The sequence below is a fragment of the Cetorhinus maximus genome, chromosome 19, assembly GCF_964194155.1.
Source record: "Cetorhinus maximus chromosome 19, sCetMax3.hap1.1, whole genome shotgun sequence".
NCBI lineage: Eukaryota > Metazoa > Chordata > Chondrichthyes > Lamniformes > Cetorhinidae > Cetorhinus > Cetorhinus maximus.
In genome coordinates, this window is record NC_135897.1 from 85,243,399 (window position 1) to 85,531,756 (window position 288,358).

At 45.6% G+C, this 288,358-nt stretch overlaps 5 protein-coding genes and 1 pseudogene across 11 annotated transcripts; all 6 read right to left on the reverse strand.

Moving 5' to 3' along the window:
- Positions 1-6,614: 6,614 nt before the first annotated feature.
- On the reverse strand, positions 6,615-26,750 carry LOC144694234 (succinate receptor 1-like). Its single transcript, XM_078564577.1, has 4 exons — positions 26,576-26,750; positions 17,242-17,383; positions 12,445-12,497; positions 6,615-8,210 (listed from the first exon to the last, which is right to left on the reverse strand). Exons 3-4 carry the CDS (start codon positions 12,475-12,477, stop codon positions 7,257-7,259), a joined length of 987 nt encoding a protein of 328 aa, XP_078420703.1. The 5' UTR covers positions 12,478-12,497; positions 17,242-17,383; positions 26,576-26,750; the 3' UTR covers positions 6,615-7,256.
- An 18,042-nt stretch (positions 26,751-44,792) lies between these two features.
- Positions 44,793-44,880, reverse strand: LOC144694318 (U2 spliceosomal RNA; annotated as a pseudogene).
- Positions 44,881-45,098: 218 nt separating this feature from the next.
- On the reverse strand, positions 45,099-201,161 carry LOC144694000 (succinate receptor 1-like). Of its 4 annotated transcripts, XM_078564290.1 has the most exons (6): positions 201,092-201,161; positions 97,982-98,018; positions 94,382-94,418; positions 92,847-93,019; positions 59,403-59,578; positions 45,099-46,819 (listed from the first exon to the last, which is right to left on the reverse strand). In XM_078564290.1, exons 5-6 carry the CDS (start codon positions 59,403-59,405, stop codon positions 45,797-45,799), a joined length of 1,026 nt encoding a protein of 341 aa, XP_078420416.1. In that variant the 5' UTR covers positions 59,406-59,578; positions 92,847-93,019; positions 94,382-94,418; positions 97,982-98,018; positions 201,092-201,161; the 3' UTR covers positions 45,099-45,796. The 4 variants fall into 4 exon arrangements, with proteins under 4 accessions (XP_078420416.1, XP_078420415.1, XP_078420417.1 ...); XM_078564289.1 differs by lacking the exon at positions 201,092-201,161 and having other exon boundaries at positions 94,387-94,418; positions 97,982-98,092; XM_078564291.1 differs by lacking the exons at positions 92,847-93,019; positions 94,382-94,418.
- On the reverse strand, positions 117,334-117,708 carry LOC144694275 (histone H2B 7-like). Its single transcript, XM_078564613.1, has one exon. It carries the CDS (start codon positions 117,706-117,708, stop codon positions 117,334-117,336), a length of 375 nt encoding a protein of 124 aa, XP_078420739.1.
- Positions 120,906-138,871, reverse strand: LOC144694001 (succinate receptor 1-like). 4 transcript variants are annotated; one of them, XM_078564292.1, is made up of 3 exons: positions 138,764-138,871; positions 132,561-132,772; positions 120,906-121,893 (listed from the first exon to the last, which is right to left on the reverse strand). In XM_078564292.1, the coding sequence occupies exons 2-3, from the start codon at positions 132,561-132,563 to the stop codon at positions 120,949-120,951; spliced, it is 948 nt and encodes a 315-aa protein (XP_078420418.1). In that variant the 5' UTR covers positions 132,564-132,772; positions 138,764-138,871; the 3' UTR covers positions 120,906-120,948. The 4 variants fall into 4 exon arrangements, with proteins under 4 accessions (XP_078420418.1, XP_078420419.1, XP_078420420.1 ...); XM_078564293.1 differs by having other exon boundaries at positions 132,561-132,735; positions 138,764-138,855; XM_078564294.1 differs by lacking the exon at positions 132,561-132,772 and having other exon boundaries at positions 138,764-138,849.
- LOC144694235 (succinate receptor 1-like) lies at positions 185,829-193,967 on the reverse strand. The gene is made up of 2 exons (XM_078564579.1): positions 193,797-193,967; positions 185,829-187,725 (listed from the first exon to the last, which is right to left on the reverse strand). The coding sequence occupies exons 1-2, from the start codon at positions 193,797-193,799 to the stop codon at positions 186,712-186,714; spliced, it is 1,017 nt and encodes a 338-aa protein (XP_078420705.1). The 5' UTR covers positions 193,800-193,967; the 3' UTR covers positions 185,829-186,711.
- Positions 201,162-288,358: the final 87,197 nt, after the last annotated feature.

The window sequence follows — 288,358 nt, forward strand, 5'->3', positions numbered from 1 at the left end:
GAAAATCTGTTATGTTCTCCAATTGCCCCTAGTCATGGGTCAATAAAATTTAATATACTTGGAGGAAGTATATGTTTATGAAACCTTTGTAAATTGTAAAAGTTCCTTGTCACATCTAAACTTCCCTTTGAAATAAACAGCTGAAAAACCAAGACCCTACTTACCTTATAATGCAAATTTTAAATCCAACATACTTACTTGTAAATTCAACCTCACCATAACCTCTCATTACAAATGCATAAACCTAACACCTCTAACCTTTTATATCTCAGTTCTCACAAGCAAGGTGTCCTTATTAACCGCCCCCAGTTTAATTAATCATGGGCACACACACACACAAACCTTCTATACAGAATAACACCATATTCCCAAAAATATATTAAAAAAACATCCATCATCACACCAGGATCTGTGCTATTTTTTGGTTTTGATTCTCTTATCAACAGCTGGAGGCCCAGCCTGACATATCTCTCCCTCAGGATTAGGAATGTTCAGCCAGTATTGGTGCTATCATGTTATTCTTGTTGAAGGGCATTGAAGTCCCCTACCCAGAGTACATTCTGTGCCCTTGCTACCCTTAGTGCTTCCTCCAAGTGATGTTCAACATGGAGGAGTACGGTAGGTGGTAATCAGCAAGAGGTTTCCTTGCTCATGTTTGACCTAATGCCATGAGACTTCATGTGGTTTGGAGTTAATGTTGAGGACTCACCAGGTCACTCCCTTCTGATTGTATGTCATTGTGTTGCCACGTCTGGTGGGACTGTCAGTGGGACAGGACACTCAAGGATGTTGTGGGAAGCGTCTTGGACATTAGAGATATGGTATGAATTGGTGAGAATGACTATATCAGGCTGTTGCTTGACGAGACATGGGGGACAGCTTTCCCAATTTTGGCACAAGTCACCAGATGGTTAGTGAAGAGGACTTTGCATGGTTGACTAGGCTGAGTGTGGCGTTGTTGTGTTGGGCGCCTGGGTTGATGCCGGGCAGTCTATCTGGTTTTATTCTTCTTCAGCTTCTCTGTAGAAATTTGATACAGTTGATTTGATACAGATGGCTAGGCCATTTCAGACGGCAGTTAAGAGTCACATTGTCATGGGTCTAGATTCGCAGATTTCCTTCCTTAAAAGCCGTTAGTGAACCATTTGGCTTCTACAATAACCCCATAATTTCATGCCCACTATTTCTGATGCCAGCTTTTTACTTTAGATTCAATTGAATTTAAATTTCCCAGCTGCTTTAGTGGGGTTTGAACTCACATGGCTGAATTATTAACACGTGCCTCTGGATTAGTCACCCAGTACATAATCACAATGGTACTATTCCTAGCATCTTGGCTAATTATGCTGCAGAAAAATAGACTGACAGGATTCAGGGAAGAATAGTGGGAAGTAACTCATGTGGAACATAAAGACCTACAATTGGGTTGATCTGTCTCTGTGCTGGAAATTCTTTGTAATTCTTTCAGCTAACATCCTCACAAATTGTTGTCCAGCAGAGGTCACTTGTTAGCAACCCAAAGCCTGAATTCTGACTGATTTATGCTGAGTGTGAGTGACATGTTGCTTCGAGTGAGGAATACCCAAGCGAATGTGGTGCTAAGTTCACGCCACTCTGTCCCAGCTTCTGAAGAGTGTCTTCCAACTCTGTAACTTTTACCATTTCCTCATCAACTTCTCTGACTAAGGTTTCTGAGATAGCGACAATTAGTCTCACATTATTGGAACATTATTGCACAGTAGGTTCACCTCCTGTAAGAGTTCTGCTAAGAATGAAGCTGTTGAGTCTGCCTTGTTTCATATCAGTTAGGAACAAGGAAAAGGAGGAGGCCATTCAGCCCCTCAGGCCTGCTTCACTATCCCATTAGATCATGGATGATTTGTACCTTGACTCCATTTTACCTCGCCAACCTCCTGACTTTGTTCCATATCCCTTGATATTCCAACGCAACAAGGATTTGTTAATCTCTGTTTTGAAAGCTCCAACTGTCCCTCAGCATCCACATCCTTGTAAATTCTCACCCTGGTTTTCCAATCTTTCCATCCACGCTTTCCGTCTCTCTGACCCTGCCCCTTCTTCTAATCCCAACCCTTGCCACGTATTCACCATACCCTCTGATCTTCCCCTCTTTGATGCTGAACGTTCTGTACTCAGCAAAGGATTCGGTTTCTTCCCTTCACGCCCTCACCTCAATGAATGTCGAGCTTGGCATGATGCTGCAATTTCCTTCCGCCGCATTCGTCTTTGTGCTCACTTCTTTGGGCAGATGTCTTCCCCGTGTTCAACGGATTTTTTCACCCGCCTTCATTATTCTCCCTTCACCTGAACCCCTCCCTCTAGATTCTTACCTGCTCTTAATCTTTTCTTTGAGAACTGTCGGCGTGACATTGGCCATCTCAATTTCTCTGCTCCTCTCACCCACTCCAACTTTTCTCTTTCTGAACTTGCTGCACTCTGTTCTCTTAGGTCCAACCCTGACTTTGTTATCAAGCCTGCTGACAAGGGTACTGCTGTTGTCTGGCGTACTGACCTCTACCTCGAGGAGGCTGAGTGCTAACTCTCAGACACTTCTTCCTACCTCCCCCTGGACCATGACCCCACCACAGAACATCAAACCATTGTTTCCAGGGCTGTCACTGACCTCATCTCCTCTGGAGATCTTCCCTCCATAGCTTCAAACCTCATAGTCTCCCAATCCTGGACAGCCACTTCTACCTCCTTCCCAAAATCCACAAACAGGACTGTCCCAGAAGACCCATCGTGTCAGCCTGTTCCTACCTCATGGAACTCATTTCTTCCTATCTTGATTCCATTCTCTCTCCCCTTGTCCATTCTCTTCCAACCTATATCTGCAATTCCTCTGATGCTCTACGTCATATTTCCAGTATTTCCAGAATTTCCAGTTCCCTGGCCCTAACCGCCTCCTCTTCACCCTGGACACCCAATCCCTCTACACCTCCATCCCCCACCAGGATGGTCTGAGGGCTCTCCGCTTCTTCCTCGAACAGAGGCCTGAACAGTCCCCATCCATAACCACTCTCCTCCGCCTGGCTGATCTTGTTCTCTCACTGAACAATTTCTCCTTTAACTTGTCTCACATCCTCCAAATAAAAGGTGTGGCTATGGGTACCCGCATGGGTCCAGAATTATGCTTGTCTCTTTATGGGGCATGTGGAACATTCCTTGTTCCAGTCCTACTCAGGCCCCATCCCACAACTCTTTCTTTGGTACATTGATTACTGGTTCGGTGCCACTTCATGCTGTAGTCTGGACCTGGAAAAATGTATCAATTTTGCTTCCAAGTTCCACCCCTCTATCACCTTCACATGGTCCACCTCCGATGCTCCCCTTCCCTTCCTTAACCCCACTGTCTCCATTCCTGGTGACAGACTGTCCACCAATATTCATTACAAACCCACCGACTCCCACAGCTACCTCGACTACAGCTCCTCACGCCCTGCATCCAGTTCCTCCGCCTTCGTCGCATCTGTTCAGATGATGCCACCTTCCAAAACAACGCTTCTGACATGTCTGCCTTCTCCTTTAACCAACGTTTCCCACCCATCTCCCACACCTCTACCCTCACGCCTTCCCCTCCCTCCTAGAACCATGATGGGGTCCCCCTTGTCCTCACTTTTCACCCCACCAGCCTCCGCATTCAAAGGATCATCCTCCGCCATTTCCGCCAACTCCAGCATGATGCCACCATCAAGCTCACCTTCCCCTCACACCCCCATCAGCATTCCGTACGAACCGTTTCCCCTGGGACACCCTGGTCCATTCTCCATCACCCGCAACACCTCACCCCCTTCCCACGGCAACTTCCCATGCAGTCGCAAAAGGTGCAACACCTGCCCCTTTATTTCCTCCCTCCTCACTGTCCAAGGGCCCAAACACTTCTTTCAGGTGAAGCAGCTCTTCACTTGCACCTCCTTCAATTTAGTCTACTGCATTCGCTGTGTCCAATGTGGTCTCCTCTACATTGGGGAGACCAAACGCTGATGCTTTGAGGAACACCTTCGGTCTGTCCACAGGCATGACTCAGACCTCCCTGTCGCTTGCCATTTCAACACACCATCCTGTTCTCATGCCCACACGTCAGTCCTTGGCCTGCTGTAATGTTCCGGTGAAGCCCAACGCAAACTCATCTCCCAGTTAGGCACTTTACAGCCTTCCGGAATTAACATTGAGTTCAACAATTTCAGACCATGAACATTCTCCTCTATCCTCACCCACTTTTCAATCGCCTTTTTAAAAATTCAATTTTAATTTTATCCACCTATTTTCACATTTATTTTTATTCATTTATTCGTTGTTTTATCACCTTTTTCTATTACCTTTTTAAATCCCTTTTTCTGTCCCTTTTCCCCCAACCACTGCTCCCTCCCCCCACCCCACCTCCAAAAGAGCCACCTGTTACTTGTCCCATGTTTTTTTTCACAGAGTGCTGACCCTTGTTCTATTATTAACACATTCTGCTTTCTTACTTTTATGCCACTAACAGCACTTTTTTTGGCCCTTACCACTACCATTAACACTCCCTTTGTCCTTTTGTCCATAACATCTTTGTCAATCTCTCCTTAGCCCTCAACTAATACTGGTCTTCTATCCAGCTTCATCGACTCCACCCCACCTTAAACATTATAATTTTCAACACATTTCTACTTCTCCTTAGCTCTGAAGAAGGGTCATACAGGCTTGAAATGTTAATTCTGTTTCTCTCTCCACAGATGCTGTCAGACCTGCTGAGTTTTTCCAGGATTTTCTGTTTTTAACTTAACGGCACCATGTTCTGGTCACTCTGGTACAAACACTCAGGTCTTTAGCATGCCCGAGTTATTCACGCTGCTTTTAGGCTTCAGTCCCTTTCAGCTCGCTTGCATATTGCTTCGCCAAGAACTCCAGAAGTTCTGTGTATCCTTCTTACTGCCAATCAGAAAACTGGAGGGTTTTGCTTCTTCTCCTGAGCACCAGGAGTTCTGTGTGTTCATTCCATTGTGAGCCGAAATCCGAGCCTCACTGCACACTTAGCTTCTACTTGCCTTTTTTGGGTTGCATAGCTCTTATCTCCATAGGAATCATCAGCTTCACTTCTCAGAAGTGGTATCATAGCTAGGAATTTCAATTATGAATTCCCTTCCCAAAGCTAGCTTAGTTTAGTTTTGCTTTCGGCTCAGAGGATGTCTCATAAATACAAGCTTTTTGCCAAATGCGGAGTTCGTCACAATAATGAGAAAAAAGCATAATATTTTTTAAAAGCAGAAAGCTTTTAAATCTTGATGTTCAGAGACAGTTGGATGTACTTGTACAAGGAACACAGAAAGTTAGCGTGCAGGTAGAGCAAGAAATTAGGAAGGCAAATGGCATGTTGACCTCTATTGCAAGGGGATTGGAGTGCAAGAACAAGGGAGTCTTGCTACAATTGTACAGGACTTTGGTGAGACCATGCCTGAAATATTGTGTGTTATTATGGTTTCCATATCTAAGAAAGGATATAGAGCATTAGAGACAGTACTGTGAATGTTCACTAGATTGGTTCCTGGAGTAGAGACTGTCCTATGATGAAAAGCTGAGTAAATTGGGATGTATATACTCTGGGGTTTTTAAAAGAAAGATATGTGATCTCACTGAAACAGGGAAGATTTTGAAAGGGTTTGACAGAGTAGACACTGAGAGGTTGCTTCAGCTGACTAGGGAATCGAGAACATGGGGGCACAGTCTCAGGATCCCTAGAAGGAAAAAAACAGTGCTCAATACTCTTTTAAAAACATATTCATTCAGGGGATGTGGGCTTCGCTGGCTGGGCCAACATTTATTGCCGGTCCCTAGTTAGCATTAAGAAGGTGGTAGTGAGCTGAATTCTTGAACCGCTGGAGGGGAAATTCCAGTGGTGGTGTTCCCATCTATCTGCTGCCCTTGTTTTCACTGGTGTTCCATCTTAAGGTATACAAGATCAGTTCAGACCGTATTCTTATTTCCCAGTTTTTACTGTTTTTTTCATTCTGGGTTAAGAGTCAATCATTTAGGAATGTGGTGAGGAGAAATTTCTTCACTCAAAGGGTTGTGAAACTTTGGAATTCTCTACCCCAGAGGGTTTTGGATGCTCCATTGTTAAGTATATTCAAGGCTGGGATGGATAGATTTTTGATCTCTCAGGAAATCAAGGGATAAAGGGAGCGAGTGTGAAAGTGGGTTTGACTCAGAAGATCAATTAGGATAGTATTCAATAGCAGAGCAGGCTAGAGGGGCTGTGTGGTCTACTCCTGCTAATTTCTTATGTTCTTATACTCTTATGTGGTCTTTGATTTCTTCTTCGTTTCCCTTGATGTCAGGTATATAACATATATAACATATTAACCTATGGACAAAGCCTATACCTTCCCACATGGCCCAGGTAGCCAAAAAAGAGGCAGATTTATAGACAAAACAAAACAAAGAACAACATATACCTCTAGCCAGAAATTCAGGGAAGAAATCATATTTTCCATTAATATAGGTAGTAAAAGGAAGAATTAATTGATACAATGATCCATAACTAATGTTATGAGTTTGACATTGGAAACATGCTCTGTGTAAGTCTTTTGAAGTGTGGTGCTTTGAACTAACAAAGGCAGTTAGATTTTCCCTGCAAAAAAGTTACATTTATCTTTAGCTATGCTTTATTGAACTACAGAAAAAATTATTCACATTGTATGTCAAAATAAAACAATTCTGATTTCATGATAAATAACTCTCGGGTTCCATCATATCAGCCACAAATATGTTTTTCTCAGTTGTGTTACCAGCACTGGATGGATCTGGAAAACACTGGCATCTTTCGCATTCTTTCTTATCTGCTGACCCAGCGGCGATTCCTTGACAAGCCATGAATAGGTCAACCTCCAGGATTTCCCCTGACGGTGGAGGAGGATCAGCTTCAGGGAAATTCCCAGTTTCAGCTTCCCCCGTTCTTTCCTTACAACTCAACCTACTGACGCTAGCTAGAAACGAAACTTCAAAATAGAGTTCTCTTCTTTCTGGCACTGCTAGTTTCCATGACGACCGGTCAACACATTTTAGGCCTGGAGTGACGAGTTTGAAGACCTGTTGCCGTGAACCAGGAGATCAAGTCAAACATCCTCAACCATTGGCAAGTCCCTGTGTCAGCATAATTAAAACTTTGAACCATCCTAGCCTTTTGGGCCACCGTTCTCCAAACTAAAAGCAGGAAGTCCTACCTCTGCCCAAAGTGATGGGCCTCTGTTATTAGTGCAGCCTCATTTTGCACATCGCAGTGGATTTTTTAAGCGAGACTTTATGCTGCTCGTAATTGTTTCTCTGAATTTATCTCCGGAAAGGAAGTAGAACACGGAGTTTGTGATGATGCTGAGGAAGGCAACAGGCCTTGAGATGGTGTAAACTGCCTTAATGCCCTCAACGGTGCAATGGGAAAAGCTGATATTTTCCAACCTGGACACCATGCGGACATTTCGCAGGATATGATAAGGAGTGAAAAATATGGAGAAAATAACAATTGCCAATATAACCAGCGTGAGAGGTTTTTCAAGAGTAACGCTTCGGGTTTGGTCTTGACTTAATTTCTTCAACATGCGGGCGGTTTTCACACAGAAGACTCCCATGACGCACATTGGGAGCAGAAAACCGAAAATGGTGAGGCACACGTTATATGTCAAATTGTGGATGGCATTTCCAGCACTCGCATAATCGACACACTTGATGATGGTATCGTTATCATGAGCCGTGGCGCCTATGAATGTTAACATAGGGAGTACTTCCAGAGTAACAAAAATCCACAAACCGATACAGATGATAATGGCAACCCTTTTCTTTTGAAACATGTAGACCCTCATTGGGTTGCTCACCAGCAAGTATCGGTCAATGCTAATGCAGGCCAGAAACAGCATACTTAAGTACATGTTGGTGTAAAGAATGTATCTGTTCAGCTTGCAGAGAAGACTGCCAAATATCCATATTTTACCATTGGCATAATAGACCACAAACATTGGAAGTGTACAGATAAAGGCCAGATCCGAAATGGCAAGATTGAAGAGGTAAATATTACTGCACTTCCATTCCTTTAGGCAGAATATGTAGCCACTTATCACAATGACATTCCCTATCAATCCCAAGATGAACTCAATGGCATAGAATGTTGTGAGGTAGTAGGTGTCCAAGAAGTCATTAATCTTTGAGCATGTATCATTCATTTCCTATAATTTCAAACAAAAACAAGCGAATAGAAATATTGTGAGGTAAGGAAAAAAGTCACAGTCTAGAAGCATTAATAAAAACAATTGCAGCTTATCAGCGTTTTTCTAATCACTCGCCTGATGTGGCAATCACTGGCAAACCTGCATTGATTGTCCGTACTCAATTGCCCTTGAGAAGTTGGTGGTGAGCTGTCTTCTTGAATACAACTAAGTGGCTGGCTAGGCAATTTCAGAGGACAGTTAAGAGACAGCCAAATTGCTGGAGTTACATGCAGGTCAGACTGGTTAAGGATGGCAGATTTCCTTACCTTTAGGACGTTAGATAACCATAGGTATTTTTACAACATTTTGGTAGTTACCTGGTCACCACTACTGAGACTAGCTTTTTTTCTCCCCAGATTTATTTAATTAATTGAATTTACATGCCTCAGCTGAAGAATGAGATTTGAAGCCTTGTCTCTCGGTCATTAGGTCAGGTTTGGGATTACTAGCCCAGTAATATAATCATTATGCTACAATACCATTATTTTACAGATAGCAAGTGGGTGTACAGAGAAACAATTATAAGCAAGTCGCATTTAAAGAATTTAAAACAAACTTCAAAGATTTTCTCCCTTAAATCATTTGCTATTTTGATGGTGAGTCTTGATGTTGTTATTTTAAGTGAATTTCCTCTTTTGTCTATCCAAGGTGACCCTGTTTAACAGAGCAAGTGATGCTCCTTGTACTATTAACACTTTTAAATGTGATGAATATCTAGTTCATGGTTCATGTTAATATTTTTGAGGTAATTTTTACTTTTGGGAAAATTAAAGTTTAACTGCAGGAAATGGGACAAGTACAACTAAAGCAGCTTGCAGTCTATTAATCTTAAAAGTTTAAGGCCATTTTGACTTAGGGGGTTAACAGCTAGAAAGGTAAGAGGCATAAAACCGCAGGTGGGCTTACTTAGCTGGAGAACGGGAGACATGATATCTACACTACTTGCAAAGTAGTGCAATCTAGAGAAATCTTTTGTTTTTGGAGTTAGAGCTAAATTAATTTAAAAATACTCAGTGAACCCTGAAAGGCTGCATTTCATAGAGATGGCTGGAGCTTAAGAAAGTTCTCTGGTTTCAATTTATCTGTGTGTTTGCTGGGAGTAGGGGATGGCTGCAGTTTGGACCTCATGTGGTTTGCAGCTTGCAGACAAGCCCTGGGTTGGCTCCTGGCAGTTAGGGTTCATGTAAATCCCGGGGAGCTAAGATGGTGGTGGAAGGTCACTGGTTCCACGCCAGGCAGTTGGGCTCAGAGAAGTCCTGAGAACCATTTATGGTTCCGCACAGCCCGGAGACTGGAATTCGGAGAAACCCAGATGCAGTGCCAGCTTAGTGAAGCTAGAGGTTTGTAAAAGAATGATAAGTGTGCTGGTAATTAGAGGTGAGAGTACAGCTTTGTGAATTCTCTGGAACGTAGTCCCAGGAGAAGAGATTGGTGTGCAGTCATTGAAGCAGGGTGAGTCAGGGTAGCCTTTGAAGGAATTCAGAGACTAAAACTTGGAAAGTGAAGAGCTGAATTCCCTCATGAGGGAGATAGAGTTTTAATGAGATATTTTGACTCACAGTGATCACTGACATCTGGGTGGGTTGCTGAGAAACCTGTGGAATCTGTCTTTGTTGCATTTAACATTTAATGTGCGATCTGGTGTGTTTGACCACAGTTTGCCTGTTAATTTATATTTATCTTATTTTAATTCTGAATGTTAGAGTATATGATAGATATGGTTGGTTGCTTTACTTTTCTGACTTTGTATAGTAAAGTTTATTTTGTTTGTTTAAAACTATGGACTCTTATTGCTTTATTCTCCTTGTGGGTAACTGGGATTTCAAACTTTGTCTATTCTAAACAAAAAGTTACTGGCACTTAACCAGACCATAACACCAGTCAGCTTGGAACTCCCTTGCTACCAGCACTGTGGGTGTACCTACACCACATGAACTGCAGCGGTTCAAGAAGGCAGCTCACCACCGCCTTCTCAGGGGCAATTGGGGATGGGCAATAAATGCTGACCTAGCCAGTGATGACCATATCCTGTGAAAGAATAAATAAAAATAAACTCTCCCTTTGAATTAATACCCATAATACTACATTGGTTGTGATCGATTATCTTAGGGCAAGAGCAAGGATTGAACCTGGGTCTTATCTCCCCTCATTAGTGAACTTCAGTTACTGTTTTAACTGGCAAATGTATCAGCTGAAGTGACTGACATTGCAGAGAAGGAACTGTCTTCTGCTTTGTACTTCCCATCAGTACATTATCAAGGGTTTAGTACCTGGGTAATCCAAGTGAAAACAAATGTGTCATCCTGGACATGGTGTTCTGATTGTCATGAAGCTATTAATGTATATAATATTATTGGAAAATATTTTACTTTTAAAATAGAGGTTTAGCCTGTGGGTGTGTCTTAATTGGATTAAAGCCAGCTAGTCTGGGTGCTTTGACATGTACTAGTTTTGAGAACAGAGAGGTAGAGTGCATTTGCATTTTTTGAATAGAGCATTCAAGAAGGGGAGTGAAATCTGACACCTAGCTAGCTGAGACCAAGCAATGTTTATATTACTAATAAAATTTGCATTATGAAAAGGGTTTTACTGTTAGAACAGGCTGGTGATGCAATGAGAATTTGCATTCAATGAGATATGCTAGGTATATCAGAGGGCAGTTTTCTTGTGTGCGGACAGTGTAAAATTGAAGTGGCTGTAAGCCTATAACTGTCTCCACAGGATCCAAAGTGAAAGGAACCTCATTTTGAATTCGAAAGGTGAAAATGCTTTGTCTGGTGTCTTGTTAAGTCTATGGGTTGCTGTTGCCTCAATGGAGATTAGTTTTGGAATTTGTTATAGTATATATTATATATGTTAGTAGTAATTTGTAGCCATGTGTATATATTTAACTTGTGTAAGTTCATAAAATGTTTCATTTAATTTAATATAAAACCTCTGGAGAACCGGTGGTCTGATTCCTGAATTTAGAGTTGCATCTCAGACATACCACTGAAAAAAATAGGTTATGACAGTTGTTTAAAGTTTCCCTCTGGGATTTTTAAATAACTCAGCTCTAATGAAAGGCTGTCTCATAACAGATGTCTGGTTCTGGTTATTTACATTATTTGGCTTATTTGCTTTTAATTTCTTTGAGGGACTTCCAAAAAAAAGATCGAAGGAACATCCTATATAGCCACGTGGTTGCTTGGAACAAAAGCCAAAGGGAGTGGAAACGGGTAAAGTAAAACAAAAACAAAAGCTGAGCCTAAACTAATGAAGTGCGAATGGCTGGATAGTAGCTGTCCGAATGCTAAGTAAAGAAATAGAGAAAGAAGCAAGAAAGAACTGAGTCATCTGTAAAAAATAAACTCAAAACAAAATGGAAGCAGAGGTTATGAGCTAGAGTTGTTGAATTCAGTGTTGAGTCCAGAAGGCTGTAGAATGTTGAGTCAAAAGATGAGGTACTATTCCTCGAGTTTGAGCTATAACATGGGCCTGAACCTTCCGTTCAGCGTGTGGGGGCGGGCCATGCACACTGACACGTAAAATGACGCGCGGTGACATCGGGCGTGTGTCATCCTGATCTTCAGCCGAACTGTCAAAGGCCAATTAAGGCCATTTATTAAATGATGCTGTCACATGAGGGGGCGTGTCTGAATTTTTAAAAACTCTTTTTTTCAACTTTTCAAAATCAAAGTTATCTCGCTGAGGCAACTCCGTGCCTCAGGGAGATGTCTTCGCTCTTTCACGCGCATGCCCCGACTCTCCCTCCTCCCCACGCCCACACAGGTAGCGCTGTGCGCTTCCGGGTGCACGTCACGCAGGGCGGGCCTTAATTGGCCCGCCCACGTAAGATGGCAGCTTGCAGCCGATCGCGGGCGGCGATTGGCTGCACGCCTGCCCACACCCACTCCTGCCCAGCCCGTCTGATGTGGGGGGGGGGAAATTCTCCCCATGAAGTTAAAAAGTCCCTGGGAAGAAAGGGCGGAATTTTACACCGGTGGGATTTTACGTTCCTGCCGAAGTCAATGGACTTTTGAATGACTCACCTCATGCCATGATGAGGCCTAAAAATTGCACCCAAAGCAACAAAGAACAAGCAGGTAAGTCAGTACTTAGTTCAGAAGAGACAGAAATAGGAAGTTCTAAGGGAAATAAACAGTTACATCTATTTTATTTGAAGGACAAGCCAGCTCAATTGAATACTCACAGACACAAATAAATTGGGATTACTTTCATTCATTTGAGTATTTTATTCACAACCTGAGGGAAAAAAAGAATAATGGTTATTATCTGTGACATATACATAGCTTGTCTAGGTTAAAAATGACTGAATGAAGTTCTACATGTCAATGAATGTAGTCAGCTTGTTACTATCACCCAAACTTCCATCCCAAACCCGTGAACTCTACCACTTAGAAAGACAAGGGAAGCAGATGCCTGGGAACACCGCCACCTCTAAGTTCACCTTCAAGCCACAGAACATCCTGACCCAGAATTATAATAGCAGTTCCTACCTTGCTGCTGGGTCAAAATCCCAGTACTCCCTACCTTACAGCACCGTGGGAGAACTTTCACCACACAGACTGCAGTGACTTGAGAAATTAGCTCAAGGGCATCTAGGTATGGGCAATAAATACTGGCCTTGCTAATGATACCCATGTTACATGAAGGAATATTTGAAAAATCGTATACATTTGGAATCGAGACAACGCTTAAAAAAAGAAATGCTTCCATTTATATAGCACCTATCATTACCTCAGAACCTCCCAAAGTGCTTTACAGCCAACAAAGTACTTTTGAATGTGTAGCCACTGTTAACACTGCAGGATACTCAGCAGCAAATTTGTGTACAAAGTTCCGCCAAAAAAAAAACCCAATGTGATAAGAACTGCCAGATATCTGTTTCTGTGATGTTTATTGAGGGATCAGCATTGGCCAGGGCACAGAGCATAACTCTCCTGCTCTTCTGAAAATAGTGCAGTGGGATCTTGTACATTCACCTGAGAGGAGTCAGTGCCTCCTCCTAACATCCCTTCCCACTACCGACAGCGCAGCACTCCTTCGGAACTGGACTTGGGGCGTTAGCTTTTGATTTTTATGTTCAGGTCCTGGAGTGGATCTCTGCGACCTTGGCCGGGATTTCCCGGCCCCCTCGTGGGTGGGACCCGCTGCAGGCAAGGCGATGCCCCAGCCAGAAGTCTATTAACTTGCGGCGGGGACTGGAAGATCGCAGCGGCGGGCGGGGGCGGAAAATCCCACCCCTTGACTCAGAGGTGAGAGCGTTACCTGCTGAGCTAAGGCTGACACGTGTTGGATACAGTACCAGATCCACTACACATTCACTGGGAGTCACTCCCACTCTGCCAGTGGCCTCATTGCCTGGCATCGCTGCTAAAGCTGCTCCCATACTTATGGCTATGTTACAATGGAACCACCCATTCATACAACAAACCGCAGGTTTGTGTGGAAGTTCAGGGCTCATTTTTCTCCTTTTTGGTCAGAATCTCTCTCCATTACCTTTACAAAAGCTCTGATCGAGGCATTTATTTCCTTTCTTTACATTATTTGCCTTTCTGCCCTTTTTAAGAATGGAACATGATGAAAAGTAACAGGAGAAGCGCCTTTTAATAGGAATTGCTTCAGTTCTTGCTACCATTTTCCTCCCTCAATTACTTCATCGACTTGTTTGTTATGCCTTGTTTATGCAGAAAGAAATGCTCCCTCTCAATGCAGTTGAATAGCTGATCAAGGGATTAACTCCATGACACAACCTTAGCTTTCATATAACAAAAGGATTAAATTGATTTCCAGAATAGCGGGTAAGAGGCACCGCTGACTCGAATATCATTGTTATTTTGGAACAAATTGTTTTAAAGGGACTGGACTTTACATGTCAATGAAAAGCAGATTTGAATTGAGTGTCCCAAAGACATCTATGGGTCAGAGAGATGGGCAATTTCTGCTTGTACAGAGGCAGTTGGATATATTGAAGGTCACAAAATACATCTCCCTGCTCTGGTAGGGTAGTTTGTAGGAGAGAATAGCCGCTTTTAATCGATGTGCTGATGGGGACTTTCCTTTCACATAATCGGCTTACGTTTACATTTAGCCTTTCTAGGCATAAAACCAGTCAATATTTATTCCTCAATTAACATCAGTAAAAAAAGATTGCCTGGTCATTATCACATGGCTTTTTTGTGACCCCTTGCTTGGCACTACAGTGACTACATTGTTGGCTGTATATTGTTCTGGGACATCCTGAGTACATGAAAGGCTCTAAAACAAATAGGAAGGCAAAGGGGAATGATGTAATCAAATTAGCACGTAACATAAAACAAAATAGCAAAATATTTTACAGGCGCATTAATAAATACATGAAGGCTGTGATGGGAATAGGACTATTAACAGACGGATAGGATGTCACAGATAACAATGAAGAGATGGCAGAAATATTAAGCAATTATTTTGCTTTGGTATTTACATGGAGATAGAACAGGTAGACGTGGCATTGAATGATGAGATGAGCAATGATATAAGTGCATTTAAAAGTAAAATAAACAGGATGTATTGTATAAACAAACTGAAACCCTGGGGTCTGGATGACTGCATCCATCTATCTTAAAAGAATCTAGGGTGGAGATAGCAGAGTCATTACTACATATATTTGATAATGCATTAGTAAAAGGTGCAGTGCCAGAGGATTGGTGGATAACTGATGTAATCTCTATATTTAAGAAGGGGGACAGAACATGTCCAGGGAATTATAGGTCAGTCAGCTTAACTTAAGTGGTAGGAAAATAATGAAATCCTTACAAAAGGAGAATGTAGAGGAACATCTAGAAATGAGAAATATAACAACGAATAGCCAGCATGGATTTCAAAAGGGAAAATCTTGCTGACCCACCTTATTGAAATTTTTGAGGAAGTGACAGAGCAGACAAAGGTAATACAGCAAATTTTATTTATCTGGACATTCAAAAGAATTCGATAACGTGCTCCATGACAGATGAATAAGGTCAGAGAATGTCAAACAGGAGATAAATAAGTGACAGAATGGATTGCTGGCTGGCTTTAAGCCAGAGGACAGAGACTGGGTGTTAAGAGTTGTAAGTGGTGCTTCACAAAGGTCAGTGCTGTGACCACTGTTGTTCAAAATTTATATAAGTGATTTGGCCTCGGGGATTAAAAACATCATTTCTAAATTTGTGGATGACAACAGTTTGAGGGGAATAGTCATACCGAGGAGAGGTGCAACAAATTACAGCAAGACATTAGCTGAATGGGCAAATAATTATCAAATGAGGTTTAACACAGATGTAAGGTTGTCCATTTTGGTAGGAAAACTAGAAAGGTCCTATTACTTGGAAGTCTAGGTGGGGTACAGGAGCAAAGGGATCTCAAAATACAAACACACCAACTACTAAAAATAGTGTCAGAGGTTAGCAAGGTCATAAAATGAAAAAGCAAATGAAGCACTAAGCTTTATATCTAGAGGGATAGAATTGAAAAGCAAAGAAATTATGCCAAACCCATCTCGAACCTTGGTTAGACCACTCTTAAAGTATTGCATGCACTTCTGGTTGCCATATTATAAAAAGGATATAGGGACACTGGAGAGGCTGCAGAGAAGATTTATAAGGATGGAACCAGAAATGTGTGGGTATACATATCAGAAAAGGATTAGCAGGATGAGTTTCTTTTCTCTTGAAAAAAAGAAGGCTGAAGGGGTTAGCCTAATAGTCTTTTAAATTATGAAAGGTTTTGATAGAGGATGTTTCTTCTTGTGGGGAACAGCATAACTAGAGGCCATCAATATAAGATAGTCACCAAGAAATCCAATAGGGAATTCAGAAGAAACTTCTTCACCCATAAAGAGTGGTGGAACTCACTGCCACAAAGAGGGTTGAAGAAAATAGTATAGGTGTATTAAAGAGGAAGCTAGACAAGTACATGAGGGAAAATGGAATAAAGGGTTATAATGGTAGATTTAGATGAGGCAAGATGGGAAGAGGCTCGGGTGGAGCATAAATGTTGGCATGGACTGGTTGGGCTGAATGGTTTGTTTCTGTGCCCTAGCATCCATCCTGTCAAGCTCTGTAAGAATGTTTTACACTTTAATTCATTCTTCTAAAGTCCAGGGAATATAGGCCCATTTTACTCAGTCTCTTATTAAATGACAGTCCTCTTATGCCAGGAAACAATCTGGTGAATCACTCTCCTCCTTTGGTGTATGTAGCTTTTCTATATCGAGGAACTCAGTGACAGATTTGACATATGCATGGTCCTTATAGGCAATCCAGGCAACCTTTCTTAGTGTCAAAATAAAATGAGGCTCAAGATTGCCCTTTCAACTTTGATGTTGACAAGATTGAGGGCTGTTTTTTAACTTGAGGCTCCAGAGTGTGAAACTGGGTGTTACTGGTTGGTCACTTGTTACCTACATCACCCAGTTTCCACTACTTTTGGCTTGGTTAAATTGGGCAGTTTCCATAGTGGCCCGTCAAACTGGATTGGCTATTTTAAAAAATATTTAGGAAGGCAAGTTGATAACCTACGTGCCAGGGAACCTATGGGCCGGACCCACCGCAGGTGAAGCGACTGCCCAGCCAGAGGCCCATTGACTTGCAGCGGAGGGTGGGTGCAGGAAATCCCGTCGCATGTGGAGGGGTTATTTCCTGTCACAATATCAGAGCGGGGTTTGCTACCTTCAAGGCAGTATGCCTTCATTTGTTCACCAGCAATTTTCCAGGACAGGGGAAATTTAATCAGCCACCCAGCCTATAGACATTTAAACTTCATGGTCTCTCCGTCCACATGCCCAGCACAGTGCTGGTACCACCAATAGGAGGTGCTGCCAGCACCCACCTTCACACTTGTCAATATGGAGCACTCATCTTCACTTACATAGGAAAAGGAAGAGGCAATTCAGCCCATTGAGCATGATTCAGCTAGATCACGGTTAAGCACTAAACCATCTTTGCCTGATATTCTTTGACAGTCTTACCTTATCAAAGTCTTAACGATCTCATGCAGGCTTGGAATGAAAGTTGACCCAGCGCCACAGAGCACCAGGTATCCTCTATCTTTTGTATTCTCCCACAGGAAATTCTCAAAGTAAGCACTCTGGCTGATTTTCCTCTCCTACCCTGCAACAAAACAAAGGGGAGGTACTTAGAAGGTTGGCAGCACTCTGGTTAGAAAAGTCACCTTGCCTGGATTGCTGAGGGAAATGAGGGTGGAAGTTGTCGAGACTCGCCTCACAATCTTCCCGTCATCCTTAGATATGGGGGCGGTGCCAAAGGACTGGAAGATTTTGCAAATGTTACATCTCAGTTCAAAATAAAGCGAGAGGCATAAACTGGTAATATAAACATGCGATCATGCATATGAACATACGAATTAGGAGCAGGAATAGGCCCCTCGGCCCCTCGAGCCTACTTTGCCATTCGATAATATCATGGCTGATGTGTTTGTAACCTCAACCCCACATTCCTGCCTACTCCCAATAACCTTTCAACCTCTTGTTAATCAAGAATCTATCTAGCTCTGCTTTAAAAATATTCAAAGACTCTTCCTACACTGCCTGTTGAGGAAGAGAGTTCCAAAGACTCACAACCCTCTAAGTAAAAACATTTCTCCTCATCTCTGTCTTAAATGAGCGACCCCTTAATTTTAAACAGTGACCCTGTAGTAGTTATAGCTTTGATAAACTTAGGACTGGGCTTTAAGAATAATCCTGTGTTGTAAGATAAAATGATCTGTGTAAACCAATGAGTTAGCAGTGCAGGGAACCTCTAGAAGAGAGTTCTTCTTTAGTTATTGAGTTAGATGCATACATGTTGCTGCTACTGTCTTGTAAATGGAGTTCAATGTTTCCACTAGGAAAAGTTGCCTGGAAAATCAACTCTACAACAAATTGGCGACATGGGTAAATCAGATCTGGTACTGTTCCTTGCCCAGCAATTGTGAGTATATAACATAATTAAAAAAGAAAGGAAGATATACTCATCCGAGATGCCACAGTTTGGAAGAATCGATCCCTTTGAACCAGCCACAGACGACTGGTCTCAATATATAGAAAGTCTTGCGTTCTACTTTCAAGCTAACAAAATCATGGGGAGGAAAAGAGGAGAGCAATTCTCCTGATTATTTGTGGCAGCAAGACCTCCAGTTTAATTCGAAGCTTGACAGCCCCCAGTGCCCCTGATTTGAAGAATGTCAGTGAATTAGTAGACCTCGTTAGGGGATATTTCCAACCCAAGCCCTCAGTCACAATGCAGAGGTTCAGGCTCAATTCATGGAATAGAGCCCTGGGAGAGGCCATTGCTGCCTACATGGTGAAAATAAAACAATTCACGGAATATTGTGAATTCGGTGAAACCCTGAATGACATGCTCAGCAATCATTTGGTACGTGGCGTGAAAGAGGATGCTATTCAGCGAAGGTTGCTGGCTGAAGTGGGTCTTGATTTTAAGAAAGCGTTAGAAATAGCACTTGCGATGGAAAGCGTTGTAAAAGATTCACATGCGATTCAAGGTGTGCAAAATGGTGCTGTTCTCCTAGTTGGGGCGGAAACAGTCAGCCGAAAGTGGTGCGAAAAGCCGGCACTCTGCCACGTGGCAGGAAACAGACCACGCTAACCAAAAATTTAGAAGAAGCAGCTTAGCAGCAAAATCGAAAACTAATTTTATATCCACGTGGCAACAATCATAGTACTAACGATTGGCAATTTAAAAACGTAGAGTGTTATTTTTGTCACAAAAGTGGACACACATTAAAACACTGCAAAGTGAGATTTAAACAGGCTTCCAGGCAACAAATGAAGCCCAATGAAATATATAGTGTGGAAGAGTCAGAAACAACCTGACATTTATTCATTATTCAACATGAAGGTTGGGAAGACAGCCAATTATTGTCATAGTGCAAGTGAATGGTAAACCATTAAAAATGGAAGTAGATATGGGTGCTTCTACCACTGTAATAGGAGAACACACTTTCAGATATTTAAATAAAGGTGCTCAACAATTAAATTTGGAACAAACCTCTGCCAAGTTGAAAATGTACACAGGCAAAGAAACCCAAGTAAAAGGTATCTAAGTAACTGTTCATTAGAGAAACCAAACAGCACATCTACCAGTGATGGTGGTAGAAGGTGAAGGACCAATCCTTCTAGGTCGTGATTGGTTGGGGGGAATTAAATTAAACTGGCCCGAAGTTTTCCAGTTGCGAGCAGGGGGCGCTGCCAGAGCTGTTAAAAAAAATGACGTTGTCTTCAAGGCTGAACTGAGAAAAATCCAAGGCCTACAGGCCAAGATTTATGTGGACCCAGGAGCAACTCATCGCTTCTTGAAAGCAAGACCACTGCCATACGTTCTGAGGGAGAAGGTTGACCTGAGTTGAACTGGCAAGAGAAGCTGGGTGTCATAAAAGCAGTTCAGTTCTAGAGTGGGCAGCACCCATAGTCCTTTGTCCTTAAAACAGGCCAGACCCTCCGCATCTGTGGGGGCTATAAACTAACTGTCAAAAAAGCAGCCAATCTGGACAGGTACCCTATTCCCAAGGTTGAAGACCTGTATACCAAACTAGCAGGAGGGACAACGTATAGAAAGCTTGACATGAATCACGCATGTCACACTACAAGGACTACCTCAAGTTGTGGTCTATCTGAATGATAATGCTGATAACTAGATTTAGAGAAAAGGAACAGTTGGCTGACCCAGAGGAAGTCCTGAAACGAGTTTTAGAAGCAGGAGTGTGCCTAAAGAAGGAAAAATTGACTTTTCAGGCAAATGAAGTCATTTATTTGGGCCACCGGGTGGATGCCCAAGGATTACACCCTGTTGAAGAGAAGGTTAAAGCAATCAGAGAGGCACCTGCACCTAAGAACATCTCTGAACTTAAATCATTTTTAGGGATGGTAAATTATTATGGCCGATTTCTACCAAATTTATCAATGGTTCCAGCCCCTCTACATTCACTGCTAAAGAAAAACCAAAGTTGGTTTTGGAAGTCGCCCCCAAGAAGAAACTTTCATGAAAGTAAAACAGCTCTTACACTCTTCAAATGTGTTAGTGTGTTATGACCCGAAAAAGGAATTGGTGCTAACCTGTGATGCATCCCCCTATGGAGTAGGAGTGATACTATCTCACAACATGGATGACGGTACAGAGAGGCCAATAGGCTATGAATCCCGGACACTTACCACAGCTGAAAGAGGATATTCTCAGATCAAAAAGGAAGGTCTGTCGATTATTTTTGTTGTAAAAAAATTCCACCAATGCTTGCATGGACAACATTTCACGATAGTATCAGACCACAAACCACTTTTGGGTCTGTTCGAGGAAAAGGCTATACCTCCCGTAGCTTCTGCACAAATTCAAAGATGGGCCCTAATTTTGGCGGAATATGAATACACCTTTGCGCATCGACTGGGGATTCATACAGACAATGCCCTAAGTCACCTTCCTTTGCAAGAGAACAATGACCATGCACCAATTCCCCAAGAGTTTGCCTTAGTGATGAATTTCCTGGATTCCTCACCAGTCTGTGCCAGGCAGATAAGATCCAGTCCTGCCGCAAATGAGAGACCAAGTGTTACATGGTTGGTCCCAGTAACCAGTCTCAGATGAATTGAAACCATTTTTTAACCGAAGACATGAGATGAACAGATGAGATGGTATTCTGTTATGGAGTGCACGAGTAGTAATTCCTTCACAAGGAAGGGAACCACTCTTGGTAGAGCTACACAGTGCCCATCCGACAATCTCACGAATGAAAACGATAGCACAAAGTTATCTTTGGTGGTTGGGGATGGATGGCGATATTGAAAATGTGGTAAAACACTGTGTACAATATCAACAACTACAGAAGTTGCTGGTGGCAGCCCCATAACATCCATTGGAGTGGCCTGGTAGACCCTGGGTGAGATTGCACATAGATTACATTGGTCCTTTCTTTGGAACCATGTTTCTATTGATTATCGATGCTCATTCCAAGTGGTTAGACATTTATGAGGTAAAGTCACCAACGTCAGGTGCTACTATAGAAGAACTATGCTACAGCTTCGCTATCCATGGATTGCCAGAGGTAATTGTCTCAGATAATGGTACTGCGTTTACGAGTGCTGAATTTCAACGGTTTGGCAGCCTAAATGGTATCAACCCTGTGAAGACTGCACCATACCATCCGTCATCTAACGGACTGGGGGAAAGAGCAGTACAAATTTTTAAGGCGGGAATGAAAAAGTTAACAGGTGAATCGTTGGAAACTAAACTTGCTCATTTCCTATTTCACTACAGGACAACCCCCCACACACTACGACAGGTGCAACACCTGCAGAATTACTGATGAGACATCGTTTTCGAACTAGACTAAGCCTGATACTTCCCAATTTGGAGGGGAAGGCGGAGAAAAATTAAGGGAACCGAAAAGCTCATGATTAGCATAGTCGTGAGTGACAATTTACTGTTGGAGAAGTAGTATATGTAAGGAATTTTGGTGGAGGACCGGTGTGGTTACACGGTAAAATAAGCAGTGTGACCAGACCATTGTCATACCATGTGGAAGTGGAGGGCTGGATCACCTGTAAGCATGTGGATCATTGAAGAAGAAGGGAGATACTCCAACAAAATGATATTCCACCTGTAACCATTGCTGAGCCTGTGGTTCCTGCTAAAGTTGCTCAACCAAGGATAGACATCCCAACATCTCTGTCGGAGTGAAAGACCCTGAACTGCCTAGGACTAATGAGGTACCTGATGTTAATACGGTTCCGGAGAATGTGTTTCCTGCAAAAGAATCGCAAGTCGTGGAGCTGCGACGTTCCACATGGATCAGGAAACCACCTGAAAGACTGAACTTATAATTTCATGACCTGTGTAAATATTGTAATGTCGTGAGATAAATATCCTTGTAAATACAAAATGTACAGAAAAGTTAAAGGGGGAGGAATGTAGTAATTATAGCTTTGATAAATGTAGGACTGTAGCTTTAAGAATAATCCTGTGTTGTAAGATCACATGATCTGTGTAAACCAATGAGTTAGCAGCATGGGGAACCTCCAGGAGAGAGTTCTTCTTTAGTTATAGAGTTAGATGCACACATGTAGATGCTGCTGCTGTCTTGTAAATAAAGTTTAATGTTTCCGCCAAGAAAAATTGCCTGGAAAATCAACTCTATAGCGGGCCCCCAGTTTTAGATTCTCCCACAAGAGGAAACATCCTCTCCACATCCACTCCGTCAAGACCCCTCAGGATCTTAAAGGTTTCGATCAAGTCGCGTCTTCTAAACTCCAGTGGATGAAAGCCTAACCTGTCCAATCTTTCCTCATAAGACAACCCGCCCATTCTTGATAATAGTCTAGTAACCTTCTCCAAACTGCTTCCAATGCATTTACTCCTTTCCTTAAATATGGTGACCAATACTATACACAGTACGCCAGATGTGGTCTCACCAGTGCCCTATAGAATTGAAGCATAACCTCCCTACTTTTGTAATCTATTCTCCTCACAATAAACAATAATTGAGGGCCTATCAGTGTCAGTGGTGGGAGACATTAACCTTGGACAAAATTATTTGGCATTTGGAAAGATATTGGTGAACAAATTAAAATCAGCATGAATTTGTTAAAGTTAATTTTGTTTGACTGACTTGATTAAGTTCTTTAATAAAGCAACAGAAGTGGATGAGAGCAGTGGAGTTGAGGTTCTCTTTCGGGACAAAGCAAAATTGGAGCCTGGGGATTAAAGGGCAGAGTGGCTACATGGTTATAAAGTTGGCTAAGGGACAGAAAGCAGAGAGTAGGGATGAATGGTTATTTTTCAGATTAGATTTCAAATGTGGAGTTGTGTCCCTCAAGGGCGATGCCAGGACACCGCTCTTTCTGATGTATTTTAATAACCTGGACTTGGCTGGAGGGCATCATTTCAAAGCTATAAAACTCCAAAATGCAGTAAGCTACCAGAAGGATGGTAACAAACTTCGGCTGGATATAAATAGACCAGTGAAATGAGCAGACACATGCCAGATGAAATCTAAGACAGAGAAGTGTGAAGTGATTCATTTTTTGTAGGAAGAGTGAGGAGAGGCAATCCAAACTAAATGCAACATTTTTACCGGGGTACAAGAACAGAGAGACCAAGGGACTCTGCCTCCACAGGTCTTTGAGGAGAAAGTTAAATGGACGTATTCAAAATCTTGAACGGAGGTCTGGGTTTTCAATGCCAGAAGATTCCATAACCAAAGGACTAAAGTGTGTTGCAAAGAAACCAGAGGTGACATGGGGAATAAGAAAATGTCACACAACAAGTTGCTGGGCTAAGGGGGAAAGAAGAGTGGGGAGTTAGATCATAAGATGCAGGAGAGGAAGTAGGCCATTTGGCCCATCGAGTCTGCTCTGCCATTCAATGAGATCATAGCTGATCTAATAGTCCTCAGCTCCACTTTCCTGCCTTTTCCCCATAACTCTTGATTCCCTTACTGATTAAAAATCTGTCTATCTCAGCCTTGAATATACTTAAAGACTCAGCCTCTACAGCCCTCTGTGGTAAAGAATTCCACAGGTTCACTACCCTCTGAGTTAAGAACTTCCTCCTCATCTCTGTCCAAAATGGGTGACCCCTTACTCTAGGCTAGTCCTAGACTCTGCCACACGGGGAAACAGCCTCTCAGCATCTACCTTGTCAAGCCCCCAAAGAATTTTATGGGCTGAATGTTCCCCCTGTCGGGGGCGGATGTTGATGGGCGGGCACGCTTCTGATCGGTGCCCCCGATCGGAGGCGCGCTGCCATTTTACGTGGGCGGGCCAATTAAAGCCCACCCAGCATGACTTCCGCACAGAAGCGCTATGCGCTCCCTGTGCGGGCGGGGGAGGGGAGGGGGGGAAATCCCAAAATCGAGAGTGCGCTCTTTTGCGCATGTGCATGAAAGGGCGCACTCATCTCCCTGAGGCTAAGTGCTGCCTCAGGGAAATTGGCTCTAACTGTGAAAAAGACAAAAATAGAAAAAATTTCCCTTTCATGTCCGCTCATGTGACAATGTCACATGAGTTGGGACATGTCCATAATTTTCACAAAACCTTGATTTAAATTTTTTTAAAGCCTACATGAAACCTCATCCCGCCCGTGGATGAGGCTTTATGTTTTTTCTAGTTCCCGCCGGGGCTCCTGGTCCACCCGCCAACCTTAAAGTTGGACGGTCAGGTCCTTTAATTACTTAATTGACACTGTCAATGGCCTCAATTGGCCATTGACAGGTTGGCGGGCCCGCAGCTGGTTTTGCTGCGCTCCCGCCTTCCCGAAAATGTAAACGGGGCGCCGTGGTGTCGGGAGTTCTGCCCGACGTCACCGCGTGTCGGTGAGCGGGTCCCACCCCTGCTCGCTGACTCATAAAATTCTGCCCCGTAAGTTTCAATAAGGTCGCCTCTCATTCTTCTAAATTCCAACGACAAATTGGAATTGGGGGACAAATTGGATAGCTCTCTCAAAGCGCTGGCACAAATATGATGGGCCAAACGGCCTTCTCCTATGCTGTGAGATTCTATGATGATTCTGCGATTCTCTATGATCCTGACATTCATCCTGCTCAGACAAAATAGAAGAGTAAACCCATCTTTTCATCTCTGCGTTGCGGCATTGTACAAGCTTATTGCAGACCAGGTGAGATCAATAATAAAATAAACTCAAGTAACAGGCAGGATAATAGCAGTTCATAAACTTTGTAAGTGTATCGCATCAGATTCACAGAGTTTCATCAATAATTTTTTGTTTAATTTGCAATTGTGCCAATGTCCTAAGGTTACAGATACTGAATCTATAGGATGTGTGTGGAGAATTACATTGCACTTCTATTTCGCTGGAATATAAATCATGCAACTATTAATGTTTCTTTCATTAACGTAGTTCAGCAAACAGGTTTGATCAGCCTGTCATGTGAAATCTATTCATGCATGGCCTGCTCAGGCGTATTCCCAAGCAAGTTTGGCATGATTGCGAATATAGTGAAGTTAGCTGCTTGGCAACAAAAAGTGTTAAGCGTGTGTAGGAATCACCTGCCAGCTTTTTTAATGCTTCTAATAGAATCTCATTTTCTGAAGTTGGTGTCAAATCATATCCCAACATGCTTGTCAGTTTATTTGCTGAGTTCCATAAGCAGCAAGCAGCTCATTTGGCGGAACAACACAACCTGGAAGTTCCCCTCCAAGCCACTCACCATCCTGACTTGGAAATATATCGCCGTTCCTTCACTGTCGCTGGGTCAAAATCCTGGAACTCCCTTCCTAATAGTACTGTGTCTGCATCCAAAAGAAAGCGGCTCACCACCACTTTCTCAAGGGCAATTAGGGATGGGTAATAAATGCTGGCTTAGCTAACGATGTCCACATCCCATGAACAAATTGAGAAACATTTCTTCTGCTTAGCAGCTGGGTACACAACAATTTGCATTCATATAGCATCTCTAATTTAATAGAACCTTATCAGGCAACATTTTGACAGCCACCCACATAAGGAAATGTTAGAAGAGGTGACCAAAAGTTTGGTCAAAGAGGCACCTTTAAAGGGGCTTCTTGAAGGAGAAGAGAGATGAAGAGGCAGAGAGGCTTAGGGAGAATATGGGTGTTCCTAGACACTGGACTCAGGACAGTTAGTCCCAGTGTATTAACTGACCAGCATTCTTAAAAATTCACTTTCTAACTGACTGAACAATATAGTATTGAATCTATAATATCTTCTAATTGTTTCACGTTTCTTTGAATGACATTATTGAACAAATCCCTGGGGTGTAATTCCTTTTGACTGAAATTTTGCCGCATCAAACAATTAGTTCATATAAAGTCCTGTCCCTGTATTTATGTATCAAAATAGTGCAGACAGCAAGTTATGTGAGCAGATGGTCCATGGATGCAGGATATAAGCCCATAAATTTTGAGCCATCATTTTCAGCCAGAATATTATAGTGCCGTAAGTGAGGCACATTTACCCCCCCTATCCTCATTTGTCAACCCACACTCTTGCTGAGAGATTCTATCCTGGATCACAACCTCACAATATTGGAGTTATGATGGATAATTTTATAAGATGCCAATCCCACTGCCATTCTCACCTCAGTAAGTGGAGTGACCAAAATGGCAAAACAACACTTAGACCCCCACCTTTCTGCTTGTAGTGACCCTCTAAAGCCTTGCGTATCATAAGTAACCATATACATCCTGGGTTACATGTTGAAAAATAAGCCACAGTGTCCTACATGCATTTAAAGCATATTGGTATGAAAATTATGGGTGCTTTCAGTTGATTTAATTATAATTTATCATTTTGTCAAAATGAAAGACACACACTTACCCTTAAGAAACGTATCCGTATTCGGAGGCTTTTGAGGTTATGATGCCACCTGTAGCGGTGCAGGTTTAAAATGAATTGCCATTTCCTCCTTAGTGTTGTCCTGAGTCAGAGCCAGGCCTATTACCATAATTATTCGATCCAAAATGGAACATACTACACTGTGATTTATAGCAGATCAAGATATTATCTTTGAAAGAGGTGTGCCATATATTTTTGACTTCACATTTCTTGTTTCCTGGATTGTTAACATAGTTCCCCAAACATTTCTTACATGATGAATGCAGGGTAGCAGCCTTTGTATTAAACAAAGAACAAGGAAACAATAGTCAAATGTTATGCAAACAATCAAAACGACGAAAACATTTTCACAGCTCCTGTCATTCTGCAGGGTGTCCCATGGGTAACTTCCCGACTCTTCTTTAAAATAGTACTGTGGAATTTTTTTTACATCCACCTGAAAGGATGGGCAAGGCCTTGGTTTACTATCTCAGTGTGAATCCCCGGCTAGATATCCAACTTGCTGCCTGGGCATGAAGCTGGCAATGTGGGGACCTGCCGCCTGGCATAGAGACAACCCAATTTTCACCAGCTTGGTTTGGATTGCTGGACAAGTGACTGGCGGAGACCCACCTATTCTTGCGGGAAAACACAGCCCGGAGTTTCAGGTGGCAGATCGCTGACATTGGGGCCGGCGAGCTGTGGTGCATTAAATGGGCAGCCTTGTGAGGCCTCCCAGAGCATGTGCTTTTTATTCTTTAATGGGATGTGGGCGTCGCTGTCTAGGCCAGCATTTATTGCCCATCCACAATTGCCCTTGAGAAGGTGGTGGTGAGCCGTCTTCTTGAACCACTGCAGGCCACGTGATGTAGGCACACCCACAGTGCTGTTAGGGAGGGTGTTCCAGGATTTTGGCTCAGTGACAGTGAAGGAACTGGGGAATATTTCCAAGTCAGGATGGTGAATGGCTTGGAGGGGAACTTGCAGGTGATGGTGTTCCCAAGCATTTCCTGCCCTTGTCCTTCAAGGTGCTAGAGGTCATGGGTTTGGAAGGTGCCGTCGATGAAGCCTTGGTGACTTGCTGCCGTGTATCTTGTACGTGGTACACATTACAATGTGCATCAGTGGTGCAGGGAGTGAATGTTAAAGGTTGTGGATGGGGTGCCAATCAAGTGGGCTGCTTTGCCATGGATGGTGTCAAGCTTCTTGAGTGTTGTTGGAGCTGCACTCATCCAGGCAAATGGAGAGCATTCCATCACACTCCCGACTTGTCAGGTGAGTTACTCGCCACAGAATTCCCAGCCTCCGACCTGCTCCTGTAGACACAGTATTTATATGGCTAGTCCAGTTCAGTTTCAGGTCAATGATGACCCCCAGGAAGTTGATAGTGGTGTCTTCAGCAATGGTAATGCCATTGAACGTCAAGGGGCGATGGTTAGATTCTCTCTTGTTGGAGATGATCATTGCCTGGCACTTGTGTGGCATGGCTGTTACTTGCCATTTATCAGCCCGAGCCTGAATGTTGCCCAAGTCTTGCTGCAATTTGATACAGACTGCTCTGTATCTGAGGTACTGCTCTGTATCTGAATGGTACTGAATATTGTGCAATCATCAGTGAAATTTGCTATGTAAATGCATGTCTTTCTATTTTAGTCTTTCCCTGGGACAGTCCAGGTGTGCAATGGTGAGGGCACGTCGCGCTGTTCCAAAGAAACTCTCACACTGGCTGCAGCAATTAAGATTGACTCCCTAAACTGAAATTTGCAAACACTTCCTGAATTCCAGAGATTGAAAGTCAGGAAGGAAAACTGGGTTCTTGCCAGTACCATTGGGACTGATGCAGGAACTGAATTCTCACTGGTATTTGATTTCATTTCCACCCCAAGCAGACATATAATTTTGCTTTCTTCATTTACTTGACTTAAATACAGAATTTGCATTGTTGCCAATGGATCTTTCTTTCTTTCTTTCTTTCCCTCCATCCTTCCTCCCTACCTCCCGCCCTCCCTCCCTTCCTCACTCCCTCCCTTCCTCCTTCATCCTTTCCTCCCTCCCTTCCACACTCCCTCCCTCCCACAATTCCCCCCACCCTCCTTTCCTCCCATCCTTCTGTTCCTCCCACCCTCCTTTCCTCCCATCCTTCCATCCTCCCTTCCTTCCTTCCTTCCTTCCTTCCTTCCTTCCTTCCTTCCTTCCTTCCTTCCTTCCTTCCTTCCTCCATTCCTCTCGTCCTTTCTCCCTACCTCCCTTCCTCCCTTCCTCCCTCCCTCCCTTCCTCCCTCCCTCCCTCGCTTCCCCCTCCCCTCCTTCCTTCCTCCATTCCTCCCTCCCTCCCTTCCATCCTTCCTTCCTTTCTCCCTTCCTTCCTCCCATCATCCCCTCCTGTCCTCCCTTCCCATCCACCCTCCCTTCCTTCCTTCATCCCTCCCTCCCTTCCTTCCTTTATCCCTCCCTCCCTCCCTTCCTCCCTCCCTTCCTACCTCCCATCCCCCCGTCCACCCGTCCTCCCTTCCTTCCTTCCTTCCTTCCTTCCTTCCTTCCTTCTTTCCTTCCTTCTTTCCTTCCTCCCTCCCCCTCTTCCCTTCCTTCCTTCCTTCCTTCCTTCCTCCCCTCCTCGCTCCCCATCCACCCTCCCTCCTTCCCTCCTTCCTCCCTTCCTCCCATCCTCCTTTCCCGTCCTCCCTTCCCATCCTCCCTGCCTTGCTCCCTCCCATCCTCTCTCCCCGTTCTCCCTTCCTCACTCTCCGTCCACCCTCCCTCCCTCCTTCCTTCATTCCTTTCTTCCTCCCTTCCACCCGCCCTCTCTCCTTCCTTCCTTCCTTCCTTCCTCCCTTTCAGTTCCTCTATTCTTTCTGCCAAAGTGCATAACCTCACATTTCCCCACGTTATATTCCATCTGCCAAGTTTTTGCCCACTCACTTAACCTGTCTGTATCCCTCTGTAGACTCCTCGTGTCATCCTCACCACTTGCCTTCCTGCCTATTTTTGTGCATTCTGCAAACTTGGCGATAGTACATTCACTTCCCTCATCTAAGTCATTAATATATATTGTAAATAATTGAGGCTCCAGCACAAAGCACAAAATACCGCAAATCAATTCTTCATGTGAAGAAAGAAAGACATGGATTTATATAGCACCTTTCACAACTACTGGACATCTCAAAGCACTTTACAGCCAATCAAGCACTTTTGAAATGGCATCACCGTTGTAATTTTGGAAATATGGCAGCTAATTTTAACACAGCAAGATCCCACAAAGAGCAATGTGAAAATAACAAGATAAGTTGTGTTTTTACGGGATTGGTTAAGGGGTAACTAATGGCCAGGATATTGGAGGTGATTCTCCTGCTCCTCTCCAAAGCAGTGCCATGGGATCTTTTATGCCCGCTGAAGAGAGCAGGCAGGGCCTCAGTTCAATGTCTGATCTCAAAGGCAGCGCAGCAAAGTATTTAGCTTTCACTTCTGTGCTCAAATTCTCTACTGCAACTTGAACCCACAACCTTCTGAATCAAAGCCACAAATGTGACTAACTGAGCCATGGCTGACACAGAGTGTGTGGTTAATAATTGAAGTGGCCTTCCACATAGAGCAACAAAGGACGACACAGGGCTTCATTTGCATTCTAATTGCAGCTTTGATGCAAATTAGTATGGCTTTGCATTGATACTGCAGTAGGATTGCCAATTTAACCAGAATCAAACATCAGAGATTGACAGTGCGGCAAAGTGGGCTGGGACTTCCAGGGGGAGATCACTTTGGGTCTTATCAGCTGACCTACATTATGTGGGCAACAACTGTTTGCACTGATAATAAGCTTGCATGGCAATTGCACCCTTAGATGATGTATTGGTAGGTCTGGGGAACCGTAGGGGAAGGTAGAATGAATGTGTGAGATGGGTTAAATGGCCTCCATCATTAGTTCTTATATTTTTGAATTCAGGCTGCTCTTGGGATGAAAATTGCCCTTACCTCTTGCTCTTGCAAGTGATAGATCATAGGAAACAAAAATGGAGGTCTCTATCCCTCACTGAAGGGCTATAAAGTCCTATTGAATCAAACTCATTCAAACAATACAGCAGTCCATCGCTGTTCATATGAATGGTGAGGGTCCCTATCTAATGCCCCGCTAATAAATAGGGTTTAGTTACATCCTGTAGTGCAGGTGACGTGTCATATTATTATGGTCTGGTCCCAGTATAAAAAGGCATATAACTATGGCTACAACAGGGGAGTGAGGACATTTAATAAGATATGAGAAGTGAAAAACAGATTGTTAAACAACATGTCCCAGAAGTAATATAAAGCCTAAATGAAAAGTCAGTAGCTTTCCTTATGGATAACTTCATAAAATGACATTTTGCAACAGGATAAGGACAGCTGGATTCTTCTAATAATCATTTGCAGATGCACATGTTGAAGAGTTGAGAGAGGCTGAAATCACTCTCAATGTGACATTAGTAAGAATCTGTATCAAAATCGTATGAAATGCTCCAATCTCTCACAGAGTGCCACCCAACTGTGAACCGTTGCCTCTGCTTCAGCCCATCTGCTGCTGAAGCCCTCATCCATTCCTTCGTCACTCCGAACACAGGTATTTCAATTCACCTCTAACCTGTTCTCCAACCTGTGTAAGCTTTAGCTCATAACATACTACCTTGCTCATCCATCATCCCACTTCTTACTGACCTATATGGGTTCTTGGTTCCCCCTCCACAGCACCTCAAGTTTAAAATGCTTATCCTCGTGTTTAAATCACATTACCAACTTGCCCCTTTCTTTCCCTAGAATCACTTCACTCCCACCCCACCCTTCACTCTGCCCATGCCTGACTCTGCCCTCTTGCCCATTCATGACCCTAGCTGCCTGTCATTGGAGGCTGTGCCTCCATCCTCTGGAACTCCCTCCCTAAATCCTTCTATCTCTCTGCCTCTCTCTCCATCCTTAAAGGTCCTCCTAAAACTCACCACTGTGGCCCACCCCTCTTAATATGTCCTTTCTTGTCTTCACCTATTTTTGTCTGATTACGTTTCTGTAAAGTGCTTAGAACCACTTTTCTATCTTAAGGATGCTATATAAATGCACTTGTCATTGTTAAGGATTTACAGATCTGGAAATAATAAAATAAACACTGCAATGGTGATAATTGCTTTCAAATATTTGGCTGGCACACTACCGTAAATGCCAAGAAAAATTGCACTTCAGAAGTACTTAATTGGCTCTAAAGATCTTTGCGATGTCCTGAGGTCATGAAAGTTACCACATAAATGCAAATTATTTCCTTCTTCTTCTTGTAGATCAGAATGAAAAGCTTCAATGTGCTATATTCATTGTCCTACAACTGATGTAAGCATGGGAAAAGTTGAAATTAGTAAGTAATTGCACGATGTATTAGATTACCCCACCCTCCGTTAACTTCTCAGAATGGGATTTATTTTTATTATCGGGTTCAATTTGCTGGGATTAAAGTTTTCCCTTTTGTAATGGGATCCATGGTGCTGGATCCTGATATGCAGGTCTGGTACAACCTGGGGATCCACAACATGAACCTAATGAACTTGCCAAAGTCTGCGCGCCTGGTCTTATTGGATCTGACAGGTCTAACCTGGGCCTCCAGAGAGCTCTTTAAGAATGGCTCACCTGGAGCTGGTGTCACTCTCGTGGGTGTCTTGTGGCTTTGTGAACTTAGTTTAGATACTATCCGTTCTTATTCCCCAACTGAGCAGCGAGTCAACCTGTGCCCAATCTATACAGACGTTGGTCTGTTAGTTCCTCTGCTAAATTCATGGCCTTGTATTTTTAGGTGCCCAGGTTGAAGCCTTCCCTGCTCAGAATTCTCAGTAACCCCGTTGGTCAGCTATCAAAGATAGGCAGTGACATTTTCTTTTTAAATTAAGCAAAAAATTCCCAAAGAGTGGCAGGATCATGAGTGCTGCCCTGACTTTGCAAGCTTCACAATTGCCTCCACTGTCCTGGTTGCCCACTTCCACCACCCCAAACCCCTCCCACACAGCATAAAGTGCCTCAACATAATACTCTGTTATGACGTGGTAGATGATATGTGCCAGGTGGACCAAATCCACAAGGGAAGCTTGGCTGCATTATCACAATGGTTTTGAAATTTGTATTTATTACAAGATGTGTGCACTAAATTCAGAAGTAATGTGTCCACTAAGACCTTTAGAGATTTTAAAAACTAAATTAAAATATTTATTAACAAAATAAAAGCTTTCAAGCACAATTACCTAACACTATAACAACTCCTAAAACTCCCAATTAACCTGACTCCCAGTTACACACCCCCCTTAAGGCAACAGTCCAAAATAGAGTTTAGATTTAAAAACAAAACCAGCAAATTAACTCAGTAACCATTTGACAGTGGAATTCCAAATGGCTTTCTCCAACTTTAGTTACTGGACACAACAGACTTATGCACAAATGGCTGGAGGCTCCTTCAAGGCTGTTTCATATACTCCTGTTAGATCTTTCATGGCCCCCAAACAGAGCCTTTCATTCTCCTTTATATATGTTTCTCTCTCTTTAATATGTAAATTCTATTGATCTATATGTCTTTGGAACTGTACCTTTCCCACAATATAAAAACTTTCATGTTGCCAATATTGTCAGTAACCTTTGGGAAAAATAAACACACTGCTTAGCCTTGCTCATCTGGCTAGTTATAAACATACTAATAACCCTTTGAAATCCAAACAACCCCTTCACTTATCTAAAAATGCAAATTCCCTTCACACCTTACATGCTAAGACAGCATCCATGTTTACTCATTAGCATTTCAAGTACGTTTCTATACCTGGCTTCTTTTGATAATGTCAAGATTGTAGTCTTCCTGACTCCAAGGTAATTAAATCACACAGGCAGAACCATCTACACTCACACCCATAAACCTACTCTCCAATAAACCAGAAAAATATTTTCATAATAACTCTCACAGAGGGACAGTTTACCATAGCCAATCCATCCAACCAGCACCCATTTGGATGGTGAGAGGAAACCAGAGCACCCAGCAAATACCCACACAGGCACCACAAGAACATACAAACTCCACACAGACAGACACCCAAGGTCAGGATTGAACCCAGGTCTCTCAAGCTGTGCAGCAGCCACACTAACCACCACGCCACCATGATGCCCCCAGAAAGTAGGCAGTGCCCTTAATATTGCTAAATTTTAATTTCTAAATGGGAAATTGGTTCAACAGATGTTGGTCCAGCAGCTCCCTTTTAAAAGATGCAAACTGATACTAATTCAGTCACCTTCTCTGGAGATCTCTTCCAGGTGCCCACTATCATTTGAAGATACAGTGTTTTCCTATTCTTTAACTGTGCTTGGGATGATGTAGAATGATATGGATTATGTTGAGTTCACTACAGGATAGGTGGCTCATGAACTCTGGAAAAAACGGGTTGGCTGCATCAAACAGCCTTTCCTGGTCCTTAAAATTCTTCTTAATGTAACAAAAAATAATTATGTTCAGACACAAATAATACTCCGCACCACCAAACAGCAAATGATCATTTATTTGAATTCAACTTCATAATAGTTTCTAGGATCATTCAAATAACTGAGTTAGAAAAGTAATGCATTGCACTGCATATCAAAATATTTCCAAATAGAAATCTTCAAATTGCAAGAATATTCCAATCTTAAATGTTATTTACATTGAGGCCGCCATACCAATGGACAGGGTGCAAAGAAGATTTACAATGGATGATACGAGAAATGCGGGGTATACTTATCCGGAGAGGATGAACAGGCCAAACTCCTTCACTCTTGAAAAGAAATGACTGGGGTGAAATGGTCAGCAAGAAATCAAATGGGGAGTTCAGAAGAAGTGGTGAAAGTATAGAATTTGCTACAACAGGGTATGGTTGAAACGAATAGTATAAATGCATTTAAGAGGAGGCTAGATAAGCCTACGAAGGAGAAGGGAATAAAGGTCAACGCTAATAGAGTTAGATAAGGAAAGGAGCTCAAGTGGAGCAAAAACACTGATAAAAACACAGGAGCCAACTGGCTTGTTGCTGTGCTGTATATCCTATGTAAACATAGATAGCTTTGAAGGGCAAGGGAAACTAACTCTGGAATCTGGAGACTAAAACCAATACAGGATGATATCTACCGTCACAAAGCTTTGTAGGACTCCATGATACAACCTGCTGCCATATCATTCCTATTAATATCACGGGGTGGATTTTGCAGAGGGAGGGATTACCTGCCCAAACCCCCACCACCCCTCCCCTCCCCCCGAGCTAAAGGTTCATTAGCACCTTGTCGCTGAGCAGAAATATGGCTGCCCTGTAGCGACAATAGGCTGGGGGGTGGCCTTAATAGGTGAGTGAGACTTCTGCCCCTCAGGGACAGGAAGTAGCACCCTAGAGAGCTGCTGGCCAATCAGATTGTCCCAGCAGTGCCAGAATGGAGTAGTGGCCACTGCTGGGACTAAACATAGTCCACAGGAGGGCGAAAAGATGGATACTGGACTTGGTAACCCCTGGGATCTGGGTGGGCAATTTTTGGAGATCACAGAAATGGGGGTGGGGGGAGCGATGGGTGGGGTGGGGGTGTTGCGAGGTTGTAGCTTTGGATAAGAGAGGCCGGTCGGGGGTGGGGGGGGAACAAAGGTGGGTTACCATCTTGGGGAGGGGGTGCCTCTAATTAGCAAAGCTGACCCCCCCCCCCCCCCCCCACCCACAAAGGGGGTGCTCTCCCTACCTTCCTACCAGCAGGCCGTGCAGTGGAAGCTGCCGAGCTGTTTGTTTTCCTTCCACCTCCCCCTGCAGATTGAAAAATTACGGCTGAGGCAGAATGAGGCCCTTAGACAGTTCATTGTTGCCCACCCCCACCTCCCCCATAATATGGGGGGGCAGCTCGGGGCTGGGCAGGAAGGCTGGCCACCCACTTTATTTTATGTGCCCCTCCACCTTCAAATATTCTGGCAGGTGTCCGTAAGACTCACCCCCTATGTCTAGCTGTTGCTAACCTTTTGCGCTATGTGTTAGTTTGACTATCAAACCAACATGATACATAATAAAAAAAAGGTGCTGTGCTTAATATAGTTTTTGAGATGAATACCAGTTACTAGTGAATGGCATGACAGTGCATTCTCCTTCAAAAATGCTTGTGTTTATTCTGTTCAAAATACTTGTTTTTTTTTATATGCTGTGTGAAAGGGGCACTGTGTTCATTGAAATTGTTTGCAAACCTGTTTTTTTTTATATTCCAGTAGTGCCCCTGTCTTTCATGAAGGTGTTAATTCCTTGCAGGGGGATGATTCCACATGAGTTAGGACTCACCTTGGCCAAATGCTGGCCAAGCCAGCGATGCCTACATCCCATGAATGAATTAAAAAAATAAAGACCATTGTTCACAATGATATGTATTGATGACTATTCACCTGCAGGGACCATCATGTTTTGAAGTGGAGAAAATTGCAGGTTTATGGGAAAAGAGCAGGGGAGTGAAACTCAGTGGATAGCTCTGTGAAAGAGCCAGCACAGTTACGATGGACAGAGCGGCTTCCTTCTGCACAGTAAGGCTCTGGTTTTACGGTCCATGGTTTCCTAACAATCGCTCATGCTGGGTGCGACTCATTACTGTTATCAATCATGCTCTCAAAAGCCTCCAGTGATGGACGACTGAGGCCCTGGAAGAAAGGTTAATATTAGCAAACAGTGAAAGTCCCTCTATGGGCTAATGCAATTCCACACTTGTCCACAGGGTGGTTAGGAGATTTTGTTTTGGTCTACGTTGGCTGCCAGGGCATCAAACTTACGCTGACACTGGACTGGTTAACCATCATTTCCACTGAAATCAATGGAAACTCCAATTACAGCTTACACTTAGTGCCTTCAACACAATAAAACACTGATCCGCTAAGAAAGATATTAGGACAGGGAGCCAAAAACTTAGTCAAAGATGTAAGGAGCATCCTAAAGGAGTAGAGTGAAGTAGAGAGACGGGGAGGTTTGGGGAGGGAATTCCAGACTTTCGGCTACTGAAGGCACAGCCACCACTGGTAGGGCAATAAAAATCAGGGATGAGCAAGAGTGCTGAATTGGAGGAATGCAGGGGTCTCGGAGGGCCGTAGAGCTGGAGATTACATACATACATAGATAGAGAGAGGGATAAGGCCAAGGGTTTGAATACAAGGGGTGTTTACATTTTTACATCAAGTTGCTGAAGTAGAATTGAACAGCTTCCATAATGGGTTATTGATCAGCATCTGCAGTTTAGGCATGAGTAGCAAAATTAGAAAATTCCACTTTGATTTCTGTCTACAAAAGGGACAGAATGTTACATCCTGTGGGCGGGCGCGTGCCTGACCTGAATGGCATAGAATTGCGCGAGATTACATCGGGCGAGCGCCCTGACATCATCGCGCACTCGTGCGCGGGCAAAAGTCGGAAGAGCGCCGGCCAACAATTAAGCGGGCAATTAAGCCCATTAGCGAGCCAATTGTCAGCGATTTTCCGTGGCTCGTCCAACCTGATGGGTGGACGACGAGCCAATCAGCCAGGTGAGCTTTACATTTTTGATGAAACCTCACCCAAGGGCAGAATGAAATCTCCGTTAGGCACGGACACTTTCTGCAGCGTTTTTGTGCTTTCTTTTATTATTTTGGAGGTCTGCAGCTCCCTGGGGAGGCGTCTGTCTGCCTTCGGGGAGCTGAGTGGAAGCACTCGCCAGCACCCGCGGTGACTTCAGCACCCGCCCTCTTCCCGTTCCCACCCGGCTGCACTGAGCCTTTCTCAGGGCCCGTTTTGCGCTGGCTGGTTGTTAATCGGCCAGCGTTTCCTGTCTGCTCCTGGGCCTGCTGATCGTGTGCACCCGACGCACGCAAAATTCGGGCCCAGGTATTGTTTTCAGACTATTCAAAAAACAACTTAAAAGCATCCAAGTACCCCGGAGAAATCTTGTCTCTTGTTGTATTAAATGCGGTTTGCGTCTATTGGATTACAGTAAAAAAAAATGTTTGTGCCCTCCTTATGGGAACCGTCATTATGTAGAAGTAAACTGTAGTCCGGATCTTCTGAGCAACACTCGGAAGTTCCCTCAACTTGACTATGCTGCACATTTCTAGCGGGCCGTTCTGAACCTGGCTTCCACCAAACGTGCAGCACAGCGTCTGTCAGAAAACTCCGTAGGAGCAGGGTAGAGTTGGGGGGAACTCTGGATATGTGCCCTTTTTATGGCACCAGCTGCTGAATGGTAAGTTTAATGTTTCAGTTTGAGCGTCAGTGAATGTTGATGAAAGGGTAATTGGGTAAGTGAGTGAATGGGTAGGTGGGTGAGGTAAGTAAGTGGTAGGTGGGTAGGAAGTAGGTGGGTGAGGCTGATAAGCGGGGAAGTGGGTAGAGGGGTGGGTGGGTAATTGGTAAATGGGGAAGTGGGTAGGAGGTGGGTAAGTGGGCAAATGGGTAGACGGGTGGGTGGGTGGGTGAGCTGGCTAGGTTGGTGGGTTGGCTAGGTGGGTGAGGTGAGGTAGGTGGGTAGTCGAGTTAAGGGGTAGTTGGGTCAGGTCGGAGGGCTGGCTGGGTGGCCAGGGGGTAGTTGGATCAGGTCGAGTGGTAGTCGGGTCAGGTTGGAAGGGTGGTCAGGTTGGTGGTCAGATCAGGTCTGGGGGGGCTAGTTGGGTTGGGTCAGTGGGGCAGTTGGGGGGAGGGTCAGGGGGGTAGTTGGGGATGGTCAAGGGGGAGTCGGGAGCATGACTGAGGGGGTGTGTTCTGATGTCGGATGCTAGACTAAGCTTAATCTGTTTAAACATTTCCTGGGTCACTATCCAGGTAAGTTCCACGGAATTGTCAACCAGAGACATTCGCAGAGGGTCCCTGGGAGTAGATGAATTGCCCATTGGAAGTTGGAACTTTCTGGGCAATTCCCACAGATGTCAGAAGTTCAGGACTTTCATAGGGCCCGACATGCATCTTCAGTCGTACGCTTGACCTACCATAATACAGAGACCAGACAATTTGGCCCGATGTGTTTTATGTTTGAAAACAATGGCCAAAGTGATCCTATCAGGATCACAACTTTTGCTCTGGAGGTAGTGAGCAGGGAGTAGTTTATTATTCATTCTACGCATATGCATGTTGTTGACAAAGTTGGTATTTATTGGCCATCCCTAATTACCCTTGAGAAGGTTATGGTAGGCCATTTTCTTGAACTGCTGTAGTCTGTGTGGTGAAGGCACTCTCATGATGCTGTTAGGTATAGGTAGCTCCAGGATTTTGATCCACCATGAAGTAAGGAAAGATATATGTGCAACCTCAAGATGCTGTGTGAATTGAAGGGGAGCTTGGAGGTTATGGTGATCCCCAGCCCCTTCTGCCTTTGCTTTTCTAAGTGGTGGAGTTTGTGAATCTGGGAGGTGCTGACGATGAGGTCTTGGTGAGTTTTTTGAAGTGCATCCTGTGGGTAGTACTATCCACAGGTTCACCGTCCTCTGAGTGAAGAAGTTTCTCCTCATCTCAGTCCTAAATGGTTTACCCCATATCCTGAGACGGTGACCCTGTGTTCTAGAAGCCCCCAGCCAGAGGAAACATCAGCTCGCGCAGCCCGTCTGTCCAGCCCTGTCAGAATTTTATATGTTTCAATGAGATTAATTACACAGTAACATTTTCTGTAATGCTTGTTTCAATGCTACATTGAATGGTCAGAAATGCCAGTTCATACAGACACACACATGCATTCTCTGTGACATTAGGCCTATTAGGCCAATAGGCTGGGAGACCCCTTGACTTGATGCAAGCGCACTCCAAGCAATGGTCGGTGCCAAAGAGAAAATGGTAAGAGTACAGTGGGCCAGTTGACAACTGATAAGAGGGAGATGGTGAATAGCTGAGTATAAGCATGTATTCCCCTGCTGTTGACGGCACTTGTAAAGGTAAAGGGGCCGAAATTCATCAGAGGATCATTTCCAATACAAATAGGAGGCCTTATAGGCCTGGTCCTAAATTGGGCATCTCATCTTGTTAATATTTCTGTGCCTGTCTTTTTTTTTATTTGTAAAAATATACTTTATTCATAAAATATCTTCAATCACATTCCAAACCATTTCAAAAACAACATTACAAGGGTACAATCCAGGTTAAACTTTTACAAGATGTATCACCAGGTGCATCAGTACAAGCAATATTACAATCATTTACAGCCTTTCATTTTGATCTGTACAGCCCGAGGGGCTCTAAACAGTTCCCAGTCTCTCGGTGCGCTGTGGTAGAAAGGTCTTAGACAGCGACCCTTCCCCATTGCGCCTTTGCGGCAGCTGCCCCAAGCTTTAGTGCGTCCCTCAGCACGTAGTCCTGGACTTTGGATTGTGCCAGTCCGCAACAATCGGTCGGGGACAACTCTTTGTGCTGGAAGACCAACAAGTTTCGGGCAGACCAAAGCGCGTCTTTCACCGAGTTGATGATCCTCCAGCTGCAGTTGATGTTTGTCTCGGTGTGTGTCCCTGGGAACAGCCCGTAGAGCACAGAGTCCTGTGTCACAGAACTGCTCGGGATGAACCTCGACAGCAACCACTGCATCTCTCTCCAGACTTTCTTTGCGAAGGCACAATCCACAAGGAGGTGAACAACGGTCTCTTCCCCACCACAGCCACCTCGAGGGCAACGTGCAGAGGGGGTGAGCCTCCTGGCGTGTAGGAAGGATCTGACGGGGAGGGCCTTTCTCACCACCAGCCAAGCTACGTCTTGGTGCTTGTTGGAAAGTTCTGGCGATGAGGCATTCTGCCAAATGACTTTGACAGTCTGCTCGGGGAACCATCCCACAGGGTCCACCCTCTCCTTTTCCCTCAGGGCCTCTAGGACGTTACGTGCTGACCACTGCCTGATGGACTTGTGGTCAAAGGTGTTTTTCTGCATAAATTTTTCCACCAGGGACAGGTGGTACGGCACGGTCCAACTACTTGGAGCGTTCCGCGGCAGCGTGGCCAGACCCATCCTTCGCAACACCGGGGACAGGTAGAACCTCAGCACGTAGTGACACTTGGTGTTTACGTACTGAGGGTTTACGCACCGCTTGATGCAGCCACACACAAAGGTGGCCATCAGTATGAGGGCGATGTTGGGCACGTTTTTTCCCCCTTTATCTAGAGGCTTGTACATCGCGTCCCTGCGGACACGATCCATTTTCGACCTCCAGATAAAGCGGAAGATGGCTCGAGTGATCGCCATCGCGCAGGAGTCTGGAATGGGCCAGACCTGCGCCACGTACAGCAACAGCGAGAGTACCTCACACCTGATGACCAGGTTCTTTCCCGCAATGGAGAGGGAGCGTCGCTCCCACATGCCCAGTTTCCTTTTCACCATAGCCACTCGCTCCTTCCAGTTTCTAACGCATGCCCCGGTCCCTCCGAACCATATCCCCAGCACCTTCAGGCCGTCAGCCCTGACAGTGAAGGGGACAAAGGATCGGTCAGCCCAGTTCCCAAAGAACATGGCCTCGCTCTTCCCACGATTTACCTTGGCTCCCGAGGCCAGTTCGAACTGGTCGCAGATGTGCATCAGTCTGCGCACCGACAGCGGATCCGAGCAGAAGACGGCGACGTCGTCCATGTACAGGGAGGCTTTTACCTGAGTGCCTCCACTGCCTGGGATCGTCACTCCTCTTATGCCCGGATCCTTCCTGATGGACTCGGCAAAGGGTTCTATGCAACACACGAAAAGGACAGGCGAGAGAGGACAGCCCTGCCTGACTCCAGATTTAATCGGAAAGCTATCTGTTTCCCACCCATTGATTGAGACTGCGCTACTGATGTTAGTGTAGAGCAGTTGGATCCAATTTCGAATTCCCTCCCCAAACCCCATTTTGGAGAGCACATCCCCCATGTAGGTGTGCGATATTCTGTCAAAGGCCTTCTCCTGATCCAAGCTGATGAGGCAGGTATCCACACCCCTGTCCTGTACATAGGCAATCGTATCCCTGAGCAGCGCCAGGCTGTCAGAGATCTTCCTGCCTGGCACAGAGCAGGTCTGGTCAGGGTGAATCACCAATTCCAGAGCGGATTTGACCCGGTTGGCGATGACCTTGGACAGAATCTTATAGTCCACATTCAACAGTGAAATGGGTCGCCAATTTCTAATTTCCTCCCTTTCCCCCTTGTGCTTGTAGATGAGGGTGATGATGCCTTTCCTCATGGATTCTGACATACTACCGGCCAGGAGCATACTCTCGTACACTCCTAGCAGGTCTGGGCCGATCAAGTCCCACAGAGCCGAATACAACTCCGCCGGCAAGCCGTCGCTTCCAGGGGTTTTACTCTTCTCGAAGGACTCGAGGGCCTTAGTCAGTTCATCAGGAGTTAGCGGTTTGTCCAGGCTCTCCCGCGTACTGTGGTCTAAGACCTCCGTGATAGAGGACAGGAAGGACTGGGAGGCCGTGCTGTCCGTGGGCTTCACGTCATACAATCCGGCATAAAAGGATTTGCTGATCCTCAGAATGTCGGACCGTGATGACTTTACTGAGCCGTCTTCTTCCTTCAGGCTGCTGATCACAGAGTGCTCTCTGTGTACCTTTTGGAAGAAGAAACGTGAGCACGTCTCATCCTGCTCCACGGAGCGGACTCTGGAACGGAAGATGATCTTGGAGGCCTCCGAGGCAAAGTGCGAGGCTTGCTGGCCCTTCACCTCTTGGAGCTCCTCCTTGACATCGACCCCCATCGACTGCAGCCGGAGCAGATTCTGCATCTTTTTCTGGAGTCGGGACATTTCCCTCTGTTCCTTTCTAGCTTTCTGGGTGCCTTTGAGGATGAAAAACCTCTTGATGTTTCCCTTGATCGCTTCCCACCAGTGTGTCAGGGACTCAAAGAGGGGTTTCACGGTTCTCCAACCTTTGTAATCCCTCTTGAGCTCCTCAATGTTCTCTGGGGTCAGCAGTTGCACATTTAGCTTCCATGCCCCCCTGCCCACCCTCAGGTCCTTCTCCAAGTGGCAGTCCGCCAGTAGGAGGCAGTGGTCAGAGAAGAACACCGGCTTGACGTCGGTGGATCTGACTGTGAATGCACGGGACACAAACAGGAAGTCTATCCTGGAACGAATGGACCTGTCTGGCCGCGACCAGGTGTATCTACGCTGCGCTCCGTCTGCAGGGTTGCTGAAGACGTCGTGCAGCTTGGCATCCTTAACTGTTTCCATCAGGGATCTGGACGTAGCGTCCAATCTGCTGCCGGCCCTGCCGGATCGTCCAGCCGCATCGATGATGCAGTTGAAGTCACCGCCCAGAATGACCGGCCTGGAGGTCGCCAGCAGCAGTGGGAGCTGCTGAAAAACCTCCAGCCGCTCAGCCCCTTGTGCCGGGCCATACACGTTAATTAACCGGAGTGGAGCGTTCTTGTGCATTACGTCTGCTACGAGGAGTCGCCCGCCCACCACCTCCTTGACCTCGGAGACGGTGAAGTTGCCTCCCCGCAGCAGAATACCCAGGCCGGAGGAACGAGAGTCGTTTCCGCCCGACCAGATCGATGGCCCGTGGGACCACCATCGTGACCATTGCCTGTAGGAGCTGAGGTGCGGTATCGCACACTCCTGCAGAAACAACAGGTCAGCTTTGACCTTGGCTAGGTAGTCCAAGGTCGCAACACATCGCGTAGTAGATTAAATGCTACGCACATTTATGGATACAATCTTTAAACCCATTTTAAAGCATTTATTCTCCTACCAAACCCACTGTCTCTGAGAGTCCCAGACCTTTAGTCTGCTCCTTCATACCCGTAGTGAGCTCAAATTCCTTCACTTTGGATGGGCTGAGGTAGATCTCCTTGGCCGTGTTCTGCTCCGGTGGCATCTGGAGGTTCACGTAGAGAGCGGGTTTTGAGATGACCTTTGCTGGAGAAGCTTCTCCAAAACTCACCCCCTCTGGGGTGTTGCTGTTCCCGGCTTCCTGGAGCTGGGGTGCGATGATTGCCTCACTGCTCCCAGATTCCAGGGGCTGTGGTGCACTGGCCTCCTCAGGTTGCAGGCAAAGTTGGGGTGCGCTGGTCTCCTTGTTGTCTCCAATTTTCTGGAGCTCGGGTGTCTCGTCCTCCAACGCCCTGGAGCTTTGCCGCCTGTTCTGTCGGTGCCGCCCTGGCACTTCATCATCCGAAGAGCTGCTGCCCTTGTCATCCGTGTCGGATGGGAGACGCCTCTTGCCGCTTCTCTGGGAAACGCCTTTGCTTCTTCTTCGCTCCCTCTTACTTTTCTTCTTCTTCACTGTCCGCCACTCCCCCTGCTGCTTTTCCACTGCTGCCTCCTCCTCCATTGATTCGCTGTCCTGAGGGCTGGGAGGTTCAGGGGGTAGTGCTGTTGATTGGCTCTCTGTTGCCTCGATCTCTTTCTCCACCTTGTCTCTCTCTGTGTCCTCCATTGTCCCGTTGAGCTCCCTGGGGGCCTTGGTGGTTGGAGTGACACGAAACATTTCTTCTGCTTCCCCCTGGTCGGCTTTGGCTGCCTGTGCGTAAGTACGGCAGCGTTTGGGGCAGGTCCTGTAGAGGTGACCTGCCTCGCCACACAGGTTGCAGCACTTGGCCTGTTTGCAGTCTTTTGTCTGGTGCCCTTCCTGTTTGCAGATCTTGCAGAGGGAGGCGCTGCAGTTGGCCGCCACATGACCAGCCTTGCCGCATGAGCGACAATGCTTGGGTTGCCCAGCGTAGACCAGGTAGCCACGGTTTCCCCCGATAGCGAAACTGGAAGGAGGGTGGAAAATGGCTCCCTTACCATCGGTCTTTAGCGTGACCTTAAACAGGCGTTTGCCTGTCCAGATCCCCAAGTCGTCTCGAATCTCGGTGCCGCTCCCCACCTTATCGAAGTACCTGGTGAGGAAGGTGACCACGTCGGCGACAGGGACGAAGGGGTTGTACACATGCACCATCACCACACTTTCCCGTTGCAATGGCAGAGAAAAGTGCGGCTCCGCCGTCAGGATCTTCATCTCCGGCAGGTCTCTCTTCTCCTCGAACACCCTCAGGAGCCGGACGCAGTCTGCCACCCGCTTGAACGTCACGTCAAAATAACCACCTTTGCGGGAGTCATGCAGGGTGAAGATCTCCGGAGCTTGGAAGCCGCACGCCTTCAACAGGATCCTCCTGGTGAAGAAGCCCCGATCCATAGGTGATCCTCCTTCGCTGTGGTTCACCGTGACTCGGACGGTGATAGGTAACCCACGGTATGGATTTGGATTGCGATTGGTTATAGCCCTTCCATCCCGACCTTGCCTTGGCAGGACCATGGTGTCGCCCCTGCAACACTTGATCTTAGCCAAAAGGCCGAGAAGCGATACTACACTTGATCTTAGCCAAAAGGCCGAGAAGCGATCTGCTTCAGTCACTTCTCACTAGCACCCTCTGTTCATCAAGCATTGATTCACCACATCCCAAGGATCCAGAGACTTGCCCTTCTCCACAATCATACTGTCTGATTGCTGGCAACATACATGAGGGAGGTGCTTTACATTGACAGAGCAAAACAAGCCAAACTGCTTAGGGGTCAGCACAAAGGAGGCTGTTGATTCAGAGTTGACTTCAGTTTCTGTGCCTGTCACTCCTGAACGGACAACTCAGTTGTTGAGGATGACAATTTTCAGGATGATTGCCTCATTGTGTAATTGCCTTTACGATGGCTACACATCTTAAATTATCCATTCCTGAATGTTGCTGTTGTTTTACCATGGCTCCCTTTCAATGACAACTTGCATTGGCATTTCAGAGTGTGTTTACTCTCCTCCCTTACTTCCCCCTGTTCTGTTCCTTTTTCTAAACCATTGTTCATCTTCCAGTTTTGAGGAAGTTTACAAGCTATTTGCATGCTCTGGACAGCTGTGTTCTGGCAAGGAGTATCCTGTTTTAGTTGTAGGTATAATCTATCCAGGAGAAGGAGGAGTGTCACAATACACCTGGTGAAAATCCAGACATTACATGAATACTTTAACTGCATAGACCATAGTGGAAGAGCAGCAAAATGGATGCTAATATCATAACTTTGTTATATTTTGACAAAGGGCGAGCTTTGCAATATTGTTATAAGGGAACTATTGTGTAAAGGAATAGCAACATAAGAATTACTAGATGGAAAAAGACCAAGATTCATCTATTTTTCCTTCTAATATCCTGGCACATGTTAAAAGGAGTTTTTTGACTAACCAAAGCAATCAATCGCTATCAATTATTAGACCCAGACCATGAGGTGAGAAAATTCACCAGTCACAGAGAGCTTTATGAGCCATAGGTTTCATTTACAGAATTATTGCTTCCGAGCATGTATTTAACCCAGTGGGTCTGGTGGAACTGTCTTCGTTCTGATTGTAGCCGACTGGTTTTCTGACGAAGATGCTTTTCAGTTTGTTGAAAAATAGCTCCCTGAACTTGTCCCCCAACATGAAGTAGAAAATGGGGTTTGTGATTGAGTTGAGGAAAGCTATGGGCCTAGTGATGGCGTAAACAGCCTTTACAACGAGTTTGCCACATTCCGACATGCCGTTGTTCTCCATCCTGGAAGCGATGCGAACATTGCGCATTATGTGATAAGGGGTGAAGAATACCAAGAAAATAATAATGGCCAAAATGACCAACTTAAGGGGCTTTTCCACCTGAATCTTGGTGCGTTGTTGCTGTATTTTTCTAAGGCCACGCGCAGTTTGGATGTAAAAGAAAAGCATGACGCTGAGCGGTGCGAGAAAACCAAAAACTGTGAGGTACATGCTGTAAATCAGATTGCTGGAGGCATCTCCTGAGCTGGCATAATCCAAACATCGGAGGACGGACTCTTGGTCTGTGCTGTTGTCAGTATTAACCTGAAGAAAAGTGAATATAGGCACTAACTCCAGTGTTACAAATATCCAAATACCAAGACAGACAATGACGGCGTTCCACTTTTTTTGAAAGAAGTGAAGTTGCAGCGGCCTCATCACCAGCAGGTACCGATCGAAACTGATGCAACAGAGAAACAGGATGCTTGTGTACATGTTAGTGTGAAGGATATATCTATTTAATATGCACATTACCTGACCAAAAGTCCACTCGTTGCCTTGGCCATAGTAAGCTACTAGCATGGGAAGGGTGCAAATAAAAGTCAAGTCTGTGATGGAAAGATTGAAAAGGTAGATGTTGCTGCATTTCCACTCCTTCAGACAGAATATATAGCCCCAGATCACGGAGACGTTGCCTATGAATCCTAAGATGAACTCTATTCCATACATGGTTGGAAGGTAATACTTCTCCAGCTGAGGACTGATGTTCAAACACGTGTTATTCATTTCCTAGAAATTAAAAAAAAAACAACAGACATAACACAATAGGGGCATGGAAAATCTGTTCATAACATATGATAAAAACATCTTATAGTTTTAGAGAAATAGTTGTGATATTGCAGACTGAATTATGTTGAACTATGTTTACCATTTCAATATTTCCATTGTACAATATGTACCAGGAGATAATTGGCTCATCATTACTCAGTTGACGGATTCACGTGTTGGAGGACAATCAAGATCAGTTACATTCAACAATTGGCTTGACTAAGTCAGAACCGCATGGAAAAATAGAAATGTACATAACAGAAGGAGGCCATTTGACCCAGGAAATCTGTACCAGCTCTCTGCAGCAATCTAAAAACTAATCTAAATAGCTAATATTACTCAGTTCTGTTGAAGGGTCATGAGGACTCGAAACGTCAACTCTTTTCTTCTCCGCCGATGCTGCCAGGCCTGCTGAGTTTTTCCAGGTAATTCTGTTTTTGTTTTGGATTTCCAGCATCCGCAGTTTTTTGTTTTTATTTTAAAAACTAATCTCCCCGCCCTGCTCACCCTGTATCTTTATCTTCTGCTTCAAACATTTACCAACTCTGCTTTGATCCTTGACTCCACAATTCCCTGTGACAAGACATTCTGTACTTGGCCAATCCTCTGAGAAAGGAAAGCTTACAAGATAAGGGTTCATGGTATTGGGGGCAATTTATTAATGTGGGTTGAGGATTGGTTGACAGACAGAAAACAAAGAGTAGAAATAAATGGATAATTTTTGGCTTAGCAGGCTGCAATTAGTGGGATGCTTGGGGCTCAGCTATTTACAATATCAATGACTGTGATAAGGAGATGAGTGTAATGTATCTAAATTTGCTGACGATGCAAAGCTAGGTGGAAAAGTAAAGGGATATAGACAGGCTGGAAGGAAGTCTTAACTTGCCTGGGGGTAGTGACAGTGTTGATGTGTGCAGGAGGTGTTAAATACAGGAAAACTGCTAGCGTGTCAGAAATCTGACTTGACCCATGTACTTTGGGATTTAACTGGTGCATCACATAAGAAACCCCTTCGGACAGACAAACAATTAGAAAGTAAATTGTATGTTAGCCTTTATGTCAAGGGGTTAGAGTAGTATAGGGCTTTGGAGAGACTACGCCTTTTGTTTTATTCATTCCTGGGATGTGGGCGTCACTGGCTGGGCCAGCATTTTTATGGTCCATCCCTAATTGCCCTTGAGAAGGTGGGGGTGAGTTGCCTCCTTGAAGTGCTGCAGACCATGTGGTGTAGGTACACCCACAGTGCTGTTAGGGAGGGAGTTCCAGGATTTTGACCCAACGACAGTGAAGGAACAGCGATATATTTCCAAGTCAGGATGGTGAATGGTTTGGAGGGAAACTTCCAAGTGGTGGTGTTCCCATCTATCTGCTGCCCTTGTCCTCTGGATGGTAGCGGTCATGGGTTTGGAAGGTGCTGCCGAAGGAGTCTTGGTGAATTCCTGCAGTGTATCTTGTATATGGTGCACATTGCTGCTACTATGCATTGGTAGTGGAGGGAGTGAATGTTTCTGGAAGGGGAGCCAATCAAGTGGGCTGCTTTGTCCTGGATGGTGCCAAACTTATTGAGTGTTGTGGGACCTGCACTCATCCGGGCAAGTGGGGAGTATTCCATCACACTCCCGACTTTGTGCCTTGTCAATGGTGGACAGGCTTTGGGGAGTCAGGAGGTGAGTTATTCACTACAGGATTCCTAGCCTCTGAGATAAAAGCAAAATACTGCGGATGCTGAAAATCTGGAACAAAAACAAAAAGTTCTGGAAAAACTCAGCAGGTCTGACAGCATCTGTGGAGAGAAAGACAGAGTTAACGTTTCGAGTCCGTATGACTCTTCTTCAGAACTGGAAGACTAGAAGAGTCATACAGAAGAGTAAGACTCTTCTGAAGAAGGGTCATACGGACTTGAAACGTTAACTCTGCCTTTCTCTCCACAGGTGCTGTCAGACCTGCTCAGCTTTTCCAGCACTATTTGTTTTTATTCCTAGCCTCTTACCCGCTCCTGTAGCCACAGTATTTATGTGGCTAGTCCAGTTCAGTTTCTGGTCAATAGTAATCCCCATGATGTTGATAGTGGGGGATTCAGCAATGGTAATGCCATTGAATGTCATGGGGCGATGGTTAGATTCCTCTTGTTGGAGATGGTAATTGTCTGGCACTTGTGTGGTGCGAATGTTACTTGCCACTTGTCAGCCCAAGCCTGGATATTGTCTAGGTCTTGCTGCATTTGGACATGGACATGGACTTGCTGCAGAATTCCCAGTTCTGGCCTTTTCTTGTAGCCACAATATTCGTATGGCTGGTTAAGTACAGTTTCTGGACAATGGCGTCCCCCAGGACGTTGATAGTGGAGGATTGATTGATAGTAAAATAAAAGTAAAATATTGCGGATTCTGAAGTTGAGTTATATTCGACTCGAAATTTTAACTCTTTTTGTCTCCCCACAGATGCTGCCATACCTGCTGATTAATTCCAGCATTTTCTATTTTAATTCGGTGGCGGTAATGCTTATAGCAAGGGGAGATGGTCAAATTCTCTCTAGTTGGAGGTGGTCATTTCCTGACACTTGTTACTTGCCACTTATCATCCCAAGCTTGAATATTGTCCAGGTCTTGCTGCATAAAGGCACAGACTGTTTCAGTATCTGAAAAGTTGTGATTGGTACTGAACATTGTGCAAACATCAGCAAATATCTCCATCTTATGCTGGAGGGAAGGTCATTGATGAAGCAGATGGTTGGACCTAGGACACAATCCTGAGGAGATGTAGTGGGACAGAGATGATTGACCTCCAGCAACCATAATCATCCTCCTTAGTGCTAAGTATGACTCCAACCAACAGTTTGTTGCTGTGTGAGTGCCACTTGATAGCACCCTCGATGACACCTATGATCAAGTTGCTGATGCTCAAGAAGAGGCTGATGGGAAAGCAATTGGCCGGATTGAATCTGTCCCGCTTTTGTGGACAGGATATAGCGGGGCGATTTTCCACATGGTCAGGTAGATATCAGTGTTACAGCTAATACTGGAACAATGACTACTCCTGGAGCACAAGTTTTCTGTACCACAGCGGAGAAGCTGTCAGGGGGCATAGCCTTTGCCGTATATGTCATATTTTTGTAATAATATAAAGGCACCAATCACTCATAAGCATTAGGTCAAAACATTGTGGGCAGAAATTTTCGCTTGGTGAGCAGCCGCGTGCCTGACCTGCTCGCGCGTTAAATGACGCGTGTTGATGTCGGCCGAGCGTGCCGATATCAACGCGCAGTCGTGGGATAGTTCAGTCAGCAGGCGTGTGCTGGAGCCGGCAGCACGCCCGCTGGAGTTGGCAGTGCGCCCACCGACAATTAAAGAGTCTGTTAAGGCCATTCATCAATTAAGCCAAATTTTTCGCTGCCCGTCCAACCTAACGGCTGGTGGGCAGGAGAAAAGGCCAAGTGGCCTTTGCCTGTTTTTTTTGGAAACCTCATCCATGGGTGGGATGAGGTTTCCAAAAGCAAATAACAATTTTTGAAATTGAATTAATAACATGCCCCTGCTCATGTGACAGGGTCACATGAGGGGACATGTTTTATCACATTTTTACTTTCTTTATTATTTTTTGTTATATCTCTTCATCTCCCTGAGGCACAGAGCTGCCTCAGGGAGATTATGCAGCGCTCACTCGCGAGCTTGCGTGAAGTTTGCTCTTGGCCCACTTGCCCCCCTCCCTCCCCCACACAGTCAGCGCTCAGCGCTGCCGCTCACGTTTCACGCTGTGCAGGCCTTAATTGGCCAGCCAGCGTGAAATCGCGGTGTGGTGTCGATCGCGGGCGGTGGTCGGCTTCCCGACTGCCCCTGCCTGCCCATACTGAGCCCGCCTGCCAAGGGCAAAATTCTGCCCTGTGGGTTCACTTATTTAAACAAGACACATGAGAACATATATACATGGATAGAAAGCTTGAAGACACTCATCTAGGCAAGTGGGGATTATTCCATCAGACTCCTGACTTGTGCCTTCTAGATGGTGGACAGGCTTTGGGGAATCAGGAGGTGAGTTATTCAGCCGCAGGATTCCTAGCCTTTGACCTGTTCTTGTAGCCACAGAATTTATATGGCTAGTCCAGTTCAGTTTCTGGTCAGTGGTAACCCCCAGGATGTTGATAATGGGGGGATTCAGCGATAATAATGACAAAAATGTCATGGGACGATGGTTAGATTCTCTCTTGTTGAAAGAGGTCATTGCCTGGTACTTGTGTGGCATGAATGTTATTTTCCATTTGTCAGCCCAAGCCTGGATATTGTCCAGGTCTTGCTGCAATCGGACATGGATTGCTTCAGTATCTGAAGAGTTACGAATGGTGCTGAACATTGTGCAATCACCAGTGAACATCCCCATTTCTGACCTTATGATGGAAGGAAGGTCATTGATGAAGCAGCTGAGGTGGCTGAGCCTAGGACACTACCCTGAGGAACTCCTGCAGTGATGTCCTGGAGCTGAGATGACTGATCGCCAACAACCACAACCATCTTCCTTTGTGCTACGTATGACTCCAAAGAATGGACTGTCTTCCCCCGATTCCCATTGACTCCAGTTTTGCTAGGGCTCCTTGATGCTACACTCAGTCAAATGTGTCCTTGATGTCAAGGGCAGTCACTCTCACCTCATCCTGGAGTTCAGCTGTTTTGTCCATGTTTGAACCAAGGCTGTAATGAGGTCAGGAGCTGAGTGTCCCTGGTGAATCCCAAACTGATTTATCCTGCTTTCAGTGTACTGGATATGCCTGGGCAATTTTCCACATTGCTGGGTAGATGCCCATGTTATGGCTGTACTCGAACAGCTTGGCTAGGGAAATGGCAAGTTGTGGAGCACAAGCCTTCAGTACTTTAGTACTATTGCTGGAATAATATCAGGGGCCATAGCCTTTGCAGTATTCTGTGCCTTCAGCCGTTTCTTAATATCATGTGGAGTGAATTGAATTGACTGAAGACTGGCATTTGTGATGCTGGGGACCTCTGAAGGAGGCTGAGATGTAGCACTGTGTACAGTTTTGCTCTCCATACCTAAGGAAGGATATGATAGCCTTAGAGGGGTAGCACCAAATGTTCACCAGATTGATTCTAGGAATGAGGGGTTGCCCAATATTGAAAGATTGGAAAGAATGGGCCCATTTTCACTGGACTTTAGAAGAGTAAGAGATGGCCTGATAGAAATGTGGTTGAATGCTTGGCAGGTTAGAGGGTGGCTGCTTCCCCTGACTGGAGAGTTTATAACTAGAGGTCATAGCCTCAGAGTAAAGGGTTGGTCATTTCAGACTGAAATGAGAAGAAATTTCTTCACCCAAAGGATTGTAAATTTTTTGACTTCTCTTGCTACCCAAGAGGGTTTTGGATGTTCAGTGTTAAATATTCGAGGGGGGGGGCTGCACAGATGTACCTGAATAATACCTGGACTAAAATTATTGAAGTATGACATCCCGTTTCATAGACTAGGCCTGTATTCCCTCGAGTATAGAAAAGTAAAGGGTGATCTCATTGTTTAAGATGGTAACAGGATCTGATAGGGTAGACTGAGCAAAACTATTTCCTCTGGTGGACAGGTCCAGAAGGTAGGGGGCATAATGTTAAAATTGAAGCTAGGTTTTTCAGGAATGCTGTCAGGAAGTGTTTCCTCATGCAAACGTTAGTAGAAATCTAGGCTGATCAGCCTAAAAAGCTGCTCAGATTTGAGGTTAACTGAAACTGATCGATTTTTATTATATTGAATTTTACAATTACAAGCTGGGTAGCTGGAGCTAAGATGAATCATGATCTCATTGAATGGCAGATCAGTCTTGAGGGGCTGAATGGCCTCCTCCTGTTGCTATGTTCCTTCCAAATGTCCCAAATAACCTTGACCTGAAGCTTCATTCTCCATGAAGTCACTTCAATGATTCCTTTTCCTATTTTCATCACTTCCCCCCCCCCGCCCCAACCCCAACCACCGTCCCCCTAACCCTCAGTTTTCTCCCTTTCTCTCAGGAAAACTGTGACCTCACTCCAGGTACGGTTCCTCCGCCACTGCCTTCTGCTTCAATGGGTTGTTGATCCGCGTGTCAGCCTAGGCTTGTGAGTGTGTGGGCAGAGCCTTCAACTGAGGTGGAAGTTGCAAGTCAGGCGTCAAACCTAAGTCAGATCCTGGATCTCCACCAGAATCCTTTGCTGCAGGGTCTCTATCACAATCGGAATTCCTGGGGCAATTTTACGGCGCTGCCACAACCGGGCCCGAAAACTCCGCCCCTGATTTCCCGGGATGCCGACACCAATCACCATAAGGAAAGCAGAACAATTTAGCTTTTATACAGAGCATTTCGCAACTTCAGGATGTCTCCAAGCTTCTCACCGCCAGTAATACACATTTTTGAAGGGCAGTGCTGTTTCAATGTAAATAAAACACGGCAACCAAGGTCCCAAAAGCCATAGGGCAGAATTTTCTGCCTGTTGGGTGGACGGGCCCGACCCAATCTCCGGTGGACGGGGAGCCGATCCCTCCCGGAGAAGCGGGCCCCGCCGCCATTTTACGTGGGCGGGCCAATTAAGGCCCGCCCAGCGTGATGTCCGGTGGGAAGCGCTATACGCTTCCTGTGTGGGCGGAGGGGGATTCCCCAAAATCGAGAGTGCGCTCTTTCACGCATGCACACGAAAGAGCGCCCATCTCTCTGAAGCTAAGTGCAGCCTCAGGGAGATCGCTGACACTTTTAAAAACGTTAAAAATAGAGGAAAAAAAAATCCTTAACATGTCCCCCTCATATGACAATGAGATGGAATATGTTCATAAATTACACTAAAACTTTATTAAACTTTTAAAATTCCTACATGAAACCTCATCCCCCCGTCGGGGGTTCCGCCCAACGTCATCCTGCGTCATTTTACGCGTCGGTAAGCGGGCCCCGCCCCCCTGCTCACCAACGGCAAAATTCAGCCCATAACGTGATAACTGACCGGACAACCTGGCCAGAATTTTCCAGCCTCCCCGTATCAGGTTCCCTCGCGAGCCATTGAAATCTCCATTCACACCGGCGGGACCGGAAGATCCCACCGGCATGAGGGGCTAGAAAATTCCGGCCTTTGTTTTAGTGATGCCAGTTCAGAACTTCCCTGCTCTTAAAATTGGAAATAGTGCCATGTGGTGTTTCACATTCATTCATGGGAGAGGGCAGAAGGGGCATCAAAAAGTAATCCCAATAGTTAAGGTAGAGAGACTTGATGTATCCAATGTAAAGTTACTAACACTGCATCTTGGTAGATGCCTCGTTGTTTATGTCCAAGCTGTAAATGATTTCACTGTCTTCCGTGAGTCGTCTCGTGACTGAAGAGTCTGATGCGGAGTCGGCATGGACATCCACAGAACTGGCAGCTCATGTTGTTGTTGTTGTTGGTGTTGGTGTTTGGGGGAACTTCTGCATCAGCGTCACCTCTGGTCTTCCTCTGGGCCTGTCGGATGTTGTGAATTTGCCCAAATTCCAGTGCTTGCCTTCACAAGGGCCGGTGGGTTGCAGTGTTTCCCCAAGAGAAGTGGTCTACAATTCAGGAGTTTGCAAGACTTTTTTTTTTAGGGTGTCCTTATTTCATTTGTACTGACTAACTTGATGTCCTGAGGGACAGTTCCCATAGAAGATCTACTTGGGGATTCTTTAGACAACCGTCTCTCCAGACTGTGTGTCTCCACCATAGACACAGAGGCAGGAATCAGAGAGATTCTGTATGTAGACAACTGTGATCTAGCTACCCACAATAAGGAAGATGTCCAGACTATTGCAAACAAAGAGGCATGGCCTGCTCACCGAAATTGAATTTCCTGGAGGGCGATCTCCATGCTGTTGAGCCCAGTATGAGGAAGGACCTCATTGTTTATTGTTTGGTCCTGTCATCAAATTCTCATGATGGACCCTGCGTGTCTTTGGTGGAAGCTTTCCACAGGTTTGATGTGCCGCCTATAACAGACCCAGGATTGAGCGTCAACAGCAGGGTGGGAAGGACAGTGGCCTGGCAGCATTTGATTTTAGTCTTCAGTTCAATGCTGTGCTGCTTCCAGACATAGCCATGGAGTTGGCCTTTGGCAGAACTTGTTTCCTGTCTCTGTGGATTGATATCTTCGTCAACGGTGGAATCCATGGAAAGTGCACTGTCAATGTAAGAGAATTCTTCTACAGCCTTCAGAGTAGTGCCATCAATGGTTATTTCCAGTGTTTCATGGCGTGTGCGTGGTGCTGGCTGAAACACAACCTCCAGCTTGGAGACACTGATTTGGAGACCAAAGCTTTTCGGCAGCAATTGAGAATTTGTTTGCAATAGCCTGGACATCTTCCTTAATAATAATAAAAACAAAAAACTAAAAGCTACTGCGGATGCTGGAAATCCAAAACAAAAACAGAATTACCTGGAAAAACTCAGCAGGTCTGGCAGCATCGGTGGAGAAGAAATCAGTTAACGTTTCGAGTCCTCATGACCCTTCGGCAGAACTGAGTATAGTTAGGAGAGAGGTGAAATATAAGCTGGTCTAAGGTAGGGGGGGCGGGGGGAGAGAGAAGTTGAGGGTGTGGTGGTTGTGGGGATAAGCAAGCAGTGATAGGAGCAGATAATTAAAAGATGTCACAGACAAAAGGATCAAAGAGGTGTTGAAGGTGGTGATATTATCTAAGAAAAGTGCTAATTAAGAATGGAAGGCAGTACACTCAAGGTACAGCTCTAGTGGGGGTGGGGTGGAAAGACTAACAAAATTTTAGTTTTAGATTTAAAAATGATGGAAATAGGTGGGAAAAGAAGAATCTATATAAATTATTGAAAAAAAAGGGAGGGGGGAGAAACGGGGTGGGGATGGGGGGAGGGGGAGTTTAAGATCTAAAGTTGTTGAATTCAATATTCAGCCCGGAAGGCTGTAAAGTGCCTAGTCGGAAGATGAGGTGCTGTTCCTCCAGTTTGTGTTGGGCTTCATTGGAACAATGCAGCAAGCCAAGGACAGACATGTGGGCAAGAGAACAGGATGGAGTGTTAAAATGGCAAGCGACAGGGAGGTTTGGGTCTTTCTTGCGGACAGACCACAGGTGTTCTGCAAAGCGGTCGCCCAGTTTGCGTTTGGTCTCTCCAATGTAGAGGAGACCGCATTGGGAGCAACGAATGCAGTAGACTAAGTTAGGGGACATGCAAGTGAAATGCTGCTTCACTTGAAAGGAGTGTTTGGGCCCTTGGACGGTGAGGAGAGAGGAAGTGAAGGGGCAGGTGTTGCATCTTCTGCGTGGGCATGGGGAAGTGCCATAGGTGGGGGTTGAGGAGTAGGGGGTGATGGAGGAGTGGACCAGGGTGTCCCGGAGGGAATGATCCCTATGGAATGCCGCCAGGGCGGGTAAAGGGAAGATGTGTTTGGTGGTGGCATCATGCTGGAGTTGGCGGAAATGGCGGAGGATGATCCTTTGAATGCGGAGGCTGGTGGGGTGATAAGTGAGGACAAGGGGGACCCTATCATGTTTCTGGGAAGGAGGAGAAGGCGTGAGGGCAGATGCGCGGGATATGGGCCGGACATGGTTGAGGGCCCTGTCAACCACCGTGGGTGGAAAACCTCGGTTAAGGAAGAAGGAGGACATGTCAGAGGAACTGTTTTTGAAGGTAGCGTCATCAGAACAGATGCGACAGAGGCGAAGGAACTGAGAGAATGGGATGGAGTCCTTACAGGAAGCGGGGTGTGAGGAGCTGTAGTCGAGGTAGCTGTGGGAGTCGGTAGGCTTGTAATGGATATTGGTGGACAGTCTATCATCAGAAATTGAGACAGAGAGGTCAAGGAAGGGAAGAGAAGTGTCAGAGATGGACCATGTGAAAATGATGGAGGGGTGGAGATTGGAAGCAAAATTAATAAATTTTTCTATGTCCCGACGAGAGCATGAAGCAACACCGAAGTAATCATCGATGTACCGGAGAAAGAGTTGTGGGAGGGGGCCGGAGTAGGACCGGAACAAGGGCCCCAGCTATGCCTGTCTCTTTATGGGGTATGTGGAACATTCCTTGTTCCGGTCCTACTCCGGCCCCCTTTTTTTCAATAATTTATATAGATTCTTCTTTTCCCACCTATTTCCATTATTTTTATATCTAAAACTAAAATTTTGTTAGTCTTTCCACCCCACCCCCACTAGAGCTGTACCTTGAGTATCCTGCCTTCCATTCTTAATTAACACTTTTCTTAGATAATATCACCACCTTCAACACCTCTTTGATCCTTTTGTCTGTGACATCTTTTGATTATCTGCTCCTATCACTGCTTGCTTATCCCTAAACCACCCCACCCTCAACTTCTCTCTCCCCCCACCCCCCCCACCTTAGACCAGCTTATATTTCACCTTTCTCCTAACTATACTCAGTTCTGCCGAAGGGTCATGAGGACTCGAAACGTTAACTGATTTCTTCTCCACCGATGCTGCCAGACCTGCTGAGTTTTTCCAGGTAATTCTGTTTTTGTTTTGGACATCTTCCTTGTTGTGGGTAGCTAGATCACAGTTGTCTACGTACAGAATCTTTCTGATTACTGCCTCTGTGTCTATGGTGGAGACACACAGTCTGGAGAGATGGCACCTAATGTTGATGTTTTCAGGCATTCTTCTGGTGGATTCTTTAAGCATTGCAGCAAAGAAGAGATTTAAAAAAATATTCTTTTACAGGATGTGTGCGTCGCTGGCTAGGCCAGCATTTATTGCCCATCCTTAATTGCCCTTGAAGGGGATTGAAGAGTTAGGAGCCTTGACGCATCATTGCTTTACTCCACTGTTTGCTGCAAAGGCATCAGACATCTCAGCACAAACACCAACACATCCAACTATGCCATCATGCAGCAGGCATGGGATTTTGATAAATTTGTTTGGACAAGCTTGGAGAGCAAATGCCATAGACCAGTTCAACTCACATGGTGAAAAACTTTAATTAAGTCTATGTACATACGAACATACAAACATACGAAATAGGAGCAGAAGTAGGCCATTCAGCCCCTCGAGCCTGCTCCACCATTCAATAAGATCATGGCTGATTTGTTTGTGTTTCAAATTCCACATCCCCATCTGCCCCTGAAAACCTTAGATTCTTGTTAGGCAAAGGAATCAATCTAACTCGGCCTTAAAAATATTCAGTGACTCCGCCTCCACTACCTTCTGATGCAGAGAATTCCAAAGTTGCACAACCCTCAGAGAGAAAAAAAATTCTCCTCATCTCTGTCCTATTAGGGTGACCTCTAATTTTAAAACTGTGCCCCCCTAATTCTGGACTCACCCACAAGAGGAAACATCCTTTCCATGTCCACCTTGTCAAGACCATTCAGGATCTTATACACTTCAATCAAGTCACCCCTCACTCTTCTAAACTCTAGTGGAAACAAACCCAACCTGTCCAACCTTTCCTCATAAGACAACCCACTCATTCCAGGTATCAATCTGGTAAACCCCCTCTGAATCATCTCCAACACATTTACATCCTTCCTTAAATAAGGAGACCACAACCGCACACAATATTCAAGCTGTGGTCTCACCAATGGCCTGTATAACTGAAGCATAACATCCTTACTTTTATGTTCAATTCCTCTTGTAATAAAGGATAGCATTCCATTAACCTTCTTAATTAATTGCTTCACCTGCATACTAACTTTTTGTGACTCATGCACTAGGGCACCGAGATCCCTCTGCAGCTCGGAATTCTGCAGCCATTCTTTGTTTAAGTAATACTCTTCTTTTTTATTCTTCCTGCCCAAAGTGAACAACTTCTCATTTTCCCACATTATACTCCATCTGCCAGATTTTTGCCCAATCACTCAGCCTACCTATTTCCGTCTGCAACCTCCTTATGTCCTCTTCACAACATACTTCCCTATCTATCTTTGTGCCATCTGCAAATTTAGCTATTTATGCCTTCACTCCCCTCATCTAAGTCATTGAAATAAATTGTAAAAAGATGAGGTCCCAGCACAGATGCCTGTGGGTCTCCACTCATCACATCCTGCCAATCAGAAAAAGACCCATTTATGCATACTCTCTGTTTTCTGCCAGCCAGCCAATCTTCTATCCATGCTAATATGTTAGTTCTATCCCATGAGCTTTTATCTTCCACAATAACCTTTGATGTGGCACCTTATTGAATGTCTTCTGGAACAGCATATATAGATGCCGATGTTGCTCTCTGCACTTTTATTCTAATTGTCTTACTATAAAAACAATATTGCCTGTCCCATGGTTAGCCCTGAAAGCTCACTGTGATTCCGGGAGGACCACAAGGACGTCTAGTAGAAGGTCTGAGAGGATCCTTGTCAGGATTTTTCCTGTGATTGGGAGAAGACTTATTACTCAACAGTTGCATCAATGATGTAGCAGAGGATTAAGTCCAGTGGTAATGGAAATAGATGGATGTGATTGAACAGGCTGAATGCCTTTCCCCATTCATATCTATCTTGTGATTTGAAACCTTTATTAAATTGGAAAGATGCATATTGAAAGAGTTAATTCTTCTATATGATACAGGTAGTAAAGTGCAGAAGCTGGAATATGTCAAATGTGTTATCTTACCATATTGGGATGTGGATTCCCCCACTAAGTCAGAAGCTGTGAGGTTGAAAATGTATAGTGAGTGGGTAGACCACACCGCGCCCACTGTGCCCGACTTTAGGTATGATGCTCTTGTCCTCGATATTCACAATCTCCTGGTTTCATAAACTGGAAGGATGTGACGTAGACTTTGCATTCTGAAAAGTAGAAGGGAACCAGATTCAGTTCGGTGAAATGACAGCTTTCTGCTGACAAAGAGATGGGGGAAAAACGTGCAAAGTGATTGAGAATTGAATCGTTTGCTGTTGGCAGTTACTGCTCAGTTTTTTTTCCTTTCTCCCATTTATTCCAGCGAACTAACACAGGAGCAGAGGCTATGGTTCCCTAAAAGTTTAGTGATTGACATCGTTGTCACTGGCATTGCTGCTAAGAAAGAAGAATTTGCATTTATATAACACCTTTCGCAAACTCAGGATGTCCAAAGCGCTTCACAGCTTTTGAAGTATTGCCACAGCTATAATGTAGGAAACACATTTGAACAATTTTGAGCAAGGTCCACAAACAACAATATGATAATGACCTGAAAACCTGTTTAAGTGACATTGTTTGAGAGATAAATATTGTCCAGGACACCAGGTGAGCTCCTTTGTGGTAATAGTGCTATGGGATCTTTTACATCCGCCTGAGAGGGCAGACTGAACACCAGCGTAACATCTCATTCAAACGTCAGCAACTCTGACAGTGCAGCACTCTCTCGGCTTTTTAAAAATTCATTCATGGGATGTGGGCTTCGCTGGCTGGGCCAGCATTTATTGCCCATCCCTAATTGCCCTTGAGAAGGTGGTGGTGGTGAGCTGCTTACTTGAACCGCTGCAGTCCATGTGGTGTAGGTACACCCACAGTGCTGTTAGGAAGGGAGTTCCAGGATTTTGACCCAGCGGCAGTGAAGGAATGGCGATATATTTCCAAGTCAGGATGCTGAGTGACTCGGAGGGGAACTTGCAGGTGATGGTGTTCCCATTTATCTGCTGCCCTTGTCCTTCTAGATGGTAGTGGTCGTGAGTTTGGAAGGTGCCATCTAAGGAGCCTTTGTGAATTCCTGCAGTGTGTCTTGTAGATGGTACACACTGCTCTCTGTGTGTTGGTGGTGGAGGGAGTGAACGTTTGTGGATGTGATGCCAATCAAGCGGGCTGCTTTGTCCTGGATGGTGTCAAGCTTCTTGAGTATTGTGGGAGCTGCACTCATCCAGGCAAGTGGGGAGTATTCCATCACACTCCTGACTTGTGTCTTGTAGATGGTGGGCAGGCCTTGGAGAGTCAGGAGATGAGTTACTTGTCACACAATTCCTAGCCTTTGACCTGTTCTTGTAGCCACAGTATTTATATGGCTAGTCCAGTTCAATTTCTGGTCAATGGTAATCCCTAGGATATAGATAGTGGGGGATTCAGTGATGGTAATGCCATTGAACATCAAGGGGCGATGGTTAGAATCTCTCTTGTTGGAGATGGTCATTGCCTGACACTTGTGTGGCATGAATGTTACTTGCCACTTGTCAGCCCAAGCCTGGATATTGTCCAGGTCTTGCTGCATTTGGACATAGACTGCTTCAGTATCTGAGAAGTCGTGAATGGTGCTGAATATCATACAATCGTCAGCGAACATCCCCACTTCTGACCTTATGGTGGAAGGAAGGTCATTGATGAAGCAGCTGAAGATGGTTGGGCCGAGGACACTACCCTGAGGAACTCCTGCAGTGATATCCTGGAGCTGAGATGATTGACCTCCAACAGCCACAACCATCTTTCTTTGTGCTAGGTTTGACTCCAACCAGCAGAGTTTTCCCCCTGATTCCCATTGACTCCAGTTTTGCTTGGGCTCCTTGATGCCACAATCTGTCAAATGCTTGATGTCAAGGGCAGGCACTCTCACCTCACCTTGTGAGTTCAGCTCTTTGTCCATGTTTGAACCAAGGCTGTAATGAGGTCAGGAGCCGAGTGGCCCTGGCAGAACCCAAACTGGGCTTCAGTGAGCAGGTTATTGCTCAGCAAGTGCCGCTTGATGACCCCTTCCATTACTTTAGTGATGATGGAGAGTGTACTGATGGGGCAGTAATTGGCCAGGTTGGATTTGTCCTGCTTTTTGTGTACAGGACATACCTGGGCAATTTTCCACATAGCCGGGTAGATGCCAGTGTTGTAGTTGTACTGGAACAACTTGGCTAGGGGTGCAGCAAGTTCTGGAGCACAAGCCTTTAGTACTATTGCCGGAATATTGTCAGGGCCCATAGCCATTGCAGTATCCAGTGCCTTCACTGGCGCAGTGAATTGAATTGGGTGCACTGGAGTGTCAGTCCATATTTTGTTTACAAGCCTCTAGAGCAGGGCTTTAACCCCCATCTTCTGACCCAGAGGCAAGAGTGCTACCAACCGAGCCATGGTTGATATCTGTGTGGTTTAACTGGTTAAACTTCAGTTCCATGGCCTCGTTTGGGGTGGATTGGGATCTCTAAGCCTCTTGACAGCCTTTCCCCAAATGCTGAGTTTAGGCAAGGTTGCACTTGTCCCTCTGGAAGAGGTTGTGCACTCAGTATCAGGTGGACTAAAAACACTTACCTGGATTTGTCAATAACTTGGTTGGCAGAATTTTATGACTGGTGATGGGGGTTTTGCATGTGTCAGACATTGATTGATCAAAACTAGATAACAGCAAGAACGGGTATTTATGTAGTATCTTTAAAGTAATACAATGTCCTGAGGCGCTCGGGAGGAATGTTAGAAAGCAAAATTTGATGCCAAGCCACATTACGCAATATTAGGGCAGATGGCCAAAATATTGCTTAAAGAAACAGTTCCCATGGAGTGTCTTAAAGGAGGAAAGAGAGGTAGAGAGTTAGAACGGTTTAGAGAGGGAGTTCCAGAGCTTAGGGCCTAGACAGCAGGACGCATGGCCAGCAGTGTTGGAGCAATTAACACCAGGGAACCTCAAAAAGCCAGAATTAGAGGAGCACAGGTATCTTGAAGGGGGAGATGGTGGTTGTAGAGGTAATGTCACTGGATGGATAATGCCAGGCTAATGCTCTGGAGACACAGGTTCAAATCCCACCTTTAATAAAAAGTGGCATTGAAAGCTAGTCTCGGTAATGAATTAATTGTCACGAAAATCCATCTGGTTCGCTGATGCCCTTTAGGGAAGAAATCTGCCATCCTTATCTGGTCTGGCTTACACATGACTCCAGGCCCACACCAATGGTAGTATGCCACTCAGTTCAAGGGCAGTTGGGGATGAGCCACAAATGCTGGCCTCGCCAATGACACCCACATCCCATGACATGAATGAATAAATTTTTCAGGGAAGGGTTGTGGGATTGAAGGAGTTACAGAGACGGAGTGGCCAGGTCACATTTCTTGACTGGGAGCCAATGTAGATGAGCAAGCCCATGGGTAATAGTGGAATGGAACTTTGTGTGAGTAAGGACAAGGGCAGCAGAGGCCTGGATGATGTCACTTTTGTGAACGCTAAAGTATGGAAGACAGCCAATAGTGAATTGGAATAGTCAAGTCTAGAGATAATGTAGGCATGAAAAAATATTTCAGCAATGGATGAGCTGAGGCAGGGCGAAGTCGGGTGTTAGATGCCTTTGGTGATGGCCTGGATGGCTGCTCAGAAGCTCATGTTGGGGTCAAATATGACACCAAGGCTGTGAATAGACTTGTTCAGCCTCTGACAGTAGCCAGGGCGGGAAGAGCCAGTATCGAGGGAGCTGAGTTTGGAACTAGGGAACAGAAGACAATAGACATCAATGAATTAAATTTGTTTTTGAGTTCAGAAAGGTTGAGGTGTTCAAAATGAGAAAGAAATTTGATAGGGAAGATGCAGAGTTACCAATTCCTCTCGTATTGAAATGCAGAAGAAGAAAGGGGCATGTGTACATTTGGAGCTCAGCCATTCAAGTGAAATAAGGAAGCTCTTTGGGGCGAGGAAAAGAGATGTTGTGAGTTCTAATCCACAGCAAGTTGTCAGGTGAATTGTGCTTCTCCGCCGCTAACCTTACAAAAATGGTAAAAATTATTGTCTCACCGTCAACCTCCCCATTGTGTGTCACATTCCTGGATTTACACTGTTAAACTCACTGCAGCTGTTTAGAGTTTGTATTTCATCTTACAGGGGTCTTATTAATGTTTTGATTTATTTTCCTGCAGTCCCGCTCAACCTTGGAGGCCCAGAAAGAAGCAATTGAAGTTGTGAAATCTCAACCCTCGATAGGCACGCTGGGTAGCAACCCTGCCTCTGAGCCAGCAGCCCTGGGTTTGAGTCCCACCCTGGGACTTGATGGTCAAGGAAGGTGTGTTCACAATGCAACCAAGCAGGTTGAGTATCAAATCCTTCCCACACACACCAGCGGTGGGCGGTAAGAGTGGGAGAGATTCCTGGTCAGCTATGTGTTGGAGCCTCCACCATCATGATCCGCAGCTCCAGACTCCAACATGCATGTAACAGTGTACGTTGCCACAGCAACTTGGACTTCCTGAGTGCACCACCAATCTCATTCCAATTAGGCAGTGACTAGAACATTCCTTCACACCTAACTGGTGTCAAATTTGTTGGGAAATTTTGTGCTGCGGATACTTATCCTTGAGAATCTCTCCTGAGGTTAGTCCAACTCATCTCAAGTAGGATCTTTTACAAGCATGGGGTTTCCCCATGTCTGCACTTAATCGATTCTGTACCCTTGAGCTGAAAGGAAGAACTGTGCATTGACCTAATCTACGCCAAGCTGTCACCTTTGTTGTGGTCTTGGTGGGCCTGATGCTCATGGTTAAAAAAAAGCCTGAATGAGCTGAACTCTGCCAGGATGTGAATGCTAGTTGGCATGCTGCTTGTTCAGTTGTTTTAACCATTGTACCCAGAGGTGGCATCACAACTTTCCAGTTGGTGGTGCTACCCTCTGTTCTCTTGTGCTGAAAAGAAGCAAAGGCCACTATTTTTAAAAAAAAATAAATGCATTTTTTTCATGGAAGTGAGATAAACACATGAAACAATGAGGAACAGAGGGTGCAGTGATCAGGTTAGATGAAGCAGTGTAGGAGGGGGTTTGTGTGGAACATAGACAACAGCTTATACTAGTTGAGCTGAAGGGGTAGTTTCTGCCAAATGAATTTAATGTAATTCTATGTGACTGGCTACCGACTCCAAGTTCATAAAGATTTCTATAACTTAGCTCTTTCACTTGATGTTTGTTTGTTTGTTTATTTATTCTTTTTAAATTTGTGCACCGGATGTGGGCATCGCTGGCTAGGCCAGAATTTGTTGCCAATCCCTAACTGCCCTTGAGAAGGTGGTGGTCAGCTGCCATGTTGAATCACTGAAGTTCCTGTGGTGTAAGTATGTCCATAGTGCTGTTAGGGAGGGAGTTCCAGGATTTTGACCCAGCGACAGTGAAGGGGCGGTGATATATTTCAGAGTCAGGATGGGGTGTGATTTAGTGGGGACCTTGCAGGTGGTGGTGTTACCATGTGTCTGCTGCCCTTGTCCTTCTAGGTGGCAGAGGTTGTGGGTTTGGAAGGTGCTGTTGAAAGAGCCTTAGTGAGTTGTTGCAGTGTAGATGGTACACACTGCTGCCACTGTGCGTTGGTGGTGGAGGGAGTGAATGTTTAAGGTGGTGGAATGGCTGCCAATGAAGTGAAAAGCTTTGTGCTGTTCTTCCAACTTCTTTTTCCTAAGAACTGACCTGAAGGCTTCCTGGTAATTGTTCATGCCTAGTCTAGGCACAGACCCAGACCAGAAACTCCCTAAAACACTGTAACCCCTCTGAAAACAGTAAGAGTGTGGGTGGTTTTTCTAACCTACTTTCGCTTTTATTACAAAGGGATTGGACTATAGTTGGAAAGAGGTCTTACTTCAATTGTACACGCAGGCTGTAGTGAGACCATAGGTGGGATTGCCCCAGATTTGCACTAAGTGTGGTAGCGGGCGGGTAAATGATGCTTTACCCATCAGCTGCAATGGCGGCATTTCATACCGTATCATCCCAAACCCTCCGCATTAGTTATGCATTCCAGGGATACACACTGTTACCATGGCGGGCAGGCTCTGATTCACCTGTCACGCCGTCACCTCGCCGCTTCATCATGCCAGGCATCACATTTAAAGTACAGCCGCGCTCAGTGCTTCCAGCCCAGGACTGCAGCAAAGAAGACATGGCCCCGAAAGGCAAGAAGGCTGCAGCTCTCGAGTGCCTTTTGGACGCCATTGAGGCCCGCTGTGATGTCATCTATCCCCACTCTGGCCGCAAGCGGGGCAGCTACGTTACCACTCTGGCTTGGTAGGCGCTGGCAGTGGTGATCAGTGCCAATGCTGCACAGAAGAGGTTGGCCATCCAATGCAGATAGAGGATGAATGATCTCATCCGTGCAGCCAGGGTAAGGCAACCATCTCATCACTCAAAACTCACACACTCAAACCCATCGCACATTCACTGGCATCTCACTCACTGCCAGCTCAAGTGGCATCACCACCCATTCTCACACATATACCCTCACATGTCCATCTGGCCTCCTCAGCTCTCACCATCTTGAGGCTACTTGCACAGATCAACATGTTCCCTCACACACACCCTGGGATACCCCCCCTTCCCCAGTACAGCTCCCTTGCCTGAGGCCACTTCTCCCCCTTCCCCAAGCAAGCCCTAGCCCTGAAGCCATTGAACAGCCACCCACATACGGTTTATCTGGGAGGTAGAGACCTGCCCGTAAGCCCCCCTAAAAGTGATGTGGTTCTGCCTGTGAAGCCTGGCGCTGATGACTGTGAGCGCTGCCTGAAGCAAAGTAGGCAAACAAACCTTGAAATCCTGAGCAAAGTGCAGACACCAAGTGCATGCCTTACATATGCTGTTGTGAAACACGTAGATGTGTTTTCCCGCCGATGTGGGCGACGATCCAGCGGTGGGGGATGGGTCCAGCGGGCTGGTCTAATAATGATATGCTGATGCATTACAATGAAGCTCCCAATGTCTGATGGAAGGAAATGCGGGCTGAGTGGACAATCGCAAACTGTTTTCAAGACGTCGTGAAACCGATTTTTGGCCTTCTCGCCATATTGTCCGCTCTCGCCACCAAACACGGCCGACGTCGGCGGGCACGGAAAACCCCGGCCCACGCCTAGAGTACTGTGCTCATTTTAGGCCTCCTTACCTAAAGAGAGTTATTCTTGCCTTAGAGGGAGTGCAACAAAGGTTCGCTAGATTGATTTATGGGCTGAGGGGATTATCCTATGAGGAGACAAAAAGTAGACCAGGACCCAAATCTTCCTGTATCCATTGTGGAAATCTGGACTGAAGCTGGGAGATTCACGTAGGACCCCACAGAAGTTCTGACCCACACACACGTGCTGAAATTGCCCGAGGAGTTTAAACTTCCGATGGGCTGATTTCCTACCTGGAACCTTCTGCAAAGGTCTATGACACTGAGCTCAGAGATGTGAGCCAGATACACGGGACTTACCCAGGAAACATTGTGCTGGTTAACACCGGGTCTAATTCAGTGATGCACCACCATTAACTGAACAGAGCAGCACTACTGACCCCCCCAATCACCCCCACCGACCCAAACTGATTACCCCCCGCAGCTGACTACCCCAACGACCTGACCCGATTACCCATCCCAAACCAATCCGACTGCCCACCTAACCAGACCCAACTGCCCCACCATCCGACTACATGCCCAACCCCACTGCAATCTCCGATCCAACTGTCCATCCGATCAACCTGACTACCGCTCCAGACCTGTCCTGACCTGACTAACCCCTACTCACCCGAACCAACCCCGACCCGACCCGACTACACCTTGACCCGACCCAGCTACTCCATCGACCTGCCCCAACTTGATCTGACCACGCCCCGGCCCAACCCGACCCGGCTACCCCCGACTCAATCCAACTGCCCTCTGACCCGACCCGACTACCCTCTGACCCGGCCCAATTACCCTCCAACCTGACTCGACTACCCACTCCCCTCGACTCGACCCAACCATCCCCTGACTCGATCGAACTAACCTCCGACACGACCCGATTACCCCCGACCCAACTGCCCCCCCCGCAGACCTGGCCTGTCTACCCCAACCCGACCCGAATACCCCCCGACCCAACCCGAATACCTCCTTGATGCAACCTTAACTACCCCTGACCTAATTCGACTGCCCCACCCATGACCCCACCCAGCTACTCCCCAACCCAACTATCTCCCGACCCAAGTGACTACTCCCTGACCCAATCGACTGCCCCCCCCCGTGACCCCACCCGACTATCCCCCAGCTAGACTACTCCCCAATCCCACCTGACCTAACTACCCCCCGACTTGATACGGCTGTCTCCCCGAACCCACCCGACTACCCTCCGACCCGACTACCGCCCCGCCGACCTGATCCAGCTATCCACCCAATCCAATCAGGCTGACCACTTGACCTGACTTGATTGCCCACCCGAGCCGATTGAACTACCCCCACTTGACTATCCCCCAATCCGGCTACACTCTCACCCAACTCCACTCCCCACTCAAAACCTGACTACACCCTTGACCTGAGTACACCTCCTCCATGAACCAACTACCTCCTGACATGGAAAAACTCAGCAGGTCCGGCAGCATCTGCGGAGAGGGACACAATCGGCATTTCGAGTCCGCATGACCCTTCATCAAAACTGCATCAGTTCTGATGAAGGGTCATGCGGACTTGAAATGTCGACTGTGTCCCTCTCCGCAGATGCTGCCGGACCTGCTGAGTTTTTCCAGGTATTTTTGTTTTTATTCTAGATTTCCAGCATCCGCAGTATTTTGATTTAACCTCCTGACCTGATCCAACCGAACTTCTGACCCGGCCTGACCCAACTTGTAAGCTGTCGTTTCCAAAATGCTGCTTTCTCACCTCAGCTGGGAGGACGCGATGATCTCAACCAAGGTCATCTTTACCTTTTCTGCTCTCCGCTGTGATTTGTGTAAAAAAAGCATGAGTTGCTGCCAAGGGTTTGTTCCTCCTCCAGTAGATACAAGCAACCACGGAAGCTCTCGTGTAAATAAAGTTCATTTTGTTTGACTAAGGGTCCTCCTATCGCGTGTTTCTACAGGATTTACTCTGGAGAATCTACCATGGCTCCTTTCAGCTTCAACCAGGATCGGAGAGGTCCTGGCTGAAAATGGGCAGAATCGCTGGATTTCGGAAAGTTTCACGGGCAGCACAGTAGGCACAGGTACGGGTTAATTTTGTGGCTTTATGAGAACTGGTGAAATGTGTTTAAGGTGAAGTTAGTGAAGCTAGTGGTCAGACTCAAAAACTTCTGTATTAGGACTTTTCTACAGCTGGAGAGTTGGATTAGCCCCTTGGCCTCTAGGCCTGACTGTCCACTCGATCCGACTTATCCGCTCACTCATACACTCACCAGCCCCCACTCAATCGTTAAAAGACAGGCCTATAAAAAACTTACCTGGAGACAACCACCAGTGTCATTTAAAAGGGAGGCATATTCTCTTGTCCTCTGTCTTTTATTTTGACCATTGGATTTGTGATGACTGTCACTTTGAGATCAGTCCGACTGAGTAGGGGGGGTCACGTGATTTGCTCAACCAATGTGTGGCTAGTGCCGGTGGGGGGGGTGGGGAATAAATTCTAAGGAGGGGTTCCCTGGGAAACAAAATGGCTGCAAGAGGTGCCGGCTAGGTACAAGTAGCCACGGAGGCTCTCGTGTAAATAAAGTTCATTTTGTTTGACTAAGGATCCTCCCAGAGCATGTTTCTACAGGATTTTCTCTGGAGAATCGACCATTGCTCGTTTCAGCTTCAACCAGGATCAGAGGTCCTGGCTGAAAATGGGCAGAACCGCTGGATTCAGGCAGCAGCAACGCGCCCAGACAGTCCTGACGAAAGGTCATCGACCTGATCCGTTAACTCTTTTTCTCTCCACAGATGCTGCCTGACCTGCTGAGTATTTCCAGCACTTCTTGTTTTTTCTTTCAGGTTTCCAGCATCTGCAATATTTGGCTGCTGTGTTGTTGTAGGAAGAGGAACAGTTTGTCACGCTAAAGGAATCCAATAGGTTAGATGTGGAAGATGAATTTCCTCTTGTATGGGAATCCAGAACCATGAGGCATAATCTCAAAAAACGGAATGAGGCCAGGGTGGAGTGAAACCAGGAAGCACTCTTATCACGCGAAGGCCAGTGAGAATCTGGAACTCTGAAACCCAAAACTGGTTGTTGGGAAGAACAATTAACATTTTTTTAAGACTGAGATTGATCGAGGTTTGATGAATAAGGATATCAATGGATATAGGGCAAAGCTGAGGAAGTATAGTTCCAGTAACGACAACAACAACTTATACTTAAAACTCTTTTGAGTCAACCAAATAAACTCAATTAACAAAATGAGGGATAAAATAAACGCCACCCTAAATTAGGGAAACTGCAAAATACAAAGACAAATTTTAAAGGAAACTTGCAAAACCAAAATGTGATTAACAGGGTCAATAAAACACCCCAGTCCCCGCAGTGACCACCAAGCATGGAAGGCCTCGAAAGTGCCGGCAGACACCGGGCAACAACCTATATTTATATCGCACCTTTAACACAATGAAACATCCCAAAGCTTTTCACAGGAGCAATATAAAACTAAGTATGACACAGAGCCACATAAGGAGGTATTAGATCAGATGACCAAAAGCTTGGTCAAAGAGGTAAGTTTTAAGGAGCCTTTTAGAGGAGGAATGTGAGTTAGAGAGGCAGAGAGGTGCAGAGAAGGACTTCCAGAGCTTGGGACCTAGTCAGCTGAAGGCATGGCCACCAGGGGTGGAAGAATCATGATTGCGAATGCACAAGAGACCAGATATAGAGGAGACTCGTCAAGGAAAAATCTTCGATACGCCACATTTCCCCTGCCCGCAGGCAAGTGGGAATTCAGCACTGGGCTCTTCCCTCTTCACCTGCAGTTACTAAGGGAATCCTTGAATCCTTGTTAGTTTCTTTTCCTCTGCTTAGTAATATGCTTAAGTTCATTGGGTTGTCTCGTCTGATTAGAGGTCACAGGAAGCTCAGAGGGTTGTGGGATTGGAGGAGTTTGCAGAGATAGGGAAGGGTAAGGCCATCGGGAGATCTGCCCTGATGTAATAGAGTGGTGGATCAGGCTCGAAGGGCTAAATTGCCTCCTGCACTGAGCAGCAAAGCCGACCTGAAGGAGATGGTGTAACTTGGGGTAAGTTACTCTTTATCCAGTCATACTCCTGCTCCTTACAAGACTTAGACATGCCATGGCAATGCATATCAGGCTGCTCAATTCCTCGTGTACATAACATAAGGGCAAGTCATACACTTTGGCATGTCAGGGGGGTAGCATTTTGCATTAATTCCATCAAAAGGAAATATCATAAGTGATTCAGATCTCGGGCCTTTTGGCCTTGACAGTTGATGATTGATTTAAAACAGTGACGGAAATTTAAAAAAAAAAGAATATTTCACATTCCCCGTGTTGTGATAAAGGCTGTGCAGATTCTTCTCTTTCAAATTGGAATGTGTTACAGTGTGTATGAAGGGCATCTTCATACTGTTTTCTGTCAATGTTGAGGTGAAGATTCACTGATTTACTCCATGGCCTTCCCTCAAATGGCTGCTATGAATTGATATACCTGAAAAACTGATCAGTCCGGTTTTAGATTACGGGTAGCCAGATAATCTGTGATGGGAAAGCGATCAAAACACCAGGAAGTGCACAACACTTGCAAAATGTACCTTCACAAAAAATGTCAGAGCTCTTTAGAGATAAGAACATCCTTACAGAAAACAGAATGAGATTAGTAAATTGCCTCACCGGTTCAACATTACGATAGGGGTGCCAAAGTTGGAATATAAGCCAGACAATGGAAGATAAATTAAAGGCAACAAAGATACAGGGGAGAATTTTCTCCCCGTCGGGCGGGCCAGTCAGGAGCGGGTGGGCGCGGAACCGCCCGCGGTCGGCTGTGTGCCGCCATTTTACGTGGGCGGGCCGATTAAGGCACGCCCAGCGTGACGCACACCCGGAAGCGCTCAGCGCTACCTGTGCGGTCGGTGGGGGGCGGAGAAGGGAGAGTCGAGGCCCGTGCTTTCTCGTGCATACACGCGAAAGAGCACAGAAATCTCCCTGAGGCGCGGAGTTGCCTCGGGGAGATTAAGTTCAGTCACACAGATGTGAAAAATGAATAAATAAAACTATTCAGACGTGTCCCCTCATGTGACATTGTCACAATGAGCTGGGGCATGCTTATGAATTTTCATAAAAACTTTCATTGAATTGACAAACCCTTCATAAAAAACCTCATCCCACCCGTGGATGAGGTTCCATGAAAAATGCGAAGGCCGCCTGGGCTCTTTGCCTGCCCCCCCACTCCCCGCCCCCCCCGCCGACCTTAAGGTTGGGTGGGCAGCCCTGACAAGCACTTCAATTAATTGATTAATGGCCTTAACAGGCCTTTGACAGTTTGGCGGGTGCGCAGCCAACTCTGGTGCATGCCCGCCGAGCAGGAGATCAGAATATCGCGCGGTGACGCTGGGACGCACGCCCGCTGTCACTGCGCGTCATGTTACGTGTCGGCGTGTGGGGCCCGCCCCCGCTTGCCGAACAGAAGATTCTGCCCAGACTTTCTGAGATGTACGATGAGGATTAGTTGGGCAATGCACATAACTTATGAAGTTTTGAGGCCTTCTGGGCCGGAGGATACCACGTGACTGTTATGATACTGCCCGCTTTGCGTTCTGCCTGCCCATGTCCAATTTCAAACACGTGAGATTCTTATGGTTTAATCAGCGTCAGCCACCTTTGGATACCTCCTAACATTCAACGTCACTGCCTGTGCGGTAATGGGACAGAGTGGATCATCCGCCCATTATGGAACCCACATGACTTGATCAGCATCATAATCAATTGAAATGAAAACCATCTGGGTTCAATTATGGGTAAACGATACACTCCACCAATGAAGAACACGAGTGCTGAAGGCGAACATCACGCTTGACAATTTTGTTGCACGTGCCCACATACTGGGTGCCAGTGGGTTATTACGCCAAGCAATCAGGGCATCACAGAAAATAACCCATCTTATCTTTTTGTCTACAGCCCTCCAAGATTGCTGTGCTCCTCCGATTCTGGCCTGTTGGGCATACCCAATTTTAATCACTTCGCCATTGGCAGCCGTGTTTTCAGCTGCCTAAGCCCAGACCTGTGGAATTCCCTCTCTAAACCTCTCCACCTCTCAATCCTTCTTTAAGACACTCCTTAAAACCAAGATTTTAGTCACTGCCCTGATATCTCCTCAGTGTCCAATTTTGTCTGATTAAACTCCTTTGAAACTCTTTGGCATGTTTCATTCTGCAAAAGGCATTAGTTGATTATGAGTTGTTATTGATATCCACACATGTTAACTTAACAGTTCTGCATGATATTTGAAAAGTTATCTCAAGATCTGATTTGTCCATTATTCCTTTGGCTCTCCAGTTAATCTTTTCTCCTGCTCGGCATCAACATTTCTTTTTCTACCTTAAGGTAAGATGTCTTTAGTTGTTGCCTTGCAGGTGGTAAGCGCTGAGTAATTGCAAGTTATTGATGTAGCAATTACAAGATATAGGAATTGGTCAATTACAATACAACAACAATTTTGAATTTATATAACATCGGAGTATTGATGTAAAAAGAGACATGTCTAAGCTTTTCGTCTTGTACTCATCAGGACAACTCGCAAGAATACCAATATAATGGGAAAACAACAATTTATACTGCATGTAAAGAGAGTGTTGATTGATTGGCAAGTAACATTTTGGTTGGCAAGTGGCGTTGCCATGGACAATGCACCAGTGATGGTGACTGACAGTTAACTGCCAAGCACTGTTTGAAATTTAAACCAAGCAGCTTGACCCTGATTGGTCAAGGCATTGCCCTGAGGAATGAGTTAGCGAATGGCTGCCACTTAGTTTGTTTAGCTGAAACAGGCGCAGTGTATGTACATGTTCTTTCTGTCTGCAAAGAACAGGGCTCTCTGTATTAACATATGTAACTTCCAGTACACGTAAATGTGCCACACTGCGAGCCCAACTAACAATCTTAAATTGGTTGTCAGCGTAATTCTTAGCACACTGAGGATAATTTAGCAAATATTGTTCAATCACGGAATCACATTGAATGTTGGACACTCTGTTTGAGTTTTGCAGGAAGGGTCTGTACCCTGCCCGTTGCGGACAGCAGTTGGGACATGCTGTTTGATACAATCTGCCAGTCTTTGGGATGTATGGCCTACATACTTTTAATAGTAAAACACCCCAAGTCTCGCCACAGCAGCATCTCGGGCAAAAATTGAAACTGAGCCAAATATGGAGACATCAAGACAGGTGACCAAATGCTAGGTTAAAGAGATAGGTTTTACACATATGGGGGAATGGGAGTTAGAGAGGTGAGGATGTTTAGGGAGGGGGCTCCAGAGCTGAGAACCCAGACAGCTGTCTGATTAAACTCCTTTGGCCGCCAAAGGAGGAACAAAGAAAGCCCACCTTAACCAATGCAAAATAAAGGTTGTGTTGGTTTCCATTTTGAGCAACTCTTTTTTTAACCCTTTAATAGAGTGAAGTACCCTCCCGAGGGAATTTGTCTTTTTTAACTTGGGACTGGAGGAAATAGTCTTCCTAGAGGTCTTTGTTGAGGCAAAATAAAAAAAAAGCTTCAATCTGGAGCAAGCTTATAACAGATTTGGGAATTCTTGCTGCTGGCACTGGGAGCCAGTGAAATCATTCCATTCCTCAGCACTAAGAGTCCTCACTTTGACAAACGCAAAGCGTTAAAATTGAGAAAGGTGTTTTGTTACTGCTTCATTTTTGGCCCTGTGCCCACCATTTGCATTGGTTTTGTTGAACAGTGGCCTCTGGTGGAATCCAATGGTATCTGAAGTTGTGGCAATTTTACAATTTGAGAGAAAATATGAAAAGTGCACTTGGCCCAATGTCTGTGCAAGCTTGAGTATGATTGCTCCCGAGCACCAATTCATCGTATTGTTATGATTCCCATTGGATTGTGAGGCTGAACTAACTCTTTGTGAATCGCATGTGAACATCATGCTCTGGTTCACTAAAATAAAAGCAAAAAAACTGTGCACTGTTTGCTATTTAACTGATAGATGCTTGTAAATACACGGAGTAATCGGTTCCAGCTCTTCCACTCCCTGCCATCCGAAATGGTTTCATTTCTAAGGGTAGAATCTTACCTATGGCGGGCGGGCTGGGCGGGAGTGAGCGGGGGTGGGGGGTGAAGCCGATCACCTCCCACGATCGGCTGCGCGCCGCCATTTTATGTGGGTGGGCCAGTTAAGGCCGGCCCAGTGTAATGCGTGGCCGGTAGCGCTCAGCGCTACCCGTGCGGGCGGGGGGGGGGGTGGGGAGGATGGAGAGTCGGGGCCTGCGCTCTTTCGCGCCTGTGTGCGAGAGAGCACAGCAATTTGCCTCAGGGAGATTAAGCGGATAATAAAACTTTTTAAAAATTAAAGTTAAAAAATTATTTAAACATTTCCCCTCGTGACAGTGTCACATGAGCGGGGACATGTTTGTGAAGTAGACAAAATGTATTGATTAATTTTATAAAACCTTCAGGAAACCCGCATCTCACCCGTGGATGAGGTTTCCAGGAAAACACGAAGGCCGCTTGGGCTCTTCGCCTGCCCCCCCCCTTGCCGACCTTGCGTTGTTAATAGGGTAAATTTCCTTCTTAATGGCCTTAATAGGCCGTTGACAGTTTGGCGGGCGCGGTCCCACTGAGCGCAAAATTGAAATGACGCGTGATGACATCGGGAGGCACGCCCAACGTCACCTCGCATCATTTTACATGTCGGGCCCACCCCCGCACGCCAGTGGCAATATTCTGCCTAAAAGTTTTGTTTTTAAGTGAATTGGTTGGACATCAATCCCTTCATTTCTCCATTGTGAAAGCATTTCCCTTTAAAAAATGCAAAATATCTGCTTATCAAGGTTGTGTCACACATACCTTTCCAAGCTTTTGGATGTTGAAGATTTCACACTGATATGTATTTAGATCGGCGAGTGGGGGAGCGGGGCCAACGCGTAAAATGGCGCGGGATGATACCGGGCAGAACTCCCGACGTCACCGCGCCTCATTTCCATTTTCAGGTCGGCGGGAGCGCAGCCGACTCAGCTGTGCGCCCGCCGACCTGTCAACGGCCTATTGAGGCCATTTAAAAACCAATTGAACTAGTTGATGGACCTGCCCGTCCAACCTTGAGGTCGGCGGGCAGGCCGGGAGCCCAGGCGGGCTTCAGAAAAAGCATCAAACCTCATCCACGGGTGGGATGAGGTTTCATGAGGGTTTTTAAAAATTTAATAAATGTTTAATGAAAAGTGATGGACATGTCACCTGAGGGGACATGTCAGAGAAATTTTATTTTTGCCCCTTCACCATTTTAAAATTTGGTGCTGATCTCCCTGAGGCAGAACTTAGCCGTAGGGAGATGAGTGCACTCTTTCACACGCATGCGCGAAAGAGCGCACTCTGGGCTGAGGGATTCCCCCTCCTGCCCGCACAGGGAGCGCACAGCTTGGAGGGCCTTAATTATCCCGTCCATGTAAAATGGTGGTGCGCCCCCAGTTGGGGGCACCGATCGGAAGTGCGCCCATACGCGCCTGCTCCTGAACATCCCCCCCCCAACAGGGGGAAAGTTCTTTCTTCTCATTAAGTTGCTTCAGCATTACTTCAGCTGGAAGCTCTCTTGCTTCTCATTTTGACTGTTGCAGGTTCAAATCCCCATCCGGTGACTGGAGTGCATAATGTAAGCTGATTCTGATATAATAAAGTGAAGCCCTGTCTGCCCTCTCAGGTGGATGTGAAAGGACCCCATCACACTATTTGAAGGAGTGTGCCATCAATATTTATCATTCAACAAACATCATAAAAAAAATAGATTATCTAGTCATTCATTTCACATTTGAAGAGGAGAGGTAAGAATGCAGAAACCAGTCTCAGGAAATGTTACAAAGGACAGGAGTAATTGTAGCTTTAAGGAATGTAGTGACTGTAGCTTTAAGACTTATTGTATTGTATAGTATCATGTGACAGTATGAACGAATCAGCTCTAAGCGCGGGGTACCTTAGAGTGGGAGTTCTTCTTGGAGTGACTTCCAAATCCGATGCTGGTTTTTCTTTAATAATGAGTGTAGAGGGGCTAAGTTGATAAGTTGGGTAGGAATCGACCTTAATAATTAACCATACCCAAGAATGACTTGAGTTCAGAGACATTTTTAGGTGAAGGTGCCTCCTTAATAGCTTTAACCTTTTCTTCCACTGGCTGTAAGCCTTGGCCATCCACCCGGTGACCCAAATAAACGACTTTGTTGGCCTAAAAGCTACATTATTCTTTTTTTAAGCGCACTCGTGATTCCAACAACCATTTCAAGACTTCCTTCAAATTAGCCAAGTGTTCAGCTTCCGTGAACCCCTTTTTAGGACATCATCCAGGTAGACCATGGCTTGAGGTTGTCTTTGCAGCAAACTCTTCGACCGTCCTTTGGAAGATTGCACAGGCTGAAGAGTTACCCAAGGGCAGACGCGTGCATTGATATAACCCTTTGTGGCCGTTTATGGTCGCAAACTCTCTGGAGGCATCGTCCATTTCCAGCCACTGATACGTGTGACTCACATCTAGTTTAGTATAAGTTGTCCCTCCTGCTATTTTAGCATAGAGATCCTTAATCTTGGGGATAGGGTAATTGTTCAGCTTGGCAGCTTTGTTTACTGTTAGTTTATTGTCCCCACAGATCTGGATGGTCTGATCCGGTTTTAAGACCGGGGCTATAGACGCTGCCCACTCTGAGAACTGAACTGGCTGTAAGACCCCCAGCCTCTCTAAATGGTTCAATTTGGTGTCAACCTTCTCCCTCAGAACATATGACAGCAGCCTTGCTATAAGGAAATGAGGAGTTGCTTCCGAGTAGATCTTAGCTTGGAGGCCTTTGATTCTCCCCAGTTCGTCTCGAAAAGCCTTCTCATGTTTCTTTAGCAGCTCTGGCAGTCCTCCTGCTCATCGCCGGAAAATTTCAGACCGGCTTAGTTTAATTTCTTTCAACCAATCACGACCTGGAAGGCTTGGTCCTTCGCCTTATACTACCGTCACTAGGAGTTGTGCTGTTTGGTGCTTATAATAAACAGGTACAGTGGTAATACCCTTCACTTGGATAGCTTCGCCAGTAAAAGTTTTCAATTTGTTGGAAGTCTGCTCCAGATTCAATTGCTGAGTGACCTTGTTTAAACATTTGAAGGTGTGCTCTCCCACTACAGTGATTGATGCACCAGTGTGCACTTCCATCATCAAATGTTTTCTATTTACCTGCAGAGTAACAGTGATTGGCTCTGTCTTCCCTACTTTTTACATTAAATAGGGAGTAAAATATCAGAATTGGTGGTTTCTGGTTCTTCCACATTACGCACTTCAATTAACTTAGTTTGCTGCCTGGGAGTCTGTCTCGATCTTGCTTTACAATGCTTCAGTACGTGATCTCTTTTATGGCAACATTGACACTCCACCTCTTTAAAACGGCAAGTTTCAGGAGTATAATTGCTTCCACATCGGTAACAATTCATTTTCCGATTTGCTGCTGAGCTGTTTCCTGGTATTTATTTAAAATTTTCAGGTAGCGGGGACTGTCTCCCTCTTTGTGGTGGAGTCCCAGCTTTTTGTGCCACACCCACCTGACCATTCCTGCCCCAACAGGAAAACGGCGCCATTTTGTGCATCTCGTATCGCCTGCATGTCCCGTTTGGCGCTTTCCATCGCGAGCGCTATTTCCAATGCTTTTTTAAAATTGACGCTCACTTCAGATAATAATCATTGAATGGCATCATCTTTCACTCCGCAGGCCGAATTACCCCTAAGCATGTCACTTAGGGTCTCCCATGTATGTAGCAATGGTCTCCCCCGGGGCTCTAACCCTCAAATTAAACCTAAACCTCTCCATGGTGACGGAAGGTTTGGGTTGAACGTGTCACTTCGTGAGATCTTCCAATTCACCAAATGTCTTTGAATTGGGGGACGTTCGGGGCCATCAAACTTCAGATTAAATTATAGGTTTTACTCAGCAAACGCTTAAGAGAATTGCTCTCCTCTTTTCCTCCCTCATTATTTCATTTGCCTGGAAATAGAACCTGAGGCATTCTACATATTGACACCCAACCCTCTGTGGATGGTTCAATGGGGTCATTCCTGCCAAAATGTGGCATATTTGGTGAGTATATCCTCCTTTTCTTCTGTTTAAACAAGATACTCACAATCGCTGGGCGAGGAACAATGCTGGACCCGATTTATCATCATCGCCAGTTTGTTATGGACTTGATTTTTCAGACAGGTTTCTCATTAGAATCATCAAACTTTATTTACAGGCTGCAGCAGTAGTTACATGCTTCTAACAAGCTCCACAACTAGAAAATGAATTCCCTCTCTAAGGTTCCCTGTGCTTAGAGCTGATTCATTCATACTGTCATGTGATACTACACAACACAATAAGTCTTAAAGCTACAGTCACTACATTGTTTAAAGCTACAATTACTACAATTCATTAGAAGAAACAGAAGGTACAAAATGCTATATCGTATACAGGGATTAGAGAATCTGTATGTGAAACTTGTCCTCAGGAAATTAAAAGAGTAAGGGTTTGTGATAGGATGATTGGACCTTGTCTGAAGCCAGAATGGGTTTGAGAAGCACTTTCTTCATAATGTAACAGATATCTCTGGCATGTGATTTGATATAATAATCAGCATTTAATATTTCTGTACTCATTGACTGATGATCTGCTCCCTTTTCTCTTTTTATTCCCCAGTGATTATTCTCCTGGGTTTTGCAGGTATCTGAGGTTGATTTTTAATTCCTGAAGAGCCCGGGGCAAACCTGGAAAGTTGGCAACCCAGGAGTGGAGTTTAGGGTCCAACTAAACTGGGATTTCCTCCTGCCAGGGGCCAGGTACCAACGAGAAATCTCGCTGCCCACTTGGGAAAAAAGTTTTTAAAAAGTTGATAAAAAATATCTGGGACGCGAGAACAAGTTTAATGAATTCAGCATTGAGTCATGCACTGATTGCAAACAGCATTGTATTTGAAAGGTTTATTGTCCTCTGGCAGGCAATCCTTGAGCTTTCAATTTCATGGGCCAGAATTTAGCGTTGCTCGTGTGGGCATGCACCCGGCCTGGGGCAGGATATTGAGTTCGGCGAGCATGGGGGCTGACACGTAAACTGACGCAGGATGACCATGGGCGGAACTCCCAACGTCACCCCGCGTCATTACAATTTTCAGGTCGGCGGGGGGCGCAGCCGAATCAGCTGTGCGCCCGCCGACCTGTCAACGGCCAATTGAGGCTGTTTAAAAACCAACTGAAGGACCTAAAAAGACCTGCCCGTCCAACCTTAAGGTTGGCGGGCAGGCCGGGAGCCCTGGCGGGCTTCAGAAAAAACATGAAACCTCATGGGATGAGGTTTCATGTAGGTTTTTAAAAATTTAATTAAAGTTTAATTAAAAGTGTCACATGAGGGGACATGTCAGGGAAATTTTATTTTTCTATATGTCACATTTTTGAGCTTGGCGCCGATCTCCCTGAGGCAGCACTTAGCCTCAGGGAGATGAGTGAGCTCTTTCCCACGCATGCGGGAATCCTCTCCCCCCCCCCCTCTGCTCGCACAGGGAGCGCATAGCACTTCCTGGCAGGTGTCACGCTGGGCGGGCCTTAATTGGCCCACCCACGTAAAATGGCGGCACGCCCCCAATCGGGGACGCCGATCGAAGGCGCGCCCACACGTACCCACTCCTGAACTCCCCTCCCCTGAAAATTCTTCCCCTGGAATTGCATGAGAAGGCATCGGGAGCGCATCGCGATGTCATCGTGCAACAGCACGTTTGGTGGGTGCACGCGGGAGTTGGAAGCGTGCCCGCCAACAATTAAGTGGACAGTTAAGCCCATTAAGGAGCCACTTGTCAGCGATTTTACGTGGCCCGTCCACTTTTATGGTTGGCGGACAGGCCAAACGGCCAGGCAGCCTTTATGTTTTTGTTACAAACCCCATCCAGAGCGGGATGAAATGTCCGAGGTTAAAGAAAATAAAAGAAGACATTTGAGGGCTGATCTGCTATGTAGTTTGCTGCCAGGTGCTTGCATTGACAGTATTGTCACAGTTTGCAGCAGTTTATTGAGCCCATTTCATTTTTAAATTTCTGCAGCTCCCTGAGGCATCTCTGCAGCAACCTCAGCCTTCAGGGAACTCATGCCCACACCCTCCCTTCTCTCAGCACCCACCCTCTTCCGGCAACACCCCCCCTTCCCCCTCCCGGCAGTGCCGAGCCTGTCTCAGCGTGCGTTTCACCCCGGCCGGCCGCTCATCGGCCAGCCAGCATGAAATTGTGTTCAGGGGCCGATCACAGGCAGAAACGCGTTTGGCATCCGCTTCCAGGCCCATCGATCACGCGCACCCGATGATCGTAAGATTCAGGCCATATTTTATCAGCTGGAACATGGTTAAATAACAAATAAAGAATGTTTTACATCAGTAATGCATAAGCTATCTTGACTGATAATGATACCTGAGAGCGTTCTCACTGACTCATTAATGCTGTTGAAAACAGAACGGATATTTATAAAAGCAGGAGCGTGGGGTTGCGCCATATTGTTTGGCTCCATGATTATGCACATGCTAAATAAATATATAGATAAACAATGAAAAAATATGGCAAAGAGAAGAAACCTTCCATGGTCTGGGAATGTGACTGCGGCTGTGAACTCATCTCCCCCACCACCCCAATCTTCCACCGCCAATCTTCTAAAGTTCCCGTGTACCTGTCCTCCCTTGAATCAGCAGACTCCACTGCACTTCAGTCAACTGTAATTTAACTCACAGCTCACTGTATCGTCACATGCAACTTGCGCTGGTGAACAAATCTATTTTTGCGCTCTCTGTGTCTGGCTTTCAGGTAATAATGGGAGCTTCTTTAAACATCTACTAAAGTAATTAATTTTGACTGAGGTGATTTCAGAGACCAGCTTATTTTCTTTACCACCGAGCACGTGTACCGCTGGAAACTTACATACCTCCCAGTTAGCATTTGTACTTTCAATGGCATTTGGCCAATTTAGATTGAACTCTTGCATGTTATGACACAAGGAGCAATGGCGGGTGAGCGGGGGGAGATGAGTTCACAGCCACAGTCATATTCCCAGACCATGGAAGGCTTCTCCTCTTTACCATATTTTTCATTTTTTATTTATATATTTATTTAGTATGTGCACAGTTATGGAGCCAAGCAATAGCCTTGTTAGTGGCTAGATGAGGCAGGATTTTTCAGTCAGCGTATGGAGGTGGGTCCGCCATGCCGACACGTAAAATGACGCACGATGACTTCGGGCGTGCGTCCCAATGTCATCACACAGTCCGGCGATATTTTGTTCGGCGGGCGCGCTCTGGCTGCCGAAATGTAAACGGCCTATTAAGGCTATTAACAAAGTAATTATTGTACTTGTTAACGCTGCCTGTCCAACCTTAAGGTTGGCGGGCAGGCGAAAAGCCCAAGCGGCCTTTGCGTTTTTTAGGAAACCTTAAAATCTCCAGAAATCTCAGGTTCCAGTTCCTAAACCAAATGGGTCGCTTTGCATCTGTGTGGAGTTGGCTCAACTCAACAAGTCTATGGTGAAGGCAATTTACCCAATGTTCTCAGTGCAAGACAGCTTGGCTAAGCTGTCCAAGACTACAATGTTCTCAAAACTGGATGCCAATAGTGGCTTTTGGCATGGGCTGTTAGATGAAAACTTTAAATTATTAATGACCTTTATTACTCCAATTGGCAGATTTTGCTATAATTGCTTTCCATTTGGCATAACCTCGGCGCCCGATATTTTTCAATGAACTGTCAGGAAGATATAATAATTTTCATAATGTTATTGGAATTTATTGTAAAGTAGAGTAATAGTAGGGTCTGTGTCTATGTGTGTGTGGGTCTTAATTGAATTAAAGGCAGCTGGTCTGAAGGCTTTGATGTATCAGAAGATAAGCTCGGTTTGAAGTGTTAAGTAGGTAAACATGGGGTGAAGTTTTAGAATGTGAGGTGTAAAGGCAGCATTTGCATTTTTAAATAACCAGACTAACTTGAATTGAAAAGAAGGAGTGCAACATTACACCTAGCCAGGAGAAGTTAAGAAACAGTGTGTTTATTTTTCCCAAAGATTATTAGTAAAATTAATACTATGATAGATTATAGAGGTAAAGTCCAAAGACATAGTGAAACAATGGGAATCTGCATTCAAAGGGGAAAATATGTATAAAGAAGAGAAGGCTGTGTGTAGGGGCAGGCATTCTAAGATCTAACACAAGCATGAAAAGCCTCCAACATTGAAGCCTCAAGCTGCGGCCTACAAGGAACTGAAGCTGAGAAAAACTCACTTTGAATTTGACTGTTCGGAGTTGTGTGTTATTTTGCCTGGATCTTTTAAAATCTATGTGTCTCACTCTTCCCCTAATGGAGGCGTAACCAGGGTTTAGATTAATTAGGGGATTTAGAAGTTATCATAGCAGTAATTTGTGGATCTATATATGTGCTTAAAATCATTTCTTCTATTAATAAAGGTTTAATTTAGTTTTGTAAGAAACCTATGAGACCTGGTGGCCTTCTTTTTACTGAATTCAAAGCCCGCATCTCAAAATAGTATAGATTCCAAATAGTTGTCGCAGCTGCTTCAAGTTTCCCTCTGGAATTTGAGCAGCATGGCATTTACCACCCGCCTTCTATAACAGAAATTGGGGGCTCGTCCGGGGTATATTTGAGATTCCTTGATTGGTTTGGAGTTGGTGAATCTGAAGGTTAGGAGTATGAGTAGCACTTTGAATTCAGGAGTTGGTGTGAGGCGTTTGTTTTAGCGGTGAGACTGCAATATGGCGTTGGCAGTTGCTAAGACTTGTCTGGGAATCAAAGTTATAACTTTGGTTGGTTTACAAAAGGTGAATAAAGTTAAGTTGATGGAATTGATGGATAAGTCACAACCGGGGTTACCTGCAGGGGCAAAGAAAGCAGGTAGAGCACAGCATTTAAAGTTGTAAGTGATACCTGACACTAGTGAGTCACAGCTGGAGGTAATGAGACTTAAGTTAGAAATGAAGAAGCTCGAACTTGAGCCAGCAAAAGAACTGAAAAAACTTGAAATAGAGGCAGCAGAGAAAGAAAAAGAAAGAGCAGAAAGAAAGAAAGAGCATTTCAAAGGGAACAGGCAGAAAGGCAGGAGCGAGAAAGAAAACAGGAAAGGGAATTAGAAATGGTGAAGTTAGAAAAGTAGGAAAGAGAAAAAGAGAGAGAGAGAGAGAGAGAATTTTAGCTTAAAATGCTGGCAGTTAAAAAAGAGATGCCAATAGTTGAGGAAGGACTTATTTCCAGATTAGAACCCAGTGGGGAGATATTTAAATTTGTACAAGCACTTCCAAAGTTTGAGGAAAGAGATGCTGAAGCATTTTTTATTTCATTTGAGAAGATAGCTAAAGAGTAAAATGGCCGCAGGAAAACTGGACATTGTTGTTACAATCCAGGTTGGTGGGTAAAGCACATGAGGTTTATGCTTCACTGTCAGAAGAAATGTTGGTGAACTATGATACGGCAAAAAAAAAACATGCTATTTTGAGTGCATGTGAGTTGGTTCCTGAGGCATACAGGCAGAAATTTAGGAATATGAGAAAACAGCCTGAGCAAGCTTATATTGAGTTTGAGAGAGTAAAACAAAGTAATTTTGACTGGTGGGTTTGCGCATTAAAGATAGAGATGACATAGACAGCTCTTAGAGAGGTAATTCTTTTGGAAGAATTTAAAGATACAATTCCTTCAGTAGTGAGAACTCATATGGAGGAACAGAGGGTTGAAATGGTCAGACAAGCAGCAGAGATAATCTGATAGTTATGAGTTAGTTCATAGAGCTAAACCTTTTTTTGTCACCCTTTTAAATCTGAAAAGGATAAAAAGTGGGAAGGTGAAAGGAAGGTGGGTAGTCAGGGAAGAGAAGGAGAAGGTGGAAATCTCCATGAATTTTTTTTTCTAAAAATAAAATGGAAGGCACTGAGGGTAAAGGTGCGACTCGAAAATGGAGCTGTTTTTATTGTAATGAAGTTGGACACACGAAGTCAGTATGTTGGAAATTGCAAGGAAAATCTGTTGTAATTATTGGGATACAAAAAAGGTGCAGAAAAGTTCTGCTAATAAAAGTACTATGAGTTCTGAGGTTCAAGCAGAGGAAAAACCAATGGTTTGTGTACAGGTAAAACAGGGAGAATCAGTGATAGGTAAAGAAGTGGGAATGTGTTCACAATTTACCCAAGAGAATCCTGAGGAGCAGGTTGCAGAAATGTTTAAAGATTTTAGGTGTGAAGGGAAAGTATTTCCATGTGTACAGGGTGGAATAGGTAAAGATGTTAAAATTTTAAGAGGCACAGGGGCTGGTCAATCCTTAATGTTGAGGGATGGTGATGTTTGTTGTTCAGAGGGTGTATTGCAGGAACAGGGGATAATAAGTGGGGTTCATGGAGATGCTAAACCTATTCCATTGTGGAAGGTGAATTTGAAGAGTAAGTGGAAAACAGGTGAGGTGATTGTCGGAGTAGTGGAAAAATTGCCCATTGCAGGGGTTCAATTTATTTTGGGTAATGAAATAGCTGGGTCACAGATGTGGGTGATGCCTATGGTAGTTGAGCATCCTGTAGGAGTGTTTTCAACAGAGGTGTTGCAGAGAGAGCTTCCTGGATTGTTTCCAGATTGCGTGACAACAAGGTCACAGGCTCATTGGTTGAAACAGGAAGAACAGGAAGTTCAAGGGCAGGGAGAAGGTGTGGGAATTGAAAAATATCGATATGGCATTTTTCACGGAAGTTGATGTACAACAGAAAAGATACTCAACAGTCGAAAAGGAGACTTTGGAGTTGGTGTCAGCATTGCAGCATTTTCAAATCTACGTTGCAAACAATTCATCAGAAATAATTGTTTATACAGACCACAATCCTCTAAAGTTTCTGGACAAATTTCAAGACAGGAGTGCAAAGTTATCCAGGTGGAGTTTATTACTGCAACCATTTAATCTACAAATTATACATGTGGTGGGATGAGAAAATCTGATTGCAGATGCATTGTCAAGGGTTTGATGCTTAAAGGGAAAACTGGACATTTAAAACCTAGACACTGGACTGGAATGATTTCTGTTAATACCAAGGATTTATATATATATATATATTATGTTAATACATGCCTCAGGGAGATGAACATTTTTCCCAATATAAAATAAAAATTTCAAAAATGTAATAAAACAGTCTTATAAGGAAAGGTTGGGCAGGTTAGGCTGTATCCAATGGAGTTCAGAACAGTAAAGGCAACTTGATTGAAACATGTTAGATCCTGAGGGGTCTTGACAGAGTCAATGTGAAGAGGATGTTTCCTTTTATGGGACAATGTAGTACTAGGGTAACTGTTTAAAAATAAAGGGCCACCAACTTAGGACAGATGAGGAGAAACTTTTACCTCAGAGGATTTTGCGCCTTTACAACTCTCTTCCTCAAAATGCAGTGGAAACAGAGTCAGTGAATGTCTTTAAGGCAGAGGTAGATAGATTCTTGATAGGCAAAGGGGTGAAAGTTTAATGGGGTTGGCAGGAACGTGGGGTTGAGATTATAATCCGATCAGCCATGACCTTATTGAATGGCAGAGCAGGCTCGAGGTGCCGAGTGGCCTGCACTGGCTCCTAATTCATCTGTTTGTATGTAAAGCTTGCACTCAAACACAATCTGTAACCTCATGGCCCAGCATATCCCCCACTCTACCATTACCATCAAGCCAGGGGATCAACCCTGGTTCAATGAAGAGTGCAGGAGGGCATGCCAAGAGCAGCACCAGGCATACCTAAAAATGAGGTATCAACCTGGTGAAGCTATAACACAGGACTACTTGTGTGCCAAACAGCATAAGCAACACATGATAGATAAGGCTAAGCGATCCCACAACCAGCAGATCAGATCTAAGCTCTGCAGATCGAGTCAGGAACGGTGGTGAACAATTAAACAACTCACTGGAGGAGGAGGCTCCACGAATGTCCCCATCCTCAATGATGGAGGAGCCCAGCACATCAGTGCAAAAGGTAAGGCTGAAGCATTTGCTACAATCTTCAGCTAAAAGTGCCGAGTGGATGATTCAACTGAGCCTCCTCTGGAGGTCCCCAGCATCACAGATGCCAGTCTTCAGCCAATTCGATTCACTCCACATGACATCAAGTAAAGGCTGAAGGCACTGGATACTGCAAAGGCTATGGGCACTGACAATATTCCGACAATAGTACTGAAGACTTGTGCTCCAGAACTTGCCGCACACCTAGCCAGACTGTCCCAGTGCAGCTACAACACTGGCATCTACCCGGCTATGTGGAAAATTGCCCAGGTATGTCCTATCCACAAAAAGCAGGACAAATCCAACCTGGCCAAATACCGCCCCACCAGTTTACTCTTCATCATCAGTAAAGTAATGGAAGGGGTCATTAACAGTGCTATCAAGCAGCACTCGCTTACCATATAACCTGCTCACTGGCACCCAGTTTGGGTTCCGCCAGGGCCACTCAGCTCCTGACCTTGTTACAGCCTTGGTTCGAACATGAACAAAAGAGCTGAACTCCCGGGGTGAGGTGAGAGTGACTGCCCTTGACATCAAGGCAACATTTGACCATGTGTGGGATCAAGGAGCCCCAGCAAAACTGGAGTCAATGGGAATCAGGGGGAAAACTCTCCGCTGGTTGGAGTCATACCTAGCACAAAGGAAGATGGTTGTGGCTGTTGGACGTCAGTCATCTCAGCTCCAGGACATCACTGCCGGAGTTCCCCAGGGTAGTGTACTCAGCCCAGCCATCTTCAGTTGCTTCATCAATGACCTTCCTTTCATCTTAAGGTCAGAAGTAGGGATGTTCGCTGATGGTTGCACAATGCTCAGCACCATTCGTGACTCCTCAGTTACTGAAGCTGTCCATGTCCAAATGCAGCAAGACCTGGACAATACCCAGGCTTGGGTTGACAAGTGGCAAGTAACATTCACACCACACAAGTGTCAGGCAGTGACCATCTCCAACAAGAGATAATCCAGCCATCGCCCCTAGATGTTCACTGGCATTACCATCGCTGAATTATATCAACATTCTGGGGGTGACCATTGACCAGAAACTGAACTAGACTAGCCATATAAATACTGTGGCTACAAGAGCAGGTCAGAGGCTAGGTATCGTGCAACAAGTAACTCACCCCCTGACTCCCCAAAGCCTGTCCACCACCTACAAGGCACTAGTCAGGAGCGTGATGGAATACGCCCCACTTGCCTGGATGAGTGCAGCTCCCATAACATTCAAAAAGCTTGACACCGTCCAGGACTAAGCAGCCCACATGATTGGCACCCCATCCACAAACATTCACTCCCTCCACCACCAACGCACAGGAGCAGCAGTGTGTACCATCTACTAGATGCACTGCAGGAATTCACCAAGGCTCCTTCGGCAGCACCTTCCAAACCCACGACCACTACCATCTAGAAGGACAGGACAGCAGATAGGTGAGAACACCACCACCTGCAAGTTCCCCTCCAAGTCACTTACCATCCTGACTTGGAAATATATCGCTGTTCTTTCATTGTCGCTGGGTCAAAATCCTGGAACTCCCTCCCTAACAGCACTGTGGGTGTGCCTACACCACAGGGACTGCAGCGGTTCAAGAAGGCAGCTCACCACCACCTTCTCAAGGGCAATTAAGGATGGCCAATAAATGCTGGCCCAGCCAGTGAAGCCCATATTCCACAATTGAATAAAAAAAAAGCTGTTTTGAACTGTTTGCAGGAAGAAGGCTTGACACTCAATGATAAGGGTGATTTCTCCCAAATGTCCATTTGATTTTTAGGCCACATTTGTGTCTAGCACAGTCACAATGGCAGACCGGCAAAAAACCAGGGCCATCAGTGAACTTCCAACCCTCTTCGTTCATTCTGGACCTTCAACGATTCCTTGGTGTGGCAAATCAGCTGGCAAAACTTCTGCCGATCTTAATGTAAGTCACGGAGCCCTTGAGACACCTACTGAAGAAGGCTTAAGCATATTGTTGGCACGCACACCAAGATCAGGCATCCTGCCAGGTTAAAGGCATGCTGCTCTCACCAGCTATCTTAGCTGATTATGATCCTCCCCCTTCTGATGAAATGCAGTTGATTCCTCATCCACAGGGCTGGGGGCAGGTCCTGTTTCAAGAGCAACCAGTCGATTATACGTCTCGGGCATTATCTGACACAGAAATAAGGGCCTGAATCTTCTGGTTGGCATGCGGGGGAGGGCGGGGCCCTGCTCGCCGACGCGTAAGATGATGCGCGGTGATGTCGGGCGTGCTTTCGATGTCACCGCGCGTCATTCCGAGTTTCAGTTTGGCAGGCGGGTACCAGAGTCGGCTGCACGCCCGCCAAACTGTCAAAGGCCTATTAAGGCCATTTAAAAACTAATTGAAACGATTAACAGTGCTGCCCGTCCAAGCTTAAGGTTGGTGGGCAGGCAAAGAGCCCAGGCGGCCTTTGCATATAACGTGAAACCTCATCCACGGGCGGGATGTGGTTTCATGAAGGCTTTATAAATCAAATAAATTTTTTTAGTAAAATTCATTGACATGTCCCAGCTCATGTGACAGGGGACATGTTTGAATAATCTTATCTATATTTCTTTTTGAAGTTTTGATGAAGAAAATACTCTCCCTGAGGCTGCTCCGTGCCTCAGGGAGATTTCTGCGCTCTTTCGCCTGCATGCACGGAAGATGCAGGCCCCGACTCTCACCCCTCCCCCTCCCTGAACAGGGAGCGCCCAGCTTAATTGGCCCGCCCACGCAAAATGGCGGCGCGCAACCGATCGCGGGTGACGGAGGGCTGCATGCTCGCCCGCGCCCGCTCCCGCTCCCGCTCTGCACCCCCCTCCCCCCGATGGGGAGAATTTTCTCCCCAAGGTGTGCCGCTATAGAGGAAGAGACTCTCTCAGTCACGTGGGCGTGTGAGAAATTCGCCGATTATATCATTGGCCCGAACAATCCCCATCCACCACTACTCTCCTCCGTCTGGCTGAACTCGTTCTCACACTGAACAATTTCTCCTTAAACTCCTCTCACTTCCTCCAAATAAAAGGTGTGGCTATGGGTACCCGCATGGGCCCCAGCTATGCCTGTCTCTTTATGGGGTATGTGGGACATTCCTTGTTCCAGTCCTACTCTGGCCCCCTCCCACAACTCTTTCTCCGGTACATCGATGATTATTTCGGTGCGGCTTCATGCTCTTGTCTGGACCTGGAAAAATTTATTAATTTTGCTTCCAATTTCCACCCCTCCATCATTTTCACATGGTCCATCTCTGACACTTCCCTTCCCTTCCTTAACCTCTCTGTCTCAATTTCTGGTGATAGACTGTCCACTGATATTCATTACAAGCCTACCGACTCCCACAGCTACCTCGACTACAGCTCCTCACACCCCGCTTCCTGTAAGGAGTCCATCCCATTCTCTCAGTTCCTTCGCCTCCGTCGCATCTGTTCTGATGATGCCACTTTCAAAAACAGTTCCTCTGACATGTCTTCTTTCTTCCTTAACTGAGGTTTTCCACCCATGGTGGTTGACAGGACCCTCAACCGTGTCCGGCCCATCTCCCGCGCATCTACCCTCACGCCTTCTCCTCCCTCCCAGAAACATGATAGGGTCCCCCTTGTCCTCACTTATCACCCCACCAGCCTCCGCATTCAAAGGATCATCCTCCGCCATTTCCGCCAACTCCAACATGATGCCACCACCAAACACATCTTCCCTTCACCCCTCCTTGCGGCATTCCATATGGATCATTCCCTCCAGGACATCCTGGTCCACTCCTCCATAACTCCCTACACCTCAACCCCCTCCCACGGCACCTTCCCATGCAACCGCAGAAGGTGCAACACCTGCCCCTTTACTTCCCCTCTCCTCACCGTCCAAGGGCCCAAACACTCCTTTCAAGTGAAGCAGCATTTCACTTCCCTCAGTTTAGTCTACTGCATTCGCTGCTCCCAATGCGGTTTCCTCTGCATTGGAGAGACCAAACGCAGACTGGGTGACCACTTTGCGGAACACCTTCAGTCTGTCCGCATGCATGACCCAGACCTCCCTGTCGCTTGACATTTTAACACTCCACCCTGCTCTCATGCCCACATGTCCGTCCTTGGCCTGCTGTATTGTTCCAGTGAAGCTCAACGCCAACTGGAGGAACAGCACCTCATCTTCCGACTAGGCACTTTACAGCCTTCCGGACTGAATATTGAGTTCAACAATTTTAGATCATGAGCTCTCTCCTCCATCCCCACCCCCTTTCCGATTCCCCTTTTTTCCAATAATTTATATAGATTTTTCTTTTCCCACCTATTTCCATTATTTTTAAATGTATTTCCATCCGTTGTTTTATCTTTGTCTTTTAGCCTATTTCAATCCCTTCCCCCCACCCCACCCCCACTAGGGCTATCTGTACCTTTATTATCACATTCCTTAGATAATATCACCAGCTTCAACACCACTTTGCCCTTTTGTCTATGACATCTTTTGGTTATCTCCACCTATCACTGGCCCTCTATCCAGCTCTAGCTGTCCCACCCCCCTTAAACCAGCTTATATTTCACCTCTTTTCTATTTTTCCTTAGTTCTGTTGAAGAGTCATACGGACTCGAAACGTTAACTGTGTTCCTCTCCGCAGATGCTGTCAGACCTGCTGAGTTTTTCCAGGAATAAACAATCATTGCTCTTTGCTAAGAAGCTAATCTCCATTGAACTAGTAGCAAATCAAGCAGCTATTTATCAGATGGAGCAACCTTCCTAGTTGGATGGCATCCAGAGTGATTTACCATGATATCACTGTTTAAAAGATCATATCTCCACAAGTGTCAACATCACCTTCAGTTACATTTTCAAATCAGTTAATATCATGTGTGTTCATGTGTAAAACGGCAATTGTTTATGTTTATTCTCATTACTTCATGGTATCTATGTTGATCCTCTGATGATACCGTGATCAACAAAGTGATATTCAGTGTATTTATCTAGATGCTTTCTTACTGGGCACAACACGGAAAACCTCCCAATCAGTGGAAACATTGGGCGCCATTTTCTGATCCTGGCCTCTGCGGGAATTGTCTTGGGCAGGACTGGAAAATTTGATGGACCAGCGAAAGGCCCATTGACTTCAGGTGGGGCAGGACCGGAAAATCCCACCCGTAGTTTGTTACCTTGTGGACTGGCAGAGGTTCGAGGAAATTCCGGGTCTCACTGGGGGCTCCCGTATTTTAAAAAAAAAATTCATTTTCTTCTCCGAGATACCGAGGCGACTGTAATTTAACAGTCATGAAGAGAGCCTTATGTCAGGAATATCTGCTGCATTCTTAGTCATGCATATTACTGAAATGAGCAATAAGCACCACCCAATAACTGGATCAAATTTCGAAATATCCCCAGCCTCCGTCACAAAACATTATTTCAGAATAAAGCAGTTTTGGATTACACAACCTGAGCCAGTTCTCAAGCAATACGGCCTGTGTGACAGATTGCCCAGAAATGATTCAGCCTGCAGGTGAGTGCCTTCAAAAGGCACACACACTCCAAGAGAATTTGCATCTGTCCCGAATATCATTCCAACATAAACCTTTTGTTGTGTTCAACCAAGTCTTGACACACTCAATGGGTGGAATTTATTGTCCCCTCCAATGGTGATTTTGGAGGCGGGGTGGGTAGGGGTGGGGTGGGGTGGGGGAGTGTTTAATCGGATGGGAGGATGCTGGGTGGGGACTCCACTGTCTTCCCGCCTTCCACTGACTAAGTCCAGGGTGGTGGGGTTCGTGGATGGGCTCCCTGCACGACATTAATTGAGGCGCTCAAGTGGGCAGTTAATACCCACTTAAGGGCCTGACCCCATTGACGCTGGTATTCTCACAGCTGTGGGTGGGGTGTCACTGTGTGGGAAGGCTGAAAAGCAAACTCTTGCCGGGTTTGTTTGTGGGGTCCCTGGGTGGTCCCCCCATTCTAAGACGCTCAGTGCATAATTGAGGGACCTGGCGAGAGGGAGGGCAGGGAGGCGCTGAAAGCCTCTGATCTCCACTTCAGTGACCCCCATCACATGCACCGCCCCCCTCCCCCCCCCTCCACCACCCCCCACCCCATCCGTCCTTATTTAGCTTGGCCTTATGTTGATTCTGAACCACCGGTGGGAATGTTGCCAGCAGCTGGAACCACCCCTGGTGGTACTGCCTGCAGTGGAGAACTGCTGGCCTCTGATTGGGAGAGAATCCCATCACCTGGTTTAAATCCACCCAATGACCCTAAGCGGTAGTGATACAAAAAAATAAATGCAATTACCTAGTTTTCCTTCGAGTAGAGGCATAACCTTCATTGAGCATTTCATTCTCGTCCCTCTCGACAAATCGTCATAGCAAGTTCATGGTCTTTATAGTCACGCATGCTGTCCTAGATAGTTCGTTATGGCACGACAAGTGTTATTGTGAGCAAGACATCCCGAGATGGGCTGATTCCTACAAAACACCAGGTGTTAACTCTTTAACTATTAAACACATAACTCATCATCTTGGGATGATTATTCTGTTTCCTATCTCAAGACTTCCTTGGCTATCCGAATGTTTCCCAATAGATTTGCAAAGCCAAGTTAGCAGACAGAAATCACACATCCTGTCTTTCAACAGAAAACAAACAACACATTCGACTAAATTGTATACTGATGCATTGCAACATATCAACACAAGAAATAGGAGCAGAAACTGATCACACAGCCCATCAAACCCGTCCTGCCATTCAATTAGATCATGGCTGATTGTTTACATCAACTCCGCTTCACCTCCCCCCCCTCAACACCCCCATATCTGTTGATTCCAGGTGTGTCCAAACCGCTCTCCATTTTGAACATATTCAACACTTGTTAAACTTAAAGAATCCTGGGAATGAAAAACGTCTTTACTCCAAGCCAAAAATCATCAAGGCAGCCACAACTTGAAAGAACATTAAAGCCTAAATCATACGGAATAAAACCAATTTTTAAAAATTATTCTTTCATGGGATGTGGGCATTGCTGACAAGGCCAGCATTTGTTGCCCATCCCTAATTGCCCTTGAACTGAGTGGCCTGCTAGGCCATTGCAAAGGGCTGTTAAGAGTCAACCACATTGCTGTGGAGCTGGTGTCGCATCTAGGCCAGACTGGGTAATGACAGCAGATTTCTGCCCCTAAACGACATTAGATCAGGTGGATTTTTACAATAATCGATAACCACAATACTGAGGAAGATGGTAGATAGCATGGATCAGGGTTAAAGGTAGATTTATCAGTAGTTGAGTGAAGGTGGGGTAACTGTAATGGTCACCATTGCTAAGGCTAGCTTTCCGTTCCTTATTTGAATTTAAATTCCAACAGCTGCCATGGTGGGCTTTGAATCATGTCCCCAGGTTAAAGCCTAGGCCTCTGGATTACTAATCCAGTGACATTACCATTAGGCCAACATCTCCCCCTCTGCACTAATGTTTATTGCCAATTCCTAGTTGCCCTGAGTGGTTTAAGGAGGCACTTCAGGGGACAGCTAAAAGTCAACCATGTTGGTCTGCAGCTGGAGTCACATGTAAGGTCCAGACCAACTAAGAAGTGCAGGTTTCCTCCCTAAGACCATATTCATTTTTACACCAATCCCAACATTTTCATGGTCACTTTTATCAATGCCAGCTATTTATTTCTAGATTTAAGAAAAACTGAATTCAAATTCTCAAACTGTTACTGCGGGATTTGAACTTAAATTCTCTGGATTATTAACTCAGACCTCAAGATTACTAGTTTAGTAACATAACTACAACATTACAACGTACTTTTTGGTAAGCATACAATACAACACACCTGACCTTTCTCTTTGCACTCCGCCCAGACAATTTATCTATTGAATCAAATAAAAAGAAAAAAAGTCTGTACCAATAAATAAAAGGTATTTTTTATTGTGCAGCGTTCTAGGATTTTTGCAAGTGCTTTAGGAATCAAATTCTCCAATTCTTTCATTTTTCAGTGAAAACTATTAATGAGTGTCCTGGATTATTATAATGTTCCATTCACTGGTTATTTAATTTTGACTACCTAGCCCACAATACTCAGGAAGATGGTAGACAACATGGATCAGATTGAAGGTAGGTTTATCAGTAGTTGGGTGAGGGTGGTTGAGTTGCACTAATTGTGAGGAGATAACGGGTGGTCCGGTCCCACCTACAGGCAGGATTTTCTCGTCCCGTCGAAAGTCAGTGGGCTTTTGGCTGCCTCCCCAAATTTTCCGTTCCCACCTGTGACGGTTCTTGCCATGGGCAGGACTGGAAAATACCCACCTACAAAGAAGCAGTAAATTCGACTGAAAAATTAAAATCACTGTTTCTATAGGATGCCCAGAATGGACCTGTTGGGCCAAATGGCTTCGTTCTGAGCCATAATTAGTCTTGAGTTCATGATATGGTCCTGGAGTGGCAGAAGGAATTGTAAAATCTACCCTCCAGTATGTTGGTTGTGACTGGCCAAAGAACGATTGCTGAGATACAGGTATGTCTAAACTATAACTGGTTTATTGAATGGACATAACTATGTACAGATATATGTCATGAAACTATAATATTTTCCATAATATTATTGTAGGCTTATGGGTGCAAGTGTGGATGGCTCTGTCTGTGTGACTGATTTAGTTGAATTAGAGCCAGAGAGACTGCGGGCAGAATTTTGCCGTCGGCGAGCAGGGGGTGGGGCCCGCTCGCCGACGCTTAAAATGACGCGGGATGACGCCTGGCGGAACCCCTGACGTCATCGCCAATTGAGGCCATTGACAGGATCATTTATACAATAAAAGGACCTGCCCGTCCAACCTTAAGGTTGGCGGGCAGGCCAGGAGCCCCGGCGGCAAATAGATAAAACATGAAACCTCATCCACTGGCAGGATGAGGTTTCATGTAGGTTTTAAAATTTTTAATAAAGTTATTATGTTAATTATGAACATGTCCCATCTCATGTGACATTGTCACATGAGGGGGACATGTTAGAGAATTTTTTTTTCTATTTTTAATATTTTTAAAAGTGTCAGCGATCTCCCTGAGGCAGCACTTAGCCTCAGGGAGATGTGCGCTCTTTCGTGCGCATGCGTGAAAGAGCGCACTCTCACATTTGGTGAATCCCCCTCCCCCCGCCCACACAGGGAGCGCATAGCGCTTCCCACTAGACGTCACGCTGGGCGGGCTTTAATTGGCCCGCCCACGTAAATTGGCGGCGGGACCCGCTTCTCTGGCAGGGATCGGCTCCCCGCCCGCCAGAGATTGGGTTGGGCCTGCACGCCCAACAGGCAGAAAATTCTGCCCTGCAATGTTGAAATTATCAAAAGAATTAGGGGTAAAGCAGACTTTTGAAATGGAGATGAACAAGTGAGGATGAGGGTTCCACAGATAAGGTGTGAATGAAATTTGAATTTTTAGATGAGTGAAGGGGTTATTTGATTTTCAAAGGGATGGTAGGATGTGTACAACTAACAAGATAAGCAAGGCCAAGCAGTACATTTATTTTTCCCAAAGGTACTGACCATATTTTTATATTATGGGAAAAGTAAATTTCCAAAGACCTGTATATAACAGTGGGATTTTACACATTAAAGAGTGAGAAACATCTATAAAGAAGGATGGAAGGTTATGTGGGGCACCACCTACAAGGCACAAGTTAGGAGTGTGATGGAATACTCCCCACTTGCCTAGATGAGTGAAGCTCCCACAACACCGAAGAAGCTGGACACTGTCCAGGACAAATCAGCCCGCTTGATTGGCACCACATCCACAAACATTCACTTCCTCGACCAATGATGCACAGTGGCAGCAGTGTGTACCATCTACAAGATACACTGCAGGAATTCACCAAGGCTCCTTAGACAGCACCTTCCAAACCCACGACCACTACCATCTAGAAGGACAAGGGCAGCAGATAGTTGGGAACACCACCACTGGAAGTTCCCCTCCAAGTCACTCACCATCCTGACTTGGAAATATATCGCCGTTCCTTCACTGTCGCTGGGTTAAAATCCTGGAATGCCCTTCCTAACAGCACTGTGGGTGTACCTACACCACATGGACTGCAGCGGTTCAAGAAAGCAGCTCACCACCACCTTCTCAAGGGCAATTAGGGATGGGCAATAAATGCTGGCCCAGCCAGCGAAGCCCACATCCCATGAATGAATAAAAAAAAAGTTTCAGTGGCACACTTCCTAGTATAAACTTTGTCCATTTAACTTCCGCTTTCTATGTTGCTCTGCTTTTCTTCCCCTAGTTCCTCTGCTCTTCTGGTACTGGGGACTCTCCATTATCTGCTGTTCTTCAGTGAGTGGTGACAATAATAGTGGTGTGATAATGACCTAACCTGGCATTCACACAGCGCTCAGCTCAGCGTTCAACGACAGTGAATTTGCAACCCTCTCTTTCTTTAATCCTAGGAAACTCAGAATAATTGTCCTGTCGGTTTTCCTTTGGTAGCAAGCATGGATCTGATAGTATGCCTGGCAGCTTCCCGCTCGGCATCGCTCAATACAACAGCACATAACCACTCAAAGTTTCATTTTAGTGTTTTTTTAATTTCATCGATGCTTTTGACCATCTCTATCCCTGAAAGGGATGATAACTGCTGTCTTGTTTTATTGCCCATGTAACTTTATGATAGGCTGCAAAGAGGCGAGCAGGCCAACTCCATTGGGATGGTTGGTCTACCCATTGCAGAGGTCTTCACAACAGCAACGCTAAGTGCAAAATGATGGCAACATACTGAGATGTCATACCTGATGTCATGTTGTTACCTAATATATAGGTAATGTGAGGAGGTAATTGTCACCGTTCTCTGATGGAGCACATCACCCACTATAATAGTTCCAATTTGCCTTTCATTGTATTTAATATGGCCAATTTACCTCTGCCCATATAAAAAATATGAAAATTCCCCCATTGATGTCTGGAGCCATGACTCAATGGGAGCAACCTCACTTCTGATTCAGGTGGTGGTGGGTTTCTGGTACTGAAGCACAAAATAAAGGCTGATACACCCAGTGATGTACAGTCAGGTGGATGTCAAAAGCTTCCAAGGCACAGAAGGGCAGGAAAGTTCAGTTGTCCCTGATATCATGGTCAAAATTTATCACCCCACCAATATCACTAAAAACAGGTTATTTGGTCATTATTGCACTGCTGGTTTGTAAGATCTTGCTTTGTGCAAATTGGCTGCCACAGGTGAACCAGTGTCTCGGTTTCAAAAATACTTAATTGGCTACAAAGCGCTTTGGGATGTCCTGAGGTTGTGAAAGTTGCAAGTCCTTTCTTTATACCAAACTAGTGTCAAAGATCTCCACCTGAAATATACTTCCTGCTTTCAGCAGAATTATCATTTATTTTCTGCCCTTTAAAAATAAAGTCAGCAAAGCAGACCATACAGCAAAGGGTTACTCACCACCCCAGGACAGACCCTAGAAGGATCAAGCAGGTTACTCCAGTATGACTATTAATCAGCTGCTGTTTCAGTCCCGTTGTGTTAGAATTCAAGCTTCACAGTGCATCTGAACAAAAGGGGAAGTGAGGGGAGTACCAGGCCAGAAAAAAAGAGGAAATGAATGTAATGCATCTGGGGAATGCTCTGTAAGTAATCTTTATGAGCTGGTATCTAGGAACTGTCCCTGTGCAGTGACGTCAAGCCCACTGCTCTCTGGGTGCAGCATAGTCCTGAAGTGTAAAGAGCTGATGTCGTAATACACTGCAGATCATTTCCTTTGCATCAAGTTGCAGAACCACATAGCATATGGTGTACCAAGAACTAAGAGCATCCTGGGATCAAGGAGCAGATGACCTGGCACCAGCTGCTTTTCAAGGGGTGCTGGTCACCTCTAAAGCTGCCCTGCTTCCAATCATTTGCAGCAAAGCGACACCAATTAATGAGGCAGATTTGGAGGTGGTGTTGGCAGATGGTCATCTCTGGAACTGAGGGCCTGCTTGGAGAGGAGGAGAATGAAAGCAGCCGGTTTGGAGGTGGCTTTACCCATGCACCAAAGCTGGAATCAGATGAGGGAGACATTTGAAATAAAAACAGGAAATTCCAGAAACGCTTAGTAGTCTGGCAGTACCTGTGCCAAGCGAAACAGAGTTAACGTTTCAGGTCTGTGACCTTCCCAACATTTTCTATTTTTACCTCAGGTTTTCAGCATCTGCAGCACTTTTCTCTTATATTATTGAGGATGACATTTGTTGGGTTTAAAAACATTAACAAAAGTTTTTCCCACACTTAACTTAGTTTTGTATTGTTCACTTTCGAGGCACCCTAACAGTGCTTCAGTTTAAGTTTGGAGCGCAGCAGGAGAATGCACAACACTCTGCTCACTATTGATCTTCTTTCTAAATTTTGTGCACCTACATTTTACCCGGGCACTGTCATAGCAATGACTTATGTCCTGTGGCCCATTGCACACGGCAAGCAACAGGCACCCAAATACACAGCCAAGATAAGTTATCTGCATGTTGCATAATCACACATTCGCATGCTGGCCAGGGCACTTGAATGGCCCCTATTTTCCCTCAGGTTCCTCTTTACCAACTGCTTATAGAGGAAAACCAAACAAAATTGGAGGCAGTATTTGAGGTTGGTGGAGGGTCACCTAATATATGTGATAATGTGTGTCCCTTGACTTCTTGCAAGGTGAGAAAAAATGTGGGTATGAGCAAAATAAATAACTTTCCTTTATATAGCACCTTTTGTGGCCTCAGGATATCCCAAAGCTCTTGACAACCAATGAAGTGCTCTTTGTAATGCAGGTGTCCTGAACACTTTAATCACAGAAATGGTTAATCTTCAAGGACTAAGAACATTCTGGAAGAACTTGTGTCTTAAAAGGCACTGTCCCTTAAAGGATTAATGCAGGACACTGATTGCTATTCCTGGTCCTTTTACAAGAGCAGGTAATTAAGCAGTTGTAAAGAAGCTAGAAACCTCTTGACCCTGGTGGACTGTGTACAAAGGTGGGGGCGGGAGGGGGGGGGGGGGGTCACATGGTTTTTATGACTGAAAAAACCATGCCTGGTTTAAAAGTGTGTTTAAATGTGTTTAAAAGTTGGTTTTACTTTTGAGAAGAGAAGGACCAACTGCTTGTGAAGGAAGACAGCAGCCTTTTTGCAGTCCAGAGCCAGTCCACAGCCGGAAGTGAACATCAGCTGCTCCTAAGTTGCTCTACGTGTTGGAATTGAGTACCTGCAAGTGTTCCACGAGTCTGCCTGAAAAGCAGTGCAAGAGTTATCGATTGTTTCATGGATCAGTGCTGAGAGAAACCATTTTTTCCAGGCGCCATTTCAAGGACTCCACCCTCTATCTTTTTGCCTCTGAACCACTGACTTTTAACCTTTGGCAGAATTCCCCTATTCTTTTTTTGACGTGTGTGGGCGCAATTCTACATTTAGTCTTAGGAAATGAAGCTGGGCAAATGGATGAAGTAGCAGTGGGGGGCCACTTTGGAGATAGTGACCATAACATAGTTAGATTTAGCATTATTATGGAAAAGGACAAAGATAGAACAGGAGTAAAAGTTCTAAATTGGGGGAAGACAAATTTTACAAAGCTGAGAGGTGCGCTGGCGAGAGTGGGCTGGATACAGCTATTAGAAGGAAAAACTGTGTCAAATTTGTGGGAGGCTTTCAAAGGCGAGATTCTACAGGCACAGTGCAGACATGCCCCTAAAAGAAAAAAGTGTGACACTGCCAAATCTAGAGCCCCCTGGTTATCCAGAAGCATACAGGCCAGGATAAGGCAGAAAAAGAAAGCTTATGCCAGTCACAAAAGAAAATCCCAAGATGTTTTACCAGTACATTAAGAGCAAGAGAATAACTAAGGAAAAGGTAGGGCCTATCAGAGATGTACATGGTAACTTGTAGGTTGTTGCAGAAGATGCGGGCAGGGTTCTCAATGAGTACTTTGTCTGTTTTCATGAAGGAGAGGGATGATGCAGATGTTCTAGTTAAAGAAGAGAAGTATGAAATATTAGAGACAATAAGCATAGTGAGAGAGGAAGCACTGGAGGGGCTGGCATCCTTGAAGGTGGATAAATTACCAGGGCCAGATGGATTGTATCCCAGGCTGTTGAAAGAAGCCAGGGAGGAAATAATGGATGCACTGAGGAACATTCTCCAGTCCTCACTAGCTACAGATGAGGTCCCAGCAGATTGGAGGTCTGCGAATGTTGTACATTATTTAAAACAGGTGCGAGGGATAGACCAGAAAATGAGCTGCCGGTCAACATGACTCCGGTAGTGGGCAAATTAATGGAAACATTTCTGAGAGACAGGGTAAACTATCACTTAGAAAGGCACGGATTGTTCAGGGGTAAGTCAGCATGGTTTTGTAGGGAAGATCGTGTCTTACTAACTTAAAAGAATTTTTTGAGGAAGTAACAAGGGGGATTGATGAGGGTAGTGCAGTGGATGTTGTCTACAAGGATTTCAGAGAGGCATTTGACAAGGTCTCACATGGGAGAATAGTCAGGAAAATGAGATCTCATGGGATACAGGGAGAGGTGGTAGGTTGGATCCAAAATTGGCTCAGTGACAGGAAACAAAGGTCGATGGATTTTTGCGAATGGAAAACAGTTTCCAGTGGTGTTTCACAGCAGTCAGCGTTGGGGCCTTTGCTGTTTGTCGTATATATTAATGATTTAGACTTAAATGTGGGAGGCATGATTGGGAAATTTGCAGTTGACACAAAAACTGGCCGCGTAGTTGATAGAGAAACGGATAGCTGTCGACCCCAGAGTGATATCAATGGTTAGTTGAATGGGTGGAGAAGTTCAATGCGGAAAAGTGTGAGGTAATGCATTTGGGGAGGGCAAATAAAGCAAGGGAATACTCAATAAAGAGGAAGTATTGAGAAGGGTTGAGGAAGCGAGAGACCTTGGAGTGCATGTCCACAGGTCCTTGAAGGTGGCAGGACAGGTGGACAAGGGAACATGAGGAAAACATTTTCACCCAGAGATGGCATCTGTATTCACTGCCTGAATTGATAGTTGAGGCTGAAATGTTCAACTCGTTTAAAAGGTGCCTGGATCTGCAACTGAAGTGCTGTAACCTGTAAGGCTACGGACCAGGGACTGGAAAGTGGGATTAAAATGAGTGGCCAGTTTCTTTTTTCTCTTTTTGGCCGGTACAAACACACTGGGCTAAATGGCCGTGTGTGTGTGTGTCTAAGAGAAAGACTTAGGGTATTTCGGAAGACTCATTAGTATATCTTCATATTTCATTCTGTATGTTAATGAGCTTTCCCCTTCTGTTTGACAAAGCTGGCTTTATAATAAACTAATGATTTTGTTCTTTATTGAAGAAACCTGGTCATTGAGTGGCCATTCTGGGATTAATAGAGAAAGCACATATTTGGCCATATAACTCGCTGGAAACATCATTTAAATATATGTTGTGGCCCGTGGAGTATGGGACTAGAGACAGACACTGCATTCCTCTCATCCCAGTCAGTACACAGGAGATGCCAAACCCAATTTGTACACAGCAAACTCCACACACAGCTATGTGGCAATGGCCAGCACAACTGTTTTAGGTGTTGGTTGAGGGATAAATGTTGGCCAGGATTAATTTTGTGCTTTGCTTTGAAATAATGGCATGCGATTGTTAATGTTCAGCTGAGAGCTGGGCTCAGTTTAATGTCTGATTCAAAAAAAAGCATCTCTGAAAGTGCAGCACTCCCTTGGATTGTCAGTCTGGAGCGGTGCTCTAACCATTAGAGAAGGACTTGAACGCATTATTCTGTGACCCAGAAACAAGGGTACAACTGTCTGAGGCACAATGGAAGACATTACTCCAAACTGGGATCATTACTGGGATAATACACTTCAGAGACTTGAACACAAAAATGTAGGCTCGGAATAATGCAGTAAGGAGGCAGTGCTGCAATGTTTCGAGTTCCTGTCTTTCAGATAAGATGCTAAGCTGAGGTTCTGTATGCCCCAGGTGAATATAAAATGTCCCACTGTACGAAGTGAGACTAGAGTGGCTGGGATTGTTTTCCTTAGAGCAGAGGAGGCTGAGCGGGGGGACCTGATTGAGGTGTACAAAATTATGAGGGGCCTAGATAGGGTAGATAGGAGGAACTTTTCTCCTTAGTGGAGGGGTCAATAACCAGGGGACATAAATTTAAGGTAAGGGCCAGGATGTTTAGAGGGGATTTGAGAAGAAAATCTTTCACCCAGGGGGTGGGGGGTATCTAGAACTCACTGCCTGAGAAGGTGGTAGGGGCAGGAACCCTCACAACATTTAAAAAGTAGTTAGATGAACACTTGAAATGCCATAGCATTCAAGGCTATGGGCCAAGTGCTGGAAAATGGGATTAGAGTAGATGGGGGCTTGATGACTGGTGTGGATACAATGGGCCGAATGGTCTCTTTCCGTGATGTATGACTCCAGGAGCAGGGGAATTATTCTTGTTGTCTTAGTCAATATTTGCCCCTCAATGAATATCACTAAAATGGATTATTTGGTTTATCACATTGCTGTCTGTGGGATATATAGCTGTGTGCAAACTGGCTGCTGCATTTCCTACATTACAACAGTGTCTCAGTACCTCACAAAATCACTTCATTGACTGTGAAGTGCTCTTGGACATCCTGAAGTCATGAAAGTTGGTGGATAAATGATAATTCTTTAATTCTTTCCAGGCAGCTAAGGGCACAGATGCCAATGGTGGAGCAAGAGAAAAAACAGAGATGTGACAGAAGAGGTAGACACTGAATGGCTAATATGGTTGAAGTGAAGGTACTAGAAAGGCTGAAATAAAGACAAAAAATGGCTGGAAAAGCTCAGCAGGTCTGGCAGCATCTGTGGAGAGAGAAACAGAGTTAACGTTTCAAGTCCAGTATGACTCTTCATATTGGACTTGGAAGAGTCATAGAGTCACACTGGACTCGAGAAGTCAACATTACCCCTCTCCACAAAAGCGGCCAGCCTTGCTGTGTTTTTCGAGCACTTTCTGGTTTCATTTCAGATTTCCAACCTCTTTAATATTTTCTTTTATTTCGGAAAGGCAGGCTGTTGTACTTAAGCTTGACAAATCATCAGGACTGGATGAGATGCATCCAAAGATGCTGAGGGAAGTAATTGCCATGACAGTGTTCTCATGACAGAATTATGCATTTCAGAAGAAACTGTATTTTAAGGTTACCTTTAAAAGCCTTGAACTGATTTTAAAAAAAGAACTGAAACAAAATGGATTTTGATAGTCACATCTCTTGTAAATTCGACCCTTACCACCCAGACGCAGACCAGACTATGTTTACCCCAAGAGGGTTCACGAAACACAGTTGAAATTCAATGCTGGGTCCTCAAACAGACATTGGCCAGTTAGATCCCAGGACTGGGCTAACCGGTTTTCTTATTTGGAACATGATTCATTATTGTTGAGACAGTGGCCTACAAAAGGCAGGCCCACAGAGACCCGTAGGAAATCATCTTCAAAGATGCAAACAAGTGCTTCAACACATGGATAGAGGGATCAGCAAGTACAACCATCGAACTGCTGTAATCAACCAGGCTACAAAGGGGCCATATCGCAGTTCTTTGAAAGAGAAATAAAGAAACTTCTCTCTCCTTTCTGATTCCATTTACTAAGCTACCTGTGAAAGCAACCTTCTGTAATTCGACAGTAGAAACTATCACAGCAGCAGAGACAATCTACAACTTCAAACCCTTCTCTTCAGACAATTCACAACATCTCGACTTCAAAGCTATCAAGGCAGCACCCATTACGGACTAAAACACACACATACACACACACACACACACACACACAAGATGATCAAACCATTTGGTAGGATTGATAGAGACAAAGGCCCAGGTTTTCACCAGGCTATCCATTGTGGTGAAAATAGCAGAAATGGCCGAAAATCTTAAGTCCCGCCCCCGTGTTTGGCATTTCATTTTTTTGCAGGGGGGGGCGGGTGGAGTTGGACTGGGGTTTACGCCTGCGCATTTTACAGAGGCAGCTAGCTGTTTCAATCACCAGCTGCATCCACTGAAGCGGGACTTTGTTAGGCCAGGATTGTGAAGCCTGGAGTGTGCAGGTTAGACCAGGTAACAGGTCTGAACTTGGTGGAATCATCTGGAAAGCCAGGGTACCATTTTGGAGAGGTAAGGGACCCCTTTGGATCATTGAGAGTATGCCTCGATCCGCAATGTTTAAACACAGCTTCGAAACCTTGACCTTACAAAATATCCATATTGGAAGAGTTAAATCCGAGATTTGCAGGTGCAAAGTTTTTCTCGAAGCTGTTGCCAAGCATGGGCAGGATGCACAGAGTATTTCTTAAATGGTAAGGGATTAGAAAGTGCAGATGTGTTAAAGGACCCTCTTCTCCTTGTCAATAAGTTACTGAAGGCTAACGTGCAGGTGCAGCAAGTAATGAGGAAGCCTGAAGGTGTGTTAGCCTTTATCACAAGAGAATTTGAGTACAGGAGGAGCAAAGTCTTGCTTCAATTGTATAGAACCTTACTTAGTCTGCACCTGGAGTACTGGGTGCAGCTTTGGTCCCCTTACCTTAGAAAGGATATTATTGCCATAGAGGGAGTGCAAATAAGGTTCACCAGACTTGGTCGCAGGGATGGCGGGACTGTCCTATGAAGTGAGATTGGGGGAACTGGGCCTGTATTCTCTAGAGTTTCAAAGAATGAAAGGTGATCTCATTGAAACCTACAAAATACCTAAAGGGATAAACAGGGTAGATGCAATTAAAGTGTTGGGGAGTCCCAATTTCAAAATAAGGGTGAGGCCACTTAGGACTGAGATGAGGAGAAAGTTTTATGCTCAAAGGGTTGTGAACCTTTGGGATTCTCTACCCCAGAGGGCTGTGGAAGCTCAGTCATTGAGGTGTTCATAACAGATGTTGATAGATTTCTAAATACCAATGACATAAAGGAATATGGAGAAGTGTGGGGAAAAAGGCATCGAAGCGGAAGATCAACCCTGATCGTATTGAATGGTGGAGCGGTCTCGATGGGCTGAATGGCCTACTCCTGCTTCTATGTTCCTATGGCTACTGGTCGGACATCTCGTGGAGAATTCCCAAGAGTTTACTTTATTTCATACCCCATTCGGACAATACTGTTTTCAATGGCTTCCATTCGGGCTGTGAGCCAGAATCTCTTTCCAGCTCACATGGACCACATTACATGCACTGTGCCAGATTGCTTCTGTATCGCCAATGGCATTGCCACTGTGGGAAGAACAAAGCAAGAACATGACCAAAATCTGCATTTATTGATGCAAGTGACACGTAATGAAGGATTGGTGTTCAACATTCTGAAATGTCCCATCAACGTGCAGCAGATCAATTTCTTCGGTTCTATTTATTCCATTGCTGGCATATGTCCCGATCCAAGTAAAATAGAGGATATTATGGCCACTCCAACTCCTCAAGATAAGGACGATCTTCGAAGATGTCTAGGTCTCTTTCATTTCTTGTCCCCAAACATTCTTAATTTCGCTCAAAAATCTTCATCGCTAAGGAATTGTTGGGAAAGGATGTGCTTTTCCTGTGGCACAAAGACACTGAAACCTTTTCGAAGCACTGAAATAGTCATTATCAGAAACATCGACATTGCAATTTTATGATCCTAGAGAGACACCTGCCCTGGAGACAGATGCCTCACAGAAAGGTTTGGGGAGCATGCAGACTACAAAGATGCAAACTGATTGCATTTGCTTCAAAATCTCTGTCTGTAATGCAATCCAACTACTCCAACATCGAGCAGGAAGCATTAGCTTTAGTGTTTGGAATCATGCGTTTTCATACCTGTCTATTTGGCAAAGGATTTGTGGTAGAAACTGACCACAAACCACTGGAAATGATTTGGTGAAAACCATTAACCAGTGTATCGCCAAGATTGCAACGTCTTTCAATAAAGATTCATGGTTATGACTGTGAGATTAGATGCAAGCCAGGTAACTTGATGGTCACAGTAGATACACTTAGCAAATTGCCTAACTCAGTGAAAACAGAAGATATATCCGTGGATCTAGAAGTTGACTTCTTTGACATCAAACTTGAAGATGTTCTCCAAATTGATCTGGTACATTTCGTGCAATGCAAATGCCAGCAGCTATCAGGAGAAACGGTGAAAGATTTCACACTAAAGAAACTGTGGAAACCTATCACTGAAAGATGACCTCATTCAATTCTGCATGGCCATGAGTACATGAGACCAGTTTTGCCTTATCAGGACGAGCGAGGCATCCCCTGGGGAGTCATTTTTAAAGGCCGGCAGGTCACTATACTGGAATCTTTGCCACCTGTTATTCATCAGCAACTTGATCACTCACACCCGGGCATGGATTGGATGAGAAGACTCACAAGAGACAGTCTATTGGCTGGGTATGAACAATGACATTGAAGTCATTGCCAAGATGTGCGAGGAATATGGCATATGCCAAGTCAGCACAAAGAACCATTGATTTCACATGAAGCTCCTACCCATCCTTGATCCAAAGCTGCATCCGAGCTCTTTCATGTCCATGGCACTGACTTCACCATCATCGTCCACTACTTTACCAAGCACCCCATTATTCGACAATTGCACAATACCTCAAGCACAACTGCTGCGCACACACTAAGTACTATTTTCATTTTATTTGGTGCACCTAAAGAGATCATTTGGGATAACGGTCCGCAAATTATTGGTAAACCATTTCAATACATGTGTGAGAAGTAGAATAGAGATCACATGACTTCTTCTCCTCATTACCCTAGATCTAAAGGCCTAGCTGAATGAATGATTTGCATGGTGAAATCCTTAAATCTCAAATGTAGACAGACCAAGCAAGATCTACACATTGCAAAGTTACATCTGAGAGCAATACCTTTAAGTACACTATTCCGTCACTGGCAGAGCTCATGTTTTGCAGACCAGTGCACACCAATTTACCTGTTTTTACCCATTCTAGTCTCTCAGAAAGTAGAGAGTAGCTTGTAAAACTGCAAGAGAAGGTGACCAACGTGCATGATAAAAACGCAGGTACAGAATTGCCAATTTTACAGTTGGGACAACAGGTTCCCATCCAGGGTCCCACAGAAGGTACATGGCAACCAGCCGAGGTGACAAGGATTTGTTCAGAGCCAAGGTCCTCTGAAGTCATTACACAGAAAGATGCAACAGTGAGATACAATCGAGGACAAATCAGATCTATTCCAGCTCCTTAACCACCGTACAGTCTTATTGTATCTAGGACAAGATGGAAACTGCAACCTGGAACAACATCCAAGAATGACAATCCCACAGATCACAGTGAGCAATTAAAGAAACCTCCAGACAGGGTTACCATCATAAGATCTGGGTATACCAGTAGATTACCTCTACATTTTAGAGACTCCATAGATTCATCAGATGTAATGGTAACTAAATATGAACATGTATTGCAAATAGTCACACTTCTTTGGAATGGGGGCAAACTATCTATTAAAAAAAGGGATGTTGTAATTTGCCTTTAAGCATGACACACTAGAAGCGTCATGTGATCCATGTGAAACCGTACTAGTGTTTTAGGCCGTAGCTGTGTCCTCAACTGTACTGTGTCGTGAACCGTACCATCTCACAAACTGTTCTCTGTTGTAACCGCACTGTGTCCCGAACTGTACTGTGTTGCAAACTATATCTGTGCTGTAAACCAAACTATATTGTGAATTGTACCCGTGAGCAGAACCATATAGTGTCGTAAACCATGCTGTGATTGTACCCGTACCTTGAATTATGCTGCATCTTGAATTTTACCTGTACTATGAGCTGTACTGTGCCATGAACCAAACCTGCATTGTGAACCATACCCACATTGTGAATTGTTGTGAATCAGACCCCTGCCATGAATTGTACCTATTTTGTTAATCATATTTTGTCTTGAATCGTACCCATGTTCTAAATCGAACTGTGTCACAAATCATGCTGCATCTTAAATCATACTGTGTCGTGAATCCTACACGTTAATTATATTGAGTTGTGGATTGTTGTAAGTCATACTGTGTGTTGTGAATTGTACCTGTGCCGTGAATTGTGTCCATGTTGCAAGCCACACTGTGGGGTAAGTTAGAGAGAAAGCTTAGAACTTGCAAGGCGGTAAAGCAATATCTCGGTGAGTGGAATTTGTGCAAGCGACATCCAGTTACATGAGAAATCCTATGTACATTTTTTTTTCTCTTACAAATGCTTTTTTTTTCCAAAACTAGAAGCTGCCACAATTTTTTGTGTGTAGGAGACTTTCCTGTTTGATTTACTGTGATGAATGTACAAAATAAGATATAAAAGAAGTTAAAACAAAAGCAAAATACTGTGGATGCTGGAAATTCAAGCGAAAACAGAAAATATGGAAAATACTCGATGGCAAAGGGTTCGGAGGAAATTGGGGTCATTGACCTGAAACGTTAACTGTTTCCCTCTCCACATGCTGCCTGACCTCCTGACTGCTTTCAGTGTTTTCTGTTTTAATAATAAACTTCTTGTCGTGCTTTGTCTAAGAGCAGTTCCTCTGCTTATTTCTCCATTCCTTGCCGTCTTGTGCTTTCCTCTTAAATTGCTTATGGGAGCTGTTTCAATGAGTAATATTACTAGGAACAAGAAGACATAAGGTGGTTTCCCATTGCCTTCCAGATATGTGCTTCAAGGAAACCCAAGTCCTCTGCAATGCAAGGCCATGAACTGTTTGGCTCAGGCTGAAACAGCGGCCAGGGGTTGGGATGGATTTGGCGGTGCAGGCAGTTTTGTTAACAATACTTGGAAATTCACACCTAACTAAATATTACATAGAAATTTTGCAGTTTGACATTCATTGCGTGGGCAAAGATTAAATTAAGGAGTAGAAGATAAAAAGAAGGAGGCAAAACTTACATTTTGAAAATTTAAGTATGAACTAAGAAAAGGAATGAGAAAAGGAGAAACCAAAAAGGCCAAATAAGGAAGTCAAAATAACCTAAGGAGCACAAACAGCTATAAAAAGGACCAGCAATCAAACATAATGCCCACATAAAGGTCACCCTGGGACAACTGAATTCAGTGATAGAAGGGGGAGGTAACAAAATTAGACATTGTCAATTGCAAGAGAGGGAACAAGAGGTTTTTTGGCAATGCATCCAGTTGACATTGTGTTAAAGAAAACACTTCTCAAAGAGTGCTTGGGATGAAAGTGTCACAGTGGATCAGGATTTGCTTAATATGTCAAACCTGTTCTTCATGCTTGACTTCAAGACCATAGGGAAGGTCAGAAGAGGTGTTGTGCTTTATTTTGCACGTGCATTACTATTTTTTTATTCTTTCATGGGATGTGGGTGTCACTGGCAAGGCCAACATTTGTTGCCCATCCTTAATTGCCCTTAAATTGAATGGCTTGCGAGGCCATTTCAGAGGGCAGTTAAGGGTCAACCACATTGCTTTGGGTCTGAAGTCACAGGTAGGCCAGACCAGGTAACGGTGATAGATTTCTTCTCTAAAGGGCATTAATGGACCAGAAGGGTTTTTACCACAATCAATGATGGTTTCATGGTCACCATTACTGAGACTAGCTATATATTCCGGATTTAGTTTTATTTGTGAATTTAAATTCCACCAGCTGCCATGGTGTGTTTTGAACCCTTGTCCCCAGAGCATTAGCTTGGGCCTCTGGATTAATATTTGAGTGACATTACCACTACACCACCGTTTCCCCCATACTTCACATATTTGTGTTGAATTTCAACTGTCGCTGATCTGTCTGCTTGTATTTTCTATTCATCTCATCACAGGCTCTCTTCTCTTCAGATTAGTGCTCGCCCCCTGTTATATTATCTTTGAACTGACTCATTTGTAAAAGTTTCCGAATCCATTAATGTAAAATTAAATAAAGAACAGCCGAGGTTCCTATCATAATCCACTGTGTACACCATTTAGTACTTTCCCCTACCTCAATGCTCTTCCACTAACCAGTGCACACAGCTTACTGTACCTCAGCCTGTTTCTTGGGTCCATGTCCCTTAATGACCTTGGCATGCAAAAAACTATCAATCTCAGATTTCAAGTTATTATTTGATCCAGCATTTACTGGTTTTTGCACTCCACCATGTCTTGTGTGAAGAAGCGTTTCTCAATTTCTGTCCTTCATGGACTGCCTCTGATTTTTATGGCTATGTCTTTTCGTCCTAGACTCCTCCAGCAACGGGAAAAAATATATCTATGCTATCAATTGCTTTCAATGTCCTAAAAACCTCAATCAAATCTCTCCATAATTTTTACATTTCATGGAACACAAGACCAGCTTACATAATAGAATCTAATAATCAAGCACTTGGAGCCTGATAACATCCTGGTGGACCTGTGCTGTACTCATTCCAAGGGAAATATATCCTTTCCAAGGTGTGGTGTCCACAACTATACACAATAGTCCAGATGTGGTCCAACCAGAGCTTTGTATAGCTGTCAGATCATTAGTGAGAGGCCATTCACATCAGACCAATGAAAGCCAGTTCAGGATATTTCCTAAATGACTAGGAGTTGTGGGGGATTCCAAACACTGTAAGATGGACAGGTACAACAATAATTTTAAAAATCTTATGGAATGTTTGCCTTTATCTTGAGGGGGCTGCAACAGGAAAGGGTGGATGTTATGTTACCGTTATTTAATTCTCCCCATTAATTAATTCTAGACCACATCTAGAGGCCAGTGTTTGGTTCTAGGCTCCACAGCTGAAGGATAGATTGAACTTGAAAATTGGGCAGCACAGATTCACTAGACTGGTTCCCAGGCATAAAGGGTGAAAGAGGTTCAGGTGCCATAGACAGGGAATTATAGAATCATGGAAATTTACAGCACAAAAGGAGGCCATGTTGGGCTCATTGTGTCTCCGTCAGCCGAGAAAGCGCTATCCCGGCTAATAACACTTTCCAGCTCTTGGGCCGTAGCTGTGTAGGTTACGTTGCTTTAGATACATATCCACGTACTTTTTAAATGTGATGAGGATTCCTGTCTCTGCCACCCTTTCAGACAGTGAGTTAGACACCCATCAACCTCTGGGTGAAAAAGTTTCTCCTTAGGCCCCCTCTAATCCTGCCAATTACTTTAACTCTATGCACCCTGGTTATTGAACTCTCACTAAGGGAAATAGGTCCTTCAATCCACATTATCTAGGGCCTTCAGTATTATATACACCTCAATTAAATTTTCTCTCAGCCTGCTCTGCTTCAAAGAAAACAACCCCAGCCTCTATACAATCTTTTCTCATGGCTAAACCTTTCTATTCTCCTGTCCCACAGGCAGGACAAGCCCAGCAGAGGTGACGTCGGCACAGTGGTATAGTTGGGAATGCATTGCCCTTGGAATCCTCAACGTCGACTCTGGACCCCATGAAGTCTCATGGCATCAGCTCAAACATGGGCAAGGAAACCTCCTGCCGATTACCACGTACCACCCTCCCTCAGCTGATGAATCAATGTTCCTCCATGTTGAACACAACTTGGAGGAAGCACAGAGGATGGCAAGGGTACAGAATGTACTCTGGTTGAGGGACTTCAATGTCCATCACCAAGTGTGGCTCGGTAGCACCACTAGTGACCAAGCTGGCCGAGTCCTAAATGACTTAGCTGCTAGACTGGATCTGTGACAGGTGGTGAGGGAACCAACAAGAGGGAAAAATTACTTGCCCTCATCCTCACCAACCTGCCTGCTGCAGATGCATCTGTCCATGACAATATTGGTAGGAGTGATGGTGGTGTCAGGGACATTATCTGTAAGGTATGATTCCGTGAGGATGATTATATCAGGCTGTTGCTTGACTAGTCTGTGAGACAGCTCTCCCAATTTTGGCACTAGCTCCCAAATGTTAGTAAGGAGGACCTTGCAGCATCGACAGGGCTGAGATTGCCGTTGTCGTCTCTGGTGCCGAGGTCAATGCCAGGTTCACACCACACAAGTGTCAGGCAATGATGATCTCCAATAAGAGAGAATCCAACCATCACCCCTTGATGTTCTATGGCATTACCATCACTGAAACGCCCGCAATCAATATCCTGGGGGTTACCATTGACCAGAAACTGAACTGGACTAGCCATATAAATACTGTGGCTACAAGAGCAGGTAAAAGGTTACAAATTGTGCGATGAGTAATTCATCTCCTGACTCCACAAAGCCTGTCCACCATCTACAAGGCACAAGTCAGGAGTATGATTGAATACTCCCCACTTGCCTGGATGAGTGCAGCTTCCAACACACTCAAGAAGCTTGACACTGTCCAAGACAAAGCAGCCCGCTTGATTGGCAAAACATCCACAAACATTCACTCCCTCCACCACTGACGCACAGTAGCAGCAGTGTGTACCATTTACAAGATGCACAGCAGGAATTCACCAAGGCTCCTTCGACAGCATCTTCCAACCCAATGACCACTACCATCTGGAAGGACAAGGGCAGCAGACACATGGGAACACCACCACCTGGAAGTTCCCCTCCAAGTCACTCACCATTCTGACTTGGAAATATATCGTCGTTCCTTCACTGTCGTTGGGTCAAAATCCTGGAACTTCCTTTCTAACAGCACTGTGGGTGTACCTACACCACAGCGACTGCAGCGGTTCAAGAAGGCAGCTCACCACCACCTTCTCAAGGGCAATTAGGGATGGGCAATAAATGCTGGCCCAGCCAGCGAAGCCCAAATCCTGTGAATGAATAAAAAAAAAGTATCCTTGTATATCTCTTTTGCACCTTCTCCAGTGCGATCACATCTTTTCTGTCATGTGGTGACCAGAAATGTACACAGAGATCTAGCTATGGCCTTAATGGAATTTTATAAAGTTCTAGTATAGACTCCTTGCTTCTTTATTCTATGGCTTGGCTAATGAAGGAAATTTACCATGCACCTTATTAACCACCTTATCTACCTGTCCTGCTACCTTCAGGGATCACTGTGCAATCCAAGGCCCCTCTGTTCCTCTACATGTGTCAGTATCCTAACAGTCACTGTGTATTTCCTTGCCTTGTTTATCCTCTCCAAATATATTACCTCACATACCTCTGCATTGAATTCCATTTGTCACTTTTCTACCCACCTGACCAGTCCATTGATATCTTCCCGCAGTCTACAGCTTTTCACTATCTGACACACGACCAATTATTTTATGATCTGCAAACGTGGTAATTATACCTCTTACATTTAAGTCTAAAAGCAGGTTAAGACCTCAACCATTTTGGCAAAGTAAGTAAGCGGCATCCTAAATATTGCTAAATCCCACCCGGTTCCCCAATAGATGTTCATCCAGTTGCTCTGCTTTAAAAGATACAAACTGATCCTAATTCAGTCATATTCTCTGAACATCTCTTCCGTGAGGCCACTATCTTTTGGAGATACAGTGTTTTCCTAATCTTTAACCTCAGTTGAGATGATGTGGATTGGGTTGAGTTCACTGCAGAGTAGATGGCTCATGAACTCTGGAAAGAATGGGTTGGGTGTATCAAACGGCCTTTTCTGGTCCCTAAAATTCTTCTTAATCTAACAATTCCGTATGAAGGACAAAGGTAACAAAAATAATTATATTCGCACGCAAGTAATAAGCCACATCTCCGATAAGCAAATGATTATTTGTTTGAATTCAACATCGCAATAGTTTCTCAGGTCTTGTTAATGTGCAGAAACTGAGTTAGAAAGATAATGTGTTGCACGGTATGTCTAAAATATCCTCAAATGACAAAGGTATTCCTATTTTACATTTTGTTTACCACGGCAGAGAGTGCAAAAAAGGTTGACAATGATTGATTCCAGAAATAGAGGGGTGTACTGTTAAAGGAGAAAGAACACATTGAGTCTCTTTACCCTTGAAAATGGGATGAACAAAGAGAGGTCTTTAAAATTATGAAAGGTTTTGATAGAGTGGGCACAGTGGGCTGAATTTTAAGTGCCCTCAACGGGTGTGTTTCCTGTGGGGGGGGGCATGTAAAATGGGATGGGCGCCCATTCCACCACTTTCCCACCCAACCCTGTGCTCACCCCCATAATATGGGGTTGTGTAGGGGGTGGGTGGGGGCAGATGGGCACTGAAATCGGCAGCCCGCCTGCCATATTAAACTGGCCAATTAAGGGTCAATTAGGCTTGTTATCATGCCATGCTGCCCATGCCATAATGCGTTTGTTGTGGGAAGCAGGGCAGGAGCGGGAAGCCTGATTTTTAACCTGAAATGGTTAAAGGGTGGGAAGTGGGGGGATGGTGATAGGGCAACGCCTTTCGGAGGTTGCCCTTTGCCGATCGCAGGACGGCCCCCTCCTTAGACTCAACCACCTCTTCCTTCCTACCCACTCCCTCTCTTAAACCCACCCTCTCCCCCCCAATGCCCCTCTACCTAATGCTCCAAAAGCCTCCCGGCCAAAGACCCCGGACTTACCTGTTCTGAGATGCTAAGACTTGGGTTCCTCTCTTCAGCTGCAGTCTCAGGAGCTGTCACTGACGCCTTCCTGGCATTGCTGGGACTAATGGAGCTACACCAACTGGATTGGCCGGCAGCTCCAGAGGGTGGGATGTCAACCCCAATGAGGGGTGGAGGTCCTGCTCGGCTTTTGTTAATGAACCCCTCTGCGCTTTATTGCTGTGGGGCTAGTGGGCGCGGAGCCACTTAGCTTCGTGCCGATGTGATTTCCGGGGAGTTTGGAGTTGGGGGTGGTGGTGGAGCCAGGGCATGGTCTGCATATCATCCCACCCAGGGATAATGTTTCCACTTGTGCGGAAGAGCAAGGCCAGGGGACATCAACATAAAATAGTCACCAAGAAATCCAATATGGAATTCAGAAGAACAGTCTAAACCCAGAGACTAATGAGAATGTGGAACTCGTTACCATAGGCTGAGGTGAATAGTACAAATGTTACATAGCATATGAGGGAAAAGGGAATAGACGACTATGCTGATCAACTTAGATGGGGAAAGAGGTTCGAGTGGAGCATAAACACTGACTGGGACTGATAGGACCAAATAGCTTGTTGTTGTGCTGTATATCTTGTGTAATCATACATAGCTTTGGAGGGCAAAGGAATCTAAATCTGGAATCTGGAGACTAAAGCCAGTATAGAACAGCATCCACCTGCACAAAGGTTTCTAGGATTCCATGATACAACCTGTGACCATATAACACAAAACGACTTGACATTGCTGTGTCACATCATTGTAATAAATATCGGACCAGATCTTCCTGTCTCCAGATAGTCAGAGACTGACATATCTCAGAAGATGTGCTTGGAACCCATCAGGAGTGCGAATGCAAAGAGTCCACGGGAATTACCTGGGATGTTAGAACTTTGGAGTCGGAGACTTTGGACTGTTCTGAATTATTTACCTGGATAGTTACCCAGGAAATCTTAGACAGGAAAAAACCTCATCTAATACCTGGGTAACTATATGACTGACCCCAATCACTGACACTGACCCCACTGACAACCCCCCAACAACCCAACGGTTCCCCCAACCCAACCTGACTAGCTGCCAACCTGACTAGCTGACTAGCCTTCACTACCAGATTCCTCCCCCAACCCCTGACTCCCCCTGACTGGCCCCTAAACCCCAATGGTCCCCTGAGCCCAACCTGATTAGCCTCCGACCTGACCTGACTGGCTCCACTACCCGATTCCTCCCCCCGATTCCCCCAACCCAACTCCGCTGTGACCCACCTACCCAATAACCCACCACCCACCTGCCCACCTACCACTCTATCCACCTCATCCACCTACACAATTCACCCATGTAACTCTCTACCCACCTCAGCCACCTCACCGCCATACCTCCCTACCTACCCGCCACTCTACCCCCTTACTTACCCTACCCCTTACCCACTTACCTTACCCACCTATCTCCATTACCCACTAGCCTTACCCACCCTACCCCTTTACCCACCCTACCCCCTTACCCACTCTGCCCCCATTACACACTTACCTTCTCTCCATAGCTGTTTTCAAAGTAGCTTTGGGACATTTAAACTCTTTACTCATTGGAATACTGACTGCTTACCAGCTAGTGCCGTAAAAAGGGGACGTGGATTCTGCGCGGATTATCTGTGCTGCCCCTGACGAGGTTTTTGCACAGGGTCAGTTGTGAAGGATCCTTCATCGGGTGACTGCCCTGAAATATCAGTGGAATGGAAGTGTGTATTTTTTTTGTCTGATCAGGGTCAGAAATAGGTTTCCAATCCTGATTGGAAGATCTGGGCCATTCCTATTCTTTTGTAATCTGAGTTATATTGGTTGTCAAACCAATATGATATATAATCTAATAAAGTTGTGCATAATATATATTTTTTGACATGAATGCAAGTTGATAGAGCATGGAAGTACATTCTCTTTCCAAAATGTTTGCATTTATATTGTTAAAAATACGTATTTCTTTCACAGAGCCATCCAATTGGTCTTACTCCCCTGCTCTTTCTCCTTAAACCCGCAATTTTCTCTCCTTCAAAATATGATGGCTCCTGCAGATGAATGGTCATCAATACATATTAATGTGAACGATGGTCTCTTGACTAAATGCTTTTGGGGAGACCAAATCCCTGCCAGGTAATATCACCTTCAAGAAAGACAGGGACAATGCTGGAATTTAAAAAACAGATTTGCTGAACAGTTTTCATGATTACAGTGCCCCTTTCATACGGAACAAAAAGAGAAAGAGAAACAAGTATTTGTCCTTGTTAAGCATCAAACTGTTGTGCAAGTTGGGTGAGCACTGCTGATAACTGCTGAATGTGTCCTGCTTTGTTCCTTCCATGGATGTGTTTTTCAATCCATTGTGGAGTTTCACATGGAGCTGGTGTATGTGGTCACCGCCTTTGTCCCTTCCGACACGGCGTGCTTGGCCAGTTCCCTGGGCAGCAGCAGGCGCACGGCGGTCTGGATCTCCTGGGAGCTGATGGTGCTGCGCTTGCTGTAATGGGCCAGGCGGGAAGCCTCGTCCATGATGAGCTCGAAAATATCGTTCATGAATGAGTTCATAATGCTCATGGCTTTGGAGGAGATGCCGGTGTCGGGATGAACCTGCTTCATCACTTTGTAGATGTAGATGGAGTAACTCTCCTTCCTTGACCTTCGCCACTTCTTGCTGCCCTTTGCTGCTGGTTTCTTTAAGGCTTTCTTATCTGCCTTCTTGGGAGCTGGTTTCTTCTCATCAACCATCTTCAATTCATCACGTAGGTTGAGCGTCCACTCAATGTCTGATAGGTCTGAAGAAATAAAGTTCTGGAATACATTAGGTGCTGAACTAAGCCCATAGGCCATTCTGCGATACTGAAACACGACCTTCATGTGTAAAACATGCTGTAAAAATCGGCTTTGCTCTCTTAGTTGTATCTGAAGATTTCTCCATTGCGTGTCGAGCTTCATGAAGACTGAGGGGGCATGAAATGATAGTCTTTGGATCATAGGAAGTGGATACTTATCTGGAATGATTGTTTAGTAAACTGCCTTAAAGTTGATGCATAGACTAAGTTCCCCATTTTCACGTCGCACAATGACTAGGTGGAATATCCACGTTATCAATTTACTTCAAGTCGTTTGCAGTTCCTGTGACTCTTTGGCATGGACCGCAAATGATAAACATCTCAAATTTTGCAAAACTGGTTGAATTAATGTGTCAACGCGAGAAGCATGACAGCACCCCTTAATCTCCCCAAACCCAATAAATAAGGAACGATAAGGTGTATCATTTGCATCATCCATCATGTTAATGTGTGTTTCAGTGGGGTCTGTAAGTTTGAAGCCAAGCTTATCAAATAGATTTGCCCCATAAAACTCCTGCCTTTAGCTGCTGAGAACGTGAACCTGTGTAGGTGGTGCTTTTGTAGTGCATTGGGACTGTGATCATTCCCAATACCAGAATAATCGAGTTATCATATCTTTGAAAAGTGTCTGTCACAGGAGTGAGAGCATGTGGCAAAAAGTACCGATGGTTGAGCTTGTTGCTCAATATAATTAATTTCATGCCAACGCCGATGAGACGCGACACTGGGTTGCTCACGGCCTTAACAGAGCACTCCTGAAAATTACCCAGTGCTTTACCATCCTTAATTGTATATACATGCCATACCTCACTCTCAGGAAGAGACCTCTCCATGTGTCAAAACCAATGAAACCCTCTTCTTTGACCTGCACACCTTTGCAAAGTGACTCCACTTTAAGCATGAGTTTCACTTTTTCCCTCAAGCTGTGCATGGTGTTGTGAATCTCTGAGCATTTCCACAATTTGGGCAGAGTTTTAAAGGTAACTGGCCATGATGGGGCACATATTGATGAGACTGTTGAGGTCTCTTTGCCCTTAACCCTTCCACTTGAGCTGGCAGGGAAAGCTGTGTCTGTGACCCTAAGGCTGAACGTGCAATTCTGTGTAACCTCTTCCAATCTAACATGGCAAATTCAATTTGGACTGCCAAAGTCATGGCTTCTTCCAAGGTTAAATCATTGTCCCTCATGAGTAGGTGTTCCCAAATTCATGGAATTGAAGTCTTTTAGTTAATTGGTCACAAATTACTTAGTGTGCCAAATCTACACATAGAAGCCAATTGCTGTAATGCTGCCACATTTCCCTGGCATTTCTGGCAGAATGTATATCGCTCGATCATCGCTTTTCTTTGGCCCAAAGTATTTATTGTTATGATCCCCAGCTGAGGTTACCACTGGACAAGACATTTCCCAGGGTGGGACCCAACTTGATAGATTCTAACTTTTATTTGTTTGTTTGGATCCATGGCAAGGGGCTACTGAACAGAGTCACTGGAGTCAGCTAATGGCCTTTTAACAAAAGCATAAAACATTAATTAAACAAGAAAAGATGAACCATTTTACAATACTCCTTGACTCATAACTATACCTTTACAGATATATACAGGTTTGTAAGGATAATGCAAGTTACAAAAATGATCTTATACTCTAATGTTCACAGTAAGTACACAGTCCATGTGAACCAATTGGCGACCTGTGGTCAGACACACCACACTCTGAAACAAAGTGACAGATGCCACCCCAGACAGATACTATGGGCCTCTCCTCAGCTCCCCCCAGATGCTTGTTATACTGTGAGCCAATCGGTCTCACTTAACTCCATCTTTCATACGAGGAATTCCTATCTCCACTTTCCAAGAACTTGTCTTGGAATCTTCTCCCAAACTGACGCTTTTCTTCAGATGCCTTCTGCAAGGGCTTCCCTCCAGGGTATTGAACTCTTCTTCCGATGTTCCTCTTCCCTGGGTTACCACATGCATTCAAGCTTTCTTTCACGCTTTCTCTCTCTCTCACCGACTCAGCTGTCAACAGTATACCACTGCTTCGCAAGCCCATAGCAAAGAGTTACCTTCAGTTCCTACTTCAGTTGCCTCTTTGGACCTCCTGGCTCCTCACAACCCTTTATCTCTTTAAGCTTGAAGCTTGGAGCCTTTCTCTGCCCCTCACTCTTAACTTCACTTAACAGGACCTTTTCCATGTTCCTGTCCTTCCTTTGACTAGAAGGTCTGCTTGGCACTTTCTGCTGTTCCACCCCACTGAATTATTGGGAACTTTCTTCTTTAGCTTGGGCCTGGCTATGTGCCTCCTCGACTGCTTCTGCCTGGCAGCTGTCTTCAAAACAACTGAAATCAAACAGTTTCCAAATCAAATTACAGTTTCTAGTTTCTTGTGTGTGTGTCTGTGGGAGGGACATGCCTCTCTGGACCCCTGTTGCTAGGCAACAGCCCAGTTTTTCTACTCTCGTGTTTGCTTAACTTTTCTTACAGTCGCAAACTTTCATTAGAAATGCAGGCACCTTTTAAAGTGAAGCTAAAACTCAATTTGACCTTTTCGTAAGACACAGATACAGTATCTCATTCCCAACAACCAAAAATACCAATATAACTTACTTAAGCTATCCCTATTTCCTAACATTATTGAGAGCACTAACCACTGTTTCAAACCTGTGAGCTGCTTGAATAGTAATTAGCCTTCTGCACTGAGACAATGTACAAGTGTCATCTTCTTGCAGAAACGCTATTCCATCTGGACTATCTACACAGAGATCAAGTAGGCTTGAAGCTCAAAATCCAGCGATCCCACAGCATAGGTTGATTGCCCAGTGAAGAAAGAAAGGTGCAAGAGCTGGTAAATTTAAATTATTCTCCATCATCCTCAATGCCAGTTGTGTCTTATGCCTTGGAGAGATGCAGAGATGAAACACCAGGTACTATGTGTGCACAGGAGTTTTATTCAATGCTTTGAAATGTGTCCTTTCATGCTTACAACTGCTTGCCTACAGATAAGTTTCTCTTTTTGCATTAACGACACCCAGGCTTAACTAATCACACGCAGAGAATAGAGAAGATACCATTCACAAATAATCAAACACCAAACAATTTAACACTACATTTATTAACATTCCTCTGCCTGTCACTCCTACACCGTCTCCTTTCTGAAGAAGATGCTTTTCAGTTTGTTGAAAAATAGCTCCCTGAACTTGTCCCCCAACATGAAGTAGAAAATGGGGTTTGTGATTGAGTTGAGGAAAGCTATGGGCCTAGTAATGGCGTAAACAGCCCTTACAACGAGTTTGCCACATTCCGACATGCCGTTGTTCTCCATTCTGGAAGCGATGCGAACATTGCGCATTATGTGATAAGGGGTGAGGAATACCAAGAAAATGACAATGGCCAAAATGACCAACGTAAGGGGCTTTTCCACCTGAATCTTGGTGCGTTGTTGCTGTATTTTCTTAAGGCCGCGCGCAGTTTGGATGTAAAAGAAAAGCATGACACTGAGCGGTGCGAGAAAACCAAAAACTGTGAGGTACATGCTGTAAATCAGATTGCTGGAGGCATCTCCTGAGCTGGCATAATCCAAACAGTCAACCTCTTCGGTGCCATTGATAGTATCGTCCCTGATAAAAGTGAATATAGGCACTAACTCCAGTGTTACAAATATCCAAATACCAAGGCAGATGATAGTGGCGTTCCACTTTTTCTGAAAAAAGTGAGGCTTCAGTGGCCTCATCACCAGCAGGTACCGATCAAAACTGATGCAACTGAGGGACAGGATGCTCATGTACATGTTAGCATGAAGGATGAATCTATTTAATACACACATTATATGACCATAAGTCCACTTGTTGCCTTGGCCATAGAAAGTCACTAGCATGGGAAGGGTGAAAATGAAAGTCAGGTCTGTGATGGAAAGATTGAAAAGGTAGATGTTGCTGCAATTCCATTCCTTCAGACAGAATATATAGCCCCATATCACGGAGAGGTTGCCTATGAGTCCTAAGACAAACTCTATTCCATACATGGTTGGAAGGTAATACTTCTCCAGCTGAGGATTGATGTCCAAACACATGTTATTCATTTCCTAGAAATGAATAAAAAACAACAGACGTAATGCAATAGGGGCAAGGAAAAATGGTTTATAATATATGATAAAAACATCGTAGTTTTCGCAAAATAGTTTTGATGTTACAGGTAGAGTTATCTTGAGCTATGTTTATCATTTTAAACTTTTAGTTTTACAAGAGTTTCACTGCGCCAGGAGATAATTGGCTCATCATTACTCAATTAACAGATTCATTGATGGAGGGCAAGTGTAAGGCAGGGCAGTTGCTTTTTAAAATTTATGTATCCCATGAATTGATTACTGCATCTTCTCTAATTGAATTGATGTTTCGCATTTGGAACTGTAGATGTAGCTCATGAATTGTTCCCAGTGTTTTTTAGATTCATTCAATGTTTTATTTATTTTTTGACTGGAGAAGAATGTAACCAGTTATGGTATGGATCCTGAATATAGAGTTCATCAGTACAGGAGTACTGAGAACAGTGGGACGAGGGAAAGAAAAAGCCTGGCCAAAGATATCATCAGTGGGGCTCATATATTGGACATTTTATTAATAAAAATAACTAGGACTCAAGAATACACACACACTGCCATGCCAGGGCATGTAATTAAGTTGGTGGCCCAGACTGATTACACCACCAGGCACTGTGTCTGCAACAACCCTCAAAGGCAATGACAGGCTCGGAAGATGTAAATGGCTTTCTTCCTGCCTTATCTGAGCTAAGGTGTCCTGAACAAAGGACATCTGTTACTGGCCTGCAGCTGGAAGTCCCGCCTCATCCTTTGTTGTGAACAGGAGATGGCCATATGCCAGGTGGTCGTGAAGGAGATGGTGAGGTGTCAGAGATGAATCACCAAGGTATCGAAGACCAATCAGATGACCCGTTTCTGGGTTTATGCCTTACATGTCAAAGGGGAAGGGGCCAGAGTCAGAAAAAGGGTATAAAAGTCAGAAGCCAAGAAGACACCGGGACTGCACTTGGAGAGTATTGGCCTGGTCAGTCACTGGAAGACATGCAGAGACAAAGACATCGCCCAGTGGACTGACAACCTGAAAGGCAACCTCATGCAGGTGGGATCACCAAGCATCCGGTATTGTGAGTACACTCTGTTGCTGAGTGAATAGTGGAAATTGCATCCAAGACTTGTTTTGTGTCGTTGATACTCAGAGCAATGGATTCCGAACTTTATAGGGTCACAAGTCCCCCGTTCAAACAGATTTATGGCGGCCACGTGGCTGGACCCAGAAGGTAGAGAAATGACAAACGAACTATGGATTCGTTAGTCACAAAATATATGGTGAAGTAATTACTCCTGAAGGAGGGGTGGATTTGGGTAATTCTGAAAGTAGATGATCCCCCTAACAGACGCTGAACTGTGGACATAGGGGACACAGGGGTCCATGCATAAACCGGCGTTAGAAAAGGCTGTCTGGGTGGTGGCATATCAAAGTGCCACGAGATGGAGGTGGAATTGACTAAGCTAAGAAAAGGGAAGGAGGAAAGATCAGCTGCAGTGGACAGAACCATGGAACAATTAAGGCAGGAGTGGGAAAAGAGAGATAAAGAGAGAGAGCGGGTCAGGATAGAGAGGTGGAGAGATGGACCAAAAAGGCGGAATACTTAGAAAGCCAGTGTGTTCATTATCGGCAGCAATGCCAACTCCGGGCTGACCAGGAGACAGAGCAAAGGCTGATAGTAGAGTATGCTGATAGAGAGAGAGAGAAAGAGAGAATATTTTAGCAGCCTACAGGGTTTAGCAGTAAGAGAGGGGCATGCTTGCCAACCACACACACCCTGTTGGTCATAAATTGAGGCGATGGAGGCAAGATTGCAACAGCACCAAGGCATCAATTTTGTGTTAAGAGGAGGAGAAGGGTTAGACAAAGAAGAGAAAGAGGAAAAGATGAGGGAGGAGTGTGAGGCCAATGAGGAGGAAGAAACTATGTCTGGGCTGAAAAGGCACCCAGAAGGGAGACCAGGAGGATGCCGCCGATGTGGCAGGTGCGAATTCAAGCCCCAGGTCCCAATCAACAACTGGGACCTCTTCACCGCGAATGTATCATTCCCTATCTGGCTGAGAAAAAGCAGAAAATGGATGGAAACTCAAAAAGACTCCGTTTGGGGGAAGAGTCATTTGGTCATTTCTTGGAAATTGACCAGGTGGCCAGGTTCCACAAATTCTATGATGGAGGAAAGGCCCTCTTTACATTCATTCCCTCTAGAAGGGGGTGCACGGATACCAGACTATACCTCAATGAGAAGTAGGTTGAGTGAAGAGTTGGGAATTTGGTTCAGGTGGGAATTCAGTGCAGAGGGGCAAAGTGGTGCTCCTTTTTTCAACCTCTGAATAGTTGGTGCATTTGTTTCCTTGTCTCCATGCTAGGTGAGTGCAACTTTCTATTTTTAAAAAAAATTATTAACTAAATGGCTAACTGATTAATCAGATAAATAAGGTTGGACAGAAATGGCAGAGCTGGTGATGTGCTGTGACATCAGCATTTGGGAATGCACTGCAATCCCGGACAACCAGAAAGTGTCTGCAGTTTAGGGAACTTCGGCTCTGAGTTGCTGAGCTAGAGTCTAAGTTGCAGACATTGCGGAGCATCAGAGAAGGGGAGAGTTACCTGGACACTTTGTTCCGGGGGAGTCACTCCCCTTAAGTTAGGCAGCACTTTAGAGTTGGTCAATGGTCAGAGACAGGAGGAAGTGACTGTGAGTCAGGCAGGTAAGGGGAACCAGCACATAGTGATGCAGAAGCTTCAGCCCCTGACTTTGCCCAGCAGGTACGAGGTGCTTACTACCTGTGTGGATGAGGTGAAGGACTGCAAGGTGGATGGGCGGACTGACCATTGCCATAAAAAATACAATAATTTTCATAATATTATTGTGATTTATTGTAAAAGTTTGGATTAGTTTCACTGTATGGATATGTGTGTGTCGGGGGGATTTAATCGAATTGGAGACAGGTGGTCTGGAGCTTTAATAAGTTATTAAAAGGTAAGCTAGGTTCGAAATGCTAAATACCGAAACATGGTTGAAGCTTTAGAACGTGAGGTGTGAGGAACATTTGCATTTTTAGATAAATTAGGTAAGTTTGAATTTCAAAGAGATGGTAAGATGTTACACCTAGCCATAAGAAGCTAAACCAAACAGTGTGTTCATTTTTCCCCAAAGGTTACTGATAATATGGGCAGGATCTTCCCCCCATTGGGGGGGTTGTGCGGGAGCGGGTGTGAGTGGGTGGGTTCCCGATCAGCGCTCCCAGACGAGCGCACGCCACCATTTTACGTGGACGGGCCAATTAAAGCCTGCCCAGCATGACGTGCGCCAGGAAGTGCTATGCGCTCCCTGTGTGGACAGGGGGGGATTCCCTGAGCCAGGAGTGTGCGAAAGAGCGCCACAGATCTCCCTGAGGCAAAGCGCTGCCTCAGGGAGATCGGCTCAGGTTTCAAACATTGAATAAAGATGAGTAAAAAAATTACTGACGTTCCCTCATGTGACATTGTCACATGAGCTGGGACATGTTCATTGCTTTTATTTAAAAATTTCTAGAACATTCTAAATCCCTCATGAAACCTCATCCTGCCCGTGCGTCAGGCTTAAAGTTTTATCGGAAGCCCGTCTGAGCTCCCGGCCTGCCCCCCAACCTTAAGGTTGGACGGGCACGTCCATTGATTACTTCAATTACTTCTTTAAGGGCCTTAAGTGGCCATTGACAGGTCGGCGGGCGTGAAGCTGACTTGGTTCTGCGCTGGCCAACCTAAAAATGTAAATGACGCGGGGCGACGTCGGGATGCACGCCCAACGTCACCCCCCGTCATTTTACCTGTCAGCGAGCAGGCCCCACCCCTGCTCGCAGACCTAAAAATTCACCCCCATGAGTACTATGAAAGGTATATATTATGAGAAATTTAAAGTTGCAAGGACATAATGGAATTTACATTGATAAGGGAGAAACATATAAAGGAGATGAGATTATGTATAAGGGAGAAGGCATTCTAAGAACTAAGACAAGTGTGAAAAGCCTCCAGCCTCTGTGTATTAAGTTGCTGTCTACAGGAATCAAAACTAAGAGAATTCACTTTGAATATCACTGTCCAGGGTATCAAGTGCTTTGCCTGGGTCTGTTGAAATCTATTTTGCTTTACTGTTGTCTTAACTGAGGTGTAACTGGGAGTCAGATTAATTTGGGGATTTAGGAGTTATTATAGTAGTAATTTGTAGACTTATGTATGTGCTTAAAATCTTTTCTTTTATTAAAAAAATGTTTAATTTTGTTTTGTAAAAAGCCTCTAAGTGTCGGTGAACTTATTCCGACTGAATTCAAGGCACGCATCTCGAAATAAAATACAAATTGCAAAACAGTTGTGGCAGCTATTTCAAGTTTCCCTCTGGGATTTGAGCAGCTCAGCATTTACATTCTGCTGTGCCATAACATCATGGCAATATGGCAAAGGATGCCATTTAAATGGGGGGAGTGAAGACGAATGTGGTGGTGATAGGGGACAACATAATCAGGGGGAAGATATTATTCTCTGCAGTCGAGAGCATGAGTCCAGAGAGCTGTGTTGCCTACCCGATGTCAAGGTTCGGGATATCTGCTCAAGTTTGAGGGGAACTTGCAGTGAGTGAGGGACGATCCAGTGGCCATGGTCCATGTAGGTACCAACGACATAGGTAAGACTAGGAAAGTGGTTCTGCATAGAGAATAAGAAGAGCTAGGCACTGAATTTAAAAAAAAACAGAATCTCAAAGTAATAATCTCTGGATTATTACTTTAGTCACATGCAAATTGGCATAGGGTCAAAAAATTAGAGAGATAAATGTGTGGCTCAAAGACTGGTCTGGGAGAAGTGGGTTCCAGTTATGTGGCACTGGCACCAGTACTGGGGAAAGGGGAGGGCTGGACCATTAGGATGATCTACACCTGATCCATGCTGGGACCAGTGTTCTAGCGAGCCACATAACTAAGAAGGCAGGGAAGATTTTAAACTAAAGAGTGGGGGCAAAGGATCAAATTTGGGAAGATGTGGTAAATCAACGAGTAGAGACAAGGCAAGAGAGAAAGGTATTATCGTGGGAAAAGATAAACAGGCTGTGACAGGGAGGGACAGAGAGTACAAATCTAAGACTAAATCAGCAGATAAGGCTAGAGGTTGCAAAAATAATAAAAGGACAAAACTAAAAGGCCTGTATCTGAATGCTGTAGCATTCAAAGCAAAACAGATGAACTGACAGCACAAATAGAAATAAATAAGTACGACATGATCGTCATTACAGGGACATATCTGCAGGATGACATACACTGTGACCTAAATACTGTAGGTACATGAGATTTAGGAAGAATAGGAAGATTCAAAAGTTTGAAGGGTGACTCTGCTAATTAATTATGTTATTAGCACAATAGAAAGGGATGGCCTAAGTTCAGAAAGTCAGAATGTAGAAGTGGTTGGGTTAAGATGCGAAATGATAAAGGCAAGAAGTCATTTGTGGGAGTGGTGTACAGGCCCCCTAACAGTAACATATGGTAGGGCAGGGTAAAAAGGAAGAAATAATGGGATAAAAACAAAAAAACTGCAGATGCTGGAAATCCAAAACAAAAACAGAATTACCTGGAAAAACCCAGCAGGTCTGGCAGCATCGGCGGAGAAGAATAAAGTTGACGTTTCGAGTCCTCATGGCCCTTCAACAGAACAGGGTCATGAGGACTCGAAACGTCAACTTTATTCTTCTCCGCCGATGCTGCCAGACCTGCTGAGTTTTTCCAGGGAATTCCGATTTTGTTAAGAAATAATGGGAGCTTGTCAGAAAGGTATAGTGACATTCATGGCAGATTTTAATCTACTTATAGACTGGGAAAATTGGATGGGCAAAAGTGGCCTAGATGAGGAGTTCATAGAATGTTTTTGAGATAGTTTCTTAAAGCAGCATGTTCTGGCACCAACCAGAGAGCAGGCTACAGTAGACCTGGTATTGTGCCACGAAATAGGGTTAATTAATTACCTCATAATGACGGTGCCCCTAGGTAGCAGCGATCATAATGTGATTGAGTTTCACATTCAGCTTGGGGGAGAGTGTATCCAAGACTAGTATTTTAAACTTAGATAAGGGAAGCTATGAGGGCATGAAAGTAGAGCTAATTAAAATGAACTGGCAAATTACAATAAGGGATAGGTTAATCGAGATGCAGTGGCAGACATTTAAAGGGATATTTGAGAATACACAGAATAGGTACATTCCAATGAGGAAGAAAGATTCCAAGGGGAGGATGCACCATCTGTGGGTAACTAAAAGAGTTAAAGATTGTATCAAACTTAAAGAAAAAACAAATAATTGCGCAAAGATAGGTGGCAGGTCAGAAGATTGGGCAGAATCTAAAAAACAGCAAAGAATGACAATAAGGTTAATAGGGAGGGAAAAATTAGAGTTTGAGAGAAAGTTAGCTAGGAATATAAACACAGATAGTGAGAGTTCCTATAGATATTTAAAAAAGAAGACAGTTAGCAAAGTGAGCATTGGTCCTATCGAAAGTGAGTCTGGGAGATTAATAATGGAAAATAATTGGCAGTTGAATTGAACAGGTATTTTGCAATGGTCTTCACCATAAAGGATGCAAGTAACATCCCAGAAATAGCTGTAAATCAGGAAATGGAAGGGAAGGGCTCAAGAAAATTACTATCTCCAGGGAAGTGATACTGAGGAAATTGTTGGAGCTGTGGGCTAGCAAGTCCCTTGATGTTAATGGACTTCATCCTAGGGTCTTAAAATAAATGGCTAGTGAAATAGTTGATGCATTGGTTTTAAGTTTCTAAAAGTCCCTAGATCCAGGGAAGGTCCCATCAAATCGGAAAATAGTGAATGTAACGTCTTTATTCAAAAAGGGAGGGAGACAGAAAGCAGGAAACTACAGGCCAGTTAGGTTAACATCTGTCATAGGGAACATGTTAGAAGCTATTATTAAAGACATTATAGCAGGGTACTTGGAAAAAAATCAAGGTAATCAGGCAGAGTCAACATGGTTTTATGAGAGGGAAATCATGTTTAACCAATTTATTGGAGTTCTTTGAGGCAGTACCATGTGCTGCGGAGAAAGGGGAACTGGCGGATGTACTGTACTTAGATTTCCAGAAGGCATTTGATAAGGTGCCACATCAAAGGTTATTGGGGAAAATAAAAGCTAATGGTGTAGGGGGTAACATATTGGCATGGACAGAAGATTGACTGACTAACAGGAAACAGAGAGTTGGCATAAATAGGTCAATTTCTGGTTGGCAAGATATAATGAATATTGTGCCTGAATGGTGTGCCACAGGGGTCAGTGCTGGGACCTCAACTTTTTACAATTTATATAAATGATTTGAATGAAGGGACCAATGGTAAGGTTGCTAAATTTGCTGATGATACAAAGATAAATGGGAAAGTAAATTGTGAAGAGGACCTAAGGAGGCTACAAAGCGATATAGATAGGTTAAGTGAGTGCACAAAGATCTGGAAATGGAGTATAAAGTAGTCAAATGTGAAATTGTCCATTTTTGCAGGAAGAATAAAAAAGTATATTATCTAAATGGTGAGAGATTGCAGAGCTCTGGGATGCGGAGGAACCTGGGTGTCTTGGTGCATTAATCGCAAAAGGCTAGTATGCAGATAAAACAAGTAATTAGGAAAGCTAATAGAATGTTATCATTTATTGTGAGGGGAATTGGTTACAAAAGTAGGGAGGTTATGCTTCAGTTATATAAGACATTGGTGAGATCACATCTGGAGTACTATGTACAGTACTGGTCTCCTTATTTAAGGAAGGATACAAATGCATTGTAAGCAGTTTAGAGAAGGTGAACTAGACTAATACCTGGAATTGGCAGGTTGTCTTTTGAGGAAAGGTTGGACAGGCTAGGTGTGCATCTGCTGGAGTTTATAAAAGGCTACTTGATTGAAACATATAAGATCTTGAGAGGTCTTGATAGGGTGGATGTGGAAAGGATGTTTCCTCTTGTGGGAGAATCTGGAACTAGGGATGTCACTGTTCAAAAATAAGGGGTCGCCCATTTAAGACAGAAATTAAGAGAATTTTTTTTTCTCCAAAAGGGTTGTGAGTCTTTGGAACTCTCTCCCTCAAATGGCAGTGGAACCAGAGCCTTTTAATATTTTTAAAGACAGAGGTAGATAATTTCTTGATAATCAGGGGGGGTTAAGGGTTATGGATGGTAGGTGGGAATGTGGAGTTGAGGTTACAATCAGATCAACCATGTGTAAAGATCTCCTCACCCAGGACCGTAAAGGGGATGAGGTCCTGCTACTGATACTCATGGAATCCAAGGGGATGGATCATGAACCGGTCATTGGGTGCCAGGTAGGAACACCACTACATGCACTGGTGCCCACCCTTACCAAGCCACAAGTTAGGGAAGTAACCAAAGATAAAATTATCCCTGAGTTGTGGCAGACATTACATTCCCTGTATCTCAATGCTCCAGCAACTCTAGACTGCAGTCACCAGAGTAACCGTTTGAACCTGGAGCTGCTGAGGCCTCAGAAATGGGGTTTTGGTGATCAGGTCATGGTCTGAAATTTTGCAAGGGTAGGAGTGTTCGAACTACTCTTTAAGGGCCCCTACCCTATATAGTGGACAAAACCAGCCCCATGGCACATGCGATCCAGCTGCCCAAGTGGGTCAAGTGGCTTCATAATAATCAGATGAGGCTTCACCTGCCGGCAAACATGGGACTGAAGCCTAGCAGCTCTGGTGGAGTTGCCTCCCTGCGATCCTGTAATCCAATCATGTGACGAGGCTCCGATCCCACATCAGGTGGGGTGTCATAGAGGATGCTCCAGATGATGACAGCAGGATATTAGAAAACCTTTTCCAGGTGACAGCTAGAGATACTGAAATGGAGGCGTTTGGAGGAACACCGTCCCCATGACAAAGAACACCAATGCAGCCCCTGAGACAGAATGATAGGGGTACGTGTCTCAGATGGGATTCTAATTTCATGTATCATTAAAGCCTGATTATAAATAATTAGAATAGGCCTGTGCTCAGAGAGCGGGGTTTTGCTTGTCTTTTTTCTCTCTTCTCACAGAATCATGAAAACGGTGCTGATAGTGATGATCCTGGAAATTGTGACTGGCAGCCTACACCTGGAAAAGACACCGATGCTTCAAAATAATAAGGGTAACAATGATAGTGCAGAGTCAGCCATTCACCACACCCATCCTACTGAAGACCTTGGGGTTGAGGCGGAGGTATATGTTTGGGAATCCAAGGGTGGAGTGGAGTAAATTGGTGGGCATAGGAGAAGGAAAATCACAACCGGGGGTGCTCATGGGGAATTGCGAAATGAAGTGCACCTTCAACGGCATAAAAGAAAATATTTGGGAAGTTCAAAAAGGGGAAGGTGAATGCATCATTTGTAATCCAACCAAGAAGATGGTGAGGGGAAATAAAACAGTCTGGTTTATGAGGAGAAAGGCGATTGGGTGGGTGCAGGTAGGTGACCCCTGGAATCCACACGTTTCCCCTACTCAGTTGGAATCCTGCATGGAGATCAGGCTCTTTTGGCCTTTGTGGTGGATGGAACATGATGAGGGAGGTTATATGTGTGTAGGAGGTGAGGCCTGGGGTGGCCCCTGGCTTCAGTCAGGATGAAATGGTAATAGTAGACAGGCTGTCTTCACCACTGTTTGAACGGGAGAGATATCCTTCGATAGCTGCAGGATGAATCTCTTTGATTAGAAACTGTTCTTCCTGCTGCATCCACCTATGGTAGTTTGCAAAGCCAAGTAGCATTTTCTCTCTGCTCTCTCTCTCTCTCTCTCTGATATTCATTGATTTGAAGGGAAGCCTGTAGTCTGATCTCAAAAATTGTTTCCTCTGCCCTCCTCCCAATGGCAAAGTGAAACGTATCAATCTTGTAACCAGATAGAAATGTTTATCCTTAATCCCAACTCCCATTTATGTTAGAGGTAAATGGACAGTTTGCAGCACAACTGTCCACAACCCAATACCAACAACACCTTCTAGGACTTTGGGAGACCCTGAGTCTACTCACTGGAAATTCAGACTGCCACAATAGCATCCAAGTATAAATACCTTGCACCTTCTGCTCAGTAAAATAATCTAAGCCTTCCTTTGACCTCAAAGAATCAAAATACCCAGGCTTACTCTTAGCAGACTCCAGAACAGGTCAGATAACCCCCTTCATTTACTCCAAATTTTAAAGTAAGGCCCAAAATACAGTCCAAAACTCTGGACAGAATAGACTAGGAGAAACTGTTCTCACTCATGAAAGGATCGAGAACAAGAGTGCACAGATTTAAAGTAATTAGTAGAAGGAGCAGAAGTGATGTGATTGAGGCAAATCTTTTCAAACAGCGAATGGTTAGGGTCTGGAATGCGCTACCTGAGAGTGTGGTGGAGGCAGGCCCAACTGAAGCATTCAATTGGGAATTAGACTGTTACCTGAAAAGGAAGAATGTTTAGGGTTATGGGGAGAAGGTGGCAGAATAGCAGTAGATGAGTTGCTCATTCGGAAAGCCGGTGCAGACGCGATGGACCAAATAGCGTCCCTTTGCATCCTAACAATTCTGTGATATAATAATCTTATAAACCTCATCATTGGAACAGAAGGTAGTCAACTGTTAACACAGCACAGAAGTTGGAATATATAATATATGTTATCTTACCATATTGGGATGTGGATTCCCCCACTAAGTCAGAAGCTGTGAGGTTGAAAATGTATAGCGAGTGGGTAGACCACACCGCGCCCACTGTGCCCAACTTTAGGTAAGAAGCTCTTGTCCTAGATATTCACAATCTCCTGGTTCATAAACTGGAAGGATGTGATGTAACCTTTGTATTCTGAAAACCAGATTCAGTTCGGTGAAATGACAGCTTTCTGCTGACAAAGAGATGGGGAAAAAACATGCAAAGTGATTGAAAATTGAGTCGTTTGCTGTTGGCAGTTACTGCTCAGTTTTCTCCTTTCTCTCATTTATTCCAGAACAAGAGTTAGTGGTTCACTAACAATTTAGTCACCAATATTGTTGAGAGAGAGAGAGAGAGAAAGAAAGAAAGAAAGAAAGATAGATTCCCTCAGTACTTCACAACAATATCAGTCTATATCAAAAACAAAAATACCTGGAAAAACTCAGCAGGTCTGGCAGCATCTGCGGAGAGGAACACAGTTAACGTTTCGAGTCCGCATGACCCTTCAACAGAACTAAGGAAAAATAGAAAAGGGGTGAAATATAAGCTGGTTTAAGGGGGGTGGGGGTGGGGGGGGGGGGACAAGAAGAGCTGCATCTTCTGCGGTTGCATGGGAAGGTGCCGTGGGAGGGGGTTGAGGTGTAGGGGGTGATGGAGGAGTGGACCAGGATGTCACGTAGGGAACGATCCCTACGGAATGCCGCCGGGCGGTGTGAAGGGAAGATAAGTTTGGTGGTGGCATCATGCTGGAGTTGGCGGAAATGGCGGAGGAAGATGCAACACCTGCCCCTTTACTTCCTCTCTCCTCACCGTCCAAGGGCCCAAACACTCATTTCAAGTGAAGCAGCATTTCACTTGCACTTCCCTCAACTTAGTCTACTGCATTCGTTGCTCCCAATGCGGTTTCCTCTACATTGGAGAGACCAAACGCAGACTGGGTGACCGCTTTGCAGAACACCTTCGGTCTGTCCGCAAGCATTACCCAGACCTCCCTGTCGCTTGCCATTTTGCCACTCCACCCTGCTCTCATGCCCACATGTCTGTCCTTGGCTTGCTGCATTGTTCCAGTGAAGCTCAACGCAAACTGGAGGAACAGCACCTCATCTTCCGACTAAGCACTTTACAGCCTTCCGGACTGAATATTGAGTTCAACAATTTTAGATCATGAATTCTCTCCTCCATCCCCACCCCTTTTCTGATTTTCCCCCTCCTTTTTGTTTTTTCCAATAATTTATATAGATTTTTCTTTTCCCACCTATTTCCATTATTTTTAAATGTATTTCCATCCATTGTTTTATCTCTACCTTTTAGCCTTTTTCGATTCCTTCACCCCACCCCACCCCCACTAGAGCTATCTGTACCTTGCTTGTCCTGCTTTCTACCCTTAATTAGCACATTCCTTTAGATAATATCACCACCTTCAACACCTCCTTGCCCTTTTGTCTGTGACATCATTTGGTTATCTCCACCTATCACTGGCCCTCTATCTAGCTCTTCTTGTCTCCCCTCCCCCCCTTAAACCAGCTTATATTTCATCCCTTTTCTATTTTTCCTTAGTTCTGTTGAAGAGTCATGCGGACTCGAAACATTAACTGTGCTCCTCTCCACAGATGCTGCCAGACCTGCTGAGTTTTTCCAGGTATTTTTGTTTTTATTTTGGATTTCCAGCATCCGCAGTTTTTTGCTTTTATCTTAATGTCAGTCTATATGTTGTGCTGAAGTCTCTAGGGTAGGCTTTTATGGGGAGACAGTGAGGTCAGCGGTAATGCCACTGGTCTAGTAGTCCTGAAGCCCAAGCCAATGCTGTGAGAACATGGGTTCAAATCCCACAGTGAAACTGTTATTGGTTGTCGTAAAAACTCACCTGGTTCACTAATGTCCCTTAGGGAAGGAAATCTGCCCTCTTTACCTAGTCTGGTCTACGTGTGACTCCAGACCCAAGCAAATATGGTGGACTCTTACTTGTGCTCCAATTTCTTATGCTGCTACGTTTTAATGCATCAGTATAAGATTTGGTTCAATGTGTTGTTTGTTTTCTGTTGAAGTACAGGAAGTGTGATATGTGCCTGATAAGTTATGAAAATTGTGAAAACATTGCAAAACATTAAGAAGCCAAGGAAGTTTTGAAATAGGAAACTGTATAATGGACCCAAGATGATTGTTTACCTGGTTAATGATAAAAGAGTTCACATCTAGTGTTTTGTAGGAATGGTCTCATTTCTGGAGGCCTTTTCCATATAATATTTGCCATGTCATATTAAATTATCTAGGACAGTATGTGTGACTAGAGACCTATAAAGATCTTGAACTTCCTTTCACAAGTTGTAGGGAGTGATAGGACTGAAAGATTCAATGAAGATTACGCCTCTACTCAAGAGACAAACTTATGTAGTTGTATTTATTTTTTTTCTGTATGACTGTCGCACTGCTGCTTCAAGTCATTGGGCAGAATTTTATGTCTCCGTTTTGGCGGGGACGGGGCTGTAAAATGCGGCGGGCCGTTATAAACCCCATTGACGACAGCGGGTAGGTAAAATCCCGCTGTCGTAAAATTCTGCCCATTGAGTGAGTCAAGGCTTGGCTGAGGGCAAAGAAAGGTTTGCATGGCAACTATTTTCATGGTCGGATGCAAATTCCCTTGCAGTGTGCATGCATTTTGAAAGCACACTTCTTATGCCTGTGAAGGCTGAAGTATTTCTGGGCAATCTGTCACACAAGCTACATTGCTTGAGAATGGGGTCAGTTTCTGAAATCCAAAGCTAATTTATCCCAAAATGTTATTTTAAAATGGAGGCCGTGTGTACTTCAAAATTTGATCCAGTTGTTAGGTTTTGTTTAGTGTTCATTTCAGTAATATATATGGCTAAGAATACAGTACATATTCCTGTCATATGGCTCTCTTGGTGACTGTTATATTACAGTCGGCTTGGCATCACAGACTATAAACTGAATTTTTTTAAATATGCGACTCCCCGTGAGCCTGAAGTGTCCCTAAACCTGCTGCCAGTCTACAAGATAACCTACCATGTTTCCAGTGATTGGGTGATTTTTCCATGTTGTGTCTTGCGACCAAAACTGGATAAATACACATTATATCACAGAGCAAACTTTGTTGATAACATTAACTTCAGATAAGCAGCATAGATGGCAACTAATGGGATAAACCTTGGCAATTGGTGTTTTCAAATGAGCACACATGATATTACTGATTTAAAAGTGGACCACAAGATGATGATAATGCTTGTGGACGATATGGCTTTTTAAAGGGCATTTTTAAACTTATTTGTTCAAGGGATGGGGGCATTGCTGGCTAGGCTAGCATTTATTTCCTATTCCTAATTGCCATTGAGAAGTTCGTGGTGAGCTGCCTTCTTGAACTGTTGCAGTCCATGTGGTGGAAGTATATCCATAATGCTGTGGATATACCTGCACCAATATAGATGTACTTCCAAGTCAGGATGGTGTGTGCTTTGGGGGGGAACTGGCAGGTGTGGTGTTCCCACGCAGCTGCTGCCCTTGTCCTTCTAAGTGGCAGGGCTCATGGGTTTGGAAGGTGTTGTCGAAGGAGTGTTGGTGAGTTGCTGCAGTCCATCTCGGTGTTGGTGCACACTGCTGCCACTGTGCGTCAGTGAAGGAGGGAGTAAATGGTTAAGGGGGTGGTTGGTATGCCACTCAAAATGGTCTGACTTATCCTGGATGGTGTCAAGTTTCTTGAGTGTTGTTTGAGCAGCATTCATTCAGGCAAGTGGAGAGTATTCGATCACACTCCTGACTTGTGCCTTGTAGATGGTGGACAGTCTTTAGGGATTCAGGAAGTGAGTTACCCGATGCAGAATTCCCAGCCTCTGACCAGCTCTTGTAGCGACAGTACTTATATGACTGGTCCAGTTCAGCGTCTGGCTAACGGTAACCCCCAGGATATTGATAGTTATGTCATGGTAATTGACTGTGGCTACCATCCAAGGTAGCCATCAACTAGGGAAGGTTGCTATTTCTGATAAATAATGACTTAATTTGCTATTAGTTCCATGGAGATTAGCATCTTAACAAACAGAAAGTGAGATAATTGACCCGACATGAAGCCAGCACCTTATTAATCTAGCTATATTGTTTGGGGAAAATAAACTAGTATGGCAGAAAAAGAAAAGAAAGACCTGCATTAGAGATCACAAAGTTGCTTAAGAAGCAGTGGAAACAATAATAAGGTGGGCAGAGATGCTGAACATTGGACATCACCACCATATCTTCAAGTCTTCAAGTCATGATCTAGCCAGGAGAACACAAGATGGCTGTGCTCTATATCCACATCAGAGAGGAACTGAGAAGACACTGAGCAATGCAGCATCATATAGAAGACAAATAGGTAAAAGATGAGGGATGGGACATTGAATTGGAGTTCATTGGAATAACAAGTGAAATGCTACAATCTGCAGAAGCTCAAATGCCTTCAGAATCTTTAAGTAAATTCTCCACATTCCTGTCCTTCAAACAATATACAACAGCAACAATACGAAGAGCAGATTAATGTCAGAATATCAATTGTATGATGTTTTGATTCCTGGAATTATCTTTATTACCTTTCAGAGCGTGACTTTATTCAGATGTGAAATCACACCAGATTTATGCTAGAAACCAAGATTAGAATTTGAAACTATCGGAGCACGTTGTGTGGGTTTGGTTCAAATTAATATGTTCCATCCATGACTCCAGCATAGATGTTTCACTCTTGTGTGACAATACCTTCGGAAGTACAACAAATACCATTCTTATATCAAACCTCCACCAGCAGCAACTACGAACTAGCAACCTACACTGCCGCCCATCACCATCATGATCAAGTCAACGAGCATCCTCACCAAACACCCATAGCTGCCACGAACCTCCAGTACACAGTGATATTTCCCACCAATTAACCAATTATCACAGGTACCAAGCCCTTAATGCAGTGAACATCCCATGACTGTTTGCAGAGGCAAAAACTGATGTAAAACAGTCAGAGGAGAGATTAGATATAGGGAATGGACATAGACTGAAAACATGGTTGAAGAGATAGGGTTTGAGAATGTTAGGACACAGGTTGGGAAAGAGTTCCAGAATGTTTGACTAAAACAGTCAAAAATCATATCACAGATAGAGGAGGAGAGAGATGGAATGCCACGGGGAGCAGAGCTGGATGAGTGCAGTGAATATAATGACAAGTGTGGCTGGAGGTATTTTACAGATGAAGGGTGGGGTGGGACTAGGAGAGGTTTCTAAATGACAGGGAAAATTTTGAATTCAAAGCATTGAGGGAAACACAGCCAGCGGGCATTGACAAGGACAGGAGTGATGGGAAGTTAGTACCTAACCTGGATTAGAATATGGTGGTGGAAGTAAATTTGGATAGACTCCTAGTGGGTGGAGCCCAGGACATCTAGAGAGAAGGGCATTGGAATCCAGCCTGGAGGCGAAGAATTTTGATTATGGACAGCATATGGGTGTTGATGTTTAGCTCCGGATCATTCAGAGCAACTAGTTTCACAGATTGTATCACTAGATGCAATGTAAGTGATTAACTGATAGGGTTGAAATTGGGGATATTATGTCCAGTCTTTAAGAGGATCTGAATATTGATGTCAAGTGTAGAAGATACAGCTTATTCATAATCATGTCATTAAACAACCAGCACAGTGAAATAAAATTGCAACGTAATTACAGCACAAAATCAGGCTATTTGATCTTAAAAGTCCATATGAGTGTTTGTGTTCCACATAAGCCTCAGCCACACTTTTTCATCTCCCCCTGTCAGCATGTTCTTTTCTTTCTTTCTTCCCATATGTTTATCCAACTTTCCCTTAAATGCATCTATGTTGTTCTCCTCAACTATTTCGATGTATTTAAAAGTGGCCAATGCAACGCTGTTAGCAGGATTTTGCTTTTTGCAAATTGGCTGCCACAGGTGAAACAGTGACTCAGTTTCAAAAGTACTTCATCGGCTGCAAAGCACTTTCAGTGTCCTGAGGACGTGAAAGGCGAAAGTCCTTTCTTTATATTAAACTAATGTCAAAGGTCTCCACATGAAGTATACTCATGTGGAGAAATTGTGCTATTGGCTTTCAACAGAATTATTCTTTACTTGTCTATTTTCTACCCTTCCAGTACTTTAACAATAAAGTCAGCAAAGCAGCAATGGATTGCTCACCACCCCAGAACAGGTCCTAGAAGGATCAAGCAGGTTACTCCTGTATGACGATTGATCAGTTGTTGTTTCAGTCCTGTTGTGTTTGCGTTCAGGCTTCACAATGCATCTGAACAACAGAGGAAGTCAAGGTAATGCAAGGCTAGAATAAAAGAGGAAATGGATGTGATGTGTCGGGGAGCGCTTTGTAAGTAATCTTTATGCGCTGGCGCCCAGGGACCGTTCCAGTGCAGTGACATCAAGATCAGTGCTCTCTGGACACAACATGGTCCTGAAGCACAAAGAATTGATGTTGTACTATACTACAGATCAGTTCCTTTGCCTCAAGCTGCAGAATGACGCAGCACATGGTACATGAAGGAATGGTAATTAGACCACTGCATTTTTTAAAATCTTGTTACTCAGCCCCTTCGGTTGGTGGCAACAAAGGTTTTTAAAATTTATTTTCCTCATACAAGCCCTCTACAATCCAAATGTGAATCAGGGGTCAATCAAGCCGATTATGACCTTTACTTGGCTTTGAGGAGTTTTGACCATTTGAAATTAGCTGGTTTCCTGTAGAATTCTGGAGTTGATTTTGTTCAGGTCCGCACTCTGTTGAAGATACCATTTTAGCTTCCAGAGAGAGAGAGAGTAGTGTTCCAGCAGCGTTTCAGATGGCTGTCATGTTTCTTTCTCCTCCTGCTTATTCTTTATCTCCCTGCTTGGCAGAACAGGTTTTCAAACTCTCGTCTGTATATTCCTGGAAGGGAATTCAATGAGCATGCCTTTCAATCGTTGTTTTAGACCTAGTAATCTAATTTTTTGATCTTTTCACCTCCAAAGATTTTGACACATTTCAAGATATAAATCAACAGGATATGGGGGTTATTTCATCCTCCACAGGGGTTTTGAATGTCGGATGAGTATCTGATTAAAGGCTAGAATTTTGCATCTTTAGTGCCTTCCTTTCAAGAGCATCCCTGTTTCAAGTGAACCTTGGCACACCCCAGGTGTAAAATTCCATGTAACATGTCTGCATTGCAATTTATATTGACTTTCCAGAGAAGTGATCAACTTTATAGTATTAGCCATCAGGTGACTCATAGCAGCCATTTTTGATTAGTGTCTTTTCTTGCATTTTTAAAAAGAACAGGTTTTCTTTAAACAGTTCAATATGTCTGTGGTTAGTTGAAGTTGTAGGTAGCTCTCACTCAGTCACAGTTTCCTGTTGTCATGGCAAGCTACATTAATTGCTTAGACAATGGGAGCATTCTGTCCAATTCTTTGAATTCAAGAAGGATGTGAAGGAATTGGAGATAGTGCAGACAAGATTTCCATGAATGGTTCTGGGGATGTGAAACTTCAGTTGTGTGGATAAATTGGAGAAGCTGAAGCTCTTCTCCTTAGAGACGAGCAGGTTCAGAGAAGTTTCATAGGGGTCTTCAAAATAGGCGCGGTCTGGGCAGAGTAGATAGAAACTGTTCCCGTGGCAGAAAGGCTGAGAACCACAGGACACTGATTTAAAGTGCTTGACTAAAGAATCAAAGATGGCATGAGGTAAAACTTTTTCATGCCGTGAGTGGTTACAATCTTTCATGTACTACCTGAAAGGAGGGCAGATTCTTGAGGCAAATTCAATCATGGCTTTCGAAAGGGAATTGGATCAGCACCTGAAAAATAAAATATTGCAGGGTTACAGAGAAAGGGTGGGCAAGTAGGTTTAACTAAATTACTTTTGCAGACAGCCAGAAATGGCTTGATGAGCAAATGGCCTTATTCTAGGCTGTAACCATTATATGATTCTTGGGGCAGGATTTTTTTGCTCATTTTCCCCGCCCTTCCACCCTATCCAGCTGTCCGGCAGACATTTAACATTTGGCGGGGCATTAGTTGACCAAATGGTGAGACTGCCTTCCCCAATCAGATTGACAGCAGCTCTGTAGTCCCAGCATCGCCAGGTTCAAGCAGTGGCCACTGCCGGGACTACAACCAGCACAGAAGAAAAGGAGCTAATTGAGGCCGGACTGTATGGGTGGGGCCTGGCTGGCAGGTACCAAGCAAGGAGAGTGAAGCGTTTGGGTGGGGGGGGGTTTGAGAGGCTGGAGAAGGAGGGTTAAAGGGGTGTATGACCTGGGTGGGGGTGTGGTGTGGAGGGGGACGTGCCTCTTTTGGGCACAGGGGTCCCCAAAAGGAGGTACCCCCCTTGCTTGACATCAGACCAAGAAGCTAAAGCTTGACATGGGCCTCCCCCAGCCACAGGTAAAATAGTGACAGGGTTAGGATGAGGTATTTAAGTGGCCATTAATTGGCCAATTAAGGGCCTCAATAGACCAAAGGATGGCAGGTCACGCAACACCTCCACCAACCCCACAAAATGGGAAACAGGTCGGGGATGTGCAGGTAGGTGGCCGCCAGGTCACAGGTGCATTTTATGAGCCCCTCACCTCCCCACCCCAGCCCATGCATTCATACCCACTTGCAGGGGACTGTAAAATTCTGTCATATGATTCTTGGACCCTAGGACTTTTTTTTTCCACTTTGTTTTCATATTGATGCTTTTGACAACTTCTGGAATGATACCAAGACATAAAGATTAAAATTTGAGGATAGGTTGATGGACTAAGCTTGTGTTTCCTTGAATAAGGAAGATTGTGGGTTGCTCATAAGGAGTTTTTTTTAAAAAGGCTTGCATTTATATTCTGCTTTTCACAACCACCATCAGCTAATGAAGCTCCCTTTGAAGTGCAGTCACTGTTCTAATGTAGGAAATACAGCAGCTAATTTATGTTCAGCAAATTTCCACAAATGCCAGTGTGATAATGACCAGATGACCAGTTTTTGTGATGTTGATCGAGGGATAAATATTGACCCTGAACACCAGGAATAACCCCCCTGTTCATCTTCAAAACAGTGCCATGGGATCTTTTACGTCCGGCCAAGCAGGTAGATAGGGCCTCAGTTTAATGGCTCATCCAAAAGACAGCAGCTCCGACAGTGCAATGAATCCATACCACACTGGAGTGGCAGCCTTGATTTTTGTGTTCAAGCCCTGTAGTAGGCCTGGAACCTAGTGATTCTAAAGTTAGTATGCTACCAACTGAGCCATGACTAAGGCTATCAAAGGGTTGATGGGATGGATAGAGAGAAACTATTCCCTCTGTGTGGGGAATACAGAACAAAGAACTCTAACCTTAAAATTTGAGTTAAATTGTTTAGTGGTGATGTCAGGAAGCACTCATTCACACAAAGAATGATGGAAATCTCCAACTCTCTCCTCACAAAATGCTGCTGAGGCTGGGTTTGGAACGTGAATTTTAAAACTGGGATTGATAGATTTTTGCTTGGAGAGGCCACTAAGGGTTACAGAAAGAAGGTGGGCAGATAGAGTTAAGGTAGAGATCTGTCATGATCTAAATGAATTGTGGAACAGACTCATAGGGCTGAATGGCCTACCACTTTCCTATGTTCCTATCACCCTGAGCATTTTTTTTAGGCCAGATTTAGGTTCCTGTTGTGCTATCATATTTTCAAACAAACTCTTTCTTTTCAAACTTAATTCAGTCAATCTGCACTTTTAAAAAAATTTATTCGTTCATGAAATGTAGGTGTCGCTGGCTAGATCATCTCCCATACCTAATTCCCCTTGAGAAGGTGGTGGTGAGCTCCCCTCTTGAACCGCTGCAGTCCCTGTGATGTAGGCACACCCACAGTGCCGTTAGGGAGGGAATTCCAGGATTTTGACCCAGCGACAATGAAGGAACGGCGATATATTTCCAAGTCAGGATGGTGAGTGGCTTGGAGGGGAACTTCCAGGTGGTGCTAATGTTCCCATGCATCTGTTGCCCCTGCCCTGCCCTATAAAATGATATAATCTTTAAAGTACAGAAAGGGGAAGGATGAATATATCAAGAGATTCTGCTGATGAACATAAAGAGGAAAAAATGATGGTGCAACTATTGCTGACAAGAGTATGTGTTTTGCCGTCAATCCACATGACTTGTGACTGCCTGCTTTAAAATGAGATCTTGATTAAAATGAGTCCTTCGTCCAACCTGAACTGCTGTTGTATTGTCCCATACGGAAGGATCAAGTGATTCCATGCAGTGCATGATAGGTTCACCTGAGGGACTCATGTCTTTTCATCAAAGCCTTTCAAGCACAGTGGGAGTCGCTAACACAGCCCCGTTACACTAACACTAATTTTGTTTGGCGAAATGTCCCCAGGTTACATGGTGATTAAAAGGCGCCTGGAGATGGGTGAGAAGAATAAAAAAGATGAAACACTACCTTTCACAGGGATAGTTTTTGATCCAAGGAGAATGAGGGGAGACAATATAAACAAATGGCACGTTTTAAATTCATACCTTTGTCTTTGCCAAAGAGATCTTAAGCCTTCTATAACCTGCTTAAACTTCCAAAAGCAGCAGAAGTGAGTCCAATCCTCGGCGTGACCTCTTCTTCATAATTCCCATTGTCTCCAGCGAACACGTCCAGGTGTATAAACTTTTCCACCTGCTAGGCTGCATCTCCTCCGAGTGGAATTTATACATCCTCCGGATGTTTCCTGGATGGCAGGAGCTTTAATCCTCTCATTGTGTAATCTTCACACACATCTTGTCATTTAGCTTATGTATCAGACTATGGAATAATGTGAGCTTGGTTAAATTCTTGCCATACAAAGGAGACTCCTGCACCCTTTCGGGCAAGCTGATTGAAGTTAGTGGAAATAGAAAATTGAGAGAGATGTCATATATACCGACAGCTCACCATCGTTCATTTTACGTTATCAGGATTGAACCCACATGTTGTGTGCTATTTTGAAGCAGGTGCCAACTGGTTTAGGGTGTGTTAACCATCCAAGCAGATATGTTATGGTGTACAGAATGTATTCAGCTTGCTTCAACTCCTGGGCTAATTCTGGGGCCCTGCAACAGGATGATCTTGCCAGACCTGATGAGAGGTCTCACCACAATTGTTGGACAGAATAATAGGCTCCCAAATTGGGAGCGTTGCCCACATCTAGAGACATATTATTGAGCATGATGATGTCTGTGGTGTTCCCGATGTCATCATGCCAGTTTTGTATAATATGGTAGGTGGGCAGGCTTAAAAGTTGCAACACCACCTGTGTTATGTAAATTTCAGTAAAGAGGGTTTAGTAAGTTTGTTGATGGTCCAGTGGATTGCCATAATGCAGTGTGGACGCAATAATAAGCCTTTAAAGTCAGGTTCACACCATAAGACCATAAGACCATAAGACATAGGAGCAGAAATTAGGCCATTCGGCCCATCGAGTCTGCTCCACCATTCAATAATGGCTGATAAGTTTCTCAACCCCATACTCCCGCCTTCTCCCCGTAACCTTTGATCCCCTTACCAGTCAAGAACATATCTATCTCGGTCTTAAATACACTCAATGACCTGGCCTCCACAGCCTTCTGTGGCAATGAATTCCATAGATTCACCACTCTCTGGCTAAAGAAGTTTCTCCTCATCTCTGTTCTAAAAGGTCTTCCCTTTACTCTGAGGCTGTGCCCTCAGGTCCTAGTCTCTCCTACTACTGGAAACATCTTCCTCACATCTACTCTATCCAGGCCTTTCAGTATTCTGTAAGTTTCAATCAGATCCCCCCTCATTCTTCTAAGCTCCATCGAGTGTAGACTCAGAGTCCTCAAACGTTCCTCATATGTTAAGCCTTTCATTCCTGGGATCGTTCTCGTGAACCTCCTCTAGACCATCTCCAGGGCCAGAACATCCTTCCTGAGATACGGGGCCCAAAATTGCTCACAATATTCTAAATGTGGTCTGACCAGAGCCTTATAAAGCCTCAGCAGCACATCCCTGCTTTTATATTCTAGTCCTCTCGAAATAAATGCCAACGTTGCATTTGCCTTCCTAACTACCGACTCAACCTGCAAGTTAACCTTAAGAGAATCCTGGACTAGGACTCCCAAGTCCCTTTGCACTCCAGATTTCTGAATTCTCTCCCCATTTAGAAAATAGTCTATGCCTCTATTCTTCCTACCAAAGTGCATGACCTCACACTTCCCCACGTTGTATTCCATCTGCCACTTCTTTGCCCATTCTCCTAACCTGTCCAAATCCTTCTGCAGCCTCCCCGCCTCCTCAATACTACCTGTCCCTCTACCTATCTTTGTATCATCTGCAAACTTAGCCAGGATGCCCTCAGTTCCTTCATCTAGATCATTAATGTATAAAGTGAAAAGTTGTGGTCCCAACACTGACAACTGCGGAACTCCACTAGTCACCGGCTGCCATCCTGAGAAGGACCCCCTTATCCTCACTCTCTGCCTCCTTCCAGATAGCCAATCTTCTATCCATGCTAGTACCTTGCCTCGAACACCATGGGCTCTTATCTTACTGAGCAGCCTCCTGTACGGCACCTTGTCAAAGGCCTTCTGGAAGCCCATGTAGATAACATCCATTGGCTCTCCTTTGTCTAACCTACTCGTTACCTCCTCAAAGAATTCTAACAGATTTGTCAGGCATGGCCTCCCCTTGATGAAACCATGCTGACTTTGCCCTATTTTACCATGCACTTTCAAGTATTCTGAAATCTCATCCTTAATAATGGACTCTAAAATCTTACCAATGACTGAGGTCAGGCTAATCGGCCTGTAATTTCCCATCTTTTGCCTCAGTCCCTACTTAAACAGGGGGGTTACATTAGCGATTTTCCAGTCCTCTGGGACCCTCCCTGGCTCCAGTGATTCCTGAAAGATCGCCACTAACGCCTCCATTATCTCTTCAGCTATCTCCTTCAGAACTCTGGGGTGTAATCCATCTTGTCCAGGTGATTTATCCACCTTCAGACCTTTCAGTTTTCCTAGCACCTTCTCCTTGGTAATGGCCACCATACTCACCTCTGCCCCCCGACTCTCTTGAACCTTGGGGATGTTACTCGTGTCTGCCACTGTGAAGACTGACGCAAAGTACCTATTCAATTCCTCCGCCATTTCTTTGTTCCCCACTAATACTTCTCCAGCTTCATTTTCCAGCAGCCCAATGTCCACTTTTGCCTCTCTCTTACCCTTTATATATCTAAAAAAACTCTTGCAATCTTCTTTTATATTACTGGCTAGTTTAGCCTCATATTTAATCTTCTCCCTCCTTATTTCTTTTTTAGTTGTCCTCTGTTGGTCTTTGTAGGATTCCCAATCCCCTGGTTTTCCACTGCTCTTCGCTGCATTGTATGCTTTCTCTTTAGCTTTTATGCTGTCCCTGACTTCCCTTGTCAGCCATGGTTGCCTCGTCCTCCCTTTAGTATGCTTCTTCTTCCTAGGGATGAATTTTTGCTGTGTCTCCCAAATTACTCCCAGAAACTCCTGCCGTTGCTGTTCCACTGTCTTTCCTGCTAGGCTCATCTCCCAGTCAATTCTGGCCAGCTCCTCCCTCATGCCTCTGTAGTTGCCTTTATTCAACTGTAATACTGTTACATCTGATTCCAGCTTTTTCCTCTCAAATTGCAGGGTAAATTCTATCATATTATGGTCACTTCCTCCTAAGGATTCCTTCACCTTAAGCTCCCTTCTCAAATCTGCCTCATTACACTTCACTAAATCTAGAATTGCCTGTTCCCTAGTGGGCTCCACCACAAGCTGCTCCAAAAAGCCATCTCGTAGACATTCCACAAATTCCTTTTCTTGGGATCCACTACCAACCTGATTTTCCCAGTCTACCTGCATATTGAAATCCCCCATGATCACTGTAACCTTGCCTTTCTTACACACCTTTTCTATCTCCTGGTGTATCTTGTGCCCCGCATCCTGACTACTGTTCGGAGGCCTGTACATCACTCCCATTATGGTTTTTTTACCTTTGCCGTTCCTCAACTCTACCCACACAGATTCTACATCATCTGACCCTACATCATTTCTTGCTATCGATTTAATTTCATTTCTTACTAACAAAGCAACCCCACCCCCTCTGCCAACCTGCCTATCTTTTCGATAGGATGTATATCCTTGGATATTTAGCTCCCAGTCTTGATCCCCTTGCAGCCATGTCTCCGTAATGCCCACCACATCATACCTGCCAATTTCAATCTGTGCCACAAGCTCATTTACCTTATTTCGTATACTGCGTGCATTCAGATACAACACCTTCAGTCCTGTATTTCCCATCCCCTTTCTCATTGTCATCCCTTTATCTGATGTACTTGAAGTTAGATTCCTAGCCCTTTCCAAACACACTGTCCTATTTTGTGTTCTGGAGACTTTAATAGCCTCTCCTGGGCTCTTCTTTCTTTTCAGTTTTTTCATAATTTTCCATGAAGTTGAATCCACCCCCCCACATGCTAATCTGCTGCTTTGTTTCCCATTAGTCATACTTCATAGAGTTTTACCCTTCCCTCCCCCCCCCACTTTCTAGTTTAAAGTCCTGTTGACCTCCCTATTTACCCTTTTCGCTGAAATATTGGTCCCAGATCGGTTCAGGTAGAGACCGTCCCAACGGTACAGATCCCTCCTGTTCCAATACTGATGCCAGTGCCCCACGAAATGGAACCCCTCTTTCCCGCACCACTCCTTTAGCCACGTGTTTACTTTCCTTATTCTCACGTCCCTATGCCAATTTGCACGTGGCTCGGGTAGTAATCCGGAGATTATAACCCTTGAGGACCTGTTTTTTAATTTAGTTCCTAGTTCCTGATAATTCCCAAACAGGTCCTCTTTCCTAGTCTTACCTACGTTATTTGTCCCAACGTGGAGCACAACAACTGGATCCTCATCCTCCCTCTCCAATATCCTTTGAAGCCGGTCAGAGATGTCCCTCACCCTGGCACCGGGCAGCCAATATACCATGCGGAACTCTCGATCCTGCTTACAAAGGAAGCTATCAATTCCCCTAATTATAGAATCCCCTACAACTACCACTTGTCTTTTTGCTCCCCCTCTTGAATGGCCTCCTGTGCCACGGTGCCGTGGTCAGCTGGCTCATCCTCCCTACAGCCCTGTTCCTCATCCACACAGGGAGCAAGTACCTCGTACCTGTTGGACAAGGTCAAGAGCTGAGGCTCCTCTGTTCCTGAACACAGGATCCCTCTACCTGCCTCACTTGCAGTCACACCCTGCTGACCCTGACCACTGACCGGACTTGATGTACTTAATCTACCGGGCGTCACCGCCTCCTGATACAAAGCGTCCAGGTAACTCTCCCCCTCCCGGATGTGCTGCAGCGTCCGGAGCTCGGACTCCAGCTCATCAATTCTGAGCCGGAGTTCCTCCAGCAACCAACACTTGCTGCAGATGTGGTCACTGCGGCTCGCAATAGGATCTGCCAGCTCCCACATCATACAGCTACAGCACATCACCTGCCCAGCCATCTCAACTTAGATAATTAATTTATTAATTAGCTTTGCAGTGTTTTTTTTTTCAAATTTGGTGCAGATTTCCTACCAACCAATCAGGTCACAGCTTTCCTGTGATGTCACTTTTTCAGTTTAGGCTTCAGTTACTCTGTGCCCTGAGGTCACCGCTCCGGTGATCCTCCCTCCGAGTCTGCTCCCTAGAGACAAGGCCACGAATCCCCGAGGTAAGCTAGATTTATACTCACCGCTCCTCCCTGAGTCTGCTCCCAGGATTTACTCACCAATCAGCTGCTTTTTCTTTAAAATCCACTTTCAGAAGAGTGTCCCTCGCAGGTCTGGTGCACTCCTGAAGGCACTGCCTCTTCCTCTCTCTCTTTTTAGGTTTGCTCCTGTACTCGAATCCTCTCACTATGAAGGCCAATATACTATTTGCCTTCTCTACCACCTGCTGCACCTGCATGCTTACCTTCAAGCGCCTGGTGTACAAGGACACCCAGGTCTCGTTGCACATTCCCCTCTCTCAATTTATAGCCATTCAGATAATAATCTTTTTAGGTTTGAGGAGGAGGGAGGGATGGAAACACTACAGCAATGTAATGTTTGGGGCTATTATGTTCTTTGACAGTGGGTCCTCCTCGATTCCCTCCTGAGTCGTGGTGACTGCGATGACTTCTCCCAGAATGCTTCCGTCACTTCTCACCAGCGCCCTCTGTTGGATGCCCTTCCTCCTGTTGAGTGCAAGAGTCCTTCTCCTCGATTCCCTCCTGAGTCACGGTGGCTGCGATGACTTCTCCCAGAATGCTTCAGTCACTTCTCATCAGCGCCCTCTGTTGCCATTGCCTAGTTCCCGTTTTTTGAAGAGGAAGCTTGTTAGGCCAGATTAAGAGTTGTAGCCGTTGCATCTAGGCGATCTGAGACTGCTGGCAGCGCTTATTTGAATGAGTGGCGAGTATCCATTTTAAAATCAAATGAGTTATTAGCCTTTTCTTAGCTGCTGAGTGCTCCTGGTCATCTTCCAGGGCCATAGGACAGGATTTTGAGGTCGTTGGGTGGGCACTGCGGGTGCGAATAATATCCCAGCCTAGCCTTTGATGCCCACACCCCATGAATGAATTAAAAAACTACTTATTCAAAGTCTCTGCGATTTCCTTGTTTCCCATTGTTGATTTCCCAGTCTCGTTATCTAAGGTTCCAATGTTTACCTTTGCCACTCTTTTTTTTATATACTTGCAAAAGCTCTTCCTGTCTTTTTATTTCTTTATTCTTTCATGGCGTCGCTGGCAAGGCCAGCATTTGTTGCCCATCCCTAATTGCCCTTGCACTGAGTTGGCTTGCTTGGTCAATTCAGACAGCAGTTATCAGTCAACCACATAGAATCAAATGGCACAGAAAGTGCAACTTGGCTCATTGTGTCTGCCCTGCTGAAAGATGAGCCAGCCAGCCTAATCCCACTTTCCAGCATTTGGTCCATAGCCCTGCAGATGCCTTTTAAATGGGTTGAGGGTTCCTGCCTCGACTACGCTTTCAGGCAATGAGTTCCAGACTGCTATAACCCGCTGGGTGAAAAAACTTTTCCTCATTTTTTAAAATTTCATTCACGGGATGGGGGCTTCGCAGACTGGGCCAGTATTTATTGCCCATCCCTAGTTACCCTTGAGAAGGTGGTGGTGAATTGCCTTCTTGAGCAGCTGCAGTGCATGTGGTGTAGGTACACCCACAGTGCTGTTAGGAAGGCAGTTCCAGGATTTTGACCCAGCGACAGTGAAGGAACGGTGATATATTCCCAAGTCAAGACAGTGAGTGAATTGGAGGGGAGCTTTCAGGTGGTGGTGTTCCCATGTATCTGCTGCCCTTGCCCTTCTAGATGGTAGTGGTTGTGGGTTTGGTAGGCGCTGTCTAAGGATCCATGGTGAATTCCTGCAGTGCATTTTGTAGATGGCACACACTGTTGCTATTGTGCGTTGGTGGTGGAGGGAGTGAATGTTTGTGGGTGTGATGTCAATCAAGCGGGCTGCTTTGTCCTGGATGGTGTCAAGCTTCTTGAGTCCTGCGGGAGCTGCACTCATCCAAGCAAGTGTGGAGTATTCCATCACACTCCTGACTTGTGACTTGTCTAATCTTTCTACCAATCACTTTAAATCTATGACCCCTAGTCCCTGACCTCTCTGCTAAGGTAAATAGGCCCTTCCCATTCACCGTATCCAGACCCCTCACAATTTTGTATGTCTCGATCAAATCTCCGCTCAGCCTCCTCTATTCCAAGGAAAACAACCCCAGCCTATCCAACCTTTCCTCATAGCTGCATTTTTTCCAGTCTTGACAACACCCTTATAAGTCTTGACGTTTCGAGTCCTCACGACCCTTCAACAGAACTGTTAGTTCTGTTGAAGGGTCGTGAGGACTCGGAACATCAACTCTTTTCTTCTCCGCTGATACTGCCAGACCTGCTGAGTTTTTCCTGGTAACTTTGTTTTTGTTTTGGATTTCCAGCATCCACAGTAGTTTTTGTTTTTATCCTTATAAGTCTTCTCTGTACCCCCTCTAGTGCAATTACATCCTTTATGTAATGAGGTGACCAGTACTGCACACAGTATTCAAGTTGTGGCCTAACTAATGATTTATACAGTTCCAGCATAACCTCCCTACTCTTATAATCTATACCTCGGCTAATAAAGGAAATTATTATATCTGCCTTTTTAACCACCTTATTGATCCATCTTGCTACCTTCAGGGATCTGTCGGCATTCACTCCAAAGTCCCTCACTTCCTCCACACCTCTCAGTATTCTCCCATTAATGGTGTGTTCCTTTGCCTTTTTTTCGTCTCCCCAAATGCATCACCTCATACTTCTCCAGGTCAAATTGCCACTTTGCCACTTTGCCCACCTGACCAGTCCATCGATATCTTCCCACAGTCCACAGCAATGCTCCTCGCTACCAACCATGGAGCCAATTTTTGTGTTTCCTGCAAACTGCTTAATCATACCCTCTACATTTAAGTCCAAATTGTTAATATATACCACAAAAAGCAGGGGATCTAGGATGAGCCCTGCAGAACCCCGCTGGAAACAGCCTTCCAGTCACAAAAACACCTGTCAACAATTACTCTTTGGTTCCTGCCATTGAGACAATTTTGTATCCAGCTTGCTACATTCCCCTGGATAACATAGGCTTTTACTTTTTTATCCATTCTGCCATCTGGGACCTTACCTAAAGCCTTGCTAAAATCCATGTAGACCACTTCAACTGCACTACCCTCATGAATCCTCCTTGTTTCTTCCTCAAAAAACTCAATCAAGTTAGTCACACGATCTTCCCTTAACCAATCCATGCTGACTATCCTTGGTTAATCCATGCCTTTCGAAATGACAGTTTATCCTGGCTCTCAGAATAGATTCCAATAATTTGCCCACTACCGAGGTTAGACTGACTGGCCCGCAATTATTCAGCCTATCCCTCGCTCTCTTTTTAAACAAAGGTACAATATTAGCAGTCCTCCAATCTTTCAGCAACTCATCTGTCTCCAGTGAGGATTGGAAAATGATGGCCAGACCTTCCACTATTACCTCCCTGGCTTCTGTTAACAGCCTGGGGTGCATTTCATTTGGCCCTGGTGATTTATCCACTTTCAAGGATGCTAATCTCCTTAATACTTCCGCTCTCCCTATATTCACACTCCTACTCCTTAATTACAATATCTGCATCATCCCCCTTTTTTGTGAAGACAGATGCATTAAGAGCTACACCCACATCCTCTGCCTCCACACATAGGTTACCTTTTTTGGTCTTTTATGGGTCCTACTCTTTTATTAGTTATCCTCTTACTCTTAACGTATTGATAAAACATCTTTGGGCTCTCCTGGATTTTGCTTGCCAACATCCTTTCATGCCTTCTTTTGCTTTCCTAATTTCCTTTTTGATTTCACTTCCCCCCCCCCCACCCCCCCTCCCCCTCGCTCCTTTCTTTCTATACCCCTCTCGGCTTTCTGTAGTATTGAGTTCTCAGTGCCTGACATAAGCTTTCCTTTTCTGCCTTATCTTACCCTGTAAGCTCCTTAACATCCAGGAGGCTATGTATTTGGACATCCCACCCTTTTTCTTTGTGAGAACATGTTTATTCTGAACCCCTTCAATCTCCCCTTTGAAACCCTCCCACTGCTCTGACGCTGATTTACCTTCAAGAAGCTGTTTCCAGTCCACCTTTGCTAAATCACCCCTCAGCTTAGTGAAATAGGCCTTGCCCCAATTTAGAACTCTAATTCCTGTTCTATTTTTTTTTCTTTTCCATAATTATGTTAAAGCTAACTGAATTGTGATAACTATCACCAAAATGCTCTCCCACTGTCACTCTTTCCACCTGCCCAGCTTCATTTCCTAAAACTAAGTCCAGAACTGCACCCTCTCTTAATGGACTTGCTACATACTGGCCAAAAAAGCTCTCCTGAATGGACCTTAAGAATTCTGTTCCCTCAATTCCTTTCACACTAAACCTATCCCAGTTAATATTGGGGTAATTAAGACCCCCCACTATTACTGCCCTATTGTTATTGCACGTCTCAGAAATTTGCCTACATATTTGCTCTTTTATCTCCCTCTGAGTGTTTGGGGTCTATTGTGAACCCCCTGTAGTGTGGCTGCCCTTTAGTTGTTCCTTAGCTCAATCTATATGGACTAATTTGATGATCCCTATAACATATCACCCCTCCTCACAGCTGTAATTGTACCATTGACCAAAATTGCCAACATTCCCCCTCCTTTTTTATCCGCCTCTCCATCTCGTCTGAAAACCCTGTAACCAGGAGCATTGAGCTGCTATTCCTGTCTCTCCTTAAGCCATGTTTCTGTACTAGCTATGATTTCATACTGCCACATTTCTATCTGTGTCCTCAGTCCTCCTGCTTTATTTGTTATGCTCACATTGAAGTCAATACCCTTCAGCACTGCCAAACTCATTTTTATTTTCTAGCCTTTGTTTCCTCTGCCTTCCAGACTCATCCACTAATTTTCTGCCTTCCATTATCATTTCTGATTTTGTCCCAACTGAATCTGCCCTCGGGTCCCATCACCCTCGCCAAACTAATTTAAACCTTCCCCAACAGCACTAGCAAAACATAATGCAAGGAACTCAGTCCCGGTTTTGTTCTGGTGCAAGGCATCTGATCTGTACAGGTCCCATCTACCCCAGAGACGGTCCCAATGTCACAAAAATCTAAAGACCTCCCTCCTGCGCTAACTTTCCTGCTATGAATTCATCTGCCTTATCCTCCTTTCCCTGTACTCACTTGCATGTGGCACTGGGAATAATCCAGAGATTACAATTTATAAAGGTCCTGCTTGTTAATTTTCTACCTAGCTTCCCAAGTTCTGACTGCAGGACAACATCCCTCCTTCTACATATGCCATTGGTTCCAGTGTGGACCATGACTGCTGGCTGTTCATCCTCCCCACTCAGGATCCTCTGCAGCCACTCAGTGACACCCTTGGCCCTGGGACCAGGGAGACACCGCACCATCCTGGATTCATGTCTGCAGTAGCAGAAATACCTATCTGCTCCCCTAACTATTCAGATGCAGTATAATGTGGATAAATGTGAGGTTATCCACTTTGTTAGCAAAAACAGGGAGGCAGATTATTATCTGAATGGCTATAAATTGAGAGAGGGGAATGTACGAGACCTGGGTGTCCTCGTAAACCAGTCCCTGAAGGTAAGCATGCAGGTGCAGCAGGCGGCAAAGAAGGCAAATGGTATGTTGGCTTTCATAGCCAGAGGATTCGAGTACAGGAACAGGGATGTCTTGCTGCAATTATACAGGGCCTTGGTGAGACCACACCTGGAAGATTGTGTGCAGTTTTGGTCTCCTTATCTGAGGAAGGATGTTCTTGCTATAGAGGGAGTGCAGCGAAGGTTTACCAGACTGATTCCTGGGAAGGCGGGACTGACATATGAGGAGAGATTGAGTCGGTTAGGTTTACATTTGCTGGAGTTTAGAAGAAAGAAGAGGGGGGGGAATCTCATAGAAACCTATAATATTCTAACAGGACTAGACAGGGCAGATGCAGGAAGGATGTTCCTGATAATGGGGGAGTCCAGAACCAGGGGTCACAGTCTGAGGATATGAGGTAGACCATTTAGGACTGAGATGAAGAGAAATTTCTTCACCCAGAGAGTGGTGAGTCTGTGGAATTCGCTACTACAAAGTAATTGATGCCAAAACATTGTATGTTTTCAAGAAGGAGTTAGATATAGCTCTTGGGGCGAAAGGGATCAAAGGATATCGGGAGAAAGTGGGAGCAGACTATTCAGTTGGATGATCAGCCATGATCATGATGAATGGCGGAGCAGGCTCGAAGGGCCGAATGGCCAACTCCTACGCTATGTTACAAATAATGGCGATGCACACATGAATAAAGTAAAACCAGTATAATGTGAAATATTTCCAGTGTCATGCTAATGTAATAATTTTCATTATATTATTGTGATTTATTGTAAAAGTGGGGTATGGATTAGTTTCTCCGTGTGGGGGTACGTGTGTGATTTAATTGAATTGGAGATAGGTGGTCTGGAGCTTTTGAATTATCAACAGAAGCTAGGTTGAAATGCTAAATGCGTAAACACGGCTGAAGTTGTCGAATGTGAGGTGTGAGAAAAATTTTCATTTTTAGGTAAATTAGGTTAGTTTGAATTTCGAAGAGATGGTAAGATCCCTAACCAGAAAAAGCTAAGCCAAACAGGATGTTTATTTTTCCCAAAGGTTGCTGATAAAATTAGCACTATGAAAAGATTTGTATTATGAGAGGGGTAAAGTTCCATAGACATATCAAAACAATGGAATTTGCATTAAAAAGGGAGAAACATGTATAAAGGAGATGAGCCTATGTGTAAGAGGGGAAGGAATTCTAAGATCTAACACAAGTGTGAAAAGTCTCCAGCCTCTATGTATCAAGTTGCTGTTTACAGACTGAAGCTGAGAAAATGCACTTTGAAACTCACTGTCCAGAGTATAGCATGGCTTTGCCTGGGACTGTTTAAATGTATTTGTTTTTACTGTTGCCTTAACGGAGGTGTAGCTGGGGGTCAGATTAATTAGGGGTTTTAGGAGTTATTATAATAGCAATTTTTAGACTTACGTATGGGCTCGAAATCTTTTCTTTTGTTGATAAATGTTTAATTTAGTTTTCTAAAAAACCTCTGATGTAATGGTAGTCTTATTACCTCTGAACTCAGGGCATGCACCTCGAAATAAAATACAAATTGCAAAACAGTTGTGACCACGTGATGAAGTTTTTCCTGTGGATTTGACCTGCCTGGCACACATCATCTGCCATGTCATAACACAAGTGAAAGTAAACTTGAAAAACACCAATGCCACCTTTGTGTTGTCAAATCTTATGTTAATCATAATGTAGTTAGGCAGAAAGATGCGACCATGATGCAGCACCACCCTGTTTGACCAGGGGGTTCTTTTACAGCCCACCCTTACCTGCAACCTTGTCAGTTGATGATGGGTTTCACCAATAAAAAGCCTCCCCTGCTGTTGAATCACTTGTGTTTTCATGCACGCCTTGGTACTTAGAATTTTAACTGTAATTGTGTGGGGAAACGGGAAAATGAGAGCATAAGTGGTGCACAGTTTCGGTTTTGGCATTGGAAACGGCAGGCTATTGGCAAAATCCTAGCTAATGTTTTAGGTGGATGACGATAGGATCTGACAAAGGTCTTCAACCTCACAGAAGTATTTATGGCTTATTTCCCCACATACAATACCTCACATGTTTTTGTTGCATTTCAACTATGTTGCAAATATCTAGTTCATGGGTAGAATTTTCCGCTTGGCGTGCGGGCGTGGGCCTGACGCGCTCAAGTGTAAAATAGCGTGCGATGATGCCGGGCGAGCGTCCTGACGTCATCGCGCTCTTGCGTGACATTTCGGACTGCGGTGTGTGCAAGAGTCGGCGGTGCACTCGCCGACAATCGAGAGGCCTGTAAAGGCCATTAAAATTTCAATTAACTGGAATTTCTCGCTGCCCGCCCAAGATTACGGTCGGCGGGCAGGTGAAAGCGGCCAGGCAGCCTTTGCATTTTTGAGGAAACACTCGTCCAAGGGCGGGATGAGGTTTCCGAGATTAATTTTAAAAAGATAAAAAAATGTGTGGACGTAATTTTCCAACACCTGCACGTTGAGGTAACTCATTGTGGCGCGTGGGTATTTTTTTTCTGGATTTCACATTATGTTTTTATTGATTTTTAAAGTCATCAGCTCCCTGAGGCAGCTCTCTGCCTTCGGGGAGCTTTCTTTCCACGCTGCCCCCGCTCCCACGCTGACTTCAGCGCTCGCCCTCCTCCTGCCCCCACCCCGGCAGCGCTGAGCCTTTGAGCGCGTCTTTCACGCTGGCTGCCTGTTAATTGGCCAGCCAGCGTGAAATCGTGCATCGGGGGCCCGACTGCAGCCGGAGGTCAGTTCCCCGGCCATACCCAGGCCGCCAACCTGAAAATTCTACCCATGGTTCCTGTGTTTTAAATTATAGCTATTGGTTTGGAAATTAAAGTTTAACTGTAGAAAATGCGATAGATGCAATTAAAGCAAGCTTGGAGTCGATTACATTAAAAAAAAAGGCGGGAGCCACGTTGGCTGAAAAGATTAACATATAGAAAGGTGAAGTCATAAAACAGCAGGCGGGCTTGCTTAGCTATGTAGCTGGTGATGTGATGCTTTCAATCTTGCAACAAAGGCATTCCAGGGAGAATGGACGATAGATCTAAATTAGTTTAAAAGTATTTCAGTTAACCCCGAAAGGATGTAAAACCCCTTTACTTATTCAGGTCAAATAAGAAACTGTAAACGAGAGATAATAAATCTAAAGGTCGGTTTGAGGGCATTTCAGAGCAGGCGATCATCGTGGAGATGAGCGCAGCTTAGGGAAGTTATCTGGTGGGAAGCAGGCAGAGCTGGGTCAAAGAACCAGGAGCTAGGGGAAAGTGGCAGGAGCTGGGGGAAAGCAGCACAATCTGGGTCATAGCTCCGGGAGCCAGGGGAAATTGGCCTGAGCCACAGGAAGGTGCGGTGAGTGGTGGCCCAATGCATGGGTTTCAGAGTCTCTCTATTTCCACATACTCACAGTTGCTCAATAGTGAGCCTACCAGCAGCAAACATGGGAGAGAAACAGGCTGCGATTGGAGAAGCAGTCCCCTGCAGAAATCTTCAAATTCACTGACTCATCTTACCGGCATTTTCAACATTAGCTCCGGGGGTCATGTGTTGGGCAAGCCTGCTATAGAGGACACAAGTAACACTCCAGAAATAGCTGGTTAATCAAGAAACGGAAGTGAGGAAGGAACTCAAGGAAATTGCCTTCACCAGGGAAGTGGGACTGAGCAAATTGTTGGGAGCTGTGGGCTGACAAGATCCCCGGGCCCTGATGGACTTCATCCTAGGGTCTCAAAAGAAGTGGCTAATGAGATAGTTGATGCGTTGGTTGTAATTTTCCGAAATTCCCTAGATTCGGGAAGATTCTATTAGATTGGAAAATAGCGAATGCAACTTCTTTATTCAAAAAGCGAGGGAGACAAAAAGTAAGAAACTACAGGCCAGTTAGCCTAACATGTCATAGGGAAAATGTTAGAAACTATTATTAAAGATGTTATAGCGGGCACTTAGAAAAAGTTATGGCAATTAGGCAGAGTCAACTTGGTTTTGTGAAAGTGAATTCATGGGCTGAATCTTACCTACATGGGGTGGGCTGGGCAGGCGATCGGCTGTGCCCCGCCATTTTATGCAGGTGGGCCAATGAAGGCCCACCCAGCATAATACGTGTTCCATAGCGCCCACTAGCATTCTGTAACCTGTGCGGGTTGGAGGTGGGGGGTGGGGGTGGGGGGGGGGGGGGGGGGGGCGGGTGGGAGAGTTGGGGCTTGCACTCTTTTGCGCATGTGTGCAATAGAGCACAGCAATCTCCCTGAAGCATGGAGCTGCCTCAGGGAGATTAAGTAGATAATAAGAGCTGCTTCTGGTGCGTGCCTGCCGAACAAAATATCAAAATGACGCGCGATGACATCGGGACACACGCCCGACGTCATTTTGCACGTCGGCGTGTAGGGCCTGCCCCCACATGCCGACTGCAATATTCTACCCCATGTTTAACCAATTTCTTGGAGTTCTTTGAAGAAGTAATATGTGCTGTGGATAAAGGGGAACCAATGGATGTGCTGTACTTTAGATCCCTAGAAGGCATTTGATCAGCTGCCACGCCAAAGGTTATTGTGGAAAATAAAATCTCATAATGTAGGGGATAACAGTTTGGCATTGATAGAAGATTGGCTGGCTAACAGGAAGCAGAGAGTAGGCTTAAATGTGTCATTTTCTGCTTGGCAGGATGTAACAAGTGGTGTGCCAAAGAGATCAGTGCTGGGGCCTTAACTTTTACAATTTCTATTAATGACTTGGATGAAGGGACTGAAGGGATGGTTGCTAAATTTGGTGATGACACAAAGATAGGTAGGAAGGTAAGTTGTGAAGAAGACATAAGGAGGCTACAAGGCTACAAAGAGATCGATAGGTTGAGTGAGTGGGCAAAGATCCGACAATTGGAGTACAATGTGAGAAAATGTGAAATTGTTCATTTTTGCAGGAGGAATAAAAAAGCACTTAATCTAAATGGTGAGAGATTGCAGAGCTCTGAGATGCAAAGGGATTTGGGTGCCCTAGTGCGTGAATTGCCAAAGGTTAGTATGCAGGTACAGCAAGTAATTAAAAAAGCCAATAGAACGCTATTGTTTATTACAAGGGGAACTGATTGCAAAAGTAGGGAGGTTATGCTTCAGTTATACAGGGCATTGGTGAGATCACATTTGTAGTACTGTGTGCAGTATTGGTCTCTTTATTTAAGGAAGAATGTAAATGCTCTGGTAGTAGTTTAGGGAAGGTTTACTGGGATGCGCGGGTTGCCTTATGAGGAAAGGTTGGACAGGGTAGGCTTGTACCTGCTGGTGTTTAGAAGAGTAAGAGGTGACTTGACTGAAACATAGAAAATCATGAGGGGTCTTGACAGGTTGGATGTTGAAAGGATGTTTTTTCTCGTGGGAGAATTTAGAACTCGGGATCGCGATTTAAAAATAAATGTTTGTCCATTAAAGACAGAGATGAGGAGACATTTTTCTCACAGAGGGTCATGAGTCTTTGGAACTCTCTTCTTCAAAAGGCTGTTGAAGCAGAGTCTTTGAATAGTTTTAATAGATAGAGAGATAGGTTCTTGTTAATCAAGGGGGTTAAATGTTAAGCAAGGGGGCTAAATGTTATCAGGATAGGCGGGAATATGGAGTTGAGGTTGCAATCAGGTCAGTCATGATCTTATTAAATGGCGGAGCAGACACGAGGGGCCTACTCCCAGTATTAATTCACATGTAGCCTTTGGAGCCCTGGTAATATTCTGGTGAATCTGTGCTGTATTCGGTTCAAGGCAAATATATCCTTTCCAAGGTGTGGTGTCCACAACTATATACAATAGTCCAGATGTGGTCTAACCAGGGCTTTGTATAGCTGTCGGCTCATTAGTGAGAGGCCATTCACTTCAGACCAATGAAAGCCAGTTCAGGATATTTCCTAAAGGACTAGGAGTTGTGGGGGATTTCAAACACTGGAAGATGGACAGGTACAAAAATAATTTTAAAAATCTAATGGAATGTTTGCCTTTATCTCAAGGGGGCTGCAACAGGAAAGGGTGGATGTTATGTTACCGCATTAATTAATTCTAGACCACATCTAGAGGCCAGTGTTTGGTTCTAGGCTCCACAGCTGAAGGATAGGTTGACATTGAAAATTGGGCAGCACAGATTGGCCAGACTGGTTCCCAGGCATAAAGGGTGAAAGAGGTTCAGATGCCATAGACAGGGAATTATAGAATCATGGAAATTTACAGCACAGAAGGAGGCCATGTTGGGCTCATTGTGTCTCTGTTAGCTGAGAAAGCGCTATCCAGGCTAAATATACACGATAGTCTGGACATGGTTTAACTAGGACTTTGTTTAGCTGGCAACTCATTAGTGAGTGGACTTTCACCTTCAGACCCAAGGAAGCTAGTCCAGGGATTTTTCTTAATGACGAAGAGCTGTGGAGAATTCCAAATTCACAAAGTATGGAAGCATAGAATCACGGGTGTGAGTTTCACACTTGGTGTGCGCGCCAGGTTGGCGGGAGCGGAAGTGGATGGAGAATCCGCTCCCAGCCGCAATCGTGCTGTAAACACGGTTTCACGCTGAATGGCCAATCGAGGTCTGCCCAGGGTAAAACGTGTCTTCTCAATGGTCGAAAAGGGCCGGGACGGGGCGGAAGCCTGTTGAACGCCAGGTCCAATGGTGACCCGGTGGGCGTTTTAAAACCGGCAAAGGCAGCTCCCTGAAGGCTGCCAGGGGAGAATTCTTGGGGTCTGTCCAGTAAACCATTTCATTCAAACAATGGCCTCACCAGCGGCTGGAGACGTCAGGCGGTGGGGGAGGGGCAGGTTGGGTGGGCACTGGCCCACCCCCCCCACCTCAGTTTCTTAGGCAGGTGCCTCATGGTCCTTGTGGAGGAGGTTGTTGTAAGGCGGGACACTCTAGTACCCAGGCATGGCAGGAAGAGGCCACTGCACCTGACCAAAAAAGCCTGGGAGGAGGTGGCAGCCGAGGTCAGCGGCCACAATGTTGTGCGGCACACGTGGGTGCAGTGAAGCAAAAGGGTCAACGATCTGCTGCGCTCAGCAAGGATGAATGCTGAGTTAGCATGCACCAGTGTGGAGAAGTGTAAAGGGCTGGCTATCGCCCCCGTGGAGCTCAGGGGTGTTAGAGGCTGAGTGCCAACTGTTACTGACACCGGAGCCGACCAAGGGGGAGAGCCCTGGCTGCTTGGCCTGAATGCCGTGCAGGTCAAGGGCCACGACTTGGGTGTGCCCTGCAAGGTATCCCAGAGGGAGGGGCATGCCAAACTACAATGGCACTGCAGGAAGAGTGGACAAATCAATGCTCCTCTGTCATTTCAGAAGAGAAGACTCAACACCAACAAAAGAACTAAGACAGGCGGAGGCCCCCCAAACCTCTCATTCTGACGATGTGCGAGATGGACGCCTCGGAGTTGGAGTGCCACCATCCACCCCGGTCAGCCGATCGTGGAGAGGCAGGGGTCTCTGATGAAGGTAAGAGCGCAGTGCACAGAGATGAGAGTGTCGGGTTGTGCAAACATTCTTGCGTAGTCTCATCATTGATGGCAGCCTCAATCCTGGAGTCTCCATTGATCATTGAAAGATGATGGCACCATGATGCAGATCTCCATTGCCTTACCAGAGCACCTGGCATGCACAGTGACAGTGTGATAACTTAAACTAATGACATATCGTTGTTCTTCACTAGAATCGCCAGTTCGCCCACGAACTCCAGACCCCGAGAATCCACCCTAGGAGACGAGGATGATGCTGAATCGAAGGCAGATGATGAGCCTCTGGAATTGTCCTTTGGGCGACAGATGCTGGGTGTCCAGTGGGATTTGAGGGAGGATCTGGTGGAGAACCATGAAGGTATGCATGCCATGGTCTCTGTTGGGGAGCAGTCCATGCGGAACGTGAGCACTGCGTGGACCCTCATGGCCGAGTGCACTGCCCCCACCATTGAGAGAGTGGCGTCTCTCATGGAGAGGCAGCTCCAGGGACAGAATCAGGGGCTCCTGGGGTTGCGCTTGGCCCTGCAAGCCCTCACACAGGCAATGACCTCAGGAGGCCAGCACCAGTGTGGGCGATGGATGAGGCACACAGTGCCCAGCTAGGTGCCCGCCCATCAATGTTGAGCAGGGAGGTCCAAGCCGACCTCATGTTGGCGCACGAGTTGCTTGTTGTCTCTGCGGGCTCCTCTCAGGGTGCTCTGGATGACAGCAGCAGCTCCTCCGCCCCTCTGCCAGTGACCATCACATCTGAGGCTGCGATGAATGGGGAGATGCCAGCCACGGAACTGGCTCCCAGGCGGGGCCAGCACAGGCTCCACTGGCCAGAGAACGACTGCCAAGGTCATCAAGGGCAACAATACAGCACAGTCAGCAGCCCATCTCTAATGCCGCTGCCAGTGAGTGGGGTGGGGGTGCGAGTCACAACAAGGCACAACACTCGCAAACGTAAGGTTAAGGCACCATGAGGACAAGAGGGACTGTTCACGGGTTATCTTCTGTTCTGCCATGTTTTGTTAATATGTTTAAAGGTGTGACCATTAACACCACAGGCAGAATATTCCCCCCGTCGGGGGCAGGGAAGTTCTGGCACGGGTGCGCCTCCGATCAACGCCTCCGATTGGGGGCGTGCCGCCATTTTACGTGGGCGGGCCAATTAAGGCATCCACCAGGAAGCGCTATGTGCTCCCTGTGCAGGTGGCGGGGGGGCGGGATTCCCTCAGCCGAGAGTGGGCTCTTTCACGCATGCGTGGGCAAGAGCGCACTCATCTCCCTGAGGCTCGGTGCTGCCTCAGGGAGATCGGCGCCAAATTCAAAAATGTTAAATATAGAAAAGTAAAATTTCCCTGGCATGTCCCCTCAGGACATGTCCATCACTTTTAATTAAACTTCTATTAAATTTTTAAATCCCTTAAGGTTGGACGGGCAGGTCCCTTAATGAGTTCAATTAGTTTTTAAAATGGCCTCAATAGACCTTTGACAGATTGGCGGGCGCACAGCTGGTTCAGCAGCGCCCCCGCCAACCTGAAAATTGAAATGACGCGGGGTGACGTTGGGAGTTCTGCCCGGCATCATCCCGCGCCATTTTATGCATCGGCCAGTGGGCTCGCCAACCTCAATATCCTGCCCCACATGTTCATTTGATGTGAGTGCCAACATGACATAAATTTTGCTTTTGTCTTAATGGCCTGAGCACGCTTCACTTGATTTGTCCATGTAGGGCACACCAGTGTCTAATGCTTGGGGCATGAGTGGCTCTAAACTTTATTGCACAGGCACTGAGTGGACTTAGGGTTCAAAGGAAAGGGTCATTTCAAACATTTAAGGCAGCAGCCCTGGCATGAGTTGGAAGCAGACCTTTGGCAGCCTAGCTGAAGGAGCGTTGGATCAAGGCATGAAACAAAAACAAGAGGCCAGAATTTTCCGGCTGACGTGCGGATGGCGTAGCCTGCGTGTCAGTACGTAAAATGACGCGCGCTGATGTCGCGTGAGCGTGCCGAGGTCAGAGCGCGCCATCGCGATATTTCGGTGGGCGGGCGCGATCAGCTCGCCCGCCATTAATTGAAGGGCTCGTTAAGCCCCTCAACTTGCCAATTGTCCAGGATTTTGAGGGGCCCGTGTGAACTTTGCGTTGGCGCACGGGCCCAACGGGAAGACGGGTAGGAGATTATTTAAGAAAACTTTTGCAATGTCGGGATATGTGGACTCAGAGGGGTTGTTCATGTTTTTCATAAAGTTATAATTGATGAAAGTGTTTAAAACATACCTGTGTGATTGTTAGTAGTTGTCCAAGAGGTTTTTGTGTAAAGTGAAAGCATTCTGCAGACAGCATTCTTTTTCAGCCTTGCAGCTTTCCGGAAGCCTCCATTTAGCCTGGGGCTATGAGTTCTGACCTCTCCGGTGGAGGCAGCTCCCCTGAGGAGGAAGGGAGGGATAGAATCAGGAGGAGGCCAGGGTTGGACAATCAGCCTCCAAGGGAGGCACCTTTAGATGTCCAGGCGCAGGCACAAGGGGTGCAGGGCCAAGAGGTTGTCCAAGGTGGAAGGGGCCACAGATGATGCCTCTATCCTGCTGCCAGGGTTTACAGGCGGCGAAGCAGCTACCTCAATATGTCTGAGGTGCAGTGCCGAAGGAGGCTCTGACTGTCAAGGGAAACAGTCAACTATATCTGTCAGATGATTGGCCCTGAGATCTCCCCTAACTGTGTGGGCGGACACCCCATGCCAGCGGCTCTGAAGCTCACAGCTGCCCTCAACTTCTATGCCTCTGGCTCCTTCCAGGGCTCGGTGGGTGATCTTTGCGGTGTCTCCCAATCAGCTGTCACATTTATGTTAAGCAGGTTACAGACACTCCATTCAGACGGGTATCCAACTTCATCCACTTCCGCTGTGACCAAGCAAGCCAGACACAGCGAGCCAGAGGCTTCGCGGCCATTGCTGGCTTCCCCTGTGTCCAGGGTGCCACTGACTGTACACATGTGGCCATCAAGGCGCCAGCAGGTGAGCCTTTGTCAACAGGAAGGGCTTCCACTCCATGAACGTGCAGATAGTGTGTGATCACAGGATGCTGATTTTACAAGTCTGTGCAAGGTACCCAGGCAGCTCCCATGACACCTACATCCTCAGACACTCCCAGGTGCCGGGGCTCTTCAGTGCTCTGGTTCGGCTGGATGGTTGGCTGCTGGGTGACAAGGGCTAACCCCTCAGAAGGTGGCTCATGACACCTCTCCGCCATCCAAGAACAGAAGCTGAGCAGCGGTGCAATAGGAGCCACACCTCCACAAGGGCTGTGGTGGAGAGAGCCATCGGTCTTCTCAAGATGCGCTTCCGTTGCCTGGAGTGCTCAGGGGGTGCACTCCAGTACCCCCCAGATCGCATCTCTGTGATAGTGGTAGCATGCTGCGCTCTGCACAATCTTGCGCTGGAAAGGGGGGATGCAGTTGATGATGAAGACCTTGACGCAGTGGATGAGGCTGCACATGATGAATCCAGCAGTGCCTCGGAGGATGAGGAAGCACAGGGCAATGATGAGGGGCAGCACGCCGACCCGCGTTTACACCAAGGAGGCAAGGACACCCGGGACAATTTAATCCAAAGAACCTTCAGCTAGCTCCACACACATGGATCAGCAGGAGCAGCATTGCCTGGAACTTCCAACCGTGGCACTCAGGTGCTACCACTTCCAACTGATCAGCTGCAAATAAGGCCTTAGTACAGAAACATCAATCTCCACTCAAACACTCATGATAATTATGTGAAAATTAAAAAAGCACCACAATGAAAAGACGCTCAGCCATGTTACAAAGGTGGACTTTATTCTGTCTACAATTAAAGCCCACATGATTATTCGACAATGTTACAAAAAGGGGTCCCTATTCTAAGGCCAACACAAAATCACCAGTGACATACCCGGGGTGTGCCTAAGGTGCCTTATGTTTTCGTTTGCGGGTGCTACGTCTAGGTGCCGCCCCATCGCTAGGAGTGGCTTGTGAGACAGCCTGCTGACTCTGCTGTCCTGTTGGCCTAGATGACCTTGGCGGGCGTCCTCTGGCCCGTGGAGTCTGTGATGGCCCCGCCTGGGAGGGAGTGGCCAGTTCCTGAACTGACACCTCCCCAGTTGTCGCAGCCTCAACGGAAGCAACGTTGACTGGCAGAGGGGTGGAGGAGCTGCTGCCCTCAGCCGGAGCACCCTGAGAGGAGCTCACAGTGACGACAGGCAGCTGCTGCGCTGATGTGAGGTCCAAATCTTCCTCCCTGCTCACCGCAGATGCATGGGCACCAGGTGCTGGCGCTCGGTGTCCACAACATCTCCCACAATGGAAAACACCACCTGTGGCCAGTACCGCTGTGAGGGCTTGCAGGTCAGAGCGTAACCCAATCATCTTTTGGTCCATTTGGTGGAAGCCCCTCTCTATGAGAGTCGCAAATCTCTCATTGAAGGAATCCTGATGTTCTGCCCTGAGGGCAGATTCTTCGTGTGCACTCTGCCTAGACTCCTCCGTCGCAGAGAGCAACTGAACCATTCCCTCATGCAACCCTGCCAGATGCAAACGCACCTCCTGCTGTCTTCCCTGCAGCTGCTGCAATGGGGACAACTCCAGAGGCACGTCATCAGTGCCGGACTCAGCATGTGCCTCGTTCCCTGCAGTCCTCCGGCTGCTGGAGCCATCGGCACTCTCTGCCCCTACCATCTCCTCCAGTGATCATGATGTGCCCTCTCCACTGTGACCCGGGACACTAGCCGACGGTAAATTCCCCACCAAGGTGTGTGTGTCTGCGCTGGTGCCTGGCTGGCTGAAATGATGTGCCACAAGTTGCACATGTTGCCCCTCAGGTGCGGAGGGGGTGCTGCGTTGAGGATGGGTGGGTCACTCTGGTGGTGATGCTGAAATTAACAACAAGGACAGTGCATCAGTTAGTGTGCATTCACTTCAACCTCTCATCCCTTCCTCCCCCACCCTCATAAGTAGCTCAACTTTAAAGACCCTTAAAGGAAGAACATTGGTGAGGTCCAAATGAGTCAAGATGGGCCCCAAGCATTAAACGCACATGTAAACAGGCTGGTTAGATGGCCTCATGAATGGCACATGGCCTGTAAAGAACCAGAGGAGTGGGGAGAGTGCAGAGGTACCTGATGTGGATGCATTGTTGCCTGGATAGTTGCACGGCTGAGGAAACATTTCAAACAGTTGTGTCATTTTCCGCCAAACTCAGGAGATTGAGAGGTCATATTATTGCCCTTCATTCTGTAAGGAGGGGCATAGACCGGGTGGCCAGAAGGCAACATTTCCCCTTGGCGCAGGGATGAGTAACGTGGTGGCATTCATCTAAGTTGAGTGCCATGAGGTTCACAGCTGAGGTGCTGAGGATCTTCTGGACAAAGTAATGTGGGGCGCACTGGCTGAAAGGGTGCAGGAGGTCCCAAACCCCCGATAATGGAAAAAGTCTTTGGATGTGCAGCGGCAATCCAATGGCATGTGAAACCATGGTGATAGTGGTCACAAATGGGATAAGGTGGCCTGAATTTTCCCGTCGGCGATTTGGGGGAGGGGCCCTCTCGCCGACGGGAAAATAATGTGGGATGACGTCGGGATGAACCCCCGACGTCATCGCGGTCCATTTAAATATTGAGGAAGGCGGGCGGACAGCGAAATCAGCTGTCTGCCCACCGACCTGTCAATGGCCAATTAAGGCCATTTACAGGGTCATTAAGGTAGTTAAATGCCCTACCCGGCCAACCTTAAGGCTGGCAGGCAGGCCAAGAGCCCCAGTGGGCAGTAGAAAAAACATAAAACCTCATCCACTGGCGGGATGAGGTTTCATGTCCGCTTTAAAAATGTTTAATAAATTTTACGCCATATTTATTAACATGTCCCATCTCGTGTGACATTGTCACATGAGGGGGAATTGTTAATAATTTTTTTATTTTTCTATTTTTTAAGTTTGTAAACCTTTCAGCGATCTCCCTGAGGCAGCACTTAGTCTCAGGGAGCAGTGCGCTCTTTCACGCGCATGCGCACTTTGACAGATGGGGAATCCTCCTCCCCCAGCACAGGAAGTGCATAGCGCTTCCCATCGGGCAGCCCGCTGGGCAGGCCTTAATTGGCACGCCTGCTCAAAATGGCGGCGGGACCCGCTTCGGCGGCGGAGTTCGGCTGCCCGCCCACCGCCAACCTAGGGCAAAATTCTGCCCGGTGACTTTGGAAGGTGGTGGAGACGTGATTCCTCAAAGGGACGGTGTCCCTCCTGTATGACCCAGATGTCAGAATGCCTCAGTCTGTGAATGAGCATTGTTGCAGCATTAACGATTGCAGCAACCATCAGTGGTTTGGATGGTGGGCAGACAGAGTGGATGGGACTGTGGACCTCAAATACCTGCCCGCTGGACCACAGCCTCACCATCCCCGGCCGCCCTGGCCTCCTGACTCCTGCCCAGCTCCATGGCCTGCCCCTCGAATGGGGTGAGGCACTGGAGGAGGTGCGCCCACCACCAGGCCTCAGGCGCTCCCGGGCATTGTGGTTACTTTTTGCCTGCAAAACCCATAAGAGGATTTATTGGGGCAGGTCGCTCATGTACTCTGCACGTGCGCCGCACCCCAACCACAGTGGGCCATCTGAGGCCTCCAGCGGCTACACACTACTGGTGATCAGTCCCCAGAAGATACTACGGCTGGTCCCAACCCCCTCCCCCAACATGTTAATAAATATGACGTAAAATGTATTAAACATTTTTAAAGCGGACATGAAACCTCATCCTGCCAGTGGATGAGGTTTTATGTTTTTTCTACTGCCCGCTGGGGCTCCTGGCCTGCCCGCCAGCCTTAAGGTTGGCTGGGCAGGGCATTTAACTATCTTAATGACCCTGTCAATGGCCTTGGGCAGATTCGGCGTCCATCACTTTGAATAGCACACGGGTCCTAGCGCCCATGGAAAGGGGGATCAAATAGGTGCGGCGCTGATGCCAGCAGATGGGACTTGCCCAAAAGAACTTGAGGCACCCCTTGGACCATGTCATTACCATCAATATGACATGTGTTGGAGTTCTGAGTTTGTGTCTACCGGTCTACCATGCAGGTTGCCCCCAAACTACTCAAATGCCACAGAAACCAACATACGCTGCGCAGAAAGCCCTTCTTCCCCTCAACCACTAAGGCTGATATAAGCATTGTCAGTACCCATTTTCTCACCCAGCGTGTGACAGATGCCCTATGCAGTAACGACAGCCATACATGGTGGGGGGGCTGGGCAAAGGCTAAGGCTGCCTTCTGCCTCCAATAGCCCAGACAGACATGGTACTCACCCATCCGGAGCACAGCAAATCATTGAAGCGTTTTCGGCACTGTGTGCCAGTGCATTTGACATCATCATGGGCACTTAGAGCCTCGCCCACCCCCTCCCACGCCTGGCTGGTAACATGGGGGGGGCCCTCCTCCTCCCATCCTCAGGATACAGGACATCACATCACTGGCCCACCTCTTCCAGGAGGACAGTAAGGCATGCGTCCGAGAATCTGGGTGCACAGTAGCCCCCCGGCTGGCCTCTCCTGCAGCCTGCCCCCCTCCTCCTCCACCTCCTCCTCCGCCCTCCTTGGAGCATTTCTACCTCCCCGAGTGGCCATGGTGCACTGCTTCAAGCAGGCTGCCTGGCCACTCTTTATACAGGCGGCCAGCTCCCCATTGGAACCGGCAGTCTGAGGCCACCCGCCCCCGCGACTATTTTCCCGTTCTCCACGGGAGTCGCAAAGCCGTGGGGTGGGCCTTAATTCGTGGAAAATGGCAGCGCGGCCCATTTCGCCAGCAGCAATCGGCTGCTTGCCTGCAAACGTAAAATTCTGCCCAGAAATTTTTTTCTGGACAAACTCAGCAGGTCTAACGGCATCTGTGGAGCGCAAAAAAAATCAGAGCCTGTATGACTCTTCTTCAGAGCTAAAGAGACGTTAAAATGTGATGAAATTTATACTGTTTAAGGGGGGTGGAGTGGGTGAATCTGGATAGAAGGCCAGTGATAGGTGGAGGCAAAGGAGAGATTGACAAAGGTGTCATGAACAAAAGGACAAAGGGGTGTTAATGGTAGTGGTACTGGCTAAAGGAGGTGCTGATGGTGGCATTAAGGTCAGAAAGCAGAAAAGGATAATAGCCGGACAAGCACTCTGGAAAGAACAACATAAACAAGTGACAAATGGCCCTTGTGGGGGAAGGGGATGGCGATGGGAAAAACAATTGAAAATAAGATAAAAGATGGGGATAAAACAATGAATAAAAATGAGAATAAATAAATAAGCGGATAAAATATTTTTTAAAAATTTAAAAACTGAAAATGAATACTGAAAAAAAGTGGATGAGAAAGGATGGAGGAGAGGGCTCATGGTCTGAAGTTGTTGAACTCAATGTTAAGTCCGGAAGGCTGTGAAGTGCCTAATCGGAAGATGGGGTGCTACTGCTCCAGTTTTCAGCAGGCTAAGGACAGACATGTAGGCATGAGAGAAGGATGGGGTGTTGCATCTGTTCCAAGGGTGCCACTTTCCAAAACGGCACTTCTGACATGTCTTCCTTCGCCAAGGTTTCCCATCCACGGTAGTTGACAGGGCCATCAACCGTGTCTGACCCATCTCCCACACCTCTGCCCTCACACCTTCCTCTCCCGCCCAGAACCAAGATAGGGTCCTCCTTGTCCTCACTTTTCACCTCATCAGTCTCCACATTCAAAGGATCATCCTCCACCATTTCTGCCAACTCCAGCATGATGCCACCACCAAACACATCTTCCCTTCACCCCCCATTGGCATTCCATAGGGGCCATTCCCACCAGGACACCCTGGTCCACTCCTCCATCACCCCCCCAACACTTCATCCCCCTCCCACAGCATCTTCCCATGCAATCACAGAAGATGCAACACCTGCCCCTTTACCTCCTCCCTCTTCACCATCCAAGGGCACAAACACTCCTTTCAGGTGAAGCAGCACTTCACTTGCACCTCCTTCAATTTGGCCTACTGCTCCCAATGCAGTCTTTTCTGTTAATCACACTAAGAGGTAGCGGTGGAAGAATTAAACCAGACTGGTCTTTTGGTTCAAGCTGGTTTATTTTTCAAAAGAACTCCTTAGTGTTACTGACTTCCAAGTAATTTCCTCACAAAGTGTTCCACCTGTATCTTTTTATTCTATTTAGATGAGATAATCAATGCCCATCACCTGTTTAACTAGCAATTGCTTTTAACAAGGTGATTGCCAGGCAGTGTGATTATTTATGCATTGACAGATTCCCCTCTTTCCTTTTTAATTTAAAACTTTGAAAAAAAACTTAAAGAACATTTTTAAAAAACAAACAGAAGGAAATAATGCCACATATTTCCACATCGATAGTTCCCGTATCTCTTTTGCCAAATAGATATATACATAAAAAGGTTTTTTTTTCATTGCATCATTATAACATAAGACACCCCTTTTCCAGTACATTTAGTAATTTCTTAGAGCAGGCACTTCTTTTCGTAAAACAGTCTGATAGTTGGTGACTTGCGTTAACCCATTGTATCTCAGATCTCTCTTCTCTCTAACATTTCTTTTATGCTGGCTAGGTCTATTCTCAGCCTTTTTTCTGTGACACCTTCCATGGAATGAACGTTGTCCCAAAGAGGCCAGTTATCAACATAACATTCTATGGGCAAACTTTTTCCACATTGCCCCTTATATAATATTTCTGTCAGTATATTGGATAAGTAAAACCCCGTATCTAACGCTTCTACCTAGGCCAGCGTTTCAGCAGCTAAGGTACTTTTCACTCCTCATTTTATTTTCTTGGCCTCCCAAGCCAGCAGGCAACATTTATCATTCTTTCCCACCAAGAATATGATAAACCCTGCTGTGCTAGAGTACCCATCTGCAAGATAGGCATGTGAAGCATCGCTAAAAATGACCAACCTCATATTTTCTGGATCATCCAAGGCTGGAAAATTGAGCACACATCTCTCAGATTTTAATTTTTTAAGTGTTTTATTTGCTCTCAAAACTTGCTCAACTGTAGCATGTTTCATCATGGTACTCAGCTCCAACACATCATAACTAGCGTCAGGCCTAGTCTGAGTGCACAACCAGTTCAACTGCCCAATCAAGCTTCTCAACTATTTTGTTTCTTCCTTGGTAGCAGGATCCTCTTTTTGTGAGGATCTACTGTGAGTTATTGGGATATGATTAACATTTTCGAGATAAGATTGTTGATTCAATGTCACTCCTAACTTGTTCTGCTTCATGTCTAAACCTATATATTTTAAGGCCCCAGAAGCCTGACTTCTGACCTGGAATTCCTTCTTTATCTTCTTAATTACCCATTGATCAAATTCTACAGATCCTCCCCACAGGAAATCATCAACATGCATGATGAAGATTCCAGCTAGTTTCTCCTTGTGGTACCAGTAGAACATCACAGGGTCTGCCTTTAACTGAATGTAACCTATTTTCAACAGGACAGACCTCACTGAAAAATACCAACCTCGTGATGCGTCATTTGACCTGTAAGCAAACTTGCTCAATTTCCGTAGCTTTCCTTCTACATCCCCGGCTTCTTTGGGTGGTTTTAAAAAAACTTCCCTTTGAAACTTCTTCCCCTGTAAAAATGCAGCCTTTATATCAATCGATTTGCATTCCCAGGAATAGGATGCTAAAATAGCTAAAAAAAATCTTCAAACTCACTTTCCCCGCAGTAGGCGAGTCCACTCTGACATCCTGACCTCCTAGTTTCTCTTCAAAGCCTCAGGCTCGCTTTGGCCTTATATGTGCCGTCTGGGAGTACCTTTTCTGTATAGATCCGCCTGGGAGATGGAGCTGGCTGTCCTCTGTCAGGTATTTCAGAATGTACCCCAAATCCCTTCCAACTTTCTAACTCTTTCCATTTGCCTTCCTTTATCAGCTTATTTTCCAATTTATTAGCAACTACTAGACTCTCTCGAACATAAGGACTTCTACTCCTATTGAGATTGCTAGCTTGCTCTCTAGTCCTCATTCATGTAAGCTACAATCTCTATTCGCATTCCTCTCCCTTTCTGGATTGCTACTATATGATTGTCCTCCTGTGCGAGCAGAACCCCATTCGCAAGTCCGTGATTTTTTCTAGGGTCATGACCACTTTCTGGTCCACTGTCAGAACTCATACTGTGCCTTCTGGGTTTCCACATCTTTACCTCAGTTCGCCAATTGATAGGTCTTGTCTCCTGTCCTTCGTCCTGCACATTTAACCAATGTTTGTATTTACCAGTGGCTTTTCCTGCTCTCCCTATGAGGGTGGCATCCCTCCACACACTGATCCCTTCTGGCATGTATGTTACCTTTGTTCCTACTTTGGGTAGTTGCCCTTTTGAACAAATAGCGTTGTTCTGTACCTCAGTGTTACTTTGTTCATGGTCAGTCAACCCTGTATCTGCCATCATCTGCTCCTCATAACTACCCAGTGTATGTGTATGTGAAGTGCATGGTGCCTGCTCACATTCTATTTCCTGTTCAGAACCTGTAAAGTACCAATTAACCACGAGGAATGTAGCCTAACAGTTTGATTGCCGTGTTGCACAATTACTACTTTCCCATCACTCCCTATTGCGTTGCCAGGTCCTTTCCACTCTTCCTGGCCTTCTTGTCATTAACCCCAACTTTGTATTGGAATCTTCGTCTAATGTTTGGTTGACCTCAAAATTCGGCCACCATTGCATCTTCTATCCCTTGTTTTACAGCATAGTTGTTTGCATTGGCTAGAAAAGTGTCTGGGAATGACTGTTTCTCCAGAAATCTTTTTTAGGGCAGCAGCCATTTGATCTAGGAGGGATTCTTTTCCCCGGAACTGAAGCCCTGTTAGTGCTAAAAGGCTATCAACGTGGGAAATGAGAGCCCAGTCCAGTAATTTAAATGCCAATACCGATTCCGGAATTTCAAGTTCAAATTCCTGGAGTTTCCTGTACCGTTTATCAAAATCCGTGATATATCCGTCCATGGACTGGTCATCCTAAACCTATCAAAGATCGTCCAAGCTCCCTACACTTCCAATAGCTTATCCTTTTTGTCAAACTTATCCAAAAATTGTAACAGAAGGTTCAATCCCTCTTCATAATCCAAATCATCCACTTTCCATTCTGAAAATGGAATTACTCCTTATCTTACTTTTGCTTGGTAATGAGAACGCCAAAGCCATGCCTTGCTTCTTCTGGGGTATAGAAGTAACCCGGGGTCCACATTTCAACTTCAGCCTTCCATTGCTGATAAGGTTCAGAGTCAGAAGAAATTGGTGGGTAGTCAAAGTTTGTGATTTTGCACCATCCTTCAGCCATTCCGTAACTTAAATTGTCAGCAACAGTACACTTCATTTCCCTCAGAGGATTAAGACAAAAATCTTCATATACAGCCATCAATCAGCAAAGCTTAAAGTTCATCCTCTGCTACCATGTAAATCACAATAAGAGCTTGTGGTGGAACAATTAACCCAGGCTGGTCTTTCGGTTCAAGCTGGTTTATTTTCAAGACAATTCCTCAGTACCACTGACTTCCAAGTAGCTTCCACACAAAGTGTTCCAGTTTTTATTCTATTTAGATGGCATAATCAATGCCCATCACCTGTTTAACTAGCAATTGTCTTTAACAAGGTGATTACCACATTGACACTCTCTACATTGGAGAGACCAGACACAGACTGGGTGACCGCTTTGCGGAACACCTTCAGTCTGTCTGCAAGCATGACCCAGACCTCCCTGTCGCTGGCCATTTCAACACTCCACCCTGCTCTCATGCCCACATGTCCGTCCTTGGCCTGCTGCAATGTTCCAGTGAAGCCCAATGCAAAGTGAAGGAACAGCACCCCATCTTCCGACTAGGCACTTTACAGCCTTCTGGACTTAACATTGCGTTCAATAACTTCAGACCATGAACTCTCTCCTCCATCCTCACCCCTTTTTCATCCCCCTTTCTTCAATATTCATTTTAATTTTTTAATTTTTACTTTTTCGTTTTTTAATCCACTTATTTTTATTTTGATTTATTTATTTTCATTTTTATTCATTGTTTTATCCCCACCTTTTATCACATTTTCAATACTTTTCCCCACCACCATTCCCTCCCCCCACCCCATCCCCATAAGGGCCATCTGTCACTTGTTCATGTTGTTCTTTCCAGAGTGTTTACCCTTGTCCTGCTATTATCACATTCTGCTTTCTGACCTTAATGCCACCATCAGCACCTCCTTTAGCCAGTATCACTATCATTAACACCACTTTGTCCTCTTGTCCATGACATCTCTGGCAATCTCCCCTTTCCCTCCACCTATCACTGGCCTTCTATCCAGATTCACCTGCTTCACCCCCCACTTAAACAGTATAAATTTCATCACATTTTTACTTATCCTTAGCGCTGAAGAAGAGCCATATGGACTCGAAGCGTTAACTCTGTTTTTTTTTGCTCCAGCATCCGCAGTAGTTTTTCCACCACTTTCTGTTTTTGTTTCAGGTTTCCAGCATCCTCAGTGTTTTGCTTTTATCTTGGATGAAGGCACCCCTGGTGTTCCTGCCTCCCCAGTGGATCCAGAGGTCTGACTCCACACCCTCACCATGCTCCTCACCATGCTCCTCTTCTGATTCACCACTGGATTCATCCCCTGTGGCCTGTGGGGCTGCCTCAAGATCCTCTTCCTCCAATGGTTCCCCCCTTTCCAGTGCCAGGTTGTGGAGAGCGCAGCATTCAACCACGATCAGTGACACCCACTCTGGAGGATATTGTAGTGACTCCCCTGAACGGTCCAGGCATTGGAAGCACACCTTGAGAAGACCTATGGTTCTCTCTATTACCCCCTTATGAAGGCATGACTCCTATTATAACGTTGCTCTGCCTCTGTTCTTGGGTGGTCGAGAGGCGTCATAAGCCACCTTTTCAACAGATAGCCCTTGTCACCCAGCAGCCATTCATCCAGTTGGGCTGGAGCACAGAATAGCCTCGGCACCTGGGAGTTTCTGAGAATGTAAGCGTCATGGGAGCTGCCAAGGTACCTTGTACAGACTTGCAGAATCTGCATTTTGTGGTCACACACTATCTGGATGTTCACCGAATGGAATCCCTTCCTATTAACGAGGGCAACAGGCTGACCTGCTGGTGCCTTGATGGCCACATGTGTGCAGGCAATGGCACCCTGGATGCACCCAGCAATCGCTGCAAAGCCTCTGGCTCACTCAGTCTGTACGGAAATGAATAAATGCCATTACTCACTTGAACAGAACTTCTGTCACCAGCTTGATACAATTGTGGACAGCTGATTGGGACACTCCACAAAGATCCCCCACTGACCCCTGGAAAGAGCCAGAGGCATAGAAGTTGAGGGCCACTGTAACCTTCAGAGCCACTGGCATGGGGCGTCCACCTACACAGTTGGAGGTGATCTCAGGCCCAATCATCTGACAAATGGAGGCCACAGTCTTTCTGGAGAGGCTTGCACCTCAGAGATGTTGAGATAGCTGCATCGCTGCCAGTAAACCCTGGCAGCAGAATAGTGGCGTCTTCTGCAGCCCCTTCCACCTTGGACTACCGAGCCCTGTGCCCCTTGTAGCTACACCTCTCCTCCCACAGGTTGCTCCCCTGGAGGCTGCATAGTCTCCTCTCCCTCCTGCCCCTCTCTCCCTCCTCAGAGGAGGTGCCTTTAACGGAGAGCACAATCCCCATTACCAGGGTAACAGAAAGCTGTCTGGTGCCTGGAAGGTTCCACATGGTCAGAATCCTCCGGGGGCCTTGGAGACACGAATGAGTCCTGAAATGAAGCCTGGGAATGCTAAGAATGAGGCTCAGAACTGAGATGAAGCTGTCAAGTTCCAATAAGCAGCAAACTATCTCCTAAAGTCCTCACTACTCCCAATGGCAATGTTGCTGATCCTTTTTATCCCGCCCTTGGGTAAGGCCTCATTAAAAGTGGGCTGCCCGCCTGCCCGTTTTGCCCATACGATGAGCACAAAATCGCCCGGGCAATGTAAAATTGGTATCAATTGCCTTTTTTAATGGCCTTAATTGTTGGCAGGTGCGGCTCCGACACCTGCGCGCGCCCGCCGACCTGAAGATTGCTTGTGTGCGTGATGATGTCGGGATGCTCGCCCCCACATCATCTCGCGCTATTTCCCATCCATTTGGGTCGGGCACCTGCCCGCCCACAAGATGTAAAATTCTGTCCATGGAAATTTACAGCACAGAAGGAGATCATTGCATCTCTGTTGACTGAGAAAGAGTTATCCAGCCTAATAACATATTCCCGCTCCTGGGCCATGGCTCTGTAGGTTACATCAATCCAATCTTTCCCCATGTCATGGCTAAAGCTCTTTATTCTTTGTAACATCTTCATATGCCTCTTCTGTACCCACTCAAGGACAATCACATCTTTCCTGTCAAAGGTTATTTCAGAAAATAAAAGCTCACGATGTAGGCGGGTAACATATTGGCATGGATAGAAGAATGGCTAGGTAACAGGAAGCAGAGAGTTGGCATAAATGGGTCTTTTTCTGGCTGGCAGGATGTAACGAGTGGTGTGCCACAGGGAACAATGCTGGGACCTCAACTTTTTACAATTTATATAAATGACTTGGATAAAGGAACCAAAGGAAAGGTTGCTAAATTTGCTGATGACACAATAATAGGTAGGAAAGTAAATTGTGAAGAGGACGTAAGGAAACTACAAAGAGACATAAATAGGTTAGGTCAGTGGTCAAAAATCTGGCAAATGGAGCACAATGTGGGCAAATATGAAATTCTTCGTTTTGGCAGGAAGAATGAAAAAGGAGCTTATTATCAAATGGCGAGAGATTGAAGAGCTCTGTGTTTCATAAGGATCTGGGTGTCCTAGTGCATGAATCACAAAAGGCTAATATGCAGGTACAGCAGGTAATTAGGAAACCTAATAGAATGTTATCATTTATTGTGAGGGGAATTGATTACAAAAGTAGGGAGGTTATCCCTCAGTTGAGTGAGACCACATCTGGAGTACTGTGTACAACACTGGTCTGCTTATTTAAAGAAAGATATAAATGTCTTAGAAGCAGTTCAGTGAAGGTTTACTGGGCTCACACCAGGAATGGGTGGGTTGTCTTATGAAGAAAGGCTGGACAAGTTAGGCGTGCATCCATGGAATTTAAAAGAGTAAGGGGCGACTTAATTGAAAACTTTAAGATCCTGAGGGGTCTGAGGGTGGATGTGGAGAGGATGTTTCCTCTTGTGGGGGAATCTAGAACTAGGGGTCACTGTTTAAAAATAAGGAGTCGATCATTCAAGACAAAAATGTGGAGAAATTTTTTCTCTCAAGAGGGTTGTGAGCTTCTGGAACTCTTTTCCTCAAAAGGCGGTGGAAGCAGAGTCTTTGAATATTTTTAAGGCAGAGCTAGATAGATTCTTGATTAACAAGGGGGTGAAAGGTTATCAGGGGTAGGCAGGAATGTGGGGTTGAGGTTACATTCAGATCAGCCATGATCTTACTGAATGGCAGAGCAGGTTTGAGGAGCCAAGTGGCCTACTCCTGCTCCTAATTTATATGTTCGTATGTGTTGATCAGAAATGTACACAGAGATCCAGCTATGGTCTAACTAGTGTTTTATGAAGTTCTAGCAACAACTTCTTCCTTCTTTATTCTATGCCTTGGCAGATGAAAGAAATATTCCATGCACTTTATTAACCACCTTATCTACCTGTCCTGCTACCTTCAGGGATCACTGTGCAATCCAAGGCCCCTCTGTTCCTCTACATGTGTTAGTATCCTAACAGTCACTGTGTATTTCCTTGCCTTGTTTATCCTCTCCAAATATATTACCTCACATACCTCTGCATTGAATTCCATTTGTCACTTTTCTACTCACCTGACCAGTCCATTGATATCTTCCCGCAGTCTACAGCTTTTCACTATCTGACGTACGATCAGTTTCTTAATAATCTGCAAGCATATTAATTATGCCTCTTACATTTAAGAGTAAAAAAAATTAAGTCCTCACTTATTCTGGAAAAGAAAGTAAGTGGTATCCTGAATATTGCTAAATCCCACCCGTTTCCTGTTCATCCAGCAGCTCTGCTTTAAAAGATACAAACTGATCCCAATTTAGTCACCTCTGAATATCTCTTCCATGTGGCCACTGTCGTTTGAAGATACAGTATTTTCCTAACCTTTAACCTCAGTTGAGGTGGTGTGGAATGGTATGGATTGGGTTGAGTGCACTACAGAATAGATGGCTCATGAACTCTAGAAAGAACGGGCTGGGTGTAGCAAACTGCCTTTTCTGGTCCCTAAAATTCTCCTTAATGCGACAACTCGGAATGAAGGACAAAGGTAACACAAATAATCATTTTCTCACACAAGGAAGATGCCAAGTCTCCAAACAACAGATGATGATTTATTTGAATTTAACATCACAATAGTTTCTTGGATCATATTAATGTGAAGAAACTGAGTTAAAAAGTAATGAATTGTACTGTATATCTAAAATATCCCCAAGTGACAAAATTATGCCTATTTTGCAATTTGTCTGCACTGAGGTCACAATACCACTGGAGAGGGTGCAAGGAAGATTGAAAATTAATGATATTAGAAATACATAGGTTTACCTGTCAGGAGAGGGTGAACAGGTTGGGTCTCTTTTCTCTTGAAAAGAGATTATGGGTTGAGCTAACAGAGGTCTTTAAAATTATGAACGGCTTTGATAGAGTAAACACAGGGGGAATGTTTCCACTTGTGGGGGAGAGCAAGTCCAGAGAATATAGTCACCAAGAAATCCAATAGGAAATTCAGGAAATTTCTGTACCCAGTGAGTGATGAGAATGTGGAACTTGCTAGCATAGTTTGAGGTGAATAGTATAAATGCTACATAGGCATATGAGTAAAAAGGAATAGAGGACAATGCTGATTGACTTAGGTGAGAAAAGAGGTTTGAGTGGAGCATAAACACTGACGGGGACTGATTAGGCCAAATAACTTGTTGCTATGCTTTATATCCTATGCAATCATGCATAGATTTGGAGAGCAAGGGAATCTGGAGATTAAAGCCAGTATAGGACAGCGTCGACATGCACAAAAGGTTTCTAAGGATCCCATGATACAACTTGTCACCTTATAACACAAAACGGTTTGACATCACTGTGTCATATCATTGCGATAAATATTATGTCTAGCTGTTCTTATTATTTTGTAATCTAAGTTACATTGATTGTCAAACTGATGTGATATATAATCTAATAAAGTTGCACATCATAAATTTTTTGACATGAATACAGTTTACTAGTGAATGGTATGACTGCACATTCCCCTTCTGAAAGGTTTGTGTTTATACTGTTTGAAATATTTGTCTTTTTCTCTCTTGGCGCAACATGAAAGGGGCACTGTATTCATGGCTAGAATTTTATGTTCACCAAACCTGTTTTTTAAATATCAGAATTGTCCCTGTCTTTCTTGAAGGCAATAATACCTGGCAGGGAGATGGTTTCCCCACAAGCGTTCATACCCAACGTGGCCAAGAGACCATTATTCATATTGATATGTATTCATGACTATTCATCTGCAAGAGCCATCATGTTTTGAAGGGGAGAATATTGCAGGGTTATGGGGAACGAGCAGGGGAGTGCGACTAATTGGATAGCTCTGTGAAAGAGCCAGTGCAGTTATGATAGGCTGAATGGCTTCCTCCTGTGCTATGATTTTACAGCCCATGGTTTTTTAACAATCATTGATGTGGAAACCTGGGTGCAATCCATCATTGTTATCAATGATGCTCGAGAAAGGCTCCAGGAATGTGTACCATCTGCAAGATGCACTGCAGGAATTCACCAAAGCCCCTGAGACAGCACCTTCCAAACCCACAGCCACCACCATGTAGAAGGATAAGGGCAGCAGGCACAAGGGAACACCACCACCTGGAGGTTCCCCTCCAAGTCACTCACCATCCTGATTTGGAAATATATCGCCGTTCCTTCACTGTCGCTGGATCAAAATCCTGGAACTCCCTTCCTAACAGCACTTTGGGTGTACCTACATCACATGGGCTGCAGCGGTTCAAGAAAGCAGCTCACCACCACTTTCTCAAGGGCAATTAGGGATGGGCAATAAATGCTGGCCTGGCCAGCGAAGCCCACATCCCATCAATGAGTAAAAAAAAAATGGCCCTGGAGGAAAGGCTAATCTCTCCACAGAAGGGGGGGGCCCCAGGAATTGTTTTAAGACAATACCACAAACTACTCAAAGCATCTTTGAGTACCTCAGAGAAATCTTGTGAGACAAATTTTGGGGAAGTTCGCTTGTTGAACTGAATATTGTTTGCTGCCTATTTGGAATGCAATTAAGAAATGTACCTTCCATATTGGAACCTACATTATACAGCAAGTAAACTGTGTGTTTGATGTTTGAAAACAAGCGCTAATAAAGTGATCCTGCCAGGGTCAGGACCATTGCCCTGGAGGTGTTTTTTTTAATTCATTCATGGCATATGGATATTGCCTGCAAGGTGAATATTCATTGCTCACCCCGAATTACCTTTGAGAAGGTGGTGGTGGACCACCTTCTTGAACTGCTGTAGTCCGTGCGGTGAAAGCCCTTGCCTGATGCTATCAGATAGGTGGCTCCAGAATTTTGAGACATCGACCACGAAGTAATAAAAGATTTATGTACAATGTCACCATGCTGTGTGACTTGGAGGGGATCTTGGAGGTGATGGTGATCCCCAGCTCCTTCTGCCTTTGCTTTTCTAAGTGATGGAGTTTGTGAATCTGGGCGGTGCTGACGATGAAGCCTTGGTGAGTTTTTTTAAGTGCATCCTGTGGGTAGTACACACTGCAACCAAAATGTGCCAGTGGTGGAGGGAGTGAATGACCTCACATGAATTTTTTAACAAATGCGCTGATCTTCCTTCCCACAGCCACCCCTCCCATTGATGCAAGTTCAACACATTATAATATCTGTAAGGGCATCTGACACCTCACAAAGAAATGATCTTGTTTTAGGGATGGGGGTCCCAGTGGAGAAGGGACATGGCAACATAAGAAGGACCCAACAAGATTGATCAGGGGGTCAAAAAAATGAGTCTAAGGGAAAGTCCCACAGGCCTTTCTTTCTCATGGGTTGTGAGCAACTGGACTGTGATTCAGATGCCCCAGAAACAAGACTAATTGCACAGTAATGTCTTCTGTAATGCTTGTTTCATGCAACATTCACAGAGAATGGTCAAAAATGCCAGTTCATACATAGGTGCAGATGCATTCTCTGTGACCATAGGCCTATTAGAGTCAAGCAATAGGCATTGGGAGCCCCCTTGACCTGGTGCAAGATTGCCCTTAGTAACAATTGACAATTTTGAAAATGGTGGAAAGACACAGTGGGCCAGTTGACATCTGATAAGAGGGAGACGATGAGGTGCTGAAGTAAGCATGTATTCCTCCGTGCCCAGTAAAGTTAAAGGGGTGGAAATTCATCAGGAGCCCCTTTCCAGGGTAAAGAAGAGGCCCAAGACCTGCTCCAAATTTGGGCATCAGATCACGTTGTGTTTTATACCTCAGAGATATGCAAAGGTGGCACACCAGGTTCAATGTGCACATTGGAGTTTTAATCAATGTTTTCAAATGTCTGCTCTCCTGCTTACAGTTGCTTGCATTCAGTTTATTTTCTCTTTTATCAGTAAACATATCCAGGCTTAACTAATCACACACAGAGAATAAAGAACAAATAACAGACACACATAATCAAATAATTGAAAATTGTACACTACATCTTTTCCACCTTTGAAAAACTAAAGACCTTATTTTAAATTAAACCATCCAAAACAAATGTATGTACATTGAGTAATTTCTTAGAGTTTAACGTGTCCATTTTGTCTAAGTACAGAGATAGTCTTTGATGTATGAAGTTCTCTAATACGCGCTGAGATCTACCAATTTACGGATGTGGTTCTGCATGAAGACCTCGAAGAGGCGGATGATTAATATCAGAGTCGCTCATCAGAAAGGGAAATATATCATCATAATCAATGTCCTCGAAATATCCTGGCTTGCTAACAATCAAGCATCACGTGTCACTTTGTGTTGCCATCCAGCCAATAAACCTTAGTACTGAGCAATCGCTTGACCTGCTTTGGTCCAGAAAGAGATGATATGAGTTTGTTGTCGCAATTTGGCCGTTTGATGCTAACACAATCTCCAACTTCAAATCGCGGTTTCCTTGCTTGTGTTTCCTTGTCGGGGTACGGTTTTGCTTTAAGATAAAAACAAAAAGCTAAAAGCTACTGCGGATGCTGGAAATCCAAAACAAAATAAAAACAGAATTACCTGGAAAAACTCAGCAAGTCTGGCAGCATCGGCGGAGAAGAAATCAGTCAACGTTTCGAGCCCTCATGGCCCTTCAAGCCCTCATGGCCCTTCAAGCCCTCAAGGGCCATGAGGGCTCGAAACGTTGACTGATTTCTTCTCCGCCGATGCTGCCAGACTTGCTGAGTTTTTCCAGGTAATTCTGTTTTTATTTTGTTACGGTTTTGCTTTGACATTCCTGTTGGGTGGCGGTGACGGCTTAAGAATAGTCAGCAGCGTGTGACAGTTATGACCAGCAATAAACTCGGCCGGTGTCTTTCCAGGCTCAGTGTGTGGGGCGGATCGATATTTGTGAAGGAGGACATGAATGGATTGTTCATATGTTTGCCCCTCTGACGTACTAGCTCTCGGACTGCCCTTGATCACCCTGTTGAATCATTCAATACCACTATTCGATTGCAGATTGTATCGCTATGTCAGAAGGTGGTGAATTCCATAACTTGCTAGGATCTCTGTGAACTCATTGGAAACAAACTGCTGTCCGTTGTCTATAGTGATGATCTCCGGCAAACCCATTTTGCGAAGAACTTGCCTGGAATGTGAATGACCAAAGTGGTGGTTATGGAATGTGTTATGGCGATTTCCAACCATTTGCTATGTAGATTTTGAATGACAAGCGAAGAAAGTTGATTCTTAGTTCCTGCTTGCACTTCTCCAAAAATATCTACTTGGAGTTGTTGTCATGGTTTTGTTGACCATGGGGTCAGTTGTAGAGGTGTGGGACACGGTTGAAGAGATTTTTCACTGCATGTACAAGCTACACAGTTTCTAATGAACTCTTCTATGCAGTGATCTATTTTTGACGACCAGACTGCTTCACAGAATCATCTTAACAACGCCCAGCTGTCCTTCATGAGCAAGATGCAATACATGTTGCTGTGGTGCTTTTAGGATAACTGCTTGAGTTCCGTGTGCAATAGAGTTATCATTAAACAATGCGGGTTCCTTGTTTAATCAGTAGCACAAGATCAGTTCCTCCACGATTTCATGAGGCCAATCGGCTTTCAGGCATTGGCCTACTTTCTGCCGTGTGGTATTTGTCGCTGATTCAGCCTTCAACTCATCTCACATAACAAGATTCACAGTCGCCTACAAAATTACTGTGAGCACATAGTCTTCAATGTCACAAGACACTTTGCTATCGTGAACATTGTCTGCGATAATAGTGCAGCTAAGCACGTCAACTACTTGTCTGTGTGAGCCGTGAAATACTCAACCTCAAAGTTGTGCTGATGAAGCTGATCTGTCCATTTGCAGATTTGCAGAGGTCAATGATAAGATCCTGATGTGGCTAACCGTGTCGTCAGCACTTGGTGACCAGTGCAGAGAGTGAACTCTCTACCATAGAGATACATGTGCCAATGTTCACAAGCGTAGATGCAGGCTAGTGCTTCCCACTCTGCAGTAGGGCAATTGCATTTAGTTTCCAACAATGGATGTGACGCGTAAGCCATTGGTCGTTCGCTTCCTTCAATGTGCGGTGAGAGTACAGCTCCAACTGCATTTCCTGACTCATTTTTTGTGACATAGGTTTTTGAGTGTGGGTTGAAATGCGCAAGGACTGGCATAGATGCTCTCTCCATCTTTAATGTATCCAACGCTATTTGCTGTGCAATTGTCCACTCCCGTTGTGCATCTTTGAGCAGTAGTTTCTGAAGAGGTTCCATGATCTCTGCATACTTAGAGACAAATTTGTGAAAAAAAATGTTGTTACTTATCTGGAATGATTGCTTTGTTGACCATGTTAAAGTTGTCACATAATCTAAGTTCGCCATTTTCGCATTGCGCAATGACTAGGTCCAATATCCACAGTGATGAGTCGATCTGTTCAAGGATACCACCTGCTTCAAGACATTTCAGCCCCTTTGATACTTTGGCATGGATCATTTTGCAAATCGCAACCATCTCAAATTTTATGAAACTGGTAGAATTGATCTGTCAATGCGGACAGCATGACAGTATCCCTTAATCCTCCCAAATCCAGAAGAAAGGAGGGAAAGGTATATAATCTGTATCATCGGTCACATTAATGTGTGCTCCAGTTGGATCTGCAGGTTTGAAGCCAAGCTTATCAAATACCCCCATAAAGCTCCTGCCTTCGGTTACACAGTACATGAACCTGTCTGGGGCGATGCTTTTGTAGCGTACTGGGACTGTGATTGCCCCAAAGCTGTAATAATCAAAACATCATATCCTTGAAGTGTGTCTGGCACAAGAGTGAAAGTTGCAAAAAATACCGATGATCGAGTTTGTTGCTCAATATAGTTGATGAAAAGCAACACTGAGATGCCTGTAATATTGACTGAGTAGTCCTTAAAATTGTGTACACAAAAGTCCTTGTGCTTTACCAGATTGTATACTTATGCAGTACCTCACTCTCAGGAAGAGACTCCTCCTCGTGTCAAACCAGCAAGGGCTTCTTTGACTTGCACACCTTTGCAAAGTGATTCCACTTTAAGCGTGAGTTCCATATTTTCCCTTAAGCTGGACATGGTGTTGTGAATTGCTGAGCATTTCTACAATTTGGCCATAGTTTTAAGGGTAACTGACCATGATGGGGCACACATGTTAATGAGACTGCTGAAGTCTCTTTGTCCGTAGCCCTTCCACTTGAGATATTTGGGAAAGCTTTGTCTGCGACCTTAAGTCTGAACGTGCAATTCTGTGTAACCTCTTCCAAACTAACATGGCAGATTCAATTTGGACTGCCAAAGTCATGGCTTTTTCCAAGGTTAAATTATCGTCCTCCATGAGTAGGTGTTCCCAAATTCATGGAATTGAAGCCTTTTCGATTAAGTGGTCACTAACTAGTTCATTAATTAGTGTGCCAAATTTACACATAGAAGCCAATTGTTCCAATACTGCCGTATATTGTTTTATGTGCTTGCCATTTCCCTGACATCTCTGGCAGAATGTATATCATTCGACCATCCCACTTTTCTTTGGCCCAAAGTGCTTATTGAGAGCATTTACCACCCTAGCCAACCTGTGAGCTGCTCGATTATTGGTAGGCCTTCTGCTCCAAGACAATGTACAAGTACTATTTTCGTGCAGATTGCTGCTACACTCAGACTTTCTGTGGAGAGAGCAAGTAGGCTTGAAACTCAAAATCCATTGACCACATGGCATAGTTGGACCTCCTGGTGAAGAAAAGTAAGATGCGAGAGCCTGAAAATTTAAACTATTCTCCATTATCCTTATTGCCAGTTGTCGTGTTTTATGTCTCAGAGATATGCAGAGATGACACACCAAGTTCTATGTGTGCACAGGAGTTTTATTCAATGCTTTAAAATGTCTGCTCTCATGCTTACAGCTGCTTGCCTACAGGTTAGTTTCTCTTTTCTCAGTAACATATCCAGGTTTAACAACTCACACACAGAGAATAGAGGAGATACCCATAATCAAACGCTGAATACTTGAAAAATGCACTTGTTAATATTTCAGTGCCTATCGCACCCGCACAGCCAACTCGTGTGTTGGGGGTGACAATTTTCAGGATGATTGCCTCACCGTCTAATTGCCGTGACAATGGTTACAAATCATAGATTAACCATTCCCGAATATCGTTGTGGTTGTCTTGCTGATCCCTTTCAATTACATTTTGAATTGTTATTTCAGAGGGTGTTTCTTTCAGCCTTTACTTCCCCTGTTCTGTTGTTTTTTTAAAAAATATTGTTTATCTTTCAGTTTTGAGGAAGAGTTTATGTGCTCTGGGCAGGTGATGCCTGGCCAGGGTTATCTTGCTTTTGTTCAAAGTGTATCCAGGACACAAGGGATATCACAATGAACCTGGTGATAATCAAGAGCATTACAGGAATACTTCAACTGCACAAACCATAGTAGAAGAGCAACACAATGGATGCTATTATTATGTTGAAACTTTTATTCCAGTTTTATTTTGGACCTTTGCAATAATTTTTATAAATGAACTATTGAGGGATAGAAACAAGGGAATTATTAGATGAAAGAAATATTAAGGTCTATAGAGTTTTCCTTCTACCATCCTGGTGCAACAATAGTGGCGTTTATTTGACTAATCAAAGCAATCAATCTCTAGCAATTAGTCCACACCAGAACCAGACATGAGGTGTGGAAGACCAACAGTCATGAAAAGCTTTTTGGACCATAAGTTTTATTTACAGAATCACTACTCCTGAGCCTGAATTTAACCCAGACGGCCTGGTGGAACTGTATTCTTTTTTCCTGGAGACCCGTGACTTTCTGAAGAAGATGCTTTTCAGTTTGTTGAAAAATAGTTCCCTGAACTTGTCCCCCAACATGAAGTAGAAAATGGGGTTTGTGATTGAGTTGAGGAAAGCTATGGGCCTAGTGATGGCGTAAACAGCCTTTACAACGAGTTTGCCACATTCCGACATGCCGTTGTTCTCCATTCTGGAAGCAATGCGAACATTGCGCATTATGTGATAAGGGGTGAAGAATACCAAGAAGAGGACAATGGCCAAAATGACCAACGTAAGGGGCTTTTCCACCTGAATCTTGGTGCGTTGTTGCTGTATTTTCTTAAGGCCGCGCGCAGTTTGGATGTAAAAGAAAACGATGACACTGAGCGGTGCAAGAAAACCGAAAACTGTGAGGTACATGCTGTAAATCAGATTGCGGGAGGCATCTCCTGAGCTGGCATAATCTAAACAGTCAACCTCTTCGGTGCCATTGATAGTATCGTCCCTGATAAAAATGAATATAGGCACTAACTCCAGTGTTACAAATATCCAAATACCAAGGCAGATGATAGTGGCGTTCCACTTTTTCTGAAAAAAGTGAGGCTTCAGTGGCCTCATCACCAGCAGGTACCGATCAAAACTGATGCAACTGAGGGACAGGATGCTCATGTACATGTTAGCATGAAGGATGAATCTATTTAATACACACGTTATATAACCATAAGTCCACTTGTTGCCTTGGCCATAGAAAGCCACTAGCATGGGAAGGGTGAAAATGAAAGTCAGGTCTGTGATGGAAAGATTGAAAAGGTAGATGTTGCTGCAATTCCATTTCTTCAGACAGAATATATAGCCCCATATCACGGAGAGGTTGCCAATGAGTCCTAAGACGAACTCTATTCCATACATGATTGGAAGGTAATACTTCTCCAGCTGAGGATTGGTGTCTAAGCACATGTTTTCCATTTCCTAGAAATGAATAAAAAACAACAGACGTAATGCAATGTGGGCATGACAAAAAAGTTTATAATATATGATAAAAAACACCTTATAGTTTGAGAGAAATAGTTGAGATATTACAGATAGAATTATGTTGAACTATGTTTATCATATGAATTTTTTCCATGTATTAGGAGATAATCGGCTCATCATTATTCAATTGACAGATTCATGTAATGGAGGACAATGAAGATCAGTTACATTGAACAATTGGCTTATCTAACTTAGAGCCATAGAACAATAGAAGGTTACAGAACAGAAGAAGGTTATTTGGCCCATCAGGTCTGTACCAGCTTCCTGATGCAGCAATCCACTTAGAAAGGAAAGATTTCCCTTACACAAGATAAGGTCTCCTGGCATTGGGGGTAATATAATAACAAGGATCGAGCATTGATTAAGGGACAGAAAACAAAGAATAGAAAGAAATGGGTGATTTTTGGGTTAGCAGGCTGTAGTTATTGGAGGACAGCAAGAATTAGTGCTTGGGGCTCAGCTATTTACAATATATATTCAATGACTGTGATGAGGAGAGTGGGCGTAATGGGTCCAATTTTGCTGATGATGCAAAGATAGGTGGGAAAGTAAATAGATATTGACAGTATTGGATGAAACTATAGCCTGCCGGTGTAGGGGTATGTGGGTGTTGGTCAGAGGATGGGAGGTACAGGTGGTGTAGGTGTCAGTTTGTGTCGAGGGCTAAGAATGCCGGCAGGTCGGAAACCTGACATGATCCTGCTGACTTTTGTATTTAACCAGCACGTGTTTCGAAACCTCCGACAGACAGTCCATCAATTGGAAAAGAAATGATATGTTAGCCTTTATGTCAAAGCATTACAGTCCCTTTAGCAAACAGTCCATAGTTGCTAAAATAACATATAATATATGAAAGCAAAATATTGCGGATGCTGGAAATCTGAAATGAAAACAGAAAATGCCGGAAAAACTTGGCAAGTCTGGCAGCATCTGTGGAGAGACAAATAGAGTTAACACTTTGAGTCCATATGACTCTTCTTCAGAGCTAAAGAGAGGTGGAAATGTTTTTTTTATTCATTCATGGGATGTGGGCTTCGCTGGCTTGACCAGCATTTATTACCCATCCCTAATTGCGCTTCAGAAGGTGGTGGTGAACTGCCTTCTTGCACTGTTGCAGTCCCTGTGGTGTAGGTACAGCCACAGTGCTGTTAGGGAGGGACTTCCAGGATTTTGACCCAGTGACAGTGAAGGAACGGCGATATATTTCCAAATCAGTATGGTAAGTGACTTGGAGGGGAAATTCCAGGTGGTGGTGTTCCCATTTATCTGCAGCCCTTGTCCTTCTAGATGCTAGTGGTCGTGGGTTTGGAAGGTGCTGCTGAAGAAGCATTGGTGAATTCCTGCAGTGCATCTTGCAGATGGTGCACACTGCTGCTACTGTACGTTGGTGGTGGAGGGAGCCAATGATTGTGGATGGGGTGCCAATCATGCAGGCTGCTTTGTCCTAGATGGTGTCAACCTTCTTGAGTGCTGTGGGAGCTGCACTCATCCAGACAAGTGGGGAGTATTCCATCAGACTCCTGACATGTGCCTTGTAGATGGTGGACAGGTTTTGGGGAGTCAAGAGGTGAGTTACTCATTGCAGGACTCCTAGCCTCTGACCTACTCTTGTAGCCGCTATATTTGTACGGCTAATTCAATTCAGTTTCTGGCCAATGGTGAGCCGCAGGATGCTGATAGTGGGGGATTCAGTGATGGTAATGCCATTGAACATGAGGGGGCGATGGCTAGATTCTCTCTTGTTGGAGGTAGCCATTGCTTGGCACTTGTGTAGCATGAATGTTACTTGCCACTTGTCAACCCAAGCCTGAATATTTTCCAGGTCTTGCTGCATTTGGACATGGACTGCTTCAATTTCTGAGGAGTTGTGAATGGTGCTGAACATTGTGCAATCATCAGCGAACATCCTCATTTATGACCTTATGATGGAAGGAAGGTCTTTGATGAAGCAGCTGAAGATGGTTGGGGCGAGGGCATTACCTTGAGGAACTCCTGCAGTGATGCCCTGGAGCTAAGATGACCGACCTCCAACAACCACAACCATTTTCCTTTGTGATAGGTATGACTCCAATCAGTTGAGAATTTTCCCCTGATTCCCATTGGCTCCAGTTTTGCTAGGGCTCCTTGATGCCACTCTCAGTCAAATGTGGCCTTGATGTCAAGGCAGTCACTTTCGCCTCATCTCGGGAGTTCAGCTCTTTTGTCCACGTTTGAACCAAAGCTGTAATGAGGTCAGGAGACGAGTGGCCCTGGCAGAACCCAAACTGGGCATCAGTGAGCAGGTTATTGCTAAGCAAGTGCCACTTGATTGCACTGTTGATGACCCCTTCCATCACTTTACTGATGATGGAGAGTAGACCGATGGGGCGGTAATTGGCTGGGTTAGATTTGTCCTACTTTTTGTGTACAGGACATACCTGGGCAATTTTCCAAATTTCTGGGTAGATGCCAGTGTTGCAGCTATGCTAAAACAGCTTGGATAGGGGCGTGGCAAGTTCTGGAGCACAAGTCTTCAGTACCATTGCCGGAATATTGTCAGGGCCCATAGCCTTTGTAGAATCCAGTGCCTTCAGCCATTTTTTGATATCACATGGAGTGAATTGAATTGGCTGAAGACTGGCATCTGTGATGCTGGGGACCTCCGAAGGAGGCCGAGATGGATCATCCACTCGGCACTTCTGGCTGAAGATTGTAGCAAATGCCTTATCTTTTGCACTGATGTGCTGGGCTCTGCTATCACTGAGGATGGGGGTATTTTTGGAGCCTCCTCCTCCAGTGAGTTGTTTAATTGTCCACCACCATTCAAGTGGCAGGACTGCAGAGCTTAGATCTGATCCATTGGTTGTAGGATCGCTTTGCCCGGTCTATCACTTGCTGCTTGTGCTGTTTGGCATGCAAGTAATCCTGTGTTATAGCTTCACCAGGTTGACACCTCATTTTTAGGTATGCCTGATGCTGCTCCTGGCATACCCCACTGCACTCTTCGTTGAGCCAGGGTTGATCGCCTGGCTTGATGGTAATTGTAGAGTGGGGGATATGCCGGACCATGAGGTTACAGATTGTGTTTGAGTACAATTCTGCTGCTGCTGATGGCTCACAACACCTCGTGGATGCCCAGTCTTGAGTTGCTAGATCTGTTTGAAATCTATCCCACTTAGCACAGTGGTAGTGCCACACAACATGATGGAGGTTATCCTCAGTGCGGGAATCTCTCTCCACAACAACTGTGCGTTGGTCATTCCTACAGATGCATCTGTGGCACGCAGGTTGGCGAGGATGAAGCTAAGTATGTTTTTCCCTCTTCTTGGTTCCCTCACCACCTGCCGCAAACCCAGTCTAGCAACTATGCCCTTTAGGACTCAGCCAGCTCTGTCATTGGTGCTACCGAGCCACTCTTGGCAATGTACATTTAAGTCCCCCACCGAAAGTCCATTCTGCGCCTTTTCCTCCAAGTGATGTTCAACATGGAGGAGCACTGATTCATCAGCTGATGCCATGAGAATTCATGGGGTCCGGAGTTGACGTTGAGGACTCCCAGGGCAACTTCCTCCCGACTATGTGCCACTGTGCCGTCACCTCTGCTGGGTCTGTCCTGCCGGTGGGAAGGAACATACCCAGGGATGGTGATGGGGATGTCTGGGACATTATCTGTAAGATATGATTCCGTGAGGATGACTATTTCAGGCTGTTGCTTGACTAGTCTGTGAGACAGCTCTCCCAATTTTGACACTAGCACCCAGATGTTAATAAGGTAGGCTTTACAGGGTCGACAGGGCTGAGTTTGCCCTCGTCGCTTCCGGTGCCTAGGTAGATACCGGGTAGTCCGTCTGGTTTCATTCCTTTATTGAGGATTTGCAGTGGTTTGATACAACTGAGTGGCTTTCTAGGCCATTTCAGAGGGTGTTTAAGAGTCAAACACATTGCTGTGGGCTTGGAGTCACATGTAGGTTTCCTTCCTTAAAGGGCATTAGTGAACCAGATGGGTTTATTACAACAGTCGACAATGGTTTCATGGTTATCATTAGACTTCTATCTCCAGATATTTATTGAATTCAAATTCCACCATCTGCTCTGTTGGAATTCGAATCCCAGTCCCCAGAGCATTGCCCTGGGTCCCTGGATTACTAGTCTAGCAACAATACCACCTCCCCTGCAATACCACCACGCCATCACCACCCCTGCAATACCACCACGCCATCACCTCCCCTGCAATACCACCACGCCATCACCTCCCCTGCAATACCACCAGGCCATCACCTCCCCTGCAATACCACCAGGCCATCACCTCCCCTGCAATACCACCACGCCATCACCTCCCCTGCAATACCACCACGCCATCACCTCCCCTGCAATACCACTACGCTATCACCTCCCCTGCAATACCACCACACCATCACCTCCCCTGCAATACCACCACGCCATCACCTCCCCTGCAAAACGACTACGCCATCACCTCCCCTGCAATACCACCACACCATCACCTCCCCTGCAATACCACCACGCCATCACCTCCCCTGCAAAACGACTACGCCATCACCTCCCCTGCAATACCACCACGCCATCACCTCCTCTGCAATACCACCACACCATCACCTCCCCTGCAATACCACCACACCATCACCTCCCCTGCAGTACCACCACACCATCACCTCCCCTGCAATACCGCCACACCATCACCTCCCCTGCAATACCACCACACCATCACCTCCCCTGCAATACCACCACACTGTCACCTCCCCTGCAATACCACCACACCATCACCTCCCGTGCAATACTACCACGCCATCACCTCCCCTGCAATACCACCACGCTGTCACCTCCCCTGCAATACCACTACACTATCACCACCCCTGGAAATGTTATGAATTTTGTACTGTTTAAGCAGATGTGGAGCAAGATGGAAAGTCAGGGATGGCTGGGAGCTAAGGAGAGATTGACAATGATGTCATGGACACAAGGAAAGGGGTGTGCTGATGGTGGTCTTAAAGACTAAAGAAAGCGCTGCTAGTGGCATAAAGGTCAGAGCAGAATGTGTTAATAGCAGAACAAGGGTCAGCGCTCTGTGAGAGTACAACATAGCAACCAGTGACAGATGGCCCTGTGGGGGTGGTGGGGGAGTGGTGATTGGGGAAAAAAGATTTCAAAACTGAACAAATAAATAAATAAATAAATAAATAAAACAATGTCCAGTCCATAGTTGCTCCTAGCTTCCAATAGGTTCCCGTTTTGCTAAGTAGGAACTTCAAGCAAACACCTCCAGGTGATTTCCTTAGTTTTCAGAGAGTTTCTTAATTCCATCACCAGCAGTAAAGCCTTTTCTGATGATTCTTCTTCCCCCTGGCCATGCCAGGATGAATCTCGTGGAATCTTTAAATGGCTGCAGGATCTCTTTGACTAGAGCCCATCCTCCTCCTGCATCCGGCTCTGATAATTCACAAAGCCAAGCAGCCTCGTCTCTCTGCTCACCACATAGAATCTCTGCTGTGTTTCCATGGTATTCATTGATTTGTAGGGAAACCTGTAACCTGATCTCAAAAAACGGCTTCCTCTGCCCTCTTCCCAATGGCAATGTAATACATATTAACCTTGAATCCAGATAGAAATGCTTGTTATCTATCCTGGATCCCAACTGCTTTTCATCTTAGAAGTAAATGGACTGTTTATAGCAGAACCATATACAACCCAATTCCAACAATGTTTTCTGGGATTCAGGGAGACTCTGAGTCTACTCACCATAAACTCAGAGTCTACTGCCATTGTCTCCAAGCATAAATACCTTGCATCACTTTCTCACTAAAACAACCTAAGCCTTCTTTTGATCTCTAACAATCAAAACACCCAGGCTCATTGTCAGGCAGACTGCAGAAGAGGTCACATGACCCCTTTAATTTACCCTAAATATTAAAATATAGTCCCAAAGCATAATAACCTTATAAACCTCATCATTGGAACAGAAGGTAGTCAATTGTTACCACAAAAGTTGGAATATGCCACAAGTGTTATCTTACCATATTGGGATGTGGATTCTCCCGCTAAGTCAGAAGCGGTGAGGTTGAAAATGTATAGTGAGTGGGTAGACCACACCGCGCCCACTGTGCCCGACTTTAGGTAAGAGGCTCTTGTCTTGAGATATTCACAACCTCCTGGTTTCATAAGCGGGAAGAATGTGACGTAACCTTTGCATTCTAAAAAGTAGAAGGGAACCAGATTCAGTTCGGTGAAATGACAGCTTTCTGCTGACAAAGAGATGGGGAAAAAAACTGAGCTACGTGATTGAAAATTGAATCAAATGTAAACACACGAAACGCTGGAGAAACTCAGGGAGGTCTGGCAGCCCCTGTGGAGGGAGAAACGGAGTTAAAGTGTTGAGTCCAGTATGACTCTTCTTCGGGTGCTGCCATGACCTGTTGAGTTTTCCCAGCATTTTCCGTGTTTACTTCAGATTTTCAGCATCCGCACTATTTTTGCTCTTATTGAGAACTGAATCGTTTGCTGTTGGCAGTTGCGGTTCAGCTTTTCCTTTCTCTCATTTATTCCAGTGAACTAAAACAAGAGCAGAGGCTATGGTTCACTAACGGTTTAGCCACCGACATCGTTGTCACTGGCATTGCTGCTAAGAAAGAAGGAATTTGCATTTATATAACGCCTTTCACAAACTCGGAAATACTTTACAGCTTTTGAAGTATTGTCACAGTGATAATGTAGAAAACTGAGCAGCCAATTTTGTGCTCAGCAAGGCCCCACAATGTCTCAATGACTAGAGAATCTGTTTGAGTGATATTGTTTGAGAGATAAAACTCCACCCCCCTCCCCCCATCCCCACCCCGTTTTTCCCCCCTCCCTTTTTTTTCCAATAATTTATATAGATTCTTCTTTCCCCACCTATTTCCATTATTTTTAAATCTAAAACTAAAACTTTGTTAGTCTTTCCATCCCACCCCCACTAGAGCTGTACCTTGAGTATCCTGTCTTCCATTCTTAATTAGCACTTTTCTTAGACAATATCACCACCTTCAACACCTCTTTGATCCTTTTGTCTGTAACATCTTTTGATTATCTGCTCCTATCACTGCTTGCTTATCTCCACAATCACCACACCCTCAACTTCTCTCTCTCCCCCCGCCCCCCCACCTTAAACCAGCTTATATTTCATCTTTCTCCTAACTATGCTTCAGTTCTGCTGAAGAGTCATGAAGACTCGAAACGTTGACTGATTTCTTCTCCACCGATGCTGCCAGACCTGCTGAGTTTTTCCAGGTAATTCTGTTTTTGTTTTGGATTTCCAGCATCTGCAGTAGCTTTTAGCTTTTTGTTTTTCTCTCTGTTTGAGTGATATTGTTTGAGAGATAAATGTCCATGACACTGGGGAGCTCCTTCTTTAAATTAATGCTGTGCAATCTACCACTCCCATTTCTTATGTTGCTATGTTGCAATGCATCAGTGTAAAATTCAGTTCAATGTGCTGTTTGTCTTCTGTTTAAATACAGGATATGTGATTTGTGTCTGATAACTTGCTTCTGCGAATGCATTTAAAAACATTGAGATAGCTAAGTCTTGAGATAGGAAACAAGATAATGGACCCAAGGTGATTAGTTACCTCGTAAAAGAGTTAACATCTGGTGTTTTGTAGGAATGGTCTCATCTTTGGCGCTTTTGTTTACAGTAACACTTTTCATGCCATAATGAACTATCTAGGTCAGTATGTGTGACTAGAGACCTATAAAGATCTTGAACTTCCTTTCACAATTTGTAGAGAGTGACAACAATGAAAGGTTCAATGAAGGTTGTTCCTGTCCTCAAAGGAAAAATTAGGTAATTGTATTTATTTTTCTGTATGGTTACTGCTTACATTTTTCAGCAAACCTCATCCACGGGCTGGATTAGGTTTCCGTCATTAAATAAAATAAAAATAGAAATCTGTGGACAGCATTTTTATAATCTATATGTTCAGGTACCTGATTGTGATGCCTGGGCATTTTTGTCCCCCTGATTTTAAAAGCTTTTTTTTTCTTGGTTTCGGGTCTTCAGCTCCCTGAGGCGGCTCTCTGCCTTCAGGGAGCTTCCTGTCGGCACTCGCCTGCATCTGCATTGACATCATCGCCCACCCTCCTCCCTCAGCTCCCCCCACCACTTCCCCCTCCCCGTCTCCCTCCCACTCCCCACCCACCCCAGCAGTGCTGAGCTTTTCAGCACGCGCTTCATGCTGGCTGACCGTTAATTGTCCAGCCAGTGTGAAATCGCAGCCGGGGGCCGATTGCAGTCGGGGGTCCGATTCCCGACCTCTCCCGGGCCTCCCGATCGCGCCCGCCCGCCGAGCTGAAAGTTCGGGCCTATGTATCCCTTATCTAACATGTTCCCTAATGTACGGGTAACATGTGGGGGGTAATTTTCACCTTTCACTGATTTTCGCTGTATTTAAATGTAGCCAATTCACCGTCCCCTACCCCCCACCCATCTGATGAATACGAAAGTTCCCCCACTGGTCTTTGAAGCCATGACTCAGTGGTATTAATCTCGCCTCTGATTCAGAAAGTTGTGGGCTCCAGGAACTGAAGTACAAAATCGAGGCTGATACTCCCAGTGAAGTACAGTCAGGAGGCTGGCAAAAGTTCCCAAGTCACAGAAGGGCAGGGAAGTTCAGTTCTCCCTGGTGCCATGGTCAAAACTTATCACTCCACCAATATCACTAAAAACAATTTACAGTATAATGTCTTGTTATATGGCATGCTCTGATGAGTGGTGCTGGTTAATCAAAAATGCCTCTTAAGAGGGAATTACCGTGGGATGCTTTCATTTTTGTTTAGAAAGCTATTGATGTATGTCTACCTATGTGCCTATCTGCATCTCTCTCTCCCCCACCCCTCCTCAATTTGTGAGATGAGCTAGTCCGGTATGCCTTCGGTAAGATGTAACCTGATAGAGTAGCCATTGCTTCCAGTTCCTGCATTTTCCCCAAGACTAGCAATGGCTCTGCAACACTGGGACAGCAGCATTGGGCCCTTTAAAGAGCTCCAAACTCCTTGGAGAGTGAGACTTACAGGGATCTTGATCTATGTTTTGGACTGGTCTGTATATTTCTTTTTGATATTGGCCCCATGTAGATTCTAGCTGAAGCTCCTGAAGAGAGAAGGAATCAAGGCAGGCTAATGGTGCAAATTCTGGTTTGTAGCCAATTTTGGTTAGTGCAGTGACAGGTGACGGAAATTTTCTGTATCTGATCATTGTTGCATTGCTTCTTGTAGAATCTTGCTTTGTGCAAATTGGCTGCCGCGTGTGAACCACTGACTACATTTCAAAAGCCCTCCATTGGCTGCAAACTACTTTGGGGTGTCCTGAGGTTGTGGAAGGTGCAAGTCCTTTCTTTATACCAAACCGGTGTGAAAGGGCGGAATCATCCTGGGTTTGCACTAATTGCGGCAGCGGGCGGGAAAAAAAAGTCTTACCCGCCGGCCGCAATGGCGGCTTTTCACGCCATGTCATCCCAATCCCGCGTCATTCATCATGCATGCCCGGGAAACACGCTGTTTTGCTGGCGGACGGGCTCTCATTTGCCCGCCAAGCCGTCATCGCGCCACTTCCTCATGCCGAGTGCCATATTTGAAGTGCAACCATGCGGCACACCTCTCACTTCTTCCAGCCCAGCATTGCCGTATCCCCCCCACCGATTCAGTGACACATCCATGGAATGCCTTTTGGACGCAGTGGAGGCCTGCGGTGAGGTCCTCTATGCCCACTCTGGCCGCAGGAGGTTCAGCCATCTCACCACTCTGGCTTGGTTGGCGATGGCAGTGGTGACCAGTGTCAATGCTGCACAGAAGAGGTTGGGCGTTCAAAGCAGAAAGAGGACGAATGAACTCAAGGTAAGGCAACCATCTCATCACTCTAAACTCACACACTCACAAGGCCATCACACATTCACTGGCATCTCACTCACTGCCAGCACAAGGGACATCACCACTCACTCTCTCACACGTATCCTCACTTCTCCATCTGGCCTCATCTTCTCTGGAGGCTGACTCCTCAGCCCGCACCTTCTTGCACAGATCAACATGTGCCTCCACACCCATGCTGGGCTCCTTCCCCAGTACAGCCCTAACCCTGCAGCCTCTTTCCTTGCCACTTCTCCCCCTTCCCCAAGCAAGCCCTAGCCCCGGAACCATTGAAAAGCCGCCCACATATGGTTGGTCTGTTAGGTAGAGACCTGCCCGTGAGCTCAGCTAAAAGTGATGTGGTGCTGCCTGCGAAGCCTTGCGCTGATGACTGTGAGTGTTGCCCGAAGCAAGGTAGGAAAACAAAACTCAAAGTCCTGAGTCAAGTGCAGCTCTCTAGGTGCACGTTGCTTATGCACAGTTGTGAAACCTGTTGGCGTGCAACCATTCCAACTTGTTTGGGTGATCCAGCATGGCGGGATGGTTCTGGTGATCTGGGCTTATAATGATATGCAGTTGTATTAGAAGTCCCACAGTCTGATGGCGGGAAATGCGGCCCACCATTGACAGGCAGAGCAAATGATTGCAAACTGGCTTCATGACATCGTGAAGCCAATTTTTGGCCTCTCACCATATTGTCCGCTCATGCCACCAAACACGCCCACAGCCACCGGACATGGAAAATTTCCATCCATACTCATGTGGTGAAATTGTACTACTGGCTTCCAGCAGAATGATCATTTATTTGTCTATTTTCTATCCTTTCAGTGCTTTAAAGATAAAATCATGATTTGACTGGTCCCCGGGCGAGGACCCCCAGTTTGTTAACTTCCCGAAAGGGACCGAAATATTGTTATGCTCGTGGGTGAGAAGGAATGAGTTGGCTTCCCTTCATTATTCACTCACCCTGGTTGGTCACAACAAGGTTAATTTAAAACAAAAATAAAAATAAAAATACCTGGAAAAACTCAGCAGGTCTGGCAGCATCTGCGGAGAGGAACACAGTTAACTTTTCGAGTCCGTATGACTCCTCAACAGAACTAAGTAAAAGTTTTTACTTAGTTCTATTGAAGAGTCATACGGACTTGAAACATTAACTGTGTTCCTCTCCGCAGATGCTGTCAGACCTGCTGAGTTTTTCCAGGTATTTTTATTTTTGTTTTGGATTTCCAGCATCTGCAGTTTTTTGCTTTTGTCTTAAGGTTAATTTAAAAGTGATTGCTTCCCTCGTGGATACATCTTCCTAGTCCAAATGTATTTATTTTTTAGAAGGAGCCAATTTAACCAGGCCTTCTTCGGTCAAAGGAAGAGTAAGTTCATTCATTACTAAAACCCGAGAAAAATAATAAAAACGCAACACGCATCCACACAGATCACAAATGAGAAGCTAAGAGTCCAAATAAAATTTACAAAATATACAAATCAGTCTTTGGCTTGTCTGTGAGGCAGAGATGGTGATGCATTGCAGCCGTTAGGTTGAGTGATTTTGATAGAGCTGACTGGCAATTTCACTTGGTTCTGCAGGGTGGCTGAAAGGGTGTCCAGTTTCCTTGAGATAGCGTCTTCTGCTAAGCTTTGCCTCCAGCAACAGAGAGAAAGAGAGAGAGAGATCTTTTACCTTCAAGCTGCGGGGGGCGAGGGGGGGGGGGTGGCGGGGGTGGGGGATGACTGACTTGTTTTTCTGCTTGCTGTCAAACTCCAGCACATCAGCTTTTTAATTGATTTTTCCCTGTGTATCCTGGAAGGTAAAAACTATGACTCGCACCCAGAGTATATGTTCATGGAGTATAATGTGGGCGAATGGGAAATTGTCCATTTTGGCAGGGAGAATAAAAAAGAAACTTATTATCTAAATGGTGAGAGATTGCAGAGTTCTGAGATTCAAAGGGTTCTGGGTGTCCTCGCCCATGAATCACAAAAGGCTAGTGTGCAGGTACAGCAAGTAATGAAGAAAGCAAATAGAATGTTTTGTTTATTGTGAAGGGAATTGAATACAAAAGTAAGGAGGTTATGCTTCAGTTGTGTAGGGCACTGGTGAGACCACATCTGAAGTACTGTGTACAGTATTGGCCTCCTTATTTAAGGAAAGATGTAAATGCATTAGAAGCAGTTCAGAGAAGGTTTGCTAGACTGATACCAGGAATGGGCAGGTTGTCTTATGAGGAAACGTTGGACATGTTAGGCTTGTATCCACTGGAGTTTAGAAGAGTAAGAGGTGACTTGATCGAGACCTTTAAGATCCTGAGAGGTCTTGACAGGGTGGATGTGGAGAGGATGTTTCCTCTTGTGGGACAATCCAGAACTAGGGGTCACTGTTTAAAAATAGGGGGTCACCCATTTAAGACAGAGGTGAGGAGAATTTTTTTCTCTCTGAGGGTCGTGAGTCTTTGGAACTCTCTTCCTCAAAAGGCAGTGGAAGCAGAGTCTTTGAATATTTTTAAGACAGAGCTAGATAGATTCTTGATTAACAAGGGGATGAAAGGTTATCAGCCACAATCTTATTGAAAGGCGGGGCAGGCTTGAGGGGCCGAGTGGCCTACTCCTGCTCCTATGCGTATGTTCGCATCTTTGTATGTTCATCTCAGACCATTTACACATTCTGAGGTATAAATCAATAGGAGATTTTGGATGCCTGCTGAGAACTGCAAATCATCCTTTGTTTCCTCAACCACAGGAGATTAATGTTCAGCCTTTTTCACCTTTCCTATCTCCCTTTCAAGTGTTTCTTGAAGAAAGCCATGACACCTTTCAGGTGCGACATTCTATGTCCTCTCAGGAACAGTCATAGAGTCAAAGAGTAAACAGGCCCTTTGACCCATCGAGTCTGCACCGGTCAAATAAGTACCTAGCTATTCTAATCCCATTTTCCAGCACTAGGCTCATAACCTTGTATGCCATGGCATCACAAGTGCACACTCAAATACTTCTTAAATGTTATGAGGGTTTCTGCCTCTACCACCCTTTCAGGCAGTGAGTTCCAAATTCCCACCACCCTCTGGATGAAAAAATTCTTCCTCACATCCCCTCTAAACCTCCTGCCCCTTATCTTAAATCTATGCCCCCCTGGTTATTGATCCCTCCGCCAAGGGGAAAAGTTCCTTCCTGTTACCCTATCTATGTCCCTCAGTCGGTCATGTATAATCCACATAGGAATTTTCAAGAAAGTGGTCACTTTACATTATCAGCCATCTTTTGCTCAGTGTCTTTACTCATATTTCTTTTTAAAAGAAACACAGAACTTCCTTAAAAACTTCAAATTGACTGTAGGTATTTGGTACCATTAATCCCCTGTCACAACAGTCAGCAAAGCAGAATATGCAGCAAAGGATTACTCACTGCACCAGAACAGAACCTAGAAGGATCAAGCAGGTTACTCCAGTATAATTATTGATCAGCTCCTCTTTCAGTCTCGTTGTACTTGAGTTCAGCCTTCACAGTGCATCTGAACAAGAGAGGAAGTGAAGTGAATACAAGTCCAGAAAAAAGAGGAAATAGATGTGGTTCATCTGTTGAGTGCTCTGGTAAGTAACCTTTATGTGCTGTTGTCTAGGAACTGTCCCTGTGCAGTGACACCAAGACCAGTGCTCTCTGGGTGCAGCATTGTCCTGAAGGGCAAAGGAATGATGCTGTACTATACTGTGACCTCCCTTTGCCTCAATTCACAGAATCACATAACACAATATGTATGAAGAACTAAGAACATTCTGGGGTCAAGGAAAAGATAATCCAGCAGCTGCAGCTCTTAAAGGGGTGCCGGTCATTTCGAAAGCTGCCCGGCTTCTTGCCGGAGTGAGGAGGGAGTGGCTGCTTCAATCATTCGCAGCAAAATGACACCAAATAATGAAGTAGGTTTGGAGGTGTTGCTAGGGGATGTCCTACAAAGCAGAGTGGTCTTCTTTGGAACTAAGGCCCAAGCTTCAGAGGAGCACAAGAGCAGCCAGTATGGAGGTGGCTGAAAGGGGAAATGTTATATTTACCCTTGCATGACAGCTGGAATCAGATGAGGAAGACATTTGTTGGAATTGGGAACACTGGCAAATGTTTTTCTCACATTTACGTTATTTTGTATTGTTCAGTTATGAAGTACATTAAGCGTGCTTCAGTTTAAATTTGGAGGACAGTTGGAGAATGCACAACACTGAGCTCACCGTTGGTGTGCTTTCCAACGTTCATGGAGCTATATTTTAGCAGCGGAAAGTTTAAAAAGTAGTGGGGTTTCCCTACGCTACAACAGCAATTAAATATTGCACAAAACTATTTCATTGACTGCGAGGTGTTTTTGGGCATCCTGAGGTTGTGGGAGCTGCTGGGCAAATTTAATTCTTTAATTCTTTCCAGTGGCTGAGGGCATGGATGCCAATGGTTGAGGAATAAAAACTGGACATGTGAAAGAGGAGGTATTTGAGACACCGGATTTCCTAAAAACTTTTAATGAGGAGATATTAGATAGGCTGGCTGTACTTCTTCTTATCATGCCCATGGACAGTCTATACATGGCCCAGCCAGAACTGAACACATTTTTGCGCCTTGTTGTTGAATTCGGCAAGATCTACAACAGTGCAGGGTTCCTCTAGCGATAGACATTGCAGGAGATGTTGCATAGTCTGTGGCTCAGTACTTAAAGTTGGTAAGTCGCCAGGACTTGATTGAAACCTTTAAGATCCTGAGGGGTCTTGAGAGGGTGGATGTGGAGAGAGTGCTTCCTCTTGTGGGAGAATCTAGGTCTAGGGATCACTGTTTAAAAATAAGGGGTTGCTCATTTAATGAGGAATTATTTTTTTCTCTCTGAGTGCCATGAGTCTTTGGAACTATTCCTCAAAAGGCGGTGGAAGCAGAGTCGTTGAATATTTTTAAGGCAGAGGTAGGTAGATTCTTGATTCACAAAGGGGTGCTAGGGAGATGCATATGAGGATACTGAACGGATTGAGGTTGGAATTGTTGGAGGAACTGGCCATGATCTTCCAATACTCCTCAGATATGGGAGTGATGCCAGAGGACTAGTTAATTACAATTGTCACACCCTTGTTCAAAAGAGGTGTAAGGATAAGACCAGCAATTACAGATTAGTCGGTTCAAACTTGGTAGTGGGAAAAATTTTAGAAATAATAATTTGGGACAAAATTAAAAGTCACTTGGGCAAATGTGCATTAATTAACTGTTATGTCAATAAGACATGAAAAAGAAATCAAAACTGTGTATCAAAACTTTATTCTTTTTTGCTATTTTTAAACTCGACTCTGCTGAACCACAAGATGGCTGTTACAGGTCATGTGACTCACAAGATTGGTCATCTGTTCTGCAACCTACCAACAGAGATTACAAGAACATAAAGTTCCACGCTCATCCTTATGGAATCTCACACCCCATTGTAAGGCCATAGTTTAATCACAAAGCTCGACAACTAACAGATGCATTGACTCCCCCAGCCGGGGCAATAACAAAGACAGAGGCATCAAAACACGTTATACTTGCTGGAGTGTTAAAGAGCCACCATTTTTCTCCTAAGGGAAATAATAGGTGCAATCTTCTGTGCCCGCTGGCGTCGGGCGTGTTTGGTGGCGTGAGCAGACAATATGGCGAGAAAATCAAAAATCGGTTTCACAAAGTGGTCGGGTGGGAAGGTAAGGGTTTTACGGTAGTGGTAGAAGGGATGGCGAGGGTGATGGTTGTTAATAAAGCTTTTACTTTTAATTTTCAAAATCCCAAAAGCATATTGGACTTCTTGCTGCTGAGATCAGTATGTGTTCTTCTCGTTTTCAGAATACAAATAAAAGGGTATCCCCACAAGCCAAGTTTCCTTCTGGGATTTGGTTTGTGCAGCAAATGACATTGGTTGTGGTCATAACAGTCACTCATCCCTAGCCCTTTCTTGTTACACTGCACTAGATCTAAAATAGCCTGTTCGCTAGTCGGTTGCTCAACATACTGCTCGAGAAAACCATCCCGAACACACTCCAGATACCTGTCTGCCACAGCATTAGTGCTCATTTGGTTTACCCAGTCTATATGCAGATTGAAGTCACCCATGATTACTGCATTACCCATGCTACATTCTTCTCTAACCTCCTGATTAATACCATGCCTCACTACTGTTTGGTGGCCTATAAACAACTCCTGCCAATATTTGCTGCCCTTTGCTGTTTCTTAGCTCCACCCAAACAGGTTCCACATTCTGTTCTTCCAATCTGAGATCCTCCCTTACTAATACACCGATCCTACCCCCTATTATCAGCGCAACACCACCTGCTTTTCCTTTTTGCCTGTCCTTCCTAAATGTCGAATATCCTTGAATATTCAGTTCCCAGTCTTGGTCACCCTGCAGCCACATTTCTGTAATGGCAATTAGATCATACCCATGTATCTCTATTTGTGCATTTAAGTCATGTATCTCGTTGCGAATGCTGCATGCATTCATGTAGAGTGCCCTTAACTTAATCTTTTTGACCTTATTCCGCATTCTAGGTTTAGTTGATGCTGGCCTTCATTTTGCCTGCCTTCCAATTTCACTTGCGATTTTTCTACTTCCCATTACCAGCTTTACTTCCTCACAGTTTAAGCTACACATCAGGATCCCTGTCATGAAAATATAATAAATTTCAAAATATTGTTGTGATTTATTGTAAAGGTGGGTTAATTGTGAAGTTTGGATTAGTTACTCTGTGAGGATGTGTGTGTGGGGGGGTTTTAATTGAATTGCAGACAGTGAGTCTGGAGCCTTCGGGTGATCAAAAGATAAGCTAGATTTGAAATGCTAAATACGTAAACATGGCTGAAGTTTTAGAATGTGCGATGTGAAGAACATTTGCTTGGTTTACCTAAAAATGCAAATGTTCATTAGTTAACAGAGGCTAAGTCAAACAGTGTGTTTATTTTTCTCAAAGGTTACTGATAATATGAGTACTGTGGAAGATTTGTATTATGGAAAAAGTAAAGCTGCAAAAACATATTGGAACAATGGAATTTACATTAAAAAGGGAGAAACATATATAAGGGAGATGAGGTTATGTGTAAGGGGAAGGCATTCTAAGTTCTAACAAGTGTGAAAAGCCTCCAGCCTCTGGGTATCTAGTTGTTGTCTACAGGAACCGAAGCTAAGAAAACTCATTGTGAATATCACTGTCCAGGGTATTGTGTACTTTGCCTGGGTCTGTTGAAATGTCTTTGTTTTTACTGTCGCCTTAATGGAGGTGTAACTGGGAGTTAGATTAATTCGGGGAGCTAGGATTATCATAGTAGTAATTTGTAGACCTATGTATGTGCTTAAAATCATTACTTTTATTAATAAATGTTTAATTTAGTTTTATAAAAAGCCTCTAAGACTCTGTGGACTTATTGCTGCTGAATTCAAGGCATGCACCTCAAAATAAAAAATACAAATTGCAAAAACAGTTGTGGCAGTTGTTTCAAGTTTCCCTCTGGGATTTGAGCAGTTCAGCATTTACCATCCGCTGTGCTATAACATTCCCATCCCCCTGAGGGGCTAGTTTAAACCCTCCCCAACAGCACTAGCAAATCATCCTGTGAGCATATTAATACTGGTCATGTTAAGGTGTATCCTGTCAATCTTGTACAGGTCCCATCTACCCCAGAACCAATCCCAATGCCTCAGAAATCTGATGCCCTCCCTCCTACACCAATTCTCCAGCCATGTGTTCAATTACTCAATCCTCCTCTTCCTCTGCTCATTAGCACATGGCACTGGGAGTAATCCTATGATTACTGCTCTTCATGTCCTGATTTTTACTTCCTTTCCTGATCTGATCTGATCTGATTTCAGAAATCCCTCTTCCTACCTATAACATTGGTGCCAATGTGGACCATGACCTCTGGCTGTTCACCTTCCCCAGAAGGATGTCCTACAGTTGAACCGTGATATAATTGACCCTGGCACCAGGGAGGCAACACATCATCCTGGTGTCACATTTACTGCCACAGAAATGCCTGTCTGATCGCCTGACGATGGAATCCCCTATCACTACTGATCTCCCAATCTTTTTCTTTCCCCACTTGTGCAGCTGAGCCACTCATAGCACCATGGACTGGGCTTTGGCTACACTTCCCTGAGTAACCATTGCCCTCATCAGTATCCAAAATGGAAAACTGATTAGTAAGCAAGATAGGCTCAGGGGACTCCTGGACTACCTGTCTGGATCTCTTAGACTGCCTGGTGGTCCTCCATTCACTCTCTGACTGAATGCTCTAATCCTGCAGTGTGACCACCACCCTAAACGTGCTATCCGCATAGTTATCTGCTTTGCGAATGCACAACAGTGACATCAGCCACCACTCAAGTTCTGAAACCAGGAGCTCAAGTTTCTGCAGCCAGTGACATTTCCTGCAGATGTGTTCACCTAGATCACATGATGTGTCCACGACTTCCCACATACTTCAGGATGCACATTCCACTTGGCCGAGCTGAACTTCCATACATAAGTAGAATAACTCACCAGTTAATAATTAATCAGTTTCTTCCCCTGTGGCAAAATAAGAGCCAGCTACTGGAGGCTGGAAAAGGTAGAAAAAGAAAGGAGCACCTCCTTCCCTCTTCACTGAACTGGTACACTCACCAAACTCTAACTTAAGCACTCTAATGCAGCCCAAAGCAGCACTGTAGTGCAGACCTTTTACTGCAGTTGCCCACAGTTGTAAATCTTTCTCTTTCCTATCTCCCTTACTATATATGTATGTTTGTTTGTGCATGTGTGTGTGTGTGTGTGTGCGTATGTGAAAGATTGCAAACACTCCTCCACCCTGCCCCCCCCACCACCACCACTGTCGCTGGTTTGAATGTGAATAAACTAACTTTCTGAGTTAATCATAAAGCTAGTTTGCTGCAAGTTATTTTTAAATTGGACCACACAAACTGAGGGTTTGGGGAAACATGCCACAGCCTACATTAATAATAATTCATAAACACCTCTGCTTACAGACAGATGGAGAGAGGATAAGGACGCTCCATTTCTCTCTCTGCCCTGTCTGTAACACAACGATAGTCAGCATGGATTTGTTCAGGGCAAATTGTGTTTAACTAACTTGAAGAGTTTAGTGATGAGGTATGAGGAAGAATGACTGAGGGTAACGCATGTTTATGTGGTGTACAAGAACCTCGAAACAATATTTGATAAAGTGCGACACAACAAACTTGTCAGCAAAGTTAAGGCCCATGGATTGAAAGAAACAGTGACAGCATGTATACAAAGCTCGCTGAGTGACAGGAAACAGTGTACTGGTGAACATTTGTTTCTCGGACTGGAGGAATGTATAAAGTAGGGTTCCCGAGGGATAGGGCCGCTGCTGCTCTAGAATAACATTAATCGCTTGGACAACCGAAGCACTGTGTCCAATTCTGCGAATTCAGGAAAGACGTGAAGGAATTAGGGAGAGTGCAGAGAAGATTTGCGTGAATAATTCCGGGAATGTGAGGCTTCAGTTATGTGGATAAACTGGAGAGGTTGGAGTTCTTCTCCTTGGAGAAGAGAAGGTTCAGAGGCGCTTTACAGTGGTGTTCAAAGTCATGAGGGGTCTAGGCAGTGTGCATCGAGAGAAACTCTTCCCATTGACAGAAGGGTTGAGAGTCAGAGTGCACTGATTCAAAGAGAATGGCAAAAGATTCAAAGGTGACGTGAGGTAAAACATTTTCATGCCATGAGTGGTTACAATCTGGAATGTATTGCCTCAAAGGATAGTTAATGCGGATTCAATCACTGCTTTCAAAAGGGAATTGGATCAGCACCTGAAAAGAAAAGTGTTGCAGGGTTACAGAGAAAGGACACGAAAGCGGGACTAACTAAATTGCTCTTACAGAGAGTCAGAGCTGGCTTGATGAGCGAATAGCCTCCTTTTATGCTGTAATCATTCTATGGGGTTCTTTGGATGGGGGCTTTCCCTACCCAGCCACCCGATCAGTCAGCAGGGAATGCAGCCCCGCTGGTACCGGCTGCCCTGCAGCCATTTAATGTTCGGAGGGGCATTAATTGGCTAAGGACGAGTCTTCCGCCCCCATATGGGGAGGAAATCCCACCTTAGAGAGCTGCCCCCCTGCCCCCTCCCTCCCCTCCCCACCCCACCCTGTCAGATGGCCGGCAGCTCTGTAGTCCCAGCAGGCCAAGTTCAAGTGGGGGCCACTGCTGGGACTACAGGCAGTCCCTGAAGAAGGGGAGGTTATGGAGACTGGGCTTCAAGTTAGTCCAAGGTATCAGCTGGCCTGGCTGGTAGGCCCCAGTGAGAGGTTTGGGGAGCTGGGCTTGAAAGGCCAGGGAAGTAGGGTTGAAGGGAGCTGTAACCTTGAGTGGGAGCCTCTGATGGGCACAGAGATCCCCCACGAGAAGCACCCCCCTCCCCCACCTCACAGGTATCGGCGGGGCTGCATTCCCTGCTGACTGAGTGGCTGGGCAGGAAAACCAGCCCCCATCCAAAAAACCTATGAATGTATGACATTAGTTTGTTTTTTATATAAAGCCCCTTTATAAATTCATGTTGCTGTTGTCAACAACTTAAAAAGCATGACACAGATGCACTAAAATGATACCAGAGCTAAAAGGATTAAAATTTGAGGACATGTTTCAATGACTAGTCATGTGTTCCCTTGAGTATAGAGTAGAGAAGAGTTGCTCATACAAAGGCATTTAAAAAAAAGCTTGCATTTATATAGCGCTTTGCCATCAATGAAGTACCTTTGAAGAGTCATCACTGTTGTAATGTCGGAATCACGACAACTAGTTTATGATCACTAAACTTCCACAAATATCAATGTGATAATGACCAGATAACCTGTTTTTGTGATATTGATTGAAGGATAAATATTGACCAGGGCACCAGGAATAACTACCCTGCTCTACTTTGAAACAGTGCCATGGGATCTTTTTACGTCTGACCAAGCAGGTAGATAGAGCCCCAGTTTAATGGCTCATCCAAAAGACAGCAGCTCTGACAGTGCAATGAATCCATACTACACTGGAGTGACAGCCTTGATTTTTGTGCTCAAGGCCTAGGGTAGGACTTGAACCTTGTGATTCTAAAGTTAGTAGGCAACCAACTGAGCCATGAAGAGCAACTCTGAATCGGGAATCCAGAACAAGGAAGCCTAACCTTAAAATTAGGTTTAGGTCGTTTAGTGGTGATGCCAGGAAGCACTCATTCACACAAAGAATAATGAAAATCTCCAACTCTCGCCTCAAAAACCTCTGCTGAGGTTGGGATTGGAGTGTGAATTTCAAAACTGGGATTGATAGTTTTTTGTTGGGTGAGGCACACTGAGGGTTACAAAAGGAAGGAAGGCAGATAGAGTTAAGGTACAGATCTGTCATGATCCAAATGAATGGTGAAACAGACTCACAGGGCTGAATGGCCTACTCCCTTCCTATGTTCCTATCAATCTGAGCGTTTTTTAGACCGTGGGATATAGGTTACTGTTGTGCTATCATATTTTCAACAAGTTATTTTTTTCAAACTTAATCCCACCAATTTGTACTTATTTTGATGATGTAATCTTAAAAAAATATAGACAGAAAGGGGAAGGGAAAATGTCTCAAGACCGATAAACGTAATGATGAAAAATTGATGGTGCAACCATTGCTGGTAAGAGCCTGTGTTTTGCATCAAATCCATGTGATTGGTGAGAGCCTGCTTTAAAACAAAGGGCAAGATTTTCGGGTCGTCATCGGGCGGACACGGTGGGCAGGCCGGGCAGTGGCTGGGAAACGGGCTGCCACCCGTGACCGGCCCCCCAACCGCTCAGCGCTGCCAGGGTTGGGGGGGAACGGGAGGAGGGTGAGCGCTGAAGCCTGTGTGGGCGCGGTGGGGGGGGTGCAGCACGCAATGAAAGCTCCCTGAAGGCAGAGAACTGCCTCACGGAGCTGAAGAATTTTAAACCATGAAATAAAGATTTGGAAATGCTGGGAAAAATTGTCCACATAGCAGACCCCCTCGGGCGGACATCTAAAAATTCTGTCAAAAAACATTCTTATTTTTAAAAGTTACCATCGGAAATCTCACCCCCCCACCCCCCCCACCCACCCCCACCACCGTGGACGAGGCTCCCTCAAAGTCCCAAAGGCCCCACCTGCCCGATTTGCCAGCCGGCCGACTGTAACGTTGGACGGGCAGCGGGAAAAATCGCACTTAGTTAATACATTAATGGTCTTAATAGGCCTTTTAATTGTCGGCGGGAACGCTACCGACTCTCGCGTGTGCCCACCGGCCGAAATATCACGCCAGTGTGCGATGACATCGGGACGACATTATCAGGCATTGTTTTACTCCCGATCAGGTCGGGCGCCTGCCCGCCCGCGGGACATGAAATTCTGCCCAGGGTCTCGATTAGCAGCCAACCTTTGTCCGATCTGAACTGCTGCTGTATTGTCCCACATGGCGGGATCCAGTGATTCCATACAGTGCGAGGTAGGTTCATCAAAGCCTTTCAAACACAATGGGAGTTGTTAACGCAGCCCCGTCACCCTAATCCTAAATTTGTTTGGCAAAATGTCCACGGGTTACATCGCGATTCAAAGAGCTGGCCAGGAAATCGGCGCGAAGAATAGAAAAGGCGACACACTAAGTTTCACAGGGATAGCGAGGTAGTCTTTAAAACAATATAAAATAATGGCACGTTTTAAATTCATACCTTTGTCTTTGCCAGAGAGACCTTTAGCCTTCTATAACCTGCTCAAACTTCCAAAACTTCCTCTCATTGTGTAATTTGCATGCCCGTCTTAATCATTTCGTTCATGCAAACCTGTATCAGATGTTGCTATGGAGTAACGTGAACTTGTTTAGATTGTTGCAATACAAAGAGACTCCTGCATCCTTTAGCTCAAGCTGATTGAAGTTAATGGAAATAAAAAAAATTGGGAGAGGTGTCAAATATGTCGGCAGCTCACTATCGTTCATTTTACCCAGAAGTCACGATTGAACCCACCGTGTGCTATTTTTAATGATTTATTGGTTTGTAGGATCTGCGGGTAATGGCTCTTCAGAATACCTCAAAAGAGGCCTGGGTGTTAACCATTCAGTCCTGAACATTCTGACCAGACAGATATGTTGTGGTTTACAGAATGTTCCAGCATTTTGGAACCCATCTAATAAACATTTTGGTTGTCATGACGTTGGCTCGCTCCTGGGCCTATTGTGGGGGTCCTGGAACAGGAGGTGCTGGATTTTGTGGTGGGGTGGTGGTGTGGAAGCAATGTCAGCTGGCAGCCGACATGCCAGAAAGAAAAGCCCGCGCTCCTACCCATAACCCGCTGGGGGTGGGCTACACTAGCTGAGAGTGGGACTTCCGCCACTCAGTACTTCCGCCACTCAGTGGGAGGGAGCCCTGCCCCATGAGAGCTACTGGCCAATCTGATTGGCCAGAAGGTTGAGCAGTCATGGCAGCGCCAGAGCTCAGTAGTGGGCACTGCAGGAACTGCAGGTAGGAGGACTGAAGGAGAGCGACGGCTGCCATAGAAAGGTAAGTCCCAGGCTTTTAGAGCGGGGCGGGGTGGACCTGAGAGCCCAGGGTGGGGAGAGACGGGGTCGCGGGCCAGGTTCTGGAGGGCAGGCGGCGAAGAGAGGGGATAGGTGACATTTTTTGGGGTTGCCCCAGAAACACACAAGGCACCCCCGAATTAAGTGCCCCTCCTTCCTTCCCACCGTTTTTCACCTAGGTCACAAAGAAACAGCTTGCCCACTCTCACTCACCTGCCCACGCCAACTGCATTATGGCGTGGGCAGCGTATTATCCTTGCCAATAGACTTGCTAACAAGCCAGACTAACCTCTAATTGTTCATTTAAATATGGCAGATGGGCTGCCAATTTAGGCACCCAGCCATCTAGCATATTATGGAGTTCAGCTCTGGGGTGGGTGGGAAGGTGGTGGGCTAGCCACCTGATATATTTTATGTGACACCCCCTGCCGAAAATGTGAGTGGCAAGGGTGCATAAAATATAGCCTGGGCTCTTCTGGACTGATCTTGCCAGGCCTGATGAGGTATTAATCCACCTTCTCTTTCTCAGATTCCAACTACCTCACTGTGTATTTCTCATATTCCTCGGACCTATATTTATTTATCAACCATAAGAACATAACAGGAGCGAAAGCCACACGGTCGCTCAAGTCTGCACCACCCATCAATAAGATCACAGCTGATCTGACTGTGGCTGCAACTTCAATTTCCCGCCAGTGCCCAATGTTGTATGTTCAGTAGGTCTCATGAAGAGGTTCTGAGTCTTGTATGGTTGAACATTAAGTGTTTATTGATAGCACATGACTGTACATATACACAGGATATAGCCCAAGCCATGAGCTAATTCCATGCTTGCTTCTACACAGGTCTCTGTCTAGTCCACAACTGACTCGTATCAGGTCATGTGTCTCTTTATATCACACTGTAGGTGGTACTGTTTCCCAGTCCCACATTAACCCTTGCTATGCCAGATATCCTTACACTACACCTGAGGGTGAGGCGGAGGCAGTGGCGTGGTGGTATTGTCGTTGGACTAGTAATCCAGAGGACCCAGAGTACTGATCTGGGGACCTGGGTTTGAATCCCCCCACTGCAGATGGTGAAATCTGAATTCAATAAAAATCAAAAGTCTAATGATGGCCGCGAAACCATTGCTGATTATTGTAAAGACACATTTGGTTCATTAATGCCCCATTAGGGAAGGAAATCTGCCATCCTTACCCGGTCTGGCCTACGTATGACTCCAGACCCACAGCAATATCCCTTAATACTTGTGACTTGCAAAAAAACAATCACCATCAGATTTAAAGTTATTAATTGATCAAAAAGAGGTCTTGTGGTACAGTGGGTAATATCCCTGCACCTTGAGCCAGACACTTTAGGTTCAAATCCCACTTCTGGGCTTGGCAGCTAAGCAAGTGGAACATGAATGTCGGGTGGTAAGACTGGGAAAGACTCCTGGTCGGCTGTGTGATTGAAAGAAATTTGTAATAATCAGTTCCACACTCTACCTTGAAGAAGTGTTTCTCAATTTCTCTCCTTAACCGCCTGTCTCTGGGCTTGTGGTTATGTCTTCTTGTCCTAGACTTCTCTCACCAGTAGAAAATAAATCTCTCTACCTACCCTGTTATGGACAGGAGGGGGTTTAAATTAAACATCCCTGATTTATCCTCTCACCAGCCATCAGTAAATAGAAAGGTATTTTGATTTGCATCCCCCTTTACAAATGGTATTTCCCAATGCTGCAGTTTTGGTGTGATCCAATTTCCATTAGTAACCCATGATATGACGAACTCAGAGGGTTAGTTTATTTGAACACACTCAAAACACGGGAGGGGGGGTCACAACGTAGTGCCCTGGACACTCATATGATAAAGGACGGATAGAGAAAGGAACATTTACAGGGCAAAGACCACAGAGAAAAGAATTATTGTTTCACATATGTCCAGAATCCAGAATCAAACTCCCATGAGGTATTCCTTCACAGAAGTTGGCAGGTTGAAAACTGATGCTGTACAATACGCTTTTTCAGTGGGGTTGAATTAACACGAGGAGATAGGCTACGTGGAGATGAATCAGTTTTGCAGCCGATGCACAGAAGTTCCAGTAGAGACCATGTAGATGGGGCCAGGTATTCAATCCGGGCAGAACCCCTTTTCTGTGCTGCTTATAGATGGTAAAATGGTGGACTGAGTTTTCAGTACAGCAAGACAATATAACTGGTTCCACCAGTGAGAGGTTCATGTCACATGACTCTCATTTCTCTATCTGGCTTTGATAAAGGGTGTGCATCCCTTTGTCTGGGTCCCTGGGATTATTAAATGTTCCAACCAATAAGACTTGAAAGGAAGGTTGCGGGATCCTTTGACCTAGTAGATGAACAGGCTTCGGTTGGTAAGGCCTGGCTTATGACATGCAGATGGCCTTTGTATAGTTCTCTTTGAATATGCAGCCCACAGGGGTTGTTAGTGCATCTTCAGGGATAATGAGGCGCAAGTTTCTGCGATATTGCCATGGTAGCTCCTTTTGTTCAGAGTCATAGATAGACATACCCTCAGCCATTTTAAGGCCTTTGTCCAGTTTTTAAAATTTTAGAAATTAGCCACGAGGAAATCTGTGGGCAGAATTGTCCCTGATCTGCACTAAGTGCGGTAGTGGGCGGGGAAAAGGACATTTTACCAGCCGTCCGCAATGGCGGCTTTTCACGCCGTATCATCCCATTCCCAGCATGCCCTGCCTCATTATTAATGAATTGCTAGGAAACACGCTGGGTCATTGGCCTCTGATTTGCCTGCCTCACCGTCACCGCAGGCTTTCAGTAAACCGGGCACCATATTTAAAGGCCACACCTGCACAGAGCTAGCACTCTTAAAGAGATAGGAAGCTGCTGGGAACTGATGGTTGCCAAAGGGAGGAAACATGCTGCCACCAAATTTAGTGATGCCTCCCTTGAGTGCCTATTGGATGCAGTGCAGGCCCGTGGCGATGTCCCCTACCCCAGCTCTGGGCGAAGGCCAGCAAGCAAGGTCGCCAATCCAGCATGGGATGCGATGGCACAGGTGGTCAGCACCAACGACCTGTAAAAGAGGACAGCCACCCAGTGCTGAAAGAGGACGAATGATCTCCTCCGTGCTGCCAGATTAAATCACTCTTCTCATCACTCTCAACTCACACACTCACAAACCCATCACACATCCACAGGGCCTCACTCACTGCCAGTTCAAGGGACATCGCCATTCACTCTCTCACACACCTTTATTCTCTTCATCCCGTCCATGGGACCACTCACCACCCACACATATGCTAGGCATCCTTGTTACCTGGTCTGGCAGGCGTCCTGCTTACACTCTCTCCATCTGTCTTCATGCAGGGTAAGCTGGCACACAACAGAAGGGAGATGTCGCAGACTGGTGGAGGAATGCCTGAAATCAATATCCTCATGGACTTTGAAAACAGAGCCATTCAGCTGGCCGGCGATGATCTGGACAGTCCTGTGCTGACAGTGAGGTTAGCGGTGCTTAACCAAGTGTGGATCCAGCAGTGCAGCATCCATCGGACAACCACGCTGTGAGTGATGTGTCCTGTTCCGCAGTCCCCTGCCATGCACTAATTATCTCTTTTTGCTTTTGCAGGCACATCTGGGAAGCAGCTGAGGGGGTCCATGAGCCGGGTCCTCCAGTCAAGCCCCAAAGAAGCCTCTGAAGAGGAATCGGATGACACCCTGATTGAAGCCGCGTCACAGCGCTCAACCACACCCCTCCACCAGCGCAGAGACACACACCTTGGTGGGACCTATCTCTAGAAAAGCATCTGGGTCACAACCTGGTGAGCACATCGCACTGCCTGATCCATAGCGGGCGGTGGCAGGGACTTCGCAGGTTTTTGGTACTTGGATGGCTGCTGGGGACCAGAAATCTGTTGAGTCTGAGTCAGATGATGAGCCTCTGGACTCAGTCATACGTCAGTCGCTGGAGCTGCAAAGACAAGCTCTGGAACATCAGGAAGGTATGTCCGCTGCACTCCTCAGATTGCAAGGCATGATGGAGGAGTAGGTCCGCCTTCAGGCTGAGGTGATAGCGGCGGCATACCAACGCACTGAGGTCAACACTGGTGGGCTGACGGCTGCCATAGAGACCTTGGTCCAGGACACCGGCCCTGCAATGTTGCGCGGGCTGACACCACAGTTGGGTCCCAACAATGTCAATGCGAGAGGGGCGTCAGGCAGCTTGATCTCACTTCAGCTTCTCCTGGAGTCAGCCTGGGGCGCTTGGACACCCATAGGGAGCGAGATCAGCAGGTGCACACTCGGGGCCATCCACCTAGGTGACTCCAGGATTGTCCGGCCCATCCTAATCTCCCATCCTGTGACACCAGCAGCTCTAGTTCCACAGGCCGAGGAGGGTGCCACTGCCACACAGCAGGACCCTGAAAGCAGGCTGGGGTCCTCCAAGTCTCGGCCCTCCAGAGGACGCCCGCTAAGGTCATCTTAGACAGGGTGTAGCAGTCAGCAGGCTGCCTCCACCTCCACTGTGGATGTCCGGGGAGCACTAAGATGTAGCGGCAGGATTAGGAACGTAAAGAGGATATTATTGCACAGCCTGGGCATGGGTGTTAATCACTTGTACGTGCTGTTCACTATTGTAAATATGCTCCCAAGAATGTCTCCCTGCCTTTGGCTCCTTGTTCTGATGAGCAGTATTCATGTTACTCATATATGAAACCTTGGTTCTGCACAAGATAAAGGCAGGTCTCTCAGTCCAGGGCCTCTTCCCTGTGCTTTGTGTAACATTCCCAGCGCACTGATGGTGCACCTCCACAGTCACTGGGCACATCAGTCATGCCTGCACCTCGATGGGGCTTATCATTGCTGCCAGAATATCCTGGGCCAGTGGTACAGAGTCCGTCATTCTCTCTCTCTGTGCTCCCAGCACCTTTGAGGTTTGTCTGCACACCCCCATCTCATCAGCATCTGTGTCCGGTGACAGTGCGGTCCTGAAAGGTTCCGCTCATGAAGGGTGCCATAGGATCAGGAAATGTTAAAATTTCCCCACTGCATCTCCATGATATGACCCTGTTCACAGAGCACAAGTGAGCTGCCATCAGCCAGTGTGGAGACAGACATTCACATAGTTATGTGAGGATCCATGGAGTGTCCCCACTGCATGTTGTCATCATCCTCCTGGAATGTAGGGACTATGGGCATCCACTACATCCCCATGACAGGAGCCGTATCACAGAGAGTATGTACGCTGCCATCAGCCAGACAGGGGTCAAATGTTCACAGGTGCAATGTGAGGATCTATGGAATCTCCTCACTGCATGTCGTCATCATCCTCCACGAATCTAACAGCTATGGGAGCCTCCCAACTGTGCCTGCCTTGTCTGGACAATGTGATGGCCTCATTGCCATCATCCTCGCCTTTGAGGACCTTATCATCCTCATCCCCACCGATGTCCTCCTCATCGGAGTAGACGTGCAGCTCCTCCATCTCCTCCTCAGCCAGCTTCTCCCCCCGTTGCAGCACCAGGTTGGGAATGGCGCAGCAGAGATGACGATGCATGACATCCTCTGTGGGCTGTATTGCAGGGCTCCACCAGACCGGTCCAGGCACTGGAAACTCATTTTCAGCATCCTGATGGTCTGCTCCACCAAAGTGCAAGTTGCAGCATGAGCCTCATTATACCCTCACTCTGCTGCAGTCTGAGGCCGCTGCACGGGCGTCATAAGCCACATCCTCTTTGGGTAGCCCTTGTCCCCAAGGAGCCAAACCTGCAGCCTCTGTGGACCCTGGAAAACATCAGGGATCTGAGACCTACTGGGATTGTCGGAGTTATTTGTGGACATTCTCTGGGAAATCATGCGCAGACCTGTAGGATGCATTTCTGGTGGTCACACAACTACTGAACTTTCAGCAAATGGAAGCCCTTGTGGTTGACATAGTTGACCATTTGTTGCCAAGGAGATCTGCACACCACATGAGTGCAGTCGATGGCACCCTGCACCTGTGGGAAACCTGATATCTGGGCAAATCCTAGTGGTCTTGCCTCCTTGCTTTCCTGATCCTAGGCAAAATGCACGAAGTTGTGTGCCTTTGCGAATGTGACATCCTCCTGGATGCTTTTGAGTGTGGAGGCTTGCAAGATCCCACAGAGGTCACCTATAAAGGAGCCATTGGCATAAAAATTGAGCATCGCAGTCACTTTCACGGCCATTGGCCGTGGATGCCCTCCATGTCCCCATAGCGCCAGACCCTGCAGCAGATGGCAGATGTGACCGATCAGTTCCCTGGACATGCGCAGTCTTCAGCGACACTGGTTCTATGTCATCTGCATGAATAACAAGGCAAATATATCCTTTCCAAGGTGTGGTGTCCACAATTAAACACAATAGTCCAGATGTGGTCTAACCAGGACTTTGTATAACTGTCAACTCATTAGTGAGAGGCCATTCACCTCAGACCCAAGAAAGTTAGTTAATGGTATTTTCTAAATGACTCGGAACCGTAGAGAATTCCAAATACACAATGCATTGGAAACTGTGGACAGATTAAAAAATAAATAAAAAGCTAATAGAATGTTGATGTTTACCTTAAGGGGCTGGAATACAAAGGGGTGGATGCTAGGTTAGAGTTGCATAAACCTCTCGTTAGGGCATACTGACCTCGGAGGTTGGGCAGAACAGGTTCTGCAGTCTGTTACTGGGCAAAAAGGGTGAAGGTGGACAGGTGGAATAGATAGAACTGTATCCCCTTAGGAATAGAATCATAGGGTGATATTTAATGGAGGTGACAGGGTTTTTGCCCACTGATTGGAGAGCTGGTGAGAGCTCTGCATTCCTCTGTTCAGGAACTCAGGCACTTAACTGGACAATGGCGGGCCTTCCCTGGGATGAAGGACCCCAGGGGCGGAGGTTCTGCTCGCCATGAGTTGCTGGCCAATCATTGTTCAGGGTACTCAGTGGTGGCTGTTGCTGGTAATGCACCCAACCAAGGCCCAAGGTCACCGGGGGACTCAGGCAACAGGTGAGTGATGACGGGAGAGGGATTGTGGGTTGTGGTCACAGAGGCAAGGGGTGTCAGGAGCAAGGACATTGAGTCCTGCCCCCTTTCTGATGCCAGGTCCTTTGATCAGGCACTCAGTGCATTTGAACGAAGGACCATTTCGCTCCCCCCCCCCCCCCCACCCCCACCACACTGGAAGCTAGCAAGCAACCCCAACAAGGTTTGCTTTTCGCACTCCGTACATGGTGAGTCCTCTGCCCACCACTAGGTGAATACCAGAGGTGGAGGGATGAAGCCTTTAAATGGGCATTGATTGCTCACTTAATGTCCTCCAGTGATCACAGGGCAGGAAGGTCATCCATGAGCATTCCCACCATGCGGACTTAATTGGGGCAGAGGCAGTAAGGCAACAGGGTCCCCACCTTCCTGCCCGATTAACTGCCCCCACCACCAAACTTCCCATGGGGGATGGCATTAATTTCTGCCCATAGATTCATAGAAATTTACAGCACAGAAGGAGGCCATTGGGCGCAGCATGTTTCTGCCAGCCAAGGGAAAAAACTATCAAGCCTAACCCTGCTTTCCAGCTCTTGGGCTGTAGCCTTATAGCTTACGACAGTTCAAATGTGGCGAGGGTTTCTGTCTCTACCAATTTCAGGCAGGGACTGATAGATCCCATCACCCTCTAGGTGAAAGGGTTTCTCCTCAACTCCCCTGTAATCCTCCTGCCAATTACTTCAAATCTATGCCCCCTGGTTATTAAACTCTCTGCTAAGGGAAATATGTCCTTCAACCCACTCTATCTAGGGTCCTCAGTATTATGTACACCTCAGTTAAATTTCCCCTCAGCCTGCCCTGCTTCAAAGAAAGCAACCCCAGCCCTTGTCCAACCTTTCCTCATAATTTAAATTCTCCAGTCCTGGCAACCTCCTCTATACCGTCTCTATGATATGATCCTATCTGCTATGTGGTGACCACAACTGTACATAATGATTTAGTTATGGCCTAATTAGTGTCTTTTACAGTTCTAGTATAATCTCCTTACTTCTTGATTCTACTGCTTGGCTAAGAAGGGAAAATATTCTCTACACCTTTTTAACCACCTTATCTTAACTAGCCTGCTACCTTCAGTGATCTGTGGACATGCCCTCCAAGGTCCCTCTGTTCCTTTGCACTTCTCATATCCTAACACTTATTTGTATTTCCTTGCCTTGTTTGTCCTCTCCAAGTGCATTACCTCATAGATCTCTGGATTGAATTTCATTTACCATTTTTCTGCCCACTTGAACAGTCCATTGCTATCTTTCTGCAGTTTACATCTTCCTTTCTCACGATCAATGGTATGTCAATTGTTTACCATCTGCAAAAATGTCAATTGTGCCTCCTACATTTAAGTCTAAAAGAAGATCAAGATATGGTCTAATTGAGATATTTAAGCCGATTAAAGGGTTGATAGGTTAGATAAACCATTTCTTCTGGTAGGGGTGTCTAGGAAAAAGGGGCAGAATCTTCAAATTTGAACTAGGCTATAGGGAGATGATGCCAGGAAGGACTTCTTCACACAAGGCATTGTGCAATCATGAAATCAGGTACTGCCTCCCACAAAAAGTCTATTGAGGTTGTGGTTCAATTGAAAATTTCAAAACAGAAATTGATAGATTTTTGATTTACTATGGTATTAAGGATCCAAGGAAGCTAAATGGAATTGAGATACAGATCAGCCATGGTCCAAGTGAATGGTGGAACAGGCTTGAGGGGCCGAATGGCTTCCTCCTGTTCTTATGATCTAGATTTTTAATGTAATTTATTATTCAAAACTTATTTAAATCAACAGCACCAAAGATGGATCTTTCATTTACAGCTGGCACACTGGTTGATGGATCTGTAACTTACATATTGGGTCCAAATTCCCCTCGTTGTTATGCAAATGACATTATCTAATTGAAAGGTGAAACAGGCTCAAAGAACTTAATGACTCATTCTCTGCAAACAAATTAAGCACTTTTTTGTGTAAAAAGCAAACAGATTTAAAATTTCTCTTTTGCATAAATAATGTTAATGTCTGTTGTTTAATCTTCAAATGATGCATGTTCCAATTACCAGACCAAGAAGCCATTATTTAACTATATGACTATCGATTTTACAGTCCCAGTGAATGTCAATTTTCATTTGTTCATTCTGCAAGAGGGCAGTCATTAGTTGCACTTCCATGGGTCTGGAACAATGGATCTGATAATTAGTGAAATCAAATTAACATTCCCAGGAGCATAGTCGTCACTTCCACTGCTGCACTCAATGGTTTGACAAGTGCAATGCTCCTTCAATTACCTTTAAGATGCTCTTATGCATTGTATATAATAAGGAACGAACTTGCGTTTAATAGAGCCTTTTATGATCTCAAGGTGTCACTAGGCACTTTATAACCAATGCAGTACTTTTGAAAGTGTAGCCAATTTGTACTGTGGGCACCCCAGCCTCCAGTTTGTGCACATCAAGCTCCCGCCGTCAGCAATGTGATAATGACCAAGTAATCTGCTTCAGCATGTTGGTAGTGGGATAAGTGTTAGCCAGGACATATAAGAGTGCTGTTGATGGGAGATGCAGATGTCTGCTTTGCTCAGCAAACGCTTCTTAGTAAATGGTGTATGGGAAGTCAAATGGACCATTGGGTTAGAGAAACTGAGATCAGCATTTGCACTCTATTCAGTCTCTGGTTTGTGTAACAGAGCCCAATGCAACTGGTGCAAATTAACAGTTACAAGGTGGTGTAAGGCGATCTCTGTCGCTAACTGGAAAAGTGAAAAATAAGAGATGTAAAAGCAAAATTTAATTAATGTACCGGGAAAAATTTCAATTTAGTACATGGTATTCCTTGCTCATGATGCAGCCTCCTCTACAATAGGAAGGCCAAACATAGATTGAGTGGTCGCTTTGCCAAACTCCTCTGTTCAGTCTGCAAGCGTGACCCTGAGCTTTCATTCGCTTGCTGCTAATTCAATTCCCAATCCCATTCTGACCTCGGCCTCCTACATTGTTCCACTGAAGCCCAACACAAGCTTGAGGAACAACACCTCAGCCGGGAGTTTCCATTCTGGGCCTAGGTCCCGTATTGGGGGTGGGAACCAGGAGTGCTTCCCGCTGCGGAGACCGGTGGGAAATTGTGCCAAATCGTGTGATGCTGGCCTATTTAATTATTCAGTTCGGAGTTTACCAACATATTGAGCGGTGGGTCGGGCTGGATGACGTGGACCCGGATCATATCCAAGCGCCATATTTAAAAGGTGTCCAGACACCAACATCTTTGTCATGCACCCACTGTTGAAGGAGGAAATGGGCAGCCGATCCCAGGGAGCTCTGGTCCCCGAATTCAGTGGCTCTTCCCTCGATATGCTGCTCCATGCAGTGGAGGCCAGGAGGGGCATCCTGTAGCCCGAGGATGGAAGGAGCTGTGTGACCAACCCTGCATGGGAGGAAATCACCAGGGTGGTCAGTGGCCACGGTCTCCACCAGGAAGACTGCCTTGCAGTGCTGGAAATGATGAATGACCTCATCCGTGCCGCCAGGATAAGTGAAGCCTCAACTGCTCACGCTCACCTCACTGAATGGTAGAGGGGACATGGGCCTCAGTGGCAAGGGCCCATGCATTAAAGAGCTACTCAGCATGATGCCTCATAGCCCCACTGCAGTCCATCCAGTCTGCACGTGGAGAGGCCAGTGTGGGTCCCTGACCCTTCCACATAGAGAGCTCAGATGCCACCTGGAGCTGGAATGGGATTAAGCATTGAGGACACCCACAAGCGCCGCTAGAGACATGCCTCTGTGAGTCTTATCCCTCTACCTGCAAGGGCTCTGCATGCTCTGGAAGGTGCTGACCCAGAATCCTTCTGGAAACCTGCGGTGCATCAATCACATGGCACACAGTCCAATGGGAAGCGTGAGAAAGATACATGAAACCCAATTGCTCTCAACCCCATCTTTTCTCTTTGTGCAGGAAAAGTTACAGCACAACAGGGGAGAGAGAGAGAGAGAGAAGATGGGAGGGGCCTGCCTGACCTGAGGAACCTTACTGAGTTTGAGGAGTGGCAGTCGAGCTGGCAGGGGAGGAACCAGACCAAGCCTGTGTGGATGGAGAGGTTGGTGGGCAACATCCAGCCAGTGAGGCTCCATGCGTAATGTAGTCACATAGAAAGCTAAGGGTCATACGTTCCTCCATGTTGGAGGTAGCTCATGCAGTCACTCGCTCTCTCCTCTCTCGCTTACAGGGGCCGGCAGGAAGAGGGGAAGGCCAGAAGAAGAAGCCCTCTCCAGCAGCACTTCCTGCCCCCAGAGGACCGAAGACATTGGCGAGGAGGAAGAAATTGCACCTGTAGGGGCATCACAGCAGCCACCAGCACCCTCCACCGGCCCAAGGACACATACCTCAATGGGTACTAGATCTACTTCAGGCTGTGTCTCACGTTCTGGTGGTCACCGCAACAGACACATGTCCACAGCAGGAGGAGGCAAGGTCAGCCAAGCTCACCGGCACTCGGAGGACTGCTGGGCAAGAGGCACCTGCCGTGTCCCAGTCAGATGAGGAGCCTCTGGGATGGCCATGCCTGAGATGCTGGGGCTGCTGCGAGAGGTGATGAAATTTCAGGCAGAGGTGTCGGAGGCCCATGGCACATGAGGTGGAGGAGTCCGTCCGCCTGCTCTCTGATGAAGTGATTCCGGCCTGTGCGCGCATGGCAGTTTCTATGGGGAGGATGACGAACGTCATGGAGAACCTTGTCCAGCAGGACGGCAAGTTTCTGTCAGAGACGCGTGCAGACCTGCGTTCCATCGCTGTAGCCACGGGTGACATCTTGCTGCAGCTACACGAGAGAGGGATGGGGCACCTCGACTTCCCTCCAGGTGCCCTTTCTCCTCAAGAAGTCAGACAGGGCTTCGCGGGCATTCAAAGGGTGGGAGAAGCGGCTGTCGGACGTCCCTGGGATCTCCGCTCAGGGCTCTCTCAGGGTGTCCGGCCCTTTGGAACCCACCTTGCCTGTGACCCCCTTCAACCTCATTTCCTGTGACTGCAGAAGGAGCAGTACCCCACGGCTGGACAGCCGAAGCACGTCGGGGCCCTCCACACTTCATGTCACGGAGGACGCCTGCCAAGGTCATCCAACACAACAGGGCACTCTGGTCAGCAGGCTGCCTCCACTCCACTCCTGCTGCAGGTGTTGGGGGAGCACCGAGTCAATGTGATAGGGAACGCAAGATTAAGAAGGTACGATTTCACATGTGGTTGCACGGGTGCACTATGATTGTTAATGTTCTTACACTTTTGTGAATAGACGACACTTGCACTTTAATGAGGTCTGATGTGGTTTACTTGTGATTCATTGTGTCTCCCCACCCCATCCCACCCCCCATCTTCAGGAGGACACCCCAGCCTGGGTCTATGTCCCCCGAAATTATGCATGTGCAGGGAGGCAAGAACCATTGCTAGGGCCCTTGTGAGCCATGTGCAAGACGCATCCCGTGCACACTGAGCCTTTGCTCTTCACACGCTAACCTGGTGAAATGTCTTAACATTGTCAATACTACACACCGGGCTTCCCATCAGTTGTCCAGCTGAGCTGACCTGCCACTCCCACCACCCCGACTGACCCAACTCCCATGCAGATCTCCACCTTTGAGGCTCTGGATAGTTGCAAGCAGCCATGATGGGTATGACTTTTCAGGTTGGATCCAGCCTCCCCCTGTGACTCACACCCTTCTCCCCATAACCATTGACTCTCCTGGCGTGACCCCCTTCAATGGGATGCGGATGAAGGCCCAACCGGAATTGTCCTGCCCCCATCCAATTACCCGCGCCGCCAGTGGGACATCAAGCTTGCTGGTCCAGAACATGTCTGGACCAATGTGGCTTGGACATGCCAGGAATCACCTGGGAGAAGGCCTATGCTGGCTTGCAGGGATTGGAAGATGGAGGCCTCCAGTGACTGTGGATCCTTGAAAACCACGTGAAGCAGTCGGTGGGTGGAGCATCAACCATGTGGACCTTCTCTCTCCCTCTGAACCCCTTTTCCCTCTTCCACCCCCCATGCCCATTCACACTTGCACCCCCCACACCCCACATGTCCGCACTCCACCACGGACCTCTCCACCCTCCCATTCCGTACTACCTCACAATTTCCTTGATCCTCTCTCTTTCTCCTACTAACCCCAACCTCTCCTGCCCCCTCTGGGCCTCCACGCCTGCCCCGTATCTTCTTTCCTCTCCTACCCATTTAATCTGACCCCCCCCCCCACCGAAGCACAGACCATTGCCGCCCAACAGTACCTCATGCAGCCGTCCGCCTGCAGTGAGAAGATTCACCTCCTGGAAGTTGCTGGACCGAGTAGATCCATGTGGCTAATGCTCCACCCACCCACTGCTGCACGTGGTGTTCCAGGGTCCACGATCGTTGGAAGCCTCCATCCCGATCTCCGCAAGCTGCCCCAGGCCTTCTTCTGGGTAAGTCCCCACATGTCCACTCCACATTGGTCCAGACGTGTTCCGGACTGGTGTGATATCTGCACTGACAGCGCAGATAATTGGACAGGTTGGGGCAGGGCTACAATTCCAGTCTGCGTCCCATTAACTGAATGCAAAACAGCTTCACCCTGGCATCTGGTGGGAATGGTGACCCTCCATGATGGACGGGAGCGCATGTTCCCACTGCCATTTCTTGACAACGGGGAAACGATTTTTCAGCTCCTGCTACATTGCAACCCCCACCCCCTCTCCGCCCTCCATTAAACCCGCCACTGTGGAGACTGGAAAATCCCAGCCCTCACCTTTCAATTAGGCACTTTTCAGCCTCCTAGCTTTGACATTGAGTTCACCAGCTTTATGCCATAGTCACTTCTCACATTTCCTTGGAGAGGAGTTGTTGGTAGTCTTTCTGCTGTGACTACCCCTCCTCTAGACCCATCTTTACTTGTCCCATTTCCACACCCTTCTGCTTTTCACCATCACCCCTAGTGGAAGTGTGGAGCTCTTTCCCTATAGTCCTGTTGAGGCCGGGGTCAGAGGGGTTGGTGTTGATATCGGTGGGGGAGTCATTGGATATTTCAAAACTGAGACAGGAACCAAGTCTGGTCAATGGAGTTAAGATACAGATCAGTCATGATTTAATTGAGAGGCTCCCAAATCTTACTTATTGAATATTCTCTTTACAGATTTACCAGCTGCCTACGTATCCCTACTAGCATACAGGTTTAATATCTTAACTCATTTACTGGCCCAGAATTGCACAAACGTACAAATTATAATACACATATACAACTTAAACAATGCCTTAATAGTACTACACATCATGAATGTGAAGGATGAGGTGTTTTGGTTTAGCATAGAGTGAATATTTGGATTATTGGTGGTAGTTAGCCAATATAGAGTTGAAAGTTGCTTTTTACAATTATTTCCACTCTCCTCCAGAACTTCTCTGCATGTCCGCTGCTCCTCTAAAAGTCTTCTCAAAACGTGATCCTTTGGGGTAGATTTTCGCCATCCCTTACAAATCACTCCCTCCATGGCTCACATTCCTTTCCCTGTCAACAGCCATTTGTGAGATACCTTGGCACGTTTTTCTTTATGTTCAAGGGCTTAGTTTTGGTTTGGCTTGCGTTTTCTGTCCAGATGGTTGCGTTTGTATCTGCAAAGATATCAGCTGCACTTTTTTTTCATCAAGGAGGCAATAACCTTTTAATTGTCAGTGCTATCATCCACTTATATAAAATTATTTATTTATTATTTGTATAAAACACATTTATATAAAATGTAAAGGAAACATTTGTTAATGGAATATTAAATGATGCCTAGGTTTTCTGATTCGGTGATAGTGAGAGTTTGATTTTTTTTAAAGAATGAAAACTCTAATTTTTTTATGTCAATTGGTGAAGCTTTCAACAGAGTCTCCCATTCTGCATCATACGGGTACCAGGAAACCAATGGCCTCCCTGGCTCTTTCTGCCTCTTTTGCGTTGATCAGCAGTGGCACCCACAAGGGCCAGGCTCCTCTCAGCATAGAGACTCTCCACAGAGATAGATGCTGCCCTAGAGGAGCCAACCTGGAGACATGGGGATTTCCCAGTGCCCATTGTCAGTGGTTGAGGTCAGCTGTCTGCAGCAGTTGACTGCCCCTTCCCCTCCGGATCTTCAAGACCTTGCAAGTCCATCTCCAGCAGGAGTCCTGTGCTCTCAGGGTAATGCTGGCAGTCAGTGGCTTGTCTCACTTCTCCAGGCAAAAAGCTAGGTAGGTGCTGGTGACGGTCTCTCCCTCCCAGTTGATGCATTACTCAAGGTGACCCTGCCAGCTCCTTGTTATTTGGAAGAGGACAAGTCCTCCACTGAGACCTTGAACTGTGCTAGGAAGGTCAAAAGGTGAGCTGAGGGCCATGGGGGGCTGGGGGTGGTGGCTGAGGGACTTATTTCAATACAGTGAAAGTGCAGAAGGTCCACATCATGTTCTTAATGTGTACAGGATACAGAGCTTTGCACTTGCATGATTAGCATATGGCCCTAGAACTACTTTTGAATCTGCCAGTCCTCATTTCAGGCAGACAATAGCTGGAATGGCAGGTTTTCTCACCTCTTTTTCCTGACCGTTGTAGCCCAGGAAATGGTGTCAGCTGTGGCTCAGTTCATAGCACCCTCGCCTTTGAATCAGAAGGTTGTGGGTTCATGTCCCACTCCCGGAAACCAAGAACTGTGATTGTACTCGAAAAGAGTTGCAATCTGTGACTGTTGGTAACTCGAAAGAGTTTCCCTTACAACCTGGGAACAGAGATTGGCCTTTTACTTTAGCTGAGGTGCACTGTAGCAGTCTAAGTTTGTAACTGACCAAGCTGACCTGAATTCTCAACTCAGAATCTTGGTGTGTGAAACTGAACACCATGAGATTCAATGTAAAATCTCATTTTAAAATGCATGAATTTGTGGGTTGAAACAGGCTTGTTTCTTTTTCGAGACAGAATAACTAGCAACACAATCACAAAGTGTCAAGAGGGAATAAAAACCAAGGAACTCAGGGTCTAAAGGCAGCTCCGTTCTTATGTTTTAATAAGCTGGGTTTCCATTATTTTAGCGAGCATAAATAATTTAATTCCCCATGCTCTGTAAAAGTTCTCTGTGCTTCTAATTAATAAGACCAGAGTTTTCTTCATCTAGAATTTAAACAACTGGAAATTCCTTTTCGCCGAGTTCCCCTTTGAGATGTGACTATACATTTAACCACAGCAATTTCACACACTCTGCTCAATACTTGTTAATCTTGCTTCATTGCACTCTGACTGTGAATTGCACATTGCGAGTAATGGGTATTGAAGAACAATTATAGGGCGCTGGTCTCCTTGAGGGGGTTTCACGTGAAATAGTGCTGTGCGATGTTAGTTAGAAATATATTAAAGCAATGTGAAATTCCTTTGCCTGCTATTAACAAAATACTAGCTTGAAATGCACACGCTGACTACAATCCCCTAGGAAATATGGCTCGTCTCAGTACCCTTCATGATCATTTAGACTCATGGAGGCTACAAGTGTTGGTTACAATAGTGTTTTGACCTTTGACAGCTAAGCAGGTCAAAGGGGAAATATCTAGAGGATAGCATTTATTGCGTTCTCAACTTTGACTTAAGATGACACATTATTTACAGAAACAGGCCACTTGGCCGAACTGGTCTCTGCTGACATTTATGCTCCACAAAAGTCTCCACCCAAACAACCTATCAGCATAACCTTCCATTCCTCTCTCCTTCAAGTACTTATCTAGTTTTTAATTATAATACTTCAGTGGTAATTGTCCCCATGTGGACTACACCCATGTGGTAGCCGTTGCATTTCTAGCTTCTGTTCACAAACTTACCAATCGCACACACACAGGATTGGTAAACAGAAGTAGGTTCTATTGATTTGAGGGTTAGAACGAATGTATATAGACATTAGGGGAGAGCTCATCAAACAGCCTCTGTTCTAGGGATTCAACACACACAAGAACAACCAGAACCAACACGAACAGCAGGACAGCCTGCTGGTCACATGCAACTTTGTGTCCTGGTTCTGTGATAACACTGACACTATTTGCATATTCTGTTAAAGTGATATCACAGCAGTAGCAAGTTCTGCCTGCCATCTTGGTATGGATTCAGCTGCATTACTTGCTAGCTTTCAGTTACAGATCGCAGTAGAAATTGGTCACTGAAGGATTGGGCTGTGATCACTGATAAGTTGGGTGAAGTATTCATGGTCAGTATGTTTGAAAAGAAAACTGGAAACAGAATAAAACTCTCACCACAGTCTAAGAAAGAGCTTTTAATTCATGGCTGGAATCTTCCAGCGCCCCTGCACCATGTTCCCCCAAGATGGGGCCATCGAGCCATTGACATCTCTGTTCAATTCGGTGGGACCGGAAGATTCTGCTGGCGTGAGGGGCTGGAAAATCCTGGCCCAGGTACCTGATATTGGTTGAGGGCTTAATTTTGGTCAGTACCACTCCCCTTTTATTCAACTAATTCCATGGCATCTCTTAGCTCCTTCTGAATAGGTAAGGTGAGTCTCGTTTGAAGGCTTGTATTATGATATGGCAGATAGTAATTGCCAGGCTGACCAAGTCCCAAAGAGAAACTTGACCAAGCTATCACAACAGTTTTGCAATTTGTATTTATAGTGAGAAGGTATGTGTACTGAACTCAGAAGCAAAGAGTCCACTACCACCTTTGGAGATTTTAAATAATGAACTAAAGCATTTATTAACATAAGAAAAGAAAACTTAAACACACAAGATTACAAAGTTACATTCATCCTTACAGCATTTCCCAAAACATTTCTACTTAACTAGACTCCCAAATAATTACCCTTTTCAGGCAACAGTCCAAATGGATTCATAATCTATAAAACATCCAATAATATTTCCACCAGGTACCCACCATTGCTATAAGGGAGGTATTTCACAGCTTCTCTCTCCCTCTCACTCAATAATGGAAATCCAAGATTTTGATACTTGTAAATCTGACAGTACATCCCTCCCCCAGTACTGCACCAGTAGTGTAAGTCATGCAGTGATACCTGAAACGCATGACCTTCTAAATTATAAGTGAGACAAAGATCACTGAGCTGACCTGACACTGGAGCTATAAGAGGTGACTCCACAAAGTCATGATCTCAGCTTAAAAGTTCATACACATGGAGGAGTGTTTATCAGGAGTGTGGATAATCTCTCTCCCATGAGTTTCAGTCCATTAGAGTGAAAGATGGAAAATCTTTGGCAGGGCAGGTGGGAAATTTCTGTATTCTTGATATGTACTCCAGCTGGGTAAAGCTCTTCGATGGGAAGATGGTGTTGTAATATGCCTTTAAGAGATAGAGCATGCCATCACTTGAAGGGACTTGTGTCATGTGATCCAGTCTCAGCTTCACTTTTGCCTGTGAACAGAACCCATGTACTCACAAACGCACACACACCCACACACACACACACACACACACCTCTGATGTCTTCAAGCTTGCTATCCATGTATATATGTTCTCATGTGCCTAATCTTAATAAGTCAACCCACAGCATATTTACACAATCCCTTGTGAGTGCTTGGTGCTTATATTATCATAACAACATGACACCGTGTTCAGTAGTAGTCAAATAGTGTGGCAGCAAGATTAAGTACAGGTTAGATCATGCCACATGGCATGAGGTGACCCTTGACATTCTGGTCAGGCTGCAAATGGAGTTATATTGTTGAAGATGAAATGCAGTGTGGTGACCGCACAGAAAAGCTTTGAAGACACAGGCCGAGATAGTGCTTAAATAAAGAGCTGGTAAGCAGATGGATCCCTTGTGGTGAGATTGTAGCATATGGCCTGTCAATTCAATGAGTAGGACAGTGCATCGAGAAGGCCAGCACTGGGTTAGCTCAGTCAGGAAAGACGAGGGGCCAGGGCGTGGGCCAGATTTATAGCAGGCGGGGGAGGGGAGTCAAATAACAAAAAACAAAAAACTGTCATGAAAATCGGGCCAGCGAAGGTTGTGATTTTAATGGGCAGAGCTTCAGAAAAGCATGCAAAAGTGTCTACGGTGACACTCATCCAAGGCGCTATAGGGGAAGGAAGGTCAAAAGGATTATGTCAAAACGCCCACAAAATTTCCCAGTTTGAATTGGAATGGTCCTGATCTACTATCCGAATTCAAAATGTTTAAACAGCATAGAGGGCTATGCATCCTTGACTCAGGTGTGTATGAACCAGACAAGCAAGTCACAAAAATTCACCTAGCATTTGGGAATGAAGGTCTACACAGGCTGAACACAGCAGGATAAACAGCAGAGGCGCTAAAGGATCCTCCAAAGATATGGACTACATTGGTACATCAGGTTAAACTTCCATATTCGTCGACTAGAGTTCATGTCAGTTCGACAACAGCATGCAGAATCTGTTGACCACTTTGTTAGCAGAGGCAGCGAAAAGGGTATGTACTGTGATTTTTTTCAAACGCAGAACCAGTAGACAGAATTGTTGAGTTGGTGATCACATCAATTTCCACCGAAGCATTCCAGAAATATCTACTAAACAAGTCCAAAATGCATAGCATTAGCAAACTACTCAAGGATGGACGTAAGGATGAAATGGAATCACAGGTCAACAAAGCTTACAGGTCATAAGCATGACCCCAATTGCTGAAGCACTCACTAAAACACCTAGACCTAGCAAGACATGTGGAAGGTGTGGCCTTCTGCATGCACCAAGGAAACTCTTCGGCCAGAATTTTCCCGTCGGTGATTTGGGGGCGGGGCCTGCTCGCCGATGGGAAAATGACGCGGGATGACGTCGGGAGGAACCCCCAATGTCATCCTGGTCCATTTAAATTTTTAGGAAGGCGGGTGGACAGTGAAATCAGCTGTCCGCCCGCCGACCTGTCAATGGCCAATTGAAGCCATTGACAGGATAATTAAGATCATTAAAGATCCTGCCCGTCCAACCTTAAGGCTGGCGGGCAGACCAGGAGCCCCAGCGGGCTTCTGATAAAACATGAAACCTCATCCACTGGCGGGATGAGGTTTCATGTCTGTGTTTAAAAACTTTAATAAAGTTTCAGTGCTTCTTATTAACATGTCCCATCTCGTGTGACATTGTCACATGAGGGGGACATGTTAATAATGTTTTTATTTTTCTATTTTTAAAGATTTTTAACCTGTCACTAATCTCCCTGAGACAGCACTTAGTCTCAGGGAGAAGTGCGCTCTTTCGCGCGCATGCGCACTTTGACAGTTGGGGATTCCCTCCCCCCCCCTACCCCGCACAGGAAACGCATAGTGCTTCCCGTCGGGCAGGCCGCTGGGCGGGCCTTAATTGGCCCACCCACTCAAAATGGCGGCGGGCCCTGTGTCGGCAGTGGGGGTCGGCTACTTGCCTGCCGCCGAGCCGGTGGGTCCCTCCCGCCCACCTACCAAGGGCAAAATTCTGCCCTTAGTTTTTAATGAATTCTGTAAGGCATGTGGCAGAAAGGACCATTGGCAGCGGCTGTGCACTACAGCAAAGGCTGACGCCACTACAAACAGCCACGCGCTGATCCAAACACACTGTACACAATGGGTACCTTCAAGCCATATGAATGACCATCCAGTATCCTGTCAGACTCATATACATGAGGTGATTGACAAACCAGGAAATGACGGTAATGTGCACAATGAGGCGATGAGCGGTGAACACGTTTCACACCGTCAATCTCGTGAAAAATCCAGATACCGTCACACCATCTGAGGTGTTTGTCAAGATTCAAATTATCTGTCCTAACAAAGTTGGTAACTATTCATTATTGGCCAAGGTTGACGCAGGGACATGTGCCAACGTCCCACCTCTGCAGATTGGAAAAGACATGTATCCACAGATATGGAAGGCTATGGCAAAACTGCGCAAATTTCAACGTACAATAGTTCACTAATTTCATGTGCTGAATCCATAGTCCTGGAGTGCAAGTACCATCAATTTTTCTCCTGGATGTTACAGATGTTCTACATGGTGGAGACTAAAGGCCCAGCAATTGCAGATCTTACCAGCATGCCATAACCTAACACTAATAACAATTCACAGAATCAGTCAGATCCCATACGGCAGATCAACCTCAGCAACTACATCTATTGCCTCAGTTCACGACCTCATATTGAAACATCAAGAATGTTTTGACAAAATTGGCAGTTCCAAGGGAACTGCAATGTTATGCATGCAGGAGAATGACAGTCCGTCAACTGATCTGGTACATTTTGTGCAAAGAACGAGCAAGTAGCTAAAGAAGAAGTGGCAAAAGATTCTACACTCTGGAAACTGTGGAAAACCATCATTGTAGGATGGCCTGTTTCAATTCAGCATGTCCACTAATATGTGAGACCTGTTTGGCTTTATTAGTATGGACTAGGCACCTCCTGGAGACTCATTTTTAAAGGCAGGCAGGTCATCATATCGGAATCTTTGCGACCTGATAATCTTCAACAACTTCATCACTCATACATAGGCATAGGTTGGACAAGAAGACTTGCAAGAGAGACAGTCTATTGGCTGGGTATGAATAAAGACATTGAAGCAGTCTTCAAGAAGTATGAGACATGCCAAGAGCATATGCCAAGTCATCACAAAGCACCAATGATTCCATATGAAGTTCCTACCCATCCTTGGCCCAAAATCGCATCCAACCTTGTTAATGTCCATGGAACTGACTTCATCAACATCATTGGCCACTTTACTAAGTACTCCATTATTCGACAATTGCGCAATACCTCAAGCACAACTGTCATGCACACTCTAAGTGCTATTTTCAGTTTATTTGGAGTGCCTAGACAGATCAATACAGATAACGGTCCACAAATCTTTGGTAAGCCATTTCAGGGCTTTTGTGATAAGTGGAATATTGATCACACAACTTCTTCTCTTCATTACCCTAAATCTAACAGCCTAGCTGAGTGAACGATTCACACAATGAAATCCCTAATTATCAAATGTAGATAGACCAAACAAGATCTGCACATTGCAATGTTACCTCTGAGAGCAATTAAGTGCAATCATTCCATCACTGGCAGAGCTCATGTTTGGCAGACCAATGTGTACCAATTTACCTACTCTTACCAATTCTACTCTCAGAAACTAGAGAACAACTTTTAAGAGAAGATGATCAATGTGCATGATAAAAACACGGGTACAGAATCGCAAAGTTTACAGTTGGGAGAGCAAGTTCACATCCAGGATCTCACAGAAGTTATGTAGCAACCAATCGAGGTGTCAAGGGTTTGTTCAGAGCCAAGGCCCTATAAAGTTATTACACACAAAGGTGCAATAGTGAGGCATAACTGAGGACAAATCAGATCCATTCCAGCTCCTCAACCACTATTCAGTCTTATTGCATTTAGGACAAGATCCCAACTGCAACCAGGAACAACATCCAAGAATGAGAATCCCACAGATCACTGTGAGAAATTAAAGACATCTCCAGACAAGGTTACCGTTATAAGATGTGGGCGTACCATCAGATTACCTTTACGCTTTAGAGGCTCATAGGCTGGGATTTTCCATGCCCACTGGCATTGGGCATGTTCAATGGCGTGAGCAGATAATATGGCGAGAAGGTCAAGACTCGGTTTCACGATGTCACGAAGCCAGGTTGTGATCGCCCGCTCAGCTCGTCGCTGGCGGGCTGCCATCCCAGCCATTGGACATCGGGAACCTCATCGGCATATCGTTATAAGGCCAGCCTGCCAGACTCACCCCCCTCCGCTGGATCGACCACCCACGTTGGCAAGAAAATATGCTGCGTGTTTCACAACAGCATATATAAGGCATGCACTTGGTGAGCTACACCTCGTTTGGAACTTCGAGGTTTGTTTGCCGACCTTGCTTCGGTCAGCACTCGCAGTCATCAGCGCCAGGCCTCACAGACAGCACCGCATCGCTTTTAGGGGGGCTCATGGGCAGGTCTCTACCTGCCAGATCAGCCACATGTGGGTGACTTTACAATGGCTGCAGGGCTAGGGCTTGCTTGGGGAAGGGGGAGAAGTGGCCTCGGGTAAGGGAAGAGGCTGCAGGACGATAGCTGTACTGGGGAAGTGGGAGGATATCCCAGGGTGTGTGTGAGGGCACATGTTGATCTGTGCAAGTGGCAAGTGAGGGCTGAGGAGGCAGTCTCCAGAGGAGTTGAGGCCAGACGGAGATGTGAGGGTGTGTGTGAGAATGGGTGGTGATAGCCCTTGAGCTGGCAGTGAGTGAGATGCCAGTGAATGTGTGATGAGCTTGTGAGTGTGTGAGTTTTGAGTGACGAGATGGTTGCCATACTCTGGCTGCACGGATGGGATCTTTCATCCTCTATCTGCATTGGATGGCCAAACTCTTCTGTGCAACATTGGCACTGATGCTCAATGCCATCGCTTACCAAGCCAGAGTGGTAATGTAGCTGCCCCTCCCGTGGCCAGAGCGGGGCTAGAGGACATCACAGAGGGCCTCAATGGCCTCCAAAAGGCGCTCCAGGGCTGCAGTCTTCTTGCTGTTCGGGGCCATGTCTTCTTTGCTGCAGCCCTGGGCTGGAAGCACTGAGCGCGGCTGTACTTTAAATGTGGTGCTTGGCATGATGAAGCGGTGAGGTGACGGTGTGGCAGAGGAATTGGAGCCTGCCCGCCACCGAAACGGCGTGTATCCCGGGAGTACGTAACAATTGTGGCGGGTTTGGGATGATACGCTGTGAAAAGTCGCCATTGTGGCTGGCGGGTAAAGCATCGTTTTTCCTGCCTGCTACTGCACTTGGTGCACATTTGGGACAATTCTGTCCATAGATTCATCTGTTCTTTACACCGCTGTAATGGTGACCAAACATGAACATGTATTTAAATAGTTATACTTCTTTGGAAGGGGAGAAAGTATTTTTAAAAGGAAATGGGGTTTTGTAATATGCCTTTAAGGGATAGCAGCATGGCATCACTAGAAGGGAAGTGTGCCATGTGATCCAGCTCAGTTTCACTTTTGCCTGTGAGCAGAACACACAAACACAGCTCTGGTGTCTTCAAGCTCTCTATCCCTTGTATATATGCTCTCATATGCCTCGTCTTAATAAATGAACCCACAACATGTTTGCACAATCCTATTCGAGATATTGGCGCTTATGTCATTATAACCACACGACAGATGGATTCATAAAATAGAACATATAAAGAACACAAGTGGTTCGCTCAGCAGTTAATCTCACATTGCAGGCGAGCCCACTGGTTTCTAGGAGCTAGGGGGAGAAAAGGGGTGGAATGGAAGAACGTGATCTCAAAAAACGTTCATGAAATCTTTCACAGTAAAAACTAAATTTGATTCTTTTGCTTCAGCTTCATATTTTATTAAGGAACATTTCAATCACAGGCGGCCTGAATCACCCAAACTTGCAGCCCGGAACCCTTTTTGCTCCTTAGCCATTTTTCTCTTTCAATTCATATAAAACAGAATTTGCTTCTATTGAGAAGGCATAAATCAAGGCCTATCTGTCCTGGTGGACATTTAAAGCCAAAAGGAAAAAAAAATGATATGATTGTTATCCAGAAAGGAGGAGATCAAATGAATCCACTGATTTCTTCAATCAAGCTGATTTAATACAATTCTGACATGAAGTATTTGTTTTCTACAAAGAAGAAATATGTATTCCCTGGAGGAATTGTGTAATCAAATTACGATAAAAGGCTTCCTGGCAGGGGTGCACCAATTTGAGTGTCAAACATGGGCTTTGTTTTTTTATTGAGTGATTCCCAATCGTTTGAGAGGCACTGATATACGTGCAGGTCCTTCAGGTTTGTTTTTGCAGATTACCTCTCGTTACTGTCATTTTCTTGCAGCCTCCTGCTCAATAAAATGTAACGAATGGCCATTAATCAGCCTTTACTGTTCAAGAATAATCAAATCATTAACATCATTAGCTACTAACAGTGCTTTGAGTTAAACTAAGAGTTTAACAAAAGGCGCTGTGGGGGAGGGTGCTTTAAAACTGGAACTCCTGATGGGCAACAAAGCCCCAAAGCTTCAGTGAAAATCATACTGGGCAGAGAAGATAAGAGCTTAAAATCCAGGGTGGGAAGAAGCCATTCAGTACATCAAGCCCATTCTAGCCCAGGTCCAGTTGTTCTGTTGTGGACATCCCTCCCATCGCCGACTGTTGACCTCCAACTTTAAGGCACAATTTGTTCCTTCCCCTACTTTCATTTTTTAAAATATATTTGTTTATGGGCTGTGGGAATTGCTGGCAAGGTCAGCATTAATTTCCCATCCCAAATTGCTCTTGAGAGGGTGATGGTTAGCCACCTTCTTGAACCAATGTTGTCCATGTGTGGAAGGTACTCTCACAGTGCTGTTAGGGAGGGAAGTTGCAGGTGGTTGTGTGACTACATGTCTGTTGCCCTTATTTTTTCAGGTGGTAGAGGTTGTGGGGCTGGAAGTTGATGTTGAAGGGGCCCTGCAAGTTGCTGCAATGGTACGCACCGCTGCCACTGTGTGCCATGATGGGGCTGCTTTATCCTGGATGCTGTCGAGCTTCTTGAGGGTTGTTGGAGCCACAGTAATCCAGGCAATGGAGAGTACTCCATCATCTCCTAACTTGTGCCTTGTAGATGGCAGACAGGCTTTGCGGAGTCAGGAGGTGAGTTGTTCATTGTAGAATTCACAGCCCCTGACCTGCTCTTGTAGCCACAGTGTTTATATGGTTGGTCTTGTTAGTTACTTGTCAATATTATGCCACCAGAATGTTGACAGTGGGAGATGAAGCAATGCTAATGCTTTGAATGTCAAAGAGAGTTGGTTACATTCTCTCTTGTTGGAGATGCCCTTTGTCTAACACTTTTGTATCATGAATGTTACTTGCCACATGCGAGCCTAAGCCTGAATGTTGTCCAAGTCTTGCTGCATATGGACATGGACTGCTTCAGTATCTGAGGAGTTGCAAATGATGCAACACATTGTGCAATTATCAGCAAACATCCCCACTTCTGACCTTATGATGAAGAGAAGGTCATTGATGAAGCAGCTGAAGATGGTTGGGCCTAAAACATTACCAGGAGGAGCTCCTGCAGCAATATCCTGGGATTGAGATAATTGGCCTCCAACAACCTCAACTACCTTCCATTGTGCTCAGTGTGACTCCAACCTTTGGGGACTTTTCCTCCAATTCCCATTGACTTCAGTTTTGCTAGCACTCCTTTATGTCACATTCAGTAAATGCTACCTTAATGTCAAGGGCAGTCACTCACATCACACCACTGGAATTAATTGTTTTGTCCATGTTTGGAGCAAGGTTGTGATGAGATCTGGAGTCTTATGGCCCTGGTGAAACCAAAACTTCTTCTTATCATGTCCACGGACAGTCTATACATGGCCCAGCCAGAACTGGACACATTTTTGTGCCTTGTTGTTGAATTCGGCAAGATCTGCAACAGTGCAGGGTTCCTCTAGCAATAGACATTGCAGGAGATGTTGCATAGTCTGTGGCTCTGTCCCACATTCGCAAGTTGTCGGGGCAGGTTGTATATCCCCATTTGCTTAGTGTCACCTTTGAACGACCTACACGAGTCCTAAGTCTGTTAAGGCACTTCCAGGTTGCCCGGTTGCAATTAGCTCCTGGGGGAAGGCTTTCATCCGGTAGAATTTCCATCGCTGGGGGTTGTTCGAGACTGGCGAGCCGGTCTTTCCACAAGGCGATGCGGGCTTCAGATGGGGTTGATTGTAATGGAACAACGCTGTTCATGAAGCTCTTCCCTGACTTTAGGCGGCTGGGTGTAGGTGTATGACCATGTAGAGGTTGCCTCTCATCTGATGTTTGATGGAGTCGCTCTTTCTTGCTGGCTACCATTCTCCTTGTATCAGGGGGAGCGATACCCGCCAGTATATATAGGCTGTTGGTGTTTGTTGGTTTTAAACAACCTGTGATAAGTCGGCAGCTTGCATTCAGAATGGCATCCATCTTCTTAGCATGAGTAGATCTTTCCCATGCAGGGCAGGCGTATTCTGCTGTGGAATAGCAAAGAGCAAGTGCACTGGTTCGCAATGTTTTCGAGCTTGCTCCCCATTTTGTGTTAGTGAGCTTATTCAGGATGTTGTTTCGTGTGCTCACTTTTGCCTTTGTCTTTTTGATGTGGTTCTTGAAGGTGAGGCATCTGTCAAGGGTGACTCCTAAGTTGATAGGGTGCTCGCAATGCGTCAGTGTTGCTCCACACCAGGTTACTTTAAGCTGGCGTTTGGCTTCACGGTTTCTGAGGTGGAATGCACAAACTTGCGTCTTTGATGAGTTTGCGGGAAGGTGGTTTTCTTCATAGTAGGATGTTAGTCCCTCCAAGGCCTCAGAAAGCGTTTTCTCCATGGTGTTAAAATCAGAGCTTTGGGCAGTGACACATAAGTCATCAGCATATATAAAACGGAGTGTGACAACGTCTATAGGTTGGTCATTCGTGTAGATATTGTACAGCAGCAGTGCAAGCACGTTTCCCTGAGGAAGACCATTCTTCTGAATACACCACCTACTGTGCTTCCCACCTCGTTCAACATAGAACCGACGATTCTGAAGCATGCTTTCTAACAGTTCTGTTAAGTGAATATCTTTTGTCATCTCTAGGATCTTGCAGAGGAGACGTCTATGGTTCACTGTATCGTATGCTACTGACAGGTCTACAAAAACTGCACCTGTTACCATCCCTTGCTCAAAACCATCTTCGATGTGTTGTGTGCGGTTGAGCAGTTGGCTTGTTGTTGATTTGCTGGGGCGGAAACCTGCTTGCTCTGGAATGATCTTCTCATCTACAGTTGGTGCTATCCTATTGAGTATCAGGCGTACAAACAGCTTATTGCTGTGGCAAAGCAGTGAAATTGGCCGAAAACTCTTAGGATCTGAGGGATCTTTTCTGGGCTTTAATAGTGCTATCACATGTCCCTTCTGCCAAATATTAGGTAGCTTGTGTGTTGCCAGGCAGTGGTTGAACAATTGTAGGAGCCATTTCTTTGCTTGCTGTCCAAAATGCTTTATCTGCTCCGTTGCTATGTTGTCAAGACCAATTGCTTTCCTGCGTTTTAGACTAGATATACCAGTTTCCAGCTCTTCCATGGTGAATGGTCTAGTGCTGTACTTCTTCCTATCTAGTTGTGGTCTTGGTTGTTTCTTGTTGATTTTTCCATTTAGGAGCAACTGGTGTGCAACTTGGTTTGCAGACACATTTGGATGTTGGGCAGCTTTCTTGGGATCACCTCCAAGTTTGTGTATGAGAGACCATGCCTTCTTGCTGTGTTTTGTAAGATCTGTTGTCTCTATCCAGGTGCCCCAGGTGTTTTGACGCTCTTGAGAGATACTTAACAACCCAAACTAAAGAACAGGTTGCATGTGTGCGTGTGTGTGTGTGTGTGTGTGACTTTATAGCGCTGTCCATGACATATTCCACCACTTTGTTACAGTCGAGAGTAGACTGATGAAGCCATAATTGGCCGAGTTGGATTTCTCCTGCTTTTTGTGGACAGGACATACCTGGGCAATTTTCCACATAGCTGTTTCATGCCAGTGTTGTAGCTGTACTGGAACAGCTTCTCTAGGAACACAGCTAGTTCTGGAGCACAAGTCTTCAGTACTATTCCCAGAATGTTGTCAGGGCCTGTGGTTTTTGTCATATTCAAAATTCTTGAGTTACCATCATATTCAATAGATTACTAGCAAATCCAGTAGCTTCTTATATGGACACCTGTCAGCCATTTAGCACACAGCGTGATTCCCCGCACAGTAGTGACATGACTGTTATAGTTTTATAGCACATTCCTATCACAGATGCTGTAATGTGCCAGTGCACTTTATTACTGTAGGTGGCGTCATATCACTGAACTGTTCCCATTGGAATGAAGTTGGTCCAAATGCAGATTTGGCTTCAAATAACATCTGTTAACTATGGAAAAAGCTCAGAGCGGTCCGGCAGAGTTTCAGTCTTGTTTAAACAATTCCAGTCGCTCCTGGATAACCTCTCACTTACCACCTTCCATAAACTTGAGCTCATCTAAAGCTTTGATGCTCCTGTCCTAAAGCCAAGCCCAGTTCAAGTATCATCCCTGTGCTCGATGACCCACGTTGGTTCCAGGACCAGCAATGCCTCCATTTTGAAATTCTCATCTTTGTGTTCAAATCTCAACCCATCCTATGTCTGTAACATTCTCTAGCACCACAACCATCCAGGATATCGGGAATCTCCAATTCCAGCCTCTTTGTGTATTCCCAATTTTCACTGCCCCATCACGTCTTCAGTTGCTGAGGCTCTCAACTCTGGAATTATCTCCCTAACATTTCCACCTCTTTACGTCTCTCTCTCTTCCTTTCTGACATTCTTTAAAACCTACTTCTTTGACTAAGCTTTAGGATATCTGCCCTAATATCTCTCATCTGGCTCAGTGTTAAATTTGCTCAGGTAGTAATTCTCCTCTGATGTTCCTCTGGACATTTTACTGCGTAAACATCGCAGTATAAGTACAAGTTGTTGTTGCTGAGCTGTAGGTGCCCATTGAATTGTGGGGAGGTGATGGCGTAGTGGTATTATTGCTGCATTAGTAATCCAGAGACCCAGGATAATGCTTTGGGGACCTGGGTTTGAACCCCATCCATGATGGTGGAATTTAAATTCAATAAAAATCTGGACTTAAAAGCCTAATGATGACCATGAAACCATTGTCAATTGCTGTAAATACCCATCTGGTTCACTAATGTCCTTTAGGGAAGGAAATCTGCCGTCCTTACCTGGTCTGGCCTACATGTAACTCCAGATCCACAGCAATATGATTGACTCTTAAATACCCCCTGAACTAGGGACTGGTAATAAATGCTGGCCTGGTGAATTACACCCATAAACTAATTTAAAAAAAAATTCTGTTTCCAATTTGCTGGGACCTTTCCAGAATCTAGGGGAATTTAGAAGAATACGACCAGTAAATGGGGTGCACGAGGTGTCCGGGTAGAGGTAGTACACTTGTATTTTCGAGCGGCTGCATCTGACTTGTAGGATGGACTGGAATCACTGGTCCTCATCGACACCCAACTCTTACTGCCCGCTCCAAGTGCCACACCCCGGCACACTGTCTCAGCTGATGGGCAGAACGTAGTGACGGGAGAGCTGATGAACATGACATCACCTGGGCGTGTCCTTGACAAAGATAATGGTCAGGGCTGAAGGATTCCATGTGGCTCAAGTAACTATCATGGTCTGGACCAAAGGCATGCCACGCCATTTTGCGTGGGCTATGGTATTTGGTATACCAGCTATGGATAAAATAGCAAGGGAAGGAGGATCCCTTCAAGCCTTGGTCAGCCACCCACCTTGGGGAGGGAACTCCGAATCCAAACCTACGGCTTGTCCCAGTTCGCTGGGCCATGACAGAGGGGCTCCAGGGTCAGAGGGTGGGGGGGGCTCAGTCAATATCCAAATCAACTGCAACTCAACAAGAAGTCCTGTAATGATATGGGAAAGGGGTGAAAATGGCAGGTGTAAGATGACACTGACAGCCGTAGTTCCAAACCTTGCATGTAGGCGGCTCACGAACAGTTCGTTTTGATGGTGGCCTAGAGACGACATCATCGCCTGAGCAACCAAGTAGCCTTTTTGAAGGACGGCAGTTCTTCTTTCTCCTGAATTGGAAAGGGTCCTAGAAAAGGTGGCCTAGACAAATTCTCGTCTCCCCATCGCTCATTTGGCTTGTTACAGTCAACGGGCATCTTTTAATGCAGTCAAACTGCGACAGAGAAGAAAATCTGAACTCCTAACCTCGCTTCAAAAGGTGGGAAAAGAAGAAAAATTCCGAAACTGGCCTTCTGGAATGTGAGAACAATGCTCGATGGTGATGATAACAGTTGCTCCCTTCCCACAATGACGTTCAGCCTTGGCAGCCCAAGAGTTAGCCAGACTAGGTATGGGTACAGCGGCTCTGAGTGAGGTCTGCTTCTCAGAGCAAGGTGGCCTGACAGAATACAGCGCCGGCTATACCCTCTGTTGGTCAGGTAGACCTCAAGGTGGGCAACACCTCCTCAGTGTCGGCTTCATGGTGAAGAAGACTACTGACACTAAACTTTCAACCCTGCCAATCGGCCATTCTGAACATATCATGTCCCTACATCTCCCCCTTCAAGACCAGCAGCCTGCAACTCTCATCAGCATTTATGTCCCAACCCTGATAGCTAACCCAGCTGACAAAGATAAGTTTTACACAGATCTCCCTGATCTCACCCAGAATGCCCCTCCCAAGGACCAAATTGTCGTCCTTGGCGATTTCAACGCCAGAGTTGGTCATGACAGCCCAGCATTGAAGGGGGTGCTCAGAAGCCATGGGGGGAAGCTGCAATGGAAACAGATATCTACTCTTGGAACCCTGTGCAGAAAAGCAGCTGTCCATAACCAACACCTTCTTTCAGCAAAAAGATTGATTCAAGACCACATGTATGAACCCCCACTCTAAACACTGGCACCTGATAGACTACATCTCAGTGCCAGTGTGACCTAAAGAACATCCTGCATACTAGGGTCATGCCCAGTGCTGACTGCCATATAGACAACTGGCTCGTTTGCTCAAAGCTGAACCTCCATTTCGGGCCTAAGGCCAAGAGCAGACCTAGAGACAGCCCATCAAAGAGTTTTTGAGTCAGCAACTCATGCAAAGCTCACTTTGCCAAGATAGATATCAAGCAACTTTACAGAGCGGACTGGAACACCCTGATCTCACTGCTGATTCCACTCCAGGAGAACTCTGGGAACACATCAAAGCTGTGGTGCTGGATACTTCTAATGAGATCATTGGACCCAGCACCAAGAAGAACAGGGATTGGTTTGATGAAAAATGGTAAGAAAGTCCAAGATCTGCTAGCAATAAAAAAGTCAGCTCATCAGGCTCATCTGGCTCATCCGGCCAGCCAAGACAACGAAAAGACAGCCTATCATCAAGCACGTAGCACCCTTCAACATAAACTGAGGAACATCCAAAATGACCGATGGGTCGCACTTGCAGAACTAACTCACCTGTCTGCTGATACTGGTGACATAAGAAGCTTCCCATGAAGCACTAAAATCTGTCTATGGACCAGCATGTCAAACCCAAAACCTCCTGAGGAGCACCAATGGCAAAACACTACGCACTGACAATGGCCGGGATTTTCCATACCCCGTTGCGGGTGGGACCCGCCGCGGGCGAGGCGGTGCCCCAGCCTGACGCCAGTTGCCTTGCGGCAGGACCAGAAGATCCCAGCGGCGGGCGGGTGTGGAAAAGCCCCGCCCAAGGAGTCAGTCCTGGATAGCTGGTCGGAGCACTTCGAAACACTCTTCAGTGCCAAGTGCACAGTGCCTGATACAGCCATCAACCGCATCCAACAACTCTGGAGGAAACTGTGACCACCACCAATCAGGTGAAGAGCAACTGAGCCCCCAGAGTCAATGGAATTCCACCCGAGGCTTTGAGGCATGGTGGCCCTGCCCTACATACCAAACTCCATGAGTTATTCATGACCTACTGGGAACAGGGCAGGATTCCCCACGATCTTTGTGACGCCGTTATTACCACCTTGTACAAAAACAAAGGAGAAAGGTCAGACTGCTCCAAATGCCGTGGGATCGCCCTTCTTTCCATTGCTGGGAAGATGATAGCTAGAACGCTTCTGAACTACTATCCCTGAGGAAAACCTCCTGGAGAGCCTGTGTGGTTTCAGAGCAAACAGAGGCACCACAGACATGGTATTTGTACCTAGACAAGAAAAGTGTTGTGAGCAAAGCAAAGGCCTACATGTCACTTTTATGGACCTCACCAAAGCATTGGGCACTGTGAGCAGAGATGGACTTTGGAAAATCCTTGAAAAACTTGAATGCGCACCCAAGTTCCTGGCCGTGGTGAAATAGTTTCACAAAAATCAGTACGGACAAGTCAAGCGCAATAGTGACCTCTCAAATCCCTTCCATATCTCCAATGGTGTGAAGCAGGGATATGTGCTGGCCCTGACCTTATTCACCATCTTCTTCAGCAGATGCTGCAGCCAGGCAACAGAAGACTTTGAGGGGGTGCAGTTTACATACACTGCTGGACTGATGGAGGTCTTTTTAACCTCAGGCATCTTCAGGTTCACACAAAGACACAAGAAAAACTCACCTATGAACTTCTTTTCACTGATAACAGCAGTCTCCTGGCCCACAGTCTGTCAGACCTGCAACATATGACAACAACGTTTTTCTGACGTGGCTGAACTCTTTGGACTAAAATTCAGCTGAAAGAGAACTGAAGTCCTTCTTCAGCCTGCACCCCAAGAAGAATATAGACCACCAAGTATTGTCATCAAGGGAACCAAGCTGAATGCCATCAAGCGATTTACCTATTTGGGGAGCATCATCTTATTTGATGCCACCATAGACAAGGAAGTGGCTGATAGGCTTTGAAAAGCAAACAGCGCATTCAGACTGTGGGGCAACTATAACCTTGAGGACAGACCAAACTCAAAGTGTACAAAGCCGTAGTCCTCACCACTCTTCTGTATGGTGCCGGGTCATGGGCCCTGCACCGCCATCATGTACGCCTTCTAGAGTGCTTCCATCAGTGCTGTCCCAGCAGTGCCTTTATGATCTGCTGGGAGCACCATGTCACAAACATTGAAGTCCAACATCACCAACATCGAGGCCATTCCCAACTCTATTGTATGGGTCACATTGCCTGGGTGGACGATAGCCGGCTACCCAAGACCGTGTTGCACAGAGAACTTTGACCCCTAGCAAATGGAACCAAGGGGCCCCACAAGGATATTTCAAGGACTCCCTGAAGAAGTCACTCTCTGTGTGCCACGTTGGCCATCATCAGTGGGGGGCGCAGGCCATAGATCGTGGTGCCTGGAGATGCCACATCGGGAGTGCTCCAGGCACCTTGGAGACTGAGCGAAGAGCCAGCATGGAAGAGTAGAAGAAAAGAAGAATAGATCCAGTTGCCCTCAGCAGCGACTACACCTTCACCTGCACCCACTGGGGGAGAATCTGCCGGTCACGAATTGGCCTGATTAGCCACCAGCGGGCCTGCAACTGATGAAAAGAAAAATGCAACCTTTAAAAAAATCTTCTCCGTGAATAAATGCCAAGAGACAACCAATAAATCCATTATCTCTGTAGCCATTTCTTTTAAGACACTCGGATACAGGCCGCCAGATGCAGGGGACTTGTCAGCCTTTAGACTGGTTAGCTTTCCTAGCACTTTTCTTCCAGTGATTATGATGGTTTTAAGTTCCTCCCTCCCTTTTTGCCCTTTGATTTTCGACTATTCTTGGGATGCATTGTGCGTCTTCTATCATGAAGACAGATTTAAACGATCTGTTCAAAGTTTCTCTCATCTCTATGTTTCCAATTATTAATTCCCCAGTCTAATCCTCTAAGGGACCAATGTTTACTTTAGCTACTTTCTTTTTATATACTGGTAGAAGCTCTTAATGTCTGTTTTTATATTTCTTGCTCGTTTACTCTACAACCATGCCCTGTCTGCCCGCTCAAGTGGATGTAAAAGATCCCTTGGAGCAGACTTTCCAGGTCAGCGAGCGGGCGCGCGCCCGACCTGGTCGAGCATAAAATAGCGCATGACATTTCGGTCGGCGGGCACCACTTAATTGTTGGAAGCCCGCCGACAATTAAGAGGGCAATTAAGCCCATTAAAGTTGTAACCGTCCCCGATTTTTCATGGTCCGTCCAACCTCATGGTTGGCGGACGGGTGAATCGGCCAGGCGGCCTTCGCATTTTCCATGAAACCTCGTCCAAGGAGGGGATGAGGTTTCCGTTATTAAATAAAAATAAATAAAAAGCCACGGGCAGAATTTTTATAACGTATATGTTCAGGTGACTGTTTTGTGATGCTTGGACATTTTTGTTCTGATTTTAAAATCTTTATTTAATAGTTTTGAAGTCTTCAGCTCCCTGACGCAGCTCTCTGCCTTCGGGAAGCTTTCGTTCCGTGTTTGCCCGCGCCCTTGCCCGCGCCCACACTTATGTCAGTGCCCGCCTTTCTCCTGCCCCCCCCACCCCCAACCCCAGCAGCACTTAGCGTTTCACTGGCAGGTTCATGCTGGCTGGCCGCTAATTGGCCAGTCAGTGTGAAATCGCGGTCAGGTGCCGATCATGGGTTGGCATTCCCTTCGCCAGCTGCTCCAGGGCCTGCTGATCACACTCACGTGCCAACCTATAAATCCTGCCCTTGGTAAAAGTTTGAAGAAGAGTAGCAGGGTTCTCTCTGGTGTGCTGACCAATACTTACCTCTTCAAGAAAGTGGTTTAAAAAATAGGTTTTCTGGATATATTATCGAATCGCTGTTTGCGAGAGCTTGCTTTGTGTAAATTGGCTGCTTTGTTGCCTGTGTTACAATTGTGATTCTCTGTCAAAATTCAAAAGTACTTCATTGACGGCAGAGCGCTTTGGGGTGTCCTGTGATTGTGAAAGGTGCTATACAAATGCAAGTATTCCTTTTGCATTCACATAACAGACCCCGAGGGCAGGATTTCCCCCCCTTCGGATGTGGCCAATGGGCGGGCTGTGGGGAGGGGGTCTGCCCACAATCAGGACCCGACATCGATTTCATGCTGGCTGGCCAATTAACAGCTGGCCAGCCTGAAACGCCCGCTGCAGGGCACAGCACTGCCGGGGTGGGTGTGGAATAAAAAAACTTCGCAATGTTAAAAAACATGTCCCCTCCTGTGACTCTGTCACATGAGCAGGGACATGTTACAAATGAAATTTAAAAATTTTTATTTAATTTTTAATTGCCGTTGGAAGCCTCACCCCGCCCGTGGCCTTTTGGCCTTTTGGCCTGCCAGCCAACCATAAGGTTGGACAGGCAACGAAAGCTTTCATTTAGTTATATCTTTAATGGCCTCTGCGGGCCTGTTAATTGTTGGTGAGCGCACTGCTGCCTCCCGCGCCCGCCCACCAACCGAAATATCGCGCCAGTGCTCGATGACGTTGGGATGGTCGCCCACCATCATCGTGCATCATTTTACACTTGCGCAGGTTGGGCGCGTGCCCGCCCGCTCACCATCTTCAATCAATTGCCAGACCATAAGACCATAAGACATAGGAGCAGAAAATAGGCCATTCGGCCCATCGAGTCTGCTCCCCCATTCAATCATGGCTGATAAGTTTCTCAACCCCATTGTCCCACCTTCTCCCCGTAACCTTTGATCCCCTTACCAATCAAGAACCTATCTATCTCAGTCTTAAATACACTCAATGACCTGGCCTCCACAGCCTTCTGTGGCAATGAATTCCATAGATTCACCACTCTCTGGCTAAAGAAGTTTCTCCTCATCTCTGCTCTAAAAGGTCTTTCCTTTACTCTGAGGCTGTGCCCTCGGGTCCTAGTCTCTCCTACTAATGGAAACATCTTCCCCACGTCCACTCTATCCAGGCCTTGCAGTATTCTGTAAGTTTCAATCAGATCCCCCCTCATCCTTCTAAACTCCATCGAGTATAGACCCAAAGTCCTCAAACGTTCCTCATATGTTAAGCCTTTCATTCCTGGGATCATCCTCGTGAACCTCCTCTGGACCCTCTCCAGGGCCAGCACATCCTTCCTGAGATACCATTTACATTGGCCTCAGAACGTGGCTGAACTCAGTGGGCACGACCTAATGGTGGTGGGGCTGGACCCTTCCACCAGCTGGAGAGCCAATGGCCGCCCTGCCGTGGTCATTCCAGCCTCTGACCCGATGTAACGTCAAGCAGGCACTTACCTGGCTGGCGACGCAGTCCTCAGTGTCTTTATGGCGGATTTCCTGCCTCCAAGAGATATGCCAGCCAGATAGAGGCTGGCTGCTGGCCAGCACTGGGGGGCAGTGCCACGTGGAGTGGAGGCCACTGCTGGTACTAAGTAGGCCCAGGCTGAACAATGTCACGGCAGCCCTGGGGGAAAGGCAAGTGAGGTGGGGTCACCGAGGCCAGTCTGGAAGTTCCCAATGAGGGGAGGGGGGGTGGTGTGGGGGCGTGGGCAGGGGGTTTGTTTAAAGGCTAGGTGGTAGTCTTCATGCTGCTGGTGAGTCTCTCCATTGGGCACGGACTGGCAAAGTAGGAGGGGGGTCCCCACCCACCACCAGACCGCAGGCATGCCCATCAGGGCATACCTGGCCATTTCCCCAGATAGTGTGGGCCCCTTCCTGTCACTGGTTGGATACTTAAGCACCTCAACTGACCCCCAGGCAGAATGGCCGCCTTCGACCCTTCCCGCCCTGGAATTAATCGGTGGGGAAGTCAGGAAGGTGACGGGGTCGCCTCCTCTCGCCCATCTACCCATTTATACTGCACCCCGCCCAGCCTCCCAGGGCTGTCTCTGGCTGGCAGGGGGCCGGTGCAGAATGAAATTCACTTTTGGTGAGCTTTTCCCAAGCTGCCTAGGTCAGCACCTATGAAGCTATGTACATGAGAGGCAAGAAATCAGATCGCTGCCACAGGATAACCTAAATAGGGTCAAAGGGACTCCCTCACCAGTATTTTCTTTGTGGTTTAAAAGGCAAATGGAGAAACAATCGTGCATTGTCAAAAATGTCCAGTGCTTGTTCTGAAGGTGTAGTTTTGCAACATTTAGTCTGATCTTGGTTATCCCTTGACTACATGCTTTGCTGCCTTAAATCTGAAACTCGTTCGTGGGGTCCCCAGTTGCCAACTTATTTGAATCTAGCAATTCCTAAATGTGATTTCAGAATCTGACTAAAAGACTTCAAGGAATACAAATCAGCACTTTTCTATATTAGTTCTATGAATAATTGATTTTTGCCTAAGGCATGCTCTATATTTCCATTCCTTTCACAGCTTATTTGCCAAAGTTGTCTAGAAATGTAATTGGGGTGGCTTTCTCTGCAAAAGAGAAGACTCTGATAGGTTTTTATGATCGTGAATAGTTTGACGGGGTAAACAGAGAAGGTGTTTTCACTCGTGGGGGATGCCACACCTATGGTCCATAGGTATAAGCTAGTAGCTAATAAGTCCGATAGGGAATTCAGGAGGAACTCCAGAGCGGTGAGAATGTGGAATTTCCTACCACGGGGGATAGTTGAGGTGAATAGTGTAGGTGCATTTAAGGGAAATCGAGATATACTCCCATGGGAAAAAGGACTGCAAGGATATGTTGATGGAGGTCGATGACGAAGGGTGCTAGGAGGCTCAAATGGAGTATAAATACCTAAATCAACCAGAGTTGGCCTGTATCGGTGCTGCAAGTGCTTTGTAATTCCACATGATTGACGCCTCAGTTTGGTAAATTCGTTGGCTGTATGGAAGTAAATCATACAGGTGAAGTTGAATCCAGGTTGAGGCCAGGATTTTCCGGTCCCATCAGCAGCAGGCACCATCGCAGATGAGATGGGGAAATCTGGAAAGCGGCCGCTTGGCCGCACTCCAAATTTTCCCGTCCCGCCCACGGCGACGTGCCAGAAAATCCTGGCCTCATCCTGGGACCGGAAAATCCCAGCCTAAGACTGCGCTGAAAAATAAGGGTTTATCATTGGCCAAAATTGCTCAGGGCTGGAGAAGGTGTCACTATTATCGTGGGAGCAGCTTTTTCTCTTTCTTCACTGGCGTCCAGTTTTTTTTTTTACAGTCCAGTTTTCTTAGAAAAACAACAGCTTGCATCGAAAATGATGGAAAAACCCTGCAAGTCGGGCAGCCTCTGTGGAGGAAGAAAGAGAATTAACGTTTCAGGCCGATGGACTTTCAATCAGAGGTGGAAAAGGTTACAGATATAGCAGGTGGACAGGGGGAGGTAAGGGGAGGGAACAAAAGGGAAGAGATAGGGTGGATGGCAGAAGAGATAAAGTGGCGAAAGGGATGATGGCACAAGGCAAAAAAAACGATGATAATGGGACACATAAGGAACCAAAAGCTCGGTCTAGAAGAGCTGACAAATCAGAATTATTCCCAGCAATTGTTGCCCAAAAGAATGCAAGCGGTGGTTATCATCTGTCCTCAGTGCTAATTCAAGAAGGTTTTAAAGTATCCAGTCAAAAGATGAGGTGCTGCTTGTCGAGCTGACATTGGGTCTCATTAGAAAGTTAGAGAATAGAGAGGTCAGAGTGAGAGTCAGGTGTAGAATTAAAATGACAAACAACCAGAGGTTCAGGTCACGCTTATGGACTGAATGGAGGTATTCCGCAAAGGGGTCACCTAAACTGCGTTTGATGTTCCCAGAGCAGAGGAGATGGCATTGTGAGCAGCGAATACAGCATACCCCATTGAAAGCAGCATAAGCAAATTGCTGTTTCATCTGGAAGGAGTGTTTATTGCCCTGGAGAGGGAGGAGGGAGGAAGAAAAAGTGCAGGAAGTGCGGTGCTCGCACAGGAAGGTGCCATGGGATGAGGCAAGGGCGTTGAGGGTGACTGAAGAATGGATCAGTGTTACAGAGTGAACAGCCCCTTTGGAATGCTACAAGGAGAGGGGTAGAGGTGTCAGATGGTGGAATCACACTGGAGCTGGTGCAAATGGCAGGAGGTGATCGTCGATTGGGAGGCCGGAGGGTGGGGGATGGAAGGTGAGGACGAGGGGAAACCGATTATGGTTCTGAGAGGGAGGAAAAGGGATGAGAGCAGAAACGGGTTGTGAATGTAGAATCATAGAATGGTTCCAGGGCAGAAGGAGGCCATTCAGCTTGTCATGTCTGTGCTGGCCCCTGAAGGAGCAATTCACCTCGTATCACTCCCGTGCCTCTCCCTGCAGCCCTGCAAATATTTCCTTTTCAGACAATTTCCTCTTGAAAGCCTCAATTGCCTCCATCACACTCTCAGGTGGTGCCTTCCAGATCCTAACTACTTACACTGTGAAAACATTTTTCCTCATGTCACCACTGTTTCTTTTACCAACCACCTTCAGTTGGTATTTCCATTTATTTATTTCAACTTATTTCCATTTTCATTCGTTGTCTTATCCCCAGCTTTTAGACTATTTTTGATCTTTCTTCCCACCACCATCCCCTCCCCCCACCACCCCACCCCCACTAGGGCCATCTGTCACTTTCCAGAGTGCTTACCCTGCTCCTGCCATTATCACATTTTGCTTTCTTAATGTCACCATTAGCACCTCCTTTAGCCAGTACCACCGCCATTAACTATTCTTTGACCTTTTGTTTATGACATCTTTTGCCATCTCTCCTTTGCCTCCACCTGTCGCTGGCCTTCTATCCAGCTTCACCTGTCCCACCCCCCTTAATCAGTATATATTTCACCACATCTCTACCTCCCTTTGGACCTGAAGAAGAGTCATACGGACTCAAAATGTTACCTCTGTCTCTCTCTCCACCTGCTGAGTTTTTCCGTCACTTTTTGTTTTCGTTTCAGATTTCCAGCATCTACAGCCTTTATTTTACCTTCAGTTGGTGCCTTTGGGTTCTCAATCATTCCACCAATGGGAACAGTTTCTCCCCATCTACTCTGCTCAGACCCATCATGATTTCAAATATCTCTATCAAGTCTTCTCTCAACCTTCTCTTCTCCAGTCCCAGCTTCTCCAAACTTTCTATGTAACTGAAGTTCCTCACCCCTGAACCATTCTCGTGAAGTTTTTCTGCACCTTCTCGAATGCCTTCACATCCTTTCTAAAGTGTGGTGCTCAGAACTGGACACAATGCTCCAGCTAAGGTCAAAGCTGTGTTTTATAGAGGTTTAACCTTGTTTTTGTATTCGATGCCCCTACTGATAAAGTCCAGGGTGCCATATGCCTGATTAACCATTCTCTTGTTTCCCAGACGTCACCAGCCTCACTATCCTCTTCCGTCCGTGGCATCCAACCTCACAGACCCCAACCCCGAACATCCCACTTCAACCTCCTCCAAGTCCCCTAAAATAGGACTGTTCTGATAGAGCTATTCAGCCTGTTCTTGCCCCATGAAATTTATTTCTTCCTATCTTGACTATTTTTTTTTCCATTGTCCAGTTTCTTCCAAAATGTGGGTTAGTTAAGGAAAGGCAGCATGGAATTGTTAAGAGCAAATCGTGTTTAACTAATGTTTTTTGATGAAGTAAGGGGGGTTGATGAGGGTAATGCTGTTGATGTGGTGTACATGGACTTCCAAAAAACTTTTGATAAAGGGCAGACTTGTGAGCAAAGCTGGAGCTCATAGAATAAAAGCAACAGTAGCAACATGGATACAAATTTGGCTAAGTGACAGGAAACAGATCAGTGGTGAATGGTTATTTTTCGGACTGGCGGGAGGTTTATAGTGAAGTCCCCCAGGGATTGGTGTTAGGATCCCTACTCTTCCTGGGCCAACATTTTCCCCTCATCAGGGGGATGTGCGAGAATGGGCGTGGGCGGGTTCCCGATCGGTGCCCCCAATCAGGGGCGCACCACCATTTTACGTGGGCGGGCCAATTAAGACCCACCCAGCGTGATGTCTGCCAGGAAGTGCTATGCGCTCCCTGTGCGGGCGGGGGGGAGGATTCCCTGAGCCGGGAGTATGCTCTTTCGCACTATGCGCAAAAGGGCACACAGATCTCCCTGAGGCAAAGTACTGACTCAGGGAGGTTGGCTCAAATTTCAAACTTCAAATAAAGATGAGAGAAAAGTTTTGCTGCCATGTCCCCTTAAGTGACACTGTCACATGAGTTAGGACATGTCCATAACTTTTATTTTGAAATATTCATCACGCCGCGTCATTTTACGCGTCAGCGAGCAGGCTGAACGGAAGATTCTGCTCCTGATACAGATTAATGACCTAGACTTTGGTATACATGGCACAATTTCAAAATGTATGGTTAATATGGAACTTGGAATTATCATGAGCTGTGAAGATGATAGAACTTCAAAAGGACATAGGCAGGTTGGTGGAATGAGTGGACAGTTGTCAGATGAAATTCAATGAAGAGAAGTGTAAAGCAATTCTTTTGGTAGGAAGAACGCAGAGAGACAATATAAAATAAAGGGTACCATTCTAAAAGGGGGTGCAGGATCAGAGGGATCTGAGTGTATATGTGCATAAATCATTGAAGGTGGCAGGGCCAATTGAGAGAAGACAGAAATTGGAAGCAAACTTCATGATTTTTTCCAGTTCAAAGCGATAGCAGGAAACAGCATCAATATTGTCATCTGGAAAAACTCAGCAGGTCTGGCAGCATCGGCGGAGAAGAAAAGAGTTGACGTTTCGAGTCCTCATGACCCTTCAGCAGAACTATGTTCTGCTGAAGGGTCATGAGGACTCGAAACGTCAACTCTTTTCTTCTCCGCCGATGCTGCCAGACCTGCTGAGTTTTTCCAGGTAATTCTGTTTTTGTTTTGGATTTCCAGCATCCGCAGTAGTTTTTTGTTTTTATCAATATTGTCATCAATGTATTGGAGAAAGAGGTGAGGTGGGTGACCTGAGTAGGACTGGATCAAGGAATGTTCAACACATTACACAAAATGGCAGGCATAGCCAGGATCCATAGAGGCTCCCATAGCAACAACTTTTGATAAGGTGGAGAGTGGTGTCAAAGGAGAAGTTGTTCAATGTGGGGAAAAGTTCATCAAGGTGGTGATGAATGGGGACTGGTTGGGCCTCTCTTCATGAAACATGTTTGATATACAGTGATGGGGTCATGATCCAGGTGAATGTCAAGAAACTATCATATTTTTCCTAATATTATTGTGAGATATTTTAAAGTAGGTTTGTGTTTGTGTGTGTGTGTGTGGGTGGGGGGGCTGATTTAATTGGGCTGGAGACAGGTAGACTACAAGGTTTAAATTATCAAAGAAATGAGATGTAAAACAGGCGTTTAAAATAGAAATGAGTAAAGATAGGGTGAGGTCAACAAACAAGCTGTGAATGGAATTTGCATCTTTAGATAAGCGGAGAAGTGTTTGATTTTTCAAAGGGACGTGGGAAAATATTTACAGCTGGCAAGATTAATAAGGCAAGGTTATTATGTTGATTTTACCCAAAAGTGCTGGCCATAATGGGACCTTGAAATATTTTTAATATCTGGGAAAAGTAACTTCTAAAGACAAGTGGAAACAATGGGATTTACAAACTAAAAGGGATAAAATATGTTTAAAGAAGGATGGGAGGCTGTGTGGGGTGTGGTTATGTGAGATCTTGAATGGTGAGTGTGGAAAAACAGATTGGGGATAAAGCCTCCCGCCACCCTACAGAAATTCACCGTGCCAGTAACCAAAGTTGTGTTGGAAGCCTTTGGAAATCCATTGTCCAGTAGGTGCTTATGGTAATATGGCTGTATGACTTTATAAATTGGGAATCTATTTGGACTGTTGCCTTAAAGGGGGTGTGTAGCTGGGAGTTTGGTTAAGTTGAAATTTTGGGAACTGTTATAGTTGTGTAATGGTAATCTTATGTCTATGTTTAAGCTTTTTCCTCTTTTTTTAATAAATGTTTTAATTTAATCTTTAAAATCTCAAAAGGTGGTTGTGGACTCATTACTTCTGACTTCAGTACACAAGCCTTCTCATAATAAATACAAATTGCAAAATCATTGTGATAACACGGCCAAGTTTCCCTTGTGGATTTGGTCAGCCTGGCAAACACCACCTGCCATATCATAACACATTTGGGGGCTTTTTGTGGGATTTTAAAAATTCCTTGATTGGCTTGGAGCTGGTGAAGCTTAAGCCCACGGGTACGAGAAGAACATTGAACTCAGGAGTTGGTGTTGAGGGATTTGAAAGTGGTTAGACTGGGAATATGGCTTTAACCATTGCTAAGATTTTTCTGGGAGTCGAAGATGTACCCTGATTGGTTTACAAAAAGTAACTAAGGCACAGTTAACAGGATTGGTCGATAAGTTGCAGTTAGGGTTAACCGCAGGGGCAAAGAAAGCGGACATAATTGAAGTAATAGTGTAGCATTTGAAATTGGAAGGGATACCTGAAACTCGTGAGACACAGCTGGAGGTAGTGAGACTTCAGTTACAAATAAAGAAGTTTGAACTTGAGCAAGCAATGGAAATGAAAAAAAAAACGTGAATTAGAGGAAAAGGAGAAGGAAAGAGAATGAGCATTTAAAAGGGAGCAAACAGAAAGGCAGAAGAGAGAAAGAAAACAGGAAAGGGAATTGGAAATGGAGAAATTCGCAATGGAGAAAAGAGAAAAGGAAGGAGAAAGAGAATATCAGCTTGAAAGGCTGGAAGTTAAAAAAGAGATCTCGGATGTTGGAGAAGGTTCTGATGTGGAAACAACCACAGCCAACCCAAAACTCAATGGGGGGGATGTTTAAATTCATGCAGGCTCTTCCGATGTCTGAGGAAAGGGATGTAGAGGCATTCATTATTTCGCTTGAGAAGATAGCTAAGCAAATGAAATGGCCACAAGAAATCTGGACATTGCTTTTACAGTCCTGATTGGTAGGTAGAGTTCATGTAGCATATGCATTGCTGTCAGAAGAATTATCGGTGGATTAAGAGGCAGTTAAAAAAAAGCCATTTTGTGTGCATATGAGTTGGTTCCTGAGGCACACAGGTAGAAATGTTGGAATGTAAGGAAACAGCTTGGTCAGACTTATATTGAGTTTGAGAGAGTAAAACAAAGTAATTTTGACCAGTGGACACGGGCATTAAAAATAGAGACTATTTGCTCTCAGAGAAGTAATTCTTTTGGAAGAAGTTACAGATTCAATTCCTTTGTTAGTTCGAACTCCTGTGGAAGAACAGAGGGTTAAAATGGCCAGGCAAGCAGCAGAGATAGCTGATGATTGTGAGCTAGTCCACAGATCTACATCTTTTTTGCAGGCCTTTTAGATCCGAGAAGGATAGAAAGTTGGGAGGTGAAAGGAGGGCAGGTAGTCAGGGAGGAGAAGGAGCAGCCTGAAATTTCCAGAAAACTTTTCCTCAGACCAGATAAGAAAGGTACTGAGAGTAGAAGTGACACTCAAAGACTTAAATGTTTTCCCTGTAATAAGGTGGGGCACATGAAGTCAATGTGTTGGAGGTTACAGGGAAAACCTATTGCAGTAGTTGGGACACAGAAAAGAGTAAGTTGAAAACAAGTGATGTGATTATTTGAGTAGGGGGAAAAAATGCTCATTGCAGGGGTTCGATTTATTTTAGGCAATGATATAGCTGGATCACCAATGTTGGCGATGCCTACTGTAGTTGAGCAGCCTGTGGAGATGCATTCAACAGAGATGTTGCAGAAAGAACATCTTGGATTGTTTCCAGATGGTGTAGTGATGAGATCACAAGCTCACAGGCTGAAACAGGAGGAAGAGGAATCTAAAAGGCAGGGCAAGGATGCTGACATCCAGTCAGCTGGATCTGTCTTTGAAAAAATTGTGCAGGAAGAAACAGTGGAAGAGAGTGAGGCAGAAGTGTATAGCTCAGTGAAATTGGTAGAGTTACAGCAGAAGGAACCACAAATAAAGCAGTTATATCAGACAGCTTATTGGGAAACAGAGGCAGAATGTATTCCAGAATGTTATCACTTTAAAAGTAATGTGTTAATGAGGAAATGGACACCCTCTCATATTCCAGCAGATGAGAAGTGGGTGGTAGAATGTCAGGAGTGACCATTCACCCAGGATGATGGAGGTTGGGAGTCAAGAGTTTACTGCCATTCCACAAGCCGTGCCTCTTGGAGGCATCCACTTCCCCCCTCCCCTTCATCCCCGCCTCTGATAGAAGCAGATGGCAAATGGCACAGGGTGAACAGCAGCTCCACACCTTGCTGGGATCTCGATGTTATGAGACCCATGAGCCGGGAACAAGCCTGTTGTGGTGTGGGGCTTCACCATAGACAGGAAAACACAACTGAGCATTGTTGTCGTCTAGTTGCCTCTTATGATAATTAGGATGTCCCTTTAGTCAGCCAATTGTGATGACCTTGAACTCCACCCACCCAGAAAGACCTTCCTTCCACTTCGAGGTATTGCAGTTTTACAGTGAATGTGTTGCATTGTTGTTATTTGTAAAATGGCGCATGCTAGTTTTCAGACTCACTCCTTCTACCCACCCTCTGTCACCCACCAACTTCCCCCCCATCACCCTTTACCCACACAATATCACCATTCGTCTCCCCTCTGTCATGCTTGAACCCCCTCCCCTGGCTTTACCATGGACCCTATTACCATCTAGCTCCACATTTCTACCCTCCCCTCAGAGCCTTGTCTATCCTGACCCTGACCCCTCCATTATCCAAGCCACCTATGTAGTCCGCTTCCGTGACTCCCCTCCATGAAACCTTCACCTACTCGACTATCACCTTGGACCTGCCACACTACCCCATCCCACTCCTCCTTCCGACTGTTCCCCTTCTGCCCAGGACCCTTTGTTCAACCTCCAGGACTCCTCAGCCGACAGAACCAACCCTGCTTTCTAGGATCATCTCTCTACCACCATCCTTGCCCGTAAAACCCCTTTGCCCACACAGACACAGGACCCTCAGATCCAACATGAAAGGCCCTTTCCTCCATCTCACATCGCTGCAACCCCTGACCCCTTCCTCAGGCAGCCTGTTCCTTCCCCGGTCAATCTACCCCCTTCACCTGACCACATGTCCAACCTCTACTCCATCCTTCCCCTCCACCCCCTTCACCCTTAGCCTGGCTCCCATGTCCAGCCTCTCGCTCTACCCTATCCCACCACCCCGCCCCCACCTCCCCCAACCCCCAACTCCCACAACATCTGTCTGCCTCCCGTGTCCAGCCTTTATACAGCTTGTCCTACCAGCGCCCAATATTAGTCAAGTTGTGAGCGGAACCCAAGAAGGCCAAAGCAGCATCTACTCACCTCAAAATCACGGAATAAGTGAAGCTCACCAGGTGTACGCCACTTATATACAATAATAAAAGTGAACGTTCTAAGTTATTGCTGGCGGGATACCTAATTTGGAGGGGAGACTTAATTTTGGCGAGGCAGCCTTTTCATAAGCATGCTTGACATGCTAATACCGTGCAAGATGGCTTCCCGGCATTGTTCGTTGGGAAGCTCACCCCGCCGTTAATCCGCCTTTAAAATCCTGAGAACTTGATTCCTAAAGTTCATCCCAATGTTGAGAAACTGATTTTTGGCCTCACGGCAAATTAAATTCCCCGGCCACCGCGTTCCCCGCTGCCGGCCTATGGCTCCTATTGGCTGGATTTTTTGGTCGGTGAGCAGGGGGTGGGCCCCACTTGCCGACGTGCATCCCGCCCCATTTAAATTTTCAGAAAGGCGGGGCCCCAGCGAAATCAGCTGTGGTCCCGCCGACCTGTCAATGGCCAATTGAGGCCATTGACAGGATCATTTAAACAATTAAAGGACCTGCCCGTCCAACCTTAACGTTGGCAGGTCGGCCAGGAGCCCCGGCGGGAACTAGAAAAAACATGAAACCTCATCCAGCGGCGGGATGAGGTTTCATGTCGGTTTTAAAAAACTTTAATAAAGTTTTAGTGAAATTTATTAACATGTCCCATCTCGTGTGACATTGTCACGTAAGGGGAACATGTTAAGGATTCTTTTATTTTTCTATTTTTAATGTTTGAACAAGTGTCAGCGATCTCCCTGAGGCTGCACCTAGCCTCAGGGAGATGTGCGCATGCGTGAAAGAGCGCACTCTCACATTTGGGGAAGCTATTCAGCCCATCGAGTCCATGCTAGCTCTCTGTCGCGCAACCTAATCATTCCCTTTCCCCCCTCTCTATCCCCATAGCGCATAGCGGGGCGTCACGTTGGGTGGGCCTTAATTGGCCCGCCCACGTAAAATGGCAGCGGGCCCCGCTTCTCCGGCGGGGATCGGCTCCCTTGCCCGCCGGAGATTGGGTTGGGCCTGTCCGCCCGACAGGCAGGAAGTTCTGCCCAATGTTTCTGATAATTAGTTTGAAAAGAGCTCTTCTGAACTGGAGCATATAACAGGATATTTTACCATCTGGGGATCATTTTGCCATCACAATATATCAACATTGACACCATTACAATGAAATATGGGCTTAAGTTCAATTTGTCAAATTTCTTTGCTGACAGTGAAGTGCAATTATTTCATATTGCAGGAAATGAGACCCTTTAGAAGGGGTGTTTTGAAATATATGTTTAAATTAACATCAACTTGCAATTGTGTAAAGCTCCTTTATGTTTATTTTACACAGCTGTGTTAAAGTAACTCACAAAAATCTTTTACGTAAATAGGTTAAACACTGAGCTGGACAAAGTTAAAGCATGAAAATTACTCTTGGGTATAATTGTGGATGAACTTTGAATCCATTTCTCCGTTCATTATTTTAAATGCAGATTATTGGTCTATTTGTTTTGAGTAGTTTAACATCCCTCTTAAAATAGTGGACAGAGGAATGATGTATGAGCAGGTTAAGACTTCATCAGCTAACATCTCCAACAGTCATTTCTGGGCTTTGCCCTCAAAAGTTGCAATCCCATGCCACCTTTTGTATATTTGTGAAGAAGTTATCATTTTCCAGTTTTAAGTTGTTTCGTAAAGTGATCTGGAACTTGCTTACGAGGGGGTGGAAGCAGAGACCATCAATGATTTCGAAAGGAAATTGGATAGAAACTTGAGGGAAATAAGCTTGCAGGGCTATGGGGGTAGAGAGGGAGGAAAGGGACTGATCAGATTGCTCTACAGAGAGCTAGCATGGACTCGATGGGCTGAATAGCCTCCATCCGTGCCTTAATGACTCTATGCCTCTACAAACCAGGCCAATTCATTTTCCAGATTTCAGGCTGTCGTAGAAAAACAGTATTCTGCAGTGTGGGATCCAAACAAAAAGCTGAGCAGGGCTATAGGAAGTGAATCGAATGGCCCAGAGCTTGCGAGAGTAGGGCATCACACAATATGCCCCGTTAGCTGGAATTTTCCCTCACTCTTCAGCCCTGTCAGTTGTTGGAATGGCTAATGAGGCAGCGAGGGCGACGGGGCATCTGGGAGAATGGTTAAAAATGAGCACAACAGTCCACCTACTAAATCAATGAGATTTAAGGCTTGAGAAGGAAAGAGGAGGGAAAAGAAAATAGGATGAACTAAATTCAAGTTAGGCACGGAAAGAGGAAGAAAGAGAGGGAAAGAAAGGTCGAATTAAGAGAAAGAGAAAAAGGAGAGAAGGTAAGAAAAATAAATACATCTCTGAATTTAAAAACTCTTTTAACAATAATTTATTACCAGTGAGAGTGAAGCAGCACAGTTTGTATTGCGCCCTTTCCGGACTGGGGAGCTTGAGTGGCATTAAGAACATAAGAAATAGGAAGAGCAGGGCTAATCCACATGGCCCATCGAGCCTGCTCCGCAAATCAGTCTGATCATGGCTGATCTTGGGCTTCAAATCCATTTTCTCACCTGCTCCCCAAACCCCTTAATCCCCTGAGTCACCATAAACCTATCTATCCTATTGCTAGAACATAAACTGTTTCATCAAAAAGCTGCTTGGCTGTTAACTTTCTACACTGAGTTTCAGTCATTAATGCAACCGTTTCAATGAGGACATTGAGCTCAGGCAGGATGCATTTTTTGAGGCTAACTGTGCAAATCACCCAGCAGGCGGTTCGCAGTTCATGGCGCAGTAGTCCCTTCTTCACCACAAGTGCGGAAAAGAATATTTTTAATGTCTGTAAAACAGCGTGAGTTATTTTTGTGCACGTGTTGTGATGCCAGGCATCACCAGTCAACCATTGCAATATCACAATGCCAATCGTAACCAGTCTTGGAAGTGCCAGTGTGAATCCACATTCCTAACCCCAAAGTAGATGGGGAGCTATGTCCCCCATGTTCACTGGGTGGCACAGAAATATGTCGGAAGAGTCCCGTATGAAATGAATACAGGCAAACTCAGCCTAATTGCTAAGGACACAAAATGAACCACCAATTGCCATGAAATTGGTGGTCTTTTTCGGGAAAGACATGGGAACTGATGGTGGAAGAAATTTATATTGGCACCATGGATGTTACAGCGCAATTGCTGATGAAAAGAACCTCAGAATGATAAAATGAGGTAGCACAGAAGGAGGCCATTCGGCCCATTGTGCCTGTGCTGGTTCTAGAAAAGAGCTATCGAGTTAATCCTATTCCCCCATAACCTTGCAAAGGTTTGCTTTTCAAGTATTTATCGAACTCCTTTTTATAATTGAAGCTGCTACCAATGCCCTTTGAGGCACTGCATTCCGGTTGCCATAACAATATGTAGATTTTTTTTTTCCTTCTCGCATCTCTGGTTCTTTCACCAAATACGTTAAATCTGTGTTCTCTAGTTACTGACCCGCCTGACACTGGAAACGGTTCATACTTATATAATCTATTCAAACTCTTCTTTGATTTCGAACACCTCTATCAAATCTCCCATGGACCTTCTCTGCTCAAGGGAGGACAACCAAGTTTCTCGAGCTTTTCCACATCAGTGAAGTCTTTTATTCCTGGTACTTTTCTAGGTAGGGGAGAATTTTAATCTGCAACTGGCTTTTTTTTTTATCTCTGAGATGTCCAACCTTATTGTGTGAGGGGCCACATTTCAATTTTTTTCTCACTTAAGGGGGCGGGTGAGTAAATTTTGGAAAGACATGTTTTGGCACAACATTAAACATGAATTTCAAAAAAACATCAATGTCAAGGCAATAAATGAATAATTTAAATAAAGGAGTAATTAATAAAAATGACTATTGAAAATTGCCAAGCAGCAGAGCTGACTGACCAATACATCTTTTGCCTTTTAGCTTAAGAAGCAGAGCCAGAGAGACAGACTAGGCCCCAAATTCTGGCCATCAGGGAAGGAGTGGGGACCAGGGCTGAGCGAAGGAGTTGGGTTTAACTAACGCTGACCTTGCGTTCGCCTCTGGCGGCATACATTCAGTGCTGGCCTCACCGGAATTCATAGGAATGTGAGCTGCCTCTCAGCCTGGCTTTTCGTGAGGGGTCAAAACCCAAGGTCACGGTGTGGGGCGAAATTTAATCTAGGTGACTGAAGTCTCGTCTGCCATCTGGAGAACTGGAGAAAGCCACCACACCGCCACCTTTCGGGAAGGCTGGCCCTATGAGGTGCCAATCAGAGACTTAAGCAACCAGCGGTGGGCTTTCCCCAAGATTAAGGACCCCGGGGGCAGAAGTCCAGCACCCCCCCCACCCACCTACAAACATACCAATCAGAGGCTGGCAGCCGTATATTGCTATTGCGGACAATGCCTGCTAGGTTTTTGGTGTGTGGGGAGGAGGAAGGGAAGGGTGTGTGTATGCCCAGCACCAGTGAGCCTATCAGCAGCAAATGTGGGAGAGAAGCAGTCTGCGATTGGAGGGACAGCTCCTTGCAGGCCTTTCACTTGAACTTGCCTGTGTTTTGAACAGTGAGCCAGGTAGAGAGGCATGATGGGCCAGGTTGTATGTTGGGCAACACCACTTTATCAGATCTGGTATCTAGGGATATGGTAAATGGATTTAAGAAAATGGATTAGCCATGATCTCATTGAAAAGTGAGGGGGCTTGAAGGGTTGAACAGCCTGTTCCTGTTCCTAAGCTTCCAATGTGGCAGAAAATCTATAAAAGAGAAGCTTGCATTTATGTAGCGCCTTTCATGACCACAGGACTTTCCAAACCACTTTACAACCTCTGACGTGTTTTTTTGAAGTGCAGTCACTGCTGTAAAGTAGGGAAAACAGCAGCCAATTTGTGTGTAGCAAACCCTCACAAACAGCAATGCGATAATCGCCAGATAATCTGTTTTGGTGAAGTTGATTGAGAGATTAACATTGGTCAGAACACCAGGGATAACTCTTCTTTGAAATAGTGCCCTGGGATCTTTAATATCCACCTGAGAGGGCAGATAGGGCCTCAGTCTTATCAGAAAGACAGCACCCACGACAGTGCAGCACTCCCTCAGTACTGCACTGGGGTATCAGCCTAGCTTTTTGGTGCACAAATCCTGAAGTGGAACTTGTCTCAGTGGTGAGAGTGCTATAGACTGAGCCACCGTTGATACCTTTATGGTCACGTTGAATTTATGGGAAAAATGTTCCCCCCATTGGGTGGGGGGGGGGGGGGTTGTCCAAGGGCGGGTGCGAACCCGATTGGCGCCCCCAATCGGGGCCGTGCTGCCATTTTACGCGAACAGGTCAATGAAGGCCCACTCATCGTGACGCTCGCCCGGAAGCGCTGAGCACTCCCTGTGCGGGCGGGGGTGGGGGAGGATTCCCTAAGTCCGGGCCTGTGGTCTCTTGGGGATGCGCGTGAAAGAGCGCAGAAATCTCCCTGAGGTGGTTTGACATTTGAAACCTGAAATAAAGCATTTAAAAAACTTTTAAAACATGTCCCCTCTGTCACATGATCTGTGACATGTCAAAGAATTATTTAAAACATTTTTATTGAATTTTAAAACCCTTCATGAAACCTCATCCCGCCCGTAGATGAGGTTTCATGAAAATTGCGAAGGCCGCCTGGGCTCTTCGCCTGCTCCCCCCCGCCAACCTTAAGTTTGGACGGGCAGCTCATTTAATTGTTTTAATTGGTTTTTAACAGGCCTTTGACAGTTCGGCGGGTGTGCAGCCGAGTCGGCTGCGCGCCCTCCGAACTGCAAATCTAAATGGCGCGCGGTGATGTCGGGACGCCCGCCCAACGTCACCGAGCGTCATTTTACGCCTCGGCATGCGGGCCCCGCCCCCGCTCGCCGACAGGAAAATTCAGCCGTATAACTTATATTTCCATTTACCAGAAACAATATATAAGGGGTCAAAACCCAAGGTCACACCTGAGGTGATATTTAATCTGGGTGACAGAGGTCTCGTCTGCCCTCTGGACAGCTGGAGATAGCCACACATTATCACCTTTTGGGAAGGTTGACCCTATTAAGTGCCAGTCAAGCACTTTTAGTGGCCAATGGTGGGCTTTCCCCAAGATCAAGGACCCCGGGCGGGGGGCAGAAGTCCAGGCCCCTGCGAGCAGCTGGCCAATCGTAGACCGGCAGCTGCATATTGCAGGCCATGCTAGTGGGAGCAGCGGTAGCTGCTGGAAATGTACCCACCAGAGGTCCACAGTCAGCAAGGAACCCAGGCCACAGGTGGGTGAGGGCTCGAAGTGAGTCACAGGGCTGGGTTCATGGGAGAGAGGGTGCCAGCAGCAAGGGCAGGGGGCAGTTCCCAGCTCCCCCACCCCTTCTCAATACCACATCCTTCAATCAAGCACTCAGTGCCTGACAACGAGGGACCTCACCCCCACCCAGGAGCCCAGACCTTTTGGACTTCTGTATCGCAATTGCGACACCCACTGCTGATTGAATACCAGTGGTGGTGGGATGAGCTCTTAAAAGGGTTTTAATTGCCCACTTTTGGGCATTGATTGATGGTGGAACAGGAAGGTGGTCTATAACAAAAACAAAAATAGCTGGAAAAACTCAGCAGGTCTGACAGCATCTGTGGAGGGGAACGCAGTTAACGTTTCGAGTCCGGATGACTCTTCATCAGAACTAAGGAAATAGAAAAATGAGGTCAAATATAAGCTGGTAGAGGGGGGTGGGACAGGTGGAGCTGGATAGAGGACCAGTGATAGATGGAGGCAAAGAAGAGATTGCCAAAGATGTCATAGACAAAAGGGCAAAGGGGCGTTGACGGTGGTGATATTAGCTAAGGAATGTGCTAATGGGGACATTAAGGGTAGCAAGCAGGACAAGCAAGTGACAGATGGCCCTAGTGGGGGTGGGGTGGGGGGAAGGGGTCGAGGGGTGGTCTATAAGCCTTCCTGTTCTTGGACTTAAACACAAAAGAGTTGGGAAAGCTCCCTCCCACCAAATTAACTGCCTGCCTCTTAGTGGGAGGTCATTAAATTGCACCCATGGTGTTTATGCGGAGACCCAACATGTGGCTAAGGCAAACACAGTTAACTATTTAACTGACCAGAATTGCAACCAGTCACAAACAACCTTGTCATTGTCAAAGGTAGACTAACCATTTAATATTGATATGAGAAATGCAATCTCTTGTGAAATGTTTGCTGGCCACATCACAAGCTGCAGTTGGACATTTCCTTTTCTTGCAGCCCAGCTTCAAAGGGCACTTGGACTGCAGTAGATCAAGAAGGCAGCTCACCACCACCTTCTCAAGGCCAACTAGGGATGGGCAAAAAATGCTGACCTAGACAGCGAAGCCCACATCCCGTGAATGAATTTTTAAAAAGTCACAATTCTGTGTGTAATTGTGTCTGCGGAGATAGTTCCAGGCCTCTTTGGCACTGATTGAAGAATCAATCCAAGCCCTGGGTTTGATTAGCAGTGATGCCTGAGATGTTTGAGAAGGGAATGGGTCAATGGTGGCCATAGTTCTTCATTACAGATAGCACAACAGGCCAGAGTACCCAATTATGGAACGATGTTGGGTTTCAATTTGGTTCAGTCATCCAGCCAGGAGCAGAGTAGATGGTAGCATAATGGCCATGTCACTGGCTTTGTAATCCAGGGAGTCCAGTTAGTGCTCTGGGGATATGGGTTCAAATTCCACTCTGACAGCTATTGGAGTTTAAATTCAATTAATTCATCTAAAAAATCTATAACTGAAAGTTTGTCTCGTATTCACTGTGCTGTTTACTTACTTGTCCTGTTTAAATGCATTTCATGGGAGGTTCCTGAAAAAGGCAATATTCTACAGCAGGCTGAGCAAGGGAATTCTCACCATAGGATGTTCCCCAATTTAGATACAAAGGCATTCTGAAAGTTCATCTCAGAGCCTAGAATTTGGACTCACGACATGGGGAAAAAAGCAGCACTAGACAGATCAAAATGGAGAAGTCTCAGACATCAAGCAACCTCAACATTTGAGGAGAAGAGAGTCAGGTCCCTGACAGGATAAGTGAGCACGCTGCAAAGCCAATGACTTCATAAGTAAGATCTGCACAAAATTATGCATAATATTACATATGAGACGACACCAACCTAGATGGTGAATAACTGGCCTCCTTGCTGAACACTCATCTGTCAAAGTGACAGGAGAATCCACCATCATGACTTGTCCTGCTATTATTATTATTATTTAGTGAATGCAAATCCTTGGAGCTAAGCGATCGCCCCCTCATGAGCTGAATTTAAGGTGATTAATCCGCCACTTAGTCTGTAGAGGGGACATTCCTCAGTAATATGCAGCATTGTTTGTGTCTCTCCACAAGTGCGTAAGGGGCTTGTGCTGAGCGGTGGAGGTTGGATGGACAGGGACTCAGACACTTACCAATTGTTGGGGACAATGGATCAGCGTTCACACCACGCCGCCCGTCAGAACCCATGTGCCCCCGGGGAAGCTAATGATCCTACCAGCAGACTGAATCCCAAGAGGAAGTTAAAGGACCCCGAAAGAGACCTCCTGAGGAACCCCAGTCACCCCAGAACCAGCAGTCTCAGCATTGAGCAGCCTTCTGACTTTGTGGCAATAGGACACGCTCTCCGAATCTCACAACATCATGTTGAGGGCCTATCAGCTGGTGAGTGAAACTTGTCCTATTTAAATTCATTAAAACAGCGGCACTTCAAAAAGTAAATCCGTGGCTGTGAAGAGAACCATCCTGAGTTGGTGCGCCTAAAATCGACATTCAGTTTGCTTTTTCAGAGAGAGGAGAATCAGATGGTGACATGCGATGCATCCCAGTAATGAGTGAAGAAAGCTCTCTCTTACAATAGCTGCATCTCATGATTTACCTCCTTATTGGGTTGCGGAAGTATTATCTTGATAGTAGGGGACGTCAAGTCCACTTATGGGAGTTCCCAGTAAAGTGGAACCCAAGAAAATATCTCAATTAAATTAACAGAAAGGCATCAGTGGGAGTGCTTGACACTGGCACGAGGTGGAAGAAGTATTTCATTCACCAAAATTCACCAAATTTTCAAGTTTAGAGTGTAGGTAGCTGATTAATTCAATGGAATGTACAACACAACTGAGGAAGAAAACGTGAAATCTGAAACAAACAGAAAATCCTATCAGTGTCAAATATCACTGGATGTGGATTCTCATGCATGAGCAGCCGTATAGTGTGTAGAGTCATGCTGACCCACTGGGGCAGTAGCAGATATGAACCTGGGTGTTACTGGGTGAGAGAGACAAAATGTTGCCAATGTGAACTGGGAGTGAACCAGAAAGAATGGGCCAGCAAGGACTGAGGATTGAATCAAGAAGGAAAGAAAACCAGCGTCTCAATTTTTAATTGTATTTGGGACAGCGGGGTGAGAGTCCGGAGGGGAAAACACTGATCACGCGGCCGTTTTCACTCCCAGGTCTGGCCAATACTCAGTTTCCATCCTGATGCCAGTGGGAGTGACACAATGGCCAGCGGGCAGGGACAGGAAATTGGACGGGAAAACAAAGCCCCCTGGAAACCCAAAGGAACAGTCAACAAGGAAACTTAGGAAGGTATGGTGGGGGAGGGGCAGGTGTTGGGGTGGTTCAGGCCTATTTTGACAGATGGAGAGACAGCTCAAGGAAGGGTGGTCGGGGTGGGGGAGCGGTCATGATTTCAGGAGCACCTCCCGTTCCTTCTTGGGCACATGAAGCATTAAGAAAATGTGATGGGAACACATACCTGGATCTGTTCTGACCTAACACTGATTGCTGTTACCTTTTGCTGGCAGGTTCAGTGCTGTGCATGCACTTCCTTGATCCCAGGGGTTAAAATGGCTTCTGTGCCCTGACTCTCTGAATAAAGAAAGAATTTGCATTTATATTGCTCTTTTCATGGCCACAGGATGTCACAAAGCACTTTACAGCAAATGAAGCACTTTGTAGTGCAGTCACTGTTTTAATATAGGAAACGCAGTAGTCAATTTACACACAGCAATGTGATAATGATAATTGTTTTTTTTTGATGTGGTTGATGGATAAATATTGGCCAGAACACTGGGCACAGCTCTGTTCTTCTTTGAAATAGTGCCATGGGATCTTTGATGTCCACCCAAGAAGGCAGACAGGACCTCGGTTTGTCATCTCACCTGAAAGGTAGCACCTCTGACAGTGCAGCACTTCATCAGTACAGCATTGGAGTGTCAGCTGAGATTTTTGTGATCAAGTCTCTGAATCCTCAGGTGAGGTCAGTGTGTCTTTGGAAAAGTTGATGGGCAAGGTGACTGAGGCAGCCAATGATTGGCTTGCTGACCATTCAGTGCTTGCTTTTGACTGACTGCTAACTTAACTTGCATTATTTATTTTCATTGGATTTTTCTTTTATCTATTTCCGCTCTTTGTAATGTTCCTCCTCCACATCAACCCGTACAAATCTCCCTTGTTGAAATACGCCCCAACAAAACACCCACTCTTGCTCACTTCACCACCGGCGAGGTGTTACATCACTGTCATTCAATCAAACAATTAACTCCAGGCTCACGCTTCTGTTTGTGTTTTCATCTGGGTTTGATAAATAATTTCAATGTCTTTGCTTTCCAGTGAACATGCCCATGTCACTAACATTTCTTGTCCCTGTAATCTCCTCCAGCCTAAAACCCTCTGTGTCCCTCCAATTCTGGCCTCTTGAGTGATCCTGATTTTACATGCTCCACCATTGGCGGTCATGCCTTCAATTACCAAGACCCCAAGTTCGTAATTCCTCCCTAACCCTCTCCACCTTCCTCCCTCACTTAACTCCTTTAAGGCATTCCTTAAAACCTTCTTCTTGTAGCAAGTTCTTCTGCTCTAATGTCCGTGTGTGGTTTGGTGTCAAATGTTGTTTGATAATGCTCCTGTGAAGTGCTTTGGGACATGTTACAACGTTAAAAAGCACTGTATAAATGCAAGCTGTGGTTTTTGTTGTAGTAAGGAGTTGGTTGTTCGAGCTATAGCTCTGAAATTTCCAGACTCCGGTGAAGGCGAGGAGTCTTGCTGGTGAGAGCACGCAGAATAGAATGGGGTGCAGAGGTCTGCGCAGTTGACTTATTGCACTCCCAATCTTTTTGGCGCTAAAATCAGGAGAGCAAAGTTTGGCAGGCTTATTTCTGCACCTGTTTCTACCGCTTGCACTCTCACCAAGTTAGGCTCTTTGACCCAGAGCAGAGTCTAGTGTTGATTATTGTGTGTGATGAATTCCATTGAACAGAATATCTCACAACTTCACAATGAATTTGAATATGTTAAAACAAATGGATGGTGGCTCACTTTATTTTCACCTTTTATTCCCCCTCTTTCTATTGAAGGTGTTGTTGACTTGCACACAGGTACAGGGAACGGCAGAGTCTCCAGTGTCTACAACCCACCACCCATTTTCCCAAATGGGTGGTGAGTGAGCCTAGGTAGTGAGTTTGCCAAGCTACTCAACTGCAAGGAATCATCAGAGCCAAGAACTCCCTTCCTAGCAGCGCTGTGGATGCACCTACACCACATGGACTGCAGCGGTTCAAGAAGGCAGCTCACCACCACCTTATCAAGGGCAATTAGGGATGGGCAATAAATGCTGGCCCAGCCAGCGAAGCCCACATCCCATGAATGAATTTTTTAAAAAGAAAGTACATTCCTGTCCTCCTGCACATACCCCATTCCCTCCCATCATTTCCTTCACCCTTCCATCAGTGACCATGACTTCAGCTGCTCTGGAATTCCCCTCTGGCAACTCTCCAACTTACTGTATTCCCTGTAAGACATCTTTCGAGTTCACTCTCGGCCAATCCTTTGATCGTCCCTTATAACTTCTCTTTAGCTCAGCATCAACCAGTGTCGATCTTTTGCTCATTTTATTTGCACTGTGAAAAAAGCAAGACTGTTTTTAATTCGTAATAAGAAATTGCTTTAAAAATCTCCTATAAATCTAACAACATGTAGGTTAAGCCCAAAAGCTGCATGGATATTTATCCGAAATCTAGGGGGACGAGGGTGTCAAAAGTTCAGAACACCTTCATTGATCGGGACTCTTTCAGCTTCCAGTAAAAGTGGCCTTGACAGAAAACTGGTACTGAGCAGTATCATGTTGCCCCTGGTTACACAGTTGCTAGGCTCTGGCTACACACTCGCTGCTAAACAACTGCCGGTTTAAAATGAAATCTGATTTTTTTTTTTAGTGCAATTTTAGCTCCAGCTTTATCCCTCACAGAGCCAGAAGACAGGGAATTCCTGTCCACAAAGCAAAATGGGAGAATGTCAACACAGAAATGGGAGAAACCCTGCTTTCCTTCACTAACCAAGACTTGCTTAATCATGTTCCCAATGGCTGACGTTCCCACTTGCTGAGAGTGTTCCTCTAACTGTGTTCCAGGTCCCAATCCTCCTCTTCATCTCCCTATTTCCCTCTCTCCCGTCCTCGTGTTTGTCTCCCTCCTTCTTGGTGCTGAACAGTATCTTGTTCCCTTCCTTCTAAGCTCTGTTTTGCTGGGACAAAAGCATCTCCAGTTTACTTACTGGAGAGTTCTTCTAATTCAGCTCTTTTGGATTTTAATTCAATGGTATCATAGCAACATAGGAACAAGAATATTAGGAGTAGGAACAGTCCCTTGAGCCTGTTCCCTGATTCAATGAGATCAGGGCTGATCTATATCCTAACTCCCATCTTGCCTCCATATCCTTCAATATCCCTGGCTAGCAAAAATCTATGGATCCAAGATTTAAAATGATTAACTGAGCTTGGGGGAGGTCTCGTAATGCAGTGGTTACTGCCCCTATCTCTGGGCCAGAAGCATCGGGTTCAAGTCTCGCTTCAGGACTTGATGGCCAATCTGGTTGATCATCAACCTGTAAGTCTTTCCAATATGCCTGAAGGCAGGTGGTAAAAAGGTGGGGGAGATTACTGATCAGCCATACTGCACAAAGCAATGTCAAACCACTGCAGTACTTTGCTAGCACAATCATGGGCCAATCCAATGGAAGTCCATGGTCGACAATGCTCACTTGGGACATGGTACCTGAAGGGGGAAGGAGAATTCAGTTCTACAGCTTTTTGTGGGAGAGTGTGCCGCAATTCTATCACCCCTTGCATGAAGAAGTGTTGTCTAACTTCTCTCCTACGGCTCAGCTCTGATTTTATAGCTACGACCTTTGCCTTAGATTTCCCGATCAAAGATACTTGCCATCTATCCCCTTAATTCATTTCAAAACCTTAGAAAACTTAATCAAATGACCCTTTGGTCTGAGGAGCTCTTCTGAGTTGGGTTTCTTGATCTGTTTCCCCGACTGGGATGTTTTGGACTGATAAGTCAAAGCATGCAATATTTGCTGTATGTGGTTGGCAATGGTTCATTTGATGTAATGTTTGTGATTCACTGCTCTTTAAACTTCTTCTCTGGAAGTTCGGTTTGCTCTGTTTTTTAAAAAAAAGAGAAAAATGTTAACGCTATCCTGTCTTGGGCACATATTAAGATTCTTGCAACTTGGAAATATATTGGCTGTTCCAACATCATCGGTGGGCCAAAATCCTGGAAGTCCCTAACTAACAACACTGTGGGAACATCTTCACCGCACGGGTCGCAATGGTGCAAGAAAAAGGCCCAGCGCCAGCTTCTCAAGGGCAATTAATTATAGAAAATAAATGTCGACCTTGCCAGCAAAGCCCATATTCTGAGAACACATTAAAAAAATACAGTGATCATAAACCCATGTATTCTCAAAGGCCAAAGGTTAATTTGAATCAAAGCGCTGTTAAAGAATTCGCAAGAGACCTCCAGGGTACAGAGACTCAGGTCCATCTTGAATTAACTGAGTTTATGTATTCCGAGTTGAAGTTGATACAAATAGATAAGAAATTTTCAAAAGGATAAAGGAAATGATTGATTTCATGCAAGAACAAGGGGAAATAAGGAGAATTGATTTTGCTCAGTGAATTGTTACAATCTAGAATTCAGTGCATGACAAGTTGATGGATGCAGATTCAACAGTAACTTTCAAAAGGGAATTGGATATATACTTGAACAGGAAATCTTTGCAGGGCTATTGCAGAAGATGTGGGGGATTGGGATTAATTGGACAGGCACAATGGGTTGAATGTTCTCAATCAGTGCTTTTTAAAAATTCTTTCACAGGATGTGGGCGTCGCTGGCTAGGCCAGCATTTATTGCCTATCCCATATTGTGATGGTTAGCAGCCTTCTTGACCTGCTGCAGTCCATGTGGTGTGGGTGCACCCACAGGGCTGTTAGGGAGGGAGTTCCAGGATTTTGACCCAGCGACAGTGAAGAAACGGCGATATATTTCCAAGTCAGGATGTTGAGTGGCTTGGAGGGGAATTTTCAGGTGGTGGTGTTCCCATCTATCGCTGCCCTTGTCCTTCCAGGTGATAGATGTCACGGGTTTTGGAAGGTGCTGTCGAAGGAGCCTTGGGGAGTTTTATGATTTTATGACTTAACTTGTTAAATTGTGACGAAGCCATCAAAGATATTAGGTAATTTTTATATATTACAATACTTCAAAAGTACTTAATTGATTGTGAAACACTTTGGGACTTCCTGGAGGTTGAGAATGGAGTTGCCAGGCTCTTTCTTTCTGTCTTCCTTGTGTTTCATTTTCTTTTTGTATTTCTGTCTTTACTTTCCTAGCCCTATGATCAGGCACAATCACATTGCATTTGTAAATAAGGACAAGGATTTTGAAATCATACTGTTGAGATAAGTGGAGACAAGGATAGGGTTGGAGCGAGAGAGTATTAGGATGGCGGTGGTGAAGTTTTGGACAATTTGAAATTTGTGTCTATTGGAGCATAGGAGTTTGACCAGGAAATTATTGGCATGGAGCCTTGTTGAATAACAGTGTGGTCACAAAATCAGCCCTGGAGTGTTATAGCCTTATGTTACATGGAAAGTCCAGAACTTTTGGTGCAATGAGTCTGTTTATATTCCACATGAGTCTCCTCCCATTCCATCTACCTCATCTCAGCCTTTCAGCACAACTTTCTATTCCCTTTTCTCTCAGGTACTTGGCTAGTTTCCTTTTGAAAACATATAAGCTATTTGCCTCACCCACTTCCTGTAGTAGTGAATCCCTCATTAACCATTCTCTGATAAAATAATGTTTCCCTTATTTCCCTATTGGGTTTATTAGAAACGAGCTTGTATTTATGACTCCTGGTTTTGGATTATCACACAAGAGGAAATATTCTCTCTATATCTACTTTGTCCAGCCCTTTTGTCATTTTAAAGATTTCTGTCAGGACTCTTAAGTCTTATCTTCTATGAAGAAAAAAAATCCCCAACCTGTCCATTCCTTCCTGATACCTTTAATCTCTCAATTGCCATCCTAACAAAACTTATTTTTGCACTTTCTTCAGTGTTTCTATGTCCTCGCTGATGGTTGGGCCTTACAGGACTTTGTCAAGAATGCAGCCTTGCAGGTTTGCCGATTTAATGTTTAGCAACAAAACTTAGATGATAAGCAGTCATTCAGGCAGTTCAGGAATATGTAGGTGCTGGAGAGCTGATTGTTATTAGCTTAACTTAACTGCGTGTTACATGCCTTCGGTGTTATGTTTCCCCCTTTGCCCATCACTAAAATCACAGAATTCCCCCTTGACATCACCCCTACCTCTATTTAGTGTCTGAAGACACTGAAACACCCATGCTTTTGTCAAATCCAGGACATCCTATACAAACTCCAACTAATCTAAAACGGCACTACCTTTATCTTATTTGTACTATGGCCCACTCCTGTATCACCCCTGTCCCCGGCCATCTGAATTATCTCACCACTTCCTAACACACTGATATCAAAATATTTGTCCTGATTTATAAATCCCTCCATGATCTCACCCTTTAGTTTTAAGCCACAGCTCATTGCCCTCCAGCATTCCAGAACTGGCGTATTGTTTTTTTTCCCAACCAATCGCATTTCCCCCTTTGGTGCCGATGCATTCAACAATCTTGCCTTGACATTTTGGAATACTCTTCTTAAATCCCATTGCCTTGGTATAGCTCTCCTCGCCTTCGAAAACCTTGTAGTACCAAAAAGTGATTTACAAGAATGGGTTCCAGAATGAGGGATTGCAGTTACATGGGTAGAATGGAGAAGCTGGGGTCGTTCACCTTAGGGAAGAGAAAATAAGAGGTAATTTGATAGACGTGAGTAAATTCATGAAGGTTTCAGATAGAGTAACCAAAAATAAACTATTTCTAGTGGCCTATTCAAAGGACACAGATTTAAGATGATTCGCACAAGAACCAGGGACACCATGAGGAGGAAACTTCTTTTATACAATGAGTGGTTAGGATTTGGAATGCACTGCCTGGTAGAGTGGGCGGATTCAGATTCAATAGTAGCCTTCAAAAGGAAATTGGGGAAGGGGTAAAAGGGGGATGGGGAAATAACAGGGAAGTGGGAATAAATGGATTCCTCTTCGGAAGAACAGGTGCAAACTCAATGGGCCAAATGGCCTCTTTCTGTGCTGCATTATTTTATGATCCTACGCTACATTTGAACATTGTCCGTTGCTTCCCCTTAGTCTTCTCATCAATCCTGCTTTAATACAATGAAATCATTCAGTAGGATGGATAAAGAGAATCTATTTCCTTTGGTGGGGGATTAGAGAAAGAGGGTATAATCTTCAAATTACAGCTGGGCCTTTCAGGAATAACATCACAAATACCTTCACAAGAACTGTGGTAGAAGTATGGAATTATTTCCCACAAAAGGCCAGAGATGTGAGGGACAACTGAAGAAACGTTAAAGAATTAAATCAATAGATTTTGTTCAGCAAGGCTATCAAGGGATATGAGCCAAAAGCGGGTAAATGGAGTTGAGATACTGATGCACTATGATCTGAATGAGTGGTGGAACAGGCTGTAGGGAATCAATGTCCTTAGTAATATGTATTAGGTGTTGGTTTCCTCCACCCTGAGGGATGTTTAAGAACATAAGAAATAAGAGCAGGAGTAGGCGATTTGGCCTCTCGAGCCTGCTCCACCATTCAATAAGATCATGACTGATTTGAACTTGGCCTCAACTCCACTTTCCTGCATGTTTACATTAAGCGTGGACTCCCCTGTGGTTCAAAAATCTATCACTCTCAACCTTCAATTTATTCAATGACTCAGCATCCACAGCTGCCTGGGTTAGAGAGTTCCAAAGATTAACAATCCTCTGAGGGAAGGAATTCCTCCTAAGCTGTGTCTTTAATGGGAAAGCCTTTATTTTTAAACTGTGCCCCTTAGTTCTAGATACCCCACGAGGGGGGGCATCCTAACATACGAACATTGAAACATACAAATTAGGAACAGGAGTAGGCCACTTGGCCCCTCAAGCCTACTCCGCCATTCAATAAGATCATGGCTGACCTGATTGTAACCTGAACTCCACATTCCCGCCTACCCCGATAACCTATCACCCACTTGCTAATCAGGAATCTATCTTCCTCTGACTTAAAAATATTCAAAGACTCTGCTTCCACCGCCTTTCGAGGAAGAGAGTTCCAAAGACTCACAACCCTTTGAGAGAAAAACTTTCTCCTCATCTCTGTCTTAAACAGGTGATCCCTTATTTTTAAACAGTGATCCCTAGTTCTAGATTCTCCCACAAGTGGAAACATCCTTTCCACATTCACCCTGTCAAGATCCCTCAGCATCTTATTTGTTTCAGTCAAGTTGCCTCTTAGAATTCTATCCTCTCAGTGTGTGCCATGTTACCACCCTCCCCCCTCAGAATCTTATGTTTCAATAAGATCACCTCTCGTTCCACTAAACTCCAATAAGTATAGGCCCAACCTGCTCAACCTTTTCTCATAAGACAGCCCCTTCATCCCAAGAATCAACCTGGTTAACCATCTATGAATTTCCTTCAAAGCAAGTATATCCTTCCTTAAATAAGGAGACCAAAATTGTATCTCGTGCTTTAGATATGGTCTAACCAATGTCCTGTACAGTTGAACCAAGACTTCCCTACTTTTATACTCCACCCACCTTGCAATAAATTCCAGCAATCCATTTGCCTTCCTAGTTACTTGCTGCACCTGCATACTAACTTTTTGTGATTCATGTGTATGAATCTGTGTACACCCAGATCCCTCTGTACTGCAGCATTTTGCAGTCTCTCTCCATTTAAATAATATCTTGCTTCTCTATTTTTCCTGCCAAAGTGGACAACCTTACACTATCCCAGATTACACTCCTCTGCCAAATTTTTGCCCACTCACTTAATTATCCATGTCTCATTTGTAGACTCTTTGTGTCCTCCTCACAGCTTGCTTTCCCACCTATCCTTGTATTGTCAGCGAACTTGACCACCATACCCTCACTCCCTTCAACCAAGTCAATATTATAGATTGTAAATAGTTGAGGCCCCAGCACTGATCCTTGTGGCATTCCATTAGTTACAGTTTAATACATTTAATACATTTGTCAAACATGATTTCCCTTTCACATAACCATGTTGACTCTGCCTGGTTGTATTAAGATTTTCTAAATGTCCTGCTATTACTTCCTTAATAATGGATTCCAGCATTTTCTCAAAGGCAAAAGGACTATAGTTTCCTGCTTTTGGTCTTTCCTCCTTTCTTGAATATGGCTGTTACATTTGCAGTTTTGCAATCCACTGGGACCTTTCCATAATCTATGGAATTTCGGAAGATTACATTTACAGCAAATGCATTCACTATCTCTGTGGCCACTGGAATGTCAGCCTTCTCCTCTCGTAATAAAGACTTTTTTAAAGTCCCTCCCTCTCTTTTTACTATTATTGGGATGCTTTTAGTGTCCTGCCACTCCATTAAGAACGTCACAGAAATACAAGCTGTAGTGGTTTTATTTCGGTCTGTGGAAGAGCTCAAGAAGCAACAATGAAATAAGCAGAGACTGGATATTGGGGGTGATTCTGCAATTGAGTGTGTGTGAATATTGGCATACCAGGTACAAGAGGCATAGTAAGCTTTATCCACATATTACTATCCACTCTGCAATGGCTATATGACTTTGAATGATGCAGGGAATTAATATACATTCATATGTGAAACATCAGAAGTGTACAAACAACCCGAGTCAAAGGCATGAATACCAAATAATCATAGTTCACTTTAAAAACCAAACAAGCTTACGTGTCAACAAACAGAACATGAAAACATATGGGACTCACATTAGTCCCTATGTAATTAAACCTACCAAAGCTACAACAGACTGTAGCTCCTTGGAGAGCCTCATTCCTGCACGAGTCCTTGGTAATGCTACTTGATTCTCATATGCACTGCATGTAAGGCATTGTATTTTATTACCTCATTCACTTAATTCAATAAAGAGTACTAATTAGATGCTTTAGTGCTTCCTAGTTCTTAAACTTACATTACAGCTGAAGGATGCATGACATTATCATACAATACCTCCCCATCAAGATCCGCATACGATGATATCCTACATACACTCAACATTCCGGAACAACTCTAACATCTTGGGAGTTGCACAGAGTTACAGTAAAAAGTTGTTGTTATTCGGCATGCTCCAGGAATTGGGGGGGGTGCCAGTTAATCAAAAATGCTGGTTAACGGGGAGTTACGTTGCTCTTGACACAAGACAAGGTGCTGCTGTGCCTTTGAGGGGTTGAGGGGAGAGAGGAAGCTGCTGGGAAGTCTCAGGGTAACACTGTAAAACTGCCGCAGCTGAAGACCAAGCTGACACCACGCCTTCAGACCGGCCGTTTCAAAAAACTTAAAATTGGAGCTGTCAGCTTTGCTCCGAGTGGTACCTGCTGCTTCCAACCTTCGGGCAGCTTCGTGGGTTTCCAGCCGGCTTTTTAATCAAACCTGAAGAAATCAGATCCCCGGCACAACCGACGATCAGCCCCTACTTCTGGGTTTCGGAAATCTGCTATTTGACTCGTCATTTCTGACCTCCAGGCTGACTTTGAGAAAAAGTTGAACTGTCAGAAGTTACGGTTAACAGGGCATGCCGGTTGGTATAGGACTGGGTAACACAAAGCTTACTGTACATCGGAATTCGCAGAAACACCTTTCAGTTCAAATAGCCCATGCCAGTGTTTATGCTCCACTTGATCCTCCTCCCATCCTGCAACAACTAACCCTATAGCTCTAGGATAACCTTTAATTCCTTTATTCCCCATGTCCTTCTTTAGCTTCCCGTTCAATGCTACTCATCACATGTACCTCGTGTATTAACGAGTTCTATATTCTAACCACTCTCTTGTGTAAGTAATCTTCTCTTGTGCTTCTTGTTGGATTTCCTCATGACTATCTCAAAATTATGGCCTAAACAAAAACAGAATTACCTGGAAAAACTCAGCAGGTCTGGCAGCATCGGTGGAGAAGATTGAAGGTTCTGTTGAAGGGTCATGTGGACTCGAAACGTCGACTCTTTTCTTCTCCGCCAATGCTGCCAGACCTGCTGAGTTTTTCCAGGTAATTCTGTTTTTGTTTTGGATTTCCAGCATCCGCAGTAGTTTTTGTTTTTATCATAATTATGGCCTCTTGTTTTTGACTCTCCCACAAACGTCTTTATGGGCAGGATTTTACGGCCCCCATCATGGTGTGTGTCTCTCCACCCCAACCGGCGGATGTGGCGAACCATTTAAATCTCCATTCAGTTCCGCGGGACGGTAATATCCCGCCGGGCGGGAGAGGCCATAAAACCTTGGCTTATGTCTCCAGTATCAAAGCGTTTCATAATTTTAAAGGCATCTATCAGGTCATCCCACAGCCTTCTCTTTTCTAGAGTAAAGAGCCCCAGCTGTCGAGATAGTTATAACTTCTCAGTTCTGGTATCATCTTCATGAAGAAACTGAGCTGGCTACAAGAGTAGGTCAGAGGCTAGGAATCCTGTGGCGAGTAACTCACCACCTGACTCCCCAAAGCCTGTCCACCATCTACATGGCACAAGGAGCATGATAGAATACTCCCCACTTGCCTGGATGAGTGCAGCTCCAACAACACTCAAGAAGCTTGACACGGTCCAGGACAAAGCAGCCCGCTTGATTGGCACCCCATCCACAAACATTCACACCCTTCACCACCGATGCAGAATGGCAGCAGTGTGTACCATCTACAAGGTGCACTGCAAGAACTCACCAACGGTCCTTAGACAACACCTGACAAACCCACGGCTGCTACCATCTAGAAGGACAAGGGCAGCAGACACATGGGAACACTGCCACATGGAAGTTCCCCTCCAAGCCACTCACCACCTTGACTTGGAAATATATCGCCGTCCCTGCACTGTTACTGGGTCAAAGTTGTGGAACTCCCTCCCTAATAGCACTGTGGGTGTACCTACACCACACGGACTGCAGTGGTTCAAGAAGGCACCTTCTCAAGGGCAATTAGGGATGGGTAATAAATGCTGGCCCATCCAGCGAAGCCCACATCTGATAAAATGAATATAAAAAGATCTTCCTTGCTCCTTCCCCACCCAGTGCGTGGGGGGAATCACAGGAATGGATCCTACATCATGGGTTGTGAGCTGAGATTTCCCACAATGCGGTTTCTGTGACTGTCACTCCCAAACGGTATTGTCAGCTTGCCAGATTTAACCCATTTTATTGGAAGGAAAATGACGCCTGGCTAATTAAGGAACAAACTAAATTAGAATCAGAACCCAAGTCTTAAAAAGCCGACACCGCAAATGTGGGCGGCTAAAGATTGACATCAGAAAAGATTTATGTAAACGCTATAAGGATGTGAAACTAAAGCTGCACAAACACAAGTTGAGAGTTCAGATCATTTCTGGCAGAAAACAAATTGAAGTGGTTTTTGAATAAAGTAGATACAGACAAAGGAGGAAAAGTCGTTAAAATAATTTCTCTTTTTATGAGGGGAAAGAAGACAAAGGGACGATTGACCTTGTAATTAAGCAAATCTCATTTGCCTTCATTAGACTGAATTGACCGGCAGGTTTAATAATACCAGTGTCATTAGGAAAATTGAGTAATTGAAAGTTCATAGCACAAATCTCTAGATGGTATGTGCTCAATCATAGAATCTTACTGCACAGACAGAGGCCATTTGTCCCATCCTGTCTATCCTGTCCCTTTGAAGAAGCTATCCATTTAGTCCCACTTCACCCATGCTTTCCCAGCCACCCTGCGAATTTAAATTTTTAAGCTTTTATCCAATTCCCTTCGGAAAGTTACCACTGAAGCTGTATTCACTGCCCTTTCCAGCAATGCATTCTGGATTAGAATAACGAACTGGCTGAATAAAAATAAAATGCTCGTCACTCTTTTTTGCCAATGATGCTAAATTCCATACAGTTTTGTTACCAACTCATTATCAGTGAAAGCAGTTTCTCGCGATTTGCTTGACTGAGGCCCTCTTGGTTTTGAACGCTTCTATTAAATCCTCCCTCCCCGCCCTCTGTTCTAAGGAGAAAAATAACAGCTTCTCTATTCCTTTCCCACATAACTCAAACCCCTCATTGCTGATATCAAGAATGCTAAATTAAAAGTAAAACACAGGACTTGGACCGCAATCTTAACACACCAATAACATCGAATAATTGGAATATAGATTAGAGCAGAGACCTGCCCATTTATATAGTGTTGTTTATTTAGGCTAAAATAGGAGGCATTTCACAAGCAGCTGTGAAATGAATGAACTGTTTGCTTCAAGCAGTTTATTGCTCTTCTTGAGAAGCATCTCAAAATGCCGATCCTGAAATCATTTTTTATTTGAAGCACAGCAGGTACAAAAACTGTTTTTCTGCACCAAGATCCTCCAATCAGCAATGCGGCGTGTGACCAGTCAATCTGAGGCTTTAATCAGCCCATTTCTGAGCATGAATCTGGCAATTCCGCGGCAATTTTGACATCAAAAGAGTTGCATTTACGTAGCCCCATGCAAGACCTTGGAGACATTCCGAAGTGCTTTCTAAACCAATGCCCAGAGAAGGCCCCGGACTCTGGGAGTCCAGAGAAGGCTCACTAGGTTGATCCCGGGTATGGAGGGATTTTCTTATGAGGGGAGGTTGAGTAGGTTGCGCCTGTTCTCATTGGAGTTTAGAAGAATGAGAGGCGACCTTATTGAAACATATAAGATTCTTAGGGGGCTTGACAGGGTAGATGCTGAGAGGTTGTTTCCCCTTGTGAGAGAGTCTAGGACCAGAGGGCATAATCTCAGAGTAAGGGGACGCCCATTTAAAACAGAGATGAGGAGTAATTTCTTCTCTCAGAGGGTAGTCAATCTATGGAATTCTTTACCGCAGAGGGCTGTAGACGCTGGGTGGTTAAGTATATTCAAGGCTCAGATAGACAGATTTTTAATCAGTAAGGGAATCGAGGGTTTTGGGAAAAAGGCAGGAAAGTGGAGTTCAGGATTATCAGATCAGCTACGATCCCATTGAATGGCGGAGCAGACTCGATGGGCCGAATGGCCTACTTCTGCTTCTATGTCTTATGGCCTAATGGTCAATGAGGGGCTTTCTTTTTTGAAGTGTCGTAACTGTTGTAGGAAAATACAGTAACCAAATTGCACACAGCAAGATTCCACAAAAAGCAATGTAATAATGGCCAGATCACCTGTTTTAGCGATGTTGCTTGAGAGATAGGCATTGGCCAAGATACAGGGGAAAATTCTCCCAGTCTTCTTCAAGATAGTTCATTTATGCCCACTGTGAAAGGGCAGGCGGCACCTCCGTTTAGCATTTCTTACGAAAGGCGGCAGCTCTGACAGTGCAGCACTCCCTCGGTATTGCACTGGAAATGTCAGCCTAGGTTTTGGGCTCAAGTCCCTGGAGTGGGACTTGAGAACCTACAACCAATTGATTCAATCTACTGAAAGTGATCCAACTGAGTAGTGAGGCAAGTGCCTGTTCTGTGTAAAGGAAGCAATTTGATACTATCTAGTGTCAAGAGCTGGTACTGATAATACATGGGTCATTCAAAGTTCAGGTATTACCATGCTGAACGCCAAGCTGAAGATCTCGATATAATGTGATGAAATGGGTTACTCCACACTGGAAGGTTGAATTTTAACCTTAGAAATAATAAACACACATATATAGGCCACAGCTATCAGCTAAATACATTTTCAATGCTCCTTGAAGTGTAACTGAATGAGTTATTAAATAAGCTGTAACCTCGATGTGTTAGAATTTCTGAAAATCTAGGGCTGACCCCAGCCCATATGTTTTCTGTTGGGTGGAGAGTGGGGGGGGGCATGTAAAATACCAAACCGGTGGCAAGCCCACCACCTTCCTGCCCACCCCCCCGAGCATGAAGGTTCACTAGGTTGATCCTGGGTATGAGAGGGGTTTTTCTTATGAGGAGAGGTTGAGCAGGTTGGGGCTGTGCTCAATGGAGTTTAGACGAATGAGACATAACATACTAGGTGTCCGGACGCTGAAATCAGCAGCACGCCCACCATTTTTAAATCAATAATTAAGGGTCGATTGAACTTATTAACAAGCCAGTTGACCCGGATAATGTGGTGCCCATGCCATTATGCTGTTGGCGTGGGCAGGCGGGTGGAAGTGGGCAGGCAATTTTTAAAACACAAGTGTATAAACGTCGGAAGGAGGGGGCGGTTATGTCTTTGGTGGAGGGGGTGGTTTGATGGGGGGGGGGCGCGCGGGTGGTGTGCCTTGTTTGCCCAAAATTTTACCTGGCCCTTTGTTCCTTTACCCTTGGCCCCCTCATCCCCCTTCGCCGCCCTCCCTAGGCCGCCCGATCCCTCCCCGCCAAAAAAAAAGGGCCCGACTCTGGCATCGACTCCTCTCTTCTTCCTCGGCCCGCTTGCAGTTCCGGCAGTGGCCACTACTGGGCACCGGTGGGACTGCTGGAGCTGCCAGCGAATCAGATTGTCTGGCAGCCCCTGAGGGCGGGGCTTCCTGCCGCTGGTGTCCCACGGCCACATTATTTGGCCCGCCCGCAGCGTATTATGGCTAACGGGGTGGACTTCTTCGGGGTGGGCCGGCTGTTGAACGACCCATCCTTCCAGCAACCCTCCCACCCCCGCCCACCCTATGAAATCAATCCCCAAGGCCAATGATTCAGTGCCATATTGAGGAAGTGCTGCATCGCTGGAGCTATCATCTTTGGCAGAACTTCCGCTAGAAGCATAAAGCGATACATTCTGGTAGGAAGGATGAGGGGAGGCAATCTGAAGTGAAGGGTGTAATCCTAGAGGGGGCGCAGGAGCAGGAGAGTATGCCCACAAATCGTTGAAGGTAGCAAGGTTGGTTGAGAAAGTGATTAATAGGCACATGTGATCCTGGGCTTTGTAAATAGAGACATGGGGCAGAATTTTCCCATTGGCGTGTGGGGGGGGGTGGACAGGCCCCCTATGCCGACGCGTAAAATGGCATGGGCGGCGATGTCGGGCGTGTGTCCCGACGCCACCACGCGGCCATCGCGATATTTGGGAAGGCGGGCGCGCTATAAGTTCGGAGGCGCGCCCACCATCAATTAACGGGTCAGCTAAGGCCCTTGAGGCAGCAATTGAATACGATTTTTCGCGGTCCATGTGATCTTCAGGACGTCGCACGGGCGCAATGGGCAGAGGCGGGTAGGAGACATTTGTATCAACCTCATCCACGGGCGGGATAAGAGGGGTGAGTGGGGGTCGCCAATGTGATGTTTGAGGGGTTTAAGTGTGAAAGTAACTTTTACTTGCCTGAGTGAGCAGGAAGTCTTCAAAACTCATACCAGCTGCTAGGACAGGAGTAAAAGCCTTGGTCAGAACTCTACAGTAAAGATCATTTCTGGGGCCTGCAGCTTTCGGGAAGCCTTCCTTTAGCCTGGGAATGGGAGTTGTGCTCTCCACTGGATGCACCTCCTCTGTGGAGGAAGGGAGGGCCAGAAGGGGGAGGAGGCCAGGAATCCACATTCTGCCTCCAAGGGAACCACCTTTGGGATGACAGGTGCAGGCACAAGGGGCGCAGGGCCAAGGGATAGCCCAAGGTGGAAGAGGCCGCAGAAGACGCCACTATCCTGCTGCCAGGGTATGCAGGTGGCGAAGCAGCTACCTCAATATGTCTGAGGTGCAGTGCCAAAGGAGGCTCTGACTCTCAAGGGAGAGACAGTCAACTATGTCTGTCAGATGATAGCACCTGAGATCTCCCCTAACTGTGTGGCTCTGAAGGTCACAGCTGCCCTCAACTTCTATGCCTCTGGCTCCTTCCAGGGCTCAGTGGGTGATCTTTGCGGTGTCTCCCAATCAGCTGTCACACTTGTGTCAAGCAGGTTACAGACGCTCTGTTCAGGCATGCATTAATCTTGATCGACTACTGTTGGGACCAGGGGAGTCAGACACAGTGAGCCAGAGGCTTCGCGGCCATTGCTGGCTTCCCCCGCGTCCAGGGTGCAATAGACTGTACACATATGGCCATCAAGGCGCCAGCGGCTGAGCCCGGTGCCTTTGTCAACAGGAAGGGATTCCACTCCATGTACGTGCAGATAGTGTGTGATCACAGGATGCAGATTCTACAAGTCTGTGCAAGGTACCCAGGCAGCTCCCATGACGCCTACATCCTCAGACACTCCCAGATTCCAGGGCTCTTCAGTGCTTCAGCCCGGCTGGATGGATGGCTGCTGGGTGACAAGGGCTATCCCCTCAGAAGGTTGCTCATGATGCCTCTCTACCATCCAAGAACAGAAGCTGAGCAGCGGTGCAATAGGAGCCACGGCACCACAAGGGCTGTGGTGGAGAGAACCATCGGTCTTCTTAAGATGCGCTTCCAATGCCTGGACCGCTCAGGGGGCACACTCCAGTACCCCCCAGGTCGTGTGTCAGTGATAGTGGTTGCATGCTGCGCTCTCCACAATCTTGCGCTCGAAAGGGGGTCGCTGTGGACGAAGAAGATGTAGACCCAGTTGCTGCAGCTGCACACGATGGGTCCAGCAGTGAGTCCGAGGATGAGCACGCACAGGGAAATGCTGAGGGGGTAGACGCTGACCCGGGCATACTTCAGGGAGGCAGGGACGCCCGGGAGGCTTTAATCCAATGAACCTTCAGCAAGCACACCACAGATGGACCTCCTGGACAAGCCTGGGCTGTTGGATCGATACTCGACATCTAAGTGCAAAATCAGCCCTGTTAGGAACACTAACTAAGGGCCTTGTTAAAAAAGCTGAATGTCCAACACAGCGCTCATTACAGTTTTGGAAATAAACCACCTGCAGAAGAAAAGAGGCTCCCTCAGCCAATGGTGACATGTCAGAATTTAATATTACAACCAAAGAAACTTAAGAAAACAAAATGACGAAGGTGTTTAAAATCACACCAATTCATAAAGACCTCATATCAGGCCAAAACAAAAGCACCAGTGATAAACCCGTGGTGTGCCTAAGGTGCCTTATGTTTACGTTTTCGGGTGCTATGTCTTGGTGCTGCACCATCACTGGGACTAGCATCTGAGACAGCCTGCTGACTCTGCTGTCCTGTTGGCCTCGGTGACTTTGGCGGTTGGCCTCTGGCCTGTGGAGCCTGTACTGGCCCAGTCTGGGAGGGAGTGGCCAGTTCCGCAGCTGGCATCTCCCCAGTCATTGCAACGATCACTGGCAGAGGGGCGGAGGAGCTGCCACCCTCATCCAGAGTGCCCTGAGAGGAGCCTGCAGAGATGACAGGCAGCTGCTGTGCCAATGTGAGGTCGGTTTGGACCTCCCTGCTCACCGTGGATGGATGGGCACCGAGCTGGGAAACTTGGTGCCCAGACCATCTCCCACACTGGCACTGACCAGCTGAGGTCAATGCCGATGTGAGGGCTTGCTGGTCTGAGTGCATCTCCAGGAAGCCCTGATTGGTCTCCTGGAGGAGCCTCCCCATGAGAGTCGCCACTCTCTCCATGGAGGGCACATGGCACTCAGCCATGAGGCTCATTGCATGGACAATGGTCTGCATAGACTCCTCCACCACGGACACCAAGCCAAGCATAGCCTCATGTATCTCCGCCAGATGCTCCCGCACAACCGGCCGCATTTCCTGCCCCTGCTGCGTCGCGGACGACTCCAGAGGCACAGTATCAGCCACCAACTGAGCATGTGCCTGGTCCCCTGCAGTCCTCCGACTGCTGGTGCCATGGGCACTCTCTGTCTCTGCCAGCTCCTCCAACGACTGTGAAGTGCCCTCACCGCTGTGCCCCGGGACACTAGCTGATGATCGAATTCCTACCGAGGTGCTAGTATCTGCGCTGGTGCCTGCCTGGCAGAGATGGTGTGACGCTGGTGAGCCTGTGACTTCAGGCCCTCAGGTGTCAGAGGGGGGCCTCTGCTGCTCCTCCTCCCGGCCCTGCTCCGCTGATGCTGAAAGGAAGAACAAGGACATTGGATCAGTTAACGTGGAGACAATGTCAATGTGCATCCCTGTCCCCTGGATCATTATGCGCTCATCCTTCCCTAGGCAATGGTCAAGCCATGTTGCAAACTTCAATCACTGAACATTCAACACTGCCATGGCCTCTGGGAGAACAATGGTGACCTCACTGCTGGGCAAACACACCTGCCCGTGCCACCCCAGCGTCACCGACACCGGTGGACATGGGCACATGGCGCCTCTCCAAATCTAGGGCCTCCTGCTCGAGCCGGCTGAGAATCGCTAACTGGGCCGGCCCTCCGCCAGTCCTCACCTGCTCGGCGGCATTATGTACATTCTTCTCCTGAAAAGGAGAGAAGAGCATTGATTAGTGCTACTTGTACCTGGATTCTCTTCACGGACGGCCCACCCCAACCAGAGTGGGACATTGCAGGGTTCCAGTGCCTCCTCACCCTGCTGCTGCCGAACACTCAAAGGTGCTAGGCCTGTCCCCACCCCCTTGGCCAAATGCTGCCTAGATCACATTAGGCACCACACGGTCTAACCTTCCATAGCAAGGAGGCGCAAGCACGTGGAGCGCAGAGGGCAGCAGATCGATTGGTGCCACGCCACCTTGAAGCTCCCCTCCCAGCAGGTCATCACCCTGATTTTGACATGTCCTGGGGTTCCAGCACTGCGCCCAGGTGCAGCTCCTCCAGGTTGCCCCCAAAACAGTAATGTGGGCCTCAGTGTACCACATGCTGTGGGGGCAGAACCCATCTCTTCACCACCCTCTCAGGGTGACCTCGGGCATGGGCAATATCTGCTGGCCCACCCAGCGAAGGACACATGCTGACAATGATTCAATGCAGTCACTACACTCCAACTTGGTGGGCGCGGGAGGGGGGCACCAGGGGGGAAAGCCTATCTGCTGAGTTAAGTGACCAATGCCAACATGTTACTCACCCTTCCCGAGCGCAGCAGGTCGTTGAAACACTTGCGACACTGGATCCAGGTGCTCCGCACCACATCGTGGGAGCTCACCACCTCCGCCACCTCCTCCCAGGCACGTTTGGCCATGTGGGGGGAGGGGCCTCCTCCTCCTGTCCTGGGGTACGAGGACCTCCTGCCATGCTCCATCTCCTCGAGGAGGGCAGCAAGGCAGCCATTGGAAAAGCAAGGAGCACAGTGCCCCCCTGCCCTACCCTCCTGCCTGGCCTGCTCACCAGCAGCAGCTCTGGGAAGCCCTTCCACTGGCCGTGATTCACAGCCTTTGAAAGGCTGCAGCGGCTTTTTAAAACAGTGCGCCCGGGTCACCATTGGACCCGACAGTCACTGCAGTCCCACCGCCACCCGCCCACTCCCACTGTCCTCGGGAGCCGCAATTCACGCTGGGTGGGCCTTAATTGGCCCGCCCGCGTAAAGTGGCGGCGCGGACCTGATCGTGGGCATCGATCGAGTCCACGCCCGCTTGAACCTGCTCCCGCACCGCCCGCCCGACAGACAGAAAATTCTGCCCCATAAATTCAGCCAATCCGAGCCTGCAATCCACTAATCGGCCAATGTAAACTTCTGTGGAAGAGTCACGGAAAGCCAAGGAAAATGCAGTGAGGCTGCTTTCCTGGGATTCCACAGCTCCTTCTCTGAAAGTATGGAGGATGAACAGGAGAACTGCTGCCCAGATCCTTCCCTTTACATCTAACTGTCAGGGCGTAGTCTAGGGCTCAACAGAAACCAACAGGATTAAAGAGTTCTGAACGCATTAAAGAAAGACTTGCATTTATCTAACACCTTCCACATCCTCAGGGCCTCCCAAGGTGCTGTACAGACAGTGAGCTACTTTTGAAGTGTACTTATGGCTGTAATGTGGGAAATTTGTAAAGTTCCAGCAGTATCAATGTGATAATAACCAGATGATCTGTTTTAGTGATGTTGCTTGAACAATACTATGATCCAGGACATCAGGGTGAAGTCGAGTCTGAGATGTGGATGTCCTGGCCCCCCACCTTTGCACCCACCCCCAAAACACAGTAGGCGGGCGAGTGCCAAAACCGGCCAACCGTTCACCATGTTTATAAATAAAAATTAAAGGCCAATTAATAGTTTGTTAAAAAGCCAACTGACCCCGCTAAACTCTGCCCATGCAATGGGACGTTGGAAGTTACAAAGACATCAGCAAGGACAGTCTGGCTCTGTTTTACACACTGGAACCTAAAGTAGAGCGTCTGGTTTTGGGT

Bases quoted from the DNA above. Each gene is read 5' to 3' on its own strand.
- LOC144694234 (XM_078564577.1), bottom strand. From the start codon at position 12,477: ATGAATGAAAGTAATCCCAATTTATTTGTGTCT. The intron at 8,211-12,444 runs GTGAGTATTCAA...TTGAAATTATAG, and splicing joins ATCCCAATTTATTTGTGTCT to GAAATGAATGATACATGCTC.
- LOC144694275 (XM_078564613.1), bottom strand. From the start codon at position 117,708: ATGGTTGATGAGAAGAAACCAGCTCCCAAGAAGGCAGATAAGAAAGCC.